The sequence below is a fragment of the Drosophila obscura genome, unplaced genomic scaffold, assembly GCF_018151105.1.
Source record: "Drosophila obscura isolate BZ-5 IFL unplaced genomic scaffold, ASM1815110v1 contig_208, whole genome shotgun sequence".
NCBI lineage: Eukaryota > Metazoa > Arthropoda > Insecta > Diptera > Drosophilidae > Drosophila > Drosophila obscura.
In genome coordinates this window covers 2784992-3052812 of record NW_024542799.1, presented here as the reverse complement: position 1 = coordinate 3052812, position 267821 = coordinate 2784992, and the positions used below count along the sequence as shown (strand labels likewise).

The 267821-nt window shown below is 44.4% G+C and overlaps 18 protein-coding genes and 2 long non-coding RNA genes across 26 annotated transcripts; 13 read left to right on the top strand and 7 right to left on the bottom strand.

The window, feature by feature from the left end:
• The first annotated feature begins 6741 nt into the window (after window positions 1-6741).
• On the top strand, window positions 6742-8414 carry LOC111074753 (BTB/POZ domain-containing protein 9-like). The gene is made up of 4 exons (XM_041594153.1): window positions 6742-6895; window positions 7054-7185; window positions 7250-8064; window positions 8104-8414. Exons 3-4 carry the CDS (start codon window positions 7266-7268, stop codon window positions 8412-8414), a joined length of 1110 nt encoding a protein of 369 aa, XP_041450087.1. The 5' UTR covers window positions 6742-6895; window positions 7054-7185; window positions 7250-7265.
• Window positions 8415-9407: 993 nt separating this feature from the next.
• Window positions 9408-14919, top strand: LOC111074771 (nose resistant to fluoxetine protein 6). The gene is made up of 6 exons (XM_022367707.2): window positions 9408-9861; window positions 11540-12182; window positions 12475-13324; window positions 13382-13747; window positions 13805-14348; window positions 14412-14919. Exons 2-6 carry the CDS (start codon window positions 11813-11815, stop codon window positions 14553-14555), a joined length of 2274 nt encoding a protein of 757 aa, XP_022223399.2. The 5' UTR covers window positions 9408-9861; window positions 11540-11812; the 3' UTR covers window positions 14556-14919.
• A 1316-nt stretch (window positions 14920-16235) lies between these two features.
• LOC111074774 (beta-1,3-galactosyltransferase 4) lies at window positions 16236-28441 on the top strand. Of its 2 annotated transcripts, none has more exons than XM_022367709.2 (3): window positions 16236-16701; window positions 26046-27086; window positions 27170-28441. In XM_022367709.2, the coding sequence occupies exons 2-3, from the start codon at window positions 26139-26141 to the stop codon at window positions 27605-27607; spliced, it is 1386 nt and encodes a 461-aa protein (XP_022223401.2). In that variant the 5' UTR covers window positions 16236-16701; window positions 26046-26138; the 3' UTR covers window positions 27608-28441. The 2 variants fall into 2 exon arrangements, with proteins under 2 accessions (XP_022223401.2, XP_022223402.2); XM_022367710.2 differs by lacking the exon at window positions 16236-16701 and adding an exon at window positions 25568-25658.
• Window positions 28442-47426: 18985 nt separating this feature from the next.
• Window positions 47427-63673, top strand: LOC111074773 (band 7 protein AGAP004871). The gene is made up of 10 exons (XM_022367708.2): window positions 47427-48401; window positions 50607-50642; window positions 51644-51753; window positions 51999-52071; window positions 52446-52528; window positions 60091-60294; window positions 61446-61501; window positions 62965-63145; window positions 63218-63493; window positions 63554-63673. Exons 1-10 carry the CDS (start codon window positions 47930-47932, stop codon window positions 63671-63673), a joined length of 1611 nt encoding a protein of 536 aa, XP_022223400.2. The 5' UTR covers window positions 47427-47929.
• A 4514-nt stretch (window positions 63674-68187) lies between these two features.
• LOC111074763 (tyrosine-protein kinase Src64B) lies at window positions 68188-101670 on the bottom strand. 3 transcript variants are annotated; one of them, XM_041594100.1, is made up of 7 exons: window positions 101346-101670; window positions 88637-88670; window positions 71912-72745; window positions 70134-70350; window positions 69813-70066; window positions 69432-69742; window positions 68188-69361 (listed from the first exon to the last, which is right to left on the bottom strand). In XM_041594100.1, exons 3-7 carry the CDS (start codon window positions 72171-72173, stop codon window positions 68747-68749), a joined length of 1659 nt encoding a protein of 552 aa, XP_041450034.1. In that variant the 5' UTR covers window positions 72174-72745; window positions 88637-88670; window positions 101346-101670; the 3' UTR covers window positions 68188-68746. The 3 variants fall into 3 exon arrangements, with proteins under 3 accessions (XP_041450034.1, XP_022223388.1, XP_022223389.1); XM_022367696.2 differs by lacking the exon at window positions 101346-101670 and having other exon boundaries at window positions 71912-72370; window positions 72425-72745; XM_022367697.2 differs by lacking the exon at window positions 101346-101670 and having other exon boundaries at window positions 69432-69739.
• On the top strand, window positions 96478-98542 carry LOC111074762. The gene has a single exon (XM_022367695.2). The coding sequence runs from the start codon at window positions 96537-96539 to the stop codon at window positions 98340-98342; it is 1806 nt and encodes a 601-aa protein (XP_022223387.2). The 5' UTR covers window positions 96478-96536; the 3' UTR covers window positions 98343-98542.
• A 2138-nt stretch (window positions 101671-103808) lies between the features above and the next one.
• On the top strand, window positions 103809-106593 carry LOC111074764 (histone deacetylase HDAC1). 2 transcript variants are annotated; one of them, XM_022367699.2, is made up of 4 exons: window positions 103809-104014; window positions 104436-104548; window positions 104624-105869; window positions 105940-106593. In XM_022367699.2, exons 1-4 carry the CDS (start codon window positions 103972-103974, stop codon window positions 106125-106127), a joined length of 1590 nt encoding a protein of 529 aa, XP_022223391.1. In that variant the 5' UTR covers window positions 103809-103971; the 3' UTR covers window positions 106128-106593. The 2 variants fall into 2 exon arrangements, with proteins under 2 accessions (XP_022223391.1, XP_022223390.1); XM_022367698.2 differs by having other exon boundaries at window positions 105937-106593.
• Window positions 106594-107350: 757 nt separating this feature from the next.
• LOC111074747 lies at window positions 107351-171568 on the bottom strand. The gene is given in 22 exon segments (XM_041594157.1): window positions 107351-107995; window positions 121625-121716; window positions 121789-122083; window positions 122189-122518; window positions 122630-122811; window positions 124352-124972; window positions 125473-125676; window positions 129489-129950; window positions 130039-130286; window positions 135502-135901; window positions 135972-136186; window positions 139134-139539; window positions 139542-139998; window positions 145795-145991; window positions 146060-146590; window positions 151463-151747; window positions 153417-153552; window positions 154604-154823; window positions 156118-156173; window positions 156175-156389; window positions 156615-157195; window positions 170952-171568. Coding segments are annotated over 21 exon segments (6555 nt in total). The 5' UTR covers window positions 157171-157195; window positions 170952-171568; the 3' UTR covers window positions 107351-107548.
• Window positions 111937-116158, bottom strand: LOC111074769. Its single transcript, XM_022367704.2, has one exon. It carries the CDS (start codon window positions 112755-112757, stop codon window positions 112401-112403), a length of 357 nt encoding a protein of 118 aa, XP_022223396.1. The 5' UTR covers window positions 112758-116158; the 3' UTR covers window positions 111937-112400.
• On the top strand, window positions 127157-129385 carry LOC111074765 (probable tubulin polyglutamylase TTLL1). Its single transcript, XM_022367700.2, has one exon. The coding sequence runs from the start codon at window positions 127748-127750 to the stop codon at window positions 129194-129196; it is 1449 nt and encodes a 482-aa protein (XP_022223392.2). The 5' UTR covers window positions 127157-127747; the 3' UTR covers window positions 129197-129385.
• LOC111081149 lies at window positions 144132-145173 on the top strand. Its single transcript, XR_005968054.1, has 2 exons — window positions 144132-144324; window positions 144401-145173. It is a non-coding gene; the product is annotated as an uncharacterized LOC111081149 (long non-coding RNA).
• LOC111081148 lies at window positions 147496-148994 on the bottom strand. Its single transcript, XM_022377106.2, has one exon. The coding sequence runs from the start codon at window positions 148875-148877 to the stop codon at window positions 147687-147689; it is 1191 nt and encodes a 396-aa protein (XP_022232798.1). The 5' UTR covers window positions 148878-148994; the 3' UTR covers window positions 147496-147686.
• Window positions 159046-159348, top strand: LOC111081150. The gene has a single exon (XM_022377108.2). The coding sequence runs from the start codon at window positions 159046-159048 to the stop codon at window positions 159346-159348; it is 303 nt and encodes a 100-aa protein (XP_022232800.1).
• A 262-nt stretch (window positions 171569-171830) lies between the features above and the next one.
• Window positions 171831-173040, bottom strand: LOC111081144 (mitochondrial 2-oxoglutarate/malate carrier protein). The gene has a single exon (XM_022377099.2). The coding sequence runs from the start codon at window positions 172929-172931 to the stop codon at window positions 171993-171995; it is 939 nt and encodes a 312-aa protein (XP_022232791.2). The 5' UTR covers window positions 172932-173040; the 3' UTR covers window positions 171831-171992.
• A 4648-nt stretch (window positions 173041-177688) lies between these two features.
• LOC111080632 lies at window positions 177689-178567 on the bottom strand. Of its 3 annotated transcripts, none has more exons than XM_022376368.2 (2): window positions 178407-178567; window positions 177689-178345 (listed from the first exon to the last, which is right to left on the bottom strand). In XM_022376368.2, the coding sequence occupies exons 1-2, from the start codon at window positions 178421-178423 to the stop codon at window positions 177814-177816; spliced, it is 549 nt and encodes a 182-aa protein (XP_022232060.2). In that variant the 5' UTR covers window positions 178424-178567; the 3' UTR covers window positions 177689-177813. The 3 variants fall into 3 exon arrangements, with proteins under 3 accessions (XP_022232060.2, XP_022232062.2, XP_022232063.2); XM_022376370.2 differs by having other exon boundaries at window positions 178454-178567; XM_022376371.2 differs by having other exon boundaries at window positions 177689-178239; window positions 178454-178567.
• Window positions 178568-180989: 2422 nt separating this feature from the next.
• Window positions 180990-182456, top strand: LOC111081146. Its single transcript, XM_022377104.2, has one exon. It carries the CDS (start codon window positions 181842-181844, stop codon window positions 182130-182132), a length of 291 nt encoding a protein of 96 aa, XP_022232796.1. The 5' UTR covers window positions 180990-181841; the 3' UTR covers window positions 182133-182456.
• Window positions 182457-194911: 12455 nt separating this feature from the next.
• Window positions 194912-196030, bottom strand: LOC111080633. The gene is made up of 2 exons (XM_041594105.1): window positions 195673-196030; window positions 194912-195608 (listed from the first exon to the last, which is right to left on the bottom strand). Exon 2 carries the CDS (start codon window positions 195346-195348, stop codon window positions 195013-195015), a length of 336 nt encoding a protein of 111 aa, XP_041450039.1. The 5' UTR covers window positions 195349-195608; window positions 195673-196030; the 3' UTR covers window positions 194912-195012.
• Window positions 196031-209071: 13041 nt separating this feature from the next.
• On the top strand, window positions 209072-223977 carry LOC121404498. The gene is made up of 3 exons (XR_005968044.1): window positions 209072-209139; window positions 222764-222842; window positions 223451-223977. It is a non-coding gene; the product is annotated as an uncharacterized LOC121404498 (long non-coding RNA).
• Window positions 223978-227792: 3815 nt separating this feature from the next.
• LOC111080807 (mucin-5AC) lies at window positions 227793-260995 on the top strand. Its single transcript, XM_041594077.1, has 4 exons — window positions 227793-227949; window positions 245051-245334; window positions 258205-258342; window positions 258404-260995. Exon 4 carries the CDS (start codon window positions 258407-258409, stop codon window positions 260978-260980), a length of 2574 nt encoding a protein of 857 aa, XP_041450011.1. The 5' UTR covers window positions 227793-227949; window positions 245051-245334; window positions 258205-258342; window positions 258404-258406; the 3' UTR covers window positions 260981-260995.
• LOC111080635 lies at window positions 250077-250908 on the top strand. The gene has a single exon (XM_022376374.2). The coding sequence runs from the start codon at window positions 250093-250095 to the stop codon at window positions 250480-250482; it is 390 nt and encodes a 129-aa protein (XP_022232066.2). The 5' UTR covers window positions 250077-250092; the 3' UTR covers window positions 250483-250908.
• Window positions 260996-267821: the final 6826 nt, after the last annotated feature.

The window sequence follows — 267821 nt, the reverse complement described above, 5'->3', positions numbered from 1 at the left end:
ATATATTTTTTTTTTTATTTTTTTGTTAATTTGTTATAACATCAGCGTTCTAAACTTAACAACCACAAAGCGCGCAATAAGATTACAGACAAGTAAATGGCTGACTGGGTGGAGGAGTGTGTGTGTGTAGACTGGACTGGGGAGATACCCATTGATGGTTAACCGGACAGGGGCTTAAAAATTCTATACAGAGTCGGATATGCCTCAAAAAGAAGCTGCGAAACATAAGGAATGCCCCAAAGCTCCAGCTTAGAATCATTTTTTTTTTTTGTCAAAAAAATACTTTCGAGTGGCCTTACAATTGGATGAGTTCCAAAGTGGTTCTCCGGCTGTTTGTTTCGGACTCTTACGATGATTGATAAAGTGACAAAATGAAGGAACCCAAAATCAAAAAATTTTGTAAGTCCATTTGGCCACACTTGAGAGAGGCCGAGGCGTGCGAAAGAATTTTTTGGTTCGGTCGAGGTGGGCCATAATAGAATTCCCCCCATCTCGAAACCGCCCACACAAACTGTTCCATGCGATGTTGGGGTTCGCTTTTTGTTTTGTTGTTGCTGGTGGGGCCCTCTCGCTCTGTGCCATTGTGTTAAACAATGGGTTAAACTTGGCCACAGCTGATTAAACATGCAAATTGGCGCTTGGGAAATCGTGGACGAGCAGAGACACGACACGGCCGGCTAAAAATGTTTTTATCAAACGAGCGATTTTATCAGTCGGCGGTAGAGATCGCAGCGGATCGCATAAGACAAAACAAATGCAAATTTTATTGCCAGTTTCTGAGGCAATCAATACCTCAGCTGTGAGTGCAAGATCGCAAAAAAAAAAAAAAGGAGTGAACCGCTTAGTGGGAGACGACACTTAGTGGGGGCGTAGTGCCATATTTAACTAAGATTTGCTGGATGGATTAAGTACGCTAGTCAATCGCTGGCATTCCTCATTGTTTGTTGGCTATGCTAATTGGCAGGCAGGCGCCGATAAAGTCTCTACCGGGAATGTCTGGCATGTGGCGCTGCATCCCATCAATTATTGATGCGGTGGGGTAAACAATTAGAAAGCACCCGACAACAGTTGGCTAATTATAACCATGCAATACTGCCGGCCGGCCATACAGCGCCCAAAGGTCAGGCTTAACCAGCTAAGATCTGCCTCTTATTAGTGCTGGAAAATTCAATTAAAAATTTCCATGCAACTTCCTTTCGGGAAAATATAGACATTAAACTTATAAACTCATTAAAAATTAGTCGCAAAATTGTTGCCCAGAGTGTCTGTCTTGTCTGACTATTTCGAGAATTTTGTCAGCCATGAAGGCCTGCGTTTTCCCTGAATGTTTTTTTTTTTTGTGTCTTTCCAAGCCACGCATGACACACAAAATCGACAGAAGATGTCGTCAACTTCCTCTTGCGCGTAATAAAATAATTATGTAGAATAAATATGAAGTAACTTTTGAGTACTGAGTGTTGAGTGTGTGTGCCGACATACATTTAATAATACAAATAGTGCATAATTTAGTCATACACTCGGCGTACTATGGCAGCACTCAAGTCAAGTCGAATCAAGTCGAGTCTCAATCTGAGACCGAGTCCAAGCGTGCATTAGAATAATTAACCCTGAACCCAGGCGGCGGCACTGGCACTCACGTATTCTTATGAGAATATACTCGTAATACTATGCCTGCTCGCCCCATTGTTGTTGGCCCACTGTCTATAATGGTTTGACTGGCGAATTTTTACACGTTTGATTCTCGGAATCGAGGCATGCTCTCCCTCTCTCTCTCGCTCTCTCTCGCTCTCTCTCGCTCTGGACTGTGTGTAAAGTGAGCAAATATTTGGCAAGATTTTTCGGGTTTTTATAAGTGGATTTTTGCTAATAACTACGGCAAACTTCAAGAAGTTGGGACTCTCCCACATGGTTGGGTTTAATATTCGCCCCCTCGGGGCCTGTACTTTTCGTTGCTGCGTCCACAACTCCTGTTTGTGCAAGAGTTTAAAAGGCGCTGAAAATTAATGGGCAGGCACTCAACAGTGTTTTATAGCGGGGTATACGGAGGGATACGAATTTGATTGAAAATGACAGTTAACGTGCCGGAGCAGTCATTACGGCAAATTTGCAGTTTGCGGTCAGGCAATGTGTGTGGAGTGTGTGGAAAGTGGATGCTGATGTGGATGATGATGGGCAATTTGCGTGTGTGTTATGTAAAGGCTAAAGGAAAGCGCAAGTGACAGCCCCAAGGGAGAACGAGAGAGACAGAGAGAGGGAGAGATAATTATCGGCTACGATTAGATAACATGCTCACCGCAAGAGCAGGAAAATTGAAACACAATACCAAACAATATTTGATTACTAGCTAAATCAGCTGGATAAATTAATCTCGCATATGGCTAGCAGCATAACAGAATTTATGACAGCTTAAAAGAAATTAAGACACATGCCTCTCCCTCTTCCATACATAGCCTTTCCAATGATCTAAGACCATCTCGATTTAATGTGGGTGGAAGTGGGACAGGGAGTGCTCTCCATGCACTTCCCACAAAGCATTTTCCCGCTCTCCGTCTGCTGCAATTTGCGTATTCTTTTGTCAAGCTCAAGGCTCTCCATCCAACCAACTCTTTGTGTCGCTCGCATTTTGCATTTAAGGTGCCGCTCGAAGAGCCGCGTGGGTGGATTTAAGAGAAGTTTTTGCTCAAGTGGAGGCTGCTTTGATCGTTTTACTATGCTGACCGATTTATTAGGAATTTCTAGACGCGCCCATGAGTCACCCGCCTCGAGCTAAAAAGGTAATTAAGCTAAAATACCCATAAACACGCCCGTTAGCCCGTTAGAGTCAGTCGGTGGTCGGTGTGCCAAGTCGCTTAATTAGCGCAAAGTGCACGTGCCGCGCCCCAGCCCAAGTGCCATGTGCCCTCCTAACAGTACCTTATCGTTTGCATAGCCAATTGGCTTGCAGGCCACTTCAGTGAGTCACAAAGCAGCAGCAGCAGCCACAACAATCACTGTTGCATAACGAAGACCAACAACTGGCGGCTAACTAGCGACTTAATGCTCCATTGGCGTCACATTAGCAGCTCCGTTAGCATCCATTTCCAATGCAATTAATGCTGCTGTTGCTGCTGCTGCTGATGCTCCTCTCCGATGCAGCGCTGGCTCCGGCGTCCGGTTACCAACAAAACAGTTGATCCGTTTTCCATTTACCGGTTCGGTTCGAAGCGGTCTCGTCTCTGAATGTCCGTCTGGCTGTCTGTCCCATCTGTCTATTTGCAATTGCCACTGTGTTATGGTTATGGTCAACGGTGCGGCTGGCCAAACAACTTTTCAATTTCAGCAAAATGTTCACACAGTTTTCATTTTGCATTCACTGTCTCTCGCTCTTCTACCTACCTCTCTGTCCCCCCTCTGTTCTGTTCGTGTTTTTCCATAAGTTTACACGATTTATGATAAGTTTATTTTTAAATGTTAAACAAGCTGCCCAACAATGCAGTGCAAAGTTCTAGCTCTAGCTTCGCAGTGGAGGCGTGGCAACCCACCAACTCCCCAGTGACCCAAGCTCTGATCCGGGCTAATGAGCTCGACCTCTGGCCTTTGTTTTCCCTACGGCCCATACAACTGCGGCCCGGCTCTTGGCAGACACATTAGCTACGCTCCAATTATTGCAACGATCGGTGGCAGTTGGCAAATTAGAACGGCAAGGTGATTCAATTTGCTTAAAGCCAAAGACAGACCCAGAGCGAGACCCAGAGCCATAGCCATAGCCATAGCTGTAACCATACTCCGGTTCCAGTTTCAAGCTCTGGCTGGCAGACTCTCGGAGGTCACCGGGGAAATATGAAAAAAATGCATTGGCCATTAATAAGTTTATTGGCGGGCTCTCATAAAAACCCCAGAAACACACTAGCACGTACAGAACAAATAGCAGCAACAACGACAACGACAAAAACAACATGGACTGGCGACAGCGACAAGATTAAACCTGTTCTGCGACAAGTGCGCCTTGGTACGCGACTGTCCATGTCCATTACAGTTAGAGACATGGCCACAGAATGCACTCGACCAGGGCACAGTGGGTCAAATTTTCAATGACAGTTGAGACCAAAAGTTGGAATGAAAATGCGAATAAAAATAAATCTATTTTCGCTCTTAGAAATTTATGGAAAAAAATAAGTAGAGAAGAGTAGAGTAAGCTGTAGTGCTCCTCTCTTTCTGGCTACTTTCGCTCTCTCAACTGGTCAATTAGCAAACAAACTAAATGCGTAAGCAAGAAAGTAGAGCTTAATCATCTTTTCTCCCTTTCTCCCGCCAGTCCCTCATCCCGCCACTCTCCGAAAGCACTTCTAAACTCTAAATCCATTCCAGAATTTCGTTGTGCCACTGTACCATCTGCAGTATGGCCTGCTGCAACAGTTGTTTTTGCCTGGAACCTTTTTTTTTGCTTGTGGGCCCGGTTTTGGTCTGCTGTTTTTTGTTGCTTTTTTACTGTTTTGTTATGTATTTTTTGTATTGTTGTTGTTGTTGCTGCTTTTTGTTGCCAATTGCTCATTGATGTCTGTTTGCTTTTGGTTTTAGTTTCGGCTCTGGCACCGTTACAGGCTTGCACTCTCCCGCTTTAAAGTTCAAAGGTGCCAAAGTCTGTCTGTGGGGATTGCTGTGCTTTTAGTTGTTGTTGCTGTGTGTGTCGTGAGAACCAAACGTTGGATTTGGCTGGCTACCCGTGCAGTTGGTCAGTCCTTTGAGAGTGCCTTAAAATATGTTTAAACTCACTTTAGCTGCCATTTGTGGATGCGCGAGGGGTGTCCGCTCAGGTGTCCGCCAAGTGCAGGGGCCCGTCCGTGCACACGCATTCAGTGCAGACAGTTAGTCATTTGTTTACTCTCCACCTCTCTCTGGTCACCTCTTTCTTAGCCTAAGCCGAGCTTTCGCGCTGCTCTATGAAAGCGCCGGAGCGGGACGACAATAGACACTCTCGGGGTGGTGCCCAAAAATAGAAGACGATACGACGATACTCAACTCCGCAACGTTGCTTTACATAAACTTAACCGATTTCTGCGCTACGGCACAGATACAGATACGAGTACAGATGCACTGCAATGACAATGCTGGCTGTAATTAATTTCGTTTCAGGCCAAACAAATAATAACAAATTTCGCATTTCATTTCGCTTCGTTTCATTCACAGCGAAATCGGGCTGGTTTATTTATGCATTTGACCCGCTTTGTGGCTTTGACAAAACAACCGAAACAAACCGAAACGAGTTGCAACAATACGATTCGAAAAACACGGCTCTGCTGGCTGCTGGCTGCGGCTGTTGTTTTCTTGGAATTTCGATTCTACGCAAAAAAAACTTGTTGCCCGTTTTGTTTATGATTTTTCTTTTGCACTTGCTTTCGGTTAATATTCTGGCACACACACAAACAAACACAACCACCATCAATGCACAAACACACATACACACACACACACACTCTGATTGATACGCACGGATCAGGGCCCGCTCTTGGCTAAGATATATTCGTGAATATCGTGAGGTTATTCGGTTGCGCCCGCGCTCTTTCAGCACCCACGAAATTTTTTTTTTTTTTTGTTTCTCTCTCACGGCGGTAATACTCGTATCTCCATCTGCATATGGATATTTTCGTATTCAACGGAACTACTTTTCTGAATTCGGAGCAAAATTCGGCACTATTTCTGTTGTTACTTGTCCGCGGCCCGCTAATAGATTGAATTCCACAGTGCTTCCATTATTCCCACTGTACCACCCGACGGATACGTCATGTTGCCCAATGCTACCTGCATGTTGCTCGGAATCCGTACTCATGTTGCTTCTAAACCGGTTTACAGTCCTAGGTATTGTTGAGTATAGAAATTTCTATACCCTATCTGCTCGAATTAAATTACAAATCCCCCTTTCCCAGCTACTTCTCAATAACGCAATAATGGATCTTTGTCAGATAGCTGTGCTTATTCATGGAAGAAGGTCATAACAAAAAAAGATTTCCTTGTGATAGATTTCCAACTGGGAGACTATTTTGCAGACGCGTCTATTCATTATCGAATATATGTATACGTTTTTATTATATATATATATACATCTTATGGTGGTCGACGAACAACTCGACTTCATACCATCCTCTGTTTTCTAGGGTATTCAAATGTTGCCCAAAGATGCGGGAATGAGAGAGAGAGAGAGAGAGAACACGCTCTGAGAGAGCAGCTGATCTTTTAGTGTTGAGTAGCACCGATCACATGGCTTTTGGCAGAGCGGTCTCTAGCGGAATTAATTGGTAACTAACAGCAAAGCTTTTGGCAGTTGTAAATTGAATTTAATGATAAGTCCAACTCTAGCATTTCAAATTAATATGATGGTATTCAAAAATAAAAATAAAAAAATAAAATACATATGTGCATAATTAAGCCGTCGGCAGTCCGTAGCGCCGCACCGTTCCGTTATTTCCATATAAACACTTAGAGTCGCCGATTTGTGAAGACAAAGAAAGGGAAACCCCATAAATAGATACATACATATGTACCTACACTACATACTTATACACCACACATACAAATCTAGAGAGACGAGTGAAGGGTACACAAATCAGAAGGTATGGTCACAATATGAAGCCGGCCTAATTATGCTGTTCAAATATATATGTATAAAAGCACCTAACTCGAGTGACCATACCTTGTTATAAGTAAAGCCTGAACAAAAGAAAACAAAATTCTCGCTCTCCAATACGTTAGGTCCCTCAAACACACAACACACAGATCGAAGGCCACTGGAAAAAAAGGTTGTGCTGACGCTGTTTTTTTACAGTCCGCTGAAGGCGAAAGAAATATCATTTTGAATTAAAAATTGAACGCGTTCGGTGTCGTCAGATTCGGGTTATTAAATATCCCTGCTATTTTGAACGTAAGTTGTCCGCGTACACAAAAAAAAAACTGCAAAAACTGCTGTACTTAAACTATAAAACTCCAAAGAACAAAGACCCCCAAAGAATCAATGGTATTTAAATTGATTTAAATAATTTAAAAAACGAATTAAAAAATGTAAATTTAATCGATGTTTAGATACAATATACCGATAGGTCGATATAGGACTCAATCGATGTATTGAAGCCGCTGCCACATTCAATTGAAAGCGTGGTTAAATACAAGCTGTGCGCATTAAGGAAGAAAACATCAAGAAAACGAGGAAATAAAGTAAGTTTATATACAAATAAATAATAAATAATACGTACATAGACATCATGCATTCCATGCACAGATATCCAGCTACGAAAATGAGCGCAAATGTAAACGAAGCGTCTTCCCCAGGTACCACGATGGGTACCAGCACCGACGACATCGATCTCGTGGTGCTGGATATGGGACGCCTCTGCATGAACGAACTCTACTCGGACGTGGAGTTCTTGGTAGAGGAGCAGCGGCTACCGGCCCACCGCAACATTCTGGCGGCGCGCAGTGAGTACTTCCGTGCCATGCTCTACGGGGACATGGCCGAATCAAAGGAGCGGGAAATTCGATTGGAGGTGCCAGTGGAAACATTTAAAATGATCATGCGCTATATTTACACGGGCACTCTGCCACTGTCCACACTGGCCGTGGAGGGCATTATAGGTGTGCTCGAATTGGCCCATCTGTACGGATTGCAGAACGTCGAAGCGGCCATAAAGAAACATCTGCAGCAGAATCTGGCCGTCAGCAACATCTGCATGATCCTGGATGAAGCGCGCCGATATAGTATGGACGAGCTGACCAAGGAATGCCTCAATTTTATGGACCGCCATCCGTCCGATCTGCTAAACCAAGAGTCCTTTGAAAGGCTGTCTAAGGAATCACTTGAGAAAGTCCTACAACGGGACACCTTCGTTGCTCCCGAAGTTGAAATCTTTAAGACTTTATGCAAATGGAGGCTCTTCAATCCGAGCGTGGACATCAAGACTGTGATCTCACACATACGTCTCCCGCTAATGACTTTCAAAGAGCTGGTGTATGTGGTGCGGCCCACTGGCTTATTCGAGCCGGACCAAATACTCAACGCCATTGATCAAAAATGTTCCGGAAATATTCTGCCCCACCGTTGCACCAAAGACTCTATAGAGTGTTATAGAGACTTTGGTTGCACCGTGCTGCCTGGGGAGGAAGTAATATTCCACGGGCGTTATAAGTATGTAACTAAATCGCATCTCGAAGAGGGGTCCGTAATCAACTGTATGACCGTGACTGTTTCTGGTGAAGGTAAATGGAAGGTATTTGTAAATAGCTCCGACATCTGGATCTTGGTGAATACTTTCGATTCGGGGCCCAAAGGACTCACGAAGGAAATCCACTTTAAGAAGCGTCCCGTAGGCAAAATTTCTATTTATAGAATTAATACAAGCTCGAATACACTACCTGAGGTGAAGATCATTCCCAAGTATACTGTGTAGTTCTGTGACTGTAACAGCAGCGACTCCTGGAGTGAGGGTCTGAGCTCTGGCTACCCTTTTAATATATATAATTTCTTATTATGATTAAGTTCAAGTTACTGTAGTCGTGTGAAGTTTCAGTGGAGTTAATTTTATAACGGAGCAGAGGCAGTCTTTCTTTTATTTTCTTTAGCCAGTTGCGGAGTTCAGTACGTTTAAAATATGTAACTATATTTTTAAGTTTTCTCGGCTATTTGTGGACGTGCCCACGCCGTTGTGTGACCGGCAGTATAATTTTTTTATATTTATCCTTTTCCACGATACCCCAATTTCGGGTGTATTCGTTTTCTCTGCCCTTTGCTGTGCGTGCTTTCAGCCCTATGCTGAAACTCGAAAGGCTCGAAATAATGCCCGAAAACCAGATGGCCTCCGACCTTAAAGACAACTCAGCTATAAAAAAAAATAAATGGTATAAATCCAATTAAAAATATATTTTAAGAGCGTACAAAATGTACCCACAAGTTAACCTACAGAATCCTGTAGTCAGTAATTAAGCGACGCAGTCAAATAAAATTAATCCAAACTTACGCAAATGTTGCACAAAGTCTTAAAATAAACCATGATCCCATCTTAAGCGGAACCCTCTTAAGAAACCACTAAAAAAAACTACCGTTTGATTAAAGCTTTTGAATAATGGAAGGCAAGGGCCAAAGAAAGAGCGGGAGCAAGGGTATGGATTTGCGTGTGCCGAAGTCGAATTGGATATTCGGCAACGAAAGTTCCAACAAGGGAGTCTCTCTCTCTCTCTCTCTCTCTCTCTCTCTCTATTTCTCTCTCTGCCTGTGCACCTTTTGTTGATCTTGAGACGGAATTCGAAATTCCAAATTGTTGATTTATCTCTGAGGTCTCCAGATCTCGGGTGCTGGCTGCTGCTGCGACTGCGCGTCGACAGCGCAGTCCACTCACAATTGACCAGCGGGCGACCAAGTTTATAAAACTTTGAGCCAAAATGCAGCCTCGCACAGTTGTTTCCAAAACGCCCGATGCACGCGTTGTTGTCGTATGTCCGTTGGCCCTCGTTGAAATTTAAGCGAAAATGAAATTCGGTTAACGTCAACGAAAAACGAGTTGCAGGGCCACAAAAAGAAGAAGCAAAAGGCAGAAGAAACAGAAGCGAAGAAACAGACAAGTGGCAGTGGCCGAGGCGAAGAGCTAATCTGTTGTGCAGTGCGTTTTATCAGCGGCAGCAGCAGCAGCAACAGCAACAGCAACAGAAACGAAAACGAAAGTCGAAACACGCGGATCTTTGCTCTCGTAATGTCTCAATAAAAAGCCAAAACAAAAAAAGAAGAAAAATCCATCTCAACTAGAGCCGGAATGTAGTTAAAAAGTGAAAATAAATCAGAGGCACAAAGTGCTCTCCCCAATTCCCCAAGCAACAAAAATAATCAAATACTATACAAAAAAAGTAAGTGTCTTGAGTGCCGGAGATTCTAATACGGGGAACAGTGCTCTCTCAGTGCAAATACAACATGTTAATTGATGGATTCTATGGGCAGGCAGCATCGCGAGTGGGCAGACAACAGCCAGTGTAAAATCAGCATCTCCACTCTCTCTCTCTCTGTCTCTGTCTCCCGACTCCACTCAACACTACACTCCTCTTCACACACCAATTCGTTATGTAAAATGCAGATCAAACATATTTCGAAATTCCCCCCGCAACTACTAAACAAAGTCCATCAATGGGCGTCTCAGATTATGCAAAAGCCAACTTAAAAGAGCGCCTCTGAGGAAAGCGCTAACTATGCAAATTCGTTTAAAAGATCTCAATTGAAACCGTAACCGTATACCGCACCCGTATACCGCACCCGTATACCGTAACCGTATACGAACCGAACCGAACCGGAGCACAACCAAAGCCAAAGCCAATGCCGGACCACTGTTCGCCTAATTCTTGAACCGCATTTTTTTTTTTTTTTTGATTACGCTCATTATTTAGTCAAAATAATAATAAACAATAAGCATTTGGGCATTATTACGTACTTGTGAGAGTGTGAATGAATGAGTGAGTGTGTGAATGAGTGAGTGAGTGAGTGCGTCTGTCAAAGCCAAAATTGAACAAGAAAGATAGATAAGTCGCAGACTTTGATACCCTTAAATATGAATTGTTCCTGAAATGATTAGAGAGTGTAGCAAAGATTCCTTCAAAGACTTTTGTGAGATTAGAATCGCATACAAAAATCCCATAACTGCATCTCTCTTCTCATCCTTTGCCCACATCCTACCCAAAAATCAACATACCCTCCCCGCCAAGGGAATACAAAACGAAAGGCCAGCAACAACACGCTACAGATTGTGTGTGGTCAGGCGGCGGCGGCGGCGGCGCTGTCCGAATAAATGGAACTGCCTCTGCCACAGCACGCGCTGCAGCAGCGTCGCGTCGCTGCCCGTGCTCCCTTTTACACATGCACGCAGGCGCTGTACTCCACTCACTCAATCACTCCCAATCATAACCCACTCAAAGGCAAACAACTCAAACGGCGCTGGCGTCGCTGGGCGACCAATCAATTGAACCTTAGTCCCGTGCCCGGGGGTCTCTCTGTACCGGGGGTGTATCGGGCCTCTCAGTGCCGTCGCGCTGCCAGCCGGAATTGGGTTGAGTTTTGTTTATCTTCTTTTGTGGCATTTCGAAAAAATAAAAACAACAACAACAACAACAAAACTTTTACTCCGCTGGAAGCCAATATACAATAACAATAAAATGCAAAATTATTAACGCATGTGTTAAATGTTAATTATTGCATAAGCAGGCATGTCTCCATCTCTCTCTCTTTGAGTCTTTGGTTAGCGCCAGCTAACCAGCATATGTGTGTAACCCCGAAGCGGGGTTTTACGACTATTTAACCGGTAAACGAACCTCCAAGCCGTATGCGTAATATTCTATGAAAACAGAGGTGTGAAGGCTTCAGCGTAATGTTCTAAGACAACAGAGGAGTGGACCAATAGAGAGATGGCGAGGAAAATGGCACAGAGAGGAAGGACGGGTAGAGGTGCAATGTGTGTCACTGGGAAAATACTCGTACTACTGCGAAAACGTGCTTACCGCTTTTGAATGGTTTTTTTTTTGTTTTGTTTTTGAACGAAAGTTTTAGCCCCCAAAATAAAAATATTCAATTGGCAAATCAATTAACAAATATCAATAACAAATAACAGTTAGCCCCTGTCAGTGGCAGGACGGGGTGAGAGGTGAAGTAAAGTGAAGTGACCTTCAAACAGCAATCAAATAGCCAAACAAAAAATAAACGTGGCCCAAATATCAGCCAAAGCCAACCAATAGTAATACCAACATCAAATAAGCCAAGTAATAAGCCAAGGTAACATCCAACCATACAATAAGTACCTTGGCAGCAGAGCACATCATGGAGATCAGGCGGCGCACCTCTATGCCATGGCTGGCACTGATGCTCTGGCTGTGGCTTGGAACAGGCACTGCCAAGGGCGACATCAGCAATCAGAGCTCTACACAAAACACACATTGGCAACAGCAGCAACAACAGCAGCAGCAGAGATATCAAAGTCATCTGAATGAATCGCATACTTTGCCAGAGGAACCAACACCAACGATATCGATTGTGAGCTCTCCCCATGAGATGCATTTGACACGCACCTCCGTCATCTTTGGACTGACCAAGGTGCCCGCCAACGACAGCCAAGTGAGTCCCAAATGCCAGGGACAGCTGCGGCAGGTGCAGCGAGGAATACTCACCAAACAGCCATGGGCCATGAAAGGTGAGTGAATGACTGAGTTTCCATGTGGAAAATTGTACTGAGATTCCATGCAAAACACTGGGCTTACCCTAAACATGAGGGTTCCCCTACTGTATTCATTAGAAGAGTGATCTTCAATGATCTTAAATCCGTGTACTCCCAGTAAATATAATTGACAAGTTGCATTACTCAGTTTCAAGTTCATTCCATTGCCCCAAGTTTTATTGCAGTTTACTCCTTTTCTCCTCTGCGATGTGCGATCTTTAGTTTTACCCATAAATCAACCGTTTTCTCCCCCCGTATCTCGTTGCAGTTCTCGATGCTTCTGGAACGAAACCGTCTGGCTTTGTGTATGGCCAGAACTACTGGCTGGGCAGTCGTGAGGCGTGTCGCGGGGTGCAACGACCCGTCGGTATTACCCTCTCGAAGAACTTCGAACGGGTGATGCACTATGGGATCATCACACAGCAGGCGCCCTTCGATATGGACTACCGTGTGATTTACCTGAGTCACAGCTCGCCCTGGCAGGTGGAGATCAAGCTGATGTCCGAGCAGATCATTCACATTGGCCTGTGCCTGCCCAGGGCCTGCAGCTCGGAGGAGGTGAAGCATCTGGCCCAGGAGTATGTGAGCGGTGGGATGTTCACCGAGAGCGAGATCTTCGACATTCGCCCCCAGGTGGTGTACATGAAGGATCTGCAGCTGAAGGAGGTTTTCTTTGAGCGCCCCAGTTTCCGCTTGCTGGTGGCCTGTGTTCTGGCCACGGGCGCCTTGATGCTCTGCGCCCAGCAGCTGACGGCAGCCATAAAGGCACCAACATCGACTGTCGATGATCCTGGGCTACTGGCGCCGGCCGAGTCCGAACTGTGGCGGGCACTCCACTCTATGCTCCAGTGGCGGCGACTGCAGAAGTTTGTCGAGTGCTTCGATGTGCCCACGAACTGGGCAAAGATCTTCGCGGTGCGGGAGAACAGCCCCACTGAGATACCGCTGATGAACGGGCTGCGGTCAGTGTGCGCCATCTGGATCATGGTCTTCCATGTCGTGTGGTTCATGTACTTTACGGTGCACAACAAGACGGTTCTTGTATCGTATGCGGAGCAGGCCTTCTTCCAATACGTCTCCTCGGCCCCGCTGCTTGTGGATGTCTTCTTTACCATCAGGTGAGGTCCTTGATAGTCTGTGAATACAGAAGATACTTATTTATGCCCCCGTTTTAGTGGCTTCCTGCAGACCTTTAACTTTTTGCGCAACTCCCAGCAGATGGAGGCAGTGCGGCAGAATAGCCTGCGGCAGAATCTGAAGCTCTTTGGCAAGCTACTGTTCCATCGGTACCTGCGCCTGGGCCCGCTCTATCTGGTAGTGATGGCCACCGTGGATCTGGTGTACGCCTACATTGGGGATGTCTCCATCTACCACATCAACGAGCGCTTCGATGAGATGTGCTCCAGGCACTGGTGGCGTAATCTCCTCTTCATCCAGAACCTCTTCGATCACAGGGATATGTGCGCCAACTGGAGCTGGTCCCTGGCCTGCGAGATGCAGTTCTTCGTGCTGGCCAATGGACTGCTATTCCTCCATGTGAAGTAAGTGATTGATTGGATGTTTGGGACTAAGGCATCGCTTTAACCTCTTTCTTGCAGGCATCCCAAGGTAACCAAAGCTCTGGTGGCCTCCGCCCTCGCCTCGACCATTGTCTGGTCCTATGGCATCGGTGTGAGCATCAAGTTTCAGCTGTCCTTCGATGCCGCCTTTGCCACTGGCACTGAGATCTACACGTCGCCCTTTGTGCGGGTCCTTCCCTACATTCTGGGCGCCATCACAGCCTGGTGCCTCATGGAGCGACGCCTCCAGGTGGAGCTGAGCGAGTCCCGCGAGCGTCTGTACTGGCACTTCGCGCTGCTGGTCTTCTTCGGGTGCATCTACTCGACGGTGAGGCGGGATCTGGGCCCCCTGATGGCCATCACGCTATTTGTCATGGGCCGCCTGTTCTTCTCGCTGAGCGTCTGCTGGATGATAGCGGGCAGTGCCGGTGGGCGAGGTGTCTGGTGGTCACGCCTGCTGGAGGCCAAGGGCTTCCAGCATGTCAGTAGGCTGTCGTACGCCATTTATCTGCTCAATCCGTTGGTCATAGCCCTCTTCTACAGCCTCACCAGCTCCAGCACGCATGCGGATCCCTTCATGCTGGTAAGTGTTGATGGTTTTTGTGAAGGATCGCCACTGATCTCCAATGAATGATCTCGTTTCCAGTGCGTTGTGACCTGCGGCTTTGCTGTCATCTGTTACCTGGCTTCGATTCTCTTCTCGTTGGCTTTCGAGCTGCCGTACAGCAATCTATCCAGCCTGCTGCTGCGGCGAGACAGAGCCAGCACCAGCAAGCCGAAAGACGCCTAATAGATGCTAGCCCTTAAGTTAGATCGTTAAGGTCAACGCACACGCCTCCATCATCTGACAATTGTGATCGCTTTCATGTACAACTAAACTACTCATCATAATCGAAAACCTTAGTGTCTTAGTCTCTTGTCTTAGTCAAACGTATACCATAATAGGTACTATCTATACATATATATATATATATCTCGTAAATCGTACAGCGTACATCGTTCATGGGTGGCCAACATACTTAATACATATTTGTACGATTACTAACGCACTAGCTTTAGAATACATCCAGAACGTTATACGTATTATATCTATATCTTAATATACAATACTCGTATACGTATATTTTATGATCAGCCCATTAGATATACATATACTCTGCTTGCCACGTTACCCTTGGGTCACTTATTCAGCAACTCCTTTCTGATGGACTTTCCTGCGCCCTCAGTGTCATATGGACCATATGACCTGGATCTTTGAAGCTGTCGGTGCTTTAGATTTGCTCAATTGCCATTTGGTTGTCGTGGCCCTTGTAGGACGCTGATTGAGCGGAGATACAGCTGATTTTTTTGCACTTCGTTGGCGCTGCGTACGGGGTCCGGTCTGCCCCGGGTGGATGCGTCAATGCACTAGACCACCACGGCACCATCTTGGCAAAGGTGCTCATGCAACAGTCCTGTCATTATCGTTCTAGTTTGTGTTATGTTATCGTAAGCCTTCAGGGCAGGGACGAACACTTCCCACTCATCCAAGCTACTTTTATCCACATAGACTCATGGAACAGTCCCGGCTGCTGCTGCTATTCCCTTCACTGCTGTCAGCTAAAAAGGTAAAAATTAAATTATAAAACAAATGGAACGCTTTCTCGGAATCTGTTTACGTTCTTCCCAAAAGGATCCCACAGATTCCAGGTGATGTCCTAGCCATGACTGAGAATAACTGCTGTACTTTCCGGAAGGTGAGATTCAGTGGTTCCATCCTGCTGAATGCTGAATGTGTTGATTGGTTTTATTGTTTTCTTTACCTTAATAATTTATTGTACTTTTGAAAACAGCTGGGCTGCTGCAGCCCAGCATATCGATATTTGTTTGCCATCCCTAGTGTGGTATATGTCTATATGAGGTAAGGTCAGCGCGCTCCAACGAGCGTGAGTCGTAACACATGCTGCAATATGCTCCCGAAAAAAAGGGGCACGCACAAATATTTTCTTCAAATACCATGTATTGACAGGCAGAAACTTTCTTGGCGCAGAACTTTCTCCATTTCCCATATAATGGGAAACATATCGATGTGCCGGCCAAACAGGGCTATCGAGGCACGACCACCTTATCGATATTTGCATGCCATCGCTTTCTTTGCCTGCTCTCTTTTTACTTGACTTGACGCAAACGAAAAAGAGAGCGGGAAAGAGAGGTTGAATTTATTGGTCCGCGCGGTTGCTGCTGTCGTGCCGCGGGCGTTTTTTGTTTTTGTTAGAATATTCAAAAAGAAGAAACAATAAACGGTATTTTAGTGCAATATCAAACTCGTATCGTATTGAGAAACGTTTAGTGAAATTTAGCAACAAATTAGCGACGTGCAAAAGAACAGTGCGAAGGTGCGAAAAATTCCACGTACAGCATCCTTTTAGCTGCTGCTTCTTCTCATCATCTTGTGCATTCCTTTTCGCCTGCGTTTGCGTGAGTGTGTGTGTGTGTGTCCTCCAGCTTGGATGTAGGCATGCTCCCGCCTACCCCACCCTATCAAGCCGCAAGAAATCGTAAATTATTTTAGTGCTGCCAATAAATTGATGCCAAAATCCAAATCGGAACTCGCGCGCGTGTGACCTGCTGTTCTCGGTCGGTGGGTAACCAACGGCGTTTCAGTTAACTGTTACTTACGGTTACAGTAACTCTCTCTCTACCCCAAACTTGTGTGGTGCGCGTGTCGTGTGAATTTTCACAATTAATTAAAAATGCAAACAGCCTGAGGAGCAACAACAACAAAAACAGCACCCCTGTGCTCTCAATTTGAATTTCGTTCTTGTCTCTGGCGTGTCCTTGCCGCATATGCGTGTGTGTGTATATACATGTGTGTGAAACTGAGAGGATTACAACTGAATTTGATGTGCCAACAAGAGGAGAGAGAAGAACAGCCGTTTAAAACAACAGCAACAAAGGTAAGTGTCTGATTTTAATTAAGTAATCAGTGGAGCCGCTCTCTGGCGCTCTGCTGCTGCTTTTTGCCTGCCCCTCTCTCTGACCAAAATTGAGCAACACCTTTTGTTTATCCACGTACCGACTAGTACTTAAGGCGTTTCTTATCACACGACCCCGACGCCTGTCGAGCATCATCGAAGGCCCATTGTTGTTGCGTGTCCGTCCCCGCGGTCGTCTCTCTTTAGTTTCACTCTCTCTCGCTCTTCTTTGGCCCCATCGTTTATTGTTGTTGCTACTGCTGCTGCTGCTGCGCTTCTTTGGTGGAATTTGTTCTCCGGCTTGCTATTTCCCTTACTTTTAACTTTGGCACCGGCTAGCGCGCCCTCTCCCTCTCTTCTGCTCTTTTCTTCTTTTTTTGTGTTTGTTTTTTTTTGCATGTGGCTGTCGTCGTCACAGGCGTCGCATGGATTGACCTTGAACAAGTTCAGGCACGGTGGCACGCATGCTTATTCTTGTTGTCTCTGTGGGCTCTGACTGTTCCTTGGCCTTGTCTGCAGCTGCCTTTGGCCCAGCTCCACGGTAACACCCACTGTATTATGCCCCACTCTCCACTCTCTCGATCGCCCACTTAGCCAGGCGGTAAATGACGGCACTGTGGAGTGTGTTTGCTTCGGTCCACATATGTTTATGTGTATGGCGTCTGCGTGTGTATTTATCATTCACTCCTCAATATGCCACAATTTTAATCAATTTGTGTGTGTCTGTGTGTGTGTGTGTGTGTGCCTTATATATTTGCACTAAAAACGCTAAAAATGTCTATCACATGGTCTCTGGCACCTAAATAAAGCTTTGCTTTTTTCTGGTTTACAGCAGCTTCCGCGTTAAGCTCACACTCTCTCTCTCTCTCTTTCGCTATCTCTCGCACTCACACTCACACTCGCTCTCTTATTATATTTTGGAATTTGTTCACTTAATCCCCTGCTTTTGCCTCTGCTTTGGCTACTGCTCTTCTTCTGCCACTGCCACTAATTCTGCTTCTGCTCTTCTTCGCATTCTTATGCTCTTCGGGCCCACCCCACTGATATCTGGCCAAACGGTGGGACCACTAGACGGCGGCAGTTTTATTAGCGCGTACAGGTACAGTGACCCCTGCGCGTACCAGCCGCTCGACAGCACGTCTGCCTACGTCACAGGCCTAAGCTTGGGCTTTCTCTTTTGCCGCCTTATGATGCAGCCGGCTTTGGGCGTCATCTTAAACGAACACTTAAATACCCTGCCCGACACTTGTTCACACTTTATCTGGGTGAACTTTCAAAAAAGTGCCCGTACAGAATGCCCGAAAGAAAGCAAGAAATGACACTGCTCTCAGGAGCACCAAAGAAACGGAACAATCGACCAGCAAAGCCACTCAAAGCTCTCTTACTATTCCTATTTATTCTCTCCTCGCAATGAAAGAAAGAGCACCGAATTGCTAGGGTATTACAAATTCGACAACGCTAGCTTTAATTTACATTTCTCTTTTGAAATGGGAACGTTGCTTTGCTACGACTTTAAATTTCTATAAAAGCTTAATCAGCAATTAGCACTAGACGACTAGACGACGGACAGCCAGCGGAAAAATTCTAAATATAGACGATAATGAAAGTGACCCTGTGATTTATGATAGCCCTAAGACCCAATCCTTCAGAAAACGTTTTTAACGCACAGAAATATAATCAAATTCCAATTTTCAAGCACTTAATGGAGTGCACGCTCAATGGATTTTTGCCACCGTATCGAAATAATGCCCCACATTAAAAGTTTTCAATAGAAAAGGCCAGAAATATATGAAAATTTACCGAGAATTTCTTATTTAATGTAAATAAACAAAATTTGTTTAGCAGTTTGTTCCAACAAGGCATTATACAAGTATAATCAGTGTATACTTGTATAATGATTTTTAATGGTACAAGTAAGAACAAACTGCTGAATGGTACAAGTGAGAATAAACTGCTAAACAAACTTTGTTTATTTAAATTAAATAAGAAATTCTCGGTAAATTTTTTATATTTCTGGACCTTTCTATTCTCACCTTAAACGTTTTGGCTCATAGAAAACTTTGTAAAAACATTTGGAAAATGTAACTTAATATAGCATAGTAAAATAGCAATATAGCATCATTTTTGCTTGGAAAGAGTATCCAAAATTTTGGTACCCTAAAAGCTAGTTTCCTTCTTATGTTCTTTTGATGGTTTCTGCACTTCTCAGCAGTTTCATCAAGAATTCTATTACTTCGATAAAAAAAAAGCATATATGTACATATGTACATGCATGCATACACATATTATTACATTTATGTATATTTTGATATCTGAACATTTTAATTTCTGGGAGCGACTGTGAGTCATCCATCGCTTGGAAGCCAACTTTTTATTTCGCAATCACTTCTCTGCCGCCGACTGTCAGACAGGCACTTATTTCCATATTGTTTTTATTTAATTTTCCTTTCTTTATGGAGGAGATACACAAATATTTGAGGCCCCAATCCCGTGTTCCGTTTCCCCCCTGTTTTCTCTCTTCCCCCCAGGAAGGTGCGTGCATGGAACTCGTTTTGGCCGGGGGTTCAGCGGCAGACTGGACTCTGGTCATTGACTGCGACTGCGACTGCGGGACTGGATCCGTGAAAAAACTTGTAATTAAATTTTCATTCGCTGCTCAAGGAAAAGGAAAAGTTAAGGTATTCATAAATTATTTAGCGTGTGCCAGGGAGCGACCGAGCAGCAACCAGCGACCAACCCCGGACGTACATACCCTGGATAAACTTGTCCACTTGGGTGTGGCCTTCCTTTATCATCATCGTCCACTTTCATCATCATCCCTCACTTTTGTTGACTTTTGTTGTATATTTTGCATTTTCCCTCCTATTTTCCCTGTGCTTTTTAATTGGCAATTTATTGTGGCGCCACCAGTTGGGGTTTTGTCATTGAAAAAGTCCCGTAAGTCCGTCAGTCAGTCTGTCAATCTTTTGCTCTTCTCTCTCCTCTTCCTTCAATCAAGTGAAATGCATTTGTGACTAGAGTATTCCTCACCCACTGCTGTTCCTGCTGCTGCCTCTATTTCTCTCTGATGCCCCTCCCTGCTGCCACTCTTTTCCTTCTGTTCATAGACAGGACACCGCATGGCCTGAGCCTTGCTTGGGGCATCCGTTTGTGTGGGGTTTATGAGTTCTTTATGGAAACAGAACACACACAAGAGAACCATAAGGAATCCACAGAGCAAGAGTTAATTATGTTTTTTGTGGGGCGTACACAGAAAGAAAAATCGATAAAATGACAGGACTGATTTTTTACCTCAGATTAATATTAAATTTTTCTCAAAGGAGCAGATCTCGAAGAAGCTTTTACAGTACAATTTCATGATACATCTGGGATCTAATCATCTACCGACTGTCTTTCCCATTTCCTTTTAATCAATTCCCGAAATTTCTTACAGTGTATGGCCAGACCAGAACGGATCCAGTCGTTGGATTTTGGGGCAGATTGCATCCGTTGTTGTCTGTTTTGTGGGGGATCAGTGTTGTGGGATGTTTAACAAGTTTGCATCTTATTGCATTGCCATCCACCCACACACACACACACACATAGAGTACACACACAAAAACATAGAGTACACACAGATACACTCGCTAAATATCTATACGTCTGGCATCGTTATTTATGTAGCATTTCCATCCAACGAGAGCCGCATAATGGGAATGGCAGGGGGATTCCCGTGTTTCCCTTTTCCGTCTGTCATTTTTCACAGCATGCTGTTGGCAGCCTGGGCCTCGCGTCTGGGTATTTCCTCTCTTTTTCCCCCGATTTCCCTCTTAATCTGCGGCAGAGGACTCCTTTAAACCGCAGCCAAATCTGCCGCTCTGCTGACTCACATTTTTCGAGAGTACACTCCCACAGCCCGACATCTGGGACATGTCTGGATATTTTTTATATATATATATATTTACATACATATTTGTGGCATGCACGATGGCATTTGTGTGTGGCAACATGTGGGAGACATTTGTCTCGCCGTCGCCATTCTCGGCCTAATGGTTGCACTCTTGACTCTCCATTCCGAGGACGGGGTAGCGACAGGATGTTAAGTGGGCCTTTGAATGGGGCACTCACTTGAGATCTTGAGCCTCTGACACATATATTCCTTTGCTCCATAGATAGTCAACCATTCATTTCAACGCTGCTGCTGCTGCTGCAATTGCCGTGACCATTTGTTCAACATTTGTATATGTGTATACATATATATAGAACCACAAACAATACCCCCGCATCATCCCAATAACAAAACCGTTGTTCCCCGCCCGCCCATATGTGATGCATTGAATTCAAATGAATTGTAATTGTTTAATTGTTAAACGTTTCAATGATGATTGGGGGGTGATGGTGATTATTCATAATTGCATGAGAATCTCTCTCGGAACAAATGAAAGATTTTAGGAAGTGCAATGCTTAATTATAGTCACATCTAAAGCAAAGATTCCACTTGATTCTGGATTATAGTTGATTTATGAGCAATAAGGCAGGCCAGGCCAGATGACATTTAATTGAAATTCCAGTTCATATCTGATGGGAGCCAACCTCGGATCTCTTTCCAATTCAATCAATATTTGCGTACATCCTCCATCGCTTTCTTCTACATAGTTATATAGAAATGGTGATCAGCAATACTATAGAATAAGTAGATAATAGATAATAAGTAAATAAGCAGCCGATAAGAACAATGATTATAGCAAGCAGTTTTGGATATATGTATATGTATATTAAGTAAATACATATTACCAGTTTTATTCAAGCCGAGGCTTTAGCCAGCGGCAGTGAAAGACTTATTTTTGTATTATCTGGCTCAGTTGAAATTGAGAATAAATCTAAAATACAGATACGAAATAGGAAAAATGATATGCTTAAAATTGCCCCCCAGCTTGGGCAGCGCTGCCCGTGCAGCGGTCCCCAATTCTGCCGCCTTGAGCAGACGCTGTTGATGACCGGCGGATGTTTATGTAACATAGTAATACGATGCCGCCCAAATACTTTAGGGCGGTATCAGCGTTCTTCCAATTTGGAATTCCTCTGATACCCTGCAGCTGGTTGGGATTGTTAACTTATCTATTTCTATGCATTTTAAATTAAATTTCTACTTAATATCAAAGTTAAAACCTAACTGATTTATAATGCAAGAAAAATAGTTGATTTCCACAATAAATGGAAGGGGAAATGCAATTCCAATTACCAATTCCCCCAACCGGTTTTACAGTCATTCGAGCCAATGTTGGCAATAACTTAAGAGCGTAAGAGCTTATAAAAGCCATCTGAAAGCCAGACACAGCCACCACAATATTGCAACTAATTTCCACCACACATCGCAATTGCAAAATATCATCATTATCAATGGCTAAATGGGTAGTATTGCTTGCTGGGTATATTGGATGCTGAATGCGTATACGTAATGCGATACTAGGGGGCCTGAGTGGCACAACAATTTGCAATTTGTTGTCATTGTATTTTGTAGTTTGTTTATTTTTGTGTGAGATTTTTGCACACTGTTTCTGTTCTGGTCTGTTCCGATTCGCTTTCTGCTAATTGCCGAGGCGCTTGTAAACTGCCTTTCAGAGCCACTCGAACGTAGTATCTCTCACGTAAATACAGATACTATAGATTCATATATGTATTCCAGTAATATTTGTAAACACATACATATGTATCTGTATCTGTTTATGTGTGGTGGGGTCAGCACCTGGCACTTTTCGTGGCTGGAATTGATAGCAATTACCATACGAAAAAGCCACTTGAAATATCATCACTCAACCCATTCCCCAGTCCCCAGTCCCCATATGAAAGTCTGCCCCCTGCCATACAGTTGTACGAATATATTTACTATATCTCTGCTTTGGCGGGGGGAGGGGAGGGAGAAATTGCATTGTATCTAAAGTGAGAGACAACCTGACAGGCATTCAAAGTGTTTTTGGGCAGCAGCCAAAAGTTTTCGCGCTGCCTGCCATTCAATTGAAAGCCACATGGGGCAGGGGCATCTACTTGCTGCTGCACGTCTGCTGCTAGTGCTGCTTCTGCTGCCTGGTGTGTGCAGTGTCTGTAACTAATCAAAAGCCTCGATAAACAATAGAAGACCGACTGCAGGCAGACGATACCTTTGTTGCTGCTTTTGTTGCCGGCTGCTTCTTCTGCCTTTTCGACCGCGATAAAATTTAACCTTCGACTTGAAAAACGTTGTTTTTGGGCCTGTTGTTTGTTGGCTGTTGGCATTTTATCGACTGCAAAATGCCAGCAAATGGCAGACGTACCACAGACCCCCCCACAGACCCTTGGCTGACACACCATTTGGATGCCCCTCTACACCACAGACCCTGCCCCTTTTCCCACTGTGTCTGGTCTCGTTTTGGGAGGCCTAAAGAGTACTTCTGCGAGAGAGAGTTGGCAGGAAAATAAGGGACATTTGAAACAGATTGAAGCGAGATTTACATGGCAGTAGCATAGGAACAAAATTATCACAAGATTAGATATGATATTGATGCATTTTAAAGCAGTTGAAGAATTCTAAGGAAATTCCCTGGTCTTAAGCGCACAATCAGTGGGATAAATGTATCTTTTTGTAGATTATAATATGGGTCCCTTTGTAGTTTGTTCCTTTAATGAAAGGCTTTGTATCCTTATTTCTCTATAAAACAACTCTTGTGGCAACCTTCGCACCTCTTAGTCGCAGAAGTCTACAGCAGAAGTTTATTATTGCATTTGCCCCAACGCCCTTGGAAGTTGCAGTTTTGCTTTTGAGTTCTTTTAAGCCATGGCGATGGCCCTGGAAGAACGAGCGAGCGAGCGCTGGCAAAGGTCAAAGGTTCAGCAGTAATTAGTTTTGTTTTTTTTTTTTGCATAGCCTGAGGCAGGTCTCATCCATCACTACACTGCCGTACTTCGCTTCGCACTCCACTCTGGCGTACTCTATGCGATATAGAACCCTGATCACTGAGCCCTGCTGCTGCTGCTGCTGTTGAACCATTGCGTGCTTAGGGGCAACCCTCCCAACAGAAGTTGCACGCCCAACAGCAGCAAGAGAAGGGGCAGGAGCAACACCAGGAGAGGCAGGAGAAGAAGGAGCACCAGGACTGTGTCCGAGGGGTAGAGTACTCGTAGTAGTAACAACCCTTTTACATTATTAACCATGTCTGTATGAAATTATTATTGGACTCTGGCGAACACCGAACGAATTTACATGAATATAAAATGTTTATTAACGTTTCGTGTTTAGACCAGACCGTTGACGTTTCGCTCTTTTTTGCTACTTTAATACCCGCGTTCCAGTGGCTGTTTTATGCCCCATTTCGAAGCCCCATGCTTTATGGGGTTTTGAGCGTTCTGCTCCTGATATTTTGGAAAGACTAATCTAATCGCAGCTAATCGAACTTCCCTCCGTTCTACCCCCTTATCTAATCGTTGGACTGACATTCGACATTTATCAATAGAGGGCTCCCCTGTTCTGGTGCAAGAAAAACTGTGGTAGCACCACGTGCTGCCTGCCCATGGACATTGCACATTTCAATTATGTGGCAAGGCACCAAGAAGGTGCTGCACCGCAGCACTTTTTTGTTGCAACTACGTGACTGGGGGTAGGAGAAGTCTTTTGTCTCTGCCTCCGGCTATGGAGTGGAGTGCAGTGCAGTGCAGTGACAGGAACTGGGGAGCTGGTGGAGCAGTCTATCTACGGACATGTGCACGAGTGCGTCTTCCGGTTGCCTTTAAAATACATATACGTACAAAATATACGTATCGTACGTGCACCATAAAAGTGGGTAAAGAAAACCTTAAATAATGAATTAAATTATGACAGGAGAAGGTTCAATGGACTTTGTAGATAGGCAAGTGACACCTTTGTGTCTGATGGTATATTATATATTGATTGAGTAAATATTTTTTCGCTGATTTTGCTTCTATTTGAATGTAGATTTGATTCCTACAAAGGTTTCCGCCATAAATCAGACCAACAGACGAACAAAGTGCATTGCAAATCATGTCCATGAACGTTTGCGATAGATATTTAATGGTACAACAGAGCTTTGAACTGAACAAACGATTGCACTTACTGAAGCAATAAATGTTGTATTGCTTCACCTTTTCTATGGTATCATATGATATTCAGGGATTATCAATCCAACGCAACAGTTGCATTATTCCATGAATGTGAAGTGAAATATTTAGATGACAATTTGGTAGTTGATAGTCGGTAGCTGCTATTATAAATGCTATTATCGAGTGCACACACTACACTAATTTAAAATAATAAATAACCGATGGGTGTGCGCACTCGTATGCTGCCTACTCGCTCATTCACATCGTTAGACAGACATCGTGGACATCTCATTTGTCACCTTAAATCAATATTTTTTAATTTTTGGCCTCATCTATCATACATCTACAAACATAGATAAATGTTTCTTTACTTCATATAGGGTTTATAATCTTTGGGTACGAAGCAATTTTAAAGAACACTAACCGCTTCGATTGCAAGCACTTAAAATCCATGTTTCTATGCAGCAGTTAATGCCACTGCTGTACCGATAAGGAAACACTCTCTTCTTCGCTCGCCCTCTCCAATCAGGGTAATCTACGAATCCGACGTCATCGGCATCGACATTGATTCAGATTCCTGAAACCAAAACGATAACAAAGTTGCTGATTATTGCTTGTTTTTTCTTTCTTTTTTCCTGGTAGCAATGCTTTTGCTATCAACCGCCAGCAATAAATCAATAATTTCTAGTTATCTGCGTTTCGATTGCCCCGAATTCACGCTTCAATTTCAACTTTCGATTATTGCCATAAAGGTGGCCTTTTTTGTTCGCTTTACAGTTGAGCTTGTGACCCGCAAGGGAATCCATCAGGTGTGCGGTCTCCCTGGGCGTGTTCCTTCTCTGTGTGCTCCTGAATTAATTATGCCTCAGGTGCGTTTGTTGTGTGCGGTTAGGTGCTACCGCACTACTGAGTACCGAGTGCATCGATTCCATGACGTCCTCAAATATTGTTCTTAAGGGGATGACCCTCTAAATGGCGGGTGGTGGTCATCCGCTGACAGAGGTCAGCCGCTGCTCGAGTGCGACCTGTTGACACTCGTGTGTAGCTCGTAACTTGCAAGCGAAAGCAATTTAGGAAATTGAAGTGCCTCGAAGTAGCGCATGGCGCCAATCAATTATACTAATTGCTGATTCCATTATCGCATTTGCTGCTATCTGCAGCTGAGCTGGGGCTTCCTTTGGGGGGATGGACAATTCTATTTTTTTTTGTGTTATTAACCGAAAAACCTTTTTGCCATTCTACCTATGCCATTGCAGTCGCCACTCGGAGTACCAATTAAATGGCAAAGCCACGCAGAAAACGCTTCCGTTTGAGTCTGTGTCTACGTCGTTACAGCAAGCACAAGATCCATGCCACAACAGAAGCAGCAGCAACAGCATCAATACCGCAACAGCAACAGGAGCTACAGGAGCAGTAGCAGCAGCAGCAGCAGCAACAGCAATAGCATGATGGATAAGCGATCCCTCTGCCTGCTGGTCATCTGCGTGAATCTCTGTCTCGTGATCTGGCTGGTGAGCGTGCAGCAGCCCCTGATGCTGGAGACAGAGGCCCCTGCCTCAGCAGTAGCCTTCTCAGGAGGGGAGAAGGATATGGATGGGAGCAGCGGAACAGAGGAGTCGTCGCCGCCGCCACGAAGTGCCAATGGAAGAGTCGGGAGAGAGAGCAGGAGCTGGAGCAGCAAACCAAACCAAATACACGACCCTAGTCGCATCCCTAGTAATAACGATAGCTTAGATCTAAATCTGACAGTCCAGCCTGTGGCACCGCGGACAACCGTAACCCAGCAATCCACCAATCTGATGGATCTGCCCAATTTCTCGTATCTGATGAATCAGCCGCCCTGCGATGCCCATGTCCAGGCCCTGATACTCGTGCACACAGCCCCCTTCAACCACCAGAAGCGGTCACTCATCCGACAGACGTGGGCCGAGCGAAAGTACATCGAGCGGACGCCCCTGCGAGTGATCTTCCTGCTGGCGGACGTGTGGTACGAGCGGCCCAGCTGGCAGCATTTCCTCGAGAAGGAGAACGCCAAAAACGGAGATATGGTGCAGGGGAACTTCAAGGACGACTACCGCAACATGACCTACAAGCATGTGATGGCCCTCAAGTGGTTCAACGAGAACTGTCCCCAGGCCCAGCTGCTGGTCAAGGTGGACGACGATGTGTACATGAATACGCCGCAGTTGGTCAAGTACTTGAAGGATCCCACACGGCCAGAGCATGCCATGCTGCTGGAGACCGATCTGCTGCTCTGCAGGCCCGTCAATGCCCCAAGGGTTAAGCGATCCTATCGCGTGAGTACAGGAGGAGGAGATGCATATCCCTTTTTGGGACAGATTCCAGTTTCCAGATTCCTAATTTGAGTTTATTTTTCCAGTCCAAGTGGCGGGTCACGTACAAGGAGTATCCGCATCGATATTATCCGGACTATTGTCCAGGATTTGCCATCGTCTACGCCCCAGAGGTGGCGCGGCGGCTGTTCAAGGCCGCACAAAAGGCCAACTACTTTTGGGTGGACGATGCCCTCATCACGGGCGTCCTGGCCACGGAGACGCACACAAAGATCACCAGCCTGCAGCATGTGATTGGCAAAACGGACACCATGCAGCTGATTGCCGGACAGATTGGCTTCGATCACAAGGAGTTCCTCTTTGCCTTCCATGGCATCCAGCCGCACATGTGCCACAGCCTGTGGGATCTCACTGTGGAGAGTAACTACACATTGGAGGCATCTGCCTCATCACCTGCTTCTTCCTCCTCCTCCCCTGCGCTCAGTGCAAGTACCTCTGCTGCCATGAGCACGGGTCTTAGTTAGTTTTAATTGCGCTTAATTAATTACTTTATGGCTGTTCAGTTTTTAGGGTTTCCTTTGTAAGTCTTTAAGTTTTATTAATTATAATAGTGGATTAGTTAAATGTTTAGGTAGCATTTTTTCATGGAAGTAGGAGCAGTAGGAGGAGGAGGAGGAGAATAAACAAAAGAAGCCGAACAAACGTCAAGTGAAACCACCACCCAACCACCTGCCTACAATCATTCGTATCATACGAGTATAAGCTAAGCGATTATACAGATATAGTCAAACGCAAGGGAGTGCTGTGGCCGTGGCCGTGGCCATGCCGTCTCCTGGTGATAAGAAGCCACTCTCGGACAAGTCGGAACAGCAACAGAAACAGCAGCTGAAAAGCAACCACAAAATGCGATTACCTTAAGCACAACAACTCTATTTAAGTCGTAAGAAGACGAATAAAACAAATATACCATATAGTACTTAACAAAACACCATAAAGAACAGAGCAGATTCTCTGGCAGTGTTTAAAGTTTGAATCATGAATCATCCCAGCCCAAAACCAAATAATGAATGAATGAGGTGAACCGAATGTGACGTACAGAATACTCTCGATACGGGGGGTGAGGGAGAACGAGGAGCGAGATGCGAAGCGAAGTGAATCGATGCTTTAACTATTTTTTCTATTGTGTAAACATTTTTATAGCCCATCATCTCTTGCGCTCTCTCTCTATATATATATAAATAATATCGATAGGAGCTGATTAATATACACCATAAATTAAATAGAATAAACAAAATACAGTACAGTAAAGATAACATAAGAGGGAACACATGTGTGCGATTATCAAAAACAAAAACAAACAGAAAACACAGCAAACAGAATACAACAAAGCATTGCAAATGAAAGAACGAAAAATGTAACAAATGAAATTTATAAATATGTAATGTGAAAAAATTAAATTAAATGTTCAAGTTTGTCAGAAATTATATTGAAAAATCATTACAAAATACAAATAATACGAAAAATTCAGTCAAAGGTTTGTTTTCTATATGTGAATTTCCCATTTGAATGCACTGCTTGCATGTAACCGCCAGCAAGCAGGCCGTTTTCCTCATTTAGAATTTTAATGCATTGTAACAGCCAGCAAGCAGGCTACAGTGTGAGAGACAGGGACAACTATATGATCCGACACTAAATGGCATAGCAGCCAGCATTGGTCAGGCCATAGATATTCAAATGTTGGCGGGAACATGGGACAATGGGAATAACAATTCTGTAAATATGTGAGGAGGCTTAACATACATTTTACACATATTTACATACCTTTGTCATTTATTTTCGCAAACTAGACCAAATGACGTACGTACTTTTAATAATTTTTCTGTTTGTCCAATACTAAGTGGGGGCCGCCGTAAATTATTTAATGCGGGTCCGGGTCCGGGTGCTGGAACCAAAACCACATTTCAACAGCTGCGCTCAAGGATATTTGAAAAAGTTTCTATATGGCCACGTTGCCATACGTTGAACAAATATTAAATTGCGCTAAATTTCAATTTTAAGTTTCGTTCCGTGGCACTAATAATCACGGCAGGGCAGGACAGGACAGGACAGGGCAGATGGCATGGGTGTATGGGAATGATAAGTGTGCAAATGACAACAAGTTTTTGTTCTTTTCCCACGTCTGACGATTGGCCATGGCATTGGGTGGGTGGGTTGTGCAGTCACTTAGGGCCCCACGATGACGTGTGTCGTGGGAGCAGCCAATTGTTGCATTAAGGCCACAACCTAGCATTTGGCTGTCCCCGGCACTCGATGATTAGCTGTGTTCCCTTTCAGTGTGTCCCGACTGGCCAAAGCGTGCGGTCATAGTTCAACTTGAGAACTTTTCCTAGAAAACACCTCCAAGGATGGCAGAAATCGAAATGGGTTCGGTAAGTCAACAAATGAGAGCCATAAAAAAATAGTACTTACCCGTTCCATGGGGAACAGAATCGATGTAAAGCGGTTTGTTTGTGTTTCTCTGTTGGGTTTGTTGGGCGGGAGTCGCCCGTGATAATTACCAGCCTGACAGCAATCGATTAAGGGGGGGGAGCATTCTACGTAGATCTGCGTACTACTTCCTTTGTGCACTTTTTAAAAACAATTGAGGCAACCAGAAACATATCCTCCATCCAGGCAGCCAGCCAGCCAGCAGAGGAAGCAGCCAAAGCAACTGAAAGAAGAGCCAGAAGAGAGCTCTCCAGCCATTCCTTCTTTTGAGTGGCGCCGCCTTCGTTAGCTGCAAATTATTTACAAGTGCATGCAAAACAACAAAACAACATGCAACATGCAACGCACACAACAGGCACTCCACTGCACTCCACTCCCCACCCACTCGGGCGGCGCACAACTCCAGCCAGAAAATGGCATCCACACACACAGCCAGCGATTGGATGCTGTTTTCAGTGTTTTGTTGGCTCCAAGCTCCACAGCAACTTCAAATCTGTGTCAAGTCGAGGGGGTACATACAACGGGAGAGAGCGAGTGCCCGAGTGTGATGCGACGAGGAGTCGCTTGCCCCTGCGAGGAGCGCGCCGGCGCTTCACCAAAATGTGCCACACATTGGAGAAGGCTAAAGGCTTCCTTTATTTTTTATCGGTATCCCATTGATGGAATGGATGCTGCCAAAGCCACAGCCAAAGCCACTGTGACCATTGCCGTTGCCGCCTCGGCAGATGTCGAACCTCCTGTGGCTAGTTTTTAGTACATCATCCGTCGTCTCGGTCTTCGGGCCCTGGTGCTGTTGGCCTGGCTATAAATGTTTTGTTTTTCTGCAGTTTGTTGTTAGTGCTGAACGGTGAACGGGCAGCGTTTGGTTGCCGGAGACTCTGACAGACGACGCACAGCAGCAGCCGTAGAACAGCAACAGCGAAGGAGACATCGTCATTTTGGCACGACGACTGTGGCCCACGAGCAGAAGATTCTGTGGCACGCTTGAGAGCATTTGCCTCAGTTTCAGCTTCATCTTCAGCACTCAATTTCCAACCATTTTGTATCCTTCGTATCTTGCATCTTTTGGTCTTTATCTTAGCCAATTCTGACTCTGTGTGTGCGTGTGTTTGTGTGTGCGAAAGTGTGAGAGCCTTCAAATCAAGTGCCAAGTGACCAGGAACCACCCTTCCCTCCCCCCTTAATGCCCAAGGGGCCAGACAATCACAAAAGACAACAAACGGAAAGTGCAAAAAACGAATTAAGATTAAGGGAAATATCCCCGAGAAATCCCAAAACCGGAAACGGAAACGAAACTAACGAATTTCACGACACAAACAGCAACAAACTAAAAAACAACTACTAAAACAACAGGTGTTCTAGCTTTAAGATTTTTGGAACAAAAGCTGGAGAAATATTTTTGGGAATTTTAGAAAGAATTTTTTTGACTCGAAATCGTGGAAAAAATACTGCAAAATTGCATGCGTGCCAAAGAGTTTCTTTCGTTGAGTATGTGTATGCGTCTAGCACCCTGATAGTAGTAGTAGTGTGTGTGTGTGTGTGTGTGTATGTTTCACTGTGTATAATTGGTGTGCTCCGGCGCACGTGCAGCGAAGATGGTCGAGGAATTCCTGGAGAAGTTGCCCGAAATCGACACACGATACGAGGTGAGTGCCCCCACCTCAAGCCACCTTCCCCTCTGTAGCCTATCCACCTTTATAGTTCCCACCCCCCGTCGAAATATGCTCCATTTCCCATTGTAATAACAACTATAACATGCCATACTTGTACCACATAGTACTCGTACCCATGGCTGTGTGTTGGCTCTGTGCTCTCGTTTATTTTTTAATCACATTGCCAGGGCTTTGTTGTGTCCTCCATTGCTGCATCCATCCACCTGCTGCTGATGCTGATGCTGCCTCACTTTTGCCTCTCCCTTTGGCTGCCAAAGCAAATAACCAACGGCGGCTTTTGTTTTTAGCCCAAGCACCTGGCCAACATCCTGGCAGTCAGGCAGCCTTCCTGCTGTTTGTTCTGGTGTTCAAATTACATTTCCCTACACGAATTCGCATTATGCCGAGCACAGACCGCGGGAGATGCCGGATATTTAATCAGTTCTGCTACCTGGCTGACTGTCTGTCTTGTCCGTCTGTTGCTGCTGCTGCTGAAGCATAATGCACTTGAATGAGGGGCTTTTCCAGCACTCGTTGTCCCAAAGGAGCCATACAGAACACAGAATCCTCCCTAAGCTTTCTCAAAATATTTGGTTTGCCATTGACTTGGCCACGGATATCGCTCTTAAGTCCAGGATGGGGTCAACAGCCAGATCTGTGGGCTAAAGAATTTCACATATGATATGTGATAAAAAGGGATTATAAAACGATTCACATCAAGGATAGGATAGGATGGGATAGGATAGGATAGGTTCAGCTGCTGCTGTCACACGCTAATTATGACCTTACATGGGGCAATCCTTCAGCTAATCTTCTGCCACTCATGCAACACAAGTTTCCCATTACACTTGTTGTTCCGGTCTTGGGCCAAGAGCGTGCATACATGCCCAAGAGGGTTCTGTTCTGGCTCTGGCCAACAACTTGAAAGGCAATTAGCGCACTTTTCCTCTCATTCTCTCTTGGGGACTCTGGGCTTGGCCTGGATCAGTGGGGCATGGCTTTAGGTCTTGGGCTGTGGGTACGGGTTCGGAGGTTCATGACCAACAGTTTAGCGAGCACATTAACTTTATTAGCGCGATACAATTGGGTGGGTAAACACACACACACACCCCTCGCTGAGGAAGTGGTTGGCAGTGTGTAGGAAATTATGTGGCACACACAGTGTGAACAATAGCAGTTTATGCCCCACAAAACAAGCCACAGACAATGGGCTCGAGGAAAAACTAATAAACCAAAACTGAGACATCACACAGGACACGACCGTCAACGCCATTCGCCATTCGCCATCGCCATTGCGATCAATAAAAATTAATTATTCAATATACTTTTACTTGTACATAGAGGGAGGGGGGGCGGCATACATGCCACATGCCATACGATTTTCCTTCACACTAATCTCACCCAATGGCTTATTTATGGGTCTGCCTCCTTCCATATGTGTGTTGTGTGTGTGTGAGATTGCGTGTGTGGCATAGGCCTATCCTTTTGTGTGTGACTTTCAGTTCCAGTTGCGGCTGCCAGTTGTCCTCGTCGTGGTCGCGTTGTCGCTACACTACAGTATACGTCCGTTAATTTGCATGACAAAGTAGCAGAGCAACGCCAACGCGCGGAGAACCCAGGAGCCTATAAGCCACAAGCCAACATCCTGAGCCCAGAACCCAGGGAAAACCAGAAAGAGAGAATACGGTTACAGCCACCAGCGGGGGGCAGGCAGCAAAGATGGGTCCAATGGTAAGGGGGCCAGCGACGGACAAGTAAATGAAAATGTTTAAATTTACACAGGCAATTCAAACAAAAAGAAAAAGAGACAAAAAGCGAGTACAAATAGCGGACAGAGGGAGATGTGTAGGGAGCGTGCGAAAAAACCTCAATTTCTGATGGACATGGGACATTTATAGCCGTGTATTTGCCCTCGTCAGTGGAATGGCATTTAATTAAATCGGAGTTCGGAAATGAAGTCAAAATGGAATCGAATTGATAGCAAAACTTTTTGACAGACATCATCATCATCATCAACAGCAGCAGCAGCAGCCGCAGATGGAGCAGCGCAATCAAGTGAATTCGAAGGAGTGAAAGGAGGGAGAGCAGTGATTGCAATGTGCTGACATACTCTTATCAAAACTTTGCCAAGAATTTGCAGATCGGATTCATGCAAATTGCAAACAAGCCACAGTGGCTACAGTGGGAGGCGCATAGCCCGCATCGCCCGTTCGTTGCTCAAACAAAGTGCATTCAGAACAGTTGGCGGAATGGGCAAATATTTGATAAAAATGGGAAAAAGAAAAGTGCAAAGAATAGATAGATATTTTGCTCATTTATAGAACATTGAAGAACATTGGTTGTTTCCCTTCTAATAAAACAAACATCAATTTGTTCGTGATAATAAAAGGTTTCGATTATCCATTTTTGCAAATGAATTTTAATTGTAAGAGCATTGTAAATGCTCCTCTAGAACGGTTTTTGTAGCGGAGTTGTTATTTATTTGGAATCATTAATACACCCTTTTTTTCTCAATTGAACACATGGTATCTTTCCCTCATCTATCTCTCATTTATCCTCTTTTTATACAACTTTTTATGTGTGCTTCAATTAACATATTATTATGATTACATTTGGTAATTTGTAAATATATTTGTTTGTACATTTTTCTTTGCAGCTCAATTTAAATGTTAATTTTTATAGGTCTTTTTTTCGGGATAAGTTTTTCCTTTTTATTTCAAATTTATATATTCATATTCAATGATTTTAACTGCGGAGCTTGCACTGTACTTGAATTTTAATTTAATCCCGAACATTTGATTACATTTATACAGATGTTCGTAAAGTAAGTTTCCCTGCTCAGCCCCCTCCATTTATTTTACTCATATTTTTTCCTCATTTACATATATATTTTTAATAGCAGTTTTAACAGTGACCCAAATAGCGATTTATGCCAGTTATTTTGGGCGGAATGAGTAGTTCTGGGCTATGAAGAGACAACAATGCATAGAACTACAATTAAACCTCAATTAAAAGTATAATTAAATTGGATTTATTCTTTGTTTAATATTTCCTTTCATACGGAATGTCCGAGTAGCAGTTGCCACTAAATATTATTCACAAGCTCTACTTACATATATTCACACATACATATGTATGTACATACATTCCATTCAGAATGTTTGTTATTAATTTATATTTTGTGTTCACTATGAAATTCCCACTGTGTCGCAATTTATATTTAATTAAGGTTTGTTTATTTTGCAAACAAAAAGCAATTTTGGCAACATTTTAATTGAAGCCCAACCCAGAGTGTGCCACAGACTACCATTGCACTAGCACATGCACCTGCACCTTCACCTGCCTAGAGGCAGCTTCTCCCTGTGTGCAATCCGAGGAATCATCGGATAGGTATCTGCCACAGCCACTGCCACTACACATATGTATGTACACACGGCAGTTGCTATCTGGCAAAGAGCCAGCAAACAGTGTGCCCGACAACATCGTTGAAAGTTTGTCACATTTCGGCAGGAAAACATTTTCAATATGCAAAGGCCGTTCATATGACAGCCAAAAAGGGAAGGGAACGGAATGGAATGGAAGCAGCAAGCAGCAGGAAGGAGTGCTCCGCATAGAACTCATGCATTTCAAATTTGCTACTGTTTTATGTGATAGACTCTCCCTCTCGAGCACGTGGCGTATGCGTAATATGCTGCATAATGCGTGTTTAGATCAAAATTGAATTGCGCATTTTACATGTCGAATACGTGATGTGCTCAGGCATGGATTTCCCTATTTTGCCTTTGCTTTCGCCTTTTGCACATTTTTGCTGCATTGTCCAAATGATTCGTGATTTTTCCTGATGTTTTGTTTGTGCCAGTGACGGTGACGGGGCACCATTTGCCAGATTTTCGCCTCCATTCTGCAGAGATTTAGCCTGTGAATATAACTGTGAATTCACAGTGAGGCAGGCGCCAACAAATGATCATCAATCAAACTATTATTACGGAAATAAATTATAAACGAGGGGATTGTAGGCCACTCAGATAAATAAAAATTAATATTTACTCAGCGCAAATTTATTGTATTTCTCTTTTGTTTGTTCTTCTTCACTATCTCTCTCTCCTCCCCCATCTTCATCTCTGCTGAAATTGAAAGATTATGCCATACATTTGCCTCGTTCCATCCATTTTATGGGTTGGAATTGCATTCCACGGCATTTCATTAGCTAATCCCACAGCTTTTCCATTGGACAATGGCTAACCAGCGCCTCAAATGCGTTCATTACCCCGCTAATCCTGTAAATTCATTAATAAATGTCTACGAGAGCGTCGACTATAATCCATTTCACTCAAAAAACCACTGGCCTGGAGCCGGCCCAGGCCTGGCCTGGCCTGGCCTGGCCTGGCCTGGTCCTGTGCTCTGGGCAACACTCCGTTGACTGCACACAATGCCAGTATCTCGTACATACTCGTATATCCAAAAGAATATATCACGGCTGGCTGGGCAGCAGCAGCATCTGTTCCGGCTCTAGCTTCAGCTGCTGCTGCTCTTCCAGCTCCTGATTCTGATTCTGGTTCTGCTGCTGATCCCTGCAGCTGGTAACCAGTCAAAGTGCCAGCCAGGCGAACCATCACACAAAAAAAATGAGCAAAGAAAAACCGCATACAGAAAATGCTTTTGTTAGCACTTCAACGGGGCACGGGACATACAGTGGGAAGGGGGCTGGAAAAAAAACCCCCCCAATTTATCCACTTCATTTTTGGGGAAAAACCGCAACACAGAGAATATCAAGTGAGGACCAACAAAAAGGCCAAAACGAGTGTCAAAACCGAAGCAGACAATTAAAAGTGGGCGAAAAAAAATAAAAATATGAAATGTTTTTCCTTTCGGGTGCAGAACATCCATGTCCATGTCCACGTCTCCATGCCTGCTCGCTATAAATACAACTTGGCTGCCGTTTTCCTAATTAAGTTTCCACACAGCAATCGTTGCATGTTTTTTTTGTCGTTTTTCTGTTTGGTTATAAATTTGGGAATTGTATGGTATATGTAGATGTATGGGATGGATTTTCGTATGTTGAAGTGAAAAATCCCATAAAACTGGAACGATAAGCAGGCGGCAAACATATTGCCGCCGAGCTGCCAGCATGAGCGCATGATTGATGACAGTTTTTTATTTGCGTTTCTCTGTGTTTGCGTTTGTGTGTTGCCTTTTGCAGGATATTGTGCCAATGGAACAAGTGAGCTCGATGGTCTCCAACGGCGGCGGCAGCGTGACCATGCAGCGCGACGATGAATACCGAAACCGCATCATGAAAAGTAAGTGTGTCACAGCGCGCCAAACTGTCAGCAGCGCCCCCCACCAGTCCCCCAAACAGACCGAATCACACATTACAAACCTGTCCCCAAACATCCCTTTCCATTTCCGCCCACCGCTACACCGAATCTTATAGAGAGGTAACTGCCAGGACTACCTCACCGACAACTATCCCTGACCCACTGGCTTTGCAGTTGACATACTTAGTTAAATCTCAACCCACCATTCCACCCATTCCACCCATTCCACCCATTCCACCCATTCCACCATCCTTCAATCCCCAGTTTCCAGAAGCCTTCTATGTGCCTCCAGCTGGGGCAAATAAATAGCGTTTCACATTTCGCTTAACCGTTTTTGCATCCCCCTACGCCACCGCCACCGCCAACGCCCTGCCCAGCCCTGTCTTTGCATGCCACGCACACATACATACGCTGCGGCATGGCTGCGCCTTACTCTTAGCCTAGATTTAAGCCAAGCGTAGATGCAACCGCAATTTCCACAAACATTTCTAACACATATACACAGCAATATATATTTATATACTTATATACGAAGATTAGTCTGTAATTTGTAAATCTGTCATGACTAACAAGTTTCTCTTCCTTTAAATAATGCTTAAAAAAAAACAAACAAACAAACAAACGTATATATCACATATCATGATGCTTGTTGCCCAACAAATTCGACGAATTTGGAAACGCTCTCTGTACAAATTTGCATATCAAATTTCGAAACAAAAATCGAAAAATCGCAATAATATTGAACCAAAAATCAACTAACCAAAAAATCAACTAACCAAAAATCAACCAAAATGAACCAAAAATGAACGCTTCTCTCACACATCTCTCCATCAACTGTAGTACGTAGACTTGGTGAGTCCATAGAAAATATAATTAATAATTTTAATAAACGGCATTTGCATACTTTTACTTCCAAAATGTAAATATATATAGATATAGCATATATAGCATACATCATAGCACTATCTAATTGCATTTGTCGAGCGTAAGTATTATTTCATTTGCAATTGAGATAGTTTTAGGCGAAAATTAAGTTTTGAGTGCATAAAATGAAATATTTACGAGAGCCCGATTGCTCTCCAGTGTGCAACATGGCGTATGGGCAATGTGCGTATCTCTCTGCATTTGGGTGTGTGTGTGTGTGTATCAGTGCATCCGTGTGGCTGTGTGCATGGCTGTGTGAAATGCATTAGCATTACATTTATGCGGATACACACATATACACAGACATTCCTGGCCAGAGAGAGTGCGGTCCATGAGCCTCTCGGGTGGAAGGGGCGTATACTTAATATCTGTTATATATGCATAGGGCATGGAGCACCGACCAGTGTGCATATCCTGTGTCTGTGGCTGATGCTCCAGTGCACTGTCTGACAACTTCATTTGTGCCCCAACGCCGACCCACAGAGCCTCATTAACCATAATGCTGACCTGCGCTGTAAATTACCGAAGGGGCAAAGGAAACCCTGGGAAACCCAGCAAAAGGGACAGCATATTTCATCATTAGTTAATTTGGGTCTATCTCCTTTCCTTCGTCACGTTTCGTTCCTTTCTAATGTTCGTGCCACAAATTTAGCATAAACTTGGCATTTAGGAGCGGCCGACATCCGACAGCGAAAACAAAAGTAAGAAAAAAATCATTTGCAGGGCCAAAGCAAAACTCAATGACAAAAGAAAAAGAAAGGCCAACTGAAAGAAATTAAAAATGCCTGACTGAGCGCGCAGAGTCTGCCCCCACGAATGCCTGTCTCCCCTGCCCCTGGGCATTGGTTGCCAACAAATGCAGCAGCAGCAGCAGCAGCAGGAGCAGCCAGACTAGAAATCCACTAGGAATACTTAAGAGCACTCGGTTCAATGCACTGGCTGCTGCTGTTGCTGCTGCAGCAAAAGTTAAGAAAATCGCCCTCAGACTCGAAAGACACATGGCAAATATATTATGTCCTTTAGAGAGCAACTTAGAGGAGGATACCAAAACTTTAGTTATGAGTTTTCTCCTTCCCGCCTCCTGCTTTCCCGGCTGAAGCGGAGGAAATAATAAAATAAATGTCTGTGCATTTTTTTCCCCATTCTCCTTGGATGGATTCAAATGATACGTTTTGAAGCATCCGTCCGATGTGCACCGAGACTATTTCCCACAACTTTTCCAACGGATTCGATGCCGCTTGAAAGTTGCCATTTTAGGCTCAAGTTGCATCAAGTGTAAGGATATTGCATATCGATCAGATGAGATCTCCCTCCCCGTGTGTCCCTTGGGGTCGGAAACAAGGCATTTAAATGCTGGAAATTGAGTATTTAAAACGATTTGCTGGGTTGCCAAGTTCCTCCTGTCATTGTTCGTCCGAGAGTAGGTTTTAACCCGATTAGAAGCTTACGAAAAACCATTAAAAGAATCCCATTAATTAGGACAACATCAGAGTCGTGTGCTTTTGTTTAACTGCTCGCCAGTTTAGGCTGCCATTAAAGCATAATAACAGGCCCTGTCACAGAGTCTCTCTCGCTCTCTCTCTCTCTCTGTCTGTCTGTCTGTTTGTTAGACTCTGGCATCTGGCCAAGCAATGACAATATGCCCAAAGTGGCTTCTCCTCCTAGTCACTGTCTCTATCTCTTCGTGTCTCTGCTGCTGTGTCTGGGTCCTGGGACACAAAAGGCAACGCAGCCTAGAAAATGACGCATTTGGGGTGCAAGTGCCTCGTGTGGCCTCATGCGGAAGTTGTTAATTTGACGCACAAAAGGCACAAATGGCGATGGCCAAAATGGGCACAAGTGCTGGCGTCAACAGCAAGGAGGGCAGGGCATGGTAGGGGGACTGGCCTGGTGCAACAGGACGAAACACGTATTGCGGTAATTACAACCATGACTGCCGGCCATTAGGCTCGTAGCTTTAGCTCGTCGAAAGCTCTAGACAAGGCAGTCGTCTGTGTTTTGCAACTTCGGGCAACTTGTTGCAATACAACGCTCGGTTCGTGGATTTTCTTTATGGGCAAAGTGCAGCCAACAAATGGGGTCAGCCCCACTAAATGCTGTAATTTGTTATCAATTAGAACACAAGTTTCTACACGTAAAATCAGCATTTATTATAATTAGAATGGAAACATTAAAGTTACACTAAAGAATACACACAGAATGCATTGTTTTAGCCACCCCACACCCCCCATGAACCCACGCATAGATTTACATATTTGAGGGCTCTTTGGTTGGCTTAAGTTGAGTCCCATCGTTGGTGAAAGTGTAACCCCAGCGGCTGTGGGGAGGTGGTAGGTCTTATAGCGATACCAATGAGAGCTGAACTGCCTACACGCCTTTCAAATATTTACAATTCAATTTTACAAGCGCAACGATAACGAGCCAAAAGGAGGCAGGAACCTGAACTGAGGACCATATTAAATATTCAGGCTTATGCAAGCATGTAAATGCCAAAACGAGAATCGCAGAGTACCAGAGTACCAGGCAGGGAGCCGGGCGAGAGAGTCCTTTCGTGACTTTCACTTGCCTGCTGCCTGCTGCCTGATGGCTGCTGCTTGCCCACGGGAGCAACCGGTTGAAAGTTGTCGTCGTCGTCATCGTCAACACAGTTTCTGGCTGCCTTCTAAGAACATGCAAAAATGGCCTACTTGCTGGCCAAAGGCAGGGTATATTGAATGGGAGGTGAGGCAGTCACACATAGAACTGAATAGAAATACTAGAGCACAATAGAAACAGGTGTTTTCTGTCAATTAGAGGCCTTTATCTAGGTTAGCCTTACCTTCTATTTAATGTGACTTGGCCCTCACAGAGTAAGAAAGAGAAAGAGATGGAAATAGCGGCATAAAAAGAGACAGACAGACAGACAGCGACAGTTGACAACGCGGTCGAGTTGGCTTGAGTCTTGACTTGACTTGACTTGCAGCGGCCTGTGGCAGGCAACAGCAGCGGCAGCGGCCGCGGCAGCCAAATGAACAGTGTGGCATAATGAAGCAGAAGAAGCTGTTGGCTGGAACAAGCAAGGCATGCCACAGATCTACATTAGTAGAGAGGCTTCCGGTGGGTGCATAAAATATATAATACATATATACTATGTTTTTTTGGCTGCTGCCTCTTTCATCTATCGTAAACTAGTTCGAGGCTGGTGGCTGTCCTTTACAACAATGGAAGAAGCACAGCACAGTCCAGAGAACATCTGTCAACCCATCCGGCAGTGCACATCCTGCATCCTTGTGCTGAAAACCTGAGCGGAAAGCTGTTCAGCAATTCTCGAACTATTAACTTGTCCACTGTCAATGGCAATTAGCATAAATTTACTTGTCTCTCTGTGCTCTCCTTCTCCCACTCCCTGTGTTCTGCATCGCCACTCCTTGGGTCGGGTCGCTCGACCCTCTGTCATTGTGTGTGCACAGCGAGCAGGCAGGACCCTTTCAGGCAGGCCAAGCACTCGATAACTACATAAATAAATTAAAAAACATTCGCTGGGCCATCGTTCAGTTCAACTTTGACCATAAACAACGCCGGACACGGTGCTAAAGCGGATAGCGGACTAGCCAATAAGGAGCAAACAGCAGACAGCAGACAGCAGACAGCACCAGGACGTTGCATGCACCGCAGGCGTGTGACTATTAAATTAGTTTTCCGTGTTTTGCGTGTTCAGTGTGTACCTACCTTCGTGCCCCCCCAAATATGAGTCCCGTCGACAGCAGCAGCAACGGCAGCCGGAACGCCATCTTACGTACGGTTCTCACCCACCAATCCCCAAGCCATTCTCGCCAACAGTCGTCGTTGTAGTTCCGCTTATTGTTGCTGTGGTATTTATGACCCAGTGCGGACCCCCGCTACTGACTCCGTTGTCTTTGTTGTTGCGGTGGCTTAAGTGTGGAGTGGACTCGTTGATGCTTGATGCTGCCACTCTTTGTGGCAGCGGCAGAGCCAAAGTTTTGTGCCCAAAAAACTTTTTAATAGAGTTTTCTTAGCTGGGGCTGAGCGGTCGTGCGAGATTTAAAGCGCAAATTAAATAAAACGAAAACCGAAAAACCCCAAAGAGAAGCAGAAAACTTTGTGCCCCAAAAGTTGCTGCAACAAAAGTTCTGGGTGTGCGAGTGCGTGGATGTGATTGCAACTTGTGGCAATTAGCAAGTGGCATACGACCTTCGCTCCTCTTTCTCTCACTCTGTGGCAGCGGACAGAGAAAAGGCCCCACCATATCGGACCGCACGGACAGCCTGTGGCAGACGACTGCCAGCAGCATGCAACAGCAGCCACCGCCGCGGCATGCACGACCTGCACCCCAGTACCAGCAACACAATCAGCTGCCACTGCACCACCAGTCACAGTCACAGTCCCAGTCACAGCACCAATCCCCGCACCACCATGCACCACGCACAAGCGGACGCCACATAATGCTGGGCGGCAGCAACCAGAGCAGCCAGCGGGAGGCGAGTGTGTCGCCGCGACGGGTGGCACTCGACACCACCGCTTCGGGCTCCACCAGCGGCTTTGGTTTCAGTCGAGGTAAGCAGCAATAGCCCAGGACGCAGCGGCGTCCTTCCATGCAGAATTATCCGTTCCTTCCGATCTGCTCGCTTGCATTCTCATAATCCCCCCAACTACGAGCATAATTTATAATCCCATCTCTCTCTCTCTCTCTCGTCTTTAAATTGCTTGGCTTTTAATTAAATCTCCTTAAACGACATTTCTCCCCTTCCGCAAAAGCAGGAGGAGGTGGTGGGGAGTGCAGGGGCGCACTCAACTGAAATATGTTTGGAAATTGTCGAGGCGTGTTCGCCAAGCGACAAGTGGAAATGGAGGGAAATGGAATTGGAATGGAACTGGCCCCAGCAAGCACACTTCCGCCACATGCAGAGCCACATCCGTCCGCCATAATTAAGTTTAAACCTCCACACTAAAGCCGTTTTCCCACTCTCCCCCCCAACCCCTTTGACAAGCACAAAGAACCACAGCTCTGTGCCACCCAGATGCACTTTAATTGATTTCCAAGCGGGTTTCCAAGCGGCGCTATCAGCGTTTGAACTGTTTGCAGCTGTCGCTGCTGCTGAATCCCTTTGCCCCTTTTGCTCCCTATGCACACATGTCTCCCGCAAGTGCAGGTCAGTGTTCATGCCACACGGCTTTGATCGCGCTCTGGCCACACACAATGTCTGTCCGACATTAATTAATTCTCGTCTGTGGAAAGAGCAGCAGCGGCAGCGGCCGCGGCAGCAGAAGCTGACCTCAGCAGAAGCCTCGCTTTGAGCCACAAAAGTTATTAATTATGGCTGCTTCAAGGGTTACGGTACGCTTATCGAAATCAACATGTAAACAGGAGTAATGACCGTACAATGAACAGATAAAGTGAGCGAAAAAACCCACTGCAAGGGGTTGGAAAAATGTGCAAACTGAACTAAAACGTAGTTTATGGGTGGTTGGTGGAAAACCCCATTAAAGTTGGGGCAACTTTTAATCATTAAATTGAAAGCAGAACTCTCGGAAAATTCAATTTTATTCAAGTGAAATTAAAGTAGTTTCATGTACAGTAAATAAAGTGGGGGGTGCAAAATGCATAGCCAAAAGTTAAACAAATGTTTTGTTTGGTTAACAGAAGGAAATTCCCTACAATTTTAATCACAGAAAAAGTCAATTCCAAATGTTTTATTACTTTCCAATGAAGGGCCGAAAGTGGAACAAATGTTTTCTAATACGAGTAGAAAACAGATGTAAACTCAAGGAAACTTTACACGCTTAAAAATTCAATTAAAAATCAATTTAAATGATGGGAAATTTGTATGATTTGTGTACACTGTACAGTGAATGAATGGGAATGTAAAATAAATAGCTGACTGTTAAAAAAACCTCTCTTTCTTGCGGTACAGGAAACAGAGCATAACTTTGGCGAAAAACTCAAGAAATTCGAAAGCTAAAAACAAACTTCATCAAAAGAAACTCAACGTAAACGAATAACCGGAAGTCAAACAAATTGTTTGGCCATGGAAGTACATGGGAAAACATGGTGCAAGTTTTACTGGAACTTTTTCCTTATAAATTGAAAAAAAAAAATCAATTAATTTTGAGTGCTCGGATGACATTGGTCATGCCAGGCATATGTCTGTATAATAAACTTTACGAGTATGTGACGCGCTTTATAACCCCAGTCCAGCACAAAAAAAAGAGACACAGACAGCTATAGTGAGAGTGAAGGAGAAAGGGCGAGTAATAGCCACACAGAAAGAGACATCAATATTTCATGGCTCGCTGGAACCGAACAGCAGCAGCAGGAGCGGCAGCAGGAGCGACATTATCGGGAAAACGTGGCAAAGGCGACCAAAAGATAGTCGCAAAAATAAACGAAAGAAGGGAAACGGCCGAGGGGAAAAATGAGCAAAATGACAGAGGACAACAAAAAAAAAAGGGAAAAGGACAAAATGTTCGACACTCGGACAGGCGGCGGCGGAGGCGGAGGCGACAACCGACGGCTGGCGCCGCTTGCCATTCATTCATTGTGCGGCACAGAAAAGTGGGTGGGCGTGGAAGATCCCAAGAGCTGGAGAGCAAAAGAGCAGTGCGATTCATCCATTGATAAAATCCGACGAGGAGGAGCACCAGAAGCAGAAACTGAAACAGACTCATAGCCAGCAGAAGGACCCCAGAACGTTGAATTATTGGCAAGCATTTTCATTTCGCTTTTCATTTTATTGCCAAGGAATGGGTCCGTCCGTTGTCCATTTGTCCATTTGTCCATCGTCCATCGGTGTGTGGTTATGAATTATTGATTGGTTGATAGTCGGCTCTGACAGTCGTCAGTCGACTTAACAACTCGACTAGACGAGATTCATATGCACCAAACTAATGAGGGCCGGCCATTGATTGGCGGCTAAAAGTGAGCTGCAATTACAAACGGTAGAATATTGGCCTTTCCACGCTGCAGTCAACGCGAACCAGGGTCCAAGCCGCACCCATACCCTCTGCCACTCCCACGCAGAGAGAAGGTGAGTGAGAGCTGGGGGCCTGGGGGCCAATCAGCTTCATAAACTCTGAATGTCCATATTTCATTCATTCGTGTCGAATACAATTTTTTTTTGCCCTGGTCATTCATATTTTATGAGTGCAAAAGGAGCAGCGGGGCCATAACACGAACGAATATATGAGTAGGAATACGGGTGCAAGTCCGATCCTGTATTTGTGTTTGTCTGTCTGCCAGCCCATCTGGAATTCTCTTTCACTTGGGGGACTGGGACTGGGACTCCGCAGAAACCGGATAAATTGATTCGAAGTGGCTTTAACACAACGCACACGATCCGAAGCACTCAGCCTGTTTGTCCGCTTCACCAAGTGTTACTCAATTGCCAGGGCCCATTCAACAATGTTGCAACAAGCCGCAGCTACATCCCAGTTCTAGTTGTACTTTGTGGCAATGTTCAAGAAAACTTTGCTTAACTTTTGGCCCCCCCCCCCCCCTCCACACTTCCCCATCGGGTGCGGGAATAGGGAGACGGGACATGTGGCAGGCGCAAGCAAACAAAGACCCAATGTGTTTGTTTGCTTGCTTGCCCGAGTGTTGTCTCCGGCGAAAGCCGGCAGAAAAACTTTCACTGCGATAGATGCCGAGGCGACAGGGACAGTGACCTCATACACACATATGACAATAATTCGACGCACACACACACACATCCACAGGGAGTGATGACGGAAAAAGATAGAGGGAAACCCTATCTCTTCCGCAACAGTTCACCCCCAGGACGGGAAAAGCGCAAACGTCAACAATTGAGAGTGAGTGCGAGGCAGGAAAGAGGAGACACAGCGGCAGAGGCATAGGATGGGAGATGTGAGATAGGGATCTCTCTCTCTCTCTCTCTCTTTCTCTCTCTGCCTGACCGCTTGCCGTGGGCCTCGACAATTGCATGGTTTGGACCATTGTGCCCCCGTTCTTCCGGCCTCGCTCTGCACGTGCTGCTACACTTCCGTTTGCAGTTAAGTGCGACATATTTGCCTGGCTAATTTCACACATACACACACACACACCAGCCACAGCAGCGCAGCAGGACTCACGGTTCAAAGTCCTGGACCATGGCCCCCCCCACACACGCATAAATATTCGTCGAAAAACTGGAACTCGAAATTTCCCAGTGACATCATTCGCCAGTCATCATGTTCCTCTGGCATTCCTCCTCTCCGCTCAGCAATCCTTTACGCCCCGTTTCGCAAGGACAAATTGTGCTTACGGTTTTTGCGGCTTTGTTTCTGACTTCTGCCATTAAGCTTAGCCCATCCTTCGATGGGGCCGATAACGGGGGGCGAGTGTGGGCTTTCCCTTCTGGCTTTTTATGCTTGTCTATAAAAATTGCGTATGGTTGGGCGGGACTCACTTAAACTTCAGTCATTTGGCTCTGCGGCAAAAAGAACTCCGGCTCTTGGGCGGTGGGAACTCTCGTCAGCCAGTCGTTGCCAGAGCGCTCACACGCTCCTCCTGTCTCTCTCTCTATCTCTCTCTCTATCTCTCTCTCTGATAGCATATTTAACCTTTAACCTGATGGTAAACACACACATACTCTGAGTACGAGTACATGTATTCCCTTACCAGATTGCGATTACAATCTAGGCCCTAATGTGTTTGTTTGCACGTGTGCCACCCCACACAAGCCATAATCCCAGACCGCACTGATTGGCCCATAATAAAGCAGAAAGCCGGATAGGGCTCGTCGCGAGTGGTGCTATTTGTCTTGGATTGGGGCAGGCTTGTGCTAACGGGAATATGGCAATACCCAAATCAATCCGCACATTAATCAGCTGCCAGAGAGATTAATTAACTGGAGGGGCCACACTCGACAGAGTGCTGGCTCCGCTCCATTGTGGAGGGCCCTGAATGAATGTCAAACATAATGACACACTCAAACGAACGAAAGTATACGCAGTGTGGTACGACATTTAACACAGCCCATGCCACTTGGTCTGCCTCTGTTCCTCTGGGAGAACGGAGGAACTGCTCTACCCCTCCTTCTCTCGGCCTATCTCTTTCATTCTCCTGCTGCCTAATGAAGCGTAAATGGTAATTGACAGCTCAAAAGCAAAGCTCAGGAGCTGCAGGTGACCTGAAATGCTCGACAGTTCGACAGGCTTCGGCTTCGTTCGAGGAGGAAAGTTCATTAGAAATTCGCATCCAAACATGCCACAAACACACACACACACACACACACACCGTCCAGGATGTGTATGAATAGACGGCTCATATCATTCCACGCCAGTTGGCAAACACAAAAAAACACCAAAAGTGGAAGAGTCTCTTGTCTGACTACAATCGGGGGGAGGTTTGGGGTGGCTGACTGTTGCTCGTTGATGGTGTCATAAATTAGGTTTGTCACCTGTACACACGAGCCTCCCTCCACCTGTGTGGGAAATGGGAAGTGCGAAGAGGGCGCCAACATCATCGGCAGTCGTTAGGGTCCTCGGCACGAATGGCTTCCACTTCGACACATTTAGTACAGTTGCTCTCGGGCGAGCTAAAACTCTCTCCCTGTCTCCGCTCTCTCGCACCAAATTTCCCCTGCGTAAAAGCTTGCACTCGCAGCGGGAAAGCTTCGTTCCTGAAGTTCCTGCCAGGACCCAATGTGCGGCACAATGCGCAAGGTCAGTGCATGCTGGAAAAAGGCGAAAAAGCTGAAAGCTGGAGGGGAAACCACGAGGACACGAACTGCATCTGGGAGAGTGGATGCTGGCTGCTGGCTGCTGCAGCCGAACAGAGTGCCGAGGAAAGCTCTTTGATCGTTTCGGATTCGCACGTAGAGTAATGGCATCGACACCCGCCTGATAAGAAAGTTCCTGGTTGGTCCGGTCCGGTTCGTCCTCTCCTTGCGTGTGGAGAGCTTTGGCCAGAGCAGGCAGGCCAGGCCTCCTGCTGGCTGCGATGTATATAAAAGGATGCTCGCTGGCGGCGCACTTTCAGTTGGATTCTGAGCGAGGCCCAGGCGGCAGCAACTCTTCGAAAAGCAGCAGCGGCAAACCTAGGACCCGAGAACCAAAGCAGGACCAAAGCAGCAGCAGCAGAGAAGCAGAGGCAGCGGAAAGAGCAGAAGGGAAATGGACCCAGCAGCAGTAGAGAGTGGAAAGAAAGTGCTAGGGAAACTAGCTCCTCGCAGTGGTGTGTGAATTTATGTATCCGTGTTAGTGCCAGTGCCAGTGCCAGTGCCAGTGAGTGTCCTGTGTGCTGTGTGTACATATAATTGTGGTTGCTCCGAAGGAAAAGCATCGCCGGGATGGCGATGATGATGATGATAATGGCCGCGACTACCAGACTCATTTAGTGTGCTCAAATGGAAGACTGAGCTCACGAGCAGCAGCAGGAGCAGGAGGCAAGTGGAAAGAACTCGCACTGATTGACGCACAGCAGCCAGAACCAGCCGCCGCACTGGCGTCGTTTTGCGAACGCGGCCTGATGCCCGACTCGATGATGGACATGGAGCATCGGGGGGACCATCATCAGCAGCAGCAGCAGCGCCACCAGCAGCCGCCGCGTATGACGATGACGGCCAGCACGAGCACCTTTGCCCCGCCGGCACCGCCAGCCGCCGTAGCTCCACCGCCCATTGATCAGAGGGATCGGGACCAGCACCACCAGCATAACCACCACCAGGCCTCGTCCCCATCCACGGGCCCGATGATGCAACACCCATCGCAGCCGCCACCGCAGCAGCAGTCCAACATGCAGCAGCAGCAGCAGCCCCAGATCCGGGAGCGGGAGAACCACCAGCAGGCACCACCGCAACAGCAGCAGCAACAACAGCAGCAACAACAGCAGCAGCAGCAGCCAATTCAGGTGCAGCAATTGCAGCTGCCCGTCGGACACCATGCTCTGATGCAGCAATCGCAGCAGCAGCAGGCCATCCACCGGGCCGAGGCGCGACGAGGTGAGCATCTGGGAGCACAGTTCGCATAGGAACTTGGTGTTGTACATAGCCTGAAAAAACCGTTAGAGAAACTGAACGTTGGCTGAACTTGTTGCACGGTCCCCCGCGGGACCGTCGCCGCCGATCCAGGCCACAATTTCATTATACAAAAAAAATATACTTATATTTTATGGCCAAAAATTCAATTAGAGCCGCCACAAATCAAAAATCTCAAATCTGTGCTTTGCATCGCTCTACAGCTACAGGCTCATCGCTTGTGAATGTTACATCTAATTTACATCCTTTTATTTCCTTCCCAAAACGATCGATCCGTTAACGGATTTCTTCAGCTCTTTTATTTGACTAAATTCTGAGAGAGTGATTTGTGATTGTGATTGTGATTGTGTATATGTGTGTCTGTGTGTATCTAGCATTTTGTTCCATCAGGTCACATCAGTATATACAGCAGTACCTATATATATATATATACTTATATATATCTGCAGTTTCCTTTCGCCAGGTTGGGTATACATATTGGGGCTGACGTTGGTAATCTCTTCATTAGTCCCTGCCGAGAGGATGCTTCCACAAATAATCTCACAGCTTAAAAAGGCGTTTCGGTCTCGTCCTTGTGCCTTTTTCCCGTTCGCCATTCGCATTTCGCATGCAAAATTCAATCAAAAATTACTTAAACATATAGAAGAAGTACAGCAGGAGCAGTCCTACAACCAGGATCCAGGACTCACAGTGCTGTGCCATGCCATCCCCTCCCCCAGCAACAGCAGTTTGACCCATTTTCCGAGCAAAGCTTTTGCCAGGGGCTGGTGCTGACGTATGCGTTGATATTGTTCGGGGGTGAGGGTGGTAAAGGGGTCGAGGAGAGAGACAGAGAGAGAGAGAGAGAAAGAGAGATGGAGGGGGTGTATAGGGAGTAGAGGTAGAGAACTGTCCAACAGCCGTTGGCAGGTCATTAAAAAATTATGACCACACATTGTACCCCCAGATTCCAGCTACCACTGAGGCCTATACTTATTTAGCACTCTTTCTGGGCTGTCCTGTCCGAGGCACAACATTCATTAAAAAAAAAAAGGGAAATCAGCCTCAGGAAATTGGCAAGCAAATACATACAACAACTGAAACAACTGCCGTTAATTATTTATGGTTGATTCAATCCACAAGAATCAGGTCAGGCACGGCCCGGGCAGCAGGTGAAATAATTAATTCCACTTCCATTCCATTCACATAATGGCAGCAGCAGTGAGAATCTTTGCTATCTTCAGCATCCATTCAGTGAGTGGCTTCCTTCCATTTTCATTTCCATTTCTCTTATAATAGAAGCAATTTAGCTATAAATCTATTAGGTCCCAGTGGTCGACATGGCGCCTCAAGGCTCCTGCGGCACACAAATCCAGAAAGGCTCCTCATCCGCAGGCACATTTCAATCGCAATTATTTCGAAATCAATTTCAATATAAAAGTTTTGCTGTGGCTAAGAGGGTGTTTGGCAGCTTGTTGGCTTAGCCGGAGGTTCTGCCTCAAAGTTTTTCCTTTTACCAGTGTCGCTTTGCATGTTTGTTCGGTGTGTGTATGTGTGAGTGGGGGCGGGCGTATGCAGAGTGAGTATGTGTGTGTGTGTGTGTGAGAGAGCTCGTTAAAAACACTTTGCTGACGTCGTCGTCGTCGTGGCGTTGGGTGTTGGCATTGTGGCAACTTTTCAATGAACTGTAATTGAAACTGAAATGCAAACTGTGCCGCTAATTGCCAGCGTTGCAGCTGTGAGGCTGCAGCTGCAGCAGAAACCACAAGACAGACAGAGACCAGCAGCGTTCAGCATTCAGCATTTAGCATTGCGAGGGGCATGGCCCCACCACTGTCTGTGCAGCGAGTAAATACCATTTAAATGTGTGGCATGAATAATTTATGATTTGCCTTCGGTTGTAGTTTGAGTTTTTTGATTTGCGTTCTTTTTTATGCATGCCCCCCCCATCCCCATATCCGCTGCATGTCTGGCATGTAACCCTATGGCTATGTAGATCGCAGGATCACAGAACACTCTCAACACTGAACGGGGAGCGACACCAAGAACCACCAACCACCAACCAACCAAGAACCAGCTCCCAGCGACAGCAATCCCAATCGAATTGCAGCTCTCAGCTGGGGAGCTGTGATCCAGCCAACCAACTCCCGATTAATTACTCTTGTTATTCGATTTATCGTATTCTTGCAGATACACAAGCAAAACATTCCCACGGATTTCTCTATTGTAAGTCGCACAATTTGGACAGAATAAAGAACCAAGTCCCCAAGCAAAAAAAAACAAAAAAAAAAGCAAAAGAACAAAACGAAAAAAAAAACGATCAGAAAACAAACAAAAAAGATTCCCACATTCCCACACACGAATCAACAACCAACCACACACACTCAGACACTCAGTGACACACAGCAATTGTTCCAACTTCTATCTGTAACTTCTATTCTATCTATAACTAAACTATCTATGACTACTATTTGATAGACTATTTCATTTTATTATATACATACTTATTGTTATAATAATCGTATATCTCTCCTTGTTTGTTTGTGCTTCAATGTTTTCAATGTTTTTTCCCTCTATCGCGGTATGGGGTAACCTCCACCACCCAGCCTTTGTGGGTGTGCGAGGGAGCTCCAATTATGCCCCCCCCCTCCCCTAAGTATGCTATAGATATGTTTCTAAGCGCCCCGAGCGAACAACATTTTTGACTTTTACGAGGAGACGAGCACACCCCCTCGTCTGGGGGCCCGCGTCTCAAGTATCAATAAGCAGAATGGGCGACTTGTTGCCACACGTCTCACATCTGGACACAAACTACAATTTTTTTTGGCTTCAACTTTAAGGCAGGCGAAAATCGAATCGTTTTCCCCCCAACCACCACCCACCACTCTATTATTCCACGACATTCAGTCTGCGATGATTTTTGTATGCGCCACGCGGACGCTTGTCTCTTTTTTAAAACATATTTTTGTTGTGCCCGCTCCCTACCCACAGCCGAAACGCCTCGGCGCATTATTCATGCAAAACAGCAACAGCAAACAAAGAAAAACAAAACGAAACGAAAAACGAATCGAAAAAAACAAAACGATTGAAAAATTGTGAACGAATTTGTAACTTAAGCCTTAATTTGCAGCATTTGCTTTGAGCACTTGATTCCATCTTGCCGCCCGCTGTGTGTATCCCGTATATAAGTGTAATTTCTTTCGTTTTCTTGCCACGTTCTCTCGCAGCGGACGAGGAAATCAGCGACAAGGCCTCAACATGCGGCAAACTTCTCATCTTTCTATCCGTGGCATTAGTGATAATGACTCTGCCCTTTAGTCTTTTCGTCTGTTTCAAGGTAAGTGCCAGTTCCATTCCCAATCCCAGTATGCCAGATCCCTACCAAATGGCATGGCAATCCCGCAATTCAGATTTACATTTAGATCTGTAAATTTCTATATTTAAGTTTCCATAGTTCTCGCTCTCTCTCTCTCTCTCTCTCTCCGCGCTCTCTATGCGACCTTCTCTGATACTCTGACATTTTCCATTTCCATTTTTTGTATTTCGTGTATCTCTCACTTATGTGCCACACACATTTTGCAGGTGGTGCAGGAGTACGAGCGGGCGGTTATCTTCCGTTTGGGCCGTCTCATGCAGGGCGGTGCCAAGGGCCCAGGTGAGTCAAAGTTGCAGGTGGCATGGGGGCAGCTTGTCGGCAGGAAGGAAGTCAGGTGAGTGGGCATGGGGGTAACGGGGTAACCGGGTAACGATGCTATGCAAATTTTAGTGCCGACGAATTTGTGTTAATTGCTGCACTTGCTCCAAATTAGCGCGACTCTGGGGTGACTCTTGCCGTGACAGCTCCGCTCCGTTGCAGATGCTGCTCCCATTCCGTGTGGGTGGAGACGGCAGGAAGAGATTATGCAGAGTTTCCTCACACACCCTCACACCCGTGCCCACTCGCACACACTATTAACTCTTCCACCCCCTACTGTCTCCTGCCCTGCCGCCGTGTAACGAACGTATACTGCATCTTGGCCACAATTGCAGGTATCTTCTTCATCCTGCCCTGCATCGACTCGTATGCCCGTGTGGATCTGCGTACCCGCACCTACGATGTGCCGCCACAAGAGGTAAGTGCTGCTGCCTGCCTGCCTGCCGATGTGGCAGATGCAGTTGCAACCATTTTGCAGCCAGTGCTGCTGCTCTCTTTTTTGATATTGTTGTTGTCGTTGTTCTTGTGTTGTCCAAGCAATAACGATGCAAATTTTATTTATGTACTTTAAAATAAAATCCCCACAAACCCACAAGCCCAGCCCCCCAACCCCTAAAACACACCACACACAACACACACACATGCACATGACAAGCTAAAACGATGGTAAAACAAGTAAAGCAGAAACCAATTAAACTTTTAGCTTAAGCCACAAGTTATTCCAGCAAACACTTTTGTTAACAGCAACATTTTTCGTTTTGGCTTTTCCTGCAAAGGAAAAAGACTCTCGACACCCACATACACAACACACCAACACAGATACAGGACACAGACAGGAGACGCACACAAAGACCTGAATATGTTGGTGGAATCCACAAAGCAGAGAAGCAGCGACGGAACATGGTCGGAATCTGAATTGTTGTGTGGATTCTGCTGACAGCACAGCAAACACACACACACGCACACACACACAGATACACGCTACACCAACACACATATACACTCAAACAGCACACGCAACTGGAGCGTGAATTACGCATACGCAACGTTGTTTTCTGAGTCTGAGTCTCTGTGTCTTTGTTTCTTTTGACTTTTTTCCCCGTTTCTTTTTGACGTTCTCCTCCCTCTAACTTTCTGGTTGTTGTACTCATTGTTGTTGTTGTTGCTGTTGTCGTCGCATGTCACGGCATTTACTTTTTTTTTGGGTTTTTCCATTTGGCTTTCTTTTCCTTTTGCGTTTTCTTCCTGGGTAACTGTGTTTCTTCCTGCTGCAGTTTCCCTCTGTCTCTCCATCTCTCTCTGTCTATGTGTCTTCCTCTCTATGTATATGTATCTCTATATCTATCTTTATCTATATCTATATTTATCTGTATCTGTTAATGTATCTATCCCCAGCCACAACAAAATAAGAAAAATAGCCCCATCAACAACAGAAGCAAATGCGTTTCTCCACTTGTATTGCCACAACATCTACTACATCTATATCTAACTGTATATCTTATTTCCCCCACTCACTTTCTTCGGTTGCCACATTTATAGTTTATTTAATTTTTTTTTGCTTTCCACAAGTTGTAGTCGTTTTTCCCTTTCTTTTATTTTTGTGTGTTGTGTAGCGTTGGGGTTCATTTTTGTGGCCCGGGGGTGTGTCCGTCCGGGCAAACGGTTCTAATGGACCACTGCACTGGGGGCACTCCAGAACCACAGCACCAGCTCACACAGATACATATCCACACCAATACACACACAAGCAACTCGCTCTCTCTCTATCTCTCTGTCTCTACTCTCGTTGTTGTTGTTGTTATTGTTGTTGTTGATAGTCTTTGGTGTATATCCTATATACCATATAAATTACATATATATTTTAAATACTTTTGTATGGTATCCACCCCCCCACCCCCCCGTACTTGTTGTCGTATTGAAGTTTTACATTGTTGCAGATTTTTTATTATTATTGCCATGGTAACGGTGCACTCAACCACATGACCACCATCTCCACCCACACCACAACACACCACACAACCACAGCATCACCACTTACACCTCACATATACGAGTAAATACACACCCACATCCCCACTCGCACAAGAGCCCCATCAAGATACGCGGCTCGCTCCATTTATTTTTGGGAATTTTTGCGGCCAGCGAAAGGCTCCCTTTAGCTTCACTTATTTGATCTTTTATCGCAGCCCACTGAACCATCTTGCCACCCAGCCAGCCACCCATCCATTTTTCATTTTTTACCTGTACATATTTCATTGTTGTATAAAGTGGAAGACCGAACCCAATATGAAATATTAACAAAAGAGCAGAAAAATTCAGCGAAATTGCGAACTGAATTTAAGATAGAATGCTGCGATGTACATATAGCTACCAGTAACTGCTGGTTGTATTTCAACATCTTTTGCCGACGTCACGTGGAGCAAACTCAGTCACTCACAGATACACACCCACACACAGACACTCACAAAAGTCAAATATTACATTGCAGTTTCCCCACCATTTTTTATTCCTTTCTTTCTTTGCTTGTTTTTTTTTTTGGTTGGTTCTTTATGCATATTTGCGATTTCCGTCCGCATTCTCTTGTCTGCTTGTTCCGCGGTTTTACAATTTGAGTTTCAGTTTCTGTTCGCATGAAGGCCACTGCGGCAATGCCCTCGATGGGATATATGTAGATATACCCCCACAAACCAGGAGAATCAACACTCACTCAATACACTCATATAAACCGAAAAGAAAATCACTCAACCAAAATCCTGCTTTCCTTTCGATTTATTTGTCCATTCGATGTTGGTTTTTTGAATCTTTATTTGAAACGTATGGTAATCCGTAAATGTATTTAGTTTTTGATGTCTTTTGAAACCATTAACTTCAAGTTATTACAATTTGCATAGTTAAAGCTCTGATTGTTTTTTGCAATTAGTGAAATGAAAAACAAAAACCCAACAAAACAAAAATATGGCTAAATCAATGTCTAACCAATCCAAAAATAACCAAAAACCGAAAAACCAAAAAAACCAAAAATCAAATCGCCGGAATGCATAGCAACTGAAAAATTCTCTAAATCTTTCTCTGTCTCACTCTCTCTGTCAGTCGCTCTCTGTGTTCAGTCGAGCAGCACACTCATACATATATATATGCAAAACGCGAAACGAATTGGCGGGGGGTGGGGGCGTGGTTCGAAAAACTTTAAAGAAGGCATTGGCTCTATCTCGCTCACACACAAAACTCAACACACTCCACTCTATTTCTCTATCTATCTATCTATCTATCTATCTATGTATCTGTCAAACTGTCTGTCAATCTATCTCACTCTCGGCTTGTGCAACGAAAAGTTGATGAAGAAATGAATGTCAAATGTTTGTTCACTGAACACAGGGTGCATCACTCACACACAGATGCCACAAACACGCACCAACACACGCACACACACGCATTGAGCAGATACAGATACACAGACCCATACCACCCAACCAGATACGTACAAATCATATCTTTAGGTCTTGCTAAAACCCAGAAAAACCAAAAAATGTACCGTTAATTTGCACACCCACCAACCCACCTATCAATGTACTATCTATCTATGTGTGTATTCCCTGCTCTCTCTCTCTCTCTCTCTGTCTATCTAAATGTCTGTCTTGCTCACTCTCCTGCCACTAAGAAGCCACAAAACAGATCTCTTTCTATCTATCCAACTAAATATCTACATACTCGTACTCGTACATACATACATATGTCTATGTGTCTCTCTCCATCTAACTACCCCCAACCTCTTTATATATAACTCTATATATACCTGTCTCCATCTCTGTCTACCTATCTCTCTCTCTCTCTATCTCTCTTTCTATATATATACACATATATACTGATTTTGTTTTTGAGCTATGTGTAACTTTTGTTGTTAGCGAAACAGATTGTTTTTCCATATTTAAAACCGGAACAGATCCCTCAGAACAAACCATAATAAAAACAGAATAATATATCAAACAAAATGCACTTATTTGATAAGTCCCCACTCCAAACCCAAACCAACCCCCTCGCCCGTGTTCGGTTAAGTGTTCGAATATTTTTGAGAGCATGCTAAATATATACTTACATATATTTCCATAATTGTCTATTCTAAAAAGCTTTCTAACTGTCTAACAAAAAAAAACAAAAAACAGAACAAGTACAGACCATAAAACTGAACAAAATCCTATTTAATTTTGGCCTTAACCTAAGGTTAAAACTGTTTAAGTACGAGTAAATCCAGAAGGACCAAGTAACCACAGAATAAACCATTCAATAAAAAGAAACACTCACAAAGACATATTCACATTAACACTCACCGACACCAGACACCAAACACCAGACACATGAACAGCTTTTAGTTTTGACCCACCAAACCAAAACCAAAACCCCCTACCCCATAAAAAGAACAACAACAATTATTTATTGTAAAACTAACTAATTAAATCGTTACAATTTGATTTGTTTGAGCACAAGCGAAAGGACGCGCACCCCAGTAAACGAGTACAAAAGAAAAACAAGAAAAACAGAATATATATACCTATATATATCTGAATATATCTGCTGAGCGATGGTATATCCACATATATATATGTATAGGCACATCTGAAACAAAAAGGGCAAACTATCGAGCAAGCAAGCAACCCATGTCGAGTTCATCTATGTGTGTTTTGCGTGGTTTAGGCTGTTGTGAAATGGAAACGCCCGTAAGCAGCTCCGCATGAAGGCTCCTCCTGACTGAAGAGCAGAATCAAGAGCCAGAACCGTAGAACCGTAGCCCCGTAGAATCGACGCCGTCCCGCCAACGCCGCGTTAGAATTTAGCCACAGAATAGAGCCTAGAACCACCCCTCAGCATCAGCAGCATCTGTAGTTGCCTTAGACTCTAACAAATAGATAAATACAATATAATAAAAAATGCATAAATTAGTGGCAAGAACTAGTAGCAGAGAAAAGGCTGCCCCACACTTTCGATGTCTCTATCGCTGTCTCCAACTCTCTCTCTCACTCTGAATCTCTGTCGTAGTCCGTGCATCGGTAGAAGCTAATCAAATACCATATTCTAATATTCTGAACAGGAATCAAAGATATTTTCAGTTGATTTGATTTGCAAAAACAAAAATATCAATCAATAGGCAGAAACTGTGCAAATTGTAATAAATAACTTAATAATTATGTTTATTGAAAACTCATTAGTTTAGGCGTTACAGTGTATAAAAACGTTCCATCGTTAATGGAATTTTCATTTCATCTATCTCTCTCTGTCTCTCTTTACCCATATATATATCATATCTCTGTCTCTGTCTCTTACTGCTCTCATTTCTATAATTTCACCATGAATTCCTGTGTTGTTTTTTAGTTCACCCTCTGGCCATGCACACACACACACAATTCTATTTCTCGGTACAGACTATAAAATGCATTCAATAAGCGCCTTATCCAACCCACTCACACACACACTTACACTAACACTCGAATCACAAAGCCAACCACCCACTGAGCCATCCAACCCACTGACTATTGTTTGAAATAATAAGCCATTGCATTGTTCTAGCCAAATTGATTTAGAGTTTGTGCATAGACGGTTAGAGGCTTTTGCTTATTCGTTCGCTCGTGCTCGTATTCGTTCATAATGGAGTGGATTGTCCATGATTATGTGCAGGTATTCATAGCTAGGGTCGGGCCATTCAATAGAATTGTTTGTTATGCAAACAGTTAGGGAAAATTTAATTGGTCGATGATTTAAGGTGCATTCTCCTGAAACCAAATGAAGAAATCTCAAGTAAGTGTGCAAGCAGCAAAGGAGATTGCAACTCAGGATATTTCGCATAGTTATCCTTGGAAGTTTGATAAGGGAACGATGATCGCACGTGTGCGACCTGAGCTCTAGCATTGGTACGCAAATCGATGCTTATGTAAATAGGTTGTTCAATTAGCTTTAAGCCTCGCTTATCCCCAGCAGTTTTCTGTTTCATTGCTGCGTACGCACTGGAGTCCCAAAATGGTTTTCTCTTTAGCAGGAAAGCTCCTGCTAAATTTTGATTGAATATTAAAACGGAGATTGAAGCAGGAAGTTTATACTTCAAAGAAGGAAGTAAAACGAACTATTCGCAGTTATATAATCTCCTGCAGCTTAAGTTCAATTGTTTAATTTTTCCTGAACAACGCACAGCTTTTTTCAGTTGCTGCAGGATGCAGAACACATCAAGTATACGCACTGTCTTCTTAGGATTTTCACTTATATTGCTGCTGTTTTCTTCACTAAGAATTTAAGCAGTGCTTCTCACTCTGCTCAAGTTCTATGCCTGATGCACAGAGCAATCTTCAAGATGTTCCATTTAAACATTGGGCATACTCAAGCTTTATATTGCTGCTGCTCAAATCAAGCATTCGCACTGTTACCCAACAAGTCTTCAACTTATATTGCTGCTGCTGCTCACATTTCACTTGATTTTTATGGGTAAACTGTTGAAAATTTGTGTTGCCAAAAGTTTAAGGAAAATGGCAGAGCAGAGCAGAGCAAAGCTGAGCAAAGAACTACCCTTGTAGCTGCTCATGCACAAACGATGACACTAAACAACATTGACACCACAGCCAAGGGCTTTGTAGAGCCGTAAAAAGCGGTCTAGACTACGCTGAACAATGTTTGGGCAGGTCGTAAAACGTCAAACGCTTTGTCTGTGGATGCAAACTTTTTCCCAGTGTATATATATATATTTGTATATTTCAGTGAGTGTGTGAGTGTGTAAATAGTTTCGGCATAAGTTTAGCCAACTTATGAGAGGGGGATAGATGCCTGTGGGGCAGGCAAAAAGAACACAAAAAATGTGAAAATTCGATTTGGGCTTCATGGACCGAAGCCGACACAATGGGAGAGCAGGGCGAGTAAACTTGCCTTACGGTGTGGATGGTATAACCCTCCAGAAGTGTACATAAGCACACCCACCCCACATCACCACGACCCAACCCCCTTCCCCACACCCCTGATAGTATGTAAGACATTTTCTGCAAACAATTTAAGACCTTTCGATGTTTGAGTTCGATTCGCTTTTGAGTTTTACTTCTTTTCGGCTTATGATTTGCGCCTCTTCCTCCCACACACATGCATAACTTGTGCCAACCCATTGTACACTGTACGGCAGGCATCACATCTGTACGTACAATAACTTAACTTATACACTGTAACTTCAAAGCTCTTGAGTTTGTTCCACGTCTCCGCTATATCGCACATCGCCAATTGCAAATTGCTAGGATAACTCTGGGGCTCGTCTTCTATCTGGTGGATAAAGTTCGCTGAATGCAAAACGCTGCGAAAAGACTTTTGCAACTTTACGACTTTGGGATGCGATGCACACAAAGCTGTAGATACAGATGCAAATGCAAATGCAAAAATACACAGATGCACTGTCACATACATGGATGCAATAATCAAAATGGAAGCCCTCCCTGGTTTTGAGTGTGTGTGTGTGTGTGTGTGTGTCTCTTTTGGCATTGTCCTGGTCCAAATGGCAAAAGTTTTGCACTCCTTGCACTTAGTTCTATTAGAGAAAAAGCGGCCCAAGCAGACGTTCAAGTCAAGTGCATTCGCATTATACCACTCTCGGGCCAAGAAGTGCACAACTGCACATCAGATACTGGCCCCGCACAGATACAGATGCAGATACAGCAGATACAGATACTTTTCACCATAGCTAAGCCACATACACACGTATGTGTGTGTTTGTGTGTGTGTGTATATATACGAACCTTTTTTTCTCAAAGCTATACTCGTACACGTAGTCGTACTCGTATCTGTATATATGTATGCAAAGATACTTCTCTCCTACGTATCTTTATGATGTATATGTATATGTTTTGTATATGTTGGCAACAACAATAACAAGCAAATAATAAAAATAACTACAAGTACAACAAAAGAAGGAACAATAGAGAAAAAGCAAATGTCCCCCAACTTGTCCCCCACTGCATCTTGTAGGTTCTCACAAAGGATAGCGTTACGGTTTCGGTGGATGCAGTGGTTTACTATCGCGTATCAAATGCAACGGTCTCTATAGCGAACGTGGAGAATGCTCACCATTCGACCAGACTACTGGCACAGACTACTCTACGAAACACAATGGGAACTCGGCATTTGCATGAGATACTCAGCGAGCGTATGACGATTTCCGGCACAATGCAGGTGAGTTCAAACCCGTCGGCATACAGTCCACAGTTTGGCCTGGAGTGCACTGCACAAGCAGTGGCCTAACCAGACGCGTCCATCACACCAGTACCACCAGAACCAGACTCCTCTCAACAGACCCTCGAACGAGCAGAGCAGCCGCCTTCCTCTAATTTACTTAGTGGCCTCTGAATGAACAAACAAACAACCAAACAGACAGACAGACAGACAGACAAACAGGGAAATCCGCAGCAGGATAAATGCAGTCAGAAAGGCAGAAAAGTCAGAAAGTCAGAAAGGCAGCTGCACTCTCCCAGTGATTCCTGACAGATGACATTCCACTCGCTGGATCCTAATTATTCTGCAGCATATCCAGGGAGATATAAACCTTAAAGTTTTCCCAGCGTAATATTAATTGCAATATTCAGCATCTGGCAAAGGCCATGCCAGTCTCTCCATCTGCCGCCCTCTCTGTCTTTGTCAGTTTTCGTGCCTGGCATAAAATAATCTGGCTCTAAAGCGCTTTTTCATAGCTGAAAATTGAAAAGTGTGGCTGCGAACGGGGAGAGCTGTAGGGGATCCGATCCGCATATCTTAGCCGCCAGCGAGCGAGCACAGATGCCAACTTAACCCAAATTCTATGGCATGCCCGGGCATGGGGGGTTCTCTTTATTTATTTATTTTCCATGCCATATGAAAAATAGTTCAAAATCAGGCAACATGTCGAGGAGGCAGCCACGTCGAACATGTGCAAAATGCCAAGTTGCTCTCCTCAACCCTTCAACCCTGCCGACTTCTTTCACTCCGTTTGGCTGCTGCTGCTGCCGCTGCCAAGTGCTGCTGCATGTTCAGCTTTTTCCATTTTCCATTTCAAGGATGTGCTGCTGCTGCTGCTGCAGCTGCAACGACCCACAAACAATGTGCTGAAAAATGTTATGAGGCTGCCGGCTAGGGGGCGAAAAAAAAAAAGCAAAAGCAAAACCAAAACGAAACGAAACTGTTAACGACCTGAAAAACGCGTGTAAACAAAAACTAATGTATTTTTACTGCTATTTCTCACACGGCTCATCCACCACTGCCACCACCAACAACCAACAACCAACCTGCAACCAACCAACAACCCACCACCCAACCACCAACCACCTGGTCCACCGTCCAATCATAAACAGGTTCAACTCGACGAAGCCACCGATGCCTGGGGCATCAAAGTTGAACGTGTTGAAATGTAAGTAGCACAGCTCTCTTCTGCCCCACCGAGAAGCCTGAAAAGGTTTCTATGTCAAGCTACGAAAATATAAATAAACTTTTATAAACGTTTGCCGACACATTCGGCCATAGCCGAAGTTTTCATACTCTAAGGGGGTTTTGTCAACTTTTTGCCCATATATTTTCCATGGTAAGAGTTGGCTTAGAAACTTTGAAGTCACCGCAGCAGAAGGGTTGCGTGTTTATGTCCCAGCAGTAGCTGACTCTCTGTACTGTTTGTTCTGGTTTCATTCCACTAACCTATAGCCTGAGGATAGTTGCAAAACTCTTTATATGTCCCTAACTTAAACATTTCAGTTGCTTTACAAACAAATACATACTATGTTTAGAAAATACAATTTAATGATATTTGTGCCACCATTTAGTTACTTAATTGATAAAAAATAAGAGCTCTAAAAGTACATCCTTGCATAATTTTAATTCATTAAACGAACAAATACAAATTGATTACATGTTAGGTGAAAAGCTATCTAATTTCCACATCCACATGGAGGAATCCCAGATGGATGCTTATAAAGCATCCAGGAGCAGCATCCTATTCCAGTGTCAGTTCCATTAGCATTGTCATAGCTTCGGCAAGGCCACAACACTCCCAGTTTCTAGACACTTTTTCTGGTCCTTTATCGCAGTAATGATGGAGGAGCATAGAGTGGTGGCTGGGGAGTAGGAGCCTGCCTGCCTGCCTGCCCTTTGTCTGCTGTCACAGATGCCCTGTTGTGGCAATTTATTATTTGCCCGCGCGGGGGCCAAGTGGCTACTTTGTCAGATTCAGTTTCGTAGCGGCAAGTGTGACGAGGGGCCCGTCAAATGTCTCGTACATGGCCCCAACAACAATATAGCTGCTGGATGGTGGAGCAGCGGCAGCAGTAGCAACAATACCATGTCTGTGCTGGTGTTGGCCACGTTAAAACAGCTGCAACAACTTGACGCGTTGACGGCTTCTGTTGTTGTGGCCATGTTGCGGCTGCTACCTTGCTGTCCTCCCCCCAAGAGAAAACTTCGTTGTTGTTGTCTACGAAAATGGTTTTATTTTATGACAGTTGGTATATTTTTCATTATTCATTACCCATAAGGATACATTATGGGTATCGGGCCAAATGTGTTATGGCATTAGATCAGCTGCTGGTCCATAACTTTCCCAAAATGGCTAATAAAATTTGAGTAAAATGGGATGTGGTTATGCGTTAGATCAATCGATTTATAGGAGCGCCAATCAAGCAATCATTAATAACCAAATATGAGCGGGTATCTCAGCCAACATTGAAGATTTTTTATATAAATTTAATGCCATTTTCTGAGGAGAAAGCATTCTATAGCCGAGCCAAGAACGGAAGCATTATAGATATTAATCGTGCTCACTTTGATATTTCCGCTTTCTTGGCGCTTCCCTACTAATCTTGTTTCCTTTTTCGAACAAAACAGCAAGGACGTGCGTCTACCCGTGCAACTGCAACGCGCCATGGCCGCCGAGGCGGAGGCTGCCCGTGAGGCACGCGCCAAAGTCATTGCCGCCGAGGGCGAGCAGAAGGCATCGCGGGCACTGCGTGAGGCATCCGAGGTGATTGGCGATTCGCCGGCTGCCCTTCAACTCCGGTATCTGCAGGTTAGTCACTGACATGACCCCCTCTCTTGCCATTGCCAAGACCGTCTCTATATCCGTTCTCTATTTGGGCAGACACTCAACACCATATCCGCGGAAAAGAACTCGACGATTGTGTTCCCCCTGCCCATCGATTTGATAACGTATTTCCTGAAGACCAATGAAGCCTCCACCCAGCGGAAAGCGGCCAATGCCAGGGATGCCCTCGGCTATACGCCGCCTCCACTGCAACTACCGCCTCAGCAGCAGCAGTACCAGCAGCAGCCTATGTACTCCCAGCAGCCGCAGCAGCAGCAGTACCAACAGCAGCCTCAAGACCAGCAGATGCAGATGCAGCAGCAACAGCCGCAGCAACAACAGATGCAACAGCAGCCGCCGGAGCAGCAGCAACAACAGATGCAACAACCGCAGCAGCAGCAGCAGCAGACACACACTCCGCCGCTGCAACAAACTCCGCAGCAGCAGCAGCAAATTCAGGCCCAGCCGTATCAACAGCAGCAGGAGCAGCAGCAGATATCCTCGGCCATGTAAGATCACTGTTCACTGTACAGTGGATACACATGGATTCCCAGGGAATCAAAATCTAGTTTGTAAGACCCATAAGTGCGTTTAGGGGCTGTACCAACAGCAGCAGCAGTCCCCACGAACAGCAGATGTAGTTGCAACATCAAGCAGCAGCAAATGCCGCAACAAATACCGCCCCCAGCTGTGCTAGCAGCATGAATACCCAGATCTCCCCCCGAACATGTAGCACCAGGGAAGGACACGCATCGATCTGTGGCTGGACAGTGAATATATGTACATTCGGTGGGTTCTGGGGGGCGTCAGACACTAGTTTTAAATGTTTTTGAAGAAGATTATTTATATATTTGAATTGTTTAAGGTTATCCTCTGAATGGGCATAGAGTTATCCTCTGAACTGGATATTTAATTAGATTAGATGAATGGTAGTATCGTAACTTCGGGTCTTAGCCTTTACGAACAGCAAGGATGTAATGGGTCTGTCGCCGTCACTCGTGAAAATTCTAAAACCAACCAGTTCTGAGAATACGGCATAGTTTGCTGCAACAAATTTCCGGATAGTTAGAAATGGTTGGTTTGGTTTTGTATTTTCACAGCAAAGAGTGTGTGGCTCTGGCCCCAGTCTCCACAGGCACTTAGTTCATTTTCCTTCAATACGAGTGGATGCTGGCTTTAAGTGACCGCTGGCTGGTATCTATTAATATTTAAAATTATTCCAATAACCAATCATAATACTTGAATACTTGTATTTAGAAAGTTCACAACGTGATAATTCTCTTGTGCACGAAACGAATGGCGGCTTGAGATAATCCTATATGCATTTGGGATTATCCCAACCGAAAGGTATACGATTTGATGTCCATTTCGGATGCCAGATCTGATCCAGCTTAATTCGAGCATAGGTCAGATGTGATATCCATTATGGAGAGACGATCGACCAAACAATAAATAAAAGTAATACGAATTTATTGTACATACAATAAACAATACACCCAAACTGTTCTATACATATATTGGACAGTCAAATATCGTTGCTAAATAGCTAATTCATATTCCATAAATACATACGAGTACTAAATATATATTAGTAGTAGAATATTGAAATACTATATCGTATCGCACAAAAATAGACATTTTATTCTGAAAAACATCCTCAAAAATGATCCCAAACGAAGTGGTAGAGGTACACACAATTAGGAGAGTATAAACAAGTGGTGCATATTATATTTGCATTATTATTGATTCATTACTATTACTTACTAATGAAACAAAACGAACACCTAATATAACAATAAATTCATACATATATGGCACATGTCTTACGTACATATTATGTACAATTTTGCCTTTGAACAATTTTTAAACGGAACGATTTCATGATAATATATACAACTATACATATAATAATAAACAAAGAAACCGTACAATAAAAAAATTTCAACTTTTTTGGTATCCAAAAAAGCAAAAAACCCCAACATCCTGTATGATTTTTTCTTATTATGATTCTCTCAAACTCACAGGACCATAACGGCAAAGGATTTGGTAAACTTTGTCCGCAATCACGAGTTGGTGTGGCACGTCCTGATCGTACGAGAAATGTATTGACATTTATAGTCCTGCCATCCGGAACCGATGAGGAAGTCTTTAAATTATGTGTAAAACCAGTTGGATTGTTATATTCAACTGTATAAGTATGGTATTTCCAGAAATCGCCGTTCATCAATAGAGGCGTCTCAACAACAGCAAAAATTTTGCTCCAATGTATTTTGTAGCATAGTGTATATTATATAATAGTATATTATTTATAATGGTTTTAATTGCTTAAAGCAAAGCTGCTGCCATCGGAATTTCAATTAATTATACTGGGCCGCCGAAGGGGAAACTACAAAAGAAAATCAAGACGGTTAAAGGCTTTTTCATGGTGTATTGTTTGTCCACGATCAACACTTACACTTCACCTGGCAGGCAGGACTCTTCAGACCTTCATGACATCCGGACGAGGCTGGTGTTTGCACACGTTACCGGCCGGCCTTCGACTTCCGGACCAGTCTCAATGCAGTATACGATATTTGATGCCCTGACGACCGCACGGCGCATTGCACTAAGAGGATGTAGAGGATTAATAATGGATACCTTTAATAAGCCAGCCGGGAGTCAGGGACTCACCTCGGAGCAGGGCTCCACACGCCACACCCCCTTGCATCGCTCGTTTTAGCACTCCTGTCATGGCAGTAGGTGATCATGGGGGCGCCACGGTGCAAATAAAATTTGTTAGGCTCAAATGGCCGAAAGCATAACTCCGTTATTTATCGACCAATCAGGACGTGGTACGTGTCCTCGTGATCGTAAGAAAATCCTCGATTTTGTGGAGTCCTTATAAAGGACCAAGGATCAAGGATATTTTCCCCAGTCTTAAATACTTACTTTTCTCTGTCATTTTTCATTCGTGTCCTACGCGTACGTGTCCTTGTGATCGGAAGAAAATCCTCGATTTTGTGGAGTCCTTATAAAGGACCAAAGATCAAGGATATTTTCCCCAGTCTGAAATACTTACTTTTCTCTGTCATTTTTCATTCGTGTCCTACGCGTACGTGTCCTCGTGATCGGAAGAAAATCCTCGATTTTGGGAGTCCTTATAAAGGACCAAGGATCAAGGATATTTTCCCCAGTCTTACCTTTCTCTGTCATTTTTCATTCATATCCTTGATCCTTGGTCCTTTATAAGGCTATATCTCCGCTATTTTTAGTCCGATTTGGGCTTGGCCGCCTCCTCATAGTTGGAACAATATCCCCGATTGCTTGGTGGCATCAAGGACAAAAAAGATTTTACATTTTTAACCCTTTCCTGAATAAAACTTTCAAACTCTTTTAGTTATTACATATTTTTCCATTTTATTATTTATTATCATTGTTAATTGTATTATTATTATGCATTACACACCAAACCGACTTAACGGACACATTTCTATCATCATTTTACATCAACTAAATTCTTCAGCTTTTATATTAAACTCGCATATTCGCACCGGGAACTCTTCTCTTTTATCCAATATACAAATTAAAGGATAATTTCGATTTGTTAGTTCTATAATTATTCATCCTTCATTTTTAATATGTTGTTTATAATATTATAATGCAATTTCTGAGGGGCGGTTGGGGTTGCAGGCGGCACGCCTTTCCAGGCAGAGGCTGAACGATTTTGAAAATCTTTCAATTTGATTGCCGCTGTATTTTGTATATAAAAAATGTTGTGAAATTTTAGTTCTTGTTGATGCCTTGCGTGCCACCTGTACCATCGCCTGCCACCTGCAGTTACAGTTGCCAGATTGTATTATTATAAAATTGAATTTGCCTTTATCGCTACAGTTTATGTCAAGTTTATATACAAAAATTCATCAACTACGCTAAACAATTTCAGTTTTGCCTTTGAATTATAACAATATATTAATTACTCGTAAATTATCTGCAATGATTCCGTTGTGGTTGTGGTATTTGCGTTGAATGCCATTTCATACAATGATTGGTTGTCCTTATTCTTTTCCCAGTCCTTGATTTTGTTGTCGTGTGTGAAATGCCTCGAGTTCTTTACAAATACATATATGTATACTTTCAATACGAAATGCTAAACTTTGGTTTTATGCTACAGAATGTGCACACAATGGCCAACACAATATATATATATATATATATATATATATATATATGCTAGATACTATATCCATAGACGGTAGTCGGTAAACTAAAAAAACTATAACAAAAAGTCAAATAAATTAGATCAAGTGCATCCTCAATTCAAGTGCATCCATCTCTGTGTGTGTGTTTTTTTTTGTGTAGCTAAGTGATTGATTCAATGATAGATACCGATATCGTAATGCTATCATCAAAACTTTAGCATTTTTGTTGAAACCCTTGAGATAGCAGTTTATCCATATGGGCTATTGATCGATCGGTTTTGCTGCACACGCAAGGAGCAGCGTGTTCTGGAGAGAGAGAGAGGAACTAAATGCGGGCAAACGCTGCAGGATATGCAGGATCTATGCTACATGGACAGTGCCCAATTATTGCGTGTGTGTGTGTTTGTGTGCCTTGTGCTTAAGTATACAAAAACGAAAAGTAATCAATTATTTTGGCATAAACTTAAATGTACTATAAACATTCATTGGTTTAATCGCTAGCAACGAATCTGAAATGCGTTTTCGTTTTTCCTTTTTAATGATTTGTACAAAATGCAATTTTTCTTAGCCTCTCAACTACTCGGAGGAAGCAGCAAAATAGTATTCATATTTGTTGTCTGATTTGATAGATAGATCTGGTTGACATGGAAGTAGTAAGTAAATGCCATCATTGGAGTTTCATCATTTAGCAACAATTTGAAAATACACAAGTGTCGTGATTGATTGAGTTAAATAATACTTGGCTTAGTCGATATAAAGTCGCGTGTACACATGAAAAGTAGAGGGGAAAAACTATTCAGCAGAGGGCGGAGTAGAACGAGTTCCAAAGACTTTTGAGTTGTAGATTGGTTTGTTTTTTTTTATACATAAAATGCACCTAAGGACCGTTTAAAGTAGCATTAGCGTTAAATCGTTAGAGGCTGTATTCGATCAGAAATTCAATTTTTTTCGGCCCTATTCTTCTTCTGCTTCCACTTTCACTTCTTGTTAAGCTTACAAAACTAGTTAAATACTTGCTATTTCCATAGTACATACAATTAGGTATATAAATTATAAAATAGTTTTGCGTGTAAAATATAAAATCTTGTGTTTTTTTTTTGTGGTTTTTGTTTTTGTTTGTTTGCTGTTGGTTTTCTCAATTGTGGCTGAATACGCTTAAAGACATACATTTAGAGTAGAGTTCATGTAGATGCATGTCTGCTGCTGCTGCTGGTTGGTATGCAACGATGCCATTTTAAAAAGTCTTACGAATTATAGTAAATATGCATATAAATGTATAATATATGTATAACTTTATGTACTATATATGTGTTGTATGTTTGCGTGTGTATGTGAAGAGGGAGTGTGTTAGTTTTGTGGGGTGGTGTGTGTGTGTGTGTGGTGATGCGTCGCTTGCTGGGGACTCCTCTTAGTCTTGCACCTCTCGATACGGCACCTCGGACGTGACCGAGAACGACTCAAAGTAATGATTCAAGAACTCAAAGGTCGGCCGCTTCTCGGGCACTGCATCCCAGCACTGCAGCAGCAGCTGGTAGATGTTGTCGGGGAAGTAGTGATTGGTTGGCTTTGGCATGCGGAAGCCGCGTTCGATATTCTCGATCACCTCGCGACTATGCATGCCCGGATAGGGCACCTGTCCGTACGTGAAGAGCTCCATCAGCAGTATTCCGTACGACCAGACATCCGACTTGATCGAGAACTTGCCATAGATGATGGCCTCGGGCGCCGTCCACTTGACGGGGAAGCGGGAGCCCTGCTTGGGACAGTACTCGTCGTCGGCTATGACACGCGCCAGTCCGAAATCACAAATCTTCGCCACATTATTCTCTCCAATAAGGACATTGCGGGCCGCCAGATCGCGGTGGATGAGCAGCTTGGACTCCAGATACTCCATGCCGCTGGCCACCTGCGTGGCTATATAAATGAGATCCTCGAAATGCAAGTAGCGGCCATCGCCTTCGCGTAGAAAGTCAAGAAGACTGCCCTTGGACATGTACTCCTGCACAATATAGATGGGCTCCTCCTGCAAAGGGATTCGATTCAAGTGTTAGAAAGATGTTTGGATGGCAACTGAAAGGAGCTAGCAAACTAACCTGCGAGCAAACCGCATAGAGTGCCACCAGGCGGTTGTGGCGAAACTTCTTCATGATGGCCGCCTCCTGGAGGAAGGCAGCCGTGGACATGGTCCCCTCGCGCAACGTCTTGACCGCCACATCGATGCTGTTGCGCCACTTGCCGTAGAAGACCTCACCAAAGTTGCCGCGTCCCAGTTTCCGCAGCAGCTGAATCTCCGATCGTGGTATCTCGTACTTGTCGCGCAGCTCTGGTCCCAGATCCCACATCTGTGGCTGGGGCTTGGGGCAGGGACGCGACAGTATGTGACACAGGCCGAGGGCATTTTCTTCTCAAGAAAGGAAAAAACACAATCATTAATGATTTCCACTCCCAAATCTCTTATCGATCTCAATACTCACTGCTGTAAGCCATGACCAGAGCCTGGAGCGAGGGAAACGTCTGATTGGTGGCTATATAGTAGCCGCCATTGTCCAGCGGCTTGATACGATAGTGCTTCACGTGGTAGCCGCGTCCATCCTCCCAGTCCTTCACCGACAACGAGTAACCGTTGGGATTATGTTCCGAGGGGCGGACCAGAAAGGTGCCACGTGGATTCTCCTCCGCGAGCAGCAGCTTGTCCGCCTCCTTGCGCAGCACGTTCTCAAAGAACCAGCTAACGAGAAAAAAAAGGAACAGGATTAGCGGAGGTTTCTTTAGAGTGGATTTTCTCCTATGCTTACTCTTCGCTGTTGACGCTGCGCTCTTCGGCCACAAAGTTCAGCGGTATGAGTCCCTCCTGGCGCGTACTCAAATTGACGACGCGCCACCAATCGGATTCGGTGTCGTCGATGACCTCCATGCGGTCGCCCTTCATGAAGCTCAGGTCGGATTCATCGCGGGACTTGTAGTCGTAGAGGGCCACCACAACGCGCTTGAGGACGACACCAGGAACGCCAGCTATGGAGATGAGAGGGAGACAGGGAGTGTAACGAGAGAGTTAGTGGCAATTTTCTGGTGTCTGGCGTCGGGGTCTGTAAATTTGATTTGCAGCCGTAAAATTGCAATTTATGGCGACAAATTGGGAAAATTCATGTTACTTTTTTTTATATATTTTGTTGCCTGCCTCCTGCCACGTCCGAACCTGTCGCATCCCATCAAAAGTTAATTAGAATTTAATGAGTTCAAGTAGGGGTTCGTTTTGGCTGGCAGACAGGGTGCCAAATGCAAATTGGATAGCATACTTTCTGGGGCCCCTTTACGCGAGTTTCCCAAAACAAAAACAATTTCATTTTGGTGCTGCCAAGCCACAGTTTTTGGCACTGACTTGCATTTGGCTAATTGATTTAGGCCCCAAAGCAAAGCGAACGCATAAATAAACTGCAGTGGCCGACTGTCCATACTTTTGTTGCCTTGGCCGCTTCGCTGCCCTCCTTCTCCTCGTATGTGTAGTTTGTATTTTCATCCATTCGAATGTTCAATGTTCGTGCTGACAAAGCCAGGGACACAGAGGCACAAATCACTGGCCTGGCCAAGCACTCAACCTCTCTCGGCGCATTTGATGGGTTTACACGACCTAAGCGGCTTTAACGGGGCATCGAGCCCCCGCCTATGCCAAGCCATGCCATGGATAGAACTGCTGTCAGAGCTAATCGTTTGCATGCGAGGTCTAACCGGGAGCGGGAAAAGCCCCATGACAGGTCACATCAAAATAATATGCCATTCAAAAATAAAACAAATGTGGAAACTACTAGTACATTTCCCCAGGAGGGATTTCTCACCCTGTAGAGTACATATTGCCTGTTGTTATTTCAGTTTTGGCTTTCAATGATAAGTTTCCGCTTGCTGCAGGAGTCATAATGTCATACATATAGCTGTCAAAGGAGGGATCGTAGGTACCCTTTCTTTCTGTTTTTTTTCTGTTTTCATATTATAATTTTCCCCACTCTATAAAGCCACACAATGTCATCATGTTTTATGCAATATCCCAGACCGCAGTGGCATTAATTCAACCCCAGCCCAGATCCCCCATCATATCGTTCGTAACCCCTTCGTTGCTGTGGCACGCACCCTAGAAGGTGGTCAAGGTTAACGACTGTCGTCGTATTACCCGTGCAAATATGGGTATTGCGTTGCTTACTCCGCCAATGCTAGTGCCACATGCCACAAATGAGTTTCCTTGGGGGCCTCCAGAGAGACCAGAAGAGAAGAGAAGGGAAAGAGAGAGGGACTGACTCTAATTATGGCTGTTGCAAGTAGGTTGCTGTTGCTTCGTTTCGTTGCCAACACATTACGAATAAATATACAAACACAGGGCCGCAAAAGGTTAAGCCAAAGCCAATCTCTGTGGCAGGCAAAAAGTGAAATTGCTAATTAAAAGCAGAAATTACCACTGCTTCCCTAACACCCTCCCCCCCTTCTCTCAACCCAACTATCCCCATCGGGGAATTAAACCCCAAACTAATTACGAATTCATGATAATACGAATATTAGATCGGGCAAAGGTCTCTACTTCACTCACTTGGTGTGGTGCGGGTCCTGATGATGTCAACGCCAGCCTTGCCGCCAATTTTCAGTGGCCCACGATGATTGGGATCCGGGGTATAGCGCGAGTCCAGGGAGCCGCCATTGTTGTGCTTCTGGACAAGGCCGCCGGCGCCAACGCCACTGCCGCTGTTGATGTGCGTCTGGCCAAAGGTGTAGTCGGACTTCTTGTAGCCGCCCGTGGGATAGGCCAAAGCCAGTTCCTGATCCTGCCGCTTACTGCAGCACTTGTTGCCCATGGTGACGCTGATGATGGTGATGCAAGTGGATGAGAAGATGTGATTCCTGTTCCCAACTTTTGAGCCTTTCTACTGGTACAATTCTCAGTAGTATTACTGTCTCTCGGTCTCTCAGTGTTTCGTGTGGAATTGTTTCAGCCTTCAGCTTTTCAGATTGGACAACACAACATATTTGGCATTTACGGGTCGTTTTTGTTCTTAATTAAAATTAATTAAAAGTTTGTTTATGCCGTGTTCTGTGTGTGGTTTACTTTAGTAGTAGTTTAAACTATCAGTCAAGTGGGTGTTCCCGGGGGCCTCTCTGCAGGTGCCGCAAGGTTCGCATCAAAAGTTGCAGTTGGAGGGCATTGCCTTGTGTGTGGATTTGCAGGACTTGTAGGATTGCAGGGGGTTCTATCTATCCGGCGTTGTGTGTGTGACTAACTTTTGAGTGTCCGATCCGCAAAAACGCATCTCGGGTATATAAAATTGTTGTGGTTTCGCCTACTGCCGCTGCAACTCCTCGTCGGACATCTGCTGTTGCTGCTGATGCTGCTCGTTAGTCCTTGCGGTTGTTGGGGACATTGCTGCACCTGCAAAGTAAAGTTAAACAAAAGCAAAAGCCAAAATTAGTTAACGTTAATAAATATTCATTAAATGTGCATTTGCCAGACAAAGGACACTGCCAGTGCCAGTCCCAGTCACTGACCCATGTCCATTCAGGCAGACCAGCCGCAGCCACAGCCACAGCCGCAGTGGCCGAGGAGCAGGAGTCCTGCAATTGTCCTGCATCCGGTGCTGTCTAAACGTTTTTGGCACATTATTACACTTGACTTGGCCCCAGAGGACGTCCATCGTAGGACAACTACACCAGGACAGCCAGTATCTCCCCTGCCATCCCCTTGACCCTTGTCAACAGATGCAACAGAAACTGAACTCCTGCCAGAGCTGTGCAATAGAGATGCCAAGTGATTTTTTTTTTTTAATATTAGTATTTGAAATTATACTGTTTTCTTTTTATATGCGGCTAGTTTTACGTTTCTATTGATTGTTCAGCCTCTGCCCTGCCTCGATCATTGAAGCCTGCAGCCCCGAATTTGCGAAGGTGTGGAAAGAGGAGTGTGAGTAAATGGGTGTTAGTGTTAGTGCTAGTGTTATCATTTCATCGTTAGTAAACTGTTAAATGGGGAAGAGTGGAGGCGTCAAATCGAAGAGTAAAAGAGAAGAGAGCAGATACCTGAAAGTAGCAAAACTCTGTTACAGAAATCACAGTTATCAACAGTTGTTCGGCTCGGCTCGGCGCGATTCTCATCAGCCAGAAGGCAAAAACAGTTGCAGTTGCAGACGAGCAGCTCGCTCTCGACGATCCCACAATAGCCACAAAACAGCAAATGAAGCAGCAAGCAGCAGTAACAACAACTGTAGTGGAAGATACAGCAGCAACACAACAACTTCAATATAGCTGCAGTGGAAGAGACAGCAGCAGCAGCAACAACTGCAGTTTGAAATGTTGCCAGCTGGACAGGCTCAGACAGGCACGGCACGGCTCTATCCTCTCTGTCTCTCTCTGTCCACTTCTCCCCCGCTTCGCATTGCTTTTGTCTATTGACTCAGGCCTGGCAGGCATCTGTTTATTGTTCAATTGGATAATTATGGTCTCCAATGTGCGGAGTGCGGAGCGAAGGGGTGTGGAGTGGATGGTGGATAGTGGAGAGCAGATAAGAGATACGTACGAGCGATAGAGCTGCAGAGTGGCGTGAGCGAGGCCAAGGTTGAACTACACAGCCACAAAGTAGCAGAAGAGTACGATTATAGCTGTACATCTCTTTCTCACTCATCGGTTTGGACACTCCCCGGCAATTTCGATTGTTGTTTTTGTTGTTGTTCTTGCTGCTGCAGTTTCACATTTTAATTGTTATTGTTGCGCATTTGTTGTGTGTCAGTGTCTGTCTGGCTGTATGTGTGTGTGTGTGTGTGTGTGCAGCTGGCATGAAATTGTCCCTGCTGTCTGCTGGTAGTTGGCAGCGGGGAAGGATGCATTTTGTGGCATTAGCTAATATCCAGTCATTGTGTCGCTCCGCATGGCAGGGCATTAATTATTAAAGCCATGTTTTAGCCGGAGACTCAAGTGGGGCTCAACCAAGTGCCATTCCGAAAGCCAAACGCAATGAGAATGGCCAAGAAAAGCCATAAAATGCCAATCGAAATGAAAATGGTAGGAAAGTGACGTTGCTGACTGGGCATTGGCAGCGGCAGCGGCAGCCAGTGAAGAGCGGCAACATTGCCTAGGGTGGGGGACAGAAACACTCTGTCTTTGGATGCCCGTATGCCATTTACCACAAGCAGTTAACTATGCAAGAGACAAGCAGTGAATACCTTTGAAAATCAGTCAAATTCGATCACAAAGTTCATCCCTCCAACCACAAGCGGTGCTTTATTCTGGATAAGCAGTTAACTACTTAGCAGTGATACACGTAAATGTCCAACCCTTAAGCAGGACTAACGTCCCGTCCCGACGTCTGTCTTTATTGTCCTCTCTCGCTCTCAACTTGATAAACACAACGTGTAACGCTTTAAAATCCACCGTAACAACAACAGCAATAAAAGTTTTGTATGGATTTGCACATAAAAAAGTCAAAGTTTATTTTTCGGCGAGTTCATGAACCCAGCCACAACAACAGCGAGAAAAGTTTCACGGAGGTCAAGCAACCTTCTCCACGGCGAAGCGAAGCGAACGACAGACGAGACGACAGAGAGAGGTACAAATGGATAGCAGCCAAAAAAGAGAAGCTGGAATGTTTGTTGGGAAATTCTATATCATTATATCTTTATGGCACTGGTACGGGTACTGGTACTCGTACTCGCTTAAACATAAAATGTCACTGACTGGATTAGTCCATTCAGAATAGGAGAGAAAGAGCAATAATAATAGATAATCTTATGGGGGAGCATTGAGCTTTGTGATGCTCCAAATCTTCAGCTTGTAAAGAGTGTCCACTGCTTGGGAACTCGTGCAATAAACTGCTTGCTACAATTTAGGGAATTAATGTCCACTCATTACAAAGAATTGAAGCTGAAAAGTTGTTTGGGAAATCATACAATTTTATGTATTACATTTACCCAAAATATCACTGTCTGGGAATCACTAGAGAAGGCCTTATCTATTGCTTACTGGACTATTTAACCGCTTGTTGGACCATGAGCTATTTGTTACAATTTAATCTCCCTTTCTTTTATCGAAAGGGTATTTATAGTACGTTCTCCTCTGCTCCTCTAATCCCAGTCCTGAGTAATGTTCTTTGGGATTACCGCTTGGCAGCTGTTTTGTTATTTCGGACCGACTGACCGTCCCCCTCCTCCGCCTGGTCACCTGTGTGTGTGTGTGCCCCACAGTCTCTGCCAATGACCGACAGGTGGTGCAGTGTGCCTAGAGAGCAATTTATAACCCTTGCAAACACATACACAGCCACACAGCTACACGCCGAAAATGTACCGTATCAAAAGCTCAATTTAAATAGAGGATGACGTGTGGGAGACACACACAAAAATGCGATACGATACGAATATTTCATAGTTGATGTGTGGTGGAGAAAATGGAGAGTAACAGTAAAACGTTGCCCGTGTTACCAATTCTCGGATTCTCTCTCCTGCTGACAAGCCGTACATTGAGAAGGTTTATGGGTGTGTGTCTGTGTGTGACATGAAATTGTAATTTTCTATTTCACTTTTCGTGTGTGTGTTGAATAGGGGGGATAAAAGGAGCTTTTCCAACGGGGGTCATATGTGGATGGATGTGTTGTTATTCTAGGCTATAGTTATGGTTATTGTTGTTATTTTTGTTGATGATGTTGATGTTGTGGCACACACAAGCAATGAATTTCCATTGTTGAAGTTGACAAAACGAAATGAATACTTAATTGGAAATTGCGGCTTTGAATGCGCCTGAAAGACGGCAACACACAAGAGAGGAACGAATGGATAGGAAAACCCTCGAAAGTTATGGATGCTTGTTAAATGGAAAATTCCCCCACCATAAACTGCCACATAGCTAATGATGAACTATATGCAAATCCAACAAAGAATAATACTTCACTATAAATTTAAATCAAGAGCAGAGTAAAAATAAACCCAATCAAAACAAACTTCTTTCATTTCAAAATCCCCCCCCAGCAATACACACATTTTAAACAACACTCTCTGTCTCTCTCTTTATCTCTCGCTCTTCCTATCCCACTTAGCATATGAACTACTTTTGGCAGATTAACAGACAGTCGTCGTCGTCTGTTCCTAAATAGTTTTGGCCAAAGCATTCTTCTACCCGAATAAAATCAAATTTTATGCTAAAGAATGTGATTCCCCCAGGGGTTTCCCTTTCCCTTTGGGCGACCGCATGTCAAGGCAAATCCTCGAGGACATAAAGGCATTAACTGTAAATGCCGTAATGCCGTCATTTCCCAATGACAGCCTCGCCCCCCACCACAAGGGTCGTCCGCCCACACACAGACACCACACAGGCACACAGAGATACAGAATGATATGAAAATGTAGAACGTTGAACGACTTTGGCAGTCACTGGGTGAGATTCCGTGGAGGGGTCTTTGGGGAGGTTCTGTTCTAGAAATGGTTCTGTTTCGCCCACATTTTTTTATTGCGCCTCCATTATTATTATACTGTGTGACGTGGGGGGTTCTGGCTCCCCAGTCACCACAAGCTTCAATACCTCCCTGGCGTCGTCAGCTGTAGCCACATTGTTGCCTCCTTAAAAAGTCAATTTGTGTGTGACGTCTGCTTTGTCGTCCTGTTGCCGTGTAGCGGCGCCCATTCCCCTCCACTCGCCACTTTCGCTTTGTCTTAGCTGTGTGTTCAACCCGTAGTGACACAGTCGTTCACCTTTAAGCCTCACGTGCTATCGATTAGGTCACAAACAGAAAGAGACACGGATAAACACGGCCAGAACCTACGAGTGCAAACGGACAAATACAAACGAATACAACAACGGACATCTGTTGGTGCGGAAATAATAAATGTGTGCTAATGACCCCGACCTGGTGCCTCGAGACAAAGATACCCGGTAATAAGGCAAGTGTCGATCAGTTTTTCCTCCTTTCTTGCTTCTAATACCCACTTTTACTGTAAGAAAAGGGCATAAAAACACAATAAATTCTCAATTTATTTATTATCTTTCAAAAAGGGGCTCCCTCCGCAAAGATTAAATAAAACATTCCCCCTCCTCCAGACCCACTAGCGGACGTTGGACATGACAAGCAGCTCTTTGAATTGAATTTGATGCATAAAACATTGCATTTAACCCATTTGAAAGATATCCTTGCTTAAATATTCCATGAAGGTGCGGCAGAGAGCAACGAACAGTGAGTGCAATAAATAAATGCACTCATAAATACATCAAATATATTTATTTGCACAGGTTCTGTTCTGTTTGGAAAAGTTCTGTTCATAGCAAATAAATAAATATATTAATATCAACGGAAAAATGCACGGAAAAACTCATAAATTATGCATCAAGGGGCCAAGGTAAAACAAACAATAAAACAAATAAATTACAAATATTAAATTCCTTTTGCAGTTAAATAATATTTGATGGAATTTATGAGTTTTCAATTGAAATGCAGCAGAGAGAGGGAGAGAGAGAGAGAGAGAGTGGAGGAGCGGAGAGTGAAATTGTTTTTATCACATTACAATTTAAATGGAATTTAATAAAAATGGAACTTTAAATGGAATTCCTACAGCAAATAGAGTTGTTAAACGAAAGTCTTTATTATTATTGGGCTCGAATGAGAAATAAAATTTCAACAAGAAATCCCATCAAATACCATATTGTGGCAACATAATTAGTCAGTTACAGGAAATTCCATTTGGAAATTCCGAATTAATTGAGGAAAACCTCCTTAATGAGATTAAAGCCAATGAATGGGAAACAAAATTAAGCTAATATATTCATTTAATAAGCAAATTGAAAGCCGACAGTTGCAGAGGCAGGGGATACTTGTATCTATTACCAAACAGCCAGAGATCTGTTTCGGGTTCTGTCTCGCTCTGCCCCCTCAGAGACCATTAAACAAATGAACCAAAAGCAATAATCATAATAGCCAAGAGCCTGGGCATGCTGATGTGCCTCCCTTTTGACTATATTTGTGCATAGTGTACGATATTGACCGACTTCAGGGACACTTTGACAAGTTCATGTGACAAAAATCAATCTCTGGATGGCGTGTGTGAGCACAGCCGCAGCCATATGGAGATTAAAGTTACTATATATAGGAACGTGCACAGGGCGGGAGTAGTTGGACGCGGGAGGGGGATTAAGAGGAGGGAGTACCAGGGCATACAATTAAAAAATAGTCACGTAGACACACACAGCGGGGTAGAGGATACAATCGCAGTGGGAGAAAGATGCAAAAATTGACTAGGAAAATAATCAAAATATAGCCTTTATATGCAATTGTTGTGTGTACCCAACTAGAGGGGGGGAGATAGTGGTGGAGGGAGCCAAGAAAATTCATAAAAAATCTTAGCATGGTAGCTCTTTTATCTCGTCAGATCTTTCAATGGGAAAGCTGAAAGCTCTGATCCAGTATGGGAGCTATAAATGGAAACATTTCTTTTATCATATCCCAAATCATCCTTTTCAAATCCTCATACTCTCGTACTACCCCAGCAGCACAATAGTAGAGTATCGCCAGAGTTTGCTATGCCCTGAACTTATAGTAGGACATCCGCAATGAGTTTCCCATGATTCAAATTTGCAGTTTCCTTTGTTGCCCCTGCTGGTTCACAGCTGGCATCAAGGGGTTAAGGAATGCCGTTTCTATCTTGCTCTCTCTCTATCTCTTTGGTCCAAAGAACGTGACCCAACGAGGGGCGAGATTGCTTCTGGTTCGTTTGGGGGCGTGACACGATTGTAACGCACAATTTGACGCCTTTCTTTCTTTCTTGCTGTTCCTGTGGTTCCGTTATGGAAAAGTAGGGCTAGAAAGGAAGCGGCGAAAGCAGAGGCTGCTGCTGCCCTGGGCGGTGTGGGTAGGGGCACCCACAAGGACAAGGAAATGCTGCGTGATCAGAGCACATAACACTTGCTGCGTCTGTGCCGCCCCACCGCCAATGGTGTTGGTGTTGCCACTGGATGGTGCCACAGAATCATGATGAGGATGGGGATGATGCGGCTGGGTTTGTCAACCTCCGCGGGGAGAATGAACAAGCCAAATGCAAACAGCGAGAAGGGACGGCAGGCAGGCTGGCAGGCAGGCAGGGGGGCGTGTTACAACATCACGAGATGAGCTCATTACTTTAATGGGTTTCCCCCCCACAGCAGTCACGCCCCCTGCCGCCCTTATGCGGTCGCGAGATGCGTTGCCCTGTCAGACAGAGCGACAGACAGATATCCTGTGGCTTATTTGAGTTTATTCTAATGAAATATTTGGATTGCTGTGCGTGTGTGTGTGTGTGTGTGTGTGTGGGGTTAAAGGTTATCATTTTTATTTGAAGAGAACGCAAAAGATAAAGCCAAATGGTGGGGTCAGCGCTAAAGCGGGTAAAGCTACAGCCCAGAGACGTAATTAGCCCATTAAACAAACAATCCAACAACTCAAAGGAGTCTCGCGAAAAACGGAACAAGAAACATTAAAAGTAACCCAGAAATCTAATTACCGTGTGAGAGAAACAACAGCAGACGGCTAGAGAGTAATAGAGAGAAGAAGAGGGAGAAGGGTAGACATCAAATGAAGGCAAAAACACAAGGAAGCAGGAAGTAAGGAGAGTGCTACGTGGGGGGGAGAGAGTAGAGCACATTGCGTGCCAGAACCAGCCAGGAACAGCGCCTGAAACTGGAAAAGAAAACAGCAAAAGAATACCCGTAAAGCAACAAATTACAAGCCAACGCAAAAAGGGGGCGTAGAATGTGTTGAACGATGACGAAATCGAGCTCCATTGGGGGGTGGACAACGAGCAACGGACATGCCAGAGATGACGTTTCTGAACTGCCCCTTGGGAGACGGAAAAGGCAGCAAACACGAAAATAAATAATTAAACTTCCTAAAAAAAAGTCTCTTAGGAAATTCTTCAGGAAAATCTAAAACTATATCCACTGTGCTGGAAGGAATATCTCGCGATCGTCCGTTACTCTCGAAGCCAATGCTGCTCTCTCTGAGCGCACTTTACACTCAGCTGTGAAAGTGAAGTAGTACTGGCTGAACGGGGAATCTGCTGCATTGCTGAGTAAAGATTACACACATCTTACAAATTACATTACGAGTGGCTGTGATTTTTTGATGGAGCATCGATGTGCTTGTGATGTGATTATGCGCTACACTGAATACTCCCCCACCCCAGATAGAGCTCCACTGTGCGCAGTGAGCAGCATTAATCAACACTCACATGCTGCTGCTGCTGCTGCTGCTGCTGCTGCTGCAATGTTTAAGAAGTGCTTAAACGAAGACCACTTCAACTCCCACTCTCTTTGGCTCTCTATACCTCCCTCTCTGTGTTCTTCTGTGTTCTGGTAACCCAAGTGCACTGCAGTGTTCTGCCAGCGACAAACAGACAGACAGACAGATGCGGAGAGGAGGGGAGAGCAACTCCCTTCCCATGAATTTTGATGCTGAGAAACACTAAAGCGTGCAAGTAACAGAACCCTCAATTGCTCGTGTCCTTGCACCATCCACTTCCCACTCCACTCCACCCCCAGCCCACCCCCGGTTGGGACATGTAATAGTGCTGCATTTGTTGGGAGTACAAACAACCGTAATTTTCGTCAACAATGACTCTCTATAGCCATGAAGAAACTTAATTGCTGGCTAAGCAGGCAACACCAGAGTGGGAGCAGAGGGAGGGAGGCAGTGGAAACGAGGGAGCGACTAACTAAAGAAAGCGTGAATTATTAAAACAATATTTGTACGCGAATAGATGTCAGCGCAGCGACAACGCCTCTCTGCCCCTCCCCCTTAACAGGAGCAAAGGCAGAGGCAAGGAGGAAATTACAACGCTCCGCGAAAATGTCGGAGAAATGGCAATAGACGAGGGCGCCAGGACGACGGCCGACGCCATGAGGTGGCAACATTTACACGCTTTTGTGTTGGAGGAGACCGACGACGTCAGCAGTTGTTGGCCGGGCTAAAAGGCCGCCAGTGACCAGTTAAGTGGAACCAAAGGCAGTCAAGTCCCGACCATGGCGATGGCCATGACGTCGCGCAGCGATGAGAGGAGGAACACAGCACAATGGGGGCATTAACGGTTGTATTCTGACACACACGCAATGCCAGGGATATATGGATGGATGGCTGGATGGATGGATGGAGGGGGCGGAATGAAAAAACTCAACAAAGAGCTCATAAATTAGCGGCAGAAATGTTGGTGGAAATAATCTATAAGCTGAATGGATATCCTGTTCCGGTTGATCCTGTTGAATTCACACACACACACACCCAGTCCACTCCCTCATCCGCTCCTACGTCCTTCCCTCTTCCCTCTCTGCCCTCCTGAAGCGGATGAGCTCATTTGGAAGCTTCGTGTTGTGTTTGCTTTCCAAATTGGAACCTATTTATAGATGCAAATGGAATGCGGTTCCAGTAGTATATATTCCAGTATACTCGTATGCAACTGGAACTGTAGCTGGAGTGCAGCAATTACTCAAAACTCAACCGAATCGAAATCTTGTGACCACCGGCAGGCCATTTCTCTTGTGGTTCTCCCTCTCTCTCTCTCGGCCGCCCACCAATTGGGTCAAGCGCGGCCTACCGAACCAGAGTGGGGATTTCGACACTCGAGGTGTAGGAAGAGGAGGGAAGCGGAGGAAGGGAGGTAGGGTTGCACTCCAACACACACTGCCTGTCTGATAAGCCATTAAGACTCCACGCAGCAGCAGCAATACGCACAACAGAAGCAGCAGACTTCAGAAGCAAAGGCAGGGGACAGAGGCAGGGGACCAGAGGCAGTAACGTCGACGGCTTATCGGACAAAATAAAATTTAAACGCTGGAGAGTCATTAGGTGACCCCAAAACCCAAAAAAGTGAAATGTACAAATGAATATCGATAGGGCGGAGCAGCGTGTAAGTGGTGTAAATGGTAGGTAGTGGGAGATGTAAGGAGCAGGGGGGACCCGCTTATCACGGTTTGGCTCCGGGTCTGGGGGGGACTGGGGACTGTGACTGGGAATGGATTCCCATTGGAGTTGGAAACACAAAAAGAATCCGAAAAGACTCTCGTGATCTTTGCCTGGCTTTAATTTCTCTCTTGGGAGAGCACAAAAGAAAGGATTGCTGGAGCCTCGTTCTCATTCACCTGCAAAAATATGGTAGGCCTCACCTTAATCTTAGCTAAAGTTCTTTCAGTTTTTCCTTTATTATTGCTATACTTTTGATACCCTCAATTACTTCTACTCTCTCTCTCTCTCTCTCTCTTTCTACTTTTTTCCTTTTTGTTATCTGGTTCTTACATCTCTAGTTTTCCCCCTCTGTTACTTATCGTTCACAATATATCAACCAAGACATATTATCGGCAACAAAAAAGTAATGTAACTGAACCTCATTCTCCTCTCCCCTTCCACTGCCTCTCGCAGTGCTCACCATGTGGCCAGCATGCAAGAGTAAACGCGATCAACCCAGGGAGAACCCAGAGAAACGCACCGCACGCCACGCTCTTCTTGCTCCCCCTGCTTCTGTTTCAGTTTCTGCTTCTGCTTCCTCGTGTGAATTGCATTTGCATGCAAAAAACACATGACATGCTCCACATTTGCGTGACATTTGTACCAAGTCGGCTCACAAGGGGAGTACGTGGGGGGATAGCATAGCCGATGCCCCCCACCAAGTAAAAGTGTTACATGCAACAGCAACAACTGCAACAAAGGGTGCCCAAAACAGAACAGAGGCGTAGGCCAAAGAGAAACGAGAAATGAGGCTGCAAAGCCTTTTTGCCTTTTATATCGCCTTCCATTGCATTTTTTGGCGCAGTGGCCACATTGCAGAAGTGCAGTAGTGGGGGAGGGGAGGGGAGGAGGAACAGCAGCAGCAGTAGGAAATTGGGGCAAAAGTGCACCGACAACAACCGAGAGACCAGGGCATTATCAGGGGAGCAGGCAGAGGCCAAATGTCATTAAAGCCGCACTAATTGAAAGGGGGTGTCCAGAGGGGCATATCAGAGGAGCGAAAGGGAAGGGGAGGGAGGGGAGTGAAGAGAATTGATTATAATTTGAAATTGGCCTAAATATGCAATTAAACGGACATAAAAATTATACATATACAAATTCCCATGGAATTGAATTGCTCTTTCTCTGCCATTAAGAGAGGAAGAGAAGGGACGGGCGGGAAAACAACAACACAAGAGATGGGTGAGGGTGGGGGTGGAGGTGGGGGATAGCGAAAGCAGCAGCAACAATTTCTGATTTAAATAAATGGAATATACTTTCCACAGTTTGGCAAATTTTAACACATTTTCCAAACGGAAATTTCACCAACATCCGACTTTGAGTATTTAATTTCCTTACTCAGGGGATGCAGCCGGAACAGGCAGCAGGAGTAGCCACCACCACCACCACCCCCCATAGGAGACTGATGTCATTTCTGTGTACGTGCGGCGACAGTGGCAGACACAACAGAAGGAGGCACATCAGTGGAAGGAGTTGGAGAAGAGCACTGGAGACAGACAGCAGACACTTGGGGGGAGTCGGGACAGCAGGACTACTCCCAGTCAGGTAACGGTAACGGCAACGGCAACGGCAACGGCAACATAACAGAAATAGAGAAACATCGCCCACAAATGCTTGACAACGCGACAAAGTTCCACCCACCACCGCTCTTCCACCATGCACACAGGGACATATCACGGAGGGGGTACAGGTACAGCTATATCCTGCAACACTCCAACAGCAACAACCAACAACCCCCGCATTTGCATATGCGACAGAAATTATGAATGAAACGAGAGATAACACATGAAGAAGAGAAAGAGGAATAGCAAAACACAAGAAGAACAGGAAGAAAGCTGGCAAAAGATAAGGGGAGAAACAGAAAACAAGTGGGAGAGCTCTTCTAGACGAGAATTCGACTTTAATATACTCATCGAGAATATCAGAAATATCTCTAAAAATATCCTCAAAAATACCCTTCTATCCTAAGGAATACCCATTTTTATTTGCCATAATTTCCTCCATAGATATTACCCTCAATACTTTCTTCAGACTGTAATAATACAATTTTTCGTGGATCGGCGGATAGTGGAAATACTATTAAAAGTTCTCCCAATTCTCAGAGTTCCATTTTAGAAAAGTTTGTGCTCATTTAAGTAAGTATTCCCTGAAGATCTTAAGCGCACAGCAGTTGGTATGACTGTGTCCGCTCTTGAGAGCATTGACTGTACATCTCTCGCATTCTTTATGTATACGTCTAGCTTTGAAACTCTTTCTCTCATTAGCAACACTAGCCTGCTGCTTCTGCATCTTTTACTTCTTAGTTTTCTAGATGCGGGATATGTTGAGAAGGATGGGACGGAATGGGGGCCGCAACAAAGTTTGCCACAAAGTTATAATGCTCTCATTAGGCCCGAAGAATATGCAAGGACAGGGATTGAGAGCCCCGGTCTTAGGGGTGGACTGTGACTGTGTCTCTCTCTCTCTCTTTCTCTGCGTTCTCTTTGGCTTGGCAACTTGAAATGCAGCAGTGGCAGAGGCAGTGGCAACAAAAACAATGCAACTCAGTTTTAAAAGATTAAAAAATTGTATGATGAGGCACCAGAGGAACAGCAGGACTGTATGACAGGATGCAGTCTGGGGGCATGAAACTTTTTAGCACTTTTATTGCAGTTGCTGCTGTTGCCACAACTCTTCCTGCCTGCCTGCCACAACTCTTGCCCCATCACCAGAGGCTCGAGACGGGTACAAATTGTCAGGTTGTTGACGAGGCAGGCAGGCAGCCAGCTCTGTTGTGTTCTGTTTTGTCGGCTCTGATGATGTTGCAGTTGCATCTTTTCAGTCCCGAGTGCAGACATAAACAACAATTTAAGGGAAAACAATAAACAACGATTCCGTGCATCGGCATCAGCATCAGCAATCCGGGAATGAAACCGCTTGCCACCGCCTTCCATCTACCATCGTCTATGTTTAGCTTCTCAAATGATGTCTCTGCCCCTTCCACATCTCCCGTTGCTGCTGCTGCTGCACTTGAACGAAATTAAACTACTCATTTAAGTTGTGATTACCCGTTGCGTTGCCTCAAGTGGCAGCCAGCCAAAGTGTGCTTATCAACACCACAAGCGAGAGGGGCAGAGTGGGGTATCGGAGATGGGCCAGTGGCAGTGGCAGTGCCCAGGGGGAGTGCTGCCAGAGTGCAAGTTTAAACAAATATTTTATAGAGCATACATGATGGCTGTTGCAGCGGCAGCATCAGAGAAGCTGCTGCTGCTCCCCCTCCACCCCTGTGCCATGAATTCTAGTGTATGGGTGGGTGTGGCGTGTGGGATGTGGGGTGTGGCGTGTGGGATGTGGGGTGTGGCGTGTGGGATGTGGGGTGTGGCGTGTGGCAGGGGACGTCTGGGGCAGGCTTGACATAGTTTCAAGCGGGGCGCTTAACTCTGCAGTTATCTAAAACACAAACAGACGCACACAGAAGCTCAGGAGAGGACACACGGGTGCAGGTGAAGTTGATTTATGCAACAGCTTGCAACAGGGCAACCGATTTGTACCAAAAGAACACTGAAAGAAATTCAAACTTAAATTTAGGAAAGTTTTTAGCAGTAATCAGTTGCAACATTGAGAATCGCGGAACACTAAGTACACAGTTTCGACTTTTACGGGTATAAAAAGCTGCCTGCAAATCCGTTGCGAGGAATTAACTCCACTAAACCCACATTTTGAATCCCTAATTCTGTTAAATCCTCTCATATTGATGGATTTCTAACTAATTTCGATTAAAACTATCTTTCCATAGGTTTTTCTACCTCTCTTTTCCAAGAGTATCCAAAATATCCTCCAGTTTCCTCTCAGTGCCTCTCATGCCACACTTTTCCGAGGAGCATAATTTTATAAACTTAAGGCTTTTACACCTATTAAAATGAAAGAGTGTGCCACATGGCTATGGGTGTTTGTGTGTGTGTGTGTTTGTGCCACTCAAAAAACTAGCAGCGCAAAATTACATTTTATCCAACAACGAGGCCAACGAGGAAGATGCGATGCGATGCCGACCGGACCGATCATCTCTCTCGCTCTCTCTGTGCCGCTGCTGCAGCCGTTGCAATTTCATTAAATTTTCATCAACATTTCATGCTGCAGCTTGCAGCCGTTGCAACGCGTCGGTTGCACTTATGTGCAGCTATTTTATGCATGAAACCAAATAACGATGCTCCTCCTCAGGCCAGCAGCATTCTGGGGGCTTCCCCCTGGAGGGGAGCCAACATCAGCAGCAGTGGCAGTGGCTGTGGCAGCTCCATTACTTCATTAATGGCCAAAAGGCAAAAAAAAAAAGAAGGAGAAATTGGCTGCCGGCCACGCCCCACGGCCAGTACAGTGAAGCCCGTACTTAAAGGAACAACAACAACACAGCAAAAAATATAATCCCTATAATTTCATGGGAACAGGCGCTTAACCTTCTCGCCTTACCCGTCGCGCTCTTGGCCCTTGCCTCATGCCTCATGCCCCCATGCGTTGCGTTCGTTCCCGTGTAATTAGTCATGAAATCGGAGACGCCAGACGTGCCGAGGGTTTGGTCTAGGCGGCATTGAAGGGCTGCCTCTCCACTGGCCCCACTGAAACCCCTTCCACACCTTCATAACTTGTCGCGTGTGTCATCCACTCCCCACTCATACTCCCTCCTCCCCCTACGCCTACTCCGCCCAGCAGGGGGGACCAGGTGATTCGAACACGTTCCGACATAATACAACAAAAGAGTTGCGCGAGAGGAATGCATCGATGCAGCTCGCGCGTCTTGGCCTCTGGCAATGCATCACTGGCTTTGCTCCCCTCGAGGCGACAAGCACGAAGCCAGACCTGACAGCAGAGGTGGGGCGGCATTTGCTGCTGCGTGCGAAGGAGACGCAAAAAAAAAACCTTGGTAATTCAATTTATCCCAGAGAAATCCGTCAGCGGCCAAGAGGGAAAAAAACAACAAGAAATCTCTATTAAGTTGATTTCTGAAGATTGGGCAATAAAAGTGTGTGTGTTTTATATCATTATTTAAAGGAAAGGCTGTAGAATAAAACTGAATAGGTATTCGTTGGATGGGTAGAGTACCACTAGATGAAAAGATAAAAAAGTCACCAAAACTGATTCGAATTGAATGAATGATATTTGCTATGGAAAAAAGTCCCTGACCTTTATCAATTATTTCTTGAATAAAAATCTCAGAATATTGCGGGTAAAATTCGTTTAATTCAAACCAAAAACTAAATATATAAAAACTGAAGATCTAATCTGTTCATCTGTCGTTAATCCATCCAACGACTATAAATCTCTAATAGGCTTGGAGTCTCTTTTTAATGTTTCCTGTTCTGCGGTTTCCATTCTTCCATTAGCCGTAGATGTGGATGTGGATATTTTACAAACATTTAGCAACATGTCAAAAGTTGGCATGCAAAATGGTTAATACTTTGGACTCTCGCTAGTGCTTCAAGACCTCAGTAATAGGCCTACGGTTTTAATTTTCTGGCCCAAAAAGCACAACCAAAACTTTTGCGAGTATTAGAAACTAGACCTAACTCAACTCTCGAATAAGAGGGGGTTGTCCCCATGGCTGCCAAGAGGGGTTTGGGGCGGCGATTGGGCAAGTGCCGAAAAACTCGTTTTGGACTCCACTTCAAGAACTGGAGCAAACGGCTGCTGCTGCTGCTCGGCTCGAGTGGTGTCCGCTACTGCTGTTGCTGTCCCTCTCCTGGGGTCTCTCTCTTGCTCTCCTCGTTACCCCCCTCTCTCCTACCAGCATCGCATGTGCTGTGGGCAGGTTTTTTTGGAATTGAGCACAGATGTTGGACGAAAAAAAAGCAGCACATTTTCGCGTTTTATCTTTGAGTGCAAGCGACAGAAAGAGATGACTGTTGAGAGAGAGAGAGAGAGAGAGAGAGGTAAAAGATAGCTACTGAGAGAAGAAGGCAAGGAGCGCGGGAAAAGATTGCTGCTGAGAGCAGCAGGAGGTGGGGGAAAATGAGAAAAAGAAACAAGACAAAGAATGAAGAAATAGACTTTTTTGGCAGAGAAGAAGAAGAGACACAACGATGAATGCAAAGATAAAGGCTAACGGACACCAGCAGATGCCACCTTCTTTTTCCCCGCCGCCCCACAGGACCCACCACATTCCCCTTGGGGTCTTCTCTCCAAAAAGTGGAACAAGTTCAAAAACGCCTGCAGCGGACACACAGCCAGCCAGGACGGGCATATCACAAAAAGTTGGCAGTATCAAAGAGTACACCCAAAAAAAAAATAAAAAGGAAAACTGAAATTGGGAAATATTCCCATTTCCATTTGTGTTTTAGTGTGTTCTGTGCTACTCACCTTTGATTCGGTTAGAGCTGGTTATCGTCGCCACCTGCAACGAGATAAAGAGACAGAGAAAATTGTCAATTAGATGATTCAGATGAGAGAACTACTTGAAAATACAATCAGAGTGGATATGTTTAGTGGATATTGGGTATACAAAAAAAACAGTGGACTGCGGAGCTACCTCTTTAAGTTGAACTTCTGAATTCCATCATAAAACATATGTACAACTTATTGCGATTTCGACTGGCGATCTTTTCAGATCTTTCAACCTTCTTTCTTTAGATTTTCTAAGCTGTTTCCAACAGTTCAATCTATTGGTTAAACTATCAGAGACCCCACTTTATGGAAATGGTTATTTCTAGTACCCAGAAATGTTCCAAATTTATGGAAGTTCCCCTGTACGAGTATCTACACATTTAGATAAAATACTCTCGCATATGTACATTTATGAGTGTTAGTTGGCCTCTCCCCCTCCCACCACTCGTGTGATCACTGGGCACATTTTCACATCCGCATCAGAGGGGCTCCTCTGCTCTGCTCTGCCGCCACTTCTCTTGCGCTTATCAGCTGCTGCTGTCTGTGTCCCTGACTGATGGACGAACGGGCTGGGCTGCCTGACTAACTGACAGACGGGCAAACGGAGGGACGGACGGATATACCGCTTAAAGCGCAAACAAAGAGAGCAAATAGAAGCCAAAAGAGGAGCAATAAAATGTAGTAATAATAGCAACAACAGCAAAATCAAGGGGCAAATGAATGCTGAGCGATGACGCTGACGGCGACGCGGCGAAAATATTGATTTTTATGTGTGAATGTGTGAGTGTGTGTGTGTTTGTGTGAGCAGCAGCAACTTCATTTTTATATGTATACGCTACAACAACAACAAGAGAAATAGCAACATCAGCAGACGGAGCATAAAGCAAAACAAACCGCTCAAAGAGAGCCTCAAAGCGAGAGAGTGACAGAGGGGTAGAGGCAGTGGCAGAGGCATAGGCAGAGCAAGACGACCCAGACCCTGGAGCACTGTTGGTTTGTGGCTGTGGTGGTTCTCCCCAGACCACGCTTAAGATAAGTATTTCAAACACGTTGAAACAATTGCCAAGCAGAGCGACAAACGACAATAAAGAAGACGCGTTAAAACAAGACACGACATAGGACAAAGCAAAGCAAAACAGAGAAAAAGAATCAAGCAAATTATATGCAAAAGGCAAAGGCAGTAAAGCAGTTGGAGAGGGTGAGGCAGAGGGAGAAGCAGAGAGGAGCAATCACATTTACTGGCCGCGACCCCTACACGTTCTGCCCCTGGCGCTGGCCCTCTGCTGCTGCCAAGCTTCCTTTTGTCAGGCTCTCTCCCCTCTGCTTACAGCCTTTTCGTTTTTTTTTATTCACGTGACCTGCTTACAAAGTCAGAGGGAACGTCTCAGGATTTGTGTGTGTGTGTGAGTGTGAAGGAGAGGCAGAGCGAGGAGTGGAACCACATGACCCTAAGTCGTTAGAGCAGATGCATCACTTTCGGTTTCCGTCAGTCTGTCAGCTGGTCCGCTGTTCTCTCTCTCTCTCTCTCTTTCTCTCTCTCTCTCGTTCACTCTCGTTCAGTCTCTTCCCCCCACTCACATTTGAAGAGTGTACGCCCCACATAAAAATTTGAAGGGTCTCCCTGCTCTCCTCTTGTGTTTATTTTAGATCGAGTACTTTTAGATAGCAAAAGAGAGAGCAGGCGTCATATGGCATGAGGACAAATATTTGGCGACTGAATGTCGAGAATGTTTGATGGGAAAATATCATCGAGTGCAAACAGATTGAAAGAGAGATAGAAAGAGCAGTCGGTATAAAGTTTTTCAACTTTAATTTCCCAATTATGACTATTTCCCAATTATGACTCGAAGAAGCATGAAACCCATATGACTACGGATAAAACCAATAAATTCTAACCAAATAAATTAAATTAAAATGTATAAAAAGTAATTTCCCTGAGTTCTTTACCGTCACAAAAGGATCTGTGGGTCAGAAATATAGAATAGATAGTAACAAATATTTGTTCAGTTTTCCCTGTCATGTCAGTGCATATCATTTCCAGAGCAAACACTCCACCATACAACAAAACAACAAATCACAAATGAAACCAAACAAATCTCAAGTGCTGTCCAGATAAGAGACTCTGCCGCCTCCAGTCGGCGGGGTCTCAAGAGCCCAGTTACATGGCGGGCAATACAACAAAACGAAAAAAGCTACTAATAAAAAACAGTTTTTCTCGTAGTTACTCAGAAACTATTAAGCGCGCTTTTCCGTCGATCCTTGAGCTCCACCCAAGCCCCAAAACGAATCCGCCGACCCATAAATAACAACAAATGTGCAGCATGTTTAGCTATTTATGTGGCACAGTGGCAACCAGAGACAGAGGACGAGACAGACATGCAATGTGAACAGTTTTCTGGTTGTACAGCTGCCTTTTGCCTCCTGCTACTGCCGCTGCCACTGCAACGGCTGTCTGCCGGCTGCCACACACACAATCGACGCAAATGTGGGAAAATATTTGCTTGAAAATATTCGAAAATTATCTTTGCCACAAAATAAATTGCAATTTACGGAAACTATTTGAAGAAATGCCACAAAATTGAAGATAGATTCCATGGGGGAAAACAAGAGAGAAATCCAAATCCAAACGGGGCTTTTCCTGTTTGTTGATTCAACAATTATCTGTTTAGATGTTGCCCTCCAGGGAAAAATGGGTAAATGGTAGGTTGATTGCCACACCAAATCCCCCCGCCCCATTAGCCGGCTCTGCTCGTGACAAAACCATATATTGATTTGGAAAATCTATGTCAAATTGATTACAGAGCTGGCTCCATCACGTAGCCCCCCTAAACGAACGAATGAATGAATGAATGAACGGCCAACAAATTGGAACAACAATAATCAGCAAAGTGCAATGCGCCCCAGGAAGAGGGGAGGCACATTCTGGGGAGGGAGCTTCAGCATTTTGTCTTCAATTCGATTTAGTTTCGGCTTCTGCTGTGTGTCTGCCTCAAGTGGAATCCCCCACTACCCAATAGACACGACACTCCACAGATACAATTCCAACAACTGCAATGCACTCGAGACAAAAGCATGCAACGCAATGCAGCAAATGGAAAAGGAGACACAGACACAGACAGAGACACAGTAGTGCACTTCTAGCAGCAGAATGAGACTGAGATTTTCGCTATCGGAGCAATCACAGCGTGACATTTACTCACAAGAGAGCTGGACAATTCAATTGAAGCAGGCTACTGCAAAAATACAGCGCAAAAAAAACAACTCTTTTTGCGACAAATTACACAGCATACAAAGCTATCTCGAGGGCGGGGACACCAAATGGTGGCAGTAAGATAGATTGTGGCTAAAGAAGATGTACGTTTAAGATTGAAGTCCACCCCCTTCCCGCTCGCCAAAAGGAGATGTTTTTGTCTCCAGCAATAGAAGAATTATAGCAACGAAACCTATAATCTACCACAAATTCCCATGAAAAATACGCTCATTTTTGCTGTCATACTTTATGTGGAAGCGCCTCTCCTTTTTTGTCTGTGGTGTTCCCCTCTATCTTTTTGTGTGGCCCTCATGGGGAGTTGGCTCCCTTTCCCTGAAATTCTTTCGCCCCCACAAAGCGCATTCGTATAACTCAAGACCCCGTCCAGAGACCTATAAACGATGCGCATTGCATGCCTGAGTTTCTGAGGTTCTCTGGGGGTGATGATATACAACCAATTTATCACGTATTTGTCACGAGGAATTCACGTGTTGGAAATGGAACTGAGAATAAATCGAGAAACTTTATAAATGGGTGGGAAAGGAATGAAGGTTTTTGTCACGATAATCATTTTGCTATAAATAAACGTCAGAAAGTTTCTGTAAAAAGATTATATTAAATGATTTTTGTATGGGAGTTTCATTAGCAAATAAATTTCTGTCGTTCTACTGCCCTCTCTGTTGGTTATTCCATTCCGCTCCACACATTCATCACCCTTAGAACTTTAAATTCCTAGCAGTTCTCACTAATTATAAATGTTAGTGCCTCCAAGGGGGCATCTCTAACTTTTGCTGCCAACAAAGTGGCCTTCTAATGTCTTAACAGATGCGAAAGAAGATGCCTGAGAAGATGCAGCCCCACAGAAGAAGTTGCAGAAGATGAAGAGCACATCTTGGCGGTGGACTGAGAGCATTTAAGGGTTGGAAGAGGAGTTACACACACACACACATTTCTGGTTTAACTTTTTAATTTCATTTGAAGGTTTGTCTATGACTTCCCCCAGAAAATGTGAAGTTTGTCAAGTTATTCAAGCATTGGGGGAATTACACAGGGAAAATCTAGAGCCAGGCTGTAAAAGGGTTGCTGCTGCTGCTGCAGAGGAAATTCCTTTACGTCGGATTCAACTCCATTTGTAGCTACCTTCTTTCCCCCCCTTTCTGCTTCTGGGGTAAATCCTTCCCATGACAGTTATTGCGGCTCCGGGGTTTGCTTGCTCCACTTTCGTGTTTATATTTATCTGGTTTCCTCCTAGAGTCCTCTTGGAAGCGCTCTTCGCGCCTCTAACCATTTTCACATCCTCCTGCGACACATTCACACCTTGTAGGGGGAGGCAAGGACTGTATCTACATCTCTCTCTCTCTCTGGGGTTCAATGTACTGAAATTTCATTTGAATATTAGCCTCTCTGCTTTACAGAGATTGCATTGGGAAATCGATTTGCCATTTTGTTGCCACTGTCACAGGCCATAACCAGAGTTTTCGCCTCTGCCCTTTTTCCTTCCACCTCTGACAGTTTTAGCCAAAAACTTTCTGCCAAAATCCAATATCAGCGCAACAGTCCGCACATCCTACTGTCTGTTTTTATTGGCCCTCTTTTTTTGTCTATATATATTTCTCTCATTTTTTGGCAGGGATTAGCCAAACTTTACTTTACCATTAAAAGGCGAAACTTCAACTCGATTTTCTTGTTGTTGTTTCTGCGGGGTTTTTCCTCATGGATGATAGTTCCAGCAGCTGAGAGTTGGATCTACTAGTTTTATTAGTTTTTGCCACGCTTTTCGTATTTATTTGCAAGAAAATTACAGCAGAGCTGGGAGAGAGCTTTTCGCCTCATAAACTTTTATTGTCCCTGATCCTTGTAATTAAAAAGTTTTCATTAAGTCGGCAAAAAGAAGAGATATTATACTTTAGGGTTGGGGTCTTCTTTCTATAAGTTGAGGCACGAACTGGGTCGCTGGTTGCAGCTGCAGGAAGCCTGTATGATGTTTGCTTCAAGTTCTGACTGACCAACGCGTCGGGGGATTACTGCTGCCAAGGAAGATGTGGAAGTGGATAATGGCAGCGTAATCCTTTCGGAGGAGTAAAACCTTTATAGTTTTTATTATTATATGCAGGAAAAATGTAGTTAAGAGAGAAAATAAACTGTTGTCATGCTTCAATTGCTTTAAAAATGAATACACTGCCCGCTGATCGAACTGCTTGCTAATTAATGCAGGAGTTAGTGCCATACAGGCTTTACTTTTGCTGCTCGGACGAATGCTTTGTTTACTTGTCCCTTGCAAGGTGAACTGATGGCTAATTGGCTCAGAAAATAAATCTTTTTCAAGCTTTACTTTGCTGATTGGTTAGATGGAAGTAAACCTTAAAAGAGGATATGGATGTCACCTAAAAAAAATTGTAATTGGAAGCCTGATTGTGTTAAAGTTTAAATCCAATTTATGGAAGCCAAACAAAAAAAATCCTGGCTCTCATCTGCAGCTGCAACAGAAAACCCAAATTGGAATGCCAAAAATGTACTCTCTTTTGCTCTCTTTTACATGTAAATGAACATGTGTGTGTTAGTGCTCGTGTGTATGTGTGTGTCCTGGCTCTCTAATTGGAGTAACAGGAGGCGGCAAAAACTTTTGCCACCGAAATGTGCCGTTGCCTGCCCATAAAAGCTGCTTTATGAAAATCGATAAAATCGAAAACTAGCCAAAAGCAACGACAAAGGCAGCAACAACCACCCCACACAGAAACAGAGGCGGCGGACAAAAAAAAAAGAGTCCGGTTGAGAGTCGAGTCCGGAAATGTGTGCGGCGGCCCAGGAGCACACGCGTCAATGTAGCGGACGGAAGAGGGAAAACGGAAAGCGAGAGGCAGGAGAACCAGGAGAGCGGTAAGAGTGTGTGAGAGAGAGAACGCCAGGAGAGAAGTGGGTAAGGTAAGGAAGGGCCAATGCAAAAGAATGAATGGCAAACCGGAACACGTTGCCGAACAAAGCTTTCCAGTGTGAGCAAGGGAGCGAGAGCAGGAGAGAGCGGGGGTCGAAAAAAAAAACCCCCATAGACGGCGCAAACAGCAGCGACAGCGACTGCATGAAGTGCAAAGGCAATGTACATTTATAGCCAAGGTACGGGCATTCCCGATCTGTCTTGCTCTCTCTCGTTCGATCTGTGTGTGCACTGAATTGAATTTATAGTCTTAGCCACTCACAGACAATGCCTCACCTTGCTTTCCATACACCTTGGGGCTAAAGTAGTCGGCGCGGTTATGGAATGAAACAATGTTTTGCTGCCCAGCGGATGTGCACTCGAGTGCCGGCTAAAGTGGGGAGTATGAAACTGGGGGGAAACACAGAACGGCAAGTGGAGTGTGTGTGTGAAGGGAAGTAAGAGCGGAAGAGAGCGGAACAAACAATGTTCGGGGGCCTTCTGCTCTGCCTGTTTTTGAGGATGTGTGGGGATCCTCCTCCTCATCCTGTGCCCTGCCTTTGGTTTCCATTTTCACGTTGATTTTCCCGCCGTAAGCGTGCGAGTGCTTTATAGCCAACGACCTGTGCTAATGCCATAAATCTAATTGGCCCCCGGACATGCCGCCTGACCCCTCGCCCCACCCAACCGTACCGTGTCCAATGAGTGGGGCTTTTGGGTTAGCCGGTCATAGAGCAACATCCTCATCCTCGGGTCTGTGTCCATTTTCATTTCCATTTTCCACCGCTTCTCCTGCCAACCGCTTGACCATTAAAACTGACTACAACAAACTTTTTTTCTTGCCAGGCGTAAAACTTAGCGACATAAATTAGAACTTTTTCCCCACTGCAACGTCAGAGCCGCCTCTGAAACGTTTCACCCCTCCTCCCCACAGGTAGACCAGTGGATCCCCATAAAAAGTCACCAAATAAAAACAATTGGAAAATGCAATGTTGCGCCCTGCAGCGGCAAACAAACTTTGTTCCACAGCTGGACTCCACTCCAGCAACCCGCCAGTCAGTCACCTGTACAGCACCAGGAATGAAATGCAACATTTTCCCAAGAAACATAAAACTAGAACAAAAAGCTAAACGAATAGCAAATACACTTCAAGATGTGAATAAATCAAAGCAAACCATTAGTAACTACCAAGAAACTATCGAAATTCCTATAGATTCTATGCGTTTCCTTAAGATCTATGGCTGAAACTAATATTCTGACTTTATTTACGATCCATAATATTTCAAATTCTTTTCAAATTGTAGGTGGTCTACGAACATAATACAAATACCTTCTGTAAGAGTATCTCGAAAAGGAAACTTTTAAATTGGCATCAAAAACTTTCAACTTTAAGCGAACCGAGAGAGAGAGAGACAGAGAGAGAGACAATGGACCTGTTTCTGAGGTCAACTGCAGAGCAGCAGCTTGGCTGGGTCAGGGAGTCGTAGCTGCGACTGCATCCATTAAGCAGATTGATGTCCATTCCATTTGGCATTGAGAACTATGTCAATGGAGACATTACTCGTAATTACTAAGGACAAATATAAACAGAAAATCAGTTCATCAAATGCTTGACAATTTCTGGGCATCCAAGGGGGCATGGTATATGCTCTCAGTATAAGTATATCAGAGACTAGAGTTCAATCCCATCAGAGCATAGAAATTTTTTGCGCAAAATGTATCGAAAATTGATTTGTCTTTCTCGTTGGCTGCCCAAACATATTGATACGATACCCGACCAGATCTGGAATCTGCTGTTAGCCCGCTTCTACACTGCCAATCTGCTGTGCGTCTTCTTCGACTTGATCCTGCTGTTCTACTCATGTTCCCTGAGCTACCTGCTGGATGTCCCGGTGGGCACATTCGCATTTACTTCACTGCTGATTATGCTGCAGCCAGGTGTGGCTCTCTATGGACTGCTGCTGTGCCACATCCACAACGAGCATCCGATCAGCTATCGGACACGGTTGCAGCGGCTGCGGCAGGAGATGCCACTGCGAATCCAGCTGCTGGTCACAGTCCTCTACGTGAGTATCCTCACCAGCCGGTTGTACGCCTGCTTCATGGACATCTTTGACGTCGATTGGCCCCCTTACTTTCTGCTGATCCACGGCTGCTGCTGCGGCTTCGCCTACTTTCTTGCCGAGCATGGCAGACGCCTCCGCCGGTTCTCTTTACCCGGTTTGGGTGTTGGCCTGTGCATATGGCGATCGATCGTCGAGAGCACGTTTCAGTCCCATAAAGTCAGACTTGTCGTCGTGACAGCGCTCGCCTCTGGCCTGATCCAATCATCCTGTTGGATCCTTGTGCTGGATGGTGACTTAGGGCAAGGATGGAGTGCTGAGAAAATGTTCTGGGCCTGGATCCTGACCACCCTCGTCTTGGCCAAGCTGCATGTGATTAAGAATATATACGAGGTAGTCATGCAGCAGGAATTGCCGCTGGTCCTCAATCCCCGACAAGTGCACCTCAGATACAACAAGAGACTCTGGGAACATTTTATATTGTGGATGTGCCGCCAGCAGCTGTGCCAGGTGCCGGAGGACTTGGCCGAGCTGCAACTGTCATTCTACATGGCCTTGGATATTAAGTGTCTCTACGGGTTCCGCCTGCTGGCGGCTAGCGAATTCCACGAAGCAGCGTCCAACCATTGCGATCGTCTATGCCCGACGATCTTTTCGCCGATTCGACTGCACACATCCTGGCTGAATCTGCGCGAATTGATAATGGCAATGGTGGACGAGTTCGTAGCCAACATGAAGAGCGCTATGGAAGACTCCACTCCCCCCTATCAGCCACTCCAGAGGCCTCAAAAGAATCAAATCCGGAATGCAACAAAACCCTCGACTACGCTGCCCGTCCAGACGACCCCAAAATGTTTATCGGCCTGTGATCAGCTGATCGCGAGAAATCTAAAGTTTCCATCGCTAATGACGGATGCTACCTCCTGCCAGCCTATCATCAAATCGTGTCCGACCTGGGATGGACTCAAAGCGGCTATAGAGGGGATCGCTTTGAAGTTCCAAAGGTTTTTCATCTGGTCCCGTGGCATCTGGGAATGCCTACCCAGGCTCCCCGCCTGGGTGCACTATTTCTGCGACACGAATCCCATGGAGAAGATTAATCACGCGCTGCGCCGTGCAGAGCACCTGGATGATGTGTTGCGAGGTCTCGTACGCATATTCATTCGCTCGCTGAAGGAGGACGAATACGGATCGATGGAGTCCGATCTGGTGCGCTTTGTGAAAGCCCTGCTCCAGGTGGAGAAACAGCTATATGCGGCCCTGGATCTAAAGATGTGCAGGAGCGGCAGACTGTGTGGCACACACGAGAAGCTACTTGTTGGCATCGAACACTGCATGTTCTGTATGCTACAGCATTTTTCATCCAACCTCGATTTCATGGTGCACGACAAGGTGTTGCTGAAGACGCTCAAGTGCAAGATGAAGAGCCTGGGCATTCCCCACACTCCCGTTCGTTGAATCTGAATCTCTCCTACACTCACACTCCCATCTCTACACTCACGCTCTTTCAACTCTGCATACGCTCACGCTCCCACCACTATCTGCATTTTCCACTTGCCACGCACTTTCAGTTTTTTTTTCTTTCTCTCGTCTTTCTTTTTGTTTCTTCTTCTTTCGTTATCAATAAAACGCGCATTGTTTGCGGGCTAAGTGGACGACACACACACACGATTGCACTTCCACAGACACACACACACAGAGAGCACAAAGGAAGAGCAAAAGAGAGCTCCGAACAATTGAATTTTCTACTTGTGCTTGTTCCTCTGCTGCCGCCCCTCCTTGTACTTGTGCTTTGACTACTTTTACAGTTGTTGTTTGGCTACTCCTCTCTACACCCTCTGTGCTCCTTCTTTAGATTGCCTTCGCAAACGCTTTGTGTGCAAAAATAAAAGAAGAGAAAAACAGCAAGTGAAATAGAGAAATGAAAAGATCTCAACAAGTTTGCAGTTGGTCGAGTTGAGCAGATTTACTCGTTTCAAGCATTTACGATTGCCATTTTTCAATGATTACCAGAGAAAGAGGGGGGGGCCAAAGGGAGTGGGAGTGGAGCCAAAGAGCAAGAGCAGGGCGGAGGCCAAAAAGCATAATTGCCTCCCCATTTCACCGCATCAGGGGGCTACGAAGCAGTCAAAGAATAAACTATGAAAGGGTATGCAAAAGGAAGGCAAACTATTTGCGGGCTTTATCAGCGGCTAGCCACAAAGGAAAAAGTGAGAGAAGAAAACAACTCCCAGCCTCCCTCACAGCAGTAGCACCATAGAGCAGAGGGAGGGCACGGGAACGCAGATAAGCTACAAAAATAGCTGAAAAATCCAAACAAAATTGTGGCTTGAACTTCAAAGCACAACGGGATTGAGAGAGAACTTGTGGACGGGGGGAGAAAATTATAAACAAGACACCAAAAGGTAAATAAATACATGTGGCATGGAGGGGGCGGCGGCGGCGCAGCAGCAGCAGACACAAAAATGCCGAAAATAGCAAGCAGGCGGCAGGCAGGCAGAGGAGAGAGTGAGAGAGAGAACAGCAGCTGCTGCGCCGACGTTGACGCCAGCTGCTGCTGCTGTTTCTGCTGGTTGACTGTGGAACAGCCTGCGTCGGGCCGCCCTCTCCAGCTCCACGTCTAAATTACAGACAATTACAAAAGCAGCAATCCCAATAACAAAATGCTCTTTGACTTTTACAGCAGCCTGTGGCGACCGCAGCGCGCAGCAGCCGAGCTATAAAAATGGCTTTGCTTTTATCAGCAGAGCAGAGCAGCAGACTGCAGCCAGCAGCCAGCAGCGCAGCATAAATAGAAACTGCAGAGGGAGAGCAGATCTCTTTCTCTCTTTCTCTTTAACAGACTAGATCTTTTGATACCCTTACTGAGAGTGTTATGATTTTCATCAGATGCTTGTCGTCTCAAAATAAACTCTACAAATTTCATACCAAATACCATTACATATTCCAACAACCCAATCGACATCAAATTGCCTAATCTGCAAGAGTATCAATAAGTTCGGGTCCGTTTCTTCTTGTTCTTGCATTAGTTCTGCCTGCTATGTTGTTTACTTATGGCTTTTGATGCGTTCATTGGCTCTTTAACGGCACTTTGTAATGCAGGCAAACCAAACGAAAGAGCAGGAGGCATAGCATAATGCCACTAAGGCGGTGTGAATGAAAAGGAGCTAAAACCAGTTTCGTGACCGAAAGAGAAAAACAACAGCAAAAAAAAAGTGCTCACACTTACCTTTTTTTTTTTCTTTTTCTTTTAATTAGAATAAATCAAAATGGCAATCTTCGGGCGTTTTACTGCTGCTGGAAGCAACTATTAAAACCAGCCCCGGCTTAGCAGCTAAACTCTGCGAGTATTTACAGTTACGGCCATAAACGCAGTCGCCGTCGACGCGTCGCTCTGTTGCTGCTGATTCTGCTGTTGGCTGTATGTTGTTGCTTATTTTCACGGTCGTTAGGGGGGACTAAAAGCAACAAATACAACTATGATCAAAGTAAATCAAATAGAGTTTTCTCTCTCCCTCTCTCTCTCTCGCACACAGTACTGAAGTTCTGCTTTGCACCGAAATTCGATGCCGCTAATTGGAAGATATATGAATGCGGGAGAGTAGTAAAGAGAGAGAGAGAGCAGCGCAGCGAAACTATAATTAAACACGTACGAGTGGGGGGAGGGACCACCAAAAAAAATTTAACAGAAGATATATCCTGCGGGCGCAGTGGGTAGGGTAGGGAATTCACAAAAACGGAATAAAGACCATGTAAATGTTGTTATAAACTAATAAAAAATAAAAATAAATATTTCCTCATATATAACGAGGGAACAAGGGAAAACAAAACAAAAGTGAATAATAGCAACCCAGCCACAACAACAAGAACCACGATGAAATGGGTCGAAAAATGGGAAATGGTCACAAATGCTTTCCACGGAAACGACGGCACAAGTAAAAAAAAGGAGTGGGAGGCAGGGAATTAACAAAAAAAAAAAAAGAATAAAGAAATAGAGTCGAGAAGGAGGCAAAAAAGTAACAGAGAAGTTGCTGGTAAGGCGTTGGTCTACCGCGCGGGGGGAACGAGAGAGAACATAAAATAAAGAATAACTTGCTGGCAAGCGGCAGGAGAAAGAGAGTATTGATGGGAGAGATGAGTAAGAGAGAGCGAGAGAGCTGCGCAGGATATTTCCCGTCTCTGTTAATGCCGTCTTTTAATTCTGATTTATTTTAATTAAATTTCATCAACGGAGTCGTTCTTTTTTTGTTACTCCGCTTTGTCACTTTATTTCCATTTTTCCCAATTCTTCTTTAGCTTATTTTCAAGTGTGAGTGCATATGTGTGAGTGAGCGAGTGTTGCTGTTTGTGTTGTTTCCACTGCAACTCCACTGCCGCTTGGAAACTTCTTTCTCTTTTTCACACACACACACACACACACATGCACGCACACACGCACACGAAACACAGTTGGAAACTTACGCGTCGCACTCCGTCTATTAAATTGAAATTTTCACAGCGTTTTCATTCAACTATTAGCCACTTGGTATCTCTGTTTTTATCCAAACCAGGAAATCACAAAACACCGAACCACGAAATGCCACCCACGCCTTTGGAAAATTCAGTAAAAAGCGCCAACCGAGTTGATTTCTCCGACTCTTTTAATATTTCATTATCTTTGTTATCACTCGAGGCGCGGAGCCGCTGTATTCTAAAATATATTTTATTGCATTTTGCTTACAGCGCCGCTCCAACTTTTCCGAACACACGCGCGTCTTTTTACCGTAAATCTGATGTTTTGAAGAGTGTGACCGCGGATTTATTGATGGAATATACAGCCTGACCCTCAGAAATATACCGTCTCATGTTAAAAAAATACCCTAAATATACCGAGGAACAAACTAACTTAACCCCACTTAGCCCATTTCTTTTTAAACAGAAAATCATATTCCTCGATTTTGATATTCGGTTTAATAATGACGTTTCTGAGTTTCCAGTCACACTCGACACAACAAATCTAGTGAAATATATATTTTTCCATATATTAATATACTTTTGAAAATGACCGCCATACAAATACTGACACTTTTCGCTCTCAATTCGTGGTGGTTTTTCAATATTGTCTCTCTTTTCAGAGGTGAAGAAAAACAATCGAGTGCAGTGGCTATATCAAAACCATCGATAGTAGAGGCTAGCAGCAAAATATCGGTAATATCGATAGTGGCTCACAATTTAAACACAGAAATGACTCCGGAGAGCGTTTCAAAATATGTTCTCTTTTCAGAGGTGAAGAGAGCGCTTTCGTGGTGACTTTTCGTGGTGTGACGCAACAATAAATCTTTATTCCATACGCGTTCCCGTAAGATACATTTGATTTTGAATGGGAAAAATTTCAGCAACATGCTGCCACACCACGAAAATGAGGGGAAAGTCTCCACAAAAACACTATATTCTCCACTGAAAAGAGAGCACTCTCCACGAATTGAGAGCGAGTTTTGCAAACTCTCCACGAATTGAGAGCGAAAAATGTCAGTATTTTTGGTGCGCGTTTGGCGGTCAATTTGAAATGTGTCTTCATATTTGGAAAAATAACTTGATTTGTTTTGTCGAGTGTGACCGCGGATTTATTGATGGAATATACAGCCTGACCCTCAGAAATAGACCGTCTCATGTTAAAAAAATACCCTAAATATACCGAGGAACAAACTAGCTTAACCCCACTTAGCCCATTTCTTTTTAAACAGAAAATCATATTCCTCGATTTTGATATTCGGTTTAATAATGACGTTTCTGAGGTTCCAGTCACACTCGACAAAACAAATCTAGTGAAATATATATTTTTCCATATATTAATATACTTTTGAAAATGACCGCCATACTCATTTAGCGCACAAAAAATACTGACACTTTTCGCTCTCAATTCGTGGTGGTTTTTCAAAATTGTCTCTCTTTTCAGAGGTGAAGAAAAACTATCGAGTGCAGTGGCTATATCAAAATCATCGATAGTAGAGGCTAGCAGCAAAATATCGGTAATATCGATAGTGGCTCACAATTTAAACACAGAAATGAGTCCGGAGAGCGTTTCAAAATTTGTTCTCTTTTCAGAGGTGCAGAGAGCGCTTTCGTGGTGACTTTTCGTGGTGTGAGCAACATGTATCTTACGGGAACGCTTATGGAATGACGCAACAATGAATCTTCATTCCATACGCGTTCCCGTAAGATACATTTGATTTGTATGGGAAAAAATTCAGCAGCATGTGGATATGAATTAGCAGCATTGTTGTGCAACTTTGGCACGGAATGAGCAACAAGTCTGAGTACCTTTGGAAAATGGATATTATGGACTTGAGATATTGTTTGTAATTTCAGGCTCCAATTAATGCCGAAACTAGTCAATCTCTTTTTTAAAGACATCAACGAAAGTTTGTAGCTCACGGGTACCAACAATAGGTATCAGAACCGGGATAAATGTATTTATAAAGCACAAAAACATATGCATAGATAGGTAAAAAACAACTCAATCTAACAAAAATGCAATATAAATGTTTCAAAGCAGCCTGAAACAACAAATTTAACATCAATTAAAGGAAATAAGGTATACAAAAATCCATACGCATAGAAGAAACTTGGTTGACCAGCAACACTGACGTCACATTTAGTCAACATTTACGTTTTATGCTTTGGCCGTTTTTGTTTGAACCTTTTTATGGAAACAATGCAATAAAAAGGACTTCTGAAAACTTGCCAATCTTGTAAAAAATGTATGTATCTATCGGATAAAATTATTTGTTTAGGGCTGAGAGGGCTAACTAGCTAGTAATATTAAACGGAATATTAAAATCGAGGAATTGTTTTAAATTTGTGGTATTTAAATGGTATTTCTCGAAACTAAAATGGTCTTTAATGGTATTTATTTGTTGGCCGGATGTTATTTTTTATCGTTATCGTCACTTGCGAACTAAGAAAAGACGTGCGGCAAACAAACCAAACAGCCAAACAGCCGGGGACGTTAAATCGCATCTGAGGTAAACCAGATTTTAGCGCGCGCCTGCTGCAAAACCAAGGAACTTGTTAGCACCTCCTCAGAGACACCGCACAGCCCAACAAAATGCAGTCTCACAGCAAAAAACGCGTCTGCTACTACTACGACAGTAAGTTTTTGCATAAAATAAGTAAAAATTAACGCTTTGCAGCAGATAATTGTGATTGAATGGCCACCGCAGTGTTTTTGTGTGCTGGGGCTATTTTTTTCCGGGTCCATTTGGCGGCGGATGATAGCATTTTGTGAATTTCAAGTTTTACGGCGACTGTACAAGCGCGTTTGGCCAGAGCGCACTTTTGGATGGCAACCGCAGAGCGGTTTTTGGTGGTGTGTGTGTATGCTTAAGTGTGCGTGTATGTACCTGTATGTCTGCTTTGTTCGGCGAAAGTGTACTCTGAAACGGTTGTAGGCGAAAAGTGCGCTCGGCGCATGGACGCCTCGGCGACAGTGGCCTTAAAATGTATTTTCTGCATAGCGTGGCAATTACTTATTTTTTCGCCAATCTAACCCTTGGTATTTCTGCTCTCCAGGTGACATTGGCAACTACTACTATGGCCAGGGACACCCCATGAAGCCCCACCGCATACGCATGACGCACAATCTGCTCCTGAACTACGGTCTATACCGCAAAATGGAGATTTACGTAAGTCCCGAGATTTATAGCCGCTAATTAGACACGGGATTTATAATATGTATAATAATGTGACTACGCCCGTAGCGACCGCACAAAGCCACTGCCGATGAGATGACCAAGTTCCATTCGGACGAGTACGTCCGATTCCTGCGATCCATCCGGCCGGACAACATGACCGAATACAACAAGCAGATGCAGCGCTTCAATGTCGGCGAGGATTGCCCCGTCTTCGACGGTCTCTACGAGTTCTGTCAGCTGTCAGCGGGTGGCTCCGTTGCCGCAGCAGTCAAGCTGAACAAACAGGCCTCCGAGATCTGCATCAACTGGGGCGGCGGCCTGCATCATGCCAAAAAATCGGAGGCCTCCGGCTTCTGCTATGTGAACGATATCGTTCTGGGCATCTTGGAGCTGCTCAAGTACCACCAGCGTGTTCTCTACATTGACATCGATGTGCATCATGGCGACGGCGTCGAGGAGGCCTTTTACACCACGGACCGCGTGATGACAGTTAGCTTCCACAAGTACGGCGAGTACTTCCCGGGCACTGGCGACCTGCGCGACATTGGCGCCGGCAAGGGCAAGTACTATGCCGTCAACATACCCCTGCGCGATGGCATGGACGATGATGCGTACGAGAGCATCTTTGTGCCCATAATTTCAAAGGTAATGGAGACATTCCAGCCGGCGGCGGTGGTCCTGCAATGCGGCGCCGACTCCCTAACCGGCGACCGGCTCGGCTGCTTTAACCTGACGGTGAAGGGGCACGGCAAGTGCGTGGATTTCGTGAAGAAGTACAACCTGCCCTTCCTGATGGTCGGCGGCGGCGGCTACACCATCCGCAATGTCTCGCGCTGCTGGACCTACGAGACGTCCGTGGCCCTGGCCGTGGAGATTGCCAACGAACTGCCCTACAACGACTACTTCGAGTACTTTGGGCCCGACTTCAAGCTGCACATCAGCCCCAGCAACATGACCAACCAGAACACATCCGAGTATCTGGAGAAGATCAAGAACCGGCTGTTCGAGAACCTACGCATGCTGCCACACGCGCCGGGCGTCCAGATCCAGGCCATACCAGAGGACGCGATCAACGATGAGTCTGACGATGAGGACAAGGTGGACAAGGATGATCGCATGCCGCAGAGCGACAAGGATAAGCGCATTGTGCCCGAGAACGAGTACTCGGACTCGGAGGATGAGGGCGAGGGCGGACGTCGCGACAACCGCGCGTACAAGGGACAGCGCAAGCGGCCGCGCCTCGATAAGGACAACAACAGCAACAAGGCATCTTCGGAGGCGTCCAGCGAGATCAAGGATGAAAAGGAGAAGGGTGAGTGGGGCACAGAGTCACCCGAAGTTGTTCAATCAAACGTTTATCTAATTTGTATCTATCGCAGTAGATGGCGCTGATGGCGAAGAATCGACGGCATCCAATGCCAACAGCAACAGCAACAACAACAGCAGCAGCAACAACAAAAGCGACAACGATTCGAGTGCGCCAGCCGGCGGGGCGGCGACTGGCGGTGGTTCAGGATCGGGTTCCGGCTCCAGTTCGGGGGCCAAGGCCGCCAAGGAGAACAACATATGACGTGGCGGCCGCAATTGGTTATAGAAGCCAATTAAGCGACCGCCGAAGTACAAGCCGCCGGACTTCACCTAGCACCCTCTGTCCCCCAGTTCCAGCTACACATCCATTTAGCGTCTGATACTACTCTGTGTTCCCCCCGCCCTCCTCACTCCACTCCACCCTACCCATCACTTGTCACTGAATGCTTAACCTTAATCTAAGTGCGGAGGATGTTGTGTCCCTTGCGCCGCACCCATGTCCTGGTCCACTCCTGTCACTGCCATTGGTTTGGCAGTCGCGGACCCTAGCGGGCTCTCTCCCCTACTCATCGTAGGCTTAAATACAATTTATTGTAAGGCAATCGATTCTGCAACCTCATGGATCGAAAACGTATATGCTAGCGATTAAAGAAACGCGAAATATCTACCGCCTAAGCGCACTCGTGTGGGCGGAACCTAATCTAATTCAATAAATATTTATAATTAAGTACTGCCGACTTCTCTATGTGTATGTGTATATTACTGCCTAAATATAGCTATAAGGAAGCAAACTGTGTTGGGCTAATTCGAAATTTTTGGGGGATATGTATGTTGTGGTGCTGCAACCTTTTCGATCGATGGCCTGAGTCTCCAAGGAGCTGCACCATTTGCTGATCTGAGCCAGTGCCGGCTTGGGTCTAGCGTAACTCAATCCCTGATTGATTGATTGACTGATTGTATAAAATTTCTCGATTCTCAAAATATGGATAGATTTCAAAAGATATTCATTCGTTTTTCAGTTTGCGGCTGCTTTAAGAGCTTTTCCAGTGCAAAGTTTGAAAAATAAATAATTTTACACCATACATAAATGCATTTTTTTATAAGATTGTTTACTTTTTAAAATCTTTAAACAAAAAAAGGCTACAAATCCACATTAAATTAATTCTGCTACATGGCAACTACACGTGAATTGGTACGCTGCTACATGAATTCTACATGTGCGCCATCTATCGGAGTGGGATTTCCACATGAAACGTCGCAAGGTGTGTGACAAAGAAAAGGTAGGGAGTTGAATATCGTTAGTATCGATATTCAAGGATCGATAGTACGATAAATACAAATTGAAATGAACTCTAGCGCGTAATTTGAAATGTGAGTAGATGTTGCGCCCTTTGGCCATTACTTACGTGTATAAAATGATGCCTTAGGTCCCTCTGAAATAAACAATAACACCAATAATAATTATCAATAACAATTCATTTAATATTTAGCAACAATTTGTTCAACATTCGCTAACTATAAAATTGGTAAACTAACTAACTAGTACATACTAGAGTTCATACTATAAATGGTAAGTAAAGGGCCAATGCGGATGCCGGTAGGCCGGTGCACTTGCCCCGTTGACGAAGGTGTGCGACTAGCTTGTTTCCGGGTTAGCGGGGGCCGCCATGCAAAGCCCACCCGCTAATCCAGCGATAATATCGACTCGATGCTGTTACGATTACTGCGCGGCTGCAGTCGCGGTCCACCCAAGTAACTAATTGGATTCGCGAACTGGCGCTGCTGCAGCGACCCACCCACCAGATAGAGCAGCGGCAGCGTCGGGGCACCCAAAGCCGCCGCTTTGGAGCGATGGCGTGGCGGTGGGGCTGGAGCGAGTACTGGCGCTGTAGCTGGGGGCATTGTGGACCCTGTGGACTGTGTTGTCGCATTGGCATTTGCGGCGCCAACATCAAAGGGATGCCCTGTGTCATCGGGTGCTTTGTGGCGGGATTTGGCTCGTTGTGGCGGCTCCTGCTGCTGCTCCTCCTCTTCATGCTGATGCTCTTCTTGCGGGTCTTCATGCTGATAATGCTGCTGCTGCTGCTGCTGCTCCTCATGGTGCCCTTCTTGCTGCACCGCCTGCGTTGACTGCGAGAGATTGGGCATGAAAATGGTCACGGGGGGTGGGAGCAGGGCCGTGTGGGGACGGAAACAAATGCGGGTGGGTTGGTGGTTGTGATTGGTAGGGGGACGAAGGGAGAGGTTAGATTAAATATTTTTCAGGGTTTAATTCTATTTGGCTTTTTAGTCAAAGTGACGTAGAAATGGACATGGACATGGAAACGAAGGATATCGTAGATGTGATTGTGTGTGTGTGTGTGTGTTTGTGTGTCCAAAGAAGAGATAAAGTTTTATAATTATTCAAAGCTTTCCAAAAAAAAGGTGTGGGGTGGGGTGGGGTGCTCAAGCTGCTGTTGGTAGAAAATAGGGAAAATAGTTGGTGCTTCGGGATTTTGGCACCTGTCGTGATTTGGCACTTTATGTTGTTTAATATAAATGCCAAGGAAAATTGTGCATGTGTGTCTCTGTCTGTGTGTGTGTGTGTGTGTGTGTTGCAGTCTACAGCTGGTCCAGCATCCATTTGGTTGCACTCAAAACCTGCCTCAACAATGGCGCCACATCAGTCGCTGCTGCTGCTGGATGGTGTCTTGGTTACATGAAACCCGCCAGTCACTTTACAGCCCACTCAGCCCCCCACTGACACACCCACTCTAACACCCCCTTTGGAGCGCAAGACAGCTTTAGGATGGCAGGCTGGCAGGGCCCAAAATCCACTACAAGGAAAGCGGCTAACGCGTTTCAGTCAAGTGCAAATGTGTTGGCCAGGGCGACAGCCAACACATTTACATACCTCCCAGCCAAAGATGCCACAAAGTGGGTGGCAGCTACCGACTAAGCGTATACCCTAACATAGAGGAAAACACCCGGAGGAAGCAGCGGAGAGAGGAAGTGGAAAATATTTCAGTGGAAAATATTTCGATCTAAAACCAAATCTGCCTGAAAACCGCGTAACCCCTCTGCCATTTAGGGTATGAAGAACGCATTTAAAATGTTATTTTTTCCACGCTGGTGGCGCTGCCTTTGCCTTTCATAGTTTTCCATTTGCAAGAGAGACCCATTTCAGTTTCATTTCTGTGCAATTTTATTGTTCTTGGCTGAAGGTTACCAGAGGAGCAGCAGCAGCAGCAGCAGCCGCAGCACCCGAAGAGCGTTGCCAACAATAAGCAAAAACTTGCACTTTCATGCAGCACCAACAACGGCGGCAACAACACACACACTGACACACTTCTGTAATCCCCCCCTCTTGTGCTCCACCATGTCCTTTGGCAGCCATATTAACATTGTTGTTCTGACATTTTTCATTGCATACTGCGCGGGGCATACTGCATTTCAAATATTGTAATACTTTGGCCACGTCATCGTGCAGATCGCCGAGAGAGCGAGGGGAGAGCGGAGAGCCGAGGCATATTTCAATTTATTACCTGCCAGACAAACAAAACTTTCAGGCAAACGCAAACACACGCAAACCCCCCGAACTCCAATAATCCAACAAAAGGTATATTCAAGAGAAGGTAAGGTAATCGGAGTGTGTATGAGCTGCAGAGTAGTACCTACATATAACATATATATCCTTTCCCCCACACCGCCACACAGACAGGACACGCATTGTGGGCCAGTGCCCCGCAAGAGCAAGCGTCAGTGGAATATATTTATTACACATGTTGGACATCCCAAGCACACAAGTTCTGATGCTCATTTGGTCTCTCTCTCTCTCTCCGATGGTCAACAAGCAAAATGCCTTGTTAACCATTATGGGCCATGTTTTAATGTGGCAGCACACAAACGACAAACACAAACAACAGCCAAACAGCAACATCAACAGCAAAAACAACAATAACTTTTCGCATTAAATGAATGCCAAGTGGCATTGAGACAGAGAGAGATGGCAGTAGCTGGAGGGGACAAACAAAAGAAAGAAAAAACTTTGTTGTTCCTGGTGATGTTTTCTCTTTTCATTTTTTTTTCTCAACTTTTCAACGCGGAAATTAATAACAAATTGCTTTAAGCCACCATGACGATTACGCTCTCTGGCCTTCACTCTGCTCAATGGCCATGGCTACAGAATACACTCGGGGACACATGAAGAAGACATTAAGTTCGTATAAATGCTATTATTATTATGTGCATAGAAGCGGTGCCTCATAAAGAGATTTAATAGAGAGAGTCGCTGCCACCAAAGACTGCTATTATGTGGCTAGGATATAATGGATATAAAAGGTTGTCCACTGCCCCAGTGAGGTTCCCTTGTTGAGAACTTTTTCGATCTGCCCAGGAGTTTGTAGCTCGCTGCAGCAAGGCTTCCTATTTAATTAATCCAATAATTCACTCCAAAAATTGATTGCAAATCAAAATTCATTATTATATTTTTGATAATTCGAATATTGCATGCTAAAATAAAGCCTTCCGGTTGTTTCATGATAATTATGAATACAAAATTCGCACCACTTAAAATGATTTTTGTGAATTTTGCAAATGAAAATCTTAATTAAATAATATTATATATGCCTCATTAAAGTGTGGCATTATAAAGCAGCATTATGTCAGTGTATTAACTTTATATTTTACCACTAAATTGTTTAGTTGCTTAAATTTTAAATAAAATAAAAAATTGAACTTGAATAATAGAACCTAGAACCAGAACTATAAAGTGGCGCTAGTAATTTCTCGCCTATTGTAAGTCTACGAGTATACTTGTGCATGTGTCTGGTTGTATGTACGTACATATGTATGTATGTGTGTTGCCTGGCAACGCCTTGAGTGGAGAAGAGCGTGGAACAAACTTTTGCCAGGCACAATAAACACTTCATTGCGCTCTTGAGTTAATTTGTCAAGAAAGAACGAGCCAGCGAGCGAGCGAGCGAGCGCATACATGTTAAAAATTATTGAAAAAGTTTCAAGTGGCAAATGGCAACGAAAGATATTGTTTGGCCATGATGGTTTTTCATTAAGGGACCCATCCCCGCTCCCCACCACCACCCCAACCACAACGCTGCCAGCCTGCTGGACCATCGTAATTGCTGTATAGAGAAGAGAGCACATGAATAATGCATGCTTTGAAAGTTTTATGAAAATGCACGAAAAACCAGGAAACGCCACAGATTTGAACCCCACCCCACGACAGCCCAGACCACCCGCCCAGCCCTTCTGGGAAACAAACAAAACAAAATGGGAAAAGGAATTCGAAAAAAAAGTTAGGAAAAATAAGCAAAAAATAATAATTAGAGCAAGCTGCTAACCAACGGAAGGCCAATTGGCTTCGTGTTCGTCTCCAGCATTTTGTTTTTGGGTTTATTCATCGCTCTGCAGCAACGCTGATGTGATTTCCAAGTTGATATAGTATAGGAAGATAAAGAGAGAGTCTCTATACTCTATAAGGAAACAGCAGCGGCTGAGGCAGTGCCTTCCAGTTCTTGGGAGGTACAAGAACAGAGTGAAAGCTGCAGGAGAAACGCGAGAAACTGTGCATTCTATCTGTTGGATAGATGCTACTCAGAAATATTCCCAACAGCAGACTAGTGGAAACAGCAGCAGCAGCAGCAGTAGTAGTTTGGTTTTTGCCATCAAGAGTTCTCTTTACTTTCCACGATGCTCCGCTTTGTTTCTATGCTTCGCTTTAGATGCTCCACTTCGCTTTGCTTCCACTTCCCTCCCCACACTTCTCATCTTCTCTCCCCTGCTGTTCAATAAACTGTAATTCGTGCGCCACTTCTCCGTGCATTCATTTGCTCCGACACTCTCTCTAGCGCTCAAATGCACGCACACACACTCACTTACAGTCACGGGGACGACTACTCTACGTTACGTTACGTAACGTACATTGTGCTTGGCATACATGGCGTATGAGTGACATTTAATTAAAATTTATGTAGTCTAAAATGGCAAAAAATTTTCTACACCACAGCGAACGACGATGAAGCAGAAAGCAGACGCTGGAGCTGGAACTGAAGCTGCGGAGGTGGGGTGGGGAGGGGGGGGGGAAGCTGCCGCCCAATGCAGTGCCGCCTGTTCAAATTTATGCAACGCACCATTTTGTTTGAGTTGTATTAAATGTTGGCAGTGTTCTGTTCTCCATTCTGTTCTGTTCTGCAGCTTGGGCTGGTAATCATGTGTAAATTTGTTTTTACACCCATTACAAGTGCAGGACCTGGACCCCACCACGCCCCCAGAAACTACATTGTCAGTGCTGGTAAGGTTATCAAATATTTAAATGGAAAATTGTAGGATCAAAGCAGATAACGTTTGGAAAATGGTATTTTTCTCATGATTGAAGTTTAATTTACGCTTTTTGAAATATATCTACAATTGCTTGAAGCTTAAACATAAATTAGATTTTATGTAGGTAAAATGTACAATCTTAGGATAGGAATTATTGGGGTATCACTTGTGCTGTTCTATATATCAGACTTTTCCCACTCCATACAGCCCATCCTCCTCACTTGCTGTTCGTGCGTTTCAGTTGCCTTTTCAAACCCATTTCCATGCGTCTGTAGTGCAGGCGACGCTGCAGACTCTTCCGGAAGATCGTCTCTCTGGCCAGGATGGCCAGATCCTCGTAGCTGCACTGTCGAATGTTCTGCTTGGTGCGGGCTATCAGTTCGCTGGTCAAGTGAATTTTGGTTATGGATGCGCGGGCCGTCTGCCCATTGCGGCGGCGCAGCTCCTCGCGGTGCTTGAACATCACATAGGCGGCGGTGGGGGAGGATGGAGGCTGCGTCACTGTTGCCTCCGGCTTCTGTGGCAGCTGCGATGCCGCCGGCTGTGCGCTGTTTTTCTGCTGTACGAGACACATCTTGGTTGCTGGAATGCTTGAGTGCGTTTGCTGGTTACGTCAGTGCTGGCTCCTGAATTTATACACATTTTGGTGGCACCTTTTCTGACCTGCCGTCCATTCATGAGAGGTGCGGGCGCAGGTCAATCAATCGCCGGATGACCTGAGGTGCACTTTTTACGAGTCATTAGATTTTTTACAGCTGGACCGGGCACAGGGTGAGTGGATTAAAAAAAACTGTAATCCCATTCATTACCTAAAAAGTGTCGTAAAGTCCCGAGCAGCAGCCAAACGGAGCGCAAAAAATTATCTCCGTCTCTCTACCTTGTCGCGCACCGCTAATCCGGATACATAACCGGATTAAGTCAAACTAAACTGTTTATGGGTCATGTGACCGTCGTCGGTGGCCCTTGTGCCGGCTCTCCTGTTTGTTCTTGTCCACGTTCCATGGTCTTTTCGATGCGCGGCTGCCTCTCCATGATGTTAATCCTTTGGCCGTGGCCGTGGCTCGCTGGCCTCACAATTAGCATCATTATGACGGGACAGCTGATGGCATTCCTTCCATATTTTGGGTATTTCACATGAAATTTTCGCTTGGGCTGGATAAATGACCAGCTGACCCAAATTTGTAAACATTCAAGCCAAATATTTGACTTTGATCGCCGGCCACAACCGCAACTTCTTTATTATTCCACAGAGGGGCACAGTGGTGCTTGATTCGTTGTGAAGCGATTCTATTTGACATCATCCAATTGTAATTGTGTCCCCAGCATTGCCTTCTGTGCTAGGGAAAGTCTTCGTGATTCGCTGTGATCCATTGTGATCTTCTGATCGCTTTCATTCTCCGTCTGCTGTGCTACTTATCCGCTGTTTTATTGCAGCTTCTCTTTGCCAGTCTCCTTGTTAAAGGGTGCTAAAGAAAGAACTCACAGTGCTGCTATGAACACAGCTCTTCTTTGTTTATCTGCTTCTCAGCCACTTTCTTAGTTTACCGAAGAAGAGCTTTTCAGAGAGCGAGAGCTCCTTTATCTGCTCTCTGCTTTCAACAATCTATCAACAACTTATCATATTCATGCCACTGTGCCACGACTATGTTTGTTGTTTTTTCATAAAATTTCGCCTAAGGGCAAAAAGGGCGCTGTAAACTCATTAAATTGGCTTGACTGCTGCTATCCGTTGGCTCTGGCTATTGCTTATTCCATCGCATTTTTCAATAAGCTTCAATGTGTGTGTGTTCGTGCGTGTGTGGGTAGGGATACCCGGACCCTTCTACCAGTCTGGATTTCATTATGAAAAGGGTTTTTCGCCCTTCGCCCGCCGCTCCAATGTGCGAAAATCACAACATTTTAATCTCATAATCTGAATTTATGTGCAGACTCAATTTCGTTATACTTAACGACATTTTATGCGGTTATTTTATGCAGGCAACAGCATAACGGGGGAAAGCTGAAGGAGCTGCTGCCCTTTTTTTCTCTCTCTTTTTTCCCCTCACATATGCACACAACACACTTTGCGGTCTGGCTGGCACCCTAAAAATTGAGAGCAGCAGAACAGCGAATGTCAAGAGAGCCCCAGTGTCCATGTGGGTGTGTGTGTGTGTGTGTGTGTCTGTCTGAGTACTTGAGATTTTCTATGGTCGCACAAAACACATTAGTTAAAAGTACTGACCAGCAAAGCCACTAACAAGCTGTTGGTCGCCTCTACCGCCCAGTCCCTGTCCCCGCAACACACCGTATATGGTAGTAGCCCCTTCAATGTGTTCATGCTGCTCTGCCCCCCATATGCCATAACCTGCTCTACCCCACACTCGGTTTGTCCTGCGCTGCCCCCACACACTCACATATTGAAGTGCCATTATGTGTGCTTTACTTTTCCCATATTCTCCTACCCCTCCTGCTGCTGCTGCTTCACCCTCTTCGCTTTCATCTTCTTGCTGTTGTCAATCTGGCTGATGGGCTGAGCTGTGCTATACCCTTCCCTGGGATATTATTATATTCCACAGAGATTTGCAGCGCTAAGGAGAAGGTTTATTAATCCTTGCAAATAGACAAGTCTTTATAGGAAACTCTTGACATTACTATATCATATAGAGAACATAACAAACGATCGATCAAGCAAGAGTATCTAATTTGTCATTCACCCAGAGAAGCTATATTTTTCGTTTTGATTCATCTTGTTGTCAGCATTTTTTTGATATTTGAAACTTTTTTAATAAACGCATTTAAATAAATTGATGTGTGCATGCAAGAGTTGTGTTGCGTAATTTCTCATCATTTAATATGAAACAAGTTAAGGCTGCATACCCTACCCCACCCCCCATTTCACCGTCAGTTTCTTCCTTGCCAAAGAACTTTTACTTTTATTACCTTCGTATATCACACAGCGAGAAAAATTACAAGCGAAAAAAACAAGAGAAAATAAAGGAAAGGAAAGGTGGGAAAAGTTGTGCAATTCTTAAAACTTAATAGATGCAACTTTGCTTTCACTCTGATTTCAGTTTCTCACAATACAAATTATGCAGAAAGCAATTTCGGAACTTAACTCTTAAGTTATCAGATACATATACATACATATAGACCTTAATTACAGTTTATAAGTTTCGAGTACAACGAGGGTTAATTAATAGTTCCATAATTATTATTGGCTACAACTTTTGGTAGCTATAAAATCATAAATTTTATATAGTTTCATGGATTTATATTATTTTTAACCCTTTAATTAATTTCGCACTTCGTTTCAGTTTCAACCTTAACGTTTTTCACGTTTCCTTCTTTTTTAAACATGAAACCAGCTTAAGTGCCAATGAAACCTTGAATAATTTATTTAAAATTTTATTCTTTAGTTTAAATTTCCCCCTTTTATGCTTTAGTTCTATCAAATTGAATTCCTAAGATTTATATGTTCTTTAAACTTTATACAAAATCTTAAATTCGTTTCGTCTATCTATCACTTATTCGTAGTTAGGAATCGTTTCGTTTTTAATCCCATTCGACTGAATTCCTTTCTTAGCATCCTGTTCCAAGTCTTTAATTACTTTTCTAAATTAAATTTTTAGCCACAGACCACATTTATTGACTTTAAAGTTTCGTTTGTTTGGCAAAGTTTTTGGCAATATTGAAGAAATAGTCATGTCAATTGCCAGACAGTTTTCTTTATACATGAAAATTCAAGGACTTCTTTCGCTTGCAATTTGTATTATTTGTTTTGCCTTTGTCGCTTCTTCTGTCTCTGTCTCTGTCTCTTTGTCTGTGTCTGTTTTTATTTATACAAATTGCTTTTCTTTTTTTGGTTCATCCTCCTTCTCCTCTGGCTCTCTCCGTGCTTTATTTATTCTGCCTTGTTGTCTTGCCATCCATTCGCCTAAATATTTATTCTTTTCTACATCCTTTCTGGCATGTTTTTTTGCATTCGCTGTATGTCTCTGCTCTTCGGTTCGTCAGTTCCTGGTGGTTGTCGCGCGTCTATTGACGCCATGGTATCCATTCTGCTTGCCCCCCGTTTTGCGACCTCCATTGCTGCTGGTGCTGCTGCTGATGTTGTTGCCTGTTCCACTCGCTGTGGCAGCGGCCAAATCTACATCCGTTTCGGCAACGATTGGCGGACCCCAAGACACTTGTCGCCGCACAGTTGGTGGGCCTGATCCAGTGCCCACTCGCTCCGCGAGTCCTGCTGCACCTCCTCCTGTTCCGCTTCCGGCTCCTCCGCCATGCTTGCGTCGTTTGCTACTCTGCTGCTGAAGTGTTGCCGCTCTTTGTGGCAGTTGTCGTTGCTGCTGCTGGTGCTGGTGCTGCTGCTGCGGTGGTGGCAGCGGCTGCTGCTTTTGACTTTCATGTTGCTGCTGCTGCAGAAATGTTTCGTATTGCTTTTTATTAAAAACTTTTTCGTTTCATATTCTTTGTTTTAAAACATTTGCCACTCTTCACATTCTCTTTTTTGACGACGACATTCTCTTTTCAAAGATATTCCTCCTTTGTATGTTTTTTTCTTTTTTTTTTTCGGTATATTCTTTAATTAGTTTGACTTCATTCCTACATGTGCTGCGTGCTGTTGTTGCATGTAATGTTGTTGCTGTTGCATGCATATTAGTCGAGTTTCATGCAGAGGAACATTTAATTAACGTGCACGGAACGAAAATGTCACTTGTTAGTGTTTAAAGTACGCGATATCTCCAGTTGTTAATACTACTTTCAATTAAATTAAAGCAAGTCAAGGTTAAGCCCTCGCTGTGCACGCCTTGAATTTTCCCAGAATTGAGTGAGCAGAGCCCATTGATGTGCAGACCAGAGCCCAACCCAAGCTCCCATTGTGTCCTGTGCACATTGTTCTCCCTACAGGTGATTGTTCTCCTGCTCACTTTCTTTGTTGTGCCACAGTCTTCTTTTGTGCCGTGTGCCTTGCCAAAGGCTGGGCTGCTCCAAAGGCAGCACAAATCAGGCAAGAATAATCAGTTTGAGCCATGTAACCGAGAGAGAGAGCATTAGCATGGGACAGTACTTCAATTAGGGATTTTAATAGCACCAAAGAGAGAACATTTCCCCCACAAGCACATATTTGTGTACATATGTATGTTCTAAGCTCACAGAAAGTGTAGCAAAGAGCGTCTTTGGATCGGTTATGGGATTTTCTCTTGCAATTCTAATTAAAGACGAAAGAGTACAGAGAATTATTGATCCATTAAAAGAACGTCTCTCACTCTCTCCCTCTCTCTCACTATTTGCATTTCAAATCGAATCGAAATAGTTTTTGCTCATAGACAAACAAAATTGAAATTGATTTGCTTCTTTGAGACAAATTAAAATTGTTTGCTTACCCCATCACCCCACCACACACCGATAGTCCCCAGATTCCATTTCTGTTTATTAAATTGTGGCTTGCGTTTTAATTTACACATCATTAGCTCAAGTCGACTCGACTTCTTTGCCTTCATTAAGATTTATAGAAAACTTGGGCAAACAGCAGAACACCCACAAACACACACAGATAGAGAGTAAGTTAGAGAGGGAGAGAACAGCTCCCTCTGTGTGCTTTTAGGAGGAAGGAAGGTCGAGGAAGACGACAAGGCAAGGCAAGGCAAGGGCAACGTCAGCGCCAGCGTCAGAGTTTGTTGTTGCTTGGGGTCTCGTTTTTGCATTCTAAGCTCGTAATGAGTTTCACCGCAGCATTGTGGCGGCTGGAAAAGTTAAGTGCGTGCTGCGTTTGCGGCGAGGCCCAAATGAACAGCAACAAAGGGTGGGAGGGAGGCTGAGCAGCGGGCATAGTGCACTGCATCAGTGGCAGTGGGTGGCTGGGCGGCTGGGTGTTTGTGTGCTGCAGCGAAAGATGAAAGAAAAAGCGGTAAGACGCCCACAAACATTTCGGAATAAAAAGAAAACTTGGCATGCATGACAGCAGTAACCTCAACCAGTGGGAGGCTGCAAAGCAGCAGCTGGGGCACTTGCACTTTTTGCTGCTCCTTAAACAAAAGCCTCAGCCTCAGCCTTCATACCTTGCCTGCACCAACCCCCCGCCACCCCTTTTGTAAGCGAAACTTTTTGATTTTGAGGCAGGAAAAAAGTTTTTGAGTGCGCTTCAATTTCGGTTGCTTTGCAATCAGGCTCAAGGGAGTCGGGTTGGGTGGGCTAGAGCGCCGCCAGTCAAGTGGAAACGTGAAACGTGAAGAGGACTGGGCTAGGAGGCGGAGAGCTGGCCTAGACAATGCCGCACGCACTTTGCACAGCGTAACTTTTGCCATTTTTCGGGTGTCGCCTGTTCGCAAAAACTAAGAAAATTCGTTGCAAGATTTGAATGTGCATCAGTGTGGCAGGCAGCAGCGACATCGGGAAAGATTTCCCAAGATTGGCCTGAAGGAGATCCCAGGAAATTCAATTTGGTTGCAGCTTAAGCCCCTGACAAAGTACATGCTAAGTAAGCTCAAAAGTAACATGCGCCCCAAGACCCAACCCAGTCAGATTTCCCAGTTCGTGCTGGCGCCTCGATAGACACTTTTCCCCAGCTAAAACTACATAAAAGCCAATAAGTTCAATATTTTGCTTTTCTCCAAAATGTTCAGGGCGCTACGTTCGGGGGTTTGGTGCGTCTTCGTCTTCAGTCGAAAGTTTGTTTTGGGCGTGCCGAAAAGTCGATGCAAAAGTTGAAAGTTCTTGCTGCGTTTGTTGCTTAGTTGGAGGTTTTGTCTTAAGTTTGTTGCCCAAAAAGAGTCACTCCATACCCATACGAATACTATGTATATTCATATATAAATCATGGACAGCACTTGATAAGCAAAAAGCAGACTGAAGCAGCCCATTGTCCCATAAATTGTGGGCCTGCAACAATTGTTATTCTATTCTTGGACTCCAAAGTTCATCTCGTGAAAGGAGTTGCCTTGGCAGGGGAGCTCGACAGTGGGAACCTGATTTCCATGACTTTTAATACTCTCATGGCGTGTGGCCATGTTAGCTGTTGTTTCTATTTGTTTACTAGAAAAAAATGCAGAAGGAAGCTAGGTAGATGGACACGTTATTAATATCAGCCTTATATATATCAGCTATTTGCTACAGAAACTATACACCTTCGAAGGTATCCACAACGTCGGTTTCCCAGCCTAAACTTTCTTTCTTTTTTTCCGCCGTTTGGTCCCCCAACGCATATTCATTTGGCAAATGTCTTTGGGCACTAACAAAGGGAAGAGAGAGAGAGAGAGAGAGAGCCCATTGCAATAAGCCACCCAGAATGCAGTTCAATTTATTTGTGAGGTATTTTAACTTTTGTGCTGCACTGAGCACTTTTTCTATTAAATAACATTTTAGACAATTGGCTTGCTGGGCTGCAAAAAAAAAGAGAGAATGCTGCTGGCCAGAAGAAATTGCTTAAGAAATTGTTCTGGCCACAACAGCAAAGCCAAGCCAAATGTTCCAGTTTGAATGTTTTTTTAACAAAGGGAAATGAATTGGCCAATATACAAAATAAATAGGAAAACGGAGCGTAGGACCCAAAGAAGCCACACACACAAAAGTCGTTTGGAAAGTTTCGAAAGGATACTGAGGGAAAAAACTATCAGGCAATATACTTTCAAGGAGAACTGTAACCAAAGGAAAACAACCGTAAGCAGCTTACTTTAAGCAAGGGCTGTTGGTGTGGATCATACTATAGTAATTCAATTGTTGTTCAGCCCCGGAGAGGTCTGAAGAGATGCATAGATTGTATTATGGAATTGTCCGATGGCAGCTTTATGATTTTAGCTTTTTTTTATAGATGTTTATTTTAATAGAATTTATTTAAGAACTCAAAAATAATTTATTCTTACAAAGACTGGTTTTCTGGTTTTTATTTAAATATAATAAAGTTTTGTGACCCTGGCAGCTTCTACTCCTATTGGAATTGGAATAAATTCCAGCTTCAAAGATTTGCAAAGTTTGAGGACTTGTGGCACTGGTATTGGTAGCATAGAAAGCTTTTAAGCTTAGGACTTGAATAAACAAGATATCCCAGCTATGCACCAGATATTCCACAAATCAAAAGAGACCCGTTGGAAAATATATCTGCTTTGTTTCCGCTCATTCGATCCGTCTGGCTCTCTCTCCCTTTTTCTCTCTTTCTCATTTCTAGATCCAACAATATAATCAACAAATCTATGGCCTACTATTGGGGGATCTCGCATTCAACCATTCATACACCTTGTGGTGGAATTAATGCACTCGACTTGATAGTGCCGTGTGCCAAGTTAATCGGCTTATACAATGATTGAATCGGCTTGTTTGGGAAAAAGCATTGTTCTGCCACACACATACACACAGGCAACCAGGCAGAGTCTATTGGCCAGGCCAATTGCATCTGGCAATGAATTAAGGCAATTGTCAATAGTTTTCGTCTTTTGTTTCGTTATTATTTGTATTTGTATTTGAAATTTTTGTGTGCAGGTTTCGGGTTTGTGTTAAATTTAATTAAACAGTCACACCATAAACGTATTCAATATCAACAATTAAAACAGCACACGCACACTGGTAATTTTTTAAATGTGCGTATGTATTACCATTAAATTACGATTATATTTTTTATATAATAAAACAAAAATTGTGTTTGTTTGCTGCATATTCAAATATGCAAAAACCGTAGAACCAAAGAAAATTCATATTTTCCCTCATATATTTTGTTTATTCAGTTAAATTCAATTAAATGCAATTTAATTAAACGGAACAGTTCTCGCAAGTTGATGATGGCCACAGGGCAGAAAAGAGAGAGAGAGAGAGATAGTTAAAGTGAAAGAGAGGATGCATACACACACGCACATCTCATGGTCTTGCCATGCCTCACATGGAAAATAAACAAATTTAAATGTTTCACTAAAGAGGAAACATTTCAAACATCAGGGGCATGCAAGAGCAAACATCACAACGAAATAAAGGAGGGGTATAAAATCATCTTTGCAGATATTAAATCTAATATGAGGTATATATAATATTTGCATGCATTTGTAAAGTTCTATTAAGATTTAGAGTTTATATTTTTAAGGGTTCGTCAGTCATGTGTGCCCCTAATTATAATTCATATTATAGCCCATGTTTATCCACTTCTATGACCCCAATCTATAACGAATATATGTACCTTATATATACTGCTGTTGACTGTCCAAATATTTGGGTGTCTGTATGTGGGTTGGGCTGTGGGGTTGTGTCCTTGCAAATGATGCAATTTCATTTGCCTTTGCCTTACATTATGTAATGACAGGCGGCTCGGCGCATCGTCTTGTTTTAGTATGGTGTGGTTGGGGATGTGCTTGGGGATGTGCGTGTTATTTACATGCCAATGCCAAGGCCGCTGCCACATGCCTCATGCAGATTGGTCTCACTGATTGTGACAAGCGGCGCCATTTTGTTAAGATTCTGTGGGGTTTCGTGGCCACTGCTTACCGGTAATGGGGCCTCCACCTCCTCTCCCTCCAGCTGACCATTCGGAGTGGCGGCTGCAGGCTGCGGCACAGATGGAGCCTCGGCCACTGACTCTGTTAAGGGTCAAACGAAAGTACAATTTGTTCATATTTTGTGGGATTTTTCAGTGATTTATATGGACGCACCAGTTGGCCCAGAGGCATCCGCAGTGTCCTCCGACTTTGCCGGAGTTGGCTCCTCTGTGGAAGGTGCTTCAGTTACAGCCGCATCCTTCTGTGCCTCCTCTTTCGAGGGCTGCGAGGAGTCCTCATCGTCCTCCTCTTCCTCCTCTCGCACCTCATCGATGCGCGTGGCAATGTCACCATTTTTGGTCAGGACTGTGCTCGTAGGCGTGTCGGGCTGCGAGGCCGTCGCACTGCCATTCTTCAAGATGCCCACCAAGGGGGCGCCATTGCCTGGCTTCTTGTCCTCTTGTGGCAGCTGCGGGGCACAGACAGACAGAGAGACAGAGAGAGAGAGAGAGAGAGAGAGAGAGAGAGAGAGACAGTTAATGCAACGTTAATTCATCTCGTGGCCATTACTTACCGCCTTGTAGGTATAGGGCGGCAGGCCATTGCCCGAACCGGCTGAGACACCGCCCAGCAGGCCAGCCTTAGCACCTGGCGACTCGTGCATTTTGGTTGCCTGCTCCTTCGACCAAATAATGTCCTCGTCCGTCTCGCGCTCGATGCGCTTCTTGTAGGCCAAATGACTGCGATACACCTCGAGCAGGCAGCACACAACAATGATGACAAACACGCTGGTCAGCGTGAGAAATACGACCTGTGTGGAGTCCTCCTTCTTGTTCTCATCGTACACGAATCTGGCTATGTAGGGCACTCGCTGTGGCGGCTCCTCCACCCAAGGCTCGGGTATCTAGTACGAGTGTGTGGGTGGGTCGCATTCATTAGCTCAATTTGTCGCCTGGTTGCTTCAGATAATCCCATCCCCAGTCGCCCATTCTCGAGTTCCCTCGAGTGTACTCACCATGCTCACATTGACCATCGGCTCCTGGGTGGGCTGTTCGCTCACATCGAATTTTGCATTGCATTGGGCACTGCGTACGCCCTGCGGATTGATGACGGTTATGTTGTCGGCCCCCGACTTTGTGAACAGCATATACTCCTCGAGTGGCTTCATAACATGCCCGTTCACCTGTATATAGATGTCTGGCCGAGGGGGCAGGGCAGGTCAGGTTGGTTTACCCAATTTGCGGTTGGTGAGTATTTTGTGGGGCGGGGGAGAGCGTAGTTGAAGTTTTCATTAGTATTGGTCATTAATTCAAATTGAAATGCAAATGTGTGTGTATGTGTGTGTGTGTGTTCCGAGTTCGAGTGGAAATTGGAATTGCGTTTCGGTATTGGTTGGGTCTTGCTTTTGGCGGGGTAGTCCTGGAGGCTGGGGGGAGGGTCTGGCTTCACTGAGTTTTGGAGGTTTCGCTAGGCAAAAGGCAACGGCAACGGCGAAGCCAAGTCGTTCGTGCGTATTTTATGCTTTTCCCCAAAATTAGCAATAACAATTTTAATGCCCAAACGGTAAACGCCTGCCGACGAATGCTGCTACTTCTATACTCGTACTCTGATTGTGTTTTAGGGGCGTGGCCCTTCCTACAGTGTTGGCAAATTAATGAAACATGTGCGGGGGAGTGTACTGCAGCTAACAAACATTTTCTTACATTCTCCAGGGAGACAAACATACATAAGAATTGGGACTGAGCTCTTTGAAATATTTTAGTTCGATTAAAAATGGGAAGAGTATCAAGAATTTATATTTTGATCTATTTGAGTTATTTTTTGGATACGAAAATATACCTTGATGAATACAATTATTCAAATCTATGCCCTAAAAAGGACAAGTCAATAAGCAGCGTTAGCTATCAGATATAATCATATAGAGCTGTTTATCTCCTACTTATGCTGTTTTATTTTCTTACGACTTGTACTCAAACAGATCGCAAAGGATCAAAATCTTAATTGGATATTTTGGGGCATGTAAATAAAAAATTGAAGTTCCATAATATCAGACCAGAAAGTTCCAGTATAAAAACTTAAGAGATTACTGTGATTTATTTCTGATCAGTCATCCTGTGGTCACCAACTTTTCGCTATGCCTTGCCCCACTGTGCCACGGTTTGCTACGCCATGTTTATGGCCGAAAAAACTATCGCATTTCGATGGCTGTTTAATGGGATGATCAAGTAGCGGAGGTTTTACAGCTTTCCCACATGTGGCCCCTGGGCGTGCCCCAACAGCTGTTCTGACAGTTCTCGTGGTGCCTGTCAGAGGGCAGAGTTGGCAGCGCGGTGGCCGAGTGAATTTTTAATCAAAGTGTTGGCCACTGTGCTGCGGTTTTTGGGATGAGGGGCAAAGCAGCAATTTAAATATGAGCCACTGTAAATCTTGAGAGCAAAAACTCGACACAATTTATGGCAGCAACGGCGGCCACGGCCAACGGAAATGACTTTTTATGGCGGAGAATAAATTTAATTTTTTGGTCAACAATGTGAAGCATTTACGCCAGCAGCCAACCACCCAAAAGGCCACCCCTTGGAGAGCTAGCTTCAGTTCATAAAGTTTCAGCAGCAACACGAACGATGCTGCACAACAGCAGCAGCAGCTACAGCAGCAGCAGCCACAGGACAAGGGGATGCGCCACTTGATGAGACCGAAAAGAAATTAATGGCGGGACAAGATGAGATTTACGACTCACTCGACAGGCAACCGCTGTAGCTCTTGAAGACGGCAAACCGCGAGTCCGTGCTGTTGATGCCACCGATCTGGACGCGATTCGAGCCGGACTCTCCGCTGGTGGTAAGCACTCGGGCGGCGAACTCCGTCAGCGGCACCTGCTCCCGATCGATGAAAAGCTGCGCCTGGGTGCCGTTGCGCACGTAGTAAACGGAGTGCCTGGCGCTGTTCAGGAAACTCCGATCGATGCGAGCGCCCACCGTCTGGCCCTGCTCGCGATCCTCCTCAAGCTGCAGGTACCCGTCCGAGGTGATGGCCAGCAGAAGGTAATAGCTGCGCTCCGCTGCCGTCTGCAGCAGCAGCATAATGCGGTTGGCTCGCCGCAGGTCGAACGATGAGAAGGCCAGCTGCAGGCGCACATAGTTGACGCGGCCCGAGGCGGGCAGCTCGAACTTACGCTGCAGCGTGGACTCGCCACTGAAGTCGGCGCCCTTCTCCTCCGAACAGAACTCGCCCAGGAAGCTGGTGTGCTCGCAGTCGCAGGTGGAGAGCTGCTCGGCAAAGTGTTCCTGGCAAATGCCACCATTCTTGCAGGGCTCCGCATCGCATTTGATCTGGCAATTAGGCAGAACGCCTTTCTGGACTGCAACAGACAACAGAAGGAGTAGAGGTGTGGGGGGGTAAGAGGATTAATTGGCAAGGCTAAATCAGTGTTAAGTGCAAGTCATTCAGCTGCAGGACTCTGGCTTAATCGCATCAAAGTCAGGTTGCAATTTCCGCGATGCGTGGCCGCATAAATCATACGCCATGTGGGCTGGCTTTGGCTGGGGCCTTATCGCATTGGCATTAATCTTGGCGCCCCCCAAAGTGGCCTCCTCTTCGCTGCATCGGCAACGCCATCTACATTTTCGTAGGAGTACCGTCGCCAGCACTTAACGGAAATTGCATGCATATTAAGTTAGCCAGAGGCCCGGGACCCCAGCCCAGCCCAGCCCAGCCACAGATGCAACCACACAGTCATAGCCACACAACCACAAGCGAAGAGAGAGACAGAGTCAGGAGCAGCAACGGCAACAGCAAATGGCATTAGGCCCAAACCGAAAATTGCACTCTGTGAAAATTGATTTATACGGCCGTACTTACTGGGCGCTATATTCCTTTCATTGATTTCCGCCAAGTCGATCAACTGCGTACCGATTTTCAGTCCTCGCACACAGCCAATGTAGCCCTCCAGTGCCGGTGCATCCACATTGGTGGGGCGCAGCAAATTCGCCGGATCGTAGCCGCCGACATGGAATTGAAAGTATTCGGTGGGCGGTGCGGGCGGACGATGCGGCGACAGAACCTCTGCAAATAAACAAAATCAAATGAGAATGTGGGCGTATGAGAGAGTATGACTGTCGGGGAGGGGGGAGGCGGTGGTGCCATGGGTATGGCTTCATTTTGGCTTAGCTGCCTGCCTGGGCCGTTTGTGTGCGGAAATGAGCCTTCATTGCCATGGCATTTCAGCCAGCACAGTCCGGTCCAACCCCGCTACCCGTTTGAGGTTTAGGCCCATCAATTTCGAGTTTAAGTTTGTCTAATTGAAATGTTTGCCAGCCTGCCTGCCTGCTTGCCTGCAATGCGTACCCAAAATGAAAATCCAAATGCTATCTGCACTGCCACAGTCACTGAGGCAGGGACTCCCATGGGACTGGACTGGGCTGCCTGATTAACGCATTTAATTACAAAAGTGCTTATGCGTTATTCTGTGTAAAGTGTACTTGACCATGTTTTCAGGCTATAACATTTCTCCCAAAAACGAGCAGTAATTATGATTGATTTGGCTGGCAAATCGCTTTGGCATTGAGTTACGGGCAATTTGATTGATTTTCCACAGCCCCCCACATTCCACCCACATACAGTTCGCACCCACCGCCCACCCCGTGCCAATTGGCAGGTTGCCCCACGTCTATGAATGGGAACTTTCCGATCAAATTCAATTGCAAGGTGAGTTACGAACGAGTTGGTTTGGCTGGCATGCCTCTGAAGTGCAATTGCCACACGAAATAGTGTTACACCAGCAGCCAGCTCCATACACGTTTAATTGAAGAGCATTTGAAAGGCTGAAAGGCTTTCGAAAATTGTCTGGAAATATTTTGATGATTTATGGCAATTGAATGACGAACTTAATTGTTTTGGATTTGTGGCTTTCTGGAGTAACATTATTTGGTATTTTGAGGCAAGCATTTCAATGAGAAGTGATATTTCAACAGCACTTGAGGGAGAGATTTATTGACGGGGAAGAACACTTGTGGCAGGTTCTCGACATTCCGTTTAGCAAATGTATCTAAAATGTAACCAAAAATCTTTAAAGAGATTTCCCGAAAATCTAAAAGAATGTTAGAGATTGTAGTTAAAATGTGCCCGAACAACTTTATACAGTCCATAAAATATTTAAATGATTTTCCATAAATAAATTGAACCTCAAAGAGTGGGCCTTTTCAGTGAAAAAGAATAAATTACAATATTTGCCTGTATTTAATGTTCATTTCAAATAATGCGCTAAACAAACAGTTTTTAAAAGAATCTGTTCAGTTGGAAATCAAATATGCTACCGCGTCCGTTTTCCTTTTTATCAACAGTTTTTCCCACACACACACAGCTACAACTACGACTATCTTTATCGAAATGCAGTTCCATTTACATATTAAGCGAGCAAAGAGAGTAGAAAGAGTAAAATAGTGATAATAATAATAAAAAAAAAAACAGCACACACACACAACACACACACACATGTACACTTTGGAACACATTTTCAAATATCTACAAAGCAACTCGTTGTTTTTCTGCCATATAGTGTAGAGAGCAAAACTTTATCCATTCGCATGGCGTTTCGTTTTTATATTCCCAACAGTTTTCTACCGAGTTTAACAGACACACATTCTGGCTAACACACACACACACACACATTGGCTCGCTGAAAAGGCAACAGAGTAAAAATTTCAAGTGCACATAATTTGGCCATCACAGTGTGCACAGATTTTTACCCGCTGTCGCTGCTGTCCCTGCTTTTGAGGGAAATTTTTGGCATTTTTGCAGCTCAACTTGCTAAACTATTTGCTGAAATTTCTGTGCAAGGCTCGTCGGCGTTGCAGAACAAAAAACAAAAAAAACAAGAGAGAGAGAGAGAGCCAGAGTGCAGTACAAGGACCCCACAAACCCGGAAAAAGCTTCCAGGAAAAAGGCTAAAGCCGCTGCCTGGCAACCGTCGATGACAAAAGGGGCCCAGGGCCCACCACGAAAGCAAAAGAGTTGTGTGGCATAAGTATTTTTTGGGCAACAACCTCGACACAAGCGACGACAGGATTTGTTGGTTCAATAACTGCCAGTGGGGCCGTCGTGGCAACGTCAAAATACAGCCCAGCCAGCCCCCAATATGTTCATGGCAGGCGATACACTACTCGGCGACTGGACGCAGGCGTGGCGGGTCGCCAGTCTACAGCCAACACTCGGCCAAAGCACAGCCACAATGTACGGTCGTCTGCCGGGTTCCAATAATGCTGCTGGCGGTGGCGGGGGCGCTGGTGTTGGCAGCGGTGGCGTCAACGGTGCAGGTGGTGGCGGCGGTCAGGGCCATGACAAGCTCAAAATTGGCTTCTGCACGGATCTGGACAAGTCGGTGCTGGTGAACAACTTTGAGAAGCGCGGCTGGCATCAGGTGAACGGCGACGATGATTGGCACTTCTATTGGGCGGGGGTGCAGACCTGTCGCAACATCTTTAGCGTGGACAGCGGCTATCGGATGCACGACAACCAGATGATCAATCACTTTCCCAATCACTACGAGCTGTCGCGCAAGGATTTGCTGGTGAAGAACATCAAGCGGTATCGCAAGGACCTCGAACGCGATGGAAATCCGCTGGCGGAGAAAACCGAGTCGAATAATTCGAATGGCAACCGTTACCTCTACCTGGACTTTGTGCCCACCACCTTCGTCCTGCCGGCGGACTACAACATGTTCGTGGAGGAGTACCGCAAGTTTCCGCTGAGCACCTGGATTATGAAGCCCTGCGGCAAGTCCCAGGGCGCGGGCATTTTTCTCATCAACAAACTGTCAAAGCTGAAGAAGTGGTCGCGCGAGGCGAAGGGACCCTTTCATCCGCAGATTGCCAAGGAGTCGTATGTCATATCCAGATACATTGACAATCCCCTGCTGATTGGCGGCAAGAAGTTCGACCTGCGGCTGTATGTGCTGGTGGCCTCATTCCGTCCCCTCAAGGCGTACCTCTTCAAGCAGGGCTTTTGCCGCTTCTGCACTGTCAAGTACGACACAAGTGTCACCGAGCTGGACAACATGTACGTCCATCTGACCAATGTGAGTGTCCAGAAGCACGGCGGCGAGTACAACACCCTGCACGGCGGCAAATGGTCCGTTCAGAATCTGGCCCTTTTCCTTGAGGGAACGCGTGGCAAGGAGGTCACGGATCGACTGTTTGGTGCCATCTCCTGGCTGATTGTTCACTCGCTGCGCGCCGTGGCACCGGTGATGGCCAGCGACAGGCATTGCTTCGAGTGCTATGGCTACGACATCATCATCGACAATGCCCTGAAGCCGTGGCTAGTGGAGGTGAATGCCTCGCCATCGCTCACCTCCACCACGGTGAACGATCGCATACTCAAATACAAGCTGATTGACAACATTCTCGCTGTGGTCCTGCCACCCGATGGTGTGCCGGATGTGCGCTGGAATAAAGTGCCCAGTGCCGATGCCTTGGGCAACTTTGATCTGCTCATCGACGAGGAGCTGGCGGCACAGGATGAGGCACAGAACAACACCACAACGTCACATGCCAAGGCCTCGAAAATGGGCAGCCGCTGGAAGTGACGAAGGTAGACCTGGGGCAAAGACCAGGTAATTTTTCGCATACGAATCGAAATTATTCTGTGCATAAGAGTTCAGTAATATGTGTAGAATGTAATTTAATTATGTTATTATATATAAAAATTAGAGTGTAGAAACAACTAAAACGTGAGACAATTGAGTGCCTCGAAAGTCAATCGAAATGTAGAAACGAATCAGCAACGAAGCAACGAATGTACGCCCAAAACTAATCTCAAATTAAAGCTAATTCATTGTCAGTTCTCAGGCTCAGACTCAGACTCAGAATCACACTCACCCTTTTCAGGATTGCTCCAGGGCTTATTGGCATACTCGTCGAGCAGCAGGGTGCCCCTGTCGATGCTCACACTGCGCTGGTTCACATGCATGCGGGTCTCCTGCTCGCCTCGTATAATGGCCACCTGGATGCTCTTCAGGCTCTTCGAGGTCATCAGCGTATCGTCCAGCAGTGTGAGATTGACAATCTCATCGCCATAGTTGTAGAGGAAGACAATCTCACGGTTCAGGCTGATGTACAGATGCACAAAGTTGTTGTAGTGATCGTTGGCATAGACAACCAGAGCATTGGAGTCGTAGGTGCGCAGGTTGATGAGCAGATTCTGGTGCAGTATGCCCTTCAGTACATCCCGTTCGCCCTCTAGGCCGTGCATAAGGATGGCAGGCGTGGCGCCCACACTGAGATAGTTGCGCATTAGGAAGGACTCACGATTGATGAAGGTCAACGCCTTCTCGTTGATGTCTGCTCGGGCAAAGAGAGTGGGGGATTAGTTATAGAAATCATCAAGAAGAAAAAGAAGAAGTTAAGCCCACACGCCCACACCACTCACTTGTCTCACAGAACTCGCCGATGTGGGCCCACGGATTGTTGCAGACGCACTTAAAGCTGCTCCACAGCTCCTTGCACTGGGCACCGTTGCGGCAGGGCGATGGCACACAGGATGGCTTGCAGTCCTTAATAATCTCCGACAGATGCACTGACATGTAGCTGTAGATGTCGAGTATCTCACCATTGACCACCAGGCCACGGAAGCAGCCAATAAGGCCAGCCTTAACGGACAGCTTCTTGAGCAGGTCGCTGCGTAAAAGAGAAGTGAACAGCATGGGGAAATCGGTTGGGGGATTACTTTATATTATGACTTGTCATAACTATTCAATAAGTTGGCCACTCCCGACATAAGCTGCAGCTGCAGCTGCAGCGTGAGTCTCCTTTTACTCCACTCCACTTGAAGCAACGACAAACATAAAATATCATCAGGAAATGGCCATCCATGGCATCCCCTTACCAGTTTATTCGTATTTTCCGAGTCCATCACTGACTTTATTCAAATAAATCGCGACCCTGGCGCTTTTCAGCTTTAAAGTTACCAAGCTGAAAATCGAAGCGACACCACCCCCCCCGGAAAAGGGATGCAGGCAGGCAGGCAGGCAGCCAGGGGATAGAAGAGCCTCAAGCGGACAGCTGTGGGAAAAGTTTTTCGTGCTGCGTTCTTCTTTCTACACCCACTCACTTTTCCACTTTTTTTCAGTTGATACCTTCTGTTAAGGGTACATCTGTTTGGTCTATGGGTTTGAAAATCCCAAGAGGATGTTCCGGGCTCTCCATTTAAAGATCTGACTATAAAGAGTGTTTCAAATTTGGTCCTTTGGGTTTTTAATATAACCCTTAATAATTTCACAAATTAAGGCTCCAAATACATCTGCTTTGGCAGCTGATTGATTTTGCATTTAAATTTAAAGATGATTCCCAGTTGATTTTTTTTTTTGGACGAGCCTTTGAACTTTATAGAACCATCACTTAGGGAAGTGTAAGGGTAGGGCATTTTCCCATTCGTTTTGACAAAATTTGTGATCGGTTTATAATTAATGCGTTGGAATAGTTCAAACTAAATTATGAGAATATTATTAGCTTCAAACTTTGAAGACATTTATTGATTTTTCTTTGCATCTATTATTATGCAGAGGAATGTAGGGTAAATGGGACAAATTTACAATTCACAATCTTTCGAAAAAAAGCCCAAGAACACTCAACAGCACTAGTAGCCACATCTATTTAAGTTAGTATTAGTTCACATATAAAAAACAAAAATGGACCCTTTCCCAAATGCCTCTTAATTCCGTAGGGCATTGCCATGTCGTTTCAGCTTCAGATTAACTTTTTCTGCAACTCCTTTTGCACCGATTTGACTTTTTTTGTTTCTTTTCAGCATTCTCTGTAAGTTTTTCTCGAAAACTACAGTCCTGGCCCTGGCCCTGGCCCTCTTCAATGGCCATTTTCTCGCTTTCCTTTTCCGCGTTCCCCTTTATACCAGTGGCCAACAATGAATTGGCCAATAAAATCTCAAGTGTAAGCTTTTGAAAATTAAAGTGGCGGAAATGTCTTGTTTATACGCGTGCAGGCGTCGGCCAAAGAAAGTTGCTCCGAATGTCTTTCTAAATTATGTAAATTTCATTACCAGAGACATTTCCCATTGCCATACCAACCCGCACAGCCTCCGCCCCCTTTCAGCTACCGCAAAAGACCCTGGTGTTGACTGAGGGAAAAGCTTAAAGTAAAATTAAAATTCTTCTCAACAAAAAAAAAAAAAGCAACAAAAATTCTCTCACTTTTGGGGTTTCTGTGTGCACTGTCCTTTATCCGAATTTATTACGTTTTACTTTCGCTTTTTTTTCGCTCTTCCTGGTAATTGTTTGCCAGAGAGTTGCGTAATTGTTATTTAAGCGCAAAAGTTATTGAATGCTGTCAAACGAATTGGCCATAATCGGGTGAGTGGCTCGATTTGCATTTGTTTCAGACTGCTTCACCCACATTCAGCTTGCAGACACGAAACACTACCACAGCCCTGGGGCATCCAGGGGCGGGGCGTGTGTGTGTGTGTCCTTGCCGCAAGCCTTGCGAAGCTATTAAGTCATTAGTTTTTGCAACGTGTGCTGCATTTCTTTTCGCCGAGCATGTCACAAATGCATTTTTAATTTTACTTTCATTTTTTTTTTGGTCCTGTGATACGTCAACAGCCGCAGACAGGGACGCCGTTGCCACGCTGCCACGCTGTAACGAGGCCGGGACATGGGGGCACGGGTCGTATGCAAAATGAAATTTAGCGCTTTGCCTTGGAAATGATGTGCCGCAGGATGGTCGGGCTGCCGAGGCTGACACTTGGCTAAAAGGATTTATACACAAACAAAAAAAAAACAGGAGAATATTCCACGGAAATTAACGGCAATAAAACACACGAAAGCAAAAGAAGTTTTTCGGGTGATGTCAGGCCGGGGACAGTAGCTGGTATCCGAAGCCAGCGGGAGCGCCCGCGATGTGCATATCCTGGACAAAATGCATTCGCCGGGCGATGGGCGGACGACGGACGGAAATCCTATTAACGTTGCAAACGCGCAAAGTGCGAAGCAATTAAGAATTTATTTAACGCCGTCACAAGCAATTAAGCACTTTTCATTCATTCATGGCCGCCGCTGTGAGACAGGCGACAGCAACACATTTAACCGCCCCAAATGGCGCGGGTAGAGGGAGGCGCACAACACCCTGTCCAGTGCCACAGTGCCCACTGTCCACCCATTCAATGTCCCCTGTAGATGTCACCCATTGGCACTGCCCAATGACGTTGTCCTGTTTCCTGCAGCGTGGAAAATAATTCGCATATTTGGCACGCCAGTTGCCCCGTGTTTTTACCCCCATCATGCCATGTGGTGCAGCATCTCTGCTGGCGGCAATCGATGATCGGACGGACATCAGACAGCAGGAACTGGAGCAGGAGCGGGCGCAGGCGGTGGTGACACCAGCAGATGCTGCCTCTGATGCTGTTGCTTCTAAACAACATAACATGGCACGGGCTTGGGGGCATACCCAATGCAAAAACCGATTACAACAATCATTAGCCGCATCAGCCATTGTAATTTTCCCACCGACTTTGCCTACATTTGCACACAGAAACATCCTTTGACAGGGTTTTTCCGCAGTTCGAACTCTCGTTTAATGGGAGGAATACTCGTAGTTTTGGAAACGTTTAAAAGTATTTTCGTGCCCCATAGCACCTCCAATAGTCCCACAAATGGGACTTATTTGCAGAATATTGTTTCAGTTTTCATTAACAAATATACTTTTAATGGGCATACATTCAATATCCTGGAAAAACAATCCATTATCGAGGCTCTTCTTTCAAGTACCAAAGGACTTTTGATACATTCACTTGCCCCATCCATTCATTGCTTCTTTGTTTGTTTCTTCGTTAACACAAATTAATAACATTCCGAAAAGCAAGCGCATTCAAGTGGCATTAAGCCAACAGTCACTTTATGGGTTAATCAATTTCGGCCATGTTTCTCTGGGTCCCTGTGCCCTGTCTCGGCCTCGTCTCGCCGTGTCTCTGTCAATATGTTGATTAACTCGTTTATTTATGATTCCTGTCAGTGCCAGTGCCACTGATTTCTGCTTATTGGCTTATACAAGGCACAGCAGCGTCTCCATGCAGAGTGCATCAATATTACATTTTCCTTCATATTACTTGAATGCTTTACAGCGCTTGCTTTTGCCGATAAATAAATTGCAAAAATTGGCGCAGTGAGAGAGCGGTTCGAAAATGGGCCCGGAAATGGGATTGAGATTGGGGCTGGGACTGGGCCTGGTGCTGGGGATTGGGGCTTTATAAAGCACAGCACTTTACCGTTAATTACTCTGCGTGTTTACCGCTCATCGGAATTTTATGAATGGGTTGATCGCTTACAAGCTGTTTTTTTTTTTTTTTTTCGGTGTTAAGTGCAAATGTGCACACATTTTCAACCCAATCCAAGGGCCACATATATTTCAATTCGATTTTTAAACATTTTTCAATAATTAAAATAAAAAGTAACTCAAGTGGCATGCCCCCCAACCACACACACACAGACATTCGTACGGTATGTGCACTCATAAACCCCTCAAAAGCTTTTCTCCACATTATCCTATCTATCTCGACATGAGCATCCGGAGCACTTCAAGCGCCTCCACCTTCGTGTGTGTGTGAGTGAGCGGCGAAACACGAAAAAAAAAACTTTATAAATTATGCCAATCAAGAATAAGCGCGTTTTAAGTGCGCCAGAACTTCCACAAGGGCGGAGAGGTTGCTTGTGCGAGTGCGAGGAGCACACACAGAAAAAAAATTCAGAGGGGGAAATCCAAGACCAGAAGCAGAATCAGAGAGTGGTTCCACCCCCCCACAACACTCGCTCTTCTGACGCTTTGGCTTGATTATTGATAATGACTTTGCAATGAATTTTGCAGCGGGGAAGTTAATTTAATTATGGCAATTCTTTTTGTGCCCTTGCGGCGGCCAAAGGATTGTGTGTGTTTCCCATAAATATTAAAGGAAATGCGGTGGCGGGCATGCTGCCGGCATGGCACTTGGGCATACAAATTATACGTTTGATTAAGCGAAACTTTTACGGAAAACATGAGTAATAAAAGTTGAAATAGCATTAAATTATGACAAAAAAGTTACGAGTTGAAAGTTACAACATAAAATAGATGTTAAAATAGATTTAAATATGCGGTAAACAAAAGTTTGTGAAGTCCGCAAATTATTCAATAAAATTAATTAGAAATACATGGTTTTTAGTGGTACGCAAGCAGATGGTGCAAGCAGTCCAAGCAGTTCTCTGCTTGAATCTACAACTATCAACAGCTACCGCCGATTCTAATCGATTTAAAGGAAATAATAACGTTTTAAAGGCAATGAACAATAATCAGAGAACTTAATTTTGTTTCGCTTCAGGTTATGGGCGTAGTTATCGCATTTCGCAAATGACACAACGAATGAATGCCATCCATCTGTAATTATCTCATAAGAGGCGCCCCAATTATCAATCGAACTGTGTCGCTCATCGGTGCGTGGCCCTCCACACCACCCCTTCCCACACCATCTTGCAATACAGCACTCCACCGCGATTGGATTGGATTCCTTTGGCTGCACGCGGACGGACGAAAGTGTCATTGTTAGGGATGCTTGGCAGCTAGTCGGGCGTTTATAATTAAAACGTAATTGCCGCAATAAATTGCACAAACCGCAAACTGCCAGTGGATAATGGTCAGAGGGGGCCAACAAGAGGCAATGGCAGAGGCACGGATCAGTAGCAGGAGCAGCAACAAGAGACTGCACAGTCCCCCCGTCCCCTGCCCAATAGCGTTTTTTTCATAGCGATTATTATTACAGCTGTTGCTGCTGCTGCTGCCACACGTTGCAGTTGGCCATAAAAACCAATGTCTGATTACCACCATACCCACCCACACTCGCAGGAATACTCACAATGTGGCGCCGCCAATGTACATGCTGCCCTCGAATGGACCAAACTCCTCCTCCGGCAGCAAATCGAGCATCTGGTAATCGGTGTTTATCATGAAGCGCACATGATACTGGTTGTAGTCGATCCATATTTTATGCCATTCGCCGCCATTCAGCCGGCGGTGCGAGTTAATGACCAGCTCGCGGGTGGTTCCCGTGCTCAATGTGAAGGTGAACGTGAGCTGGTCATCGCCGGTAAGGGCCACCATGAACGATGGATAGTGGGGACGTATCGGTGGCTGGAATAGCAGTATGGCCTTCTCGCCGGTGGTGCGGAACGAGAAGGCAATGTCGCCCTTCCGCCAGCCGGGCACCTCGATATACGACTGCGATGTGGTGAAGGTGACCACGTATTTCTGTGTATCTGTGGGCCATGCGAATGCGGGATGGCATCACTAATTGCTAGTTATTAATCGTAGTGCTCCACCACTCACTTGTCTCTACACATTCCAGAGGGCCGAGCGTGATGCGACCCTGGGAGTCATCGTCCAGATCCTTTTGCTGCAGGAAATACATATTGGTGATGCCCAAACTGGGCGGATCCTGGTAGTAGCCCTCATCCGAATTCCATTTGTTCTCCTTCACATCGCAGTTGCATGATTGATTCGGGTCCACGCACGTCTTGTTAACCGAGCACGGGCAGGCGCCTCTACAACAACAACAACAACCACAAAACAGGAAGAAAAGGAAAGAAAAAAAAAATGTGAAAGGTATTAGAAAAAGTTCGCATACATTTGCATACATTTCAAATGGAGCCACAGCCAAAGCCGGAACTCCTGTTGGCCATTTGACGAACCCGTTGAGTGACCCACCAACTGACTGACTGAGTGAACCTCCCTCCACATTCCACCCATTCGGACTCGCTTTTGCCTTTTTGTTACCCAATTTATGCAAAAATTTTTGCCTTGGGTATCCAACAATTTTAGGGCTGTATCTGTGACAGGCAATTGGTGGGGCATTAAATTCAATTATACTAGTGCCAGTGATAGGCAGTCGCCATCCAATGTCTATGGAGCAGTTACATAAGTAAATGTTATTACTTGAATTTGTGCCATGAACTTCATTCCCAGTAAGGGGAAATGTCCTTCTATAAAGGGTATCTATTTACTCCTGTTGTGTGGGTGGGTGGCACTCTATTGCTCTGTTTGGCTGCGGTTTTTTCTATGCATGTGCCGCATCCGTTTCCGCCTCAACGTTGCAAGATCCGAAACGAAGCAAATCCGCAGCAGCCGCAACAGGAGCAGCAGCAGCATCAGCAGGAGCAGCAAACAAACAAACAAACGATGCTGTCATATTTTGAATGAGTAAAGACCAAACTACGACCCCAATGATGGATAGCTCAATGGTACTGGTCTGGCAAGAGAAGTTAACTCGTTTTTTCTTCCCCCCAACAATACACAAACATTTCTCTTTGGTTTTGTGAATTTTTGGCAGTAGCCAACCAGAACGCCATTCATTTCAGGGGAAAAACGAAGGAAAAACCAAAGTCGAGCGCTGTTAAGGTTTTTCGAATTGATTTAGTGAAAGCGGAAATTAGTGACGCAGGCTGAAAACCAAAAGAGGGAAAGCCAAAACAGCCAACAGCAACAAGCGACTGGATATTGCTTGCCACCAGATGTTGCCTACTTTGCTGCGCATGATGATGTATTGTCAAAGGGTTGCACCCCCCACCGCACACAATACAACCAAACAACCGATGTGAATGAGTTTTTCAAGCGGCAAAGAAATTAGGCGTAAAGACTAAATTTGTGTGCTCTCGGAACCATTCATTTTCAAAGAACAGCAAAAAACAAAAAGGGCCCAGGCCTGCCATAAGAAGAGAAATTACCCAAGGAAAACTTGCAACAGCAAAAACAAAAAACAAAAACAAAAAGAAAGCACAATGTGTGTGGCACCGAGAAAAGAGTTGTTCGACAATCTGGCGGCACTGACGTGGAGATATATGCACGGGTCTTCGCTCATAAACCTTATTAGCGCTCAGCCGGAAAACATATTTGCCTGACACATAAATACCCAGAACAAAACTCGGGGCAGGCTCCTTTTGTTTTGCACTTTTGCAATTTTCCAACCGTATTTGTGCCTCATATGTTTTGCACTCTCCACATTCGCTTGGGGTAGCTTCGTTTGCCCCAAACGTTTGTCACGATTTGGGCATCTAAAAGAGCATTCCAGAGGGGGTTTTGCTTTGGTTTTTGCCTTTCGGCACCATAAAATTTCATGCTCCAATGCCTGGCCAACAAATGCCGCAAATATAGCTTGGCTAAAAGGGCACAAACAGGCAGATGCTGGCAGGCAGACACACACGCACACATGTGAAAAATCAAATTTGAAGAGCTAAACCTACACTAGATGTTGGCCCAGTTGACCAACAAGAGATGGTTGCTCAGTAGGCCCAACTCCATGACAAATTATGCAATAGTCTGCTCCTCCGGTCAAGACACAGAATCGAGCAGATAGCCAGACAGATGGCTCCTAAGTAGAGAGACGACCGACAGCTGGACATTGGTGGTCGGAGCTGGACTGGACTTCAGTGCTCCAGTGGCATGGAAATCGATGCGTTATGCTTTTTGAAAGTGAACGTTGCAGGAACAGGATGAGCCAGAACCTCAACGAACATCACAGTGTGTGTGTGTGTGTGTGTGTGTGTGTGTGTGTGCTGGCTGAGTGTGTGCAACTGAGTGAGTGCATCTGTGGATGATGGGATGAGGGATTTGCCCCGTGTGGGTAAATATGTCAGTTAGCATTAAGCGCAGGTTCCTGCCTGGCATTTATATTATGCATGTTCGAGCAATTAATTTAAGTTTCGTTTACAATTGGAATGCCAGCACCAAGACAACACCAACACCAACTACCAGCAAGAATTCTCCTCTCTCTCTCTCTCTCTCTGTGTCTCTGTATAGCAATTTCTGGATTTATACGAGCATTGTTGGATTACCGCACGTACGGAGTCCACTGAAGCAGAACACACACACATCCTGGTGCAGTGGGAGGACACGGAAAGGCTGCTGGCTGGCTGGCTGGCTGGCTGACTGGCTGCTGGGGGCAACAACAAGTTAAGCAAATAGACTGCAACATTAATTGTGTGGCCAGCGGTGGACCGAAATCACCCGCCAGCATGTGCATAGGACTAAGCCGAGCTACAGTGGAATGAAATCGGGGAAAAGTTAAAGATAATTACATATGGAAAGGTACAACAAACATGATCATGGAATAATTAGTTTACAGCTTCGATCCTTAATCAACAGAAAAATGTTTGTTCTAATTGGGAATTATTTTAAACCTCTCTTTTAGGCTTGTCACCTGCTACTAAAGCTGAGTCGAGTCAGTTGGAATTCGGGGAAATATCTCTATTCCATTACATTTAATGAACGTAATGAATGTCGCTTTACATTACCAGAACTTTAACCTCAAAAGCCCATCAAATAAATTCCATTCTCCTCCCATTTTCCACCACTGTGCTGCCGTGTGATGCCTGTCTCTTGTCATCCAATTTTGTGTTGTTTGCGGTGACGTGGTGACGTGGCAGCACGTAAATCACAAATACCCCCTAAAGACCCCAAGCGAACGGCTCGACCATTCCATCCATCCGACCTTACCTCTTCACATTGCCGAGAAAGTCAACGGTCAGATTTTTGGCCGAGGACGTGAACCAGGTGGCCGAGTGCAGCTCCAGCTGGGCCCGATAGCAGTCGTACTTGATGTACTGCGTGCAGTAGAGCGAGTGTGAGATGAGCTCCTGCAGCATATGTGGGGAGAATTCGCGGTAGCGTATATTGAAGCTAAAATCGGACTCACGGGCCGACCGCACATCCACCTGGCTGGGCAGATTGTGCTCGACAATTGTCTTGGTGGCATTCTCCAGACTCTGAAAATCACATTTGACATGCGCCGGCGGGAAGACGCCGTTGCCATCGATGTCAATGAGGTAGACATCGGATTTGGTGAAGCCCAGCAGCGCCAGCTCCTCGCAGGTCTTGCGGTACTTGGTAAAGTGACAGTTTTGCCAATGTAGCCCGTGTGCTTGCAGTCGCAGGTGACGCGATCATCCTTGACGAAACACTTGCCACCATGTTCGCAGGTGTTGGGCCGCTTGCACGGATCAATGTAGTTGCAGTTGTCCAGCGCCACCTCGCCGACCACGCGCTCCGTTTTGACCACATGCCGTGGCTCAATCAAATGGCCATTGATCTCAATGTCACGGATGCAGCCCACCAGGCCCATGGCCGCTGACTTTAGGCTGCTGCCAATGATGAGTTTGTCGCCAATGTTAAAGGTCAGGCCGTACATCTGGCTGAGGGTGTGACGGTAGTCGACAGTGAACCGGATCTCGCCCAGCTTATAGTCTATCTCGACGCTGTGCCAGGAGGTGGCACGATTGATTTTGATGGTCGTCGAGTGTGTCACATTGTTGTTCACATCGGGCACCAGATCGAAGCTTAGTTTGTCCGATGTGAGACGTATCTATGTGCGTGTATGTGTGTGTGCGGTGTTTGTGCGTGTGTGGGGGAGTAGCAGCCAGCCATTTTGTAATTTCCGTTAGTTTTACATTTCCGGTAGCCATTGAGTTATCGTTGGTTAGGCGTGATTCGAAGTATGGGTATAAAATGGTACGTTTTATCAGGTCATTGTCGTCGTTGCACGTTGCACGTTCCAGAACCAAAACCAAAACCAGAACCCAAACCCGCGCATTAGCGTGTTTCCAAATATTAGTTTTTGTCAGCGTCGCCATCGTCGTTTGCAATCGGTGCGCACATGTAAAAAAAAAGAGAGAGAAAAAGCATAGAAAAATAGAAAAGTCTGTTAGCATTTGGGAGTTTCAACAGCGCTTTGGGGTTTTCCTATCTGTGTGCAGGGGAAAATAAATCAAAATTGCGAAAATGCCTAAAATGCAGCACAGGCAAACACTCATCCACTCAATGGCATGCACCCTCCCCCTCTCTCGTACACACACACACACACACATTTCAATTTAAATGCCTTTGTGCATTAGCTTCGCTTAAATCATATTACGCATACGCCACGTGGCCACGTTCGGCGCCAGCATCTGCCGAATCAATCTGCCAGCTCGTTCCGGTCTCTCGACTCTGTTGAAATTGCTGCCCATTAATTTGCAGCAAATCGTTGCAGCCATAAAAAGGGGGTGGGTATTATCCCACTTCTCTTTCTCCCTCTGCTATTTATTCGTCCCTGTCTCTATGTACATATATGTATATGTATCTGTTTGTGTCTGTCTATTCATCCATTTAGCTATGCACTAAGCTTGTTGTCATATGGAGCTATAATTATTATTGGAATAAAGTTGAAATATATGTATGTTTTTATGTGCATATGTGGCTTTGATGCTGAGCTGCATGAACTAGTTCTTTGAATGGGATTTCAGTTTATCTAAAAATATGAATGAATGATATTTAAATTTTATTTGTGAGAATTTATTCAGAATTTAAAAAGTATACAAAAGAAATATAAATATTAAAAAAAAATTATTATAATCTGCAGAACATACACCCCAATTGTGGGAATATCTATCAAATCTTCTGACATGAAAATCCAACATTTAAGCTTACTCTTGTAGATACAGACAATATTATCTGTTGAGGAAACTGTTATCCCATTGAGTGTAATAAATCCAAGTACATAAATCGTCCAAACTTCTCGAAGAACCCATCCAATATGAAATATGTATGTACATCATAAATAATAATATATATCTAAAAACAACAGTGCCCCTTGTCTGTCATAATCCCACTAATTTGACAATCCCTATATTAGTTTTTTCCGTTTTTCGTTTGCTGTACAGTCTATTATTCTTGCATATCGGGAAAAAAAAATCCTCCAATATATGGAAATTTGATGAACTTTCTCTGGGCTTACAGCTCAACACAGCATGGTTTTTAATTTGGATATACATTTGAATCGAACATGGATACATACATATATATATATGCATATGTAGTGGTAATATGGTCATGCATCTGTGTGTGTGTGTGTGTACCATATTTATCTATGCTCATTGTGAATTGCGCTTTTGCGTCGCTTATGTGAAATGACAAACACTCAAATTTTATTGCATATTTCATTAGATTTTTGTCACAGAGCGTTATGTTTAAAGGCAAACAGTTTTCAGACACACACACACACACACACACACACGCATAAAAACCATCAACCAGGCACACACACATACACCACCGCATCTACATTGCATACAGTGGCAATATTTCAAATGATTTTTATTCCTTCTACGCTGCGGCTGGTGCCACGAGTGTTGGTGTTGTTTGTTTGCCTATTTCGCCCATTTGCGCGCTGTCAATAAATTCGATTTTCGATTTGTGATTCGCGATTTATGCGGGCGCATAGTTTTTATGTGCCACCCCTCCTCCGGCTATCCCCTTGTCACGCATGTGACATGACATTCCATGTTGTGTTGCATACACTTTGTTTGTCTGTTCTTTCTGTACAGCGTAGTACAGGGTACATGTACGTGAGCGTCGGGTCTATATTGTTTGAGGTGTGCAGATGCATGCCAGAGTCAAGGGAAAGCAATTTCTACTTTAATTACTCTCTAGATGGAAGCCGAAGCTCAGGCCAGGCCCAGCCGTAGGCGTAGGTGGAAGAGCAAACCATAGCAAGATCTCTCTTCTTGTAGATGTTTTTGTTTACCTCGGATGGTAGCCCATTTAATGCAATAAATCGAATCTATAGGATATGCCATAGTTGAAACAATACTTAAAGCATTCCTACATGTTTTTTTACGCTAAAGGGAGAGGTAGAGAAACCTAAACGTAGAGATAGACAGAGACAGATATCGCCTGCTGGCAATTTATTAGTTTGTTGAGCGTCAGAACGCGGCACGCAGGTGGCAATTTTGTGGCCAGTGTCGGGGGCAAACAGTAAATAAATAAAATCTCTCGTAACTGATGCGTTTTTGAAGTGCAGCCCAAAATGCCGATAGGATATGTAGTTAACAAATAGATAGATAGTACGTACGACTAACTGCACAGTTATTTGACTTATTTACCCAAATATGTGGGTAGGTAAAAAATGCAATCGAGTGGAGGAGCGGACTAGCCGGTCAGTCATATTATAAAACCTGACACAATCAATTTAGTATTAATTTGGGTGCGCATAAATCGTGGCATGGCAGTGCCAAATAAGCCCTATGGGGCACTCGATGCAAAATGAAATAGCTTTTGGCATAAATATTCATTGGGCATTACAGCAGCATTTTATTGCAATGCCAATAAGTCAGGTTTTGCAGCAGTTTATTTTGTAGAGAGAGAGAGAGGGAGAGTGAGGGAAAGTCTTGCAATCAAAAGGAACAAAATCAACAATAAAATGCAAATAAATACATATAAATATACACATCTCTCTCAATGGCTGCATATATGTATGTACATATATGTATGTATGTTTGCATGCATTTGAGTATTCCCTTTTAGTGCATTTCCAAAATGCCAAGTAACCAAATAAACGTTTTCGGCCAGGCCAAGACGAGGTTTATTTGTTTAAATACAGATAAATGCTACGGACATTCATAGAAACATCAACACACACACACACACACGGGAGAGAGAGAGAGAGAGATGCGGGCGAAGAAGTCAAAGTACACTGAACAACAATTTTATAAATATACTCAATGCAAGTGCAATATTTTGTTGGAACTTCTAATGTCAATTTTTCACAGTGTCAATTTCACATGCTGGCATGGAAGTCAAATCTAAGAAGGGTAGAGGGGGAGTAGCAGAAAGCTTTCAGGCATTTGACTCTGTACCCTAACAGGCCTTAAACTGTTGAATTGTTTTTGTGATCGATTGCACGCACTTTTATGCTGGACCCCCAATCTGTTTTATTCTCCTCGCTTCCCCCGTCACTCCAACACAGCCCATTTTGGCTCCCTTTTGGAATTGCTCTCTGGTTATAAATTGTCATTTCATGGCAACATTTAACTTGCTTTCAATTGTTATGCGGCGGCAATGACATAAATCTGCAAAAATTGTTATTTCAAATAAATTGCCCGGGATGGACGACATTCAGAGGACAGAAACAATTCTGAGGCTATTCTGGTTAATATCCTGATGGGACGTTCGTTTTTCTTTTTTTGTGGCGCAAACGAGAAAAAGAGAGAAAGAGGAAACCACAGAGAATAGCTGTATAAGATAAAGCTGCAGTGCAGTGTTTGGCGTGCGTAAGTGTGTGGGGGTTCTCTCTGCAGTCCAGCTGCAGTGTCTGTGCAAAGCAAACAAGAAGCGAACAAGACAAGACCCCAAAGAGAATCAGGAAATGTAAGAAGAGAGATCTTGCTAATGGCAAAAAGTATAGGCTAAGCCTACATTCAGAGAAAAGCGTTTAGGCTAAGCCTACAGTAAAAAGAAACACACCTCCATATATAATTAAAATTAGTTGGTTTCAATATTCACTCTCAGTGCTAGTATCAATGGCATAACTATTTAAATCTAAGTGTAACAATAATATTCTCAGTGCTTTTTTTTTTGGGTGTAAACTCGTTCTTCTATCTACCACTTTTGGCTGGGATTCGTCTGTTATCACCTTATGCTTCGTATGTCTATTATTCGCCGAGAATATTGTCATATCAGATGCACGGCGGAAATATCAAATATTTCATCTAGTCGCCTTTACCTTACTCGCCAGCTCAGTAACACTTATTTGATTTTCCCAAGTTTCCTGCTGGCAAATGAATATACAAAATAAAATAAATATGTTTGAAATCACAAACTGCACGGTTTCCTACGTCAACGATTGTGTGGAGCGCTCATTGTTGCTCTCAATGTAAGTAAACATTATTTTAATGCACTCGACCTTACATACATACATATGTACAGATATTGTTTCTCATCTTTTGTAGCTTCCAAAAAAATGCCACATGGATTGTCTTATGTGTACTGCTTGTTTGTTGGTTAGTGATCCCTAGTTTATACGAGCCTATCGAGTGCTTGCTCCATACGATTTTTAATATAATATGCAAATTGATGATCAAATACTTCGAGTACAATCCGGTGGTCCCAACGCGTCGAATGTTTTTCGGAAATAAGAAGACATTGCTAGTGGATTTGAAAGCGCTAGTATCTATAAACTATACAGAAGGTTTACAGAGAGTATGCGGTGTGCCCTGTGACTATAGTATCCATATGCCCGAAAACCACATCACATTACAGATCTTCAAGCGTCCCTTTCTTGATTTTTTCCTTGAGACTGTCTCCAAATGGTACACTGTCGTCATATACCACGATGTGGAGAACAAATACGCAACGCAGGTACTTGACGTTCTGGATCCCGATCGGAATATATTGGAGCGACGCTTGGCTTGTCGCTCCAGCTTATATCCTGGCCTGAGGGCTGACTACATTTCGCTGGCTTTTCCCCATCTTCGAGAATTCATATTGTTGGATGGTGCTACTAATTTCGGCTTGTGCTATCATGGCAATTGCATCTATATCAAGAATTATCAGATCGGCGACTGGGATATGCGATTCCTGTTCCTATTGCCCGTCTTGGACTGTCTTCGCTTTGTCAAGGATGTGGATGATACCTTGAAACGGTGCAAATTATTGGCATGGTGTTGCCTCAAGTGTTGCAAATAAGGGAATGTAACAATAAAAACCATTACGTCACGACTAAGCCTCATTTAAAATTTTTTTTAACTCAGTCAAGCTTCAATTTAATTGCATTCTCCAAATGCCTTGGTATTTTTGGTTACTATAGGCAGGGATTTGCCCCCGCAAGGGAGGGGGGGAGCAGAGAGGTTAAATATTGAGCAGGCATGCGATGCAAGTTCCATATACACGAGCCAGCAAGCACAGACACATGCACACCCAGGGGCAGGCGGCACAGACATGCACACATTTGATTTGCATTTCATTTGCCATTGCTTCGGTGAATGCCTCCTCTGTGGCTGCTCGAACTCCGTTCAAGGTGTAATTCTATTAAGGTAAGGCAGTTAAGACCAGGCCGATACAAAGTGCTCTCTCTCTGTCTCTGTTGAGAGTCTTAAGCAGCAGTCTCTCTGCCTCTCTGCTCTGGCCACACCTTACATACCATATATACCACCGTTTCTCTGCCATTTCTCATGCCCTTTGCTAAGTCCCGTCTTAAGCAGCATGTCAGCCACGTCCGTCCTGCCAGCCAGTCCTGAGCAGTTCATAAGCTCAAGCAATGTTGCACGTGCATATGTGCGGCATATGTGTGTGTGTGTGTGTGCGTGTGCACCATATATGGTTGAATGCTTGAACGAACACTTACCTCCCAGAAGCCATTTCCGGCACTGGTCGTTACGTCACTGTAGGCCAGCACAGCGCCTGGCCGACTGCTGCGGAAATCGAATTTAATATTAAATTCTTCGGCGTGATTTATGGGCCACCAAATGTGTGACGTCGCAAAGGGATAGGTTATGGGTATGACATTCACTTCGTTCTCCACAAACTCTGCCTCCAGGACACCTGCAAAACGAATGCCAAATATATTTCACTGTCAAATCCGCATCCTACGATGGACTGACTGAACTCACCATGATAGTGCATCTTGGGATTGCCACGCTGCAGCTCGTACAGAATGGAGATGTCGTTGTAGTAGACGTACTTCATGCTGCCCACGAAATTGTTATGTGAGGCCAAACCCTTCTTCTTGTGCAGCTCGGGGCCGCCACCGAAGTAGATCTCCGGATCGAAGAGCAAATTACCGCTGGTCGTGGCCGGCAGCTCGAGTACCTTCTGCTGCTGATCCAGGATAATGCTCACCGTGCGCTGCTCATGCAGAATGGTCAGGTTGTGCCAGTAGCCGCGCGTCAGATCATCGGTGAGCACTGTGGCCATCACATGGTCGCCAAAGTCCATTTCCACATGGATCGACTGGTTCTTGATGGACGCCGCTATATACTGATGCTTAAGCGACTCACCGCTGGCGTAGAACAGCGCCGAATCGTCAAAGTTTGTGCGAAACATCAGGCTGATGCGCATCGTGGATGAGTGCACGCGATCCTTCCAGTCGTAGATCCTGTAGGACACATAGCTGGCACCACGCAGCGTGATTATGGTGGCCGCTGAAAGTCAAAGCGAATTGATTACATAAGGCAGTGTAAAGTGTAAAGCCCCCCTCCTTATGCAGCGAGCGAGTCAAACTTAATTCAACCTTTAGCATATTTGCTTTCAGCTTCCATTTTGAGAAGCTTACCATAAAAGAACGAGTAAATTTAAACAACTTTGTGTTCTTTAAACACCCTTCAAGAGGAATTAAATTAAACATTAATTATAGACACTGCCCTGGGCCTTTTCGCACACTTTAGAGTGGGCAGTGAGGTACTTCTTTTTAGTTGGATATCTAGTCTTAAAAATATTAAGTTTTGATTTTGCACAGACCTCTTTTTTTCCTGCAAAAGCTCTAAAATCGAATTGCCATTTTACTCTGTAGCTGTAAAAGAAAAGATCGCTCACAGGGAATATTTTACTGGAGTATTTAAGCATTTATATCCATTTCTATCAACGAACATTTCCGCGCAGTGTATTTGCTGCTACGACCTGCACAATATTCATTATTTTTCCATGTTTTTTTGAACCCCCGTGCCACTGGTGCATTATCTGCCTGCCACACACACACAGAATGAACGAACGAAAGAGCGAAAAAAATTACGTCCGAGGTCTCCCCCACAAAAATAGATTATATTGTTTGGTATATGGCAGCGGCCTTTGGGCGTTCGCCTGATGCTCTTGTCCTGGTTACTGGTTGTTTCTGGCCCTTGTCCGGGTCCATGTTGCACGGACAAAATGTGCAAATCGTGTTACTCGCAATTTTCATACATTCTGGCTGCATTTTTTCTGGCGCTGCTGATTCTGGTGGAGAGCGACAGCAGCCGCGTGCTGGCCGGCTTATCTGACACGGCACACGTGGGCCATGCCCACGACCACGCCCACGTGATAACGTATCACACACACACATATGAGATAAATGTACACTTCATAATTTTTTTTATTTGCATTTTGTTGAAGGGAGAGAGATTTTCTGTCGCATTGGCCCACAAAAGTGTGATACGGTTTTTTTTCACCGCTCCTTTTTATGCTAATATAGGAGCACATGGATAATGAGGCAGGCGGCAGTGGACTGGGACTGCAACTGGGACTGGGAATGGGACTCGACTCCCATTAGAGCAAGCCACACTGTGTGATGGTCACAGGGCTCTTGGGCTTGCCGTTCTTCGTGCCAAACGCCTGGCAGAGCTGTAGCACTCTGTGACCGCCAAAAACGCGACCAAAGACGATACGATGCAGCGACTGCACTGCCAGGGGCTTGAAGCTAATCGTGTAGTTGAGCAGACCCTGGGGAAAGTGATGGTGATAGTCCCCGGCATAGGAGAGGAATCCCGTCAGCCGAGTGTGGTCCAGCTGCGAGTGCTTGCTGCTGTGATGGCGGCGCAGGGCATCCCGGGACCCAAGCACCAGCTCACCCTCCATCCAAAGGTCGGCGAATATGCGCAGAAATCGGTGGCCCTGCACATCGTTGTAGGTGGCAAGACGCACGAATTCCAGCACCACCTCTGGACTGACCTCCGTGTACAGCTGAATGCTGATGCGGCCCAGCGGCTGATTGTCGCCCTCCACCAGATCGTAGTAGAGAACGGGTCGCAGCAGTGCATGGGGATCAATCTCAGCCGCCTGCGGTGCTGGTATGAAGGGCGCGTACTTGACCAACGTCTGCTGCGAGGCCCTACGCTCCATGGGCGGCGGCGGCGGCACCCACGGATTGTGGCAGTCCACCTTCGACTTGACCATTGCCAGGCGGCAGCCCAGATCCCTGTTGGCGCGCGACAAGCGCTCCGCCCGCACACGTTCCCTGTGCCTGCCCGATGGGCCTCGCTGGAGTGTCGCATTGAAGCAGTTGACTACGCCGTGCAGCCGCTGGGTCCTATTGATGCGCTTCAGCATTTGCAGGTTATGCCGAAAGATGTCCTGCTTCTTCTGCAGATCCTCCAATACCGATGTCCTCTCCAGTATGAGACTATTCGTATTCGGTTGACGCGTATTGATCACCGACTTGATGCCCTTTAGGTGCTTGCGATCAAACTGCGCCTGCCGCATCTCCACCAGCTTGAGGTAGATGCTCTCCATATTGGCCGCCGGCTTTTCCTTGACATCTCTGGACAGGCTGCGATCTGGATACACTTCCTTCATCAGGCGTCGAAATTCCGGATAGGTGGGCATTCGACGCGTTGGCAACAAATTGCGCGCCTGCCTGCTGCTCAGCAGCTTCTTGGCCACGTTCTGGGACTGCATGCGGGTCATGAAACTGGTGGGGGCCAGCATTTTGAACTCCGAGAAGGAGGTGGCACGGCTCATGATGATTATTCTCTCTTGTAACTCGTTAATTTAAGCAATTCTATTCTAGCAATTTATTACAATTTGTACAAACTTTTGTTTCAGATACAATACAAAGACGATTTAAAGTGTTTTAGAGAGGGTTTCAATACTACTAGGGGGCTACTAGGATGTCAGCAATATCGTTCAGAATAGACCTGGGTGGGTGTATTTCCCACCTAGCTTCGGTTTAACTTTGTTTTGCTCAGCCATAGTTATGCAGTTCCATTCCCAACCAAAATCTATAATTTTCTGGACTTCGTTTGGCTGTTGCATAGCTGCTGACTGTCCGTTCATCTGACAACTTGCAACTGAACCCAAGTTGAACTAAGCTCGAGGCCACATCACATCTGACAGGACAGGACAGGACATGCTCTGCTCTCTCCCCCTATCCTCCTTCCGGTGCTGTCTGTTTGCTGTCCTTTTCATAGTTGGGATTTCATTTCGTTTATGCCGGAAGAAGCCCAAAAATCTTGTAGTCTCTTTTCACAAAATTTTGTTGATGCCCCCTGCCCCCAGTTTTTGTGCGGCTAATGATTTCCCTGCCACCCAAAAAGCCTGGCAACGCATTTCGTTGACACTTTTCGCACGGAAAATGTACAATGGAAATGAGGTCCCAGTACGGGTGTGGGTGCAGGGTGCAGGGGGTGGGTATCTTTCTCTACAGGCCCCCTTGTACGGGCAGTTGTCATTTTAGTTATTGCATTACAAAAGCGCCTGCGTTTGATTATGTCCCCCCATTCGTGTTGTATGTATGTACCTCCGACAAGGACGACTCTTCTTCTTTGCTCTTTCTGTGTGTGTGTGTGTGTGTGAAAGCTTTTAATGGCCTGACACTGTTTCCGTTCGCAGAAGCCGTGCAACATGCAGCGCACACCCAACAGGAACTGCTGGGTTCGTCGTCAACTACATCTGTGTAATTTGCTTGCACTTGCCGTTCGGCATTCGTTACGTAATTGTGATCGGTTGCAGCTGCAACTGCAGCAGCAGCAACAGCACCAGCACCAGCTCTGGCTGTAAATGTTCGACAAACTCGCACGTCACGCCGCTCGCTCTTTGTCCTTGACAGACGCCATTTAGACAGACAGACAGAGAGAGGGGGGCAAAATGCTCATCGCTGTCATGGCTGCCCGTTAGCTCTCCTTTTTTTTTTTACCGTGCAATTTGCAGCTGTCGATTGCATCAATAGCTGGGAGTCCTTCCCCGGGACTTCACTTCCAGCCATTCCACTCCATTCCCTCCCACTGTTAGTAAATCCACTTCATTTCAATCCGCTTTCACCCACAAAGTCTGGATTTTGTTGGGGTTTTTTCTCTGTGTGTGTGTGTGTGCGTGGCGTGTGCTGGTCATCATTTGCATGCAAATTTTTAGCAAACATTGCGTATGTGCAAAATCGTTGTGCAAATCTGTAAAGAATGCATGTTCCTTGATGCTCTCTAACTAGTCTAACTAGGAATTCTAGCATCCTCCTGCTGAGTAGCTTAATTGTTGTAGCAGGGGGAAAAGGATTCTAAGACGGTGATTGCAGCAAGTGATCATAGATATAAAAAATCTTATTGATTTTTGGGAAATAACAATTGCATTAAAGATTGCTCCCTGTTCCATGAAGAGTGATCCAAGCAGTTTAACACCGAGAAAGATCGTTAGGAATTGGAATGGCTGTGATTATGGAATGTTCTCATAAAGAAGTCATCGTTAGCTGATAGTTCAAGTTTATTTCCAGGATATATAAATATTTGCAAGTGCCATAGCAATCAACAGAGTGATTATGTTGAATAATCCCTTTTATGAAAACCACTTAATTAAGTTCTTGAGCTATAGGTTAATGGACAAAGGAGCACAAGCCACCCCCTCTTAAGTCTCTGGCATTAGGGTAAACAAACTTCGCTTTAAGTTCACATGAACCAAAAATTCAACTCCGAGTTACGTGCCTGCACCGAATGCACAACAGTTGACCCGCCTTGCGAATAACCCCCCCTCGCGCCACCCTTTTTGGGCGATTTCCAATTTTACAATGTCAAAAAACATAAACGAGCTGCTCAATTTTTAATGGGCAATGCCTATATAATGGTCTCGCGTGACTTAATTGGGATTATGGCGGCCTGGAATTGGCTTTATGTCATTAACTAAATGTCGGATGTTGTTGAAGGCTTCGAAATGGGTTGAAAGTGTTGTGGAATGGACGAGGGAGCGGTGGAATTGGGGGGCACTATATATCGGAGCTTAACAAACTAATTTGGCGCACATTCTGGCCTGTCCCTGTCCTGGTCATAGTCTGGTGCTGGGTCTGAGCACCAACAGGAGGGCTGGGCCAGTCAAAAAGTCAAACACTATTTTGCATAATTTATGGTCAGGTCATTAGCGTGTTTAAAACTGTAGCTGTAGAGAGAGAGAAAGAGAGAGCGGGACAAAGAGTGGATAAGCCACGGGCAGTGCCAGTGCCAGTGGCAGTGGCTAACCGCAAGGCAAACAAACATAGTTTATAATTAAAACAAAATGTCGCCCCTAGGGGCAATGTTCAGATACAGATACGAGCGAGAGATGGATGACATGGGATGGATACTCACTGTAGATGTCACAGTGCTCGCCCTCGTAGTGGGTGCCAAAGCAGTCGCAGGAGATGCCCCCATAGTGGTTGATGCAACGGGCGCCCACAAAGCACAGATTGTGCCTCGATTCGCACATATCGAAGCATCCCTCGTTGACGTTCTCATGCTTGGTGGCCACCAGCGGGGCAATGGGAAGCAGATCGGATGCCGCCTTGCCAGAGCTCAGTACAACGTTGCGTATGCAGCCCACAAAGGATTCCGTTATGTACTTAACGCCATGCAGCTTCTCCTCCGACGAAAGGCCTAACAAATGAGGGGAGAGAGAGAGAGAGAGAGATAGAGAGGTTTGGCATGAGATTGAGATTGTCTTCAGATTAATTAACATGCAGAATATTTGGCAATGGATTTTGTGGCTATATATAACATTGGTTGAAGGGGTTGTGCAGGGCTGTGCAGGGGGGTGTGTGTGCTTGTGTGTCTTTGAGGAGGGGATGTGTGGCCATTTCTGGACACAGACCCATAACATAATTCTCTTGTTTACAGTTGAAAGTTTTGATGGGATTTTTGGCCGGGCGCTGCTGCTTTTGCTCGGAGATTTAAATATTGCTTAATTAAAAAAGTTGTCGCCATTCGGTTGTTTGGGTTCCCACCAGCAAAGAGCGGTCTAAATAAATACACTGAAAGCGGCTTCCGCAACAACAAAAAAAAAAAACAGAGAACTTTAGTTTTATTTTCGGCATTTCGTAGAGAGAAAACCCATTTGGGGCTCTGGTTCAGAAATTCCTTCGGACCAACGGAGGGCCATTACATTCCATGCTAAAAGAATTTCAGTTAATTTTTATGCACATAGTTTTTACCTTAAGGAAATGAGGAGTTGTTGCTTAATTGTGGCTAAAAATATTGCCCCATTTAACTTTTAAACTAAATTTACAGAAATCAGTTTAGATTTTTGTTGTTTTAAGGGTCAAGAAAATGAGTCATGTAAAAGTTGACTTGATATAAATAGAAACAAGTCAAAAGGTTTGCAGTTACGGCACACGTGCCTCGACACTAAGAATAAAGTTAGAAAGGGCTTCGCAACAATATGTTTTGTGCTTTCTGGCCATAACAATGGGCCAACTGAAATGTGTTTCTGCAGTCTAATAGATATCTAATATGTCCCATTCTGTTCTCATTTTTGTACTGGGCATAACTAATTTAAAAGAAAATTTATTCTGTACAACTTGTGATCGATTATCGATTATTGATTTGATCCAGAAATACTTTCAATGTTTTTCCATTTCCCTCTCCAACATGTGGCAGTTGTTTTGGGAATCCTTGCATTTCATTTTGTGGCCTATGCCTTGGCCTCCATTCAACTTTAAACACACGCAGCGGATGGGGAGGAACAACATTGAAAGCTAGAACAGACTCTCAGCATGGATGAACCTGAACCGACCACCCTGGCACCGCAATCAATGGCCTATTCTGTGTTGACCTCCTCACAGCTTTTCCTGGGGTTTCAGATTTCAGGGTGGTTTTTTTTGTATGTTGCTTGCTGGCAACGTGAAATAATTAAATTTCCAAATAACGCACCCAAAGCACCTTTCAAAGTCATACAGAGAGGGGGGGTGGGCCATACACACACACACACACACACACACACTTACTAAATAAAGCAGCCTGAATTCAATGGAAAATGAGCAAGTGTGTGCTTCGGATGCTGCAAATTCGATTTTCCATTTTCAGTTGCACATTTTCCAGCGATTTTTCCTTTTTCTATACACATATATATTTTTGGCCGATGTTCCTCCGATGTTTGGATGTGTGCGCGCTTTCGTTTATGTGTGAATTTTTGTACAAAAATCATTGCATACATTCGGGCGTTGCCTTTAATATGATTGATTGTACCATACAGGTCCAGGTGCGAGAGGGATTGGAGTTTATAGGGGGAAAACACACACAGACACACACAATTGAATTGGGCACTCACCTCCAACCAGCACAACCGACGGCAGATTCGTGGAGACGCCATAGTTATACTCGTGATTCAGTCCTTTCAGATAGACCTCCTCCTGACTATTGTCGACGCGTGCAATTAATCTTGCCCCATGGACATCGATGCGCACCTGTGCAGCAGACGAGAGAGAGAGAGAGATCGGTTAGAGAAGCGAAACCAATAAACCCAAAGCTAGCTAAAGCAGGATGGGCTCTGGCATGGCCATTGCATTCCCACACACACAACCACACACACAGACAAATGATAAAAATTTATGAATTTATGCGTTTTGGCCAACGAGTTGAAGTTGCAAGTTTTTGCCAGCGATAAATTGTTGCTGGTGCTGCTGCTGTTGCTGTTGCATGCTACAAAAATGAATGCTGCAACTGCTGCTGCTGCTGCTGTTGGGATCAGCTGAAATTCATTAGGAATTTGCGTGTTATTTATGAGTGCCTGGCTGTGGGGGTATCTCTGCATTCGCGTATCCCCGTGTATCCCTGCGTAGTCCTGTGCATTTGTAAGGGTGTGATTAGTAGTGGGGGATATGTTTGTTTTAAATATGGAACATACGTGAACTAAAACGGGCTGGGCTGCGGCTGTGGCTGCCGCTGCCTCTGCTCCTCTTGCCACTGTTATTGATGATGATGATGCTGACGATGCTTCAGGGTTACGGTGTGTGTGTGTGTGTGTGTGTGTGTGTGTGGTGGCTGTAGGATACCTCCCATCATTCCCCATGTCCGAGGTGAGTTAACAAAGTTGGAGCGTACATAAATCAACTTGCTCGCTTTGTTATAAAAGTTTGATAAAGCGTTTTACATACACACACGCACAGAGACTACAGAGAGAGAGAGAGAGAAGAGTCCAGCATACAGGGAGTGGGGGGGAAACACACATTCCGCATTGCAATCTTGCTAATTGCTTGCTGAACGCATGGCCATGTTAATGTTGGCCAACAGGCAGCAGTAGCCAGCAGCAGCATCATTCACACGATTCCTGGATACCCTGACACTCTCATAAAGAGCTTAACTGCTCATATGGTCACAGCTACCTCTTGGGTGGTGCGACGCGTGCAACAGGAACTGCATTGCATTCATAGTTTTCCAGGCAAATGATATTCTCCCCCCAGACTTGACCTGGTTTTTCGGTGGGGCTGGGGGTGGGGTTGGGTGTGGTTGACTCACCATCACACTATGCCATTCATCTCGATTCAGGCTCTCGCCCACAGTGACACTCGTTGAATGCTTGCCAAAGACATGGACCACCTTCAGTTGGCCCTTCTCCACAATCACATAGAGTGCATAGGGGTCCAAATTAATGCGATCCGGATTCTTAACGTTGTGATAGACGAGCAGGCCGTGCGGCAGTCGAGTACGGAATTGAAATGAAATCTCACGGCAAAGTCTGTGGAGAAATATAGAGAGAAAGAGAGAGGCAATTGTTGCATTAGCATATGTACGTGTGTGTGTGTGTGTGTGTGTGTGAAGGAAAGAGGGAACGGAATGATGATGGTCTGTGTGCGCCTGACAGAGTTTTAAATTTATTTGTTCTTTGCTCTTGAATGCTTTTAGTCCGTCCTGATGTTGCTGCTGCACCTCTTGCTCCTGCTGCTGCTGTTTCTCCTGTCTGCTGGGAGCAACATGAGTTACAATTAAAACTACAACACAAATTGCCAACATGGCCAAGTACTTGCAGTAGCCATTGGCCAAAAGCAACAACAGCCACAGCCACAGCAGCAGCCGCACCAACAACGATAACAAAAGCCAGTGCTACGTATTTTGGCCCAAGTCATGTTTAATTTTATTTGCCTCCTGTCTGCATGTTCGTCCAATGTGGCATGTGGCATGGCTCCTCTTCTATGTGCCACATTTAAATAATATTTTTTATCTTAATTTAATATGCAAATGTCACAAATGTTTTGGGTCCCAAATTGAATTTTAAATTCTCTTGTCTGCCGCAAAGAAGCCAGAAAGTCATTTTCCTGGGAGCAGAGAGCAAAGGTCGCTCCATCTGCAATTGAGCAGAAAATTAACTTTCGCCCGGCACCGCTTTTGGGGGGCACTCTTTTTGATCCCCTCAAAATGTTTCATGAGTGTGTGTTTGTTTGGCTCCATCGATAAGGCGACCCTTTTGTCCATCAAGCATAAAATCAATTTCAGAAACTATGTCAGTTTTTGGCTAATTGCACTTGCAACATGCGCTCATGGACAACGTTTTAACCCTACAGAGTGAGGAGATTTATTACGTTTTGTTGGGTTGTCACTAAGAAAATATTCTTTAAGGGTTAAAAATTAATTTTTTGGAATGCAAAGCAATGGGAATTCATTTGTAGTAAATATTACTTGGAAGAATTAATCTTTGAGGCTTGTAAATATCTCTGGAATCATAGAATTTGATCTCGGGTGTATAGTTTCCAGCTGCTCAGATCACAGACAATTGTATAAGAAATGACTACAATAAGTAAACCCTTCAAAGGTCTTGCTTTAAATAACTCCCCAATCCTGCCCTCGCTGCCCTCCTAGGGTTAAGCGAAATCCAGCCAAAATTTGAGCCAAAAGTCCAACAATCCGCCAAATGACGCGCTGATGGTGCATGCAACGTGGACAAAGAGTGAAATATGCAAAGGAGTTATGGGGGATGACCCGAACGAGCGGTGGGTCGTGGACTGTGGGTGGTGGGGTGCCGTGCACCCACTCACCTTAATTGAAATGTCTGTATGATGTCGCCGTCCATTTGGATGAACGTGTTGTTCTTTGGCAAAAACGAAAGTTTTGCCTTGGCCCGTCTCCGCGAACGTCAGCTCTGGGCCGCGCTGCTCAATGGGCACTGGGGTGGTGCCATCTCCCGTTCTCCCATCCTCATCCTGTGCGGCCTGTGCCGGACTCTGGGTGTACACTGATCCAATGAGCTGCGAATTCTCTGTGGTGCTGGGCTCGCGAGTGGTGGACTGCAGGAATGGTGGCAAGGTGTCTGCAAAAGAGATTGTCAAGGTTGTCAATAGAGAGAAAATGTGGCGGAGGAATCAGGAGAGCAGAGAGCAGAGAGAGAGAGAATTGTATACCGATCCGATTGGAATACATAAATCTCGATTAAGGCAATTAAAATCATCAATCAGATTTCTTATATAATCTATTTAACACAATGTGTCTTTCTCTCACTCCTCCTCCTCCTTTCCTGTATCGTTAGCTCCCTTACGCGGTCCTCCAATGCAGTGGAAGAGGCACTCTGCCTCGGTGCTGAAACGATTCTGTGGATTGCCATCGCAGCCGCCCCAAATGAAGTTGGCGCACTCGTTGGATGTCGGCTCGTAGCGCCACTTGTAGATGTACTGCTTGCATGGCCCCGGATCACCGGGACCCGTACACTTCTCGTACAGCTTCTCCTTGGGCGCACCTTGCACCATGGCCGAGTTGTTGCCGCTGCCGATGATGCCGCCGCTACTGCTGCTGCCGCTCCCGCCGCTGCTGCCACCCATTTGGTTGCCTCCCAGGCTGGTGGCTCCTCCTCCCGTTTCAGCCGTGGACTGTCCGCCCGGATTGCCCACTGCCAGGCCGCCACCGCCGCCGATCAGGCTGCTGTTGCTGCCACTGATGCTGCTGCCGCTGGGCCCCACCACGAGCGGAGGCAATATCAAGCCTCCGATAGCGGCCGCCTCTGACGCTGTGATGTTGGGCAGACTAAAGGCGTGGGCGCCGATGCAGAGGTAGCAGAGCAGCACTAGGACGACTAGGGGGTGTCGGTGTCCCATCATAAGTATCTGTTATTGTTGTAGGTAACTGCAAGAGAATGCAAAAGACAAAATACAGTTAGTAGGTGTAACTAAAGCTCTTAATTCTAGCCCAACATTGCTGCAGACAGCTCCACAAATTTAGTGGCTCTGCCGCTGGCCTCCCACCCATTCATTTGTCTGTTTTCCCTTCGTTTCCTTGTTGGGCTATTCATTAGATTCCCTTGTAATTGCACAATAAATTTGGCGAGGCAATTTACGTGCCTTGTCGCAAGTGAGGAAAACCCGAGACCGAAGCGGAACAGAGCTATCACAGCTTATGATTGGGAGCAACAAAGAAGAAGTTTACTATTGTCATGTGGCGGGGGTGTGGCCCAGCACTAAAATCCCATTTACATCATCGTGCCTCATCATCATCAGTCAATGTCTTTGGCTCCTTCAGCTTCGCTCTGGCTGCTGGCTGCTGGATGTCTCTGCTCTCTCTCTCTCTCTCTCTGGAGCTGGGCGCTGAGAATGAAGCGACGACGCTGCATTTCTTGATGGCATTTAGCGTAAACGAGAATGAAACGAAACGAACTTTTCTGCTTACACTTCCGCCGGAAATGTGACACACACAGACGCACACACACACACACACACTGGTAAAAGAAGAAAACTCTTGCTGTGGAGAGGAGGAGGAGACACATGAGCTGCAAAGTTGATTTACAAGTAGCTTAGCACCCAACCATCAAGCGAAAAAAGTGTCAAAAATTTCAAAATAATGATGCGCACAGTTTACACTAAATGGCCAAAAGAAAGGAGATTGGGCTGGGCTGGGGAATGGGATGGGGTTTGGATATAGCCAAGCGGAAACTAAAAAGGAAATAGGAAATTAAGTTTGCCTCCAGAGAAAACTTTGCGGGGTTTTCTAGCTTATGGCTTAGTCAGGGACTGTGCCTTCGTCCAGAAGTTTTGGCTCGATTCCATCATTAGTGGAAGAAGCATCATCTCTGGGCGCCGGGATCTACTACTCTCTTTTTCTTCATTTTTCTGCCATTTCCGTTCATAAGCAATTTTTAATTGTGGCTTTCGGTTGCCCTGGCAGCATGAAAAATGAGCGCCATGGTCGGACCCAGAGTTCATGCAAATTAATAAACCTCAGAGAACGAGAGAGAGAGAGAGTGGGGAGTGCGGAGTGTGGGTGTGGTCGAGATCCCTGGGTCCTGGGTCCAGGTCAAGTCGTATGCTGGCACAAAATTATTGATGCATATGCCAGGGGCCTGGGCAGGACGTGCGTGCTATCCTGTCGTTGAGTGGGTCGCAGGGTGCTGGCCAAAGGCTGTCTGGATGGATGGATGGCCTTAAAAATTGCATTGGATTTTTGGCCGAGAAGTTGGCTAGATGTTTCCGCCCTCTTTCGCCCTTCTATGCGTGTGTGTGTGTTTGTGTGTGTACCAGAGTGTCTTCTCTTTCTCTTTATGGGGTCAGTCGAGCGGCAAAGTTTACCTAACTTTTCTGTGGTGTGGCGGAAAGGAAACCCCGCATCGCCATATGCCAAGGATTTTGGCCCAAAGTGCATTAATGGAACAACACGTATGTAGGTGTGTGTGTGTGTGTGTGCGTGTGTGGAAAAGTTTGGCCTGAAACGCGGAAACAGATAAACCATCCGTTACCTGCGTGGGACGCTAAGTCGACGGGCAGAGGCGGCGGGCAGGCGGCAGGCAGCAGGCAGCACTCAGGTAACGACACCCCAAAGGATTGGCCAGCAAGGAAAAATCACAGCCAGTGGGCCAGGGCCAGGGAGACGGGCAAAAAAAGATAAACAAGTCCATGCATGCATAACACATGGATGGCCTAAGCCCAGGAAAGGCCAGAAACAGGACATGGCCCAGTCCTTTAAAAACGCATGCCACTCCGGACATGGCAGACATTCAACAGTCAACCAGCAGCATGGCATCATCGAGCGGTACCGCCTACGCTCTGTTCTTGCACCGTCAGGAGTTGCAACGCCGCCAGATGCTATACACTAAGGTTTCCAAGACCAAAATTCAGCTGACAAAGGAACTGATAGCCAAGCAGAAGCAACGGTTGGGCTCCTGCACCAGCGAGGATCTGGAGATCCTCAACAGAGAGACGCAGTTCAAGCGAACGCTCCAGCAGAAGCTGAAGCATCGCAACAAGCAGCTCAAAGCCATTGCCAGGCAACAGGAGAAACGAAGCTGACGTCTCGGGGATGCCCCATTCCCCCCTCATTTATCTGTAGTTTTCCCTTCCCCCTTTCCACTGGGCGGAGTACAAGTTTAATTAGTTTTAGCTTAACGTAAATGATGTGTGCCTTTCCATAGTTTAACTTAGCTTAGAGCTCAAAGAAATAAAATTTCCTATGCAAATCAAGTCAAGTTGTTTTCCGAGATGCCCTCCAAATGGCAGGGGTATATGGGTGGGTTATTGAAGTTGGGATGTGTTCTTAGTACTTTCCCTCAACATCATGATACACAATGAAAAAAACCCATTATGCATTTGTTAATTCATGAATTTTTCATTAATTTACTATTCATGCATGATGCATTAATTCATTCATACACGAACGCATCCATTGAAATTAATCTTACACAGATTCGCTCTGATTCATTCATTCATACATATGCATGTATGTATGTACTACATATGTATGTCAATGTTCATAGCATTTCCCACATGCATTACACCCATTGAACCATTCATCTTCAATTCCCGAAAAAAGTTTACACCAATTCCCCTTTCAAGGGTATTCCTTGATCGATGCTTCGCTTCGCTCTCCTTTCTAGTTGGTTCTCCCTTTACCGTTTCCACAGCAAACGCAAAACGTTTTAAATTGAGCTCGCGTACGTTGCGCTACAACAACAACAGCAGCAAGGAGTACGCGAAAGGGAACGCGAATGAGAACAACAACGACAGAAACAACAACCAACTAAGTAATAACAGCAGCCTGAAGGAATACTCCCTCTGTCTCTCTCTCACTCTCTCTCTCTCTCTGTCTGTATCGCACCACCCTCTAAATTACACGTTTTGTGCTCAGGCGTCGACGCCTCTCGCGCTATGGTGCAAAAAAGGAAGGAAAAGCGAAAGAGACAGAGAACGAGTAAAAGAAAGCGTAAAAAAAGAATGCCAAGGCAAGGCAAGGCACGGCACTGGCACAAGTCAGTGTGAAGGAGTGCAAAGGCAGGGGGAGGGAGGGCAAACGAAAGAAAAGTGAAGTCAAATTAAATTAAATGACAGATGTCTGACATTTTGATAGTCGTGCGTGAGTCTTTCCACAGATATGTATGTATGTATGTGGGTGTATCTGTGTGCAGTTATTTGCATGTATTTATATTACATTCACACATACACACACATATATTGCAGCTTTTTTGTAATGTCAAGTGTCGCATGGCAAAATGCACATGCAGAAGGACAGCCATTAAGACAGACACACCAGACAAACTTACAAGAGAATGCGCATTCGTTCTCGAAGGTTTCTCGATGCTTTTGTGGGTGGGCACCTTAGAGAAAATGCCACCAGGTGGTATAGAAATATACTATTAAAAATCATTGAGGGAAATTCCCATTCTCTTTCGTATCTAAACAAAGATAAAGGAAACTATCGAAGGCTCAAGAGAAGCCATTCATTCATTCCACAGACCTCTGGTTGATGGAAGACAGAATCCATCCCAGTTTCCATATGATACAAATATTATGTTCCTCGTAAATTATTGTAATACATTTTTTGAAACCCATAGGTAATGACTAAAAAATAATTATATACAATATATATTCCCATATGTTTATAAACAAACCCAAAGCAACTATCGTAAAACTCCACAACAAACATAAGTTTCTCTCCCTGGTGGTGGCAAGAGGATTGCCTAAGAGGAGTAACTGTTCTTACAAAACATACATATCTATGTATATATGCAAGTAAGTGTGGGTTTGCGTGCAGTGCAGTGACGTGTTTGTGCATGTCTCCCAAGTGTTGGTCGCGTAAGGGTAATGAATTAAAATAACTTGATTGCATGAAATTGAACGAATTGTTGCAGAAGGAGGCGGCCGCAGAGGCGGCGGCACTGAAGGAACAGCCATTGCTGTGAAATCAAGGGAGTGGGATGTGTGGGGGCGGGAAGGAAGGAAAGTCGTGCATCCATGACATGGGCCCGACAGCTCGAAGCGAGTGCAATGCGCGGAAATTGCAGCCCCCCCTTATGGGGTGCCTCTCTTACACACTTTCTCGCTCTTTCTCTCTATGTGTTTTTGTGTGTGTAAAAATATTTACTGAAATTTGTATATTCCGCGGGGGCCGGAAAAGAAAAGGAAAAGAAGGGAGGAGAAGAGAGGGGTGAGTAAAGAATAAAAGGAGGGAAAGGGGAAAAAAAAGAAGAAAAAAAAAAAAGGAGAAAAAAAAGAAGGAAACCCACCGGAAGAAAGGGGGAAATAGAGAAGAAAAAGAAGAAGAGAAAATGGGGGGAAGAAAGGAAAAGGAGTAAGGGGGGGAGGGGAGAGGGAAAAAGCGGGACGGGAGGAAGAAGGGGGGGGAGGGGGGGGGGGGGGGGGGGGGGGGGGGGGGGGGGGAAAGAAAAGAGAGAGAGGAAAAAAAAAAAAGAAAGAAAAAAAAAGGAAAAAAAGGGAAAAAAAAAAAAAAAAAAAAAAAAAAAAAAAAAAAAAAAAAATAAAAAAAAAATAAAATAAAAAAAAATTAAAAAAAAAAAAAAAAAAAAAAAAAAAAAAAAAAAAAAAAAAAAAATTTAGGTGAGGCTGAGCTATATTTTGGGGGCCCGCCCGCCCCCGCAACCCCCCCCGGCGAAGTTAAGGGTGAAGAAAGGATGGGGGAAGGGGAAAAAAAATAGGAGAAAAAAAGAAAGTAAAAAAAAAAAAAAAAAAAAAAAAAAAAAAAAAATAAAAAAAAAAAAAAAAAAGGGAAAAAAAAAAGAAAAGTGGGAGGGGGGGGGGGGGGGGGGGGGGGGAAAAAGAAAAAAAAAAAAAAGTAATTAAAAAAAAAAAAAAAAAGTTAAAAAAGAAAAAAAAAAAAAAAGGGAGAAAAGAATAGGGGGGGGGAAAAAAGAAAAGGGGGGAAGAAAGAAAAAAAAAGGGAGTTAAAAAAAAGAAGAAAAAATAATTTAAATTTTTAAAAAATTTTAAAAAATTTTTTTTTTTTTTTAATTTTTTTTTTTTTAAATTATAATTCGGGTGGGTAGTAAGAGGGGGGGGGGGGGGAGGGAAGGGGGTGGGGGGGGGGGTAGGGTTGGTTTTTGTTTTTTTTAAGATGGGGGGTTAATTTAAATTTGTTGGGGGGAGAAAATTTTTAAAGAGAAAATTTTTTTAGAAAAGAAAAAAAAAAAAAAAAAAATTTAAAAAAAAAAAAAAAAAAAAAAAAAGAAAAGAAAAGGAAGAAGGGAAAATTAAGGGAAAATTTTATTGAATTTTTTTTAATTTGGGGTTTTTTTGAAGTTTTTTTTTTTTTTTTTTTTTTTTTTTTTTTTTTTTTTTTTTTTTTTTTTTTTTTTTTTTTTTTTTATTTTTTTAGAAAATTTAAGGGTAAAAAAGAAGGAAAAAAAGAGGGGGGGGGGGGAAGGAAGGGGGTTGGTAAAAAATTAAAAAAAAAAAAGGGAATTTTGTTGGGTTGGGGGTGGTGGGGGTTATTTAATGTTTTAAAAAAAATTAAAAAAAAAAAAAAAAAAAAAAAAAAAAAAAAAAAAAAAAAAAAAAAAAAAAAAAGAAAAAAAAAAAAAAAAAAAAAAAGAAAAAGAAAAAAAAAGGAAAAAATTGGGGGGGGGTTGGTGTTTTTTGTTGTAGGAAAAAAAAAAGAAAAAAAAAAAAAAAAAAAAAAAAGGGAAGGTGGGAGGGGTGGGTTGGTGGGGGGGGGGGGGTGGGGGGGGTTTGTGGGTTTTTTGGTGTTTTTTTGTGGGGAAAAAAAATGGGGTGGGGGTAATTTTTGGAGGGGGTAAAAAAAAAGGGGGGGGGGGGGTGGTTTTTTTTTTTTTTTTGGGTTGGGGGGGCGGGGGGGGGCCCCGGAAAAAAAGGAGGAAGAATTAAAATAGGAAAAAGGGGGGGGGGCGGGCGGTTGCCCCCGGGGGAGGAGGTGAAAAACGAAGGGGGGGGAAAGGGGGGGGGGTTATTAAAAAAGGTCAATTCACCCCTTTGGTACTACAGGGTTAAGTGACGACGACGACAATGGCAGAGGGCACACAGCACAACAACAATGGCATTCGCCTTTGTCATTGTTGTTTTAGTATTTGATGCTGTTGGCAATGCCGTTGCCGTCACGGTCGCGTACACGTACACGTACAAGTGTGAACTTATACCCCTCCCCACCACCACCCAACCACCCACCCACCCACACACACAAGCACACACTCAACAGCATACAGTTCTCGTGTGCATGTGTGATATAATAGAAATCAGGATGCATGAATGAGCGCTCAGCCGCGCTGCTAACTGCGTGGACGGCAGAGCGTGGGGGGAAAACAAACGGAGACGGAGAGTAAGAGTAGAAGTAAAGGAAGCGTCTGCGAAGGCTGCAGGCATTTTACTGTTGTCTTCTGCATCACTAGACACCAAAGCAGCTCTACAGTGGGGATTAGCTAAAGCAGAAATACTGCACAGAACTTCAACTATGAATAAACTTTTTGATATCCCAGCGAAAGCTTGAAATCGGACGGAAGGCAGCTTTTATTATTCTGTAAAGTTTATAGTTGTTTTTATTTTTAAATATAATTATCCAAAGGGGGAAGATGAGTAAATTGTGACAATTCGCATAAATCTTAGAGAATGAGAAAGTTTATTTTTAATACAGAAATGACGTACATACTATATGAGTATCCAAATATATAGGTATAGGAATTTGAGGCTCCAAAAGAACGGCAGAGTTTTTACCTTGGTTATATACCTCAATGTAAAGGTATGAGTATATGACATAATTTTTCCATATTTGATCAAAGTGAGACTCTAAAAAATCACCGTATTCTTGTTTCATATTTCTCTTCCCTCACTTCCATTCTAGCCAACATCCACAGTACCCTTAGAAGCTAAAGACAAGCATGGTGCTAGCATTTTCGCACTAGCAAATTCAATTATTTTTGCAAGCACTTTAAAAATGATTTAATGCCTGTCTCGTCCGAACCACTAGGCCATTAAATGAAACTATAAATGTTTGCTTTTAGTCAGAGTTTATGTCATACTACCAAAAAAAAAACAACACTCGAATCCATAATAGTTTAATTCCCCAGTAACATTGCCGTTGTTCTCGGGCTTAGAATTTTAAACGAAATTTACACGCCTCGTTGGGTTTGAGTAGAGTTTTCGGGGGGGGGTCTGTCGGACGGACATCTGGCCTGCTCCATATGCATTATAATTGTCTGCTGTTTGGCCATTGTATAAATAATTATTATTTAATTTGCTTGCACTTGCTGTGGCAGCAATCAAGTCGTTTGTTGGTTGTTTCTTTGTTTGACAGGAGCAGCGGAGTGCATTGGCCCTCAAACGTCAACGCCAAAGAATTATGCAAATTTCCGCATACGATTTCGAAGCGCTTTTTAATGACTCATGGAGCGTGCCAGGCATTTTAATTGGTAAGTCGAGACTCGTGTTACACATAAGCGTTTGTATATTCGTATAAATATATGCATCAATTAATGTGAAAACATTACCCTGAGGGCATGTCATAAACTGAACATGGCCAATCTTTTGCTCGCCTTCGACTTGTGCTTTTGGTTTCCTTCAATTTTGCTTGTTTAATATTGGTTATTTCTATATTTTATTGTATTTTTCAGGTTTTTAAGGAGGTTTGTAAATATTTTAATTTATTTATTTGCATTTAAAGCACTTTATTTGCACTTTTTTTTTTATATCTGAATCAATTTTACATTTACATTATTCCAGCACCACAAAACAATTTAAACCTTTAATTTCATTGATTGGAAAAAAGGTAACTTTCACACGGTACATAGCCACAATTTGGCATCATTTACACAGTTTACTTGTACATCCATATGTACTTGTTATACCATTATTGCCCGGATGTGGTTTTTATTGCGTATATATTTAATAATATTTATTTAAATGAATTTCCGCACCTGCACTTATCACATTTATTAGCTAAAATGAGCATGTTAATTATATTATTCTCGTATTTGGATTAAAAATCTCCCTCGTATTTTGTAGCACTCTCCAATAACCGCATTAATTGAATTAAATGCGCTCTCAGTTATGCATTTTTATTAACTATCCAAAAATTGGCTTAATTACTTGCAATTTATGCGAAAATTAAGTGGCTAACGAGAATGGCGTAGCAATTTCAATAGATTTCGATCCTGCGGTTGGTGGGGTATACGCGGTTTTGGCAGGCGATTCTGGAGGAGAAAAAATCCCCCAGGGGGTGTTGCAAGCTGCAGCATGAATCCTGTTTTAATAGACAATAGAGGGAGAGGGAGATCCAAACTTATTGATTTCATTTGCTTCCTGTTCCAGGCATGTTTGTTCATGTTTGTGCCACTAACACGCTGAAATCATTATGGGCGAAAACAAAAAAAAACGAGAAAAACTCTCGAGCAAACACACGTCGAACATTGGGACGTGCATGATTTGGGGGAAAGGGGCGGTGGAGCTGTGTGTGGGAGGACACACACTCGAGCGTAAAACCGTTGCCGTTGCCCAAAATGAGGTCAAAGTGCGCTCGAGTTGGTGTTTTGCGTGACTGAGCGCGTGTGTGTGAGAGAGCTTCAAGGATATGTCGCTGCATTGGTATCGTGCTTTATTTTTTCACTATTTTATTTTGTGCTGACGCATACGAAAACAGCGTCAGAATCGTACGATATCTCTCCATACATGCACAGCAAAAAAAGCTCAAAATTCTCTACATATTCTACAGGTTATGATAGTTTATGGATCGTATTTTCTAACAACACAACTATATAAAAGAACCTCCGGATGAGCTCTAAACTTGTTCATAATTTCACATTTCTTTCAGTGTACGAAAGTTTGTATGAGTGTGGGCGAGTATTTGTTTGTTTATGTCCTGCGGCCTGATGAATCAACTTTTGCCTCTACTCAAGTCACGAAACACAAACCGAAACAGAATCGAACCGAAAAGAACGGCAAACGGTATCGAAATCAAGCAGTAACCAACAAAAGTTCGGTACGGACATCTGGGAAAGGCCGGGGATCAGGACCGAAATCAAGTACCATAGAGCCAGAGCCAGTGTCCAGGATTACATTTGCGTGAAAATCAGAGACAATTGAACACACAGCCAACGTATCGAAAGGCAGGCGGCAGAGCCCGACGACACCCACAAAACAGGACACCGGATACCGGACCGTACCGAACGAAACCCGTAAACGGCTTGATTAAACGTGAATCCTCTGGGGCGCGGCAGAGTGCTGGTGGGGTCAACGAATCGTATGCGCCAGTCAAAGCGGGAATCCTTTGAGACGGCATTGACCCTTTTTCGGTGACGTGCTAATTGCTTGTCCCAGGATAATAAAAATACTTCATTGGCCGTGGCCGGACAACAGCATGAATCCTACGAGGGGAAGACGAAGTGGGAGTGTGATGGGGTGAACCGTTCTACCGATGCCATTTAATCCACTTGCTTTGACCTACGCGGTGCGACTAATTCCAGCGACAAAATACTAAAGCCACCGCCTAGCACTCCCGTTTGCCATTCGTTAGCGTGCTAATAAGAATAAGAAGAAAACAGACACACAAACACGCACGCATGCAGTTGGGCACAAGGTATATTTAATTGAAGGTATGGCAGTGCAATGGATCAGCTTCTAATTGCTTTACCTGCAGTCCAGAATTTGATGGGCGCTAATCTCTAATTCATGCAGATGCATATGATACCCGGAGACAGCCTCACCCTCCAATTAATATACCTTGGTTATGGAGAACAACACACTGACACACACACGCACAGGCACACGCAAGAGCAAAATAACGGGGACGGACAGCGACATCCGAGACAAGAACGGACATTTCGTGCGGGCTTGTAGCGGTTTTGTAGTGGGTGCCAGGGCACAGAGGCTTTGTAGTGGTCATATGTAGATGCGGGGGAAGGGGGGACTGCAGATTAGAAGACACTTTGTCGGGCTGCGGGGGCAGGGTGCGCTTTGCTGCGGCTTAGCCATTAAACTGTGCGCATTATTAGTTTAAGTTTAGTGTGGACTTGGGTCACTGCTACGATTAACCGTAATAGGCGTCAATTGGAAAATTACCACTGATGTGATGCCTGCCACAAGTCGGACGCGCAGCCGGCCGGCCGGCATGTTTCCCTTGTGGCTGTGTTGCGGGTGCTCCTGTGTCCGTGTGCGCGTTGGAAATCAACTGGGGCCCTGACACTGCCTTTGTACGCGATTTTTCCTTGTTCTTGCGGTCATACTCTCTTGTTGACGTGGGGTAAATGTGGTTTTTTGACAATTACTGTGTAAACTTGTTGAATGCCAGAGTTTTCTTTTTTGTTATTTTCACTTTTCGCGCGCGAGTTTCGCAATAGTGGCGGCATTGCCTAGACGATATCAAGGACTTTCGCCTATCGATGTTCAAGTCGTAGTGATCGATGGTTATTTTTGCAATTCAGTTGGCATTTCGCATATATCGATATCAAAATGAATCCTGATCGATACTTTGCTCCCACCCACTGATCTGCTTATCTGCCATCGCTACTGGCCATTTCTTGCCTCCAAAAACCTAAAGTTTTGCGCCATAATAAAATTTGTTATTTAAAGAGCATCCTGCAAGTGTGATGTATAAATATTTGATGCATATTGCTGCTCTGGCGTGTGTGCCTCATTTTAAATTCAATTTATTTTTGGGCCATCCGCAGAAGAGGACAGGACACAAAAAACAACGAAAAAGAAGTGAGTCTACAATTTTGCATTACTTTTGGCATTGATTTTGGCGCGCCAAAAAGAGAGAAAAGAAATGAAGACAAATGGTATGGGTCGTCCACATCTAGTCGGGGGCATCTTGGGCTTTGTAATTCGTGTGGCAATTGTCTTAATTCGAAAATTGCAACTCTCGCCGTCGCGTCCGTAGACAAATTGTGGCCATGCACGAGTGTGTACGCATTCATCTGGGGATCCGGGGCATCATGATAATGATTGAGCTTTAAGATTTCGCATCACATGACAGCACCAGCGTGGTTACAGTGCGGTAATGGTTAGGGTATACAAGGGTATGGCGAGCGTGTGTGTCTAGAATAGGTGCCGAGCAGGAGAGTGGAGGGCCAATGCCTGTGTGTCTGTCCGTTACCCTGGAGCTGGTGGGTGATAAGAACTTGAGGAAGCAACTTCTCCGCGAGGCACACATTTTGGATACATCTCTGCTAGATTTTATTAAAGGTTATTCCCACCTTGAACATACCGCTCTAATATATTTAAATTGTTTTTCCCAATCCATCTAATGTTAATGAATAACATACATATGTATTTGTAAATCAGAGTAAAGGGTATCCTCTAGTTGCGACACCGCTCTTATCTGCTTGTTCACATATTCACAGTTGTTTATCTCTCGCTCTCCCTCTATCGCTCTTCAGTCATACCCGATGACATGTGAAATTTGCGGCGCGCCGGTTCACCGAGGAAAAAAAAGCATATTGGCGCTTGACCTTTGACCCTTGCGTTCGCGTGCGTTCTTAAAGATGGCCTTTTTTTATTATTATTAATTCGACTGGAGCATTTGGTCATTTGCTTATTAGTTAATTGCATTTAATGTTCCACAAAAACATACAAAAAAAAAGAACAACAATTCTGCCACCGCTGTCATGTGATCAAAGCGCGCTGGCCAGCCAGCCAGCTGGCGACGGTATCTGCGGCGCCGTCAGACGACAGATCGGAGCTTATTAAACCTGTTATGGATGCAATTGTATGGGTGTGTGGGTGTTGGATCACGTGCGGTTTTGTCTGCCGGTTAGGAGGCTATGACATGGCTATGGTAATGACACTCCGTCCGACACTTGTTATTTCAATTTGCAAACATGGCAACAAAAAATATAACAAAAAATTTAAAGTGTTCATATGAGTACAATTAATTTGACAATGCATATGGCATAGAAGCTTTGGATAAACATGAATTAGTTCCACTTAATTGGATATTATGTGAATGTTAAAATTAATTTGAACTGATTCAACCAATTAATTACCTAGGGTATCTGAGTTAAACAGTGACTGAAACAGGTAGTCCCCGTTAGTATTTAACTAGAACGCATATAATTTAAATAAAGGTGATTTTTTTCATAACTGGTTTATGGAAAGAGATCAAATCAAAAACATGAAGCCCCTTAAATTATTCTAAAATAAAATATTTTGCAGAAGGTTTTGCAGGTTTGTATTTCTGAGAAATTTAATGACCCTTTGAAGTCAGCGAAAGATGCACCCTTCTTATAGAAAAATGTTACAACAATTTCCAATAAACTTTCTAGTGTATCTACCACTTCGACTAAGCCATCTTCTCTCTGTCCGATTCATCTTATTTGACTTTTTTGCATAATTAAATTTTTCATATTTATTCGCTATATTTGCGTAAATATATTGTCACATTGTCGGACCGCGTTCAGTTTTTGTTGACACACATCTCGGTTGCCTTACCAATTGTCCACTCATTAATCGCTCTAACCAAACATTAACTACATTATTGAGTTGCCATTGGAGGGTAAATGGAAGAAATTGTATTTTAATTTGATTTTTGTCGCTTCATTTCCAATTAAAATTTCAACAATAAAAAGACAAGCGATGCGTGTTAGCGGGTAAGTCATTGTTTGTTTTTCAGTCGTTCGTTGACAAATTAATATTCAATTCAGACAAAATGGGAACTAATTAGAATTTCTAGTTCAAATAACCCAACAAATCGTTTGTGAATCTGTCTTTGCACTGGTGGAAAATGCAAAAAAAAAACGCAAATGAAAATCAAACTTCAAACGCGAGAAAAAGCAATTACATTCAAGCATTCAGGCATTTTAATTAAATTTAAATTTAATTTGAATTTGAATTTTTCTGTGTACTGTGCTAGAAATCTCCGCTCCACTCATTCGAACTGGTTCTGTTTAAAAAAGAATGTTGAAAATCTTCCAGCAAATACTCGGAAAAAACCCGTGCCTCTATTTGCTTTTTGGCTTTACTTTAATCAAGCCGTGGAGAGAGATAACAATACCAAAAATTAAACTAGCAAACAATAGGTTACTTTTAATTGCCCCAAGAAGAATCAACAGAAAATAATTAAATAGAAAGTGGAGCAAAAAGAGCTTAGTGCGCTTTTTATGATCGTTCTTATCTATAAGCAAATATTACGAGAGATTTATCTGTATTGTCAGTGGGTGGAGGAAGTGGAAATGCATCGATAAATTACACCACAGCCCTACAACTAACTGAAGCAGAGCCAGTAATCGAAGTGTCAAAATGGGAAATGGGAAAGATCACAGTTTACTGCAAACTTTGAACCATAATTAGACATGCAATCAGATAAGGCGCCGCCAATTCATCTGCATATACTCGACGAAATGTATGAGGCAATTGAAATAAAGCATAGACGTTACCGCGGGGTTTCCAACCTTCAATCTTTATATATTTTATGACACATTTTGGTATGCCCGCCTCCACTTGTCAATCAAAGAAACGCTAGTAAATTACTTATAAGAGGCAATCGATCGATCAATCGATCAGCGTCGTTAGCGGCGTCAGCGATAGTCACGTTATCAAAATAATCTATACAAGTGTCCCACTGTGCCATCATAAAAACCAATGGCAGGGGCCGGTGTGCGGTCTGTGGCTGCAGGGTGCATGCCCGTAGACAGATTTTGATTCTTATCTGAAGAACTCACCTGAGTGCGTCCCAGAGCACTGTCGAGCAGCGATTTCCAGCGATTTACAACTCACGTCTGAGAGATTTGTCAATGCCTCACCGTCTAATTCACACTATAAATAATTATCACTTTAATTATTGATTTATGTGTATATCTCATCGGACATCAGCGCACACATAATTCATTGAAAAATTTTGATTTTTTTTTCTTGGGACTACACCACAAAACACAGATACTCCCGATTTATGGGGCACAATGGAACACTTTCAGATAGTAGTTGGAAGACACAAAAACTTGTAGACCGAATCTCTATATGTCGTCTTTGGACTTTAAATTAACACTTCCGCGGCCGCTAGGTTGATTCATGCCCGGAGCCGTTGCTGTGTGCTCTGTGTGTTTTTTTTGTGCGAGATTTCTTTCAGAGATCAGATCCCCTTTGCGGCTTACTTAAGTGGCTTCAATTTAGAGACGCCGCCTCAGACTCAGCCTCACTTCAGATTCCAAGCACACATACGGAATCCCAATCCCGAGCGCGGGTGTATCAACCGTAACCGCAACCACAAATTGTAACCGCAACCGCCAAGCCAAAACGAACCGCTCGATCGTAACGTAGGAACGCAACTGACTCGGATCACATCGGTTCGTATCGGATACTGGACCGACTGATGGAGCCTATTTGATAAGCGGCCCCCCCTATAGCCCCCCAGTCCCCCGATGATCAACAAAGCTGCAGCTGAGCGCCGGCATACAGCTGAGAGAGAATTACTGATCGTGCAATGCTAAAAATTAGGGAACTTTGAAGGTGGGAAATTATTGCAAAAGTAGAAATACTCGTAGGTCATGCGGTGTGTGCACTTACAGTGGATTGTGGGGGTTCGTTGAGGATCAATAAATGAGAACTCTGTAGATCGATCTTTAATGGAAAATGTGTTGCATTTTTGCTGGAAATTTCAAGGGCCTAAATGCTATTTCATAGTGCTCCTGGATTCTTGGATAAATTTAACTAAGAGCTACGCAAACTGCCAATCGATTTAGTCACTAGTTGAGCATTCAGTCAAATCAAATGCCCGGGCCATAGCTTGACTGGCCGAGCACATACTTGTAGTATGCCTTATTCAGCTGCTCGAGAAAGACAAAGGCAAAGACCGTGTGCGGACCAATGCGGCACAGATAGGGGGTGAAGCCCTTCCACAGCGAAAAGAATCCCTCGTTGCGTGTCACCTTGAACAGGACATCGAAGGTGCCGCTATATTCGCCCTTGCCGTTCACCACCTTTTGGTTCTGGATGCGCGTCTTGGCCATGTCCAGCGGCATGGAAGCCACGGTCGTCAGGAAGCCAGACATCATGCTTGCGGCCAGGTGGAGCAAAAAGCCCTCATTGATGTACTGATGGAAGTAGCCCTTTAGCTGCGAATACGACGCCAGTTGCACCATGTTGACCACCATGGCACGGCCCACGGTTGGCATGCAGCCGCGCCACAGGGCGAGAATTCCCTCCTCCTTGGAGATGCGTATAAACGCATCGATGACGTTCTTGTAGTTGCGCCTCTGATCTACTGGCAACGATTTGTCCGACATCATACGGATGAGGGAAACCTCGGCGGGATTGCCAAACATGGCACCGAAAGCGCCCGCCAGAATGCCCATACCCATGCTGGCAAAGACAGGGGGTGCGTGGTCGTACTTATTGCGATATGCCTCCACCTCCATCTGATAGAATCCCATGCGCGCCGTTGTATAGGTGGCCTGACGCATCAGACCGGCGCTCAGGCCATTGTAGAAGGTCAACAGGCCCTCGGCCTTGAACACTTTGGCAATGCAGTCGAAGGAGTTCTTGAATTCGCGCTTACCGCTGGCCCCCGATATCTGCATGCGTGTCTTGACCAGATCCAGTGGCTGTACAATGCAAGTGCCCATCATGCCAGCAGTGCCGCCAATGACATACTTCATGTAGTTGGGAATGGTCTTCTTCTCCTCCACACCGTAAATGACGACCATGATGAGCCTGAGTACAGCTGCTGACAGCTACAGTCCTAAACGAAAAAAATTTCCCAACTTGAATTTTGGAACTTTGTCTGTGTGCTTTCGAAACAACGCCTAAAAGAATGATTTTTACGGAGTTGGTTGCTTTGTCCTGCCAATCGTATGGAATCGACGCGAATCCAACGCGTGCGTTGCCTTGCGGATTCAGGTCGCCGTGGCATTGATTTTAATTGTGGCAGTTAACAGGCCAACACCTGCCATACATACACCTGCGCCAATTAACGGCTCTCTATAATTTTCTTCACATGCCAGATAATTTGTGCAACTTTTGGGCCACCCACAAATTAACGACACCCTGGCAAGCGGCTTATTATCTGCACAGAACCAAACCGAACCAAAGCCCTGCCCAGCCCTCCAGTATATCAGCCAGAGACCACCCCCCCACCTCTGTCATGTCATCGTTAGATGAGTACACACAAAATTGTTTGGCATCGCTTGAAATGCAATTAGAGACAGAAACTCAAACCGAAAGAACACTTTCCAGTGTGTGGAGAGGGGGGAAAATGAAGAGAGAGATCTACCGACCTCGTAATTAGACAAGCCAAAATTGTTATGTCAGGTGTGGGTAGGGCGAGAACCCAAGCCTAGAATTCATGTACTCGCAAATGACGTATCGACAACTCATGGCTGGCTAATTAGGAACTCGTGTGGTTAAGAAAACCATGAAAATGTACGAAAGGAAAGCGGGAAAAAATCAACTAGCAGAGCATATACATACATATATTTAGGTTGCTCGATGAAGGATAAAGGATACAGGGAGCCCCAAGGTTAGAGTTCGATGGGAGTTTAATTATGTGAAGGAATTTTTATGACACCCGAGGATTATAAAGAGTTTTCATTGGCTAGAATTAGTTGATTTTGACCCACAAATGTTTAAGGGATAAATTCAAGTGTTTCGCTTAGCTCTCGCTATATATTTTCCGTATAATTTACAAAACTCTTAAACGCAGTTTCACAGAGTGCCAATATTTCAGGCACCACTGTAGGTAGTACCATGTCATAATGCAATATAAATTCAAATAAATATACATATATTTTCCTGCCGAAAAGTATGCAGCATTAAATCTTCACCAAGTACTGCGTTAATTGGCCGCACTGTACAGGAGGGCGCCACTCCAAGGAATTACCATTGAAAAGGAAAGCATACCCCCGTCCCCCTCCCCGTCCCACTCACGATAATAAGTTAAGAACATTTTGGGGCAACCTGAACCTTTGGCACACACTTTGACAAAACTTGGCTAACGATGCAAATGCTGTTATCAGAAAGTCGTGGTCGTTGGGGTAGGCAACATAAATAGCCTAATTATTTATGTGCATAAGTAAAAGTGGGCCAAACAGTCGAGAGCTACTGCAGCTACAGTAGCAGTAGCAATAGCAACAGCAACAACAACAATGCAATCAAACAATCAGAGAGACAAGCTCGCTGAACTGAAATGCCAATTGTGAAAATTGTAAATAAATATTTTAACAGACGGCGACGACGACGACGACGGCGACTACAATAGCAACAACAAGACGGAAAACTACAATAAATCAGATCATATCGGCAGCCGACTGCTGCGGTGCGGTCTCTGTTTGCGGTTTTGGGGTAGCAGCAGCAACAGAGCAACAGGAGGGTGCGGCAGCAAGGTTGAGGCAGCAGCAGAATTGTGGCATCAACAGTGTAAAGGTTGAGCAAGGTAGAGGCAGCAGCAGAAAGGAGGCATCATCAGATGGAGGCCCTACAAGCGTGAATTGCATGGAAAACCAAGCTACAATTTTCGAAGAGGTGAGGCATGGGCAGAGTTTCCTATTAGGAAGAAATAGAAAGAGAGAGATGAAGAGATAGTGAGATAATGAAAGTAAATAGGAATCTTGGGGAAAATGGGAGCACAGCCACACTCAAAATACGCCTCTGTTTTCAGTCGCTTATTCGGAATGCCTCACCTTTTATTATCACACCTTGGAGGCAGCAGCGACAGAGCAGCCCCCAGAGGCAGCAGAGCTAAGCAGAGCGAGGCCCTACAAGCGTCAAAGAGCAGCATGGGAAAACTAGCCGAAAGAAAAACGCAAAAAGCTAAAAGCAACAGCGATAACAATAAGGAGAACAACCAAGTCGATGACAATGAGGATAGCAAAGAAGAAAAGCTACGAAAGGGGAAGGCAAGTGAGGGAAGACTGTCCAAAAGAAGGAAGGCTAGGAAAGGGGAAGGTATGGAAGACAGCCAAAAGGAGCAAAGCCCGAAGAAGGTAGGGAAGGGGGTAGTATAAAAGCAAGAGAGAGAGCCACAAAGAATCGCATGAAAACCGCAGAAAATTTACGCTCAGGCGAACCTGAACCCCAACTCTCGAACTCGAGCACTGAGGTGAAGCTTCTGGCTAAAAGCAAAATGACAATAACAGCTGCAATTTCAAGGGGGTAGCAGCAGGGAAGACGGCTGATGTGATGGCCCTCTGTGAGAGCCGAAGCGAACGACAAAAAAGTTAACTACACGAAAACAAAACAAAAAAAAAAACGAGGCATTAAGTGGCGAACCGTTAAGAAGTCATTCGAAGTTGGGGATAGACTAAAAAAAACAAAACCTGAAACCTGGCCCATCCGAGCGCCCTGGGAGTGAGTGAAGCAGCCTTATGTGCGGTAATTTGTGGAGTAAACAGAGCAAGAGCAAACGAAACAGAAACAGCGAAACCAAAGCAGAGCAAGCGCAACAGAAATAGAGCTAGAGGGGGAGTCAGAGCGGGGAGCTAGAGATAGAGCTAGAGCTAAAGTTGGAGCCGGAGCCAGAGCGAGAGAGAGAAGAGTTTAACGATTCAGTGAGAGCGACATTTGTAATTGCTCCAAGCTTGAGAGTAAAAGTCTTCGTTGAGCAAATGAGAGCGGCAGCGAAAGTTAATGCAGATCAGAGAGCGGGTAAAGATCCAAAAAAAAAGATTAACACTTCTGTTAAGATAAGCAAATTTAAATAAACTAAACCCTTGAGTAAATAAAAGTTTTGCGAAGATGTGTGTCATCCCATCGTTTCTGGTCTTCAAAAATATCATCTTTCTCGCACTGTCGCAGACAGACAAAATGAACGAACAATGCTAAAACACAGTTATTGTTAGACAATAAATCAATGCCCACAAAATTCTAAGCCCAAAACAGCAAAACGAAAGACTTAAAAGCAACAAACTTGCAATCATTACTTTACTCTCTTGCGCTCACTCGCTCTCGCGCCTCTCTCACAGTTGTAGCCGCTCTCCCGTGTAGTTGCTCGATTTTCGAACACCAAGCTTTTCGAACTTCAAGCTGCTGGCCAAGCGCGGCTCAAAGCCGCAACCGAAACTTGGGACCATCATTCGTCTTTCATTCGTCGGGCGCGATCGTTCGCGTCGTTGTGCAGAAGAGAGAATTATAGCCAAGAAAAAGAGAGCAGAGCAAAGCGTCTTCTTCTTTACCGAAGAATGAACGTTTTCCCAGGCCGCAGCAGCAGTTGCAGTTGCAGTATCTCCCGGTCCCGGTAGCTCCATACTCCCCCCTCCCAACCATTTAAACCGTGTGGGTCCGTGTGTGCGTGTTACCATTTGCATTTCAAAGTTTGGTTTTTCGTTCCATTTCACTGTGTTTTCCGAACTCCGAATCCAAATTGACGCCGCGTTGCATTGCACTGTGGATTGCATATCTCGATGCGGTACGGCTTTCGGAGCCTTAAAAATAGCCTTTTACAGTAATTACTGGGCGAAAAAAAAAACCGCCAGAAAACGTGTTTTGTGAACGAGTTACAGTTACAGCTGCATCAGAAATAAAAAAGAAGAAAAATTTCACCCCAAAAGTGTATTGCCGAAAAAAGTAAAAAAAAAATTGTGTTTGAAGCAAAGAAGAAAATCTTCTGCCAGCAGCAGCGTCTTCTATTTGTTCCATCTGTTAACATTGTGCTCATAATTTATTGTACAACAAATATGCAAATAGAAAGCAACAAATTTGTACAGCAAGTGGAATATTTCAAAGCTTAAGAAAAGGTAAAAAAAAACAACCAATGCATTTCTAACAAAAAAGAAAAAACTAAAAAAAAAAAAATCATAAAGAATGAACCTTGGTGGGGACACAAAAAAGCACGAGAACAACCTGCTAATGAGGCAAATTGTGAAAACCGTCAGAACCGAACTGATTCTGAACTTGATATTCGTTAATATATTCATTAGTAAGCATTTCTCTCTGGTGGGACAGATGACAATTTGCATAACGGATGAAACGAGAAGAAAGCTTTTTGTTAGATCATCTCCTAGGGAGAATATCATCACGTTTTTGATTTTGATTTTTTGTTTTGTTTTAATAGATCTCAATGATCTATCGATCTTAAATAGCACTTGCTGCACGATTGAACTTTAAACCGCATTCTTGGCTGTCTCTCTGCATTGGACGCATCTATCAGGGTGATCAGAGAGGAGAATGGAGCGTAGCCGGGGGAGAGCTCTTGCTGCTGGCCAATTTTCAATGGATCGCAGCAGCAAGAGCAACAGCAGCAGCAGCAGCAGCCAGCAACTTCGTGGGAACTCTTGACTCTTTCGGGGCGACTGTGGCATTTTGCTAGCCATCCGAATCGCGGTTCGGCACAAATTTTAGCCCTGGCCAAAAAAAGAAACAGGCTTACAGAACAGGAATTTCCACTCCTACAACAAACCAACCGACAATTGACATTTTTGTGTAATTGCCAAAAGAGCTATTGAAAGAGTATCTGTTTATGTTTTTGTCTTCTTGTGGTTTTATTCAACATCATTTTCTTTGATTTTTAATCGTCAACAATTAAGGTCAAACATTAATTGTACTAAGGAACTTTAAAAACTACAACTTAAAAAGTAAAATGAGCTCCAAAAAAAGTTAGACAAAGATCTCGGGTCCAAAGAGGGACACCTTTGAGGTCTGAGCCTCGCCTTGAAGACGCGGCTTGGGTGGTGTCCTTGGGGGCTTTTCCATCGGAGCTGGGGAACTGTTCCTGCTGCTGCTGCTGCTGTTGCTGGCAGTGCGTCGCCTCCTCACGCCCTTGAGCTGTTCCCTGAGATGCTCCTTGTAGACCAACTCCCGCTTGCAGGCCTGCAGCTCCTCCACGCTGCAGTTCTTCAGGTGGCGTATGGTGCGGGATACCAAGCCATCGATAATGTTGATTTTGGTGCGGGAGAGCCGCGTGGGCTCCGCATGGCGGCGGGTCAGCTCGCTCTGGTACTGGAACAGCAGATATCCCACACTGGGACGGGCACCACGACGATGATTAATACGCTGCTGTTGGCTCTCCATTTCTGCGAGTTTCTGTCGAAATTCAACGAAATTGAAATCTGAGTATCGGATCGAAGTACGACGGCGATGCGGATGTAGTGCTGCTGCTGCTGGTGCTGTGACTGCTTGGCAGTTTGAGCTGTGAATGATGTCCTGTTGTACTTTACCAGGATTATTTATATCTGGGGCGCTTAGACTACCTGTTGCATTGCCCCATATCCTATGACCTGCTGACTTGTGCTATTACCTGAAATGCCTGCACGGGTAAAACCAGTCTCGTTCTCTCGGTCTCTCGTTTTCCTCGCTTGTTGATCCGGATCCGTAATAAAGTTATTAAATGTTTGACATCTCATGCAAATGTTTCTCTACCTCTATGTTTCCTTTCCCTTTTCAAATATTTATGGTTTGACCTTTCGCCTCAAGATGTTGCAGCTAGAGAGCTGCATAGTCGGGGTGCTACTGGATAAGTGTATGGGGAGATAAGACTTGGCTTAAATGGCGACTAAGTGGCTAAGGATTTCTATGCTCAACGGAAATTTTCAATGGTCCTAAGGCAGAGATTAACTAGTCACCAAATACTGGATGGAAATATGAAATTTATCAATGAATTTTGGTCATTTTGTGTAGAATTATGTAGATTTCCATATATGCAGACGTTTTGGACATTAATTCAGAATATGTAATATATCAAAATCTAAACGAATGTTGCTTATAATCTTCTACAAAATCGATTGATGGAAATGTCCATAAAGAGAAAAATACACCTTACAATTAAATCACAGATTCTTTAAGCAAAGTATAACAAATAAATTGCTTATAAAGTTATAAACTCTTAAAAAGGGATTATTAATTAAAAATTAAAATCTGTTTCTTACAACATTCTGTAATCCATCATTCTATTTATGATCTGCAGAATAAATTAATCTTTCCTAATTAAAAAAGCTGATGTATCATAATTCTAAAAATATTTTAGCACTCAAAAGTTCATTGCTCTTGAATTAATAGTGTTGAAAAACCATGTGCTTAATTAATTCTAGCTTTAATAATGATCCGAGTGGAATCTAGAATCAATGTCAGTTCTTGTTTAAAATTTTTGGATTTATATCTCTGAAATCCATGCCAAGGGAAGATTTAAGAAGAACTAAGACTTAAGAACTTAAGAACTCATTTGTAAGCCATAATTTCTGAGAGCATTTCTAGTATATTTTCCCTCAAACTTGAAACAGTTTTTCCCACTCAAAGTCCACAATAAGTATTACTGCAAATTGTGTAAATAAAGATTCTTTTAACTCCTGTGCCAAAATGAAAAACACTTTTCCGTAATGAATTTCCTTGAAGTGATAAATATATAAACCCAGAAGGAGGGCCTCGTCCATCCTCATCTGAAGGACTCTCTGACTGCGTGTTAAATATTTATTTATGAAACGAATGTTTGGGGCGGCCCCGGCTCACAAATTGTGACCTTGCGACCGAGCCACCGTCCCCCTCTTCCAGTCGGAAAAAACCCCATTTTAATGTGGGTTAGAAGTGGGTTTTAAAAATGCTTTTCATGTAATTGTAATTTCACTTAATGTAATTGACACGCGGCCCAGGCCCGGGCCCAGCCGCCCCTGCCCCCTGCTCGAATCGAGTTAATTTCTACTTAATTATGGCCTAAATATATTTGTTGGCCGAAAGGAAAGTGAAAAATTCCTCAAATAATGGGATGGGGAGGGTTTTAAGTAAAGGAAAATTTATTAATCTTTTGGCTGTTGCTGCTGCTGCACAAAAAGAATGATAATAATAATAATGCTAACCATAATGTTAATAGCAATAACAATGACCAGTGAAAGTTTCGTTTCAAGTCTCTCGTTTATGGTAATTCTCGTTACGATTCAATGCTCTGTTTCGATGCTAAATGCAAGGCCTGTGAGGGCCACAAATCAGTTGCCATGAAGTTGATGATGATGCTGCGATGATACAGCCATCATTAACGTTGTCTGCTTGGGGGTCTTAACGCGGAATATGCACAATGTATGGGCCCAGACACGCAACTCGAGCTGCAGCCTCGCTCCCATCCCTAGTCGCAGCTCCATTTCCATTTACAGATTCCAATGACCATATCTCTCTCTCCCTCTCTCTCTCTCTCTTTCTCTTTCTCTCTTGTGTTCATTGAGCGCGTTGAATTGGAAGCTGTCGACGGGCTGTCAAAACCAGCAAATGGCTAACAACCCGCATGGCCTGTTAGCCCTCTGGGCCAGCTTTGACCTTAGCTACCTGTACACTTGAGGAGGAGTAGAAGATTGAAAGCGGCTGACCCTTCAGGGAGTCGGAGTAGAAGGTACAGCCACAGCCCCTTGAGGAGTTTTGTGTGCCATAAAACGCTGATGCACCGCATTTGCTTAATCCCGGCGCGTGGTCTTTCCCAAAGTTCTTAATCCGGTTTTGAAAATCCTTTTGTTTTCGCTACATTTGCAGCTACTAAGTGCAATTATAAAAGGATTATGCGAAATTTTGTGACCTGACCAAAGGGACCAGCGCACGCATACCCAGAGAAGAGAGTCTCTTCTTCCCGGCACCTTGCATACTCGCACATATATTTCATTATGACACATATTTTTAATGAATTACCTGGAAGTGGCTCTACAGTTTTCCCCTCTGCACGCTGCTGCAGTTATGCTAATGATGCAGCTACCAGGGAAGATCTGTCATATACATACATATTTTATATATCTCTTCTCTTTCGGTTCCCATGCAAATGCAGCAGCAGCAGCAGCACACACATGTGTGTAAATTGACGTACTTTACGTGGATGTAGATGTCACTCAGGTGCTGCTGCTGCTGCTGGATGAGGAGATGAGTCGGTTACTGGGAATTGTGTGCGTGGAATTCATCTTTGAGAACCCACTAGAACAGAAGAGAATTCTATGGAATAGTCACACGGTTGTTAGGGAAAGGTTTTCTGCTTTTTTTTTATGTGGGATGCAAATGTGAGTTTCTGTAGGTTTTCTAACTTTACTAGTCGTATGATTGCTTGGGATTTATTTACTTTATGTGTGTACTCTCTGGAATATTCAGTGTCTTTTATTTCCGTAATATATTTAATATTTTCGTCATTTAGTTTCAGTAAATAAGTTCATTAAAAATATCTGCCATTCTTCGTATTCTTAAGATTAATCGAACTAAATTCAGTTCAGGCCATGAACGCTGTTCCAGAACTTTCTCTCAGCTCTTGATTCATAGAAGATCTGTCACCTGCCTTTGCCTAGATCTCTCTCTCTATGACACAGACATGCACGTTCTTGCCTCAAATGCAAAACTTTAGGTGCCCGAAACTAATGTATAATAATGCGGTGGTAAACCAAAGGTTAAGCCTTTCAACATCCAAAATGGGGGGGATTAGGCCGGGATTAAGGTATGAAATATTTTTGCACAAATATTGACAGAGAGAGAGTCAGCAGTGGGAGGGTTTCCTGACCTGCCCAGTGCCCGTGCCACAGGTACCTTGTTTACAGGTAACCCCTGCCTCTGTCCCTGCCCAGATATAAGCATGTGTCCCCTGCCACAGAGTCATCAGTTGGCCTAGTGCAGCTCAGGCGAGCGGTTACTCCACTTTCACTGTGAACAAACATCCACTCCATCTCTGCCAGAACGCAATGGACCACGACAGATTTTACAAGCCCACTGTCACCTATCATCTGTTCCTGTATCGTGCGGAGCTGGCACGTCGCAATGCCCGCCAACTGAGGCTTTCCCGCACAAAGATCGAGATCACGGACGAGCTGATCTCAAAGACAGTGCGCAATCTGAAGACCTGCAGCATGGATGACCTGAAGGCGGTCAATCGAGAGCTGCTGTTCAAGCGGAAACTGCGGCACAATGTCTCCAAACTGAACAAAGAGGCCAAGCGGCAGAGACAGCAGCAACAGTCTGAGTTGCAGCAGTAGAAATAGAAGCCATCCAATCGATTGATTTATTGTATATATAGTATAGCTCCCTCCTCTGTAAATAAAGATATGTTTGATAAGTTTTTGTTGCTATTATTTTTTTTTGCATTGAAATTGCCTTGGAAACTTGTTCACTTCACTGACAAACAAAAAAAAAACTGGTAGCTGATTCAGACCAAAGCTTGTCGTTTGCATTGGCTAACGGCACACACCACTCCATGGACAGAGAGGTAGAGACCTCTGAACCGAACCTACCCGGACAGGAGGGACGTTAACCAGTTGGAAATTTTTATGATCTTGTGTTTGGCTTTGGCTTTGTTTTGTTTTTGGCCACTAAAATTAATTAGAAATTGCAAATGCAATTAACAAACCGCAACAAAAAATACAAAACGCTGCTCAAAATGCCAATGTTTTAATAAAAATTTAATTTGTTGTATACATATTGTTGCTGTTGCTGTTTCTGCTGCTGCTTCCCTCTGACACTGAGAGCCGAACGAAACTGGTTCGCTGCATAAATTAGCCAAAAAGCCAAGCCAGTCAAATAGCCAAGAAACCAAAGACCAGTTGGGGGAGGAGGAGATCCAGCAGCTCTACTGAGTAGAGCAGACAAAGAAGGAGGAGGAGGGCAGGAGAGGTGTGTGGGTTAGTGCGGGGGAGAACAAAAACAAGAACAAAAAGTTAGCAACTTTAGCTAAAAACTCAAACGAAATAAATAAAAATCAGCCAACAGTTAACAGCTTGAAAACCGTTTGGGGGCCTTTTGCCTTTGTTTCCACCCGACAACTGGCTCTGTGTCTGAAATTTATTTCGTGTCACCGTTCGATTTATGTGACTCCAAGAAGGTTGTAATAAAACACAACCCTCCCCCTACAACCCATGTAGAGAATATATGTGGCAGACTCTTTAGATCGCTACCAGATGTCGTTTGGCGCCAGCTGTCGAAATAATTGCGGGACGATCATTCATGTTTCCGTTTTACTTCCATATATCATGTAAATTATGAAAAAAGGAAATAAAGATGCATTGGCTTAAACGTTGATATGAATCTGTTCTCGTTGTTTTTTCGTTTGTTCAATTTAATGCGAGTTTTTATTATTTATAATCATTTTTGGTTAATTTTTGATGCTTTTTGAAAAGTTTTCAACAGGAATTATGGTAGCCATAAAGATATTTCCCAATGGATGTGATGGTTGATGGTTGGGAATATTATTTTCCTGTTTCTGTTTTTAATTTGAAAGTTGATTTGTTTTATGAGAGAGTTTTTGTGGTGCCACACCTTCCACCCCCTAATATCCATAATTTGGAAGCTACCAGAAAACTTTCAATGCACAGGAATAAAGAAGGATCAAATCTACTAGAATTGAAAACCTGGTTTTCCAATCGGAAATTTATTTTAGTCAGAATGCACCAAGCACTTGTCGTTTGGCCGTTTGAACACCTGCCGCATATCCAGAGATCCAGAAAAAAAAATATTTTAAATATTTAATAAATCCGTAAAAAAAAATACCAACCGCAGCTCAATTCCACTTAAACTTGTATAACCCCGGGAGAAGCCTCCCTCTCCCTCTCTTTATGTTTTGATTGGATTTTTCTTGCTCTTTCTGAATCTCAATCTGTTGACTTCAATAATTCGTTGTTTTTGCCGCTTTGCCATGCTTTTGGCTACGATTATTTGAAGGACAGGCAGGCTTAGAGCCGTAGACAGCAGACAGACAGACAGACCGACAGACGGACTAGAGGTTACTGTTCTACTTGACAAATGGTTTTTGTGTGTGGCCTGACCCACAGCAGAAACAACAACACAACAAACAACAGGCAAAAACAACCGCGCGACTACAACAGCCACAAATGTGGCGCATACGAAAATCATCAAATCACGACTTTGAGCTCTTTTGATTGACATGCACAAAAAGGAGCAACAAAAAGTTCAAAGAACATTGTCTGATTGTTCATAATTAAAGCCAAAAAATAGACCCCGAGGCCCACCGAATGACGACAAAAACATTTCGCAATAATTCTTGGCGTCGCCAGTCTCGAGGTGACACGAGAAAACGACGACAAAGAATGGGGCAAAATGTAACCGAGAAATACTCTCATACAGCACTAGAACTACTACAGTCAATTCCCCCACGGAATACGCCCCGTTAGATACAAGTACGAGTGCTTATTAACGCATAATTAGCATGCTTAGACCTGCTCGGAGATTGGATACCCTACCCTCTAACCAATACCCATACCCCTAGCCACAGCGCCTGCCTCCAAGTGACACACCATCTCGTGGTCATTCCGTGGTTGTGCCGCCATTTAGTGTGGCACTCTATTACCCCGCACCACAAACCAATTGACCAACCCAACCCACCAAGACGCCGCGGCAGCCTCCTTCGTTCCTCCTCGATCTTACGGGCTGTTCGTGCTGTGCTTTTCGTTCGGCGTGTTCAGCGTGTACCGTTCACTTTACCCGGCTATAACACGACCACAACTATAGCAACAATTGTCGCTTTTGACATTTAGCCACAATTACTTTTTTTTTTTTTAGCCGTCTTTCGTTGCTTATATTTGGTATGACTCGTTCATAGCTTTGCATCTACTATATGTGCGAGTGTGTCTCCTTCTCCCCCCTGTGAATTTCCATAGCGCGAAACTTGTTATAATTAAAATATGCACACACACTTCTTAGCCCCTGCCCTAACTTTTATTTTCAAGGTGTTTTTTGCAGGCATTTAAATGGTGACAAAAAAGTTTTTAATCGGGAAAACAGGTGACAGTATCGGTAATTGGATGTCGAACTGAAACTAAGGCTACTTTTTAGAAAGTAAATCATGATTTTGTATCCAAGTTGTGGGAGTTGTAACTTATTTCAGAAGTCTAAAATGCACAGGAATCGTGTTATATTCTCTCCAAAAAAAAACAACTAATTGAATACCTGGAAGGGGCTGCGGTTATATCATATATGTACATATGTATTATTTTCTAAGTGAAAAAATATCTATTGATTTTGTATGACATTCCAACAAAACTAAAGAACTAAATATGTGTTTGCATGTCATCGAGAGCCTGTTGAAATTGTCCTTCTCTGGTTGGTGTTTCTTCTCGAACTCTGTACTGCTGCAACCTGATGCCCCTGTGACTCCTATTGTGGCTGTGGCAAGGTGTGGCCATTGCACTTTTCTGTGCTCTGCTGTGCTGTGCTGTGGGCGTAAGCTCTTGCCGTTGACGTGGCCTGGACTGCAACTGAAACTGGAATTGGAATTGTCTGCATGTTTCTGGTGGGGGGGCTACGGCCCCAGCGCACCGCCTTTTATAACTTTTGGCATTTACAATATTTAATCATATTTCGTGAGGACCGACTGCAAAACAACGAGAAATGTCGTTCGGAGCGTAACTTATGGATACTTTTGGGTTGCCCGTGCACCCCGCAACAATAAGAAACAAATGAAGGCCTAGCCGAAGCCTTTGATACTGTTGTCTTACCCTTGACTTCCATAGCAGCCTGAATTAAAGATATTTTCCATGGGGAATAGAATATATATGCATATGCTATAGACTAAAAAATCCTGTCTTCTCTTCGATCATAATACCCTCTCTTCTTGGCCTCTGTCTGCCACTCTTTCTTCCCATCTTTGCCCTCTGCTCTTTCTTTTCCTCTGCTTGACTCTGTTTCGGTGCATTGCTGGGAGCAATTTAACCGTTTTTATTTTTTATGCATGTGCATTGCATTTGTGGCTCATTTGCATTTGTGGTTTTTGTTGGTGCTGCTGCCTTTGCCACTGCCTCTGCCGCCGCTGGGTGGGTCGCCGATCCTTGTGTCGGTCGGGTGGGTGGATGTCTGTAATGCAATTTGCTGCAAAAATGAAACCGAACGAATGCCGAGAGTCGGGCGTTGAGCATTTGCCAGCATTAAATTTAATTTTATTAAAAAAAAACTTTTTTTTTTGTTGCTCTCCATGTGTCTTTTCGTCTCTTTCTCTCTCTCTCTCTCTCTCTCTCTCTGTGTGCTGCCTGGGAATTGTACAATTGACATCAGGCGCAAGTTTCTGCTGCCATTGCCGCCTGCTGCCTCTGCCGTTCGTTTGCTGCAGTTGAAGCTGTTGCCGCCGCTGTTGTCGCCGCATGTTGTTGACGTGCTTGTAGCTGCTGTTTGTCGTTGCATGTACTCCCACTCCCACTTCCACTGCCTCTTCCCTCTCTTTCTCATTCCCTTACACTTTTTGTTTTATGGCTGCTGCGGCTGTGTTTGTGTGTGTGCTCATGTGTCAGAGAGAAAGAGAAGTTCAATGAAGTTTTGCATTGTGTTGGGTGCGGGGGGAGTAACGATAAACCCAACGAGATTGAAATTGTTATAGTTACGTGTACAGTGGTATTTGTGCAAGAGGAACCATCAATAGAGGGTTCGATCCACTTAGGACTGAGAGTACATAAATTCGAGTTCGGAAATCTAAATTTTAGTGTTTTACATTTGTTCGAATTACAGAAAGTTTCTTTTAGCCAGGTGCCACTCTACATATGTATGTACATTTATGCACTTTGGTTGCTCCTTGCACTCTTCCAATGCTGTTGCTTTTTCTGTTGTTGTGGCGGCTTTTGTGGGTTATCTGCTGTCGGCATCAGCCATCGTCCAGGATTGTTACCAATTCTTTGTAAGCTCCTCCCCACTTCACCTTTCTCCATGCATATGTTCGCTTTTGCATATTCATTCGACGCCCAAGGACAGCAGTCATCAGCAGAAGCAGAAGCCACAGCACAGGTAGGGCAGAGCAGCAGCAGTAGCAGCAACAGCAGCAGTGGTAAAGCAGCAGCAGCAAATGCAGAGCAACAGCAGAGGAGAAGCAGCAGCAGCAGCAGCGAACAGCAATGGCAGACGCACAGCAGAACAAATGCAGCAGCAGCAGCAGCAGCGGGCAGAGCTAAAGAGCTTAAGCAGAAGCACCGGCAGAGAGAAACAGCCAGCGACTACTATATCGAAATGCTTCTCATCATCATTTGCATATGTTACAGTTTATTTATTGTTGCGGTTGTTTGCTGCTGCTGCTGCCGCTCTTTATGTTGCTTCGCTTCGTGTTATTCGCGCGCATTGCATTACAACACAAACAACGAATGCAGAGAGAGGCGTGGAGTGGTGGAGTGGTGGAGTGGGGTGTGATGTGTGAGCAGGAGTCTTAACCTCTCGCTCTTTCCCTGCTCATGCATTTGCATTGTTTCGCCCTCAAATGATAAACAGTTCGATTGTGTGGAGCGGAGTGAGGGGAGCACAAAATATAACTCATACGCAATGTTCACCTCGCTCTTTGCTTTGTCTCTGTCTCTCTAACGCCCTCTCTCTCTCTCTCTGTCTCTCTCTTTCTCTGGCTGCCATATTTATGGCAGTTACGTGAGACTTTGTTTCATGCGACAATTGCTCTTTGTTTCACAGTTCGTTCGTTTTTTGGCATAAATATTTATTTGTTTTTTTTTTTTCTCGCCTGGTTTTGTTATAATTTTTTTGTAGCCTGATAATTTATGTTTCTTCGATTGTGCAAGAATTGTGCAGACTTTCGATGGCACCGTCACGAGCGTGCGAGCTAGCGCTCTCTTCCTCTCGCACTCTTACGTTATCAGGGAAGCCTTTCAAGTTATCGCTACAGAGTTAATTAATTAATTCTCTCAGCGAAAGTTGCTTCTTAAGTTGAGTTTGCAATACAAATTAGTTTATTAAATAGTTTTGGGTCTGCCCTCGCTGGCTGTTGGAAAACGGAATGTTGTAGCCTTCGTTCTGACTGAAGAATACAAGAATACCCTCTACAAGACTCTGACATTGAAATTTCTGCCTGCATTAATAACGACTATTTTCCCATGTCTTGGGTAGTTAGATAGTGGTTATACAAAGGTTATACAAACTACTAATACAGTACAAAACAGTTGTCGGAATGTATGCAGAAACGAGGAGAGAAACTTTTCTATACCTAACGTTATCGTAAAGTGCATCCTTCCATTTGTAATACACATCCACACGAATACAATATAAATATCCCTGCACCCCACAAGCACCGGAGGTATCATAATACAATAGATTCTACTGTTCATTATTGGTCAACAATGAGTGCCCGTGCTCCCCCCCGGGGAGGGGGCATATCATTTTCGCATTTTGATGTCCGATTACCGGGCAGCAAGCAGCAGCAGCAGCAGCCATAACTAGAGCACAGCAACAATAGAAAAAGGTACAAAGGCAGCAGCAGCAACCACTATTATGACAGCGAGTAGCTATAGCAAAAGCAATTTGTTGCACTCACTCAGACAGACAGACAGACACACACACACACACTGACAAACACAGATACTATATCCAGCAGATAGAATTGTATCTATGTGAGACAACTCAATGCGCTCGCCCTGCCTCTCTTTCTCTCTCTCTCTCTCTGTCTCTCGCAAAGTTGTCGGCTATGAAAAATGGATCTGCTCCAGAAGATTTCTGTAATCTCGTTCGTCACACTTGGCCGCTCAAGTACAAATTTATGAAGACTCCAAAGCTAACGACCACTTCGAGCCCCCTTCATGGCCCCTCCCCTCGATCTTCCCCCCTTTGACCAGAGTAGGGCCATGTCCAAGCTTCTTTTATTAACTTGTAACGCTTGTTCCGTTCCATGCCGTTCCTTTCCCTCTTCTCCAATTCGTCTAAAGATGCACTCAAGAATGTCATGGAAGAGTGGCCAAAGTGTCAGTGCTTGCTGGGTAGTAGGAGCATTGTAGGAGCATTCCCTAGTGCCGCCGGTTATGATGTAAGTTCAATAAATTGTTCGCTGCAACAATGGTAGTAGACAATCGGGTGGCTGTTGCCTCACGCTCATTTGCATCGCAGCAATCTTTGCGAAATCCCCGCGCCAAATGACTCTCGGGGCAAAGTCGTCGCACGACGCCCCTCTCTGGCTATCAAGAAAAGTGGGCGTCGGCAGGCACCACCAAATGTTGAAAGGCCCACGAAACAATTAATGTGACTACCGCAAATGGGCTTAATGAACCTTTTTCGCAAAACAAAAACAAAACAAAACAGAAAACACAAGCAAACAAACAGTTGAAAATACGAAAGGGAAACCCGGCAATTGCCTTTGTTTGTTGCCCCCACCCCACCTCTCGATCATTATCCCTTTCACATTCGATTTAGCATTTAACGATGCACAAAATCATGCTCTTTCACTATGTGGCAGAGTCGTTTCCACAGTCATTTTCCATTTCCATACCAATTTCCAGACTACACCCACACCCACACACCCACACATTTTTCAATTAATTAAACCAAAAATATTTTCCTTGTTTCAACTGTCCGCCGTTCCTGTTTCGTTGCTCTGTCCTGTCCCGTTGTCCCGTTGCATGGGAGCATGTATTGTACAATTGACGTAAAATATAATTAAAAATTGTTCGTGTCAATACGCAAAAACGGGATCAGAGTAGAGCACAGAACTGGGGACTGTGGAGTGTAACAAACAAAAAAAAACATAACAAAAATCGACACCATGCAATGCATTCAATCAATGCATGGCAGACAAAATGCAAAATGCACTTTTATTGTATTTTAAAACAAATTGAAAAGCCAACAATTCGCTGGCACAAAACGGTATTTGGAGCACAGCATTGCATTTGATGCTCTATCGATATATGGAGAACACCGTTAGAAATTGTTTGCTATATTGTTGGGTGAAGCTTTAAAAGTGGAAACAGGAATGCAGAGTTTTTAATTTAATTATTTTTGACTGTTTTTTTTTTGTATAATCCCCTAATACATATTAGAACTATTCTTTAAATCTGATTATACCATTCTTTGTGTTTAAAAATAATACTCCAAGATTAAAAACCTAATTAGCGCATACTTTTAATTGAACTATAACAAACCCAACGATAAACACTAATTATGGCCTTCAACACACAACAGCCAGCTCCCAATTCTCAAGTTTCCTCCTAATTACTACTTTAACACAATAAAAACCCAATTCCCAAATATGTATCTCTTACCACTTATGTTCCCAAAAAAACATGTTTAGATGATGATCTTTGAGAATGTTTTCAATGGCCTCGATCTCCCCCCCCCCCCACCCATTTATGTGTTCTCATTATCAAAATTTATGGGTTAATAGAGCGGTAATACCCGCGTTCCCCTGGTCTGTATTTTTATGACTTAAGCACAAAGCTCATCTGTGTATCGGCTTATAGCTGTTGTGTAAGTTGTGTAAGGGTATTGGATGCACATACGATATAACAGAATATTAACACAAAAAGGAAATTCGCATTGCTGTGTAATAATAAATATTGGTTTTGACTTTTGTTTTTGTAGTGCTGCAGTTGCTGCTGCAGTTGTTGGTTTTTGATCAGTCTCTCTCTCTGCCGCTGTCTCTTTCCCTCTCTCTCTCTCTCTCTCTCTCTGTGTGTCTCTTTCTGTTGATTGTTTTCTGCATTTAATCTTGCATTACTTTTGTTTCAGCTTTGATTTCTGTCATGCAAATGGGCTAAGGGCGTGGCGTGGCGTGGCTGTCGTCATGTCTGAACATGTTTATGCATGCATAGAGTTTTGTGTTTGCAGTTTTTACTTTCACTGTCGAATGCAGCACACCAAAAAAAAAAACACAAAAAAACGAAACGAAAATTGTTCACCAAAGTGCAACAAATGTGGGCTGGTACGAGGAGGGAGAAGAGTGTGGCAATAATCGACCCCCAACTGTGATTAATGTCGAGCATTTGCCGAGTGTCACACTGTCGTTGGCGGCATGGTCCGTCTCCAAGGGGCAACGGCAACTCCTGGCACATCATTCACCTGCCTAACGATAGCGAGCTGCCACAAAATGCAGCATCAACGTCATTATGGTGTTTGCTGTTGTTGTTGTTGCTCCACGTTGCGGGTTGATTTCTTTTGACGAAAGCGCAAAAATTTTCCTAATGATGCCGGTGCAAATTCAAGCTGCAACTAACTGTTCAGTGTGCTCTGGCCAGCGCCTCACCAACAACCAACAACCAACCCCCCCACCCACAACGGTTGGCTGTAATCTGGTCATGGCCAACGTGGATGATTGTTGACTTTTATGATTTCCATTTCTTAGCATTATTATGGACGTGTGGCAAATCAACAACAAGCAAATAGAAAACACCACCAGCCACAGCAGCAACAGCAGCAAGAAAATCAATAGAAAATCCCCAATGCACAAACTGAAAACGGATGGAAACGATGGGCAGTAATACTTTCCTAAGGAAAACTCTCGATGGAGTTTCTTCAGCCCCTCTATAAGTATCCCATATCGATTTTATGATAGACCTTTTACTGGTTTTTGAGTGGCCTCACATCTCTGCGTTTCATCCGTATCCTAATCCTAATCTTTCTCTATTTTCTATCTGGTAACATTCTCTGTTTTCAGTTTAGCGCAGCTTCACTGTATTTGTGGTGTTGTTATCTGTGGAATGGTGTAGTAGTACTGTGCATGGGATCTCTACCTCCATCTCCATTTCCAACTCTGAGGCTGGGGTTGGGGCTGGTCGGGTTTGTTCATCTGTTGTGCGTATGCCATAAATCGTAACAATAACTACTTGCCACTTGGCCAGACAACGAGCAGACATCGGGAGTTGTTGCTGGAGTTTGGTATTGGGATTCAAGTTGGAGCTGGGACTGGGACTGGGGCTAGTAGCAGAAGGCGGCATACAGCATACGGCATACGATTTCACTTGACTGACGCAGAGACGGAACAGACAGACAGACAGAGAGACATAAGCAAAGTGTTTGTGTTGGTTTTGTAGCTGTTGTCCATATCCCTCAAGTGACTTTCTAAGCGTTGTCTGAACGCTGGCAACATGAAAAATGTGGAGCTCAAGCAGTGATGCAGTGGCAGTGGCAGTAACACAAGCACCAGCAGCACCAGCTCGATCGATTCCACTATCAGCAGCAATGGCATCAAATCCCCATTTATTTGATAGGGGGTCTGCCCTCCCTCCACACTTCGCACTCCATCTTCCCCTTCGACGACCATGACCATGTCCAGTGTTGTGTAGTGCTCTCACAAATATTATCACACACACACACACCCCCACACACAGTTTGATAGAAACACAACTCATAAAAAACCCATTTATAACTGTTAACTTGTACAAAAGTATTTACAGACGATTTAGCAGCTCAGAGTATTACGGGTACAGCAGCCATCGTACACACACACACACACAAACGCACACAATTCCAATTGTTTATTTGTGTTAACTGCTCTGCCAGCTCCTCCTATTCCTAGACAATTCCACTTCCTATACACTGTGCCCAAAGTATATGCTATATAAGGTATGGACTATAACATATAATTACTCACTAGCGGTGCATAGGTTCGCTGTAGGATCAAGGTGCATAGGCATGCGTGAGAGATGTAAATAAATTAAATATCTAAAGTGTAGAGTCGTTCTGCCCCACCTGGTATTTCCTATTCCTTGGCTCTGCCCACTTCATCTGCCCATTGGCAGCAATAAAAAGTGTAGTGTTGTTATTTGTACAATGTTGTTTGTTTCTCTCTCTGTTTGTGTGTTTTGTTTGCTATTATTGTTGCTATTATTACAGTTGTTTTTGTTTAGTGGCCAACACAGCTGCTGTTTTCCCCCTTTCCCACCTTCCCGTCTTACATAGCTGCTGACACGCAGAATTCAATGCAACAAACAAAACAGCAGCAAGAGCAAAAAAGTAACGGTTATCCAAGTGCAAAACAAAAGCAAATACAGCAGCAGCAGCTCTAGCTAAAATCATAGTGAGAGAGAGAGAGGCAAAGTTTGCCCTTGTCCTGCATGACTGAATGCAAGCGGAAGAGTAAGAGAGCGCAAGTAAATGAGAGGCAACTGCATGAGTGCAAAGAGAAAACCGCAGGTTAACGCAAGTAGCGGGATCCTTTGAGTGAATGTGGGTGGAGGAGCATCGAAAAATGTGAGCGTGGCTGCCAGAGAGCAGCAGGCCATGGATGATGGGTGAGATGACATTTGGCAAGGTGTGGAAGGGTAAGGAAGTATGACAGCATGATCTCTGCTACTGACCCAACATATCCTGCTAGATTAACTAGAACTATTACTATTACTAGAACTAGTACTAGTTGTCATTGTCAATCACTTCACAAGTTTAACAATCTTCAAAACTTTAATTGCGCAGCCCTGAAAACTTCTGATTGTTTTGCCAGCCGTCTTTGTTTTCTGTGAGAGCAGCAAAGAGTGAAAAGAAGAACAGTTTTCATTTTCATACTATTTTTATTTGGCGCGCTGCTAGCAATTACTAGCAAAAAATAGTACAAAAAAAAAACTAGTGGAAAGTAAAGAAAAGTAAACAAACTGTGTGCCCAACAGAGTGCGGCAACATTTAAAGGAAAATGGGTTATGAAAAACAATTTGAAAAGGTATAAAATTGATGTCAGTTCTCCCCCGCAGTGAACGGTGGAGTGGAGGCTCCATATTGATTTTGCTTACAAATAATAAAAAAATCATTTTTTTTCTCGTGTCTCTTGCAGTGGAGCGTTTTGTGGCTGATGGACAGAGTAAGGTAAGTGCAACCAAAATCAAGAGCTAGGCTGGTTTTTGTTAGCTGTGCTTATTAAAAATAGCTGGAAAGCGCGCTTAAAGCGCAGAAACTAAACCGCATGGACACTCACACACCCATACACACAGGCTGGCAGTGCAGAGCGAGAGAGAGAGAGACACACGAGACGAGGCTTGTTGTAACATTTTTCAAGAATTGGGACAACAAGGCGCATAAATAACCGACATGCCACAGCAAAAACGAAAAAAAAAAAAAAACTAAGTGAAACGCGGCAAGATACTGCACTTAGAATAGTAAAGAAGAAAAACAGCAAAGGAGTGTGAGAGAGCGAGAGGGAAGCCTAAATGTTTGTGGAGAGGGATAACCAGTGTGTGTGAGTGTGGGGGAGACGAACAACTGCGTGGAGTGTGTTAGATGCTGTGTAACAGCGTGTGGGATCCAGTCTATGAGTGAGAAGGAGAGGAATACCTGCGTGTGTGTAAAGGAATTGCAACTAAATACGAGAGCGCGCTTCTCTCTGTTCTAAGAAGAGATGCAATGCGGCTGTATCATCTCTCCCTCTCTCTTTCCCTCCCCCTCGCTCAGCCTACAGTGGACACAAAAAGAAAGCGTACACCGAGAGATACCGGTTTTCAATGGCCCAGAGGGGGGACAGGTTTATTTTCCCGTTGGGACTGTGTGACAAATCAAGCGAGAAGCGAGAGCGAAGACACACAGCAACCTCCCTCCCGGCTTCCTCCTACTTCGCCTCCCCCTGTTCCCTGGTGCTAGAACAGTGCGCGAAAAACGTCAATGGCCCAGTGAAAGAGTTGGTAGTGGAAGAGAGGGGGGGAAACAGCTGTGAAGCTACGCGTAATGGCAGCAGGAAATTGAAAAAAAAAACTTGCCGCGCGCTTACCTTTGGGCTGCTGCTTCTGTTGCACTTCCCTTTGCTTGTTCTTGGCGTTTTTCGATTACCCTGTAGTTATTGGGTAGAAAGGTTTTCAAAGATCCGGGATTTTATTCCTTTAAGGCCTGTCTCCAGCACAGGCTCCTGACTGGATTTTCCGCGGTGCTGGAGTCAGGCCTTTAATTTGAATAGTATTTCCAATTAGATTCTTTTTATCCCAGGGTATTCTATAGTCGAAATAGCCACTATATTTTTCCTTCCTGACAGTTGCAAATGCCTCTCTACCGTTTCCCCCTCGGGTGAGAGTGTCAAAAGTCAAACACTTTAGCCTTGCCTTTTTTTCCTTTTTCCGTTTGCTTCCCGACACGAGTTCTTTTGATGATTTATGCCGCTTTATTGCTTATCACTTAAACTGCCTTAAAGTCCCTTGGACTAGCCTTACACCTATGTACATATCTGGCAGATATATACCCTATATGTATATTCTATAGCTTTCCCATTTGCTGGAGATTCACCCGCTGGCGATGCTGCCGCTTCTCGAGCTGCCGCTTCATGTTGCGCCAGAGCCTGTCGCGGTATATGCTCTCGCGATTCAGAGCACTCCTCTGCTGGTAGACGAGCTCCGCGGGACTATCGGCCTCCCACTGACGCCGCTGTTGCAGGAGGATGAGCTCGTTTGTCAGATGCAGCTTGGTGCCGGCAATGCGCATCAGACGGCGCTTCGGGCGTCCCAGTTCCTGTCGGTGCAAGTACAGGGCATAGCTCACGGTCTTCTCTCGTGGGTTGGCAGTTGGAATGGTGCTTCTGGTATTGTCTGACATTGTTCGGTCCGTGGGATTGGATTGCTGGTATGCTGGTTGCTCGTTGCTATGCAAATCGAAACGCTGTTCTAATGCTCTCTCGTCTTCCGTCTCTTGTCAGAGGCCAAATGATGCAATCAGTGCGTGTGCAGGGGACTTTTAAGGCAAGAGGCAGAGGAAGGTGGCAGGTAGATTGATCCACACACAAAGGCACACACACACAAACACATGCCACACATCCACAGGTAGAGCTTCTCCGTTAACGAATTTATTGAGGGAATCTGAAGGAGGTTCAGTGAAAGTAACACAAGAGCTCAATTAGCTGGTGGGTCGTCGTTTGTCTACCTGTAGTTAATCTCCCACCGCGACTTGAACTGATTAAATTTTCAATTTTCCAGCGCTGCTTCTCTTCCGCTGTCAAACGGCAAGGGGCAATGCTGCAGATGCAGATGCAAATGCGCTTTGCATGTTGCCTGCTAATTGGCAACAGTTGTCGATGGTTCTTTTTGCCACTCGGCCTCTTATCCCTCCCGGTAGATGTATGTATTTCTCGTATTCTGCAGTTTTCTGCTTCAGTTTACCCGCGTGTTCTCCGGTCCGTCTCATGGCCTTACCTGCATGATTAATGAACGCCGTTATGCTTTTACGATTCGATGCGATGCGAGGGGCCGGGCCATCTGCCAGGGCTCACTGTACAGTGTACGCATGCGCCGCTGGCTGTCCGCACTCAGATGTTACATAAGTCCGCCGGTGCCATAAAAACTAAAAAAAACAATAAAACACCAGCAAATTAGAAATTACTTTTATGTGCAATACAAAATAACAAAAAAAAAACAGAAAAACAAAAACAGAAAAAAAATGGTAACAAATTTACACACAATGGGCCGTTAGGAAGGGGGCCTATATATGTGTGTATGGGGGGAGGGCAATGCCTCGAGGCCCAGTGCGTGGCATTACATCAGCATTTGGCCAAGAGTCTGGCTATGTCTATGCCCCCCAGCCCCCTGCCACTGCAACGTCTGCTGTGTCGGCCTCATTAAGGCAGGTTAAATCGGAACTGTATTTTCCAAGGCAGTGCGGAAATTCAAATGCTGTTACACACGTATCTCCATATATGTACATTATATGCGTATGCTGTAGATCCAACTGAGTATCTGCAAGTACGCAAGTTATTTCCCTTTATTTGATGGAAAGCAGCTCCCAAGGCACAGTCTAAAAAGAGAGAGAGAGAGAGGGACAAGTGGACGTGGTTGGAAAAACTGCTGCTAATTAACCCACATGGAAAATGGTGTGAAGTGGAAACTCTGTTTTGCAGCTCTCTAGTTCCAGCACAAAAAAAAGAACAACTTTTCGTTGCAGCTGCATTACAATGCCATCCAAAATGACAATACATACGCAAAATGCTGCCCAGTTTTTACATGAAACTTTTCTTTGCCCCGCTATTTTAGCTATTAGCTATTTAGCTATTTTCTGTATGCCATAGAATTTTGCATGGAATCGCTTACTTCTGGCTAATATGCCCCTTCACCCCTGAGTACCAGGATTATAAAAAGAGACAAATTTTCAACTAGCAAAACTACATGCAACATGCCACAAAAAAGAGGAAAAAATATATATAACAAAACAAATGAAAAAAAAGGGAAAGGAAAATAAAGAAAAACATGAAAATGTTTTCCACATCAAAATGCACATAAATAATAAATGGAACAGGAACCCCGGACACACACACACACAGAGAGAAACAAAAGCGAATCGAGATGGGAGAGAACGAAGAGAAAGGGGTGTGAGGGAATGGGAAAATGCAGAACTGAGAAAACTGAGGAAAAACGGAAAATGTTGGCCAAAAACATAAAGAGCTTTTGTTTCATTTCAGACGACGACATCTTCTTTCTCTCTCTCAAAAACTGTTAATAATAAAATGCTGGGGCACACAAAAATTATGAAATTAATTTTGAAATTTTAATTATGCAACAGTAGTTGCAGTTGCAGGAACTGTGGCAGGCTTACCCCTTCCGCCGGCCCCCTTTTTTGGCAGCTCTTGCAACATGCAAATTGACTGGTGGCGCACACACATAGGCCACAGAGTGTGTCCCTATTGTGGTTCTGCTCTACTCCACAGTGGATTAGCACTGACCGACCGACCACACCCTCCTCCACTCCATGCCACTCGATGGTTTAATGATGCTGCAGCCCAGACCCATACCCAGTCCCACAGTCCCAAAACCAATGCCCCATTCCACTTGCCTCCAACAATTCAATTGAGGCGCACACACACACGAATCTGTGAGGGTTCTGGTTTCAGTCTCTGTTCAACTTTGATTAGAGTTAAGCCCTAAATTAGTTGCCGCCGCTGGCCCTGTGCTCGTTGGCGACCTTTAGGCCGCGTTTGGTCTGACTTTGGGAAAGGTTGTGACTGCGACAATTGGCTTGGGCTCCATTGGTGATCGCATCAGATTGGTAACAGATGGTTGCGGGTGATTTTCCGTGAGTTCCGCTAGTTCGGAGAAGTTTGGAAATATTTACTATGGGCTAAGAAAACGTATAAAATACTATAGCAAATATCATAAAATATACATTATTTAGGGAGTTCTCTAAACGTATTGTGAATGATTTCCTGCGGAACTGCCTTTGAGCACAAAATTTATTTATTAAAATCAAACATTAAATTTATATCCCTGGATCATTCGGATAGGAGCACTAATTGAATTATATTAGCAATTATAAGCAGCTCTGCTGCTTAAAGAATTAAAGAATCAGTTCTTAAGTATATAAATCTAATACTTTTCAGTATCCCCTTTGTTCTAGCTAAAAGGTATCCCAATGTTTTGCAGAGTAACTTCCCTCTTGTTGGTGGTGGGGACCTGGGGATACAGATTGTGATGTCGTTAAGGCCACATATCACCCCGCAAACAATCGCAAGTGTTAATCGTTTTGATTCCACCCAGATGTCAGCCAGCAACTCAGGGAAAGGAAAGGACAAAGTCGAGAACAAGCGAAACAGGAGCTGGGGGGGATTCCCTTCGAAACTTGGTGGAATGCTGCACGCCGCCAACTTATTAGCGAACACAGTTTAATGGCTCCAATTAATGTCAACCCAAGTTGGTGATGGCCTGATGCTGCCTCTGCTGCTGCTGCCACCGCTGCCTGTGCTGCTTTTGCTGCTGCTGCTGCTGCCTTTGGGCCAAGAGTGAAATTTACTTGAAACGAAAGTTTTTGCTGCCGGCCATTGATTGGGTCCGCTTCGCTGCACGCGAAAAACTTTTTCGGATTGAACATTTGTAGAAATGCATAAAAATTAATTAACAAGCAGATGCCGAATCGAGCTTTTGGGCAGAAATTATTATTAGCCAAAAAGCTGAAGCAGCAGAAGAGGCAGCAAAAAATTCAAAGCAAAAAGCATAAGAATTTTTAATTGGCTTTTGTTGGTTTTTCTGCTTTTGTTATTGTTGTTGTAGTATTTCCTACTCAATGCCGTCCATCGTCATCGTCGACTTCTCGCACATTTAAGCCTAATTAACTTTCTACTTAGAGCCCACTTTTGTTGCTGTTGTTGCTGCTGCTGCTGTCGAGAGTGGATCTACGTCTAGTGCTTCTCATTCTTCTACGTTTCAGTCTCAGCTTTAGCTCCTCAGCTTCCAGCAGGCAGCAGCAGCAAGCAGCAGCTTCTTTTTCTTTGGGTTTTGTTGTGTGTGCATTTTGCATTGTTTTGCTATACCCTGTAGTAGTCGTTTGGCGGCAAGGGTAAGCTGTAAATGATAGTAGCGGGATTTTTTAAACAAAACTTTGAAGCAGGATTCTATGAGGTAAATCATTTGCATTTAGGTATTCCTATTTTGATTTGTAAATTGAGAAACTTCTGTAGCACTCAAAAAAGCTTTTAAGATTTTTCTTGACTTCGAAGTAGTTCCTTTTACATGTTTTCTAGTGCACATAAATCTACTTGGAGGGTATCACTAGAGTCGTAATAACTGGTTTCATGTGGTTCTACCTTATTGCTTGGTGCCTTATTGTCTTGGCTTTTCCTTTGCTGACTTAACTGCCTCCTGATGCTGCTGTTGTTGTTTCTCATTCTCCTGCTGCTTTTCTCTTTGGTTGTATCCACTCCTCCGACTGTTGCTTCCTCTACTTCTCTCGCTCTTTATTCTACACCTCCTTCTCCTTTTCTGGCTCTGCCTTCTATTTCCTATCCTCCTTCTCCTGCTCATCTCGCACTGCGTCAACTTCTAATTTCATTTGAAGCCTCTTCGCTGTGCGCTTTGAAGCCAGGGCCAAGCGCACAGATGCAGCTTTTCAAACGTGGCTAAAAGCAGGAGAAGAAGCAGACACAGTGGAAGATGCAGCGGCAGCAGCGACGGCTAACAAGGTGAAAAGTAGGTGAATGTTAAGCAGTCGCCAGCTACGCTACCAACAACAACAATGTTGGGAACAAAACAAAAGAAAAATGGCAACAAAACACACGAACAATGACAAAAGAGTAAACAACATTTAGCGAAAAAAAACGTGAAAGAAAGAAAACAGCAACAACAACAACAACAGCAACAACAACAGCAGTAAACGTGCCAAAAAAGGGTTAAAGCCAAAAAAAAAAAAAGACAAACAAACAAACATATTAACGTGAAATGTTGTTGCCCCTTCTATGGGTGTTGTTATCGCTGTTGCCCCTTCTTCGCTGATGTAGTTGTTGTTGCTGCTGGCACCTTCTGATGGCTCTGATAAGTTGTTGCCTGCCTTCTGCTACCCAACACAGTCTTTTCCCTACGGATTGGCATCGTCGGAGTCGTTCTTCCTCTTTGCCTGGCTTGCCCCTCTTACCGGAAGTGCACATTAAGCGTTTTTAATTTCCAGTTTCGCGCAACTTGAAAACTCTGTTTGCAGAGCATCGCGCGAAAAGAGAAAGGCGCGGGTGTTGGCTGGCTCGCAGGCGGGCTGCCTGCTCTTGGCCTCGGCGCACAAATCATTTTGGAGCCCCGTTCCGTTCTTGAGGCTGTCCACGCGCGGTTGATGCATATTTTGTTGGCAGCTGAGGGAAGAGCATATGCCTTGCGAGATCTTATCGATGAATAATATAAACAACGAATGTCTGTCGGAGGATCCGGATGGAGTGTGGTCTACACCCACACTCCGTCGACTGGCTGGCAGCTGGAATGGAAAGTGTTGACCTTGAGCGATGCTCTCTGCTAAAGATGATGATGATGATAATCTCTTGTGTTGAAATCGCGTGCAGTTTCGCGATGCTTTTCGTTTAATTTTACAGCTGCTTCGCACTCTGTCTTCCTGTGCCTCCTCCCTGCTAAATTCCAGCGCAAAAAAAGATCAATCAATACTGGCTTTAAATAGAGTAGGGTAAGGACACACCGCTCCTTAAGTCTGAAAGCAATGAAATACTCCGATGCCCCAAATCTCTTGTGGCGAATGGTCTCTGTGCCGTGACATTCAAACCGAATGTATCCATTCGTTTAGGGGACACTTATCACAGCAAATAAAGCTCTACTAGTTCCTACTTGCAATAGCAAATTTGGGAAAAGCTTTAGCTTTACCTTTTTTTTTTATTATTATATTATTTGTTGCAACTCGAAAACAGTGTGTGGCATGTGTGCAAATGCTTCACGCGGTGTCTTTTAACCATTTCGAGGTGTTGTAATCATATTTTGTGTTATTTTTGTTTGCCCTACGAATTCGCTTTTATCTTTGCATTTTTTCGTGTGAAAAATTTGATGAAACCTTGAGTGTTCGCTTGCAGAACCTCAATTTGCTGTTTCTTTTTCACATAATGGATTCAGATTTAGCAAAAATTTAATTACTATTTTTTGTTGTGACTCCCATCAGAGGAGTCTCTGTCGTAGCAGCGACTTTGACATTAATCATCTTTCTGTGGCCCCCCTCCTGACTCCGTCTCTTGCCAGCCTGATGGATGAGTGGCCCCGGACTAACGGACATTAGCGTTCGCGACTAGCAAACAGATTTAAAAACTATTTACCCAGCAAATGTGCAACTAACTGCATTTGCTGAATGCTCCCTGAATTATTCAACGGATGAGTCGGGCAGGCAGGCGGCCGGCCTGCCACAGGAGAGGTGTAAAGGCGGCACGGACACGCCTGTGGAATTGGGTCTGTTCTGTAAGTACTCTCCACCGCCAGTGGAGTAGCACCCCATCGTATAAACGCTTTTCCAATTTTAACGATTCAGTGAAAATGTCACATAGATTACGTGACTTTGATGCGATTGACATAGTGGCGAGATTTATGCGTGTTCCACAGCGAGTGTTGCCTGCCTGGCCCTGTCTGTTGCTGGAGAGGTGAGTGCTTGAGGTGGGTGGGGGCTTGGTGTTTGTGGAATATGGGATATGGGTTTGGGCCCTACGCTACGTGCGTTGCCAGCAATTAGAAAAACAGAAGAGAAATGTCCAACAAACAACGAAAAAGAAACAACAACGAAGTCAGCGATGCGACGGCGCCCACCTCACAACTAATTTGAATGCCGCCGCCGACGTGAGTGTGATCAGGGCAGACAGTGAGACGCATCGCTGGGCACTCTCTTTGCGAGAGTAGGGGAGTGCGTAGTTAAGAGAAGGAGTGGGGAGAGATTGGGAATTTGGTAGTTAGAGAGTGAGGGGAGCATGCGTGTGGGCTACACCATACGTATTCCACCGACACTATTTTGCATGTTAATCGTCGGCTTCAATCGTCTCCTTTAATCGTTTACTTTCATTGGAATAATATAGAAAATCTCAAAAAAGTTTTCAGTAATTTTTTCAGAAATTTTTTTTGTAAAACATTTTTGTTGGAAAACTCGCAAAATTCTCTTAAAAAACATGTGAATTTGTCGTTTATTTTAGATGAATTTTTGTTTAAAAGAAGTGACGCCAAAATAGTTAAATGTTGTGGCTGCATGAGACCGTAAGAGGGTTAAAGGCGAGGAGGAGTAAGCTCTAGGCGTAGACCTAAGGAGAGGGGCGGCAGTGTAATCCATTGGAGCACGTGAGTGTGTGGTAGAGCGTGCGAGTGCGAATGTGAGTGAGTGAAAGATCACGACCAAAAAGCTGGCACCAAAGGTGGCCTCATCGTTGGCGGCAGCAGCAGCAGCGGCGGCGGTGGCGGCACATGAAAGTTTACGACCGACGCGACAACGAATAAACAAAATGGCAAAAATTGTTTGCCACATTATTGTTGGTTTTTTGTTTATTTATTACCTTGGAAATAGAAAAGCGAAATTGAAGAAGAAACAAAGAAAAAAGTGAAAACCCTAAGTGGGTGCGGGCTCGAAAAAAATTCTTTAAGCGGTGTGCTCAAAAGTGAGTTTTGTGTGGGGTTTAAGTGGAAAGAATCAAAGAGAGATACAGAGAGAGAGAGAGAGAGAGAGAACTTTCAATCTTAAATGTTTTTCTACTTCTAATTTATTTCTAAATATGAGATTATTTATGCATAGCGGCTCTTTTTGCTTGGATTTTGCTTACTTTTATACGCTCTTTTAAATTATATCGTGAATAGTCACAGCGTTAATCATTCAATGGCTTATCGAAGCGTAAGTGCAATCGTACCGTTTGCTCACCTTTTAATACCACGAGGGGCGCAGTAGTAATAGAAACGAAAGCTTCCTTGTGGCATCTAGAAAGAAGCACATAAAAACTTCACCCCAAAGTGAAAGATCTTTAAACCCTCTCTTAAAGAACACGCCAAAAAGAGGGAACACAATCGAATCTTCATTTTTATTACACAAGGCAGAGGCAAGGCAACGGCAACAGTGGTGGCAGCGGTGGAAAAACAAGTTCAAATAGAAAGTCCAACAGGCTTGCGTTCTACTACCAAAATTTTAGCCATAATTAAATTTATAATTATCTGAAGCTAAACTCTGGCACTTAAAATGCCTGCCTTTCTCGCACAAACGCAATTGAATTAATTTAATGTGAATTTAAGCAACAAACAAACTAATTTCTGAAGGAAATGGCAGACATCATCCAGCAAAATGCCGAGACAATGAGGAGGAGCATTGCTCTGCTCTTGGCAAAGAGCTCTTTGCTTTGGCCCCCCCCCCCCAAAAAAAAAGCATTATCGGCTTTTGTTCGGTTGTGCCTCTTCGTTTTGCCGCTTCCATCTTCATTCTTTTTAATTTCGTTAATGGATTTGTTGCCTTTGTTTTGTGGTACGACTCTAAAGTGAAATGTGTATTAATAATAGAAATAATATTCGTGCCTGTACTTAACACTGGAGTAACTCTTTGTATTTGAGGTTAATGTGCAGTCGCATACCGTTACACGTACTCTAGTTACAGCTACTAAAGTATCTTGTGTCTTTCGTTGCAACAGGCCATGGAAACTTGGCCTAATTGATGGCTATTTCTTTGTGTTTCCTTTGTGCTGGCACAGCGTGTGGCATGTGAGGCATCGAATGATATATAATTAGGCACGGGAAAAAAAAAGCCAAATTGGCTGACCAATGACCAATGCCTGCGGGGCCAAAGGGTTCACCCTTTCCATACCCATAATGTTGTGAAAAAAATTGCAGACTAATTTAGTGAGGGGCTCCCCGACACTTGCTGCTGCCACACACACACACACACACACACAACACATGCACATTGCACATTTCCTTTTGAAAAGTTATTAGCGTGTTGAGCGCCATTTTTCATAGCCCCCGGGGGTTTTCTTTTTGATTTAACATTCGTTTCACGAGTATATGTTTTTATTTGTGCTCTACAATTTTCATTAAAAGACATAAATTGTGCAGAAAAATGCTCCGCTCCTTCAGTGCAAAAGAATGTCTGTAGCTGTGGCTGTAGCTGTATCTGTATCTATGGCCTGTGTGTCTGCGTCTGGTTCGAGGTCTCTGTGTCTACCAAAGGCGTAACTGCCACTGGAATATGTGTGTATATATATGTGGTATGCCTATGCTCTGCTGTGCTGTCTGAAGAGTGTTTTATTTTCCTCCAGCCTTTGCGCTTTTTATTTACAATATTTTTTCTTTTGCATGCATTTTCTTTCCACTGCATGCGGCGGGGCGGCAACATAGCGTTTTGTATGAATGAAAGTTGCACGAGTGTTTGAACGTGGCCTGCCTGCCAACGAATGAATGAATGAATGAGTGAGTGAATGCGAGTGGGTTGGTGGATAGGGCAGGGTCTGCTTGTGCCCCTACAAGAATGTGTTGCAAATGGCTCAACAAAACGCAGCATATTAAAACATTTGGTGCCCCCTCCTCACTCCTTCCTCTTGGAGGTATAATGCATTGAAATTGGTTTGGGTTTGCCTTTTCCTTTGCGTGTGGTGCTCGACATTTGCAATTCTTTGCATTACGCAAAAAGGAAATTAGACAAATGCCAGCGACAAATTGAAAAGCGTAAAAAAAATGGAATACAAATACACGCTGCTGCTCGGCTGCTCAGCGGAACAAAAACAAAAGGATAAATGGATGGAAGGAAGAATGGAAGCCTTTCCAATGCTGGGGAGGAAAGAAACAGAAAAAAAACCCAAAGGCTGGAGCCAGGAATGGAATACATTACAATAATAATGCCTGTGCTTAGTGCGCGTCTTGTGGGATTAACAGGTGGAGCAAAACGTATCGATTACGACAAAGAGGGAGCTTAAGCTGTGCTCCCAAGGGTTAGCACGAAGAGATAGAAGAAGAGACCGATAAGAAAGTGAGAGATTGTGTAGCCTTAATACTGCAGCATTGAAGGGGCAAAAGCCAAAGTCTTCCCTCACTTCCCTCTTTCTATTGCATTTCGAAGCAAACCCAAACCCCTTCCCAATATTATTTCATTGCCCACAACTTTGCCCTTTTGAGCTTTTTCCCTATCTTTAATCCAATATCGGCCGCCTCTCTCTTTCATTGTATGACTCACAATCGCTTACGTTTATCGGTATTTTACCATCATTTATGTAATCGATGGACCCGTCGATATATTTTACTTAGCCAAAAATAAAACAAAAAACTGAATTGGGAAATAAATAAGGCAACTTTTTCAAAGGTCAGCAAAGTGAAAGAAAGAGAGAGAAAAACAACAGCCAGACCTTCCATAAAAGGTTTGCACAAAAACTAATTGAACGAACAAGAGGCCAAACCAACTGGTCTGGTGGAACACTTAAAGCGGAAGCTAAGAAAACGGAATACAAAAATATCTCATTTTTCAATTGAAATTCGATCGACTAAAAAGTGCAGCCTCACTCGAAACGAACCGATCTATATTTAGGAGAAAACCCAAACCGTATAACACCTCTTGTACGAAATTAACCGGTGGGGTCAGTAGACCCCGGACCCCGAATCGAGTCTTTTCATAGAGAGACAATGAGAAGTCAACAAGCTGCTGCTGCTGCCGCTGCTGTCGTCGTCATCTTTTTATAGCCATTGGATTGGGTCTTGGCTCTTGGGTCTTGGGTCTTGGGGGTCTATCCATAACAATTAAAGACCTGCCTGACATTGATATTCCACTATGATTTTCTATGCATTTCTGTATGGATTGTGTTGTGTGTGTATGCCTCATAATTGTGTATTTTGTGGCAGTTATTATTTAAGCTTTGGGCACAGAGAAGTGGACTTTGTGGTTTGGATATTCCGTAGAAGACAAATAATAATACCGATCTCCGATACAAAATTGTATCTGTTTCTCGGTTTCAGCCTTGACTCTTTGAGCTGTCGGTTCGGATGTTGGTCTCTGTCTCTCTCTCTCTCTCTGGCTTTTGTTTGGTTATTGATTTTGAACAACAACAGCAAAAAAATGCGCAACAATGTGAAATAATTGATCACGTTCATGGTCCAATTTGGTTAGAGGGGGAAGGGGTGGTAGTGGTGAGCAGCGCGGCGGGGGGAGGGCCTGTTTTCAGGGTTGCCAAATGGCAACAATTTTGCGGGTAAATAAGTTTTCGAGAAGGCCTAAAGGGGAGGTCCAGAACTTTGACAGCAGCTTTTTGTTCGTGTGTGTGTTTTTCGCTCTCTCTCTCTCTCACTCTTTTGTGTTTCTTTCTGTTTGGTATGTTGTTTGTGTGTGTGTTTGCCTCAGCAATTAAGAGAGCTTAAAAGGAGCAACATGCATCAGCAGCAGCAGCATCTGGAGCCTCATCAATGTCTGAAACTTCATCCATGGCCCTGGGCCATACATACACATGTGTGCAAGGAAGTGGGTGGCATGTCATACTCACTCCCTCACTCTCTTTGTAGTGGGGGGGGACAGCTTCCGCCTATATGCTTCATAAACTACTACTGCTGCTGTTGCTGCTGCTTGGCCATCTTGCATTTGGCCTATAAACCGAAAGTAAGACAAACAACTGACATTGCAGCAACCAAACACTCCATGCAACAGAATGATGCACATATGAAAAGTTGTAACCGCTCTTCCTCTCTCCTACTCGCTCCCGCTCCCCCCTATCACTATCTCTCTCTTTCTTTGGCAGGCGTTGAATGTGAAAAAAAAAATTATTTGACCTACATCAAGTTTTCAAGTTGCTTATTTTGTCGTCTCTTCTTTTCTGCTGCTTGGCTCCTCTTCTTCTTGGTCTTCTCATGCTTGTTGTTGTTGCTTCTTTCTTCTTTTTTTAGTCGAAGCTTCTTCGCCATCAATGTTCATCATCATCTTTATCACCGTCATCATCATCATCATCAGATGCTTCGCTTCATTTTTCTGCCTTTTTTCTTCTTTTTTTTTTCTTTTTAAACCACAACATTTGCGGATACTCTTTGGTCAACTGCTGCAGTGTCTCCACACTCCTCTCTCTCTCCCTCTTTCTCTCTCTTTGCAGTCTCTATAACCATCTGTCTCTGTCTGTCCAGAGTTGTGTCTTTCCTCTCCGTGTCTGGATTGTTTTCAATTTTGTACAGCATTTTCATTAATTTTTCAACCTCCGATCCACCTACCTATCAACTGTCTGTGTGTCAGTGTGTCGATACATCTCGCCTTGCCCCACAGCGCCCACGCATCTAAAATATTGAAAGACTTTTGGACAGACGATGACCAGGCAAGGCGAGGCGTGTGGGTCTACGTCACAATTGACTAACTATTGCTACCCCTGTCTTGGTCTCTTTCTATCTCTGTCTCTCTATCTAAGTCACGCACTACTCCCCACTCCCCACTCCCACGTGCACAGCACACACACTTCCGATTAAAAAAATTTTTTGGTTTTACATTTTGTGGGCCTTTTTTTTTTTTTTTTTTGTCCGGTTTGCCGCGTGGTGGAAATTGCTACGAACAGAGACTCAGAGACTGGCAGAGGGAGGGGCGGCTGTCAGGGCTACTGAAAATGTTGTCACAATGAATTTGATATTTGTTACAGGGGGCAAACATTTTTTAAATGCTCAAATTGAAACTGTGGATAACGTGGGATACTGTCAGGGGTTTAATGTTTCTTCTCGCTTATTCTTTGTTGTAGATCTTTGTGTTATAGTATTACCAACTTTAAATGAGATTAAAGTATTTTTCTGTGCGCCTTTCGTTAGTTCTTTGAACCATTTTAGAGAATTTAGCAAAGAAACCAATTGAATTGTGGCAGAAAACGGAATAAATATTTTTCTTGCTCTTCAGTCATCGATTAAAATATGATCTGAGAGTAGTATCAAATCAAGCCGTAGCTTTATTTTATACAAATATATAGCTAGGGCGTGCAATCGTTATGCTTAAGTTTCAAATTAAATTTCCCTTTTCTTTGTGGCATTTACGAGCAAATATACCACAGTTTACAGTTACTTAAGTGTTTGGAGGGGCAGCAAACAGTTTCAGCTTTTAAAGTGTTTTGCCCAGCAGCATTTTCTTGGGTGGAATTTATTGTATATAGCCCGGAGACAAACGTGCAGCCACACTCTGCCACTGCCACATAGATCGCTGGCTCTTGGGTTTGGGTTTTGGGTTTGGGTGTGGGTGTATCGTATAACCAGAGAGTGCAAACCGGGGGAATGCGCTCCACTGCACACAGAGGTCCAAACAGTTTTAGCCATGTTCCGATGCAAATGGCTTGCGAAAGGCCCGAAGAGAGGGAGACAGCCAAGACAGCCAAGAGGGAAGAGAGAGGAGGCGGGGGCTTTGCCTCATGCAAATGAGCGCAAAATTAAATAATTAAACCAACGCCAGGGCAAGCAAAACGACCAGCAGACACAGAGAACAGGCATGACTCGTAGCCACTGCCACTGCAGCGCTGTGGTTTTTTTTTTTTTTTTGTTGCTGCTGTTTTGTTGCTGTTGCACAAACCCGAAACTGGCACAGCAACTTTTTCTTTGAGCCCGAGATCGGACTCGGACTCTGAGTCCGAGTCTGAGAGTCCGAGTCCGGACTTGTAACCGTTTCTTTCATATGTGGAGCGTTAATGAATTGCCATAGCCAATAGCTCTGTAACTGTAGCAGAAGTTGGAGCTTGGATTGGATGCAGTGGGGCATGTGGTGTAAGTGGCCACATTAGGGTGCCGTGCCGGTGTTACCCGCTTACCGGATGGGAACGGAATTGGAGAGACTTGCTTGCTAGGCAATTAAAAGCGGCCAATTGTCGCCTAAGTTGGCCAATGTCCCACCACAACACCACAAGCAGGCGACGAGAAAAGTCTTGCAAAATACTACAGAGAGACTACATACAACGATTGCAAATCATTAATACATATATTAACATTTAATGCTGACTGTTCCACTTGGGTGTCATTCAACCACGTGAGTGGTTCGCTCGCATGACTCACTCACCCACCACCCCACAGAAAAAAAGACAGACTTACTTTTCGCACTTGAGTGCTAAAAAAACTTCAATCTATAAACAATTTCTCTCTTTTTTTGCCTTTTCAGGTTAGTGGGCTACAACACATTTCGCTTTGGCAGCACACAAACTTTGACTTAGGTTCACGTTGAAAGGTAATTGTTTATAATTGGAATTATACAGCGAGCGAGCGAGCGAGCGAGCGATTTACTGTGAAATTTAGTTCGAGTTTTCAGTTTAAGAGACAAGCAAATTACCAACAGAATCAGCTTAAGCCACAACAACAACAACAACAACGAGACGAATGCTGTGCTAGTTTTTATGGGCTAAAGAAAAAAAGTGCCGGAAATAATTGTCTTAAGTAGTTTGAACTTTGCGCATAAAACAAGCTACAGAGTGGATGCCACCAGAGAGGGCGGGAAGTGAGGAGAGGGCGAAGCTTGAGAGACCGACCGACCGGCTAACAACTAAATGAGAGTCGCTTTCAATGTTCTTCTGTGCACAACTCGAGCAGTCCAGCACCACCACCTACCTCATTGCTCTAGGCTATAGATTGCGAGGTCAAACTAAAGAACTAAAACACATTTAACGCTTTTTGAAATGGTGCTACGAGTATTCCCACGTATAGGCCCACGTTTCAGGCCTCAAAAATGTTCGAGCTAATGAGTTATTTCTGTGGAATGTTGAAGTTTTCAAAGACCATTCCCATGTGAATTATGGCTGGGAATAAGACTTAAACAAGATCTAATGCCAAGATGTTTTAGTGATAATATATATAGATTAGGGATGCTTGTCACAAAAACTTCCTGAAATCCTCTATCCTTATGTATACAATTTTAACCAAAAATGTACCCACTTTTAGCATTTTTTTAGGTAGCCTTAGGCAGTGTTATTAGCTTAAATTAAAGAGCTCAACAATTGAATTTTAATCAAAGTATCACCCAACCCAGCTTCCTTTCTCTTAAAGATGCAACAGCACGGGGGGCAGTGCCTTCCCTATCAGAGTTATCTCTCTTTCTGATCTTTTTTTTGGGGGAAATACTCGCATTATGATAATTAGAAATGAAAGTAAAAATTGTGTTGTGTCTTTGTGCGTGGGGCCATGACCAGGCACAAAGCACATGCTCCACCATCTGCACAGGCCACTCCATGGATTGGCCATGATTGAGCAAAAATAAAACAGCAATCAAACAAAAATGTTAAAAATATAAATAAACAAATCAGACACAGAGACAGAGAGGGGGGCAATATTTTAAGAGCATTTCGAGAGCGTTCTTGAAATTTCAATTCAGTGAATTGTCGATTTTGCACAGTAGCCCCAGATACAGATACAGATAGATACATATGTACATATCTGTGTGTATGCAAAAATTTACTTATGTTCAAAGTCATAATCGATGACTCCCCTGAAAAGTGCGCAGAGCAGACCAACTTCGGGCTTCACTCACTTTCTAAAAATGATTTCAGTTCAATAACAATTTTTTCGGCTCTTGACAGATGGAAAATATTTTCGGTTTTTTGATAAATGATGTTGTGGCCCAGCATATGAAAAGTCAACCATACGAACTTAAATACCCTGTGTTTAAAGAATATAGAGAGGGTATTATAAATACGTGTAACAGACAGAAATTCCGAATTTCTGTGCCATCCACAGCTAATGCAGAACTATAGATAGTGATTATAGCAGAAATTAACTACAATTGGATAATTTTTATAGATAGAATTATCAAAACACTCGTCGAACGCTCCTTCGACAGAAACAAGCTATTATGTGGCATACCTTCGATAAATTTTTCGATCTATTTAAAGTGAGTGCTGGGTATTTTAGTGTCGACTCCAAATGTTTCCACTAGTTTGATATATTTTACATTGAAGACTGAACCCAGAGGGGGGCATCGCTGCTGCTCTATCAAAATTGATTGCCCACAATTAAAAGTTAAATATTGAAAATTAAAAAGCGAATGTCAAAAGCTGGAAAAAAACTATGGCCATACAAATTTATGCATATTTTTTTTCGAATATATATCATACTTTTTTATTGTAATAACTCGTTAATTTATTTGTAGCAATTATTAATGCAAACATGGACACAAAGAAAAAAACCAAGTAAAAATATTTATATGTATGTACATACTCGTATATATTTCGTATTTTTCATATACAATATAGAAAGCGACAATTTCATTTATTGTTTGCCGAATCTTTTTGAGACTGCTTCTGGCTTTTGCGCTTATATTTTGCATAAATCATATCCTGAACGCATTTTTTGTCGTCGAACACTATTATAATTACATTTTAATTTATGCAAATATGTGTATGAAAAATTAGCAGTAGCTACATACGTTGTTTTCCCCTATTTTCCCTCTTTTTTTGTTTGTTTGTACTTTGTGTGCCTTTTTTGTGTGAATATTTGCTTTAAATAATGACAAAGTACAAATAAAAACAAGTAAAAATAAAGCCTAACAATTTTAAAAACGTTTAGGCTTAAAAAGTTGCTAGTCAAAAAATGAAAAACGAATTGAAAAATTAATAACAAATATGGCAGGGACTAAGATAAAGGCTATTGGACAGAATGAGAGATGAATATAACGGGAAATTTTTTTTATAAATTTATAGAAATATGTGGCATTATGTTGTGACATTACACTAAGACCTCTACAAATAAAAAACATATTCCAATAGACGGGAATGCAGGATAAGTGTACTGTTTCTAGAAAAAAGGGATATTTAGGTGGATCTGTGTAATGAAAAATGTGATATAATTTTATGGAATATTCTTCCACAAAGAATCACGCCCAAAACTGAAATTGAAGAATCAAAGTAGCATGCAAAATTATCATAAAAGGTACATACTACCTCTAAAAGCAACTATAATATTATTTTTGTGCAATAAGAACTTTCCCTGGAAATCAATTGGTGTTAAATGCCACAAGCGAAAGCTCTGCTCAATCTCCTGTCGCATATGTTTGCAGAATAACGGAGGATAATAATAAAGAGACCCCACAAGCAGCAAATCCATGAAAAGGTGAAAACGTGGAAGGGCCTTCAAACCACTTGAGCCGAGCATTATTCCACTCAAGCGGCTGTCAGAGGAAGAGCAAGAGTGGGCCAACAGATTTCAGACACACACAGCAGGCAGCAGCATCAGCAGCAGCAGCATGTTGAGGCAATTGTTAAAATTCAATTTGAGGCTTCTTCCTGTTACACGTCAAAATGTGCAGAACATTTTTTTTGGCCAACAAGCTGCCAAGTGACCTTGTGGTGTGCTCAACCAGATACAGAGATACACAGACACAGATACAGATACATGAACAGGGGAAGACGAATGCGAATGCACGTATATCACAAGCGCTTATCGGAGCGGGACCATCAGAGTTGTGTGGCCGTAAAAAACGTTTTGCACTTCCGTTTGCTGTATCTCTGCTGTCAAAAAGTGCCAAAGTTCCCAACAAATTCGTATCCCAAACAGCAAACAAAGCTATCAAATGACGGCCAACACCTGCCAAACGACTCGAATTACGATTTTTGATATCATATTTCATAATCGATGCTATATACATGTATATATATACATATCCATCCGTTCGACTGTCTCAATCTGTATGGCATAAATACTCGGTACTCGGTACTCGGTATTCTGTCATTTTTGCGCACAATTAACGATGATTTTCAATAGCAACCACAGGAATCAGAGCAGGAGGCAAAGAGAGAAAAATACTCGTACATTCTGTGTCTGTCTGCCTGTCAATATGGATTTATGTTTGCCCGTCACTGTGCTCCTTCTCTCTCTCTCTCTCTTTTCCGCACTAATTGTCGTTAATGATGAAATTACGGGATGCCAGATATCCGACAATGGGATCAATAAAGTGCCAAATAGAGCGGACAAACAAAAAAGTTACGATAGATATAACCGAGTAAGAGAGACCCTGCAATCGACTTGTCAATCAAAAATATGATCAATGAGCCTCCATTTGAGCGAGTTTACTGTGTGGTGTTGTTTCGAGTGGGCGTTGGATTGGAGTGTTGTATTTTGTGTGTGGCAAGGCTATGTGTGACGCCTATAATAGAGTTTTGTAATGCAAATCACTTTCAGTTTTTCAATTCCCTCTCGAAATAGTTGAGGCCTCGAAATGGTGCGTAAGAGAGAGAGAGAGAGAAACAGCAAGAGAACTGAATCAATATTGTGTGTTTGTAAAGCCAGGAAATAAGGTTAATGTAATTATAAGCGCATAAGCAATCAGTGGATTAGTCACTCAGTCGCCTCAGTGAAAATAGTGGGCGGAATGAAAGAGAAGGCAAAATAGAGTTGGTTGTTATCTTACATTTACAGCCGGAACTCAATTATGCATGCAGTTGAATTCGATTCCCCTCTCTTTACATTCGATCAACTGTTTGTGTGGATGTTCCTTTCTCACGCTCTCTTCTAGTAGATTAACCATACGCATGCACTCTCTTTTTTTTATTTTTGAGTCCACCCACATATCATCCTAGAACTCTCTCCTTCCCACGCACTCTCTTTTCTTCCTTCAACTACTCCTACCAATAGATATCTCTTTCCTACGCACTCTCTTCCCCCTGCACTAGCTTTCAGTGGGAGAAACATGCCTAGCGGAATTTTGAGAGCAAGAAACGGCTACATAACCTCTCGTGTACTCCTTCTCTGTCTGTTCAAAGATTCAGAGTCGTGTCGTTATTTTTCGCATTTCTGATACAGCTCGAATCGGTTTGAACCAGTTCTGAGTCATCCGACCGGCTTTTGGCAAATATTTTTTTATGGCTAGGCTGCACGCGTCGCTCAATTTAATTGCTGTTGACTAAAAAAAAAGAATGCAAAAAATTTAAATTTTTTTATAAAATTTACATTGCTCCCTTCCCAACACTTCCCGCTCCACTCTCGCCCCGTGTGCGTGTCTCTCTGTTTGCATTTGTTGTTTTCGCTTTCAGCTTTGTTTCGCTTAATGTGTTCTGGCGTTGTTGTTGGTTAAGATTTATTTAAATGCATTAAACTTTAGAGGTCAACTTCCTTTCACTGGCGACGACGAACGACAGCGACAGCGACACCGATACCGACGACGACGTGGCGTTGGCAGAGCAGAGCGAGCACGAGATAACGGCCTCCGTCTCGTCTCCAGTCTCCGTTTGCATCTCCTCCTTCATGACCAGGTCCATACCGTTCATGAAATATGTACGAACAAGTAATGGCCCTAGAACTGCTGGGCACTGCGACCATTAAAATACCCTTTAATTTGGGGTTTTTTATTTAAATGAAAGAGAAAAGGATCTATAAATATAAATCAATTTGCATTGCTGTACTTCTGGCTGTTAAATATGGGATCTTCGATCCCCCCACTTTGTGCTACCCGCAGGCTGGTTATGCCCCCGTTGCTACTACTGTTGCCCCGTACCAATATACTCAAAATCAGCCACAAAATGTCACATGTGACAAGTTGTTGGTTGTTTTTCAATGTCGTTGTGTCCGTTGAGCCTTTTTTGTTTTGTTTTGTTTTTGCGAACTTGCGAGTTGCTTCAGCATATTTTTGCATTCCTTTCAACATGATGTTGCTGCTGTAACCGTAATTTTCCATCCATATGACCTGCCCGAAAATTATTGAATGTGTAGCAGAATAAAACGCTCATCTGGAGGTTCATTTAAATTGAAATCCTCAACATCAGAACCCGACAACCCGAGCACAATGAGGGCAGGGTGTGTGTGTGTGGAGGGGAGGTATGGTATCCTCTCCACACATATTTACATTGTCGTTGTCAATTTTATGACTGGGGAGAAAGGAAAAAGAAAAAGGAAGCCCAGTGAATGAAACGAAAAGAAAAGAAAGTGAACAAGGAAGCATGTCAAAAAGTAACTGCATAAAAGTTCCTTGTAAATTTAATAAACTTTTATAGATGTGTCTGAAGGGAAAGAAGCGGGCGGGGGGTGTGGGAGCAAGCGTTGAAGCAGCAGCTGCCGTTAATGCGTGTGTGTGTGTGTGTTTGTGTGAGTCCTTGTTGCCCCTAACCAATATTGTTGTTGCCCTATGCTGACTGCTGCCTCGGCATCGAGTGATTGCTCCATGGGGTGCACTTTGGCGTTGCCAGCCATGACAAAAAAAAAAAAACACAACACACACACCAAAATCAAGTGAAGAGTAGCGTCGCGAAAGGAATGGGGAAAGTCGGTGGGAGCAAACAGGAGAGTAGGTGAGTGAAGAAGAGTCAGCGGAGCAGAGGAACGTGACGACGGCTGCTAGAATGAGCAGGGGGCAAGGTGTGTGTTTTTATAAGGTGAGGCATTGAGAAAGATTGCTCTGGTGATAGTTGTTTAGTTTTTGCATGCGATCTTGGTTGAGAGAGACAAAGAGCGCAAGAGAGAGCGGCAAGGCAAAGAGGTAATGCCTTACCTCACCTTAAGCAGGAGTATCGCAGAGCAGCCGACGGAGTGCAAAGGAGAGCGGAGTACATGACTGCAGAAGAGCTTTCGAGCAAAAGAGCGGGCTGAAGGGCAAAAGCGAACACGCTCAGCTCACACAAAAAATAAACTTTTATTGTATCCGCATTTCAGTGTCACACGACGACATTTAGCTTTTCTTTCGTTTTGCCTCTCCTTTTCTTTTGTGTGTCTTTCTCCTTTGCTCTGCAGACAGCCGCCACTCTCTCTCTCTTTCAGTTTTCGTTTCAGTTTCAGTTCAACTTTTGCCAGAGATTGATACTTGCGGCGAAAGTGATTTATAGACTGGCCTTCACTTCCTCACGCTCTCTTACACCACACCCCACCCCACCCCACCTCTTGCTCTGGCTACGCTCCTACGCAACCGAAAGATCCATGACGTAAATTGAGCCAAATGTCTGGCTCATGACAATTTGATAATAAAGCTGTCAGCTGTTCTGGGTTCTTCCTGAACATGGGAGCTGTTGTTGTTGTTGTTGTTGCTGTAGATGCAACATCCTTGGAATGCGCTATGCCACACAGTTCAAAGGGCATTCACAAGTTCCCCCCGTTTCACTGACAGACAAAAACTAAATGTGCAACGCTTTTTGGTTCGTTCCGCACATATGTGACCCTCCGTAATGCAATGTGCTCCTCCAGATATTGATATTGTCTTTTGGCTATAAAAATAATAAATTACATGAGATGAGAGTGTGGGGGGAATTGAACCTTCAGTGGAAACAATAAAAATTCAACTAAAATAGAAACGAATATGCAAATACCCTTTAAGGGGGATAACCCATTGCTATGGCAGAAAGATGCAATTTTACAGAAATCCGAATGATCGTATTTCACAATAAATCACCAAATATTTAAATAAATATTAAATAAATAAATAAATTAGAATTATAAATCGAATAAATATTAAATATTTAAATAAATATTCACCATAGAATTGTTTGGAATATGGATCTACACAGACTTTTAAAGCTGGAGAATTTATGGGGGAATTATCTTGGGAAATTCAAAAGTTAAATCATTACTGATCATGATAACCATACAATATGGTGATGCAATCCAGATATCTTCGACTTAAGTGTTCTCTTTATCAAATAGAAAGTTTCATACAGATATCATTGAAATGGAAAGACTTTCAGAGACTATCGACGGCTCATTCCTATGGACAGACACATGGGAACTACTTTATATAACGTCTGAAAGAAAACCCTCTTCCCTCGTTGCCTGCCAAACTCTTTGGTTGAATCTACAATACCCCTCATCTACTTGCCCCAAAAAAGGGTACACAAATAGCTGCACTCGTACTCGTAACTACACGCAACAACAACAACAAAAGGCTACAATATCCAATGGTGCAATTGTTGCAAATGCCACAGCTAAAAGGAGCGAAACTGAAACCAGTTTGCCTTTGTGTCCGCCACAACAGCAGATCCCAGGCTTCCAGTAACGGTTGAGATGGGGCTTACGGGGGTGGCAGCCACCAAGTGGCTGCAGGGGGGGTGCCAGTGTGGCAGGGGGAGACCTCTATACTAATGTAATGCAAAATTATCGTGGCCATTGTGTGCGGCGTCGGTGGCGGCAGCGGCAAAGGCAAAACGAATGCAGTGCAACAAACAAAAATGACCCAAACGCAAAAAACTCGACCAGCAAAAAAAAAAAAAACAAAAAAAAAGCCCAAGCCAAGAAAACACAGCAGAGTGCAACAAAAAGCGACAGGCAGCAAGAGATGTTGTTGCTTCGTTTCCACGGGCAATTGAAAGCTAAAATTGCATTTTGTGACTGCAGCAGCAGCAGCAGTCATAGTGGAAGAAGTGGAATGCAGAGGGGAAAGCCTTAAGAAGCTGCACTGTAAATACAGTAAAATAACCCGCAGGCGAACACCCAAAGGGAGGATAATTGCTTCTACAACAAAACTCTTAGAAGATATGGAAGAACATGGATAAGAAAGCCACAGAAATGAAATTCTAACTTTTACACGTAGGAACCTTCTTCTGCCAAAGTTTATGCCGGAAGCTCCTCCAATCAATGATCGTTAATGGACCATTTGCACATACAAGATCTCCCACTGCTTTAAACAGATCAAAGCTTAGGCAAAATCTATGATCTCTGCTGCAGCAGTAGATGTCCGTTAACCAGAGATTTTACGTTACCCATCGGTGGGGGGGGGGTTATATTTTTTTTCTTGCTGCTGCCGCTGCTGCTGCTGCGCTTCTGGGCCTTGGATTGTGGCATCTCCAGTGGCGGCGGCTGCTGCTGCTTTCTGTGCTTCGTATTGAGTTACCTCCCCGGTTTTGTGTGGCTGGCTGGCCTTCTGCTGTTGGAGAATGGCATTATAACTGGAGCCATGCAATTTGCATAGTACCCCTGTAGAGTGTAGAGGGGTTTTCTAAAGGATGGGGAGGGGGCTTCACGTACATATAAATCAATCGAAAAATTGTTGGATTTTTATTCTATATTTCTTTTCATTCCATCAAAATTTTCTTGTTAAGTCTATGGGAGATTTTTTATTTATATTTCGCGTAGAAGCTCTTGTCCTGCCCGTTGCTGTTGTTGCATGCTGCACATGATGATTCATACCAAACAATCCGCGAAAGTCCTGTGCCTGTCGCTGTAGCTTTTGTCGCCTTTTGTTGGGCTTCGGGCCGGGCCGGTCCGATCCGGTTCGGTCTGGTCCGTCCTCAAATTGCTGCCAATTTGTTTGTGGCTGGGCTAGGCTAGGCTGCTGCTGCTACCCATTTTTGGGTCGTTTCTTTGCCACTGTCCATCTAGGGGTTTTCAGTTTTTTATGTCCATTGCCCATTGGCTTTGCCATTGCCATTGCATTTTGTATGTACGAGATGGGATGCTGCTGTTGCAGGGCTCTTCTCTGGCTCCTGGATTGGGGGGCTCTGCCTGTCGCTGTCGTTGTCATTTGAGGTCAGTTTTAAATGGTTTCCTGTCAGTTGTGGTCTTTGGTTTACCAGAAAACGGGGCAACAGCAGCAGAGCAGCAGCAGCACCACCACCACCACCACCAGAAGTTGCACACAAAAATATTCAATAAAGTATTTATTCATATTCCCTGCCGGTGCTGGAATTTTTTTTTGTTTTTTCTGTTGACTTTTTCAACTGTCTGCGGCCATAACTCTTTCCAGTTATCATCGATGATGACGATGATGATGGCGTTTTCCATAATAATTTTCCAAACAATTTTTGCAGTTAAACCGTTTGGCTGTTGCACGCTCCAGTTGCACAAAAGACATCTTGTGGCCTCCAAAAATTAAAAAAAAAACAACGACGCATAATTAAGCGCATTTTCTGCCAGTGGCATGAAAATGAACACCTCAAGGTGTTGCTGCAGTGTTTCAGCTGGAAAAGCTGCATTGAATTCAATACGACAGACGGTCACAAAGGAGATTGCATCGTGCCACGGCTGCTGTAGCTGCGGCTGCTACTCATTTACGTTTTATTTTATGCCACAAAAAAATGCCAAAAGAATTGCAACACCGAGAGCTGTGATGCTTGCCACTGAATGTGACTCTGAGTCCGCTGCTGCTGCTTGCCACTGAATGTGACTCTGACTGTGACTGTGAGACGCTGGCTGACTGACTGACTGGCGGTGGCGAATGTGACACCCCACACCAGCACCAGCACGAGGCGAAGCGGACTAGCTCAAGTGGAAATGCAACAGCAGAAGCCCTATGCATTTTGTGCCACTCGCTTTTCTTGGTATGGTTTTGTTTTTTTTGTTTTGTCTTTTTTGGGGCCAGGCACTTGAACATGATAGGAGCGCTTGGCCAAGAAGTCACTGATGGCAGCGGCGGCAGCCAAGTGGCAGCAGCGGAGTTTTGTGGCAGCCAAACACGTAAGTGGCACATGCGCGGCGTAAAATTGCAAATGCCAGTAGCAGCAGCAACAGCAGCAGCAGCAGCGTTAATAATACGCCTGTCTAGAGGTAGAGCCAGAGAACCCCAAACCCAAAATCCAAAACCATAGAGCTCTTGACTTTTGTCTGTTCTGGACGGCCGTGCCGTGCCCCGTCCCGTCCCATGTGGCGTATGCGTATTGCTGCCCAGACATGTGACATGGCGCCCCCATCCCTACATCCCTGCACCTGCACCTACCCTACTGTTAGATCCACTGGAATATTAAGCTCTTCTTTCGGGTCAGGGCCATCCATGCAGTGAGCAGCGAGAGGAGTACGAGGACCCTCCTGAGCATTCATTGATTTTTGATTGATGGCAAAGCAATTATCGAATTGTCTGTAGGCGGGGGGAATATTTTCCAATGATTTTTCAGTCGATGGTTTGAGGACTTTAAAGAGAGCTTAAGAGATCTAAGAGAATATAATGAAAGCTTATGCATAGACTGGGTGGGAAATATGAAGTTAAATTAACTTCACAGCACTGAAGCTTAGATACACTTGCAGTTTGAGATAATTTATGGGACTATTTAGCATTTAAAATATGGAAATTAATTTATATTTATTTAATGGAATCTTCTATTCTTCCATCTTCATTTATACATTGTAAATCAGAAATTAAATAAGTGCTTTTTTTTGTAGATATAATTATCAAAAAGTATAATTTAGATCCATTTGAATTCTGAATGTAATTATCCGGCAGAATCAAAGAGTGAGAGTGAGATTTCATTCATTTTGTATGATGTCATGTAATAGCACCTCTTGCTGCTCCGCTTTCACTCTCAATCTGCTTCTGCTTCTGTTCCGCTTGCCGCTTCCTTCATTTTATTGCTCCTGCTGCTCCTCTCTCTCTCTAACTCGTTCTCTACGATGATTAATCAATATTCCTTTCAAAGTGATATCCTTCTGGCCGGACGCCTCCACGTGGCAGCTAATGTTGCGAGATCTTAATGGTCTGCCGCTGACAGGATGGGGCACGGTAACGGGAATGGGAATGGGAACGGGAACAGGGCCAAGGCCTCGTTATGTCACTGGTCCGAAGAGCATAAACAGAATGACATGGCAGCCAATTAATGTCCTACCATGTCATGGGTTTGCACTGTGTGCACTTCTTCCTGGGTGCCACACTCTGTGGCCCCCCTCCCCCGTTCCATCTGCTAGAGGTCTGCTTCCCCTCCTCTTTTGATCATCGCCTTCTTCTGTGGCAAATGGGCAATTTGTTGTCGTTTATATAAGGCGCATTCTGTGCATTTTCATTGTTATTATTGCGCCTGTCCCTGGCCCTGTCCCTGGCTCTCACTCTGTCCCATTCTCTGTCTCTTTCCCTGTCCCATTATGCATCTCTATCTCTTTCCTTTCCTCATTCTCTGTCTCTTTCCCTGCCTCATTCTGTGTCTCTTTCTGTGGCTACTGCTATCTTTCTTACACTTCCTGCCACTGCCACTTGTGCCTCGTTTTGCAGTTGTGTATATTAATTCTGATGCTGCACATTTACATGCAAAGCGGCATTTGTAATTTGTGGACTCCTCTTGTGCCTTGCCTGCCGCCTCATGCCTCCTCATGCCTGTGCTGTGCCCCATTCTGTGGGAGTCATTCCGTAATTGAGTTCACGTCATGCTGCCTGTCGATGGGTTGGCTGGGCGTCGCTCTTTCTCTCTGCTGCAACCCCTCTCACTCTACCGTGAAAACTTTGATGAGCGTTGCACTTAAAATAATGTTGCATTAAACCTAACTCCCCCCCAAAAAAAAACAACGCGGAATATACCCTTTGGGGGCTAGCTTAGCGCCGGAGGCAGCGTGAAAATACAGGAGAAAAAAAAAGATTTCTATAAATCCGCACTTATTCCCAAAACAATAAAACGCGCAACAATTGCGACCATTTGGTCTTAACTGGGCAACAAAGGGGGATGGAAAGAGATGTGGCACATGCAGCAGTTAAGGGGCGGGGAGCGGAGGACTGTCTGTGGGGCAGCAACAGCAGCAGCAGCTACTATCCCCCATATTAGGGAATGCCATAATTCAGCTGAGACGACGGCAACCAGAGCCGAAAGAGAGGCAGGCTCTCCACAGCTACAGTCCACAGTCTACAGTCCTCCTGCTAAGCCTCCACTCTTGTAGTCATTTGCCTGGGACCCAGCGGCAGTGGCAGTGGCAGCAGCAACAGTGGCATGCAACAGCAGTATGTATGCCAACAATTTAGACAACTTCGTTGGCGAGCGAGCAGCGCGCGCTCTCCGTTGGCTAAATTATCAAAATAAAAAAAAATAAAGAAGGAAATTGTGGGGGGGGGGGGGAACCCCGAAACAAGACAAAAGGAAGCGATAACTTGCAACGGACCTGGGGTGGGGCTAGTTTTTGGAGGCGTGGGCGTGTTGCACACATACACACACACACACACACACAAATACAATAAAACTTATTTACGAGTCACTACGGGGCACGGCGGACTGGGTCCAGGGCTCCAACGTAGTTCATTGTAATGCACTTAAGGGGGTGTGGGGGAGGAAGAAGAACCTCCCAGGGGTGGGGGGAGGGCAAGATGAGCGCAAATGATATGCAAAAATGAGGCAAGAGCCAGAAGGGGAGACAGAGAGGCAGTTGAACGTTTTGGTTAAAGGGTAAATGAGTGCGCAGCATGCGGCAGGCAGGCAGGCAGGCAGGCAGGCAGGCAGGCTGGCACATGAATGAAAGCGCCCAGAAAGAAGGCCAACCAAACCAAGAGGCGAGGGATGGCAGTGGCAGAGGTTCCTGGGTAATATAAATGAAAGCAACAAGGGGCAAGCCCCAAAGAGCAGCAACAATAATAACACAGCAGGCAGACAGCAGACACAGCAGACGGCAGACAAGGGCACACCGAACACTGAAAGATATTAAAAACAGTGGAAATTTTATGACAGGGAAATTATCAACAGAAATTCCTCCACTCACAGGAAATTGCATGCAGTGTTTTTTGTATTTTTTATGTGAAGATTACAAGTTCAACATTAATTAGAAATACTATTAGATGTTTATGCATATAAAACGGGATCGACGGGAGAGTTTTCTAGGAAACAGAAAGAACAGAACTTTATTTTATGTTCAATGATCGCACAGAACTGATTGCGCTGCTCGTCGGCACAAAACCAAGCAGAGAAGAGAGCGGACAAGCGGCGCGCTCTCGAACAGTGACAGTCTGTAGGTCTGCAGTCTGCAGAACGAGATAGCGAGATCCTAGGCTATAGATTGGATATTTTACGGAAATTTTTAAAGTTACGAAAAGAGAATCAAAGAATAGCAAAGGAAAACTAAGAGAAAAATTTGCTGAAAACTTTACACAATATATCCTGCCGTATTATACCGTTCAGATATGCCTAAACTATATAAATTACGATTTAATATCTCAGTAAAACAAACCCAACTCACCTCCAACCTTCTTTCTCTCTCTTTCACTCTTCTTGCAGACACTAAAAGTGGAACAAAACGATTGCAGCACGCACTGCCGGAGGCAATTTCCTCCCGCCGCCACCGCCGCATTTCCTGGTAAGCAAGTCCATTCCGTTGCTAATGAGTCCGCGGCCACGCCTCTTTAAGTTTTAATAAGTGCGCGCGTCCTCCCCATTACGCATACGCCCCATTAGCGATGGGTCTCAATTTTTGCTCAGTGTAGGAGTGCAGGAGTTAAGGCTGCAAGAGGGCAGTTTCCAGCAGAAGGAAAAGGAGTAGCAGTAGCAGCAGGAGTAGGAGTAGGAGTACGTCCTACGTGTGGCATCGCCACGTCACAGTACGTAAAGTTCTCAGTAGTCGGTGAAATTGCGCGTCTTGTTTATTGTTGGTGTTGCTGTGATGCTGGTCCTCATGCTCCTGCTGCCCTCTCTGCCTTCTGGTCCTGCCTGCCCCCATGATGTTGCCTTTATTATGGCTCTTTATTGTCGACTCATGCTGCAGGGAAATTGTGTGAACTGTGAGGACGCGCGCTGTTGCAGTAGCGGCAACCAGCAAGCAGCATCTTCACCCACAAACTCCTGACATTCCCCCCGCCCGTTGCACGTTCCACTCCCTGGGCTACGATATTTATGGCCTGCAATACTTTGTACGATTATTTATGCCTTCTTTTCGTTTCGTTTCGTTTCGTTTCGTTTGTTTGTCAGCCATATGAGAAGAATGGACTCTTACTCTTGCTCTTGCTCTCGATCCATTCCACCTCTTCTCCTTCATGTCCTTCATGCACATGCAAAATTATGCCAAAGAAGGAGGAGTCGACGGTGGTGATGCCAAGGCTCATTAAAATGTATGCCAAACCGAAAAAAAGGTAGAGGAGAGGAAAGAAAGTGAAAGAAAACAATATGCATATCGCTGGCAAGGACATTGTGTGTGTTTGTGTGTGCGCTGCTGGAGTGGAGGTGGGTTACCAGGGGCGTAATCGTGCGTGTAATAAACGATAATCCATTATATATCAATTTTTATCGCACTCGAGGAAAGGACTAAGAGCATTGTCGTGTGGGGTATCATTTATGGCCTTGACAGGGGGGCCAAAAGCTGCTGTCCACTTGAAGGGAGAAAGGCGGCAAAGTGCCGCAATGAAGTTTCTCCGCTGCATTCAACCTTGGTAGAAGCTTAATTCTGATTCAGTATGGATTTATGTAGATATTTATGGGGATGGGGGTTATGTAGCGATATGTATGGGAAAACTATAATTTTGAAGCAATTAAAGGAGCAGTTGAAGGAGAGGTTTAAGACATAGGCATAAGCAGAGAATTGGACAGGAAATGGATAACTGGACTGATTATTTTCTATGACGTTGAAAGGAAGCTAAGATATGTAATGATTATTTTCTAATTTATTATTTTTTAGAAGAAAAAATCACTTTGTCTAATTCACTTCATAGAATATACAACTTCTACACGATTTCGACCCTGATTCAGCGTATCTCACAGCCTATTTAGCACTTATAGATTAGATTGTCACTATACATACATATGTAAACAGTTAATAGTGAACCTAATTAACCTAATGAATTCAGCCTGATCATCTGCATTGTAACCCCGTTCCATTAATTCGGAGTACGCCCTCCATTAAAAAGTAAATTAACCGCAATTCCATTTGCACTCATTAGCCGCTAATCAGAGATATGAGCAAAGAGAGACAGAGAGAGAGAGAGAGAGAGAGACAGCAACATACACACCAGCCCCCCCAATCAATTCACCGCCCACCTGCTGCTGCTGCTGATGACCGCAGAACCTACACACAAAAACCTATACACGGAACTGTAACTGTAACAAACCCGAAAATCAGTTTAACGGTAATGCGTCACGCCAAATCGCAGTTAGAAGAGGGAGTTCCAGTTCCAGTTCTAGATTCTAGGGCCATGTGCCGAAAATTCCACAGTCGAAAACTTTTGACAGTAACTGTAAATGGCAAGCGGTGGGTACGGGGGTTTTTTTTTTGCCTCCGGCTACTAATTAGCAGCCACAAAAATTGACGCATCATCATCCTGTCGTACCATCATCGAAATTATCATCATCATCATCATCATGATGGTCGTGGGCAGAGCAGCCCGCCAATACATAGACACTCCGCCCCATACACTGTATCGGTCGTCATTATAGCGCCTCGTTTAGAGAAGTTTCTCTCTCCACCCCCTCACCACGCGGCCGCTGGCTGCGGTTAATTAGGAAGCAATATTTAACGTTAATGCGAAATAAATCGCAGAAGCGTACAAAAAGTCGATGACTGAAGAAAAAGTGGTGGGAGGAGCTAGTATAAGAAGTAGGTGGAGGAGGAAAAGAAGCAGAAGCAGTCGCTCACTTAATTATGTTGACGTTTATGCCGGCATCTGCCAGGCACCCCCACACACACACACACACACACACACAAGAAGCAAAAACAGAAGAACGAGAGCAGAAGAATGGGGTGAGGAGGGGCACAGCCAAAGGCTGTTGCGGAGAGAGCAGACTACGTAGAGATGCTCTCGTGCAAAGCTTTCCAAGGCACGATGGAATCTGGGAGACCGAATGTGCTCAGCGCTTTCATTTGCAAGCACGAATCCCGCACGAAATGCAGCCCATGTCCATCTCTAAACTCCAGAATCCAAAAGATCCCCAGCGGTAATCATTATTAATGATGACTTTTAGTTTACAAGCTAATTATTTGTTACTGTTACTTGGCGAGCATTCGAGTGCAAAAGAGTGCGGCTGGGGGTAGCGAGAAGTATGCTAAAAATATGGTGGGAGAGGAGCAGTAGAACCATTGAAAATTCGCGGGCTCTCGCTGATGATTCTCCAGTCCATTCCTTTCGGCGCATTCCCCTTTTGATATCGCTTTAATTAATTTATTATATCGCCTGGCACTGTGTTTTTTTTATCTCGCTTCTGTTGTGGTTTCTGCTGTTGTTTTTGATCTCTTATTAATTAAATTTTGTGTGTGTGTGTGTGTTTGTTTGCATATTGTTGTGTAATCGGACATTGTTGTGGGTGTCATCGGCGTCAGTCAATATTAATGATGAAATTGTTTGCTTTATTTGTGCCACCGATTGATCTTTCATCGTGAAGTTCAAACTTTTAAGCGGCTCTGAAATGGCCAATTAAACGTTTCGATAATTGCCAAAATGTAAAATTAAAGCCGCTTACAGATCAGCGTAGAGAAACAACAAAAATCACAAAAGAAGACAACCAAAAAAAATCATGTGAAATATGTACGAATCGGTATATCTTTAGATGTGTATATTGTATGCAAATCGAAAGCACTACCGCCCACTGTATGAAGTCTGGCGTCTATAAATTAACAGACACAATCGGCAACAGGCAAACAATGAATGGATTTGGAAATCAATTCGAAATTGGGTCACTACTCGTAGAATTGCGCAGACGCAACGGAAGCCGCATAGCGATTGATGGTCTGACTGGCGAGGAAGGTCTCGGGGTGGAACACAAAACAGAGCGGATGAGCGTGTGGTCTGTCGAGAAACATACATATGTACATATCTGATACGTGATGTGGAGCGGAAGGTACAAGTACGGGTAGTTGGGTATTTGTCAGAGAATTGCAGCAAGGGCTCCCACCTTTCCTTCTACGAAAACCCACAGAAACCCAATACCTAATCTAGTAATTATACTAATTGCATTTTTTTTGGTTAGACTCAACCTTTGGTGACTCCTACTGTATTGCCTACAATTATTTTCCCAGCTTCTATGCCAATTCCAATTCTGATGATTTCCCACTAATTTAAGCAAAATTCTATTCTTGCTCTCCATTCCATCATGCAATAATCATTATATTCCATTCTACTTCAAAATGCTAATGATGTAATGCGAGTATCTCTCGGCAAATGATGCAACTTACCTCTCTATCGTTCGTTCAATGAACTGTTATAATTTGCATGAATTAATTCTGACAAAAGGCACAAAAAGTCTTCATGACGTCTACGAGTAACTGTAATACAAAGACAATTGCAATGAAAATGATGAAATTATGTTTATTATTTGTTTTGATTTTGTTGTTGTTGTTGTCAATTACGCAAACCAACGAAAATAACAAAAATAAAAGGCATTAAAATAGCAACAATATATCTGCGAAAAATGTGCGTGGGAATTCGTGAGTGCGAAAATTCCAAAAAAATATTACAAAATTTACAACAATGCGAATGAGAGACAATGCAAAAGATGACGACAAATTAGATGCAGAAAATAGAGGGGGGAAAATTAAATAAAAATGCAATTAAAATGCACAGCAACTACATTGTGCAGTGGGTGGGGGGAGGGGAGCGGTGATGAAGAGGTCGCTCAGCACTCACGTTGGGAATAATTAAAACAATTTTATCCGTGTGTGTGTGTGACACAAAACAAAAGCGAAAGTGTTGAAATATTTATGCAGAAAATGCACAGAAAAAGTGAGCAAAAGCAGTGGCAGAGCAACAACACGTGAGCGAGAGAGAGAAGCAGAGCAAAAGGTAGCTAACGACAAGTGTCTCCCAGTAATAATAATAGCAACAACAACAACAACATCAGCAACCATAACTAGGGAGCGAAACAACAACAAGGGAGGGGGAAGAGATAAGCAAAACAAAAACAGAAAAAAAGACAACGAAAGCAAAAGCAAAGTCGAATTTTAATTCGAATTTTTAATATCACGACGAACGACAAGTTGTAGTGCGACTGCATGTGTACGTGCGAGGGTGGGTTGAATAGTTGTTGGGAATAGGAAAATAAGTCTAGGATTAAACCAAAATTTCTCTTTGTTGAATCCTTATATAAAATTAAATCTGCTCTGAACTGTATCCCAAGTCTAAATTTTGCAATGTAAATTCTTCATTTTGGGTTGAAAAAAAGTCGTCAAAAGTAAAGGTAATTTCAAAAGTTTCCTTTTGCCCCTCGTCATGTGCATTTGTATTTTAAACGATGCACGAAATGTGTGACTAATTTTGCAGTTTTTTTTGTTTGCTGTTGCTTTTGTTGTTTCTGCCATTGTTGAGCTGGTTGAGGCAGCTACTGTCGTTGGTGTTGCCTGGACTGTGGCTGCCGCTGCTGCTGCTGCTGCTGCTGCAGTTGTTACTATGCATCACGACGCATGCGCCACCACCACTGCTGGCGTCATTTGGCCAAATGTCTGCCGAGCGTCTGCCTCTAGCCTGCTGTACTGCTGCCTTTTGAAGGTAATTAAAATGGAAATTGCATTCACAGTTGTTGTTGTTGTTTTTGCTGTTGCTGTTGGGCGAGACGTGGGCATGGTAGGAGGGTTGGGAGTGTGCCACGTCCGTTGCCTCGGATAAATGCGCTAATAACTTTATTCAGTTGTTGTCACTGTGTTGTTTGCCATAGTGGTTGCTTTTGTTGTTAATGTTAATGCTGCTGCTGCTGCTGCTGCTGTAACTGCTGGCATTGCAACATTTTGGCTTAGATGGCTATCAGCAGAAGCCACCAGCAACAGTAGCAAGAGACAATCGCACGGAAATGGCCAATGATGTTGTTACCAATTTCGTTGTTTCTTTAGTGCTCTCTGAATTGTTGTTACCCGATTTTAGATACTCTCTATCATGATTTGGCTTTTGCAGTTTCCACTCAAGAAAATGGATCTTTAATTTCGAAGACATTTCACAGCTTAGATTGAGCTGAAAGGGTATCTGAAGCTTCGCCTTTAGAAGACACCCTTTCTTCCGCCCTTTTTAAATGCATTTGGCCAAGTCTTTTGACGGATTCATGCGTGTGAAGGGCAAACAAAGCGAATCGCTTATCTAAGACGCAGACGGAAAGATGGCCAACAGGAAAGAAAAAAACCTTAATTTTCACAGAGCTTTAATTTAATTTTCATGTGGTCATAAAAAAAGTGGAATTGTGATGTGAAGTAGGGGGAAAAGAGTGTAGGGGTATATTCAGGGGAAGAGTGTTAAGTGTAGGGAAGAGTGGAGAGACATGTTTTTCGGCATCAACTTGAGCTAAAACAGATTGCGGTCAATTTGTGATTTTTGGAACGGTTTTTCTGTGTGTGTGTGTGTTTTTTTTTGCGTGCGTCTCTTTGTGGCGGCCCATAGTAGACATCGTCATATCGTAATTTTTATGGGCGTTACGGCACTTGAAAAGTGCAAATCGAAATGTGAATTAGTGTTAACCTTAATTTACATGTTCGTTTGGAGTTGGTTAATGGGGGGGACCTTATGCAACCCCAACGATTTGGGTCAAGGCATGGCTTGATGGGAAATTGAGCAGAAACTAGAGCTCTCATACTGGGATTATCTTTTGATGTGGATTGGAACCCAAAGATAGATAGATAAATCGTTTCAGATATGAACTTGGACATATAACCTTTCGCTGTTCTTTTTTTGTATGTGAAACATTTTAGAGCTTCTGTCAACCCACAATCATTGTTGAACCCCTCCGCCAAAACACATGTAAAGCTGTGGTAATCTCTCGCCCCCAATTAGCCAAAGACACCCGGCCCCTGTTGAGGGCAAGAAACAATTTGTATATTATTTATTAATAAACATAAAAATAGCAGCAGGAGCAGAGAGGGGTATAACAGCGATAATGCTGCCATAACAAATACAAAAGTCAGTGGAATGCCAATTAAAATTCAAGCCACATCGCCGCTTAATGTCATAATTATTAGCCAACTAAAGAGATTTACGTATTTTGTTTCATAAAAGTTTTGGCCCGGTCTGTCGCCTCTCACTCTCTCTCTCTCTCTCTCTCTCTCTGTTGCCTGTTTTTGTGCGTGTTGGCCAGAGGAAAAAAATGTGTGGCCCGTCTGCCATCGATTATGCAGGAACAGGAAATGGCACGCAGTGGTGGCAACAGAAGGTTTTGGTGGAGCGGGCCCGGGTCGTGGAGTGCTCCGTTAGCCAGACAGTTGACACGTCAACTTCTCGGCGTGTTAACGAACAAATCTATCTTGTGGTCATAGAAAAAAATGGCCATAATTAAAGCATCACATGCCAAACAGTCACCCAACCAACCAACCAACCCAACAGTCACGTAACAGAAATAGCATCAACAGCATTTAATTTGCGCATATTAGCCCCTCACATTAATGTGGCAAAAATTAATATTATTGAAAAAAGAAAGCCAGCAGCAAAAAATATAAATAAAAAATTGTGGCTAACAATTGATGGAATATCATCGCTGTGTGGATTCAATTAATCAATTGCTAAAAATGTTGTTAAAAGTCAACTTTGTGCAAAAAAAAAGAAGAATTTATAAATTATTCATTTTTTATTTCATAATCATTATACGATCCGTGATGGGAGATAGATGGAAAGATATATGTACATATGTACGTATAAATAGATGGATAGATATCCCTACAGATAAATGGTTTGACAGATAGAGAGATAGATGGATAGATAGACAGATGGTTCGATTATTTATGGATAAATAATAATAAAAATTCAGTTAAATATTTTCACAGGAGTTTTCCCTCGACTGGTTGGCCTACTTTTGAGCGCTTAAACAGTTTTCTGTGCGTGCTTTAAATTCACTTAAATTTATTATTTAAGTGAAGAGAATGCATGTTTTGGGCGTGGATCTGTTCGGGTAATCTGTTGCCAGGAAGCCACCTGTCCTGAGCATTGACCCGAGGTTTATTATGCTGCTCTTCGCTCTCTGTCTGCCTCTGTCCATAGCAGACAGAGAGTTGCTATGGAAATTTAATCAAATGAAAGCTAGAGGCAATTATCCTTTAAATACAATTAATTAATCACGCAAACAAACACACACACAAATGCACGCACGCAGCAGGATAAACACACACACACACACACATACACACACCATATGCCCCCAAACGGTATTTACACATACAACTACATTTTGTTATTTCAAGCGTAAAGTGCGACGATTTTTCCCCGTATTCCGTGTCCCATGTCCCATGTCCTGTGTGTGTCCTGCTGCCCGGCCATATTAACATATCCTCTGTGTTTAAGTTACGCATAAAATTATATCCTGATTGAATTGCCCAAGCACCGAGTGCCAGCAGTATATACTGCCTCCCTCACACATAAAATATGCGATTTTCAATAAAGTTGCCATCAGAATTTGTGCTGTGTGGCATTCAACCAACGAATAGCTTCGTCCAGCAACGGCCCCATCCTTCTCCTCCTCCATTGTGTGTGTGTGTGTGTGTGTGGGCGAGGACGAGGAGCCGGCACCAGGCTGTAGGCACCAGAATCCTTGGCGTTAAAATGCGCACCCACGCACATAAATCACGTGCGTGAAAGGAGGGGAAGGAGTGGAAGGCCTCGGTGGCAAACAGGAAATCACCAGAAGCAGATTTTTGTTTTTGTTGCCTTTTTTTCGCGTTGCTGCCACGTACTCCCGTATATGAGTTAACGGCCTATCGGCTGCACTGCATCCGCTTGGACATGGTGCTGGCTCTGACTCTGGCTATTGTTCGGTTCGCGTTCTCCCCAACCCATTCGCTACCCATTCGCGTTGGCGTTACCCCATTGCTATTGTTGCTGCCGCACACACGTGTCAATGGCAGTGGAGAGCGGGCACATTTTCACTGTCGTGTTTAATTAGAGTCTAAGCCCTGAAGGTGCATTGGCATCGTCATCATCGCAGGCCCGCACCTGCCACTAGCCACCTGTCCACCATTCCAGCCACCTGTCCCACCATTTCGACACTGTGCTGTAGCCCTTGGAAACCCCTTCAATAACCATCCTAATGCCAGATGTCCGCTGCTCGCTTTAAGCTTAACTGTTTGGCGAAACTCTTCACCCGAAGGAGGAGACTGCACGGAATGGTGTTTGCTGTTTTGTTGGTGGAAAACTTTTAAGGTATGAAAATTGGTTGCCATTGAATGTTGCATACTTTTTATGGGCAGTAAATGAAAGATTGAAGTGTAGTGAAATATGGAATGAATGGATATATGTATAGGGTTTTGTAACAGAGGGTTTCTGCATGGGATTAGTCCCAATTAATGATAATTATAGGAAGAATCTCTAAATCTAATACTGTATTCAGTCTAACTAACTCTTAATATCTTCAAGTGTGTCCTGCTTCTGTTTTATCTTCCTTGAGGGTCAGTATTTCTTAAATTTATGCCATGTCTTGGCATTTTTTTGGCAACGCCTACAACTTGCACCCTGGACACGTGATGATTTGTACCTAACAATTAAGCGAGTGCTGCTCCTGTCCGTTCTTTACCCTCCAAGCTTTTCGCTCTCCCCGACCCCACTGATTTTTCTACACTCTTCACTAAATGATTTAACAATATTCCCCCCCCCCCCATTGCGTGCCGCACAATTATTATTTAGTTGAAACACAAATGTGCATAACCGCTGGATAGCTGATGGCTAGATGGCTGTTGGGGGAGTGCATATATTAAATATGGAAATATGGAAAACATGGAAAATAAAAATGGAAAACTGAACAACAAATTGGGCGATTTGTTTGGCCAAACGCCTCGTTTGTTGCTCATACGCCGCCCCCAGGGTAGGGCATTTCTGTGCATTTCGCCAACTTTAAAGTGCAATTGTTTTCGCTTTCATTTTCGCTTCTTTTTTTGTTTTTTGTTTTTTTTTTTGTTTGTTTGTTTATGGTTTATTCTTGCCTACGTCGCCTAACCTCTTCACTTTTGGCATTTGTTCTTGTGGCCGGGAATGGCCCTGCAGCGATTGCACATTTCTTATCATCTAAAGCCCATAAACGTCCGACGGCTGCTCCTCTGATGGCTCTGATGGGCCTAGTCGAGAGCGTTTATGGCCGCTTAAAGTGGTGGAAGGCAGGAAGAGCTGAGAAGCGCAGGCACATAGCGATCCCAGAGTTAGCTCTGCCAATGTTTTGACATTGCGACAGGGACAGGGCCATAGAACGACTCGCATGTCGCCCTGTCATATGCGCAAATTAGTCGTTAGTCGAGCTTTGGGGCCTACAACAGATGGAGTCTGGAGTGGGGGGGGTGAATTGGAGTTTGGGTGGAGTGGAGTGAGGCGCTGCTCTACGCGAGTTTAATGACTTTGGCGTTAGACGGAGACGATGTCGGGGCCATCGGCTGCTGCCTGCCTGCCTGCTGCCTGATGAGGCGCATGATAATGGCCTATGATGGCCGCGTTCTTGTCAAAGTCGTGAACGTTGGGGAGGGGGCAAGCAACGGCATCCACAAACTGCAACTGGAGTCGCTGCCACTCCACTGCACATGGAGCATGGAGCGCACACAGACATTGGAGTGGAAGACAGTTCCGGGGCATAGCACTGTGCACTGTACATAAATATAACCATAATTAGCATGTCGCTGGCTTTTGAGCTCTCTTCTTGACTCTTGCAACTCTCATGTCTTTGTGTGTGTGTGTGTGTGTGTGCAGCATATTGTCAACGAGCTTATGGGTTCCTTGACTTGCACTACGGAGTCACCTTGCAACTGGCGGTTTGAGTTCATTTGATTTCCATTTGCCATTTTCCCAGCGATTCCTCAGTGTTTCCCGCTTTCCGATTTGTGTGTGTGTGTGTGTGCTCGTGCGTGCGTGCAACAGCCTAACCTTTCCGCACCCCTGCCCCTGATGTATCTGATGTATCTGCAGCAAGAAATATGCAATCATCGGTCTTGGGGCAATACACAGAACGGTAAAGTATCTTTGGAGTGCTTTATGGTTCTTCATCTCAATGCATCTTTCCATTTGAATTCCGTTTCTCAGTTTTGCCGCTTAATTATGCAACTTTGAAGATTCAAAGAGAAAAAAAGATACAGAGATTCAGAGAGAGAGAGAGAGAGAGAGGGAGAGGAAGAGGAAGAGAGAGAGGAAGTCATAGAGCTCTCCTAATGAAACTCCTTAGCTGAAAAGCCAAAATGCCTGGCAAAGGCAAAATGTTAATTGCTAATGCCTCAAATTACGCGCTTAACATGCGGCAGATCAAACGAGTGGCATTGGGGCTACAAATTGGCGAAATACTAGAGTGGATAGGCAGAGGAAACTACCAGAAATTGAAAGCAGAAGCAAAGAAATTGTTGCGATAAGGATTAGACTTTAATGAGGTTAAGAAAAGATTTTGGAATTGACTTGAAAAGAAATGGCAAGGTTGGCATACTCGTAAAATAAAGATGATAAATTCCTAAGGGAATAAATCTGCAAAGAGAGGAAAATTTGCCATATAGGTGTAGAGAGTAAGATGCTTCTGAAGACTCTATAATCAATAATATAACTAAGTTTCTAGCTCTCTTTTCATTCCAAAAGGGGAGTTCTCGAGGCGCAGCAGAAGAGAGATCGCTCTCTAGCAACTCTCTGCAACTGTTTCAAAAGCTTTGACTACCAAAAAATACTCTGAATGATTTACGATTAGTTTCCCCATTCCTTTCAACCATATCTTGATTGATTTCTATAGATTTTGCAATCAATTTTCAATCGAAATGCACGCCAAATGCCAGCAGAGATCTTCCTCATTCCAAATGTCCATTCATTCGTGTCTGGCAATCGTTTGCATAATCCGATCCATCTAACCGACCTGTATCCTCTATAGATCTTGCATACGTAATGATGATGATGGTAATGGTAACATTTTGCAGCTCTAATTGACATGGATCTCTGGATCTGCTCCTCCTACTGCCAGCAGACAGACCCACTTTGGCTGCACTTTCTTTTGGCCAAAATCGAAACGAAACCAAATCCAAACCGAATCTCGTCTGTAATTGTTGTTGTGGTGTGTGGTGTGGTGTATCTGTAACTTTGTTGCAGTTGCAGTTTCACTTTCTATGATGGCGCGACACTTGCTGTTGCTGCTGCTGCTGCTGCAGGCGCTGCCGCTGCCGTTGATGCTGTGGAAAGTGCAGCAGTTTTTCGCCTTTCGGCTTGAAGTGTCGTTAACCCAATTTGAAAGCATTTGGCCAGGAGACGACGACGCTAACGCTAACGCTGACGCTGTCGTCATGCAAATGCAATGCCAGCGCGCAGCGACAACAACTTTTGCTTTCGCTTGAAAGGAAACCAGTTCAAAAGTTTGCTAACATTTAAGAGTCGATTGCAGCATCCAGTGAGGAGAGACGATGCAGGCACCGATCCTCATATGGCTCCTAGTCCTCCTTGGCCTCCTTGGGGGCACTTAAGGATAGCCTACCCATGGCAGCAATTAAGTTGATAATTTTATCATAAACTTTTGAATTTCTCCTGGACCCTGGCTGCTCTCAAACTTGGCAGCCATACCCGTAATTGCAGCTCTGGGATGCCTACCAGGACCTACTCAAATGCTGCAGGAACCGCATGCAATTTTGTTACAAATTGTTTACTGCAATTTGTCTTGGCCAAATATTTGCAGCCAGCACACACACACGCGGCAGAGGGAAATGTTTTGGAAAAATAGAAAAATATTAAATGCCAGAAGACATCATCGAAAAATGGCTTTGTCGCTTTTCTCCCTCTCCCTCTCTGTTTTTGGGAACAATTAGAGATTTGGTTGGCTGTCACTTTGGTCTAGACTTGGTCATAAATTATGCAGGCCAGGGCAGGCAAAGCCAGGCCAGGCCAAAAGCAACAGCTTGCTCTGGACGAGGCCAAAGCTCTTAGGCAGCAATTTTTCTTCTCTCTGAAAATTCTGAAAGTTGTGTGTGTGGGTGTGTGTGTGTGTGTGTGCCTGCTGCTCCTGGGGGCCACTTGAATGTTGAATCAGTTGCAATTTGCATGTGGCGGGGCAGAACCCGAACCCGGACTCCGCCTCCGCCACTTGACCAAGTTGGCCACCCCCCAGGAAAATGCGTTAAGAGTGGCCATTGGATCCATAATCATTCTCTGGCTCTTCAAAGAGAGCAAGAGTGAGAGCGAGAGAGAGGGGCATAGGGATATCCTCATGAACTTTGAATCGACTGCAACTTTTGGTCTAGATTCGATTTCCAGCTTGTTGGACAAGTTAATGGCTTTGGGGCTAACACAAGGGTATCCACACTTTCGATCCACACTCGATGCTCGATGCAGGGAAAAGTTTGGGGTTTTTCGTATTTGGGTGGTGTGGGAGTTTTGAGTTTCCAGCTACTAGTATATTTAAATTCTTTCTGTGGACTGCAGGTGCGCACCGGCGGCAGCAGCAGCAGCACTTAAAGTGTGCAGCAGCAGCAGCAGCAGGATGGCAATTTCAACATGAAAAACCCGGCCAAAAGTGTAAAATAAATTGGCAAATATATGCGGGAATATCGGGTATGAAAAGCCAAATGAAATTGATATGCTATTGATGTGGGCGAAAGCAGGAGAAGATGGTGGGTGGAGGGAGGGAGGGAGGAGTGGGTATGGCTGTTAGCATTTTGTGAGTTGATTTTTGCCAATTTGTGTATGTGTATGCGGCAGCTGAGAACATGTTGCAACAAAATATTTAAATATGCCAGAAAGCGGACGGACAAGAGGGTAGTGAGAGTCGAGTGCTCTCTCTACTAACGAGGAAGAGGGCCATGGAAAGGTATTTTCCTACATCTCAGACCTATGCCTTTATGGCAGCAGCTTTTCATGTGCTTGTATGAAAGATACATATTGTACATGTAAGAAACATAGATACATACATACACATATACATATGCACAACATTTTTAATGTCAAAAAGTCGGATATTGACTGGAGCCATATTGCTGCTGCTGCCTCTTGGCCAATAAATTCTGTCTCAATCAATATATGGGATAGAGTGGCAGGAGTGGCAGAACAGAAGAGGGGAGAGAGAGAGAGAGGTTGCAGCAGGCAGATACACGCTGTGCATTAGATAAATTCTTCCAGCAATTTTCAATGGATACACAAACTGACAGTTAAACTGGCTTTTTGCTGGAGTCTGTGCTGTGCTGTGTGGAGTCGGAGTTTCCCAGCACAAAAATGTACACAAATACGAGGTTTCCTTCTGCTTCTGCTGCTGCTGCTGCTGCTGCAGTCGCTGTTGCAGTCACGCGGCGGCCCCCTGTCAAAGAACGTATCTTATCTTCATTTGCAGAGAGAATTCCCAGTTGTTGCAGCATCCGCAGCCCCCTCTTTGTTCTCTCTCTCTCTCCGTGCTCTGTGCTCTCCTTCGTTGGCATTCCTGACGTTTTCTATTAGCCAAGCGCGCGCTCTTTGTAGCCTGTCCAAAATCATTTGGGCTATTTAACTTTTAAGACTAATTAATTACGAAACGACGAAATGAGCAATGTCCGAGAGCTGGTGCTTGCTGCTGGGATTTCAGTGTTAGGTTTTTCCCATTTTCTTTGGTGGCCAAGACTCGGACTCGGACTTCGCTTCGTTTTAATTACTTGGTCTCTCTCTCTGGCAGAGGCCTCTGGTCTGGTCTGGTCTGGCGCCTCGAGTGGCCACCACCACCACCACCATCCGTGGCACATCGACATCGATGTCGACTTTTGGTCAGCTGATGGCTTCATGCGGTTAAAAGTTAAGCTCCGTCCCTGTCCGGCTACGCTTCTAACTAGCCATGGCCCATCTCTGGCACCATCTCTCTTCATCTTCATCTCCATCTCCATTTCCATTTCCATCAGCATTTCCATTGCCATGTAATTGACGCCACCGTTGCCAGGGCGCTTGCTCCTCCTCCATCTCTCTTGTGTGGAAGCGAGAGACATTTTGCTCCATCTCTTTTCTTGAGTTCATGAACTTTGCTGCCTCTTCATGTTCTTTTTTTTGTTCTTAAATGTTATTTCACTTTAAGTGTTTCTTTTCGGTAGCCGAAAACATTTATGTGAATTAAAGCCGAAGAAGATCAAGATTTATTTTAGTTTAAATTTTATGTTTTAATGGGGATACGCGACATAGATCTAAAGATGAATAGAGTCCGGAAACCGGACGAACAAGTATTTGTAAATACTAAGAATATAAAGCTTTAAATTCGGTTGAATATACAATATATAAATTGTATTCCAAAGATTAGATCATTTGATTAATTGTTTAATTTCGAACTTTGGCTAATTTTGAATGTTTTTATACACCCTAAGAGGTATTGGCGGGTATTTTGAATTTCGCTCATCCGAAACACAGAAATGGAATATTGAAATTATATAGAATTTATTTTAAATCAGCATACGAGAAATATGTAGAAGAAAGGGAAGGGTATCTTAAGTCCGTAGGAATAATCAAAAGTAAGACAAAAACGAGGAGTAAAGCTCATTTAAATAAAGATCAACAGATAAGATAATTGTGACTGTCGCCCAAGAATGCTCCGAATTCATAATAATACCTTTTAAGCCCAACAGTCTTCAAACTGTTGAAATTTAATCAGAAAATCATATCTTCAATCGCCGAAATACCAGAATTCCATTCTAAAACCCATCTTTGGTGTTCTTTGATCGAGTGATTTTTCTAAACCCGTTTTTCTTTAAACCGTAAGTTACAGTACTTTATCGATGCCGCCCCCCCGCTGCTGCTGCTGTGTTCTGCTGCTATTTTTGGCTGGCGACTCGACTGCATTGTTGTTCAAGTTGTTTTTGTTTTGTTTGGGTGTCTTTCGTTTTGTAGCTTTTGTTGTTGTCATTTTTAAGACGCTGCTAATTTATTTGGTTGTTAATTAAAAATCAACGATCATGAAGCCCGATGACGCCTGCCGACTGCCGTCTGCTTGCCGCCCGATGTTGATGCCTCCAATTGATAGATTGAGAGATTGAGAGGCATTCAACTTGAACTCGGCTATTAGGCAAACGAGATTTTTTTGGGACTGGTTGTTGCCGCTGCCGCTGCTGCTGCTGCAATTTACAGTTGTTCGACAACTCCAACAAACCCGCCTGCTCCATTACCCCTTCCCACCCGTCTCATCGATTGCTGAAAGCCAACGAACGACGTCAACTACCAAAAACAACAACAACATCATAACTTGGCCAAAAAAAACAATCAATATAACAAAAAACAACAGCTAAAAGCCAACCGGCTTAGGCTCAGGTAACGCACAGTGACCGCTACAGCTCTCACTGCCCCAGCACCGCCCCACCTATTGCTGTAGCTTCTGCTGGTGCTCTTCCTCCTCCTCCTGTTGCGTCCCCCCCCCACTCTGCTTCTTGATGAAAATTTGCACATAAAATGGCGTCGATTAGCGTTAATCAATTTGCCAAGTCCGTTGTCCCCTTCCGAACTCCGTCTTGTGTTGTTGCTTCATATTCTCGGACACTGATCGTAAAAGTGGCACAAGGTCTGGTATTTTTTTTTTTTTTTGGGTTTTTGCTGTTATTGCATGCCCGTATATCTGCCAGATACAGATACATTAACGATCAGATGTATCTTATAACGCACAAACACACATGCGTACAAAAGTGTAACGGCCAAAAGCGGATCAACTACTTTTGCGCTGGCGTGTTAATGAAAAATGCGTTGGCCCGAAGCAGCAGCAGAGGTACCAGTAGAGTAGGTGGGGGTGGCAGACATGTAAAGGAGAGAGGAGTGAATGGAGTCTGTAGGAGTTTGGGGGAGAGACAGAGACGGCGACGGCGACAGAGCCAAAAGCCCCAACGGAGTTCATCAACTGAGGAGAGGAAAAAACCTTGTCGCCACAACGAAACGTGTTCCAGTCCCGAAGCTGGGGGTAATGCGCGGGAACTAGTCTACTCCAGAGACATCCCCCCCTGTACTCCCCTCTTTACGCGTGATTCCCCTACACATATTTTGGCCACGCACGAAAGTTGTTATCGCTGCCACAGTTAGAGGCACGACGATGGTGGCACAAGTCCGTGTCTGCCACTGACTGAGATGTGCTACACTCAGGAAAAATAGATTATGGTTTTTTGAAGAATTATTCAAAGTGATCAATCAGATAGTTTTTAGACCTCTGGAGATATAAAGTCGTAGTGCGAGTATTAGTAGAAATAATATTAATAGAAATAATTTTGTGATATAATTTTTTGATATTTTTTTTCCCGTGTAAAAGTAGGAGCTGTAGCTCTAACAAATTTGTGACAGAAGAAAGAGCATCGTCATGACTCTATAGGTCAGTGGATGTCCTATCCTCCCTACCCCCACATGGGCCCCCTTCAGAGGCATTAAAGTGTGCTAAGGAAAACGTTTTTATTTTGTTTTTCTTTTTCTGGCTTCATTTAGGTACATTTTGATGTGGTGGTTTCCTCATCGTGTTGTGTCGCCTAGCGCTTAATGTTTGCTTTTAATTATCAAATCATCACATGATCATTACATGGCCGACAATGCAACAATCATTGGCATCATCGTAATGAATATTATGATGTTTGCTGGCTGCCGCCATTCCTTGAGGCCATTTAATTTCACAATTCATTTGTACGAATTTTTGCATATTTACACAGCATTTCTCGACTTTTCGAGAAGAGTAAATAATAAATATCTTTGTTTATTATTGAAAGCTGCCTTCCAAAGGAGTGAAATTTATGAAGAGCAAAGTGTGACTGTATTTGTTCTTATTTGTGATTCATTTTGAACAGAAATACATTTTGTTTGCTTGAGCTTTTAGATGGAAAAGTTTATTAAATTTGACTAAATTTGGTTCCTCTTGAAATGGTTTTCGTTTTGAATTTTTTCTGTTACCAAATTGATTTTCTATAATAATTCTTCACCCTCTTTCCTGTTCCACATTAACAACCAAATTGAACACTTTGTTTTGGGCTCCAATTCGAATCGTGGCAGCCCTTTAGGTCGATAAATCAGGCAGTGAAGTATTTCATTGTTATCGCGGTGATGCGCCAACCCATCCTGAAATCCGAATGGTTTCCGCTCAAACTTCCTTTCACCTTTCGGATTCAATTAACTGCAGCGCCAAATGGCCCAGAGACAATCTAACCAAAAAAAAATTCGTTAAGCAAATTGAAAAGCGTGGGAGATGTTGTTACTCTGATCCCCGCTTCCTTCCCATCGCCGCTTATCCCCCCCACCACCACCACTGCGACAGCAAATATTTGCCATCAACATTTTTGCACGCTAATTTCCTCGGCAAATTTTGGGTATCTGACATCACGCGCTCAACGCATAAAGAGTGGGGGAGAAGGAAGCAAATAAAAGGGGGAGTGGGTGAAAGAGGGAGAGCAAAGATAGATATTTTAAAATGTAATAAAAATTAGAAAGGACTGAGAGATACAGGGATCGAAACGTGAAATACCCTTACAGATGAATCATTGGGATTTCGTTTTTTTAACAGAATGGGATAGGATACCGGATATAAATGTGGAATAAGTAGAGTAGTCCCCTTGCTAACATCTTGTGGAAATAACAATACCCTCTAAAAGCAAGTGTATCCAAAAAAGAGACCATAAAACTGTTGCAGTTCAGTAGACACAGTGGGTGGGGGGAAAAGAAAAAAGAGGAGCTCTGAAATTTCGTCACATATTTTTGCGTAAATTGCCGGAAAATCGCAAATCATTCAAGATAAACATCCAGAAGTCAAGAAATGAACAGAAGCCAAGAGGAGAGTGTGGAGTAGGGCTAGAGATGCAGGGTAAGGGAAAGGGAGTGCAAAAGATGGGCTAACAGAAGAAGACAGCCCAGTCAGACTGAGAGAGAGAGAAGCCAACCGCGGAAGCAAATATCGAACAATGTTAAGCAAACACTCACTCAAACAGACAGACAGACACACACACACATTCACAGAAATTCGGCAAAGTGTCAGTGTGTGTGTGGGCAAAGCCGAAAGGCAGGCAAAAGAAAAAAGCCGAGCAGGCTTTCTAGCAGGCAGCGGCTGTGGGGGAGGCAGATCAAACAGACAAAACGTCTGGCGGCGACAGAGCGGCGTAGGCAGAGGCGGCTCGGCTCAGTACTGCGGTCGCTGCCTGTCGACGCCGCCGTCGATGCCAATAAAAACGGGATCAGAGTGGGAGATGGAAGGGAGAAGCGCTGCTTCGATTAGAAGAGAGAGAGAGAGAGTGGGAGAGGAGTGCAACATTGAAGGTACAGGAAGCGCTGTCCATAGTAGAAGAGTGCAATGGTAATAGAGTCTGCGAGGGAAAGGGAGAAGAGTGCAATGGAGCTAAAGTCAGTGAGGGAGAGGAAGAAGAGTGCAATTGGTGCTGTCAATAGAAGAGGAGGTTGGGGGTAAACGAAGAAGAGTTCACTGGAGCTACGGAAGCTGCCGCAGAGATAGCGAAAGGGAGAGTGCAAACGTTTTCGTAACGCTTGAATTGTCAGCAAAGAGATGGGGGGTGGGGGGACTCTGAGAGGCCACCAAAACTCAGTGCAACAAGCAGTGCAATGCCGTGCCTCGCGACTCTACCGCTTTCAACGCATAGCCAATTCAGTGTAGGAGACGCAGTGGGTAACGGGGCGCACAGAACACACCCAACATTAGGTATCCCTCCATGCATAACTCCCGGGCCAGAATCTGTCGTTTATAAATATTTATAAAGCTAACTGAAAGGCAGATTATGCTTTTATCCTTGAGTGACTCCAAGAACAAGACCCCCGACCCGACGACGACCGTGCAGCTAGCTGGCAGCTTAGATTTTGCGTGATTTTTCTGCGATTTTTCACAGTGATTTTATCTGGTTTCATTTGAAGACTTTGAGCATACAGTAAGGGGTCGCTGAAAAGAACAAACTTTTCATTCCTTATTTCTGTTTAGTCTCGGGACTCTCTTAAGCCCATATTCGATGAAAAATCCTTGTAATTAAAGCAGGAAATATTTCCCACATTTTAAATGGAAAGTTCTTGAATACCAGGCATAATAGGGCTGTGAAACTCGAGCTCGAAACTATCTTTAGTTCGAGTTACAACCACACTACAGTTCAGGATTTTTGCATGGGATTAAGTTGCACTGAAGCGTGAATGTTCGCTCATGAGAGATTTCCCTGTCAACGATTCTTTTTGTTTCGCCATCACCAATATCGACTTGCAGCGCAGCGCAGCGCAGCGCGTATCTAATCAATTTCGAACAATATTTGGGCAGCCGTTGCTCCACCTTGAACTGGAGATTGAGACCGAGATTGGGGCCCCAGATTGAGGCTGAGATTGAGCCCGAGTTTGAGCTTGTAATTTGTATTTAGTCGCAGCTGCTAGCTCCTTCGCTCTCCAGCTGCTCCCCGGCACGCCCGCTCCTTTCCAGCTCACTTCACTTGAATTGAGATCCTGAGCAGAGCAGAGCGGATGGCATGGCTTTGGCGGCTGCTCTTTAGTTCCTGATGCTGACTTGCGCCATTAAATTGAATTTAGTTTGATTGCATTTGATTGTAGCTTATCAGAGAGGGAGCCAAGGCACAGAGATTTATGCTTCGTTAACTTTTTAGTGCAATTGTAGCGAAAAAGAGAGAAAAAGCAAAAGAGCTACAGAGAGAGAGAGAGAGAGAGAGAGAGAGAGAGAGAATGGGTGAAACGCGTCTGAAACTGGGAACCGGGATGTGGCTATGGCTGGGATGAGGAGGAGCATTTGCATAAGGCTTCACAAATTTTTAATTAAACCCGCTGAATGATTGCTGACAGTCGTGTGTGTGTGTGTGCTTGTGTGAGAAAAGAGTGTTATAAATAGCTCAAAGGCCTTGATGATGGCTCTGATTCCCGTCGTCGTCGCCGTCGTCTCCTCATCCGTCTTGGATGAGGCGCTGCTCCCTTTCGTCGCTCGCTGCCACTGATGCCGCGGTGGCATAAAGTGCGCACTCATTTTTCCATTAGGCAGCAGCAGCAGCACCAGCAGCATCGCTAGAAAACTCTCACTTTGGTCTATTAATGATGATTCGCTCAGGCCTGGCCCGGCTCCTTCCCCCTTTCCCCTTGGCCTCAGGCTGAGACCCAAACCCCAAGTTGAAATATCATCAAGTTGGATAGAAATGATGCCGCGTTAATTGCGGCTGCGGCCTCCAAGGCGAAATGCAATTTTGCCTTCACTTTGCTCGTTGAGGCGTTAAACTGACAGTCGCCAGGTGCTCTGCCGCTGCCAGTGCCACTGCCACAGCCCCTTCCTGCGTGCGCCTACCTTTTGCTTATCGCCCTACCTGGCGGCGGCCTGGCCCTGACGCGTGATGCGTTTTGATAATTGCACTGGGACTGTGGCCAAAGTTAGTTAAATATTATCATATATGTATACAAGTGCCGCATAGATAAATGTCTACGGTGAAAGCTCCCTTGGGGGAAACAATAATGATTGCATCGGCCTTTGGGTTGTTCCAAGGGAAAGATACATACCTAAGCCTAGGAGATTGATAGATTATCACCCAACAGAGCCTCAAAAACTTAAAGAACGTATCGAATGTTTCTGCTCAAGGGGGTTTCACTGTATTCTGTGTTGCTTTTCTGTTCGCACCGCTGCACAATTAAAAGCTGTCAAAATTTCACTTTGCCCGCTGCCTGCCTCGCTACTCTCTTCTCCCCTCGCTCCTTTTACCTTTTGCTTTGTTTTCCGGCATTATCATCATCATCATCATTATCATCGACAGAATGAACATCATCATGGCCATGCCATGCCGAAATGCCTTTTGATTGTCTTTGCACAATTCAGCGCCAATTTTAAAATCATTTTCACACACGAATGCATCTGGAGTGCAGATACAGAAAGAGTGTGTGGGGGTAGATAGGCCCGGAAATGTTTTTGGCCAAAGAAATCAACGCTTCATCCACTTCCCCTGCCGCACCCAACAACCATCGCTTACACCCACGCACCCGCAGCGCGTTGATAATGAAGTACGCGACTCGTCGCTGTCCCCTTTCCTCTCTCTCTCCGCCGCTCTGATTTCGCATACCTCTGCACCACTGCTCAGTTTACCGCTGCCCCGACCGATTGAGCCGATAAGCACGAAGTGCAGTGCAGCGCAGCGCAGGGCAGATGCTCCCCTCTCGCACCCGTGTAGCATCGCCATCATGTTTGTTTATCTGCAAAGCAACAAATACAACAAATGCAACAAAAGCAAATTCAAATGCAAATAGAAATAAAATAAATCCATTTTTGTTGTTACTTATTGCGTCCAATGGAAAGGGTATAATGATTTGGATCAAATGTTGGCTAACGCCATAGAGAAAAGTGTTTTGGACCCCATAAAGTATACGAATTATTGATTAGAACTTGGTCCTGTGGATGCTCAGTTTGGATACTTGCAGTTTATATGTACATAGTATTACATAGACCAAAGAGCTTCCATAGAATTTATGCCTCTTAAAGGGTATGTAACGCTTCGGTCAGCCAAGCCTGGCATTCATTTCTGGTTACTGCTGGCGTTGTGCGTGGCATGTGCATCGGCTGCTGCTTAATTGCGTGCAACTTTCAGCGGCCAAATTAAATGTAAAGATTGCATTTTCAATGTGCACTAAATAACGCCAAAAATTCAAATATCGACTTTCAGCAGAGTAGGAGGGAGGGTGAGAGTTGGGCGTGATGCGGAGAGAGAGAAGAGCCAGAGAGGAAGAGCACTCAACAGCACTAATAAGATAACAATTTATTTATGTTTACTTGCAGCCAAAAAAAGCAACAAAATCAACGGCAGGCAGCAGCACCACACCAAACCAGCAGACAGATAGCAAAAGTAACTGCAACAACAGTAACAGGCCATTGAACGGGGAGGTACAGCAACAATTGCAAGCGCAAGAGAGGGAGATTTAGTGAGAGATCGGAAACTGCAAGCAATAACGCAATCAAGAAAGAGAGCAGAAACCGCAAGCGCAAATCGATCCAAGAGAGAGAGAACAAAAACTGCCTGAGAGAAGGTGCGAAAGAGAGCGAGCGAGTCAGCGATTAAGAAGGTAAGCTAAAGATAAAGTATTACAAAAACTTGACACGTTTGTGCATGCATGATTCTGTGTGTGAGGAGGGTTCGCTTAGTTCTTCTGCCGTTCTTCGGCACTTTCTGAACCTTTGCATTAATGTAGCAAATCCTCAACTTAGTCAGCAACACTTGACTAAATTGTATGAAAACTAAAGTAGTGAGATAAATTGCATATTTGCTTTATACGGCTTAAGTTAATGGAGAACTACGGTTACTACGGTTACGAAAATATGAATCCGGAACCAAGCAAAAAAGTCCCCTTTTATTGCTTTTCTTTGAGAACTTATTCCCCCAGTGGAAAGTGCGCATTCAGTAGACCCGATTAAATCACGTATTTGAATTGTTTTGGCACAGATTTAATCAGTTTTATGTGATTTCCACTTTTGAGTATCTTTTTGTCAACTTAACATTTAGTGGTTCGCAATCAAAAAGTTTTTATTTGCATAAAATATTTATGTCTTCTGCTAAATATATGCAAGAACTAGTTCAATGGCATTTCGAGTTTTATGAGCAATGGAAATATTATGCCGCCCCTTCACTACAATAAATTGCAACAAAATGGATTAAATTTGTTTAAAAAATAAGTGCAAATGAAATCAATACTTGCATGTCATAACAAGGTCCCTTCTCCTTTTACTTTCTCGATGCTCAAGTCAAAGTTGAGTCATTAACAGTCCGCGCGGTAACCATGGCAGCAGTACCACGAAAAATACTTTCGAGAGTGGCAGAACCTCCCAAGTTTGCGATGCGGTCAGCGAAGAAGTGGCTCTCTGGCCACATAATAATTATCGCTTAATAGGCAAACGCTATGGCGTAGTGGATGGCTGGGCTGGGCAGGGCAGGGGTTAGGGGTCACAGTGGAGCGGATACCGCAAGGCCAATCAAAGCGTCATTGAAACGGAAACGGAAACTGCAAGTCAAATGGCAGTCGGCCACAGGAAATGAGGCGCACAAGTGGCCAAGAAATACTGAAGAGTGTAAAATAGGTGGCAAGAGTGCGGTTACTGCACAGCGACCGCAAATTAACGCCAATCCCACACCATCATCATTCCTGAGGCCGGGCATTCCGTAGTGATATTCTGATGAATTATTAAACGAGTGGCAGGCACGAATGCAGCAGCATCTCGGAATCACCATCATCATCATCATCTTGGCCATATTCTTGTATTTTTTGTTGTTGGCCAAAAAAAGTGACCAAGGCAACGTTTGTCAACGTCATTGGCTTCCGTGGTCCGTGGTTCCGTGGCGACTCCGGCTGCATGGTTCCGTGGCTGAATGAGCGCTCAAATGAACACCGCAATGAATGTGCGCCGCATGACAAATACGTAAAGTTTCTTTTGAAATTAAGCAGCATTTGCTGCCAATTCTTAACTACATCAGCGCCCGAGCCAAACTTTGTCCTCTTTCCTTACCTCCTGCTCTCCTTCTGACACTTTCTGTGTTGGGGGCTGGGGCTGGGGCTGGGGCGCAGAAGCTGAGGCTGTGCTCTTGGAGTAGTTTTTTTTTTTGGCTAGAGCTGGAGAGGAGAGCTTGCTCATTTCAAACTTTTGACACAGAAACTAATTTTGGCAAGCGGGCGTCAACCAGTCAACCGAGATGCCAAAGCGAAAGAAAGAGCAGCAGCAGGACAGAGCGAGTGAGTGAGTGAGTGAGACAGAAGCGGAAACGGAAACGGTGAAGGAAAAGGAGTCACCCAAAAAAAGCAGCCAAAGAATCAGCTCCAACTGCAATCTCTCTGGTTTCGCTGGTTTCTCACCCCTCATTCTTTTAGTGATTGCAATATTTCATTGCCTTCGCGGTTCGTGTGTTGCATACTTTTCAGGCGAGATGTCGCTGAGGTTTTGCCTTAATTAATTGCCAGAGCTAAAGCACTGCACCGCACCGCACCCACTTCCTTCCTTCTGTTCTCGCTACCTCTCCCTCCCACCCGTTTTGAAATGCATTTTTCCCTTCTGTGACTCTGTGTCTTGCATTTTAAAGCATTCCCTCGACTTTGAATGGCACTTTAATTGTCATTTGATTTGATTTATCCCCCCCACCCAAAAGCCCCAAACTTAAGCTCGAAACCCAACCCAAAGCCTGCTCCACTCTCTGGGTTTATCTTGTCTTCCGTTGGTCGAGCAAATTAACGCTCTACGGGAGGTCGGGTGGTCCGGCTGTCCAGTGGTTCGGTGGTCGGTGGTCGGGAGTGAAGCTGTCAAATCAAACTTCCCGGGACTTGTGCAGATTTATGACATTTTGATTAGGCGATAAGTGTCAAAGCTGCATTAGTACGAGCATCTCGCCCTCACTCCCTGCCTGTCCAAGTGGGCGCTGGTGTGGGGGGTGGGGATGTCCAGCTAAATGACAAGCACTTGCCTCATGAATATGCCACAATTTCGATGCCAATTTAAGCCGGCAAATACACCTTAAAAATGTTTCAATTACGAGCACATTTTGCACTCGGAAAAGTGCTTCTTCCTTATGCATATTGAAAGAGAGCGAGAGACGCAAGCGGAAGCAAAATTCAAACAAATTTCCTTTTGAAAATAAGCCATTAAACGAGAGAAGAAGGCCAAAAAGTGTACATTTGAGGAGTGTGTTTGCCAATCATATTTTGTTTCGCCCACAGGACCAGGACCAAGGCACGGGACACTCGCTCTGTTTTTCTCTAGAGAATCGATGCTGATGCAGTTCTGGGCGCTTGTTGTGTCAATTACATGGCTAAAATGTTCACACCTTTCGTTAATAATGCAAATGCGAAATGCAAATGAAGGTAGCAGAAGAAGCAGCAGTTGCCGTTGCAATTGCAGATACAGATACAAATGCTATGGCAGCAGCGTATCTAACAGATACCGGAATAGAGCCAAAGAGCTCAAGCTGATTGCATTTCATTTTCAATTTAACTTACTTTTATTTCGAGCAATGGAAGAGAGGTGAGTGGAGCTGCAGCTCCCGGTTTTTGCAATTACCATCGAATGAACGTGGACGGGAGACCTAGACCCTGGGCACTACCCTGAAAGCGATGAATTTGTGTAGTGGTGGGGAGCATCAGAGGATTGGAGTGCAGTAGAGTGGAGTGTGGACTTGGAATTACATTTTCAATATTTTCTCTGGCCCCTTGTCATTGCACCCCGCCGCACTGTTCATGCACTTTCCCATTTTCTTGCCTAGATTCTTGTGCACTATGGCCATACATTTTTAACTACAACAAGCTCTTGAATGCAATTACTTTTCAATCTTTTTTTTTATTTTCTATTTTGCCTTATGCCTCACTCGAAGACTCCTCCTCTCCTGCATGTCTGTCTGTCTGTGTGTGTTCTATAGTTTCAACGCGAAAATTGCTTATTTCAACATTCAACTTGAGAAAAAGTTTCGTTGCGTCTCGTTACGCTTAAAAAAAAAACACGTAAAATAAAAGGAAAAGTTTGCCATAATTTTGCCAAGAGGTCTATCACTTTCTTCGCCTTCAACTTGCCCTTTCTCTCTCTCTCTCTCTCTCGCTCTCTATCTCTTTCCCCTTTCTCTCTGTCGCTTTGATTACTTTTATTTTTGCGCTCTTCTGGCCTCCTGTTATTTATTTTAACCCGAGCAAAAAAGTGGCTTGAACTTTTTGTTATTTGATCAGGAATTTGACATGATGCTTGGTTTATGCAAAAGAAGGCCAAAGAGAAAACTTGCGACACTGAAATCTATGCGACACTTTTTCCATTTTCCTGCACTGAGAAAATGCACTTTTCCCAGGCAGTTATGAAAGTCATTTCACAGCTAACAGCAACAGCAAAAATTATGCCATAAGAATGGAAGTTGGAGATTAACTGATAAAAACTATAGGTATCGGTAGAGGATTAGGCAGATTAGCTTTGGGGGGCAACAAAAAATGGAAAATAAACTTTAAAAAAGCGAAGAGAATTTTATTATTATGGTATGCACCGAATTTTGGGTTGCACTACTGTCGAAGAGAACTAAAAACAGTGGAGATCTTCCTCTGTGAGATCATTAATGAATCATGGAAGGCGAGGCAGCTGCTTTTCGACTGGCGGCTAATCCTCTGCTCGGTTCACCCTTTTTGTTTGTCAGGATTCATGCATGTTCATGTCCAAAACGAGACGACAAGAGAGATTCCTTTGCAGCAGCAGTAGTTCTGCATTTTCAGCTGCTTGGGAAATTACGTTGTGTAATGCCACTTAATCTTTTTATACACGAACCAGAGCACTCAGCGCACTCAGCGAACTCTATGGAAGTGTGTGTGTATATTTTTTGTTGCATTTGTAAATGATTTGAGTGGCTGCGTGGGCGGATTAGTGCAACGGATTAAGAATGAAAATGTTTGCAAAATATGAAAAGTTTATGGTCCGGTCGGCAGATTAAGAATGAATGTTTTTTATTGCGGCTGCTGCAGGGCATAAGTCAAAAGTGCCCACAGGTAGTCCACAGGTATCGGCTGAGGCTCGCGGGAAGGTGCGAAAAAAATGCATTAGGCATCTGTTGTGGCAGGTAGATGTTGAGTTTCTGAGTTGTATAAAAAGCAGAGGGAGTGCTGGAAAGGACATCAAACGATCTGAGAACGTTGAAGAAGTAACATTGCAACAGCAGCAAACAAAAGAAAACTTCTGTCTGTGATCTATCAGCAGAAATTGAAGCAAGCAATATTTCCTCGAGTATTAGCTACAAGCCGTGCCACAACATTTACGCTACAATCAACAATCAATCGAAGATGCCACGCTACCAGAAACTCATCAACGAAGACAGCACCATGGAGACCTCTACACTGCCCCAACAGAAGCAGAAGCAGTACCAGTTCCACCAGCAGCAGGAACAACAACATGCAAAGCAGCATCAGCATCGCCATCAATACCAGCAGCAGCCAGCGAATGTGGGCTACCATCTGTATCTGTATCGCCAGCAACTGGCACGCCGCAATGTGGAGTACATGCGTCTGTCCAAGGCCAAGTACTGCATCACGGACACGCTGCTGGCCAAGACGGTGCGGAATCTCAAGGCCTGCAGTGTGGACGAGCTGAAGACGGTCAACAATCAGATTGTGTTCCGGCACAAGCTGAAGCATCAGATCCGTCGTCTGCGCAAGCTTCAGTTTTTGGGTATTAAGAATGCCAATCCGCAGATGGAGAGCACAGAGCTGTAAGATGGATGAGGCAGCAACAGGAGGAGGAACAAAAGCAGCCCTGGCTATGACTTGAGCTTAGCCAGGAGCAGCAGGAGGAACCCAGAGAAAGCAGCTGCAAGATGAAACCAAATGGAAAAGCAACAACAGGTGAAGTCTTGGCTATGAATTGCGCCTAGCCACAGTAGGCTTCCGTCTGTCAGAGCCCAGAAGCATGACCTATGAGGCCATGACCTGTGGCTGCTACGTGGATCAACAAACATAGTTTAAGTGGCGGGCACTGCATTAATCTATATTTAAATTATTTACGGCTAATATTTACACAATTTTCAAAAAATACATATCAATAAATTTACTTACTGTTGCATGAAAATGTTTGAAGATTTTCCGCCCTTCACAAACGTAGACATTCTGGGATTAAGGGTCAACCCTAAATCCAACTATCAACTGAGGGCAATTTGTGGCATCAACTAATTGAGTTTGTGTGTGTGTGTTTGTGTGTGTTTGTAGCGCTTTGAAATGTGTCAGGAGAAATCATCTTTTGCTGTTTCATCTCACGAGTCATTTGCTATTCTCTCCCTCCCACCTTGTGACCGCAAATCCATTAGGAATTCATAAGTTTGTGTGTGTATGTGTGTCGGTGTGAATTCATTTTTGAGAGGACATTGAACTGGTAGAATATTTTTAGCTTTATAATGCCAGACACAGACACTGAAAGTCTCGTCTTTTTTGGGTTCATTTGGGTTCGACTGATGATCGTACCAGCAGCAGCAGCAGCAACAGCAGCAACAGCAGCAACAGCAGCAGCAGCAGCAGCAGCAGCAACAGCAGCAACAGCAGTTTAATTGGAAAATCATTTTGCACAAAGTGCTTTACACTTAACTTAACACCGAACATAATTATTTTCACTCAAAATAATATTAATAAATGGAGTTTCCACACTCCTACACAACACACTCCCCCTTTTCCCCTTTGGGCCATAATAAATAAATGGCGCACATAATGCGGCCAGTAAGTCAATTTTATTATTGAAATGAGTTGTGCAATGTTCAAACAAAAACCTCAGGCGGCATGGCGCTTGCCTCTCCACCACCAAAGTGAATGTTGTGAGCGTTAACAATTAAAATGTTTAAATAGCTTTACATATGTATATGCCACATAGGATGATCGGCCATGCAAAATTGCACATGTGTGTGTGTGTGTGTGGGAAAGGTTGCAATTTGCCAACACTCAAAAGTATGCTATGAAAAATGTCGCACGCACACACATTAAATTTTCCACACAATCAATTTTCCTTCCAAAGAGAGCGACAGACAGAGAGAGAGAGGGGGAGAACAACCACTGGCATATGTTCATTTTCTATAAAATTGATTTATTTACGAATATGCATCGACATTTAATCGTTCAGACTTCCTGCTGCATGCAAATTTAAATGTAAAATTTACTTTACAAGCGATGACAAGAGCAGCAGCATCAGCAACAGTGCCCGCCGCAGTGGCAGACTTCTCAGACGACGACAACGACTTGTCGAGTCGATTAGTGGGCTTCATTATGTGCATCATTTTCATTATGTTTATTATGGGAGAGAAAACGTAGCATTCTACACCCACACCCACTAGCCCGCAGTAGGGGTAGGGTAGCTGTAGACATAGCTATAGACCCGGCCACAGCCAACTTCTCGAGTTAATGCAATAAATAAAATACCAACTGCACCATGGGGCATGTTTAGCCGCATGAAAAGCGACAGTAATCCGGGAACGGGGGCGGCCTGCCTGCCTGCATAAGAAGTTGCCGCCTGTTTATCTTGGGGGTCCTCTCTCCCTTTGTTTATTCTGGTCTTGGGGAATGAGGCTTCCAGGATGCTGGGCCTGCCTGCCTGCCTGCTCTCTGTCACTGGGTGGCTGTTTTCTTTCAAAAAGTTGTTGCCCCTGCTTGCTGTTGTTGCTGTTGCTGTTGGCCGGTGTTTGGTTAGACCAGTGCAGAGTCGCTTGGCTGCCTGCTTGGCCAACTGCCCTAATGAGTTTACAAAAAGTTTTGCTTTAACAAAATGCCAAGGAGTGGCAGAAGCAGCAGCATCAGCAGAAGCAGCAACAGCAGCAGAGTTTAGTGGAGCAGTTTAGTGGCAGGGTGGGGGGTGGTGGGCTGTGTGGAGTGGCAGCAACTGCCCAGCATGTTATACAAATTGCAAGGGGGACGGACCCTGGACCAAAACTGTCATCAACGTGTCTGCCTTACTGTCGTCTTTCTCCCTCTCCCTCTCTCTCTCTGACTGTGCGGCAGTTGCAGGACGTGCATGTGGCTTGCTGCTGCCCCAACAACTTGGAGTTGCCTCCCATTTGTTTACCTATCCCATTTGCTTTCCAGTTGCATTGTTGCCTGGTTACTTGGCGACTAAGCGAAAGTTTTCGCATTTATGTTGCAGCAACAGAGAAAGACAGAGATAGAGAGAGTCGCGCACAGAGAGCGAGAGGGGGAGTGGTAGTGAGAGGCAGTTGTGCGGAGAAGAATATGCATTTTAATTAGTTTAGCAAAGTTGCAACTGCAACTCCCAGACACCGGAGGAGTCGTCTGCCGGTCTGGTTAATTGCGCAAATTTAATGGCTGCTGCTGCTGCTGTTGCTGTTGCAGGCGTCTTCCCTGTGTCGCCTGCAACTGTCATTGGACTTTAATGTGTGTGCGGCAATGTGTTTGTGTTTGTGTGTGTGTGTGTGTGTGTGTGTGTCGCAGGGAAAAGTTTCCTTTAGCCTACAAGCCTTCAGCCGCAAATGCAACACAAAACTTGTTAACATTTCACATTTCACCAAGTAGCAAATTCAATTAGTTTGTTGTCATCTGTGCAGCAGCAGCAGCAGCTTCTCCCTCTGCCTCTGCTGCTGCCCCTAGCTTCGAGAACATTTTAGCAAATTACTTTAATGCCCCCAAAAGTTGCCACATTAATTTCGGTCGTAATTTACTCAACCATTTTCTGTTTACTGGAATGTGTCTCTGCCACACATAAATTAATTTGTCTAAACATAAATCCGTTGACTGTTTTCCTGCCTTCCATGCTCCACGTGCAGCATTGTGGCCGAAACGAGGCTGCAATTGATGTCAGCAGCAGCAGCAGCAGGGCGGAGCAGGGTAGATAAAAAAAACCTCATTAGGTTTTTCAATAAATTTAATTCAATATAAATAGAGTGCCGTGCCGGCTAGAGTCGAGTCTCCCGTCTTGTGTCTCGTCTGCTGACTGCCAGTCAGCAGTCAGGCACTTCATCTTCGTCTCCTTGGGTCTTCCTGTGCAATCCCTGGGGCTCCTCCTTTGGAGTCCCTTTTTGGGGCGGCAGACAGTGGCGGCAGCAGTGCAGGAAGCGTCAAAGTTGCACACGTCGCCGTCAGCGAGGACTTAGAGCAGCTGATGATGCAACGAGTACTTCTCCTGCTGCTTCTGCTGCTGCTGCTATTGCAACTTCTCTTCTTGCTTCTCCTGCCTGAGAATGAGACTGAGGCTGCTCTTCTTCCTGCTTGGGTTGAAACTGCTGCTGATGCGCTCCTTCCACCACAACGCTTGCCGTGTGCAGATGTCTAGGATTATGCACTGGGAACAAGTGAGACTTGCAGAGATTCTTTATTTAAATGGAAATTATTCAAGTATTTTTAAAGCATATTTAGGCCAGATTCAGATGCAAATGAAACATATTTAAGTGGACACAGAACTCTAATGGATAACAAAGAAGAATATATATTTGTTCTTCTTTGTATCAGTCTCCTCTCTTGCTTCCAGGTTATTTCTCTCAGTGTCCATACACTGTAGCTTGAGCCGCTCTTAGTCGAGCGTTGGCAAACGCGTAAATTTGGCGCTTCAAAGCGGTGATTATGTCGTCGTCATCGTCGTCTGCTGCAACCTCTCTCTCTCTAGCATTAGCTCTCCCTCCCTCCCACTCTCTCTCTCTCTCTCTCTCTCTTGTTCTTATGCCTGCCTCTCATTTCTTGGCCAATTTTTCTTGTTCTTTTTCTGTGCCCGACTGCAGTGGCGCCGACGTCATCAGTTGAATAAATTAAGTTGCCGGCAAACAGCTAAATGAAATTGTTAATTTGAAGCTGCACAGCGGAGCGGATACTTGATGCTGCCTGTCTGCTGCCATCTGATGTCTGCTGCTGCGTTGCCAGAGTTACACCTGAGAGGAGTTGCAACTGAGAGGAGTTGCCTGTGGAGCGCTGGCTGGCCGCTAAGCCGCTTATGGCATGATCTCAATCCAATGAGCACAGAGCCATATGGCTGGACATCAATGGAAGCACTTCAAAGTGCGACCAAAAAAAGAGACGGAAAAGATTCTTTTTCTGCTTTTGTCTCTGTGCCAGTGGATGCCTCGCTCGCGCCTCTTCAGTCTCTGTGGCACAGCGCAGCAACTGTTAACTCTTTGTATCACCATCTGATCCCCTCTTTGTATTTCTTTTTCTTTCACTGGCATTCATCTGCTGCCACAACTTCCCTTCCCGCTTCCGTCATTCATCTGTAATTGCATTTTAAATGTTTGGCTGTAAATTGGCAAATGATTACTTGAATTTATATTAAACTTTAACCCTCAGCCACCTAATTAGCTCGTGGGTGGTGGCTGGTGGAACTTCAGTTACAGTTTCGATTTCGATTTGGCGTTAACTACTTTTTCATATGACCATCAATCTGTGGCGATTGCAAGTTTCGTGTGGCTGGTTGCAACTACCCCAAAAGGGCCAAGACAATAACAAAAAAGGAAATGAAGCAAAAAAAAACCGAGGGAGGAACTTTTGCGCACCGAAAGAGAGTGAGTGCGAGGGGGGTGGGGCAGAAACAACTTGAAAATATATTGAAAATGCAGTAGTTTTCCTCCCGTCTTCTTTTCTTTTTTGTGCGATTTTTCTGTGTGGAAACTTTTGTGCAAGTTCTTCCCTTTTTGGTATCCATGTCCCCTACTCCTCCCATAGAATGCTATGCCCTGTGCCATAGCCTGTGCTTAAACTGACGTAAATTTATAATGACAAATTGCATTTGGAGCAAATGCGGCGAAAAAAAGCAGTGAGAATGGGAGGGACTGGGGAGAACTCTCTCCTGGAGTTGCGGCCAATTGAGCGTGAAAAATTATGAAGCCAGTAAGAAAATGGATTAAACTGAAGCCAGGAAAAACGAGCAGAGACAATGGTAGAGGGGGTACAGAGAGCGGTGGAAGGAAGGAGACATTCAAAGTGCTTAATTACAGTTTAAATCCGCTTTAATGCAAATTCTTCACTTTGATTTCTGCATATTAGGTTTGATTGTTGATTAAGCCAAATGAATAATGAATTGACAGCGCACACAAGTTAAAAGTCAGCTTAAAGATGGCTCGAACAAGAGCCAAACGATGGCAAGGGCAAGCTAAAAAAAAGAGTAAAAAGATGGCCGAGAATAAGACTGAAAATATGTCTTGCATAAGAACTTAAATTTGGATACAATTAGAGTTAGAAGATGGCTTGAAAGAGAGTAGAGAGTTGCGTGAAATATGAGTGAATATGGCATCTAAATAAAAGTGAAAATAAGCCTCAAATAATAGTGTGAAAATTGGCCAGAAAATGTGTGTATCAGATGCACTCAAACAAGAATGAAAACTTTCCCTCAAGTAAAACAAAGGAAATAGAATAATTAAGAAGGAAAATTGATTCAGAGAAATGTAAGGAAAGTGAACTTTGCTTTACAACAAATATGCTATATGCATTTCCAGCAAAAATATATTTTAATTGGTTGAATTATGTGCTTCACTTAAATTTGGGTTTGATTGATTTTAAGATTTGAAAAATGTAAAAGACTTGAAATATTATTTAAGCAACAAAATGTGCTGCATAAACTGATCGTTTAACCCTCAGCTTAGCAGATTGATGGAATTTTCTGTATAATAAATACAAAAACCAAAAGGATATGGGCACATTCCATTCACCCGTGGCGGAGGGTTCTGTCCTTCTTAAACCACTCTGCGTATGAAAAATGTAAAAACGAGTGAAACCTGAAGCCTGACGAAAGGGAAGGACCCCTCGGCTAACAAACAATCTCCTAGCCACCATATCAGTCAGACTAACAGAGCAGCAGTGCAACAGCAAAAGTAGCTTAAATTTCACTACCATTTCCCACCCTTACCTTCCACCAACTTCTATTCTTTTCGCTGCTGTGGCAGGGCTATAGGCTATGGGCTGCTGCTGCAGCTGGGTCATGGGGCGCCACCGTCGCGTCAGGGCGATAAAGCAAAAAATGACACGTTTTTAATTTTACTTCACACCTACACAAAAGCAACAGCAGCAACAAGGAGAAGAAACTGTAATCAAAACTGCAAGAGAGCAACAGTCACAACAGCAACAATAACTGGCAGTAGGAGCAACAGCAACAGCAGCAGCAGCAGCGACAACTTGCAACAAGAAAAACTGAAGGTGGCAACAACAGCCAGCAACAACAACTGAAAGGTGACAACAATGCAACTAACTGGAGAAAGAACGCAATACAAAATGGGACAGCAGCAGCAGCAGCAGCAGCAGGAGAGGACCAGAGACGACACTAGGAGCCAGAACTCAGAGCTCCAGAGTTTTCAGAGCTTCAGAAAGAGAAAAATTAGATTTATCACGAGTGGTTGCCGGAAAAATTGTCAACATTTATCAACATTTTTCAACGGGGGCAGCGGCACCTCAAGAAAACTACAGCAACAGCAGCAGAAGAAGAAGCAGAAGCAGCAACAAAAGGCAAAGGAAAACTCTGTGTTGCCAAGGCTAAGCCAAGTCCAAAGTATGCCAACACCTCTGGCCAACGGGGCGCTGGTGCTGGCTATGGCTATGGCTCTGGCTCTGGTTTTTTTTGTTGTGGCCGCGTGGGAGTGCTGCACCGCACACTGCATTTTGATTAATATCCGCAACGTCAAGCCATGGCCGCTCTCTCGAAAGTTGCAACAAATCCATCCAGCAACAACAATTGCAATCGCAATTGCCACACGAAAGAGCGCTCTCGTTGATTCTGTTTGGGAGCCGAGCCGAGAGCCGTTGATTGTGAAAAGTGGTCACGAGATGATGACAACAAATTCACTGGCTACAAATGAAAACAAAGTTGGCAACGAACGAACGAACGAACACTTTTGCCTGTCAGTGTACATGGAGTGTAGGTGTTGGCTACCAATCTCTTTATACAGTCTCTCCCCATCCACTCTACACTCTCTCCCCTCTCTCTCTCTCTCTCTGTATTCTCTACTTAGTGAAAGCCAGCAAAGGAGAACTTTCCTAAAATGAGAGTCCATGAATGCGGTTTATATTCTCTTTTGATTGGAGCGGACCCAGAGAATGTTTAAAATATTGCTGCAGATTCAAATTTTCACTTGAAAAAAGAGAGCAATTAATATAAAGACAGATAGGAGGGAAAAGCCTTTCAATTATCTAAAGTGATTCCGAGATTATTTAATTTAGATAAACCTGAAAAATAAGCAAAAGTTTTCATCAATTTTCTATGGGGATTTCATGGGTTGATTCTCCCAAAACGTCCATCAACTCTTTCGCCAGCAGCTGCTCCGCTTCTCCGCCACTGATGAAAGTGAGAGCCAAACAATAGAACCCCCCCTCAACACACCCCCACACCACTAGACACATAAGCACACACAGCCCACCCCCCCTTCCCAACATAATCGCATTTTGAACTTTTTCAATAATAAAACTTTTCTAAACGGATTTCCCGCTGGACGGTTGCGCTTTAATAATTTTTGCTGTTTTATCTCTCGTTTTTTGTAGGACCCGTAGGACCAAGAGAGTGGGTAGCAGGCATCCAGCAGGAGCAGGAAGGGTCAAAGTGCATCAAAGGCATTAATTTAAATTGGATATTATGTGCGCAACGGCAGCAGAAAGGACACACACCAAAACCACAGAGAGGTAAGTCCGGAATTTCCCACTACGTGGAAAATGCTTTAACAAAAGAATATCCTTGTTCCAGCTCATGTATGACAAATCCAAGAAATCGTGGAGTCAACGGCTCAAGACACTCGGCAGCAGCCACAGTGGAGGAGACGCCTCTCTAGGCACCGTCAGCGGCATGCAGGCCATGCAGCAGCTGCAGCTGCATATGCAGCATCAGCACCAGCACCAGCACCAGCAACAACAGATGCAACACCAGCATCAGCAACAGCAGTTGGCCCAGCACTTGCCCCAGCACCATGGACACCATGGGCACCACTTGGCTGCCTATCAGCTGCCGCCGCCCGTTGCCGCCGAGTTCCTGCCCAGCGCCCTGTCGCGCTCCATGAAGTATGCCGAGCCCTGGATCTATGGCACTGTGCGGGGCATACCCGCGCGTCCCTCCTACGGCTACCATCATCAGCAGCTTCAGCAGCTTCAGCAGCATCATCATCCCCATGCGGCGGCCATCTTTGCCACGGACGGGGGTGGCGACTCCCCCCTGCGGGGAGCCCTGGCAGTGGTGATCTGTTCGTGCGCCGAGTATCTGAACGGAACGAAACGTGACGTGAAGAAGGCGAGCGTATGCAAGAAGTGCAAAGGTTCGCGCCTGCCCCTGGCCACCATCGGTGGCGGCACTGTCGGGGGCACTGTCAGACTGCCAGCTGTCAGCAGCAGCGGCGGGGGCAGGAGCAGCCGACCGATGGCTGCCACAATGCGTGTGGTTAGTGCCACAAAGAAATCACGTCCCTCCATTCTGGATCCACAGAAGGATCCCTACGACCTGATGCGACGCACGCGACTCCTCTCGCCGGAGCCGACGAGTGCCAGTGCCAGCAGCAAGGACTCCCCCAGCAAGGAGGGAAAGTCACGTAGCCGCGAAACGGCCACGATATCCACGACAAGGGGTCGCACCCGTACTAGGGCACCGCTGCCACCGTCAAAGGGGGCTGCTGCTCCCCCAGCAGCAACATCTGCAGCACCAGAGCCCGCCGACTGCTGGCTATTGGAGGACAATGATGCACTGCTGCAGAGCAGCGGCCTCAGCGGCAGAGCCTCCAGCGCTGGCAGCAGTCGCCGGTCCATCCTTCGCTGCAACGTTAATCCCTACGACCTGATCTCAATTGAAAATGGGAAGCAGAACCAACAGCAGCTGCAGCCGCAGCAGCAGACGCAGCAGAAGAAGAAGCAGTCGGGGAAGTCCGTCTATGTGGATGACTTCGATGTGGCCGATGCCCAGCTGCACGACGACGAGCAGGAGCGCCAGCGGAGCGAGCAGCGGGAGAAGGCAAAGCGCAAGAAGTTCTACGGCAACAATGTGGCGGCCATTGCAGGCCAAAGGATTAGCCTGGGCAAGGAGAAGCCAATCGATCCATCCGATTCGAGCGACAGCTATGAGCGGATCATTATCGCCTCGTCCTCCTCCTCCTCTTCGGGGGAAGCGGCGGCGACGTCTTCACCCCCAGTGGTGGGGCCGCGACGTCCGCCACGCAATAAAAAAGCAGATGAGCCGACAGCAATCAGCCCGGAAGTGCCTGTAACGGCAACAATGCCTGTAACTCCTTCAAAGGCGACTCCAACTGATGTTGAGAATGATGCAGATGATGATGATGATGATGGTAATGATGGCACCTCGGCCTTTACACTGCTCACTGTGACGCCCACAATGCCGGCCATCAAGTCCATACTGAAGCGGCGTCCATCCACATTGGAGTTGCCTTCAGCTGCCGTGTCTCCTTCTTCCGTCATCCTACTGCCCGACGGTGGTGTGGCGGCGCCACTGCTGACGCCTTCGGGCAAGTCACAGTTCTACATTCCGACGCCAACGAAGGCGACAGCTGCCACGCCCACGAACACAGCTGCAACAGCAACATCAACACCTACACCCACGTCCAGTGGTGGCACACCAGGAGCGAATGGTGCGACGATGACGCCAACATCGAGTTCACGCAAAAAAGTGCAATTTATGGTCGAGGATAAAATCATAGCCACGACAACGGATACGGCGGCGACAACTGATGACAGCAGCGATGCCAGCAATGCCTTTGTTGCCCCAGCCCCAGCCACGGCTGGATCTGCTGCTGCTGCTGCTGCTGGTGATGATGCAACAACAACAACAACCAGGACAAACTATGAGTACTACAATCGCAAGAGAAATGCAGCAGCAGTAGCGGCGGCAGCCACAGCGGCAGTAGGGAGAGCCGCAGCAGCAGCAGTAGCAGCAGCGGCACAGCAGGAGACATTTGCGGCTGACGTTGATGATGAGCATAACTTTACAACTTCCGCTGAACCAACAGCAGCATCAGCAGTGGCAACAGCAACAGCAACAGCGTTGCACATTAAGCCGGATAGTTTGCATTATGAAGATGTGCTGCCACCACCGTTGCTGCCTCAGCTGTCCGGGCATCAAATATTTGACAACAGCAACAGCGACAGCAGGAGCAGCGAACCAGCAACTGAAATGCTGCCAAAATTATTATTGCCAGCGGAGGAGGAAGAGGATGATCCAGCAGCAGCAGCAGCAGCATGGCACTTGGGCTTGGGGTCCCCGCATGTCACTGGAAATGCTGTCAGCGTTTTGCCAGACGGTAAGTACAACAGACTATATGGAAGCTAGAACCACCATTCAAACTGTCCCCTGGTTGCCATTTGGTTGGAGCTCTCTTGGCCTTTTGTTGGCTTTTAATTATGAGGCAAAAAGAGTAGCAGAATAAATGCCAGCCAAGCAGTTTTTCTTACCCTATGTGACCACAAGAGTCACATAAGCAAAGCCATTCGAAAGGGCACAGCCCTCCACAAAAAAAGAGCATGCCACATTCGTTGGAGCCATAGCCACATGGCTATGTAGATACTCGTTCTTTTTTTCCACATTCTCCCCACTGCTAGTCTGTCATTCATTGCTTCACTCTTTCATTCATTCATTCTTGGGATGGTCACTGTTTATTTTTGAGCTAAAATGGAGCAATTGTTTGCTAATTGCTCATCACCGCACGGTACGGCACGGCACGGCACGGCACGGCTCATGTGGAGTCTGCTGCATATATATTACGTATACGCAAGCTTGACGACAACACTTTATGCATTAGACAAATGTCCTGCCGCCAACCCCAACAAGCAGAGGGGAAAAATGGGATGGGAAGTGGTTGTGCAAGAACCAGAGCCAATTGAAATGGTGACATTTGAATGGGAACTATGGGGTCACACCTGCTGCAAGTTCACGGAGGGGTTAACACCATAATCAAGCATCAGAGTGAACCCTCCTCTCAGACCTGCAGACCCAATTGACACACAAAGTCTCACAGTCATCTCCTCTTACATACATACTCCATACATACTCCTACTCCTACTCCTACCTCTATGCTTTAAGCGACTGAAAACAGCTTTGCACACATATCCATCCAAAGGTGGCTTGCCACCACCACCCACGGCACGTAGCTACGCGGCAAACAGAACGGGGACCACACGACTACGACCATAGCTACGACTACGACTAGAAGGCAGAGTCAACGTGACATTTGCACCCACAAATGGCTGAAAACCCACAGCGATATGGCACCAAAACTATGTACTTCCCATATATATGGTTTTCCCTTTTCCTACGACGGGAATGCAGGGACAAGGACTGGGAGGCGTGTCGCACATGTTCGACTTCATTCAAAGCAAATTAACAGCCGACACACACTCTTACAGACAGACATACATACACACATACAGAGAGAGAGAGAGAGCGAGTGAAACTTTTCATTCAATTAAATTTTCAAGGGGCGACATTGCTACATTGAAAAACTTGGGTCCATCAGAGAATTAAGTGCGCGTGTTCTGTTCGATTAAAGACAAAGAAAGATGTGTGACCAGGGTATATTGTCGTGATTAATTTTCCCACTCAATAGGAAAAGACTGCATTCTGGAATGTGGCTGCTATGCGGCTCAGACAATGCCAATTTCTTACGAGTGGAGACACTCAACCATGCCCCAACGACTATGCTTATGGCTGTCTATTACAGCTGCAGGGGCAGCTGCAGGGGACAGGAACAGCCACATGAAAGGTTGGGAGGGTGGAGGGGTGGGAGAGACGCCCCATCGGGAGCGTCATAAAGGTGACATGGTCGTGGCAATGGGCGCCCACGTGTCTCTGCGCGAAGACAATTACAAAGTTCCTCCTTTGCGTGGCTTTCGCTCTCTGTGGCTTCGTGTGCGCCTCATGCCGCACAGCTGCCTGCTTCCTGCCGCCTGCAATTTGTTGCATTGTTTGTCGTTGGGTGCAACGATAGCGACGCTGACTCTGGCTCTGGCTCTGGCCTGGCCAGGGGTTTAAGCACTTGGAAGTTGGCAAACTATTTTTGATTTGATTTTTGAAATTGGTTCGCTTTGGGCGCTTAGCGTAAGTTGGCGTTGCAGGCGCCTGCACGACGCCCCCACCAACCCAACAAGAGCCCACTCGCATTCCCCGCCCCAAGCCGCCCGTCCCGTGATGATTTATGGCGCACGTGTTGCACTCACAGTTGCCACAGCCGCAGCCAAAGCTTTGCAGAGAGTGGGTCGCCAGGCTAGGCCCAGACGAGAACAGGAGAGGAGACAGCGACAGAGACAGCCGGGCCAAATCACAGTGAAAGGCATTAAAGTGATAGAGTCTGGCCGGTCTGGTCGACGGTGAAATTTGCATTTTTAATGCCCCAACGCCCCCGTGGCAGACGGCCCCCGGCCCTGGGTACCCATTTTTGAGTCATGGCCATGGCCTGGCCTGGGCCGGCCTCGCGTTTTTGTGGATTATTAATATTTCATATTTGTCTTTGATAAGCGGAAAGTGCGCAAGAGACACAGATACATACATACATCCACCCAGTCGTGGAAAATGCTGAAAATTGATTCGATTCGCAGTTCGGATTGGGAATGGGATTGGGATTAGATATGTGTGTGTAGAAAACCTTTTCTCATTCCATTTTTAATGGAATTCTTTGGAATTTGTAATGGCAGACAAAAATGTTGATTTAAATTTAGAATATGCTGAAATGGATACGAGGAGGGATTAGAGGGATTATTTATGCGATTCAATAATTGGATATTCTGCGATTTGTTTTTCTTTTTAAAAGGATGCTCACCTTGTGTTTCGTATAGAGATCTTCATATTACATATACTTTGTCTCTGTAATAAATTAAAGATTAAAATTAAAAATTAATTCAAAGATTTAAATAACATAATTCTTTCATGCCATAAAATCATAAAAAAACAAAAATTAATTCGTTGCTTTAATGGATTTATAAATTATATTTATATCATATTATATATATGTATATATCATATTTATATTAATTTCTGGAATTTCATATTTTTATCAAATTTTCTCTTAGTTTGTTTGACCGACTATTTTTGTTTGAAACCGAATGTGTGTACATATTTAAAATGTTTTAAATTCTAATCGTGGCATAATCAATGAAACTGCCCTTCCTGCTCTTTGCCAAATTAATAATAAATTGCAGCCAGCAACATTAAATTGTGCAAATCATGAAATAATTTAGCATGAATTTTCGCCAGAGGGGGAGTACAGCGGGGGCAATAGCAAGGAAAAGCGAGTGAAACATTTCCAATTAACACGTTGCTGGCCGACAGTAGTATTTCAAAGGAATATCTATCCAGTAGCTGGAGGTATGGGATATTAAGTCATTAGCATTTTTCGCCCTCTCCTTCTATCTCTTTATTCCCTCTCCATCCCGCTCTCTCTCTCTCTCTCGCTCTCTCTCTCTCTCTCTCTCTGTTAGCCCTACTCTTTGGTCCATTCAGTGAAATTTTCGCTTTCCTTCCTCCTTTGGCTCTCTCTCTCATTGCTCATTGCAATTTGCTTCACTAATGTTTCTTCTCTGTTTTCAAACGTCTCTCCATTCATTTAATGGCGTCTGCTTTAAATTCCTTTCTCACTCACACACAGCTCTCTGTCTCTCTGGCACTTTGCCCGTCTCTCTTCAACATTCTCTGTCTCTATCTCTGCTGGACCATTCCTTTGGCTGCTGCTGCTGCTGATGCTGCTGCTGCTCTCAAATGAAGTGTGAACGAGAAAAGCGTTTGCCGCTTTCAAATGAGATTTTTAAATATGACCAGCAATTGTACGAGTAATTCCGAAAAATGCCAATACCAGAGGCACAGAGAGACGCAGAGTGGCAACATCTATAGAAGCAGCAGCAGCAGCAGCAACATTGTTACAGTTTTTGCATTTTATATTCCCATGCTCAGCGGAAGTTGAGCCTCATGTCTTCATGTACTTTGCATATTTACACTAATAGAAATTGTGGCAGGCAATTGAAAACGGAGCCCAGCGCCACACAAAACTTTTGCCACACTGCCACACAGAGACGGCAGCCATTGCTGCTGCTTCTGTTGCTGCTGTTCCTGTTTTATGTGTGGCAATAAAAAGTGTCGCAGGCTCTAGGAGGGTGCATGGGGCAGAGCCATGGGGCAGTTTTTACGGCTGTTGTTGCCTCCTTCTCCTCCCCCTCCCCATCCTGCCATTGCTGCTGCGGCTATTTTATTGTTGCGACAACAGCAGTGGTGCTGCATTTGTATATGGATTTATCTGTGTGTGTGTGTGTGTGTGTGTCCAGTGTCGTCCATTCCTCAAACTTAATATATCCTGTTTCCTGATTTTCATGACGTACTTTGGGATGGCCCTAGAACGTCGCTCCTCTTTCTCTTTCTCCCTCTCTTCCACTATCGTAGTAGTAGCCACTACTACTCTTCGCTGGCTCGCTTCTCTGTTGCTCTGCTGTCCAGTTCTGGCCACAATTTCTTGGTTCTTGTTTTGCCCGCCCTGCCGCCGCACCCTTTGCCCCCCCCCACCCCTCTGAAGGACGACGCTTATGCTGTGTGCCATTTTCTGCATTTAAGTGCAATTCTATGCAAGAATGTGCCGACATGCATATTTGTGCTAAAGCCATTCCCCAGCCACTATCCTCTCTCCTTCTCTCTCTCTCTCTCTCTCTCTCTCTTTCTTTGCCTTTAAGCCACTCATTCCATATTCCTCTCCCTCTCTCTTAGCCACTCTCTTTCTTCCTCTCTGTTGGCCATAAAATGTTCGTTTTGCTAGCTAATGCATACAAATGCCTGATGCGCTTTTTGCATTACAAAAAGAACAACAAAAATCAGAGAAAGGGAACAGAATCAAAAAAAAAAAATGAACCAAACAACAAGAAGAATCGTAGAGTGTGTTTGTGTGTGTGTGCGTGTGTGTGTGACATGGGAGATTCACTTTCCACTTGGCATTCGACAAAAACCACAAACAAAACAAAAATTAAGTCCTATTAAATATTTTTGGCCAAAAAGGCCTCAACATTATGTGGGGTAGTACTTCGAAATTGAGCGATGATTAGAGCCGCAGAGAACTGAAATGCAAAAAGCTGCAGGATGCATGAAAAGAGATAAAGAAAGATGTCGATGAAGAGGAAACACGAAAAATAATGGAGTCTTTTCCCAAGGAGTCCAAGGAGAGTGAGAGAGTGATGCCAAAGCTAAGAGGGTTGCTAGGTTGCCTTTTCATAGGTTGACTTTTCAGTGCTCGCACCGAGCACCGCTCATGGGCTGTAGGATATATTCGTGCATAGAGAAATGCCTCTAAAAATTAATTAATGAGCTAAAGAGAGTAACAGAAATCAGAAATAGAATAAAGTTTATATAGTTGTGTGCAATTTATATTCCATGATAGTTAAAACCCTTCCCCCAACAAAAATAATTATTACTCTTTATTGGGAATCTAAATACCGTTTCCATTAATCGCGTTTAAAATTCTGTGATTCTCCTTCAATCGATGCAAACAATTGCACAGTGTGGCAGACTGCAATCAAATGAATTGTGCTCAAACTTTCAGCCGCATTCCGTGTTTGGAAAAAGTTTTTGGCTAAGCGAAACGGATTTGCGGAATTTCCGATTCGAACTTAAATAAGAAATTAGCCAAAGCCAAAGCCATAACCGGAGCTTAGGTTTGCGACTGCCACTCGAACAGGAGAGGAGATCTCTGGGGAGCAGGCCGGCCATTCAAGGTGGACCAGGAGCAGGAGGGGAGCTCTCTGTCTCTGCCTGTTGTGTGTGTGTATGTGTGTGTGTGGGTCTGTTGGGGCTGTGGCTCTGGCCGTGGCCATGGCTAATGCTGATGTTGTGTCTGCAATCGATTTAGTTGCAAAATAAATTAAATTTTCCCCTTGCTTCGCGTATCTGTATATCATGTAGCCGTATGTGTGTGTGTATGTGTGTGTGTGGCACAAGTGCAAAGCCACAAAGTTTCCAAAGCAAGACATAGACAGGAAAAGACAAATGAACTGCCATTGAGAATGCTCTCTATGTCTATCTCCTACTGATTGTGCCACACTTTCTCTCACGCTCTCTCCCTGTCTCTCTCTCTCTCTCTCTCTCTCTCTCTCTCGTTGGCGTTAAAATATCGAGTGTCACTATCGATTTCTCACAGTGCATGTCATGCGAGGACGAAAGCTAAGGGAAAATCCATCAGAGGATGTGTGGCTGTGTCTGTGTGTCTGTGTCCCTAAGGTAACAAAATATTTGGCATAATAATAAAAGTGCATGATGCATGCTACGACTCCTGAGGCAGACAACGCCCCAACAATAGTCAATGGTCAATGGTCAGGTTGCAATTTTACGATTACCAGAAGGGACATTGCTCAGCTTCCTCACCATCCTCCTAAACCTCCCGCCCATTGTTCGTTTTGTTCATCTGGCGAATGATGATGTGGGGATGTGGCATGTGGCAAGTGGATGTGGAAGTTCAAGCTGTTGGCATGCACACAAAAGTTGCCTTTTGTTTTCTGGGGTTTTAAACAAAATGAAAATTTTGCCAACATCTCTTGAGAATTTTACTACGACAAAGGCAAATCATCAAAAACCGCAACGTTGTCCGGTGTATCTGCTGCCCTCTTGTCTGTCTGTCTGCCTGTGTGTATCTTTTTCCCTGGAACATGAAATGCCACTCGAAAAGAAAGAGAAAGACACACAGAGATGACGCTTATAGGGAAAAGGAGAAGGAGGATGAGAGCTGAGCTGCCATGCCATGATTGTTGTAATGAAACGTAACGAAACAAATCAAAGCATGCGGCACGTGAGTGGCTCTAAACAATTCTGCTTGCTGCTGGTGATGTGGCAGTAGCCACGAGCTCAGAGACTACATTGTTACCTACTGCCGCCTGCTGTGGCATCTCTGCTGCTTCCTGCTGCTGTATCTGTACGGGTATCTGCTGCTTCTGCATTGGAAATTATAAAATACATGAACAAGAGACCCCATCCCCGTTCCCCTGCACCACCAACACCACTGTCAGTCGTCGAAGTGTATAAAATGCTTGCATATTACTTGTATTTCTTTGGCTCTTTTCCTCTCCGCTCAGCTCTTTGCGGTTTATTTTTCCTATTGATTGGCTCTCTATGGAGCATTCCCCCAGCCCCAATCCCCGCTCCTGCTCCTGGTACG

What these genes read in the sequence shown, in the direction of transcription:
- LOC111074774 (XM_022367709.2), top strand. Translation starts at nt 26,139, where the DNA reads ATGCCACAACAGAAGCAGCAGCAACAGCATCAATACCGCAACAGCAAC. An exon ending in GGGTTAAGCGATCCTATCGC is followed by an intron (nt 27,087 to 27,169) that starts GTGAGTACAGGA and finishes TTATTTTTCCAG; the next exon opens with TCCAAGTGGCGGGTCACGTA.
- LOC111080635 (XM_022376374.2), top strand. Translation starts at nt 250,093, where the DNA reads ATGGAGACCTCTACACTGCCCCAACAGAAGCAGAAGCAGTACCAGTTC.
- LOC111081148 (XM_022377106.2), bottom strand. Translation starts at nt 148,877, where the DNA reads ATGAGCCGTGCCACCTCCTTCTCGGAGTTCAAAATGCTGGCCCCCACC.
- LOC111074773 (XM_022367708.2), top strand. Translation starts at nt 47,930, where the DNA reads ATGCCCGACTCGATGATGGACATGGAGCATCGGGGGGACCATCATCAG. An exon ending in CCGGGCCGAGGCGCGACGAG is followed by an intron (nt 48,402 to 50,606) that starts GTGAGCATCTGG and finishes GTATTCTTGCAG; the next exon opens with ATACACAAGCAAAACATTCC. An exon ending in TTCCCACGGATTTCTCTATT is followed by an intron (nt 50,643 to 51,643) that starts GTAAGTCGCACA and finishes GTTCTCTCGCAG; the next exon opens with CGGACGAGGAAATCAGCGAC.
- LOC111074769 (XM_022367704.2), bottom strand. Translation starts at nt 112,757, where the DNA reads ATGTGTCTCGTACAGCAGAAAAACAGCGCACAGCCGGCGGCATCGCAG.
- LOC111081150 (XM_022377108.2), top strand. Translation starts at nt 159,046, where the DNA reads ATGGCAGACATTCAACAGTCAACCAGCAGCATGGCATCATCGAGCGGT.
- LOC111080807 (XM_041594077.1), top strand. Translation starts at nt 258,407, where the DNA reads ATGTATGACAAATCCAAGAAATCGTGGAGTCAACGGCTCAAGACACTC.
- LOC111074753 (XM_041594153.1), top strand. Translation starts at nt 7,266, where the DNA reads ATGAGCGCAAATGTAAACGAAGCGTCTTCCCCAGGTACCACGATGGGT. An exon ending in CGGAAATATTCTGCCCCACC is followed by an intron (nt 8,065 to 8,103) that starts GTTGCACCAAAG and finishes ATAGAGACTTTG; the next exon opens with GTTGCACCGTGCTGCCTGGG.
- LOC111080633 (XM_041594105.1), bottom strand. Translation starts at nt 195,348, where the DNA reads ATGTCAGACAATACCAGAAGCACCATTCCAACTGCCAACCCACGAGAG.
- LOC111081146 (XM_022377104.2), top strand. Translation starts at nt 181,842, where the DNA reads ATGGACCACGACAGATTTTACAAGCCCACTGTCACCTATCATCTGTTC.
- LOC111074762 (XM_022367695.2), top strand. Translation starts at nt 96,537, where the DNA reads ATGTATCGAAAATTGATTTGTCTTTCTCGTTGGCTGCCCAAACATATT.
- LOC111074765 (XM_022367700.2), top strand. Translation starts at nt 127,748, where the DNA reads ATGTTCATGGCAGGCGATACACTACTCGGCGACTGGACGCAGGCGTGG.
- LOC111074771 (XM_022367707.2), top strand. Translation starts at nt 11,813, where the DNA reads ATGGAGATCAGGCGGCGCACCTCTATGCCATGGCTGGCACTGATGCTC. An exon ending in ACAGCCATGGGCCATGAAAG is followed by an intron (nt 12,183 to 12,474) that starts GTGAGTGAATGA and finishes ATCTCGTTGCAG; the next exon opens with TTCTCGATGCTTCTGGAACG. An exon ending in CTGCTATTCCTCCATGTGAA is followed by an intron (nt 13,748 to 13,804) that starts GTAAGTGATTGA and finishes TCTTTCTTGCAG; the next exon opens with GCATCCCAAGGTAACCAAAG.
- LOC111074764 (XM_022367698.2), top strand. Translation starts at nt 103,972, where the DNA reads ATGCAGTCTCACAGCAAAAAACGCGTCTGCTACTACTACGACA. An exon ending in CGTCTGCTACTACTACGACA is followed by an intron (nt 104,015 to 104,435) that starts GTAAGTTTTTGC and finishes TCTGCTCTCCAG; the next exon opens with GTGACATTGGCAACTACTAC. An exon ending in CAAGGATGAAAAGGAGAAGG is followed by an intron (nt 105,870 to 105,936) that starts GTGAGTGGGGCA and finishes TATCTATCGCAG; the next exon opens with TAGATGGCGCTGATGGCGAA.
- LOC111081144 (XM_022377099.2), bottom strand. Translation starts at nt 172,931, where the DNA reads ATGGTCGTCATTTACGGTGTGGAGGAGAAGAAGACCATTCCCAACTAC.
- LOC111074763 (XM_041594100.1), bottom strand. Translation starts at nt 72,173, where the DNA reads ATGGGCAACAAGTGCTGCAGTAAGCGGCAGGATCAGGAACTGGCTTTG. An exon ending in CGCAGCGTCAACAGCGAAGA is followed by an intron (nt 70,067 to 70,133) that starts GTAAGCATAGGA and finishes TTTTCTCGTTAG; the next exon opens with CTGGTTCTTTGAGAACGTGC. An exon ending in TCTATGCGGTTTGCTCGCAG is followed by an intron (nt 69,362 to 69,431) that starts GTTAGTTTGCTA and finishes ATCCCTTTGCAG; the next exon opens with GAGGAGCCCATCTATATTGT.